This window comes from Antechinus flavipes, chromosome 6 (genome assembly GCF_016432865.1).
Source record: "Antechinus flavipes isolate AdamAnt ecotype Samford, QLD, Australia chromosome 6, AdamAnt_v2, whole genome shotgun sequence".
NCBI lineage: Eukaryota > Metazoa > Chordata > Mammalia > Dasyuromorphia > Dasyuridae > Antechinus > Antechinus flavipes.
In genome coordinates, this window is record NC_067403.1 from 156,865,583 (window position 1) to 157,153,940 (window position 288,358).

The 288,358-nt window shown below is 34.1% G+C and overlaps 1 protein-coding gene across 1 annotated transcript; it reads right to left on the reverse strand.

Moving 5' to 3' along the window:
- Positions 1 to 16,969: 16,969 nt before the first annotated feature.
- Positions 16,970 to 230,702, reverse strand: PTPN13 (protein tyrosine phosphatase non-receptor type 13). Its single transcript, XM_051966187.1, is given in 49 exon segments — positions 16,970 to 18,894; positions 21,559 to 21,621; positions 26,566 to 26,781; positions 28,246 to 28,583; positions 30,310 to 30,400; positions 31,984 to 32,132; positions 34,490 to 34,593; positions 37,328 to 37,383; positions 38,799 to 38,887; positions 39,401 to 39,526; positions 42,595 to 42,751; positions 46,944 to 47,005; positions 50,910 to 50,980; positions 52,536 to 52,746; positions 52,860 to 53,031; positions 54,495 to 54,653; positions 55,387 to 55,567; positions 62,640 to 62,998; positions 68,579 to 68,677; positions 68,778 to 68,992; positions 70,699 to 70,849; positions 71,825 to 71,910; positions 72,886 to 72,979; positions 74,598 to 74,726; positions 75,822 to 76,285; positions 78,727 to 78,858; positions 79,070 to 79,177; positions 79,483 to 79,572; positions 86,552 to 86,599; positions 88,404 to 88,501; positions 88,676 to 89,090; positions 95,180 to 95,342; positions 98,991 to 99,173; positions 101,293 to 101,445; positions 102,259 to 102,397; positions 102,770 to 102,923; positions 106,085 to 106,259; positions 106,374 to 106,448; positions 117,913 to 118,135; positions 127,824 to 127,920; positions 129,000 to 129,095; positions 151,587 to 151,871; positions 151,874 to 152,164; positions 168,956 to 169,049; positions 176,209 to 176,394; positions 178,823 to 178,888; positions 182,987 to 183,165; positions 193,834 to 193,953; positions 230,472 to 230,702. Coding segments are annotated over 48 exon segments (7,503 nt in total). The 5' UTR covers positions 193,949 to 193,953; positions 230,472 to 230,702; the 3' UTR covers positions 16,970 to 18,798.
- Positions 230,703 to 288,358: the final 57,656 nt, after the last annotated feature.

A 288,358-nucleotide genomic window follows, 5' to 3' on the forward strand; every position in this document is an offset into this window, starting at 1 on the left:
CAGGAGCTCTGCACAGTGGTAGTAATGCAGCTCAGGAACAGTAAGGGTATTGAGACAGAGAATGTCAAGGCAGGAAGCATCTGGGCCAAAAGAAATCTCAGGGGGCCTGTGAAGCAGTGTTGGGGACAGGAACAGTTGCCAGCTGGAAGTTTTGTCATATATTACTCAGTTCCTACATCACAGTTCTAAGGTAGAGAAGAAAAGTCATGAATGAAGAGAGGTCCAAGCTATGTACAGAGCAAGGAATGAATTTTAAAAACTCAGTAGTGTGACTGGGAATAAGAGAGCAGAATGGGTACCCAGTTCTAATCCTCAATCACTCTGAACTTGTAGAACTCCCTAGTGAGCTAACCATGATTGAGTCAAGCCCACACAATCCAACAGACCCAACCCTGGGTCAAGAACTTGAGGAGCCCAGATGAAGAGGAAAGTGACCAGACCTTTCCCCAGACCACACTGCTTCAGAAGGAATGAAAACTTGTCATTGTTGTTCAGTCATCTCAGTCATCATCTCAGTCACAGCTGACTTTGAGGTTTTCTTGGCAGAGATACTGAAATAGTTTACCACTTCCTTCTCCAGCTATTTTTTGGACAAGGAACTTATGTTTGCCCAGGGCCACATATATTTAAACTCAGGTCTTCCTGACTCCAGGCCTGATGCTCTACTCACCTATGCAGGGTGAAATATTCAGGACCCCAAACTGAGTTGTGAAAGCAAAGGTCCATCAAAGACAGAAGCTCAAACCAGACATCCTCCTCAGAAGTGAGCAGTATCTAACACTTAACATGAAGTACAAAGTCAAGAAGGAGTTGGGAAGAATGAGGAAATAAACAAAAGAATCAAACCATAAAGAGCTGCTATAGTGATGGGAAGCTTCATGCACAGAAAGGAAGTCAGTGACTTGAAAACATCTAAAAGCCTCAAAGAAAAATGAGTGAACACAAGCTTTATGAGTATTATTAAAAGAATTAATGAATAATTGAAAAAAGAGCAAGAAAAATTTTTGTGGTAAGCCTTTTTGTAGTGGTAAGAAACTGAGTGGACACCCATCAATTGCAGAATAGCTGAATAAGTTATGGTATATGAATGTTATGAAATATTGTTCTGTAAGAAATGATCAGCAGGATGATTTCATAAAGATCTGGAGAGACTTACATGGGCTGATGCTGAGTGAAATGAGCAGAACTAGGAAATCATTATACATGGCAATAGCAAGATTATCAAATCTGATGGACATGGCTCTCCTCAACAGTGAAATGATTCAGGCCAGATCCAATGGTCTTGTGATGAAGAGAACCATCTGTACCCAGAGAGAGGATTGTGGGAACTGAGTGTAGATAACAACATAGCATTTTCACTCTTTTTGTTGTTGTTTGCTTGCATTTTGTTTTCTTTCTCATTTTTTCCTTTTTGATTTGATTTTTCTTGTGCAGCAAGATAATTGTATGTATAGAAATGTACATGTTTAACATATATTACTTGTTTAGGGAAGGTGGTGAGAGGAAGGGAGAGAAAAATTTAGAACACAAGGTCTTGCAAGTATGAATGTATATATTTTGAAAATAAAAAGCTTTAATAAAAAAAATACCTGGGGCATGGAAGAAAAAGGAACAAAAAAGATTGTGAAAACCAAATAAGAGCAATAAAGGAAAAAATTGAAAAAGAAATGATTGTTAAACAAGAAAGCCATGAAAAGAAAACTAACAGTTGGTAAAAGAGATACAAAATATTCCTGAGGAAAATAACTTCTAAAACCTAAAACTGACTAAATGGAAGCTAACAATGACATGAGATATCAAGAAATCGTAAAGCAAAGTCAAAAAACTGAAAAATGAGAAGACAATGTGAAAAATTTCATGGCAAAAAACAACTGACCTGGAAAGCAGATTGAGAAGAGATAATTTAAGAATCATTGGATTATCTGAAGTCATGAATAAAAGAATATTTTTATTTTAATATTTTAAATATTATTTGAATATTTTAATTTTTAAAGAATATTTTCATAATATTTTAAGAAATTGTAAAGAAAAATATTGCTCAGAATACCCTAGAATCAGAGAACAAAGTAAAAACTCTAAAGAATCCACTGGTCACATCCTGAAAAAACTTCCAAATGAAAACTCCCTGGAATATTATAGTCAAATCCAGAACTCTTAGGTCAAGGAGAAAATATTGCGACCAAGAAGAAGGAATTAAAATACCAAATAGGAACAATTAAGATAACAGATTTAGTAGTCATCATAAAAAACATAAAATATCCCAAAAGGCAAAGGATTTGGGATTACAATCAATAAAAACTAATAGCGATATTGTAAAGATAAACAACTTTGAAAAACATAGTGACTCTAATAAATATAATGACTTGTTAGGCTATTTCCTAACTGGTTGGTACCTTTCCTTACCTAGTCACCTCTATGACTCTTCAGATGTCTTGGATACACGAGACGAGATAGTCAGTCACTACATCTGATGAATGTTGCAGCAGGCACACTTTATTTGGTACAGCTCATGATGTCGCCATGATGTCTCTCTCTCTCCCTCGGCCCTTGTCCCTTATATCTTCCCCACAATTGTCCTCCGTTTTCCCCAGGTCACATGCCTTGGCAACAGTGTTTCCAATGGAGAGGAGTGCTTGCCCCGTTCTTGGCACATATTCAATGCATGACTTTTTGTGACTTATTTCTCTTCCTGGAAAACCTATTGCACACCTATCAGCAGAATACATGCCCAGGTGCCTCAACCCAATTATGGTTTGTATTGTTAGCCAAAGCATTGTGTTATAGGGGGTCATATAGATAGGGTAGAAGGTTTCAGGGCCCAACAATGATCCGATTTCTTTTCTTTTTTTTTTATTATAGCTTTTTATATACAAAACATATGCATGGATAATTTTTCAACATTGACCCTTGCAAAAACTTCTATTTCAACTTTTCCCTCCTTCCCTCCGCCTCCTCCCCTAAATGGCAGGTAGTTCCATACATGTTAAATATGTTAAAGTATATGTTAAATACAATATATTAGGGAATATTTATTTATACATTTTTATACAATTATCTTGTTGCACAAGAAAAATTGGATTTTGAAAGTAGATAAAAATAACCTGAGAAGAAAAAAACAAAAATGCAAGCAAACAATAACAGAAAGAATAGAAATGTTATGTTGTGGTCCATACACATTTCCCAGTGTTCTTTCTCTGAGAATAGCTGGTTCTGTTCATTACAGATCAATTAGAACTGATTTGGATCCTCTCATTGCTGAAGATGGCCACGTCCATCAGAATTGATCATCATGTAGTATTGTTGTTGAAATTTATAATGATCTCCTGATTAATGACCCAATTTCAAAGGACTCAATGAAACTTGCAATTCACCTCCATAGAGAGAACTGATGGAGTTTGAAGCATCTCCCCCTCCCTCCTTTTTTGAACATAACTAATGCAGAAATTTGGCGGAAAATCTCTCTGCTTAAAAAAAAGAAAAGAAAAATGTGAAAAAATAAATAAGTTCCAATTCAGCTGAAGGAATAAGTCAGGGATAATCAGAACCACTAGTCCTTCCATGTTTCACTCCAGGCATCTGTTTGTCCTCTGAAGTTTGGCCCTGAGAGCCAGAAGATTTAAAACAGTTCCTTTACTTTGCTGCTTGTCCTTAATTTGGAACCTTTGCTTCTCTCACTGAGGTTCCTTTGTTCTGAGTGGTGTTTTTTTGTAAGTATGGAAGGAAACCAAGTACTATATAGTGCTTCTCTCCTCTCTGTGTGTTCTTTTTCCATTATCTTTGATGGCTCTTATTTACTTCATCATCATCATCATCTTTTTTTATTATTTGATCCTCAGTCCAAGGAGGTGATTAGAAAAAACAAAATAAAACAAAACATGAACAAAAATCAGGAAATTGGGGGTAAGTGACTTGCCCAGGACCATACAGCTAGGAGCAATTAAGTGCCTGAGGCTGGATTTGAACTCAGGTCCTCCTGACTTCAGAGCCTGTGCTCTATCCACTGTACCATCTAGATGCCCCACATTGTAAAAGTCTTTACAGGTCCAGGCTATTCTTACTTCTTCTATGGCAAAAAATAGTTAAAAGGTAAACTCAGAGGTGAGACATTGGGATATGGAGTGGGACTGGTGGTGAAAAGCACCAGGAAAAGCCTTTTGTAGAAGGTAGGATTTCAGCTAAATCTTGAAGGAAGCTAAGAAAAGATGAGGGAGAACATTCTGGGAATGAGGAAAAGCATGGAGTCAGGAGTCAGGAGTCTTTTGTTGGAAGAATAATAAATGTAGTTAGTATCCAATTGGTTGGTTTTGACAAACTGCTTCCCCCCACCCCTTTCTCTTAAAATAAATTTTTATTGATATCATTGTTTTTACATTTTCTAAATTTCCTCCTCTTTCTCTCTCCAAACTCCCAGAAAATCATTCTATATAGCAAAGAATACTTTTTTTTTAAAGGGAAGAAGAAAAGACTAGTAAAACCAAACATTTTTAAAATGTGAAAATAAATTCAGTATATCATATTGTGGACTTCCACCCTAGTAAATGAATGGAGAGAAGTTTTCTCTTATCTTTTCTTTGGAACTATACTTATTCTTTATAACTTTGCAATAATCTCATTCTATTGCTTGGCCAACTTGAACCCTAGCAGAAACAAAGGGAATGGAAACAGTGAAAGGTATATATTGCTTCTCTTTTAGAGTTTTTATAATATAAGTATTTTTAAGTTGCTTATTCTTTGAGCTTAATTTCTGCCAGATTGATTTGCAATTTTCTTGGCAGTTTTTGTCAAAAAAGGAGTTTTTTTCTAAGTGATTTATTTCTTTCATTTTATTACTTCTTTTCTCAACCCTAAGCATTTTCTCTGGCTGTTCTCCAGATCATGGAAGACTCTTCTTCCTTTGCTTTGGTTTGATACTGACCTCCATAGATTTCCTTAGGTTCCAATTAAAATCCCACCTTGTTCAAGAAAACCTCTCTAGGTCTACTAAATTCCAGTGTTTTCTCTTTTATTTCCTAATTATCTTGTATATAATTTACTTCATATATTTGTTCACGTGTTGTCACCTCCACTATATTGAGAGCTTCTTGAGATCAGGGACTGTCTTTTGTCTTTAGTACAGTGATGGCATATAAGAGGAGCTTAATAAACATTTATTATCAAAATTTGGATTATTGGATTCCATTGTCTCTGATTCTCCTTTGTCTAGTTTGTTCCACTGATGTATTTTTAAACCAATACCAAATGGTTTTGATTATGGCTACTTTATTATATAGTTTGAGGTCTGGAAGTATTGGTACAGTGCAGACATGTGCACTGAATAATGCACCAGTTATTGAATTTATACAATTTTGTGTGTGTGCTTTGAAGAGGATGCCCAGATAGTTTATGTATTTTATAACTATTTTGCTTTCTTTTTAGTGCTTCTTGATTTTTGTTATTATCATAAAGATATGATTTTTTAAAAAAACAAATTAAGAAAAAAGCTACTGTTTGGAATGGGGAAAGATTTAGTGAGGAAGTTTAATTCTGTTGAATTTAAGATGTTTATTTGATATTCAGTTCAAGATGTCCAATAGGTAGTTGGTGATGCAAGACCAGAGGTTTTCTGAAAGGTTAGAGCTGGAATAAGTAGATTTGAGAATTATCAGCATAGAGATGATAATAAATTCCATGAAATATGGTTATAATAGAAGTAGACAAGACAGCCAAGTTATATGAAGGGATGCAGTGAATTCTTCTCTAACAGATGAAGTTCTCTTAACAAATAAAGAAAAATATAACAGATATTCCTGATGAAGAAATTCAGGAAGTCACAGTCCTTTGTCCATCTCCAATTATCATAGGGAGACAGACAAGGAAGCCCGTGGACACTGGGAATGGATTGGCCAGGGATGGGCTGCTCAGAACCCTCTAGAACTCAGGAAGTAACTAAAAACTGAGGCAAGCGTGCACATACTAATTCACCGATTCATTGGGTTAGACAATAGAAATGAGATGTCAAAGACTGAGTGGTTTGATATTTCCAGAGACTGGTGGTGTGGATCATGTGTATCCTTGGCGAAATCTTCAACCTGTAAGCATTAACTTTTAAGGATTATAAACTCCCAGGAGACTGATACTTAAAATAGCAAAATATGAGACAATTTGTGAAACTGCTGAATCAGCTTTGGCTCTTTACCGTTTCCCTCAAGGTCCACAGCTTCTGGCAAGTCAGACAAGGGTGGTGTTCCTCTTCTGCCTCATTTTTTACCTCTCCTTAATCACTGATTAGGCGTTGCCTCAGTCCAAACTGAGACCTGTTAAAGACCTTAGCTTGGATCTCCCACTGCATCCAGGGCCATCTCTAGTCGTCCAGATCCATATCTGGCCACTGAACCTAGTTGGCTCCGGGGGAGAAAAAGAAGCAGGTGACTCCCATTTAAATCCAATTCCCACCCATGTCCTGTAATTGTATACACCTCCTGTTGTGCAGCTAGTAATGTTTTAGGAACTCCGGAGTTCTTGACATCTCAAAACCTTAAACTCCCCCCAAACCTTTAGTCACCCAGATTGGATCTAATCTTAGGAGCTGAGTTCTAAAGGCCCATCATATCCCCAACCCTTGAGTTTTCTACAAGGAAATAGTATTGCTTAATTAATTATTCTTTCTAGGTTTGCCCAAATATGGATAAATGAGCCCTTACCTCTCCTACAGATGCTTAAGACAATAAAAAGATATTGCATAATATAGTCATATTACCTTAAATGACTTATAGGAGGCCATATACTCCTCCAGGGAAGTAATTTTAGGTTGGGACTGTTGAACAACCAATAGTCACCGTCTTTAAACTTGCATTGTCTAGATGATTCACTGTAATAGAAGAGTTTAGCAAGATATGTATCTTTTGTATCTCAAAGTCTCAGGTGCTTATGAATCTTTCAGCTTACGAGGCTGTTGAGCCCTGAATAATAAGCTATAGCCACTCCCCACCCTTGCCATTAGGACTGAGAGACTGAGTTTAAAAAAAAGAGCCCAGGAAAAATCTTGAAGCTCCAATTACATATTATTGTCATAAACTACAGGTGCATTATCTTGATCCATGGTAAGATAATTCCTCCTCCTTTTTGAATATTGCCCCTTGCCTCACTGTCTCCTGTCCTCGACCTTCTTAATTGGACCCTTATTCTGTCAGGATTAAGTTATAATCTTTTCCTGGAATTATGGCTTGTCTGTCCTCCAAGTGTCCTCCCCCCCTTATCTACCTTTGTTTCCCCTATAAGACTATATACTATAAGAATACTGTATATTCTGTTTGCAAACTTTAGTTAACTAAGACCCCTATATAAGTTCTCTGCCTTGGTTCATCTGTACTGAATGCTTTGGACAAGAGCCTCATTTGGTCAGCTAGCTTAAACTCTCCACATTAAAGATAAAAAAAAAAAAAAACCCAATCTTGACTTGCCTCAGTTTATCTGGTGTTACAGAACTACATGGTGATCTCCTTTCCTCAAAAAGCATGTTATTCAGCAAATCTCCCTTCTCTAACTACAAAATTAACTTTCAGGATCATGATATAGAAATCTCACTCTTCCACACAGAGGATGAGGTTCAGAGAGGTATACTGACATATGCTTTCATGAACTTTTAGGAGAAAAGACCTGAGTGCCTAACTATTGCTGTCCCTAGGTCTAGGAAATCCAATCTCAGGATTTTACCTCTAAGACTACTTGACTGTAGGAAATGAATATTTTTCTCATGTTTAATAACTAATGATCATATTAAGATATGATTTCTACTTCCTCATTCAGAAACCAGGGGAAATCTCTTTTAGAGGCCAAGATCAAATCAAACAGTTAAAGAAAATTTAAGTTTAGGCTAATGGACGTATTCTGGCTCATTGTATTTGCTCAGATAAGTCTGGGGAATGGTTGTTTTTATTATCAAGACAGGCAATATGGAAACATGTCTTTTTGACCAAAATTTGAGTGACCCTTTAAGTCTCCTACCCAAAAACTTTTATTTTAAAATACTCTACACCTGTTTTTGTGTTAATACTTCCTTTTTGAAGGGCATATAAAATATGACCTCACAGCAAATGACCAACCTTTTATTAATAACTTGCTATCCTTATTAATAAAATTATTAAATTACCTAGAAATTATCTCTGTCAAAACTTTTAAAATACCACACAATTAAATTAATTCAGTTCTTCAATGCTTCAGTCAAGGCATTTATATTATTTCCTGGTAGAGATCAGATCTGAAATGAATAGTTCTCTCCAAACCCATGAAAACAGGTCTGCTTTACTCTTTGGGTCTATTCTGTCCCCTGAAAAGGCAAAAATGGTGAAAAAGATAAAAGGGAACATCTGGGTCACATGACCAACAAGACAGACACATTTTACTCCAGAACCCAATAACTCTCAAAAAAATCTCCCAAAAAGCAACAGAAGAATTATGTAGAGCAATTAGATGTCTCCACAGATAGGAAACAAGAAGTCCAACAAAGTAACAGCTTTCTGGATTAACTATAGAGAATACTCATTCATGGTATTTATTTAGTATTTTGCCTCCATTAGTTACCATACTTTGGCAAGGTGAACAAAGCAAACTACCAGCTTGTGCTTTGGGATCCAGTCAGGAAGAATTTTCCTCTTGAGGCATTCTATGCTAGTACATGCCATCTCTGGCCAAATTCCAGCATTCTGTTGCAAGAAAATGCCCAGCTAGGTATGTAAGGGAGGAGGCTTTTGAGAAGGAGGAGACTTCATGATGCCTAGTGTGGTTCCCTAGTCAGAGAACTCCATGCTAGCAGCAACTACCCCAAATACTTATTCTACCTTTCCTGAAGCCTACAAAGAGCCTCCATCACTGTCTTAAGTAACTTTGGTTAGATACAACACTGACCCTACTTGAATACTATTCCTTTCCTTTTAGCCCAGTATAATCCTCCCCACTGACACTGCCCCAGTTTTCCCTGTTCTGCTGTTCTTTGGCTAGATGAACCAGTGTCCACTGCTCTTTTTTGGCTAGTAGTTTGAATTCCTCTTCAACTGAAAGAGCTTTGAGGTCTAGCTCAAAGGGTTAAATCTACCATAAAAGGGAAAAAATAAAGTGAGCAACAGGGCAATGTAAGAAAAAGACTAAAACTAATAAACACCTTAGAAGAAAGAAAACTGTTTAAATATCGATAGTATGAGCATATTAATAAACAGAGAAGCTATTGAGAGCAAAAGAAAGATGAGTAACACAACATATAAAAAATTGCATATATTTCTGATTAAATAGATGAAGGAAATTAAACCAATACCCAGTGAAGCACAGAATTCTGTGGATTCTCAAGATAGTATCGTATCACAACAGAAAATATCAGAGAAATAAGAACTTTAAAAGAAGAATTTATATGGGAGCAATTGGTTTGTACAATGAAAATAATAAAAAAAAATTAATTAAAAAAATAAACTAGGAAAAATCTATTCATATTGACAAAGTCTTTCCAAAAGAACAAATCACAAATACGGTGAAGAGGACAATTTGAAAGAGAATCAAAGATACATATCAAAAGAACACAGATTCTTCATACAAGAAAAATAAATTATTGATCTCAAACTCAAAATGCATAGAGACATTTTAAAGACTATAGACTTCCTAGAAATACATGACAATTCGAAAAATTGAATGTCAGAATGTAAAAAATAAAACTAAATTGTTCTAAACTCTAAGCACCAATTGAACACATTTCTAGAAAAAGGGCTTTGTTTTAAATTGAAAGACATTTGATGTCTTCAAAATTTCTACAGATAACTAGGAGAAAGACCTTCATGTATGAAGGAAAAGAAACTTGAGCAATATAAGACTTTTTCTGCACTCACGAGAAACTAAAGCTGATAATGAATAATATATTTCAAAAAGAAAGGTGTTATGGATGCAACCTCCAATTTCATAACCTGCAAACCTGAACCTAATCATCTAGGGGAAAAAAAGGATATATCTTCAATAAAAGAGAGGCATTTGAAGTATTGAAGGCTCACCCATCCCCTATAAGTAGATTATTTGATGTGCAAACACCCCAAATATCCAAAAAGAACACAATGATGATCAAAGTGAAGGTAGGGTTTAATCGAATAGAATAAATGATGGTGGAGGAATAAGCTTGAAACACTGTGGACTAACCTCTCTAATATTCCTCATCAATGAATCAATGAATTTTGTGGGACTAAACTAAAGAATGGGGGTTACATAAAAGGAGAAAAGGGAAGTGGATAGAAGGAAATATGCATGTACTAATCAATTCATGGTAAACACTGAAGGGGAATAAATTCCCAGTCTCTTAGCAAGAAGAGGAAAACCATACTCTTCATTTCTGTCAGCACAATAGTATTTTACCACATTTATATACCATAACTTATCTGGCCATTACCAAATTGATGGAAACCCTTTAATTTCCAATTCCTTGACATTTAAAGAACTATAAATACTTTTGATGGGAGAATACTGTCCTGACTTGGGGGAGAACCATGAGGTAAATGCTTGAGAACTCCTTGAAGGGGAAAAACTCCTTGAACTCTCCTGGGAGAGACCTGCCCCAGGGAATCAAGATAAAGTGGTTTCATTCTGTTATCTTGGTGGGACTAGTTGAGTCCAGGACCACTTCTACTTAATACAAGCTGGAGATGTAGATGTCTATCGACCTCTATTGAGTTGAAGATTAGTCTAGGACTACTCATTCAAATGGAAAATTTTTATTCAATTTGAAGATTTCGGTCTGATTTCAACTCAAACTGCTCCCAGCCCCTAGACAAAGTTTCAAATTATAAAAAGGGGGCAACTTGGGACATTTCCTTGCAGAGGACCTAAAAGCAGGAATCATGCCAGGCAAGGGACCTCCCTTGTCATAGCTGCCCATGAGGACCCTCTGTCCACTGAGAAGGCATTCTCTTTTCAATATTAATCCCTTTTTATCTTTCTCACCTATTTCCCTAAACAGGACTACATCCCTCTTTACCTCTTTGTTGGGATTTCTCTGCTAGGAAATTTACCTTTCCACTGAGGAAGTCAGTCTTCCTAGCAAAGGCTGACTTCTCAGTTCCAACAATAAACTTCTTTTTTGCCAGTATAAATTTTTGGGTTCGTAAACTCTTATACAAAGAACCTGCGCTGACCAAAAGGGGTTCCCACAACTTTCTGCCCTGCAGGGAACCAATCATTTTTGTATATTCATAAGAGCTTGTTTTCTCAGGATTAATCCCTCCAACTTCATCCTCCCTCTAATTTTCTCTAGTCACTAAGTGAAATGAATTTTTGTAATTAATTGTGTGTTTATATTTGCATATGCTTCCTTCTTTTAATCATTCATGATGAGTGTGGTTCAAATGTTAGCCTCTGCCCCAACAATATTGACATCAAACATCTTCAGAGGACTAAGGAATTCTGATGAGCATAATGTCAAAGAAAAAAAAAAGTTTCATTTTATACTGATTCTACCCTTCTCCTCCCAATATTATTGTTGTTGTTTATTCATTTTCAGTCGAGTCCAACTCTTCATGCTCTCTTTTAGAGTTTCTTGGCAAAGATACTGGATTGGCTTTCCATTTCCTTCTCTAATTCATTTTACAGATAAGGAAACTAAGGCAAACATGATTAAGTGACTTTCTAGGGTCACACAGCTAGTGTCTGAGGCTAAATTCAAACTCTTCTTGGCTCCAGTCCTTGTGCTCTATCTACTGTACCACCAGGCTACCCTCCATTTAATTCCCCCTCTCCCTTTCTCCTTTTTATCTTCCTATTGAAAGAAATATACTCCTGTACCCAAATGTTGCTTACTGTTTCTTTCTTTTTTTATCAGTTGATATGGTAATGAGTATCTTCAGCTTTTCCCCTCTCATCCTGTTACCAATAATGGCTTTTTAGGGTGTAATTATTTTTTTTCTTGCCTTTTGTTCTTCCAATTAATTTCTTGACCACAGACTTTAGGTTAGGATGAGACTTGCAAACTTCTGGAGAGAAAGTCTGGGCTGGTCCTGTACCTTTGTTGGGTACTAAGTATTCTATTATTCTAGGTTCTCAGTGACAGCTCAGGTTGGAGATCTGAAATTTTTCAATGCTCTCAAAGTCATCTGTTCCAGGATAAATCTGAAGATAGTTGCATGCCCTGGTGTATGTTTTTCAAGATCCTGACCTGGATTTAAAGTTGAGCAACATATGTATGGGTTTGTTTCTTAAGAGTTTCAATAGAATAATTGATTAAGAACTAGCTTTCTAAAAAGGCATGGCATACTTTTCAATTTAATCTGATATATTAAAACTTTTGTTCATCACTTCAACAAAACACCAAATTAAATTCTAAAATTTAATAATTTTTTTTCTCTCATAAGGCAGTATAAGCCTTATTATTGTTTGCCTCCTTTTGTTAACCAGGTGGGAAATTGTGCTGATTCAAAGTGAAAGAAAAATAGTTTCTCTGTGGTCCATAGTTCATGGTAACTGAAACCCTGGATCTGTCTTTTGAGGTCAGAGCCATACAACTTTTTTTCTGTTTCTCTGAACTTGTTCTTTGGTACTAGTGTAGGCTCAGGGACTACACCCTATTCTGGTATTGTCATTCCATAAGGGCAGGTGATCTCTGTATTCTATCCTAGATTTTTGACCTAGAACTGAACAGTGATCAACAAAGCTGCTAGCCGGTACTGGCTTCTGAACCCTGAATGATGTTGAGCCCCATTATCAGTTTGGAATCTCATCATTCCTTAGTGCAGAGCCTTGATCTTTTTGGTTTCTAGGTGATGGAATAGTCCATACAACAAACTCCAGACTCCATCCCCAGTATCTGTTGAGCCCTGAATAAAAAAACCATAGCCACCCGCCCTTCCTTGCCATTAGAACTGGAAATTGAGTTTTTAAAAAAGAGCTCAGGAAAAAACTTGAAGCTCTTTACATCTTTACATAGCATTGTGTCATAAACTCCAAAGGCTTTATCTTGATTCTTGCTAGGATAATTTCCCCTCCCTTTGAGTATTGCCCCTCGGGGTTCACTGTCTCCTGCCCTCGACTTTCTTATCTCGGACCCCCTATCCTGTCAGAATTAAGTTATGATCCTTTCCTGGAATTATGGCTTGTGCATCCTCCCAGTGACTTTGCCCCCCCCCCCCCCCCCATCTGCTTTTGTTTACCTTATCAAACCCTAGTTTGCTAAAATCCTATATAAGTTTCCTGCCTTGGTTCATCTGGGTAGAATGCTTTGGACAAGAGTCCCATGAGGTCAGCTAGCTTAAACTCATTAAAGATTAAAAACCAATCTCTGCTTGCCTCACTTTCTCTGGCCTTACATATCCACAGAACTCTCTGCTGAGATGAGCTGCAAAATTCTTGATTCTTACTGGATTTCCCCATTAGAATTCAGGCTGGTGGGGCAGCTAGATGGCACAATAGATAAGAGCATCAGCACTGAAGTCAGGGAGACCTGAGTTCAAATCTGACCTCAGACATTTAATATGTCCTAGCTGTATGATCCTGGGCAAGTCACTTAACCCAACTGCCTCAGGGGGGGAAAAAGAATTCAGGCTGGTGTATTTTCTAAAACTCATGCAGGCATTTTATAGTATTTTTTCCCTGTTACTTGTTTACTTTGGCTCTGCCTTTCAACAGTAAATATTTAAGACAGAGGGAAGGAGAGAAGGAAGAATTTAATTAACTATTCAACTCAGAAGTAAAAAAAAAAAAAAAAAAAAGAGGGAGATTTAGGCGACATAAAAAGAAGAAAGAAAAAAAGGATTAGTAAAGTAACTAAAACTCCAAAATCAGGAAAAGTGCTGACAAAAGAGAAGAAGCAGAATTGAGGGTGAGAAAAAAAGTATTAGAATATGACTGCCTTAAATTAAAAATTAGAGTAAGATGGTGGAAAATGTAAACTGAAACCTTATAATTTAAATGTTGGTGGATTAAATAATTCTATAACATAAAAAGAGTAACATATTAGATTAAAAACACCTTCACAATCTATTTTTTAAAACAAAAAATACATCTAAAAAGCAAAGCCACATATAAAATAGAAAAAGGGGAAAAGAACAAAATTTACTATGCATCAGAGGAATCCAAAAAAGAGTTGCAATCATGCTATTAGGACATGGCAGAAACACCTCACCCCCAATATGAACATGTCTTTTAAAAAAAACTTCTCTAAAAGGAGCAAATTAAAAACCATTATCAATGTTAAACTTATATGCTATAAATATAACACTTAAATTCACAACAGAAAAATTAGTTGAATTGTAAAAAGACATATACAGTACTATAATAACAGCAGAATATTTTAATGACCCTCTATGAAATAGAAATAGAAATAAAAGATAGAACTAAAATGGAGACTTAATAATGAAATCCTAAATAAAGCATTTCACACAGGACAAAATTACATTCCTATTAACACATATTGACCAAATAGAAGAGGATTAATGAATTGAATATTCATTTAAAAAAATCAAAACACTCAACAAATTAACCCACATTTAATATAAACAATGAGAATGAAAATAAGAGAAACAAAAACAAAATATTATAGAACTGATAAAACTAAAATCTGGCTCAGAGAATACTTGCAAAATCATTTGGAAATATGTCTAAAAGCTATAAAACTGTGCATACTCTTTGAACTAGGAGTACCATTATTAAATCTGTATCCCAAAGAAATCATAAAAAAGGAAAAAAACCACAGGCAAAAATGTCTTTAATAACTCTTTTTGTGATGGAAAGGAATTAGAAATTGAGGAGATACCCATCATTGGGGAATAACTGAATAAGTTGTATATGAACGTCGTGAAATATGACTGTTCTTTAAGAAATGCTGAACAGGCAGATTTCAGGAAAACCTGGAAAGATTTACACGAACTGATCTTAAGTGAAGTGAGACGAATCAGGAGAACATCGTATATACTAACAACATTGTATAGATGATCAACTTTGACAGACATCCCTTCTCAGCAATATAGTGATCCAAGACAATCCCAAAATAGACTTGGATGGAAAATGCTAAACACATCCAGAGAAAGAACTATTAAGATTCAAAACAGAACAAAACATACTATTTTCATTTTTTTTCTTCCTCCTGGTTTTTTCCTTTAGCTCTGATTTTTCTTTCACAACATAACTAATAGAGAGATATGTTTAATTCTGTACTGCAACAGCAAGATTGTGTGATGATCAACTATGATAGACTTAGCTCTTCTCAGCAATTTAGTGATTGAGGCAATAACTATAAACTTTGGATGGAAAATGCCATTCACATTTAGAGAAAACTATGGAGACTGAATGTGGATCAAAACATATTGTTTTCACCTTTTTTTCCTTCCCTTTTTTTCTCATGATTTTTCCTTTCTTTTCTGACTTTTCTATCCCAACATGACACATAGGGAAATATGTAAAAAATACATTAAAAATGTCTAACCTAAAAAAAAAAGATGTTGAAAATTATCTTTATATGTAATTAGAAAAATAAAATACTATTAAGAGGATATTTGGAAAATTGATAAACCTTAAGTCAATTTGATTAAAAAGGCAAAAAATCAAATGAACAAAACAGCATAAGAATGACATGCGATCACAAGCAAACCAGATGAAATAAAGAGAATGATAGCAACCTACAAAGCATAATTAAATCCCAACAAAATTGAGTACAAAAGAAAAAGACGAATAATATCTTAAGAAACAGAAAATACTCAAACTAAAAGGATACCAAATAGAGATATTAAATAATAAAATACAGAAAAGGAAATCAAAGTCATTCTGAAGGAACTACCAAAAGGGAAGAAAAATTTTTGGTCCTGATATATTTACTGATGAATTGTCTCAAATTTTTAAAGAACAAGTAAGACTTATGCTACTCAACTTATTCTCAAAGACAGGCAAATAAAGTACCAACCTCCTTTCAGGAGACAAATCTAGTTCTATTTTTTTTTTTTTAACAAGGAAATGATAATACAAAGAATTAGAGACCAATTCATTAATGAATACCAAAAATTTTCAACAAAATCCCATTACTTGGGTTACAATTACCTAATTCAGATATAGACCTTCTGGCCCAAAACAGATAAAAACATAAATGGGAAATCTTTAAAAAAAATAAATAAAAATACAACATAAGTTATGTTTATTTGTGGTTTCGGGTTTTCTAAGTCAATATATAACCCCCTAGAAATCCCTTTCTATTTGAACTGATGACTACTGATTTAAGACATCATCATAACCTACTTAGATTTATACCAGAGATGAAAGGATGGTTCAACATTCAGAAAATAAATATAATTAATCATTAAAAACAAAAATAACTAAAACCATAATGGTCTGAATTGATATAGGAAAAGCTTTGGACAAGGCACAGCATTCAATTGGGCTAAAAAGCAAAATACACAAATGAACAAAAAAGGATCTTTTAAAGAAATCATTAAAAGCATTTCTCTAGAATCAAGATTAAGCATCATAGATAATAGGGATAAAATAGAAGCTTTCATGAAAAATACAGGGATAAATTAAGAATATCTACTCTTTCAAAAGCTTTTAGAAATGACAGCAACAGTAATAACACCAGAGAAATAAACTGAAAGTGTAACAATAATTATAAAGGCAATAAAACTTTCTCTTTGCTTATGACATGATGCTTACTTACATACTTTAGAGGTTAGCAAAGAAATTCAGACAACAGCTTCAGTAAAGTTGTAGTCCATTAAAAAAAAACCCCAACAACAACTCAACAATTAACAACATTTCTATATAATATTAACAAAATCCCAGAGTCAATAATCTGAGGGGAAATCCCATTTACATGGCTACAAAAATAAATAAAAGAATTTGGAATCTCTCTACTATAGCACATCATATTTGTTTCCACTGCAAAGTGGAACTTAAGCAGCTGAGGGAATATTCAGTGCTTATGGCTGGGCCATTTTGTATTGCTTTATATTTATATTGCTATAATAATAAAAAAATGACAAGATCGACAAAGTTAATTTATGGTTTTAATGCTATCATAATCAAACCACCAAAGTGATATTCTACAAAACTCAAAAGAATAACAACATTTACAAAAGACCTAGGATACCAAGGGAATTAATTTAATTTTTTTTTTAATCAAGAGAATTAATGAAAAAAAAGAGGAAGGAATGCAGGGCAATAGAACTTTCGGACTTCAAACTTCATTATAAAGTAGCAGTCATCAAAACCATTTGGTATTGGTTGAGTAGATAAAAGTAATAGACAGATGAGACTCAGAAATAATGGAAAAGACAAATATGGTCAAGAGAGTTACTTGTTCACCTTTATAGATTAGTAGAAAGGAATGGAAATCTGATACAACAAATGGAAGTGTTTTATGGTTGAGAAATTAGTGCAGCCAATTTTATGATAAACTCTGAACTTAGGTAGGCTGGCTTTTGAACAACAGATTATATAGGATGTTCCAAAAGTCTTAGTGTGACTTAAGCCTTTTGGGACACCCTATAGAGTTGAACATCAAAACCATTTCTGTTTGTTTGGGCTTGCCTGCCAGCATAATCTTTGATAACTCAGCTTTTGTCACCATGATGAAACATCAGAGGAGTTAGTTTAAAAAAAAAAAAACACGTTTGCATAGTTAGTGCTTTAAGGTTAAAAAGTTCTTTTTTTCACAATAGCATCCCTAAAAAGAGGTAGCAGCCATAGTATTATTCCTATTGTTATACAAACAACAAAAATGAAATTCAAAGAAATCCAGTACAACTAGTAAATATTGATGACAGGATTTGGGTCAGGTCATGTCTAATTCCAGATTCAATCTACTTTCTACTCTTTCATCTCATTTATTTCATGCTCCCTTACCCAACCCTCACATTTTCTTGGATATCTTTTGTTTTTCTTCCAGAATAAGACAGACACACAGTGCCACACCAGATCTGGTCAGTGGTTTCCACTTTTTAGAAATCCAGATAATGCAGACTCCATATGAAGAAATGTGGATATTTCCTTCAATATGTGGGAATGATCAGAGACTAAAACACCGGATCCCTGTGACCTCAAGGGCAAAGGTATTTTTGACAGCATTACTATGAAATCATGCATTAGGGGCAAAGGTTCAGCTATATTTGCCATATTTCAAAGAGACAATGATATACTGAAACATCTCATTAATATGCAGGCACATCTTTAGCTTATTGAGTTATCACTTTTTAAAGATGTATCTTTATTTACAAAAGATGACGCCTAACCAATTACAAAGAGACATCAGAAAATTTCATTTTCCACGTAATGTATATAAATATGTACAGGAAATTTTATAAAGTAAACATTAGAAACTGTGACAGTAAACATCCGCTACTTATTCTATGTCAATTGTTATCTCTTAAATCTTAAATACTGGTTTCAAGTATCCCTTATAAAACAGTCCTACTTTATTAAAATAATGAAAAAGAACTCTGCTATAAACAATATTGCTTTAAAAATAGACTAAGAAAATATCCCAGTAACAATGCTCACCTTGATCAAATACTGATATAATTTTTTCTATAGTCTTTAAGCAAAAAAGGCAGTTTAATAACTGCAGTGATAGGTTAGTGTTTTTTAATACACCACTTTATTTCAATAATCATCATAGGTTAAAAAAGCTATACAGTACAGCTTTATTAGATATTTACTGTTACAGAGGAGATCCTCTCATTTCAGAGTGAGGAAGGTCTTTACAAAGGTATTGACTTGTCTTGCCCTTTCCCAAGGCTGCTAAATGGCCAGGACAGATGTCTCGAAGAAAGAGTTTGACAGAGTTAACCCCAGAGATGGATGCACACAGAGAACTTCTAAGAATCACTTTAGATGCTGCTGCTTATTTTTCTGCTCTTCTTCAACTTGAAGACGTATCAGTACACAAAGGACAACTTGATAGCAGAAAATATATTGATCCTGGGGGAGAGGAAAGAGCATATGTAAAAAGGTAATATTTTCATACTTGTTGAACAGTTGTTAAATTTGGGGGACTTATAATTTTAAAATTTCAATATTTAAATCCTATTTTGGCAAGAAAACTAAGAATGAGATATTCTAAGTTGGATTAATCTTACACAGATGGCCAAAGGGAAGCCTACATAATTGGTTAGACTGAAATTCACACAGATTTGTTTTAGTTTGGTTCTACTTTCGTTATCGCTTAGTTTTATATTGCCATCTCTATTTGAAATTCATGTTCATATAGGCATAGGCAACTAACTATGTTATAAAGTGATATAAATCCTGATAATGTGTACAGATTTTTTAAAATCTCAAATTGAAAAAAAATTCAAGCAATATATTTCTTGGAATATTGTGATTAAAAATATTTTAAAAAACAGAACTTAAAAAGTTAAATTTCCTTGTTAGTAATTTTCTTCCCAGAGGCAGTATGGTAGAATGGACTAGAGAAATGGAATAGGAAAGACTTAAATTCAAGAAAGATTGGTTAGAGCACTGGCCCCGGAGTCAGAAGGACCTGAATTCAAATCTAACCTCAGACACTTAACACTTCCTAACAACTATGTTACCCTGGGAAAGTCATTTAACTCCAACTGCCTCACAAACAGAAAAAATAAAGGTGAGAAAGATAAGCCTCTGACATGTTTCAGATATATGGTTATAGGTACCCCAAGTTCTTAGGGACCCCAGGTAACTACTATTAAGTTGCAAGTGAATTACTGTTATTTTTTCAATTCAGTAAAATGACTTTTTTTGCAATTTAACTGGGATGACATTAGTTTATATAAACTAGTTTAGGTAAAATTGTCATTTTTAATTATATTGACCATGCCTACCCATAAACAATTAGTATTTCTCTAATTACTTAAATCTGATTTTATTTGTATAAATTTTTTTTAAAAATAATTTTGTTTATATAATTTCTGGATTTGTTTTTGCAAGTGTATGTATATATACATATATATGTACATATAAAATGATTTTACATATACACATTTGCCTAAAAATTTTACATTGATAACTTTTATTATATATTTAAAAGGAATTTCAAGTTGTACATAACAGATTTATGATTTCTATTATGGACATGCTTATTTTAATCCATAAGTTAAAGGTAAAATAAAAAAAATTGAATTGTAGATGGAAATTGATTATTTTTCACATCAGAAAGTCTCCAAACTGATAAAATGACATATCCTGACCAAAGTAAGGTTTTTTTCCCTTTATATCTTAGTATACCTAAATTTGAGAAGGCATCATTGGAAAGTTGGCCACCAAAGAATAAATTTTTTTCCACTACATAATGAAGACCATTTCTAAATATGGAGGGGGGGGTCTATGCTCCATATTATTGCTCTTTGAAGTAAAAATATTCCATTAACTTAGTCATTCAGGCTTGCAAATGGAATTTTTTTTATTTTTGGCAAAGTGACGATGGATTTGAAAATATACATTGATGTAATATTCTCCTATGCTTAAACTACCCTTTGTTTATAAATGACACTGTAACCAAAATTAGTTTTAAGAATATGGTTGGAAAACTAGTGATCACATTACAATGTCATAGCATTAACAGGCTGCATACCTGGGTTTGAGGTTTAGGCAGCACTAACCAGTGTGGTTTCCTTGCCATGAAAATGTCTGTGTGAAAGTCAGCTGAATGTTCACAAGACTGAGTAAATTTAAGAAAATATGTGAAGTAGTCATAACATGAAAGGCAATTTTTTTTTCTGTTTAAAAGGAGCAAATTTTATTTAATTTTTTTAAAGACCAACAATATCTATACAAACAATATGTGTGTGTGTCTAAGTGGAGATTTCAGGTTCCAAATGGAATTTCACAAAGTATTCTAAGAATTTAGGAGAGGGAAGCAAAATGGTTATACTTTCTAAGTGTTCTACAGTTATGTTATGTTTTCTTTTTTACTATACATTCTAAATAAGAAAAGCCTTCCCCTCAAAAAAAAGGAAAAGAAAAGAAAAATGTGGCTAACAAGCTTTTAACATTCTCTCCTTAAAAATAACCTTCCACTGTTTTTTTTAAATAATATTTTATTTTTCCAAATACAAGTAAAGATAGTTATATTTTTAAAAAATCTTTATATATTCTTTAATTAGTTACTATATTAGTTACTATATTTATTTACTTTTCTTGTATTTCTGTTGACTGGGGGTTGTTTGTAAGTCAAATATTTTATTCAGAACATTTTTTTTTTGCAGGAAAGTCTAAAATTTATTCTCTTGTTAAATGCTAACTTTTTCAATGATGCTCAGGTTAGATTTTGAAAGTTCCTTTGTTTTCTTGGAATATATTTCCCATTCAGTTTCTTTTTAAAAATTCCTCCATTAAAAAAAATACTATTTTATTTTTCCAAATACATGCAAAAATAGTTTTTAAGTTTTTAACATTTTTGTAAGACTTTATGTTCCAAATTTTTCTTCTTCTGCCCTTTACCTCCCCCTCCCCTAAGATAGCAAGCAATCTAATATATGTCAAATATGTATAGTCTTTTAAACATATTTCCATATTTGTCATGTTGTGTGAGAAAAATCAGACCAAAAGGGGAAAAAAACCACATAACTTCCCACTGTTTAAAAAATATTAGTGCCAAAGACATACCTCAGTCTGAATCATACCATGTCTCTGCAGCCTCATTGTACGCACCAGGTCAGAGATGTCAAACTGCCAAAGTGAACAATGTGTGCATATTTTGGTAAATGCAAAGAACCACAAAGGACTCTTCCCTACTCTTTCCCCTGTTCTGCCTAAAGCATTCTTCTAGATTTGTAGTAACTCTGAGATATGCTCGAATAGCAGAGGGATGTATAGCCTATCAACACTGTGTGCTGAAAGGCAGCATCAGTATTGCTCTGTCCTTGAATTTCAAGTTTGAAGACTTGTTTCCAAGTCACCGTTGAAACATTTCTTAGCTAATGACTGCTTTTTACTAGCTATGCAAACACGGGCAAATCACTATTTCTTTGAGCCTCCATTTTTTCATCTGTAAAATAAGATGGTGGGAGTAGTTGATGTCTAAGGTTCTGCTTTCAGCTCTGACTCCTATGACTGGCATGTTGCCCAAAGAAGGATGTCGTTGTGGCTATTGTTATTTTGAGTCATATAGTAATAATAATAACTAATATTTATTCAATATATTGAAGGGTCAATAAATAGGGAGCTAGTTTCAAAGGCAAGAGAAGGTCCTGGGTATAATCCAGGTTGTGCAACCCTTAGCAATGTTCTAAGTATTTCTTTAATACTTTAAATGATTTTCTGCATTGGTAGCAGGAGTTTCCTCCTCTGGGAATTCCCTATGCCAATATAAACACAGCTCTAATCTGTATCCTAATCATTTCGTATTTTAAAGGTTATAGCAAACATAGATTTGTTTTAATTCTCCTCTTCTTTCTGTTCCCCTTTCCCTGGTATTCTCAGAGGGCAGCTGCTATGGTAGAATTGGGGCTTAAAACTTTTGGTTCAAATTCCAGATCTGTCATTTATTCTACAGTCACTTTCTTTGAGGTTTGATTCCCTCAATAGTAAAATGGATATAATAAAATGGGAACAACTTGTCTTCATGGGGTTGTTGTGAGGACAGTATGTTGTAAACTAAAAAGAATGGTGTAAATAATTGACATCTAAGTCTTACCTATCCTACACAGCATTCAGAGGATAATATATCTAGCATTGGAAGGCCTATAATCTAGTCCAATGCTATCATTTTACAGATGAGAAAATGGAGACCTAGAGAAGTTACGTCATTTGCTTTCAGGAACTAGAGAAAGAGATTTTTTAAAAATTTGTTTTGACTTGACTAAATTTCTTTTTTCCTTGAAACCTGACTTAGTGTCAGTAACACATAAAGAATATTTATAAAATGAATGAAAATTTTCTCAACTCTAATTTCAGAATCATAATCTATTCTCCAGAGCATATTAATTCATACCATTTGAAAGCTAAAACATATCTCAATGGCCAACAAGTCTAATCTATCATACCTGACAGCAATCCTAATGACACATATTTGACTAGTGGTTATCCACTTCTACTTGAAAACATTCAAGGATGGGGAAGTTAACACCTACCAATGCATATTTTTGGAGAACTCTTAATATTAGAGTCTTTTTGACACAACCCTATATTTACCCCCTTGCAATTTTTACCAAAGCTCTTAGGTTCTGTTCTGTGAGGGCAGAGAAAAAAACCTGATTAACTTCTTGGTGTGGAGGCCCTAACTGAACACAACTGTCATGTCTCCCAAGTCTTCTCTGGACTAAATGTGGCTACTGATCCCCAGATAGCAAGGATTTGCAGTATCCCTTGGGACACTTTCTCCTTAAACTTCCCATCAAGAACTGAATAATACTCCAGATGAGAGCAGAGGAGTGGAATAAGCTTCCTTATTCTTGGAAATGATGCCTATCCTAAGATCAATTTAACTTCCATGGCTGCCCAAATTCCACTTCTGACTTCTGCTTGGTATATAATCCATATAAATCCACAGTTCATATTTTATAGGAAAAAAAAAAACTAAAAACAGGGCAAAGTTGCATTTTATGCTATTTTCCTTTATCTTCATCTACTGTGAAATATGAAATAGAAAGCTTTTGCAGCTAATAGTTTAATTGGTTTAGTGGATGGGTTTACAAGAATATGCTGGTAAATGTTCAATATCTAGAGTTCTCTGAAAATATAAAAAACTTTAAACTTTAATTTGCATTATTAATATTTTCTCTATTTTAAGTTTAAAGAATCAATGATTCAAGCCCAGATTTGTACTGTTTTTTGGTTTGCAGGGGCTAAATAGTCACACTAAAAATTTAAAAATCAGCTCCTTGGAGTCAGTAAGTGTTGGCTCCTGCACAGCAAAATTCATTGAGTTAATTACAGGGGTGTTATGAAACTCAAATGTGATAAAGGAGGTAAAGCACTTTGCATTCTTTAAAACTTTATATACATTTCAGTTGTAATTATTATTGTTATCATTAGCCTGCAATAATCAAATGAAGCAGATGACTTCATTCTCTTTGCTTTCCACTGTACTCAGGTGGATCTCAGGCATTAATATTGGGTAACATAGAAATGTACTAATAAATATTTAACAAGTTAGGCTCTCTGGAATATTCCCTTAAGTATGTATGCAACCCTAAAGTTTAATCAGCATCACAAACTCTTCCTTGTGTCTGGACAATCAACAAAACAATAAATCAAGTCTGGATTTGTAGGGATAGCTACTCTCTGGCAGCAAATCCTTGGCTACAAGGCATGTCCAGTTTAAGGAATATAAAACATTAGATTTAAGAAGAAGAAGCTGAATAAATCTAGCTCCATAGTTTGCTTATTTTAAAGGTGTTTTGTCTACTTGAACCTTAAGAATTATTATGATTCTGTAACATGAAGTATAATTTTATAACTACTGATTAAAAGGGGGGGGATACATCTGTTTCTAAGTTACATATAATTTTTTTTTGGGAAGAAACCAAAAGATGTAAACGGAAAGGTATCTTAGTTAACTGAGCTAATCTAGCCCTTTCTTTTACACAACAGCAGACTGAGCCTCTGTGGGATTTCATAATGCATATAAAATAGGTAATAAATAGGAAAGCAAGAATTAAAAATCCTGGTCTGGTGAGTAAGAGGTGAGTTCAAATCCTAGATTGAACATGTACTACATGTAATCCTGGGCAAATCACAAAATAAAGCTTTTTTTTTTAATCTATAAAATGAGATGGTCTAAACTATTTTTAAGATTTCTTCCAGATCTAACTTTTATGACTCTAAATACAGAACTTTTCCTCTTAAGTCTGAATTTAATAACCAACTTATAAGTAATGGTAAAAAAAACACCACACTTTTAAATAAAGGATTTAAAACCAGAACTCTTGTCAAATCATTCATTATGACAGAGAATGAGAAGAGATACCTTGCCTGATGCTGAACAGAATACATTACTCACTATGTGATCTCACTCTCTTCACCCGAATTCTCAGTGTTTCAAATTTCCCATTTATAAATGTAGGATTATAATCAATATTGACTTTTTGTCTGATTCATACTTCAAAAGACCTGAGATTACATCATTGTTATGTACTTTCTCTACAGATGCAAATTGTAACCCCATATAAATCCAAAATAGAATATGGGAACTTCTTGATCTTTATTGACTATTGATTTATTTATTAGTATAGATACATCTACATAAAAGTCTCTGAATGTCCAATTCCACTACTGTAATAAGCGACAGCACTAATTTAAGAATTTTCTCATGAAAAAGATAAAAGTAGATAAATTATCTGGTTGATAAGGCAGGTCATAGTTTGTCCATGTAGTTAAATCTAGACGAAAACAATACTGTATTTCTTTAATTTGAAAGGTTATGATATCTTAGTAGGATCTTTGGACCATATTAAGGTCATATATTTATGGACCTTTAATAGACCCTTTCTAGAATTCTTTTTCTAATTTGTTTCCTTCATAAATTCCTCATATCTCCTTTAATGGTGGAATCCAATCCCCTCATTTTATAGATGAAGAAACTTAACACTTTGGCAATAAAAGGCAGAGTTGTGATTTGAATTAGGAGCTGCTTATACTTAAGTATTTATGTAACCCTTAAGTTTAATTAGCAAAGAATTCATCTCCTGGCAGACAAGCTTCTGGTGATGACCTTTCATACCTGGTCTTTGGATGTCACATTATCCATTCCAGACCCATAATCAAAGTTTGTCCCTTTTAGCAGGATCTGCCATAGCATTTGCATTAAGAATACTGATTTCTAAAAAAAATATGCTATGATGTTAAAGTATCAGAATAGAACTTAGAAGATATATATATATATATATACACACACACTTCTTTGTTCTGTAATGGATCTATGACCTCATTAGTGTAAGGCAGAGATGTCAAATGTATTTTGTAGCTCTGCAATCCTGAGTGCAGCCAGAACCAGATTAAAATCTAATTGGAAAATATTCAATGAAACAAATAAAAATACAATGTAACATGGTCAATGTTGATACGTAATATTCTAGGTCAGTATTGATCCATGGGGATCCTTATGTATGATTTCTCTTTGAGTTTCATCATTAGTGTAGGGAACTCAAGGGGAACATGATCTCTGCCAGTACAGACTAGTACCTGCCTGGGGGCACTGAGACATTAGGTGATGTGCCCAGAGTTACATAGCCAGTGTATATCTGAAATAGCATCTGAACCTACAACTTTCAGAATCTTTAACCAACAAATTTCCCATTATGTAATGCTGTCTTGTATATGCATATTGAAAAAACTAAAATTTAATATTAGTAAAGTCCTTCAGACATAGTATTTGTAAAACATTCATATTTACAAATTGAATTTATTATCTCTTTTTAGCTTTCTGATATTCACATTTACTATGTTTAATGCTATAGCCAAAGTGAATGAAACTCACATATATACATAGCCGTATATAAAGATATGAAATAAATGTATATATCATAAAATATAATTATTATATATTACATAAACATACACACAATTATATAGTGATGTCAACTATTAAAGCATCCAAAACTGCTGAAAGATTGCCTAAGTTCAAGCAACAAAATATTTATTCTAATTAAATATTTAGATCCATGTACTTACTTCAAGATCTTGATTGATTAGTCCTAGAACCACATCTATACAAATAAGTGTCCCTGAACGTCCAATCCCAGCACTGCAGTGAATGATGATTGGCCCTGATTTGTGAACATGTCTCATGTATGAAATAAACATGAGTAATTCATCTGGTTGAGAAGGTGTATCATGGTCTGGCCAGGCAGTGAAATTTAGATGAGAAACATATCTTACTTCTCCAGTCTGAAAGTTTATGAGACAATTAGTAAATAAAGGTTAAAAATGTTGTTTTTATGCAAATAATTAAAGTACAGCCCCATGTACAGCCCCACCCCCTACCCAAATAAACTCCAGTGTATTCCATTAATATAAATCTTTGGTATCTAAAACTATCCACAACCTGGTCTCTCCTACTTTCTAGTCTTCTCACACCTTACACCCTTCTATGCAGCTAGGGTCCTTTTAAATGACAGCACACCTATTGTGCCAGATATTCAACCATCTCTTATGCCTGTGATTTTTCTTTGTGTCCTCTATGTCTGAAATACTTTCTTGATTTCCCCTAAGTCTAGAACCATACTCCAAAACCACTTATGAAAGAACTGTTTCTTTTAGACTCTCCCACAGAAACCACAAGTACTATTATTGTATCTTGTTGAAGAAAGAGCAGTTTGAAGTCAACAGCTGTAACTATCCTTCTAAAATGTATTTCTCAGGGAGATTTAGCACGTGTGCATGTTAAATATGATTTTATGAGGAGATAGGAGGAATTTATGGAGGAAACAGATAGGAAAGAGAATTCTAGAAAAGGGTCTGTGAGGAGCTGGTAATTTATAGTGTATTTTTTAAATTATTTATATTTATTATTTATATATTATTATTTATAGTGTATTCGGGAGAATACAGGGTAGAACCCTGAGAAGGCTAAAGAGAAGAGCAAAAAAAAAAAAAAAGACTTATTCATGGGGAGATTAGGTTTTACTTTAATTTTGAGTATATTATGAAGATTCTATCAGTACTTTGAGTAGACTGTATCTTCAGAAAATAAGGTCAACTGTGGTTACAACAAAAGTTTGAGGTGACCTCTAGCTGCGCTCTTTATCAAAGATTAAATATATAAGTAATGACATGTCTTTTTTATTGCCGATTTTGCTTTATATAAGAAAAGTTCTCAATATGTTAGCATATGCATGTATACATGTGGCTACATATATACCTAAGCGTATGATTTTGTTTGTATTTAGCACTCTAAAGTCTACCACCTCCCTATCAGGAAATCAGATGATTTTAATAAGACTCTACTGAATTACATTTGGTACTACAACTTCTTATTTTGTCACAAAGGGTCTTTCTCTAGTTAATATATTTAAGATCCCCAGTGTAGAGAATTCTCTATGGCTAAAAATTCTGTTATAAAAACTGGTAGTTTCTAATACTCAGCTTTGGAACCCATTTATGTTGCTGAGTAAGGGTTGACATAAATTATAATTTATTTGTAATGAAGAGGGTTCCATTCAAAACTTCAAAAGAAACCCCCAAAGGTTGGCATCTATTCTAAGAATAGAAGGTGGACAGGAAAGCTAGGAAGTTATTGAGGCTGATATAAGAGAGAATGGACGTCATCATAGAAAGAGACAAAGCATATGGTGTCCCTGTTTTTATAACAATATGATAACTCATAAGGCACAGATGGTTTCATTCACTTACCTGAATATCCTGGAGCTCCATTGCTCTGACAATAAAGCCTTTTAACTGCTGCACTCTCACTAGGGCAAGCCGAAGCCTGTTATTTACCATTATAGTTTTCCCTAGGATATCTGGCCAATACCGTTGGCACTTGATCTTTTCTCCTTCTACCTCTTGGGTCATCATAGCTATCACTGTAGCATTTTGTTCCCAAATCATTTGCCAAAAGTCTGCCACAGTTGTAGGAAGAGGTCCTTGACAGGCGATGTAAAAAAATTCTTTGTTCCCCACTGGCATCTTAATGAAGCTGGCGTTGATATAGCCTCCTTCAACTCCAAGTGGGACTCTTGTCGCATCATCTGTGATTTCCCCATAACAAAACAGTGATCATCTTGACATGTTTATTTTCAAATAATTATCTTTCAAATAGTTTGGGGTTCATTAAAATATTCATTTCAGCAATAGGGAACATTTCAGTATAGATATTTGGAAGCATTAGAGGTGAGTTTGATGTCTCCCCACACATTAGCACATGTGCTCCCCCCTTAGCACATGAGCATGAGGAATTTCTTTTATACATGTTTTCTATGTTAAGGCATATTGTCTATTTAATCAATTACAATTAATTAAAATGAGTAAAGAAACTTAAATTTGTTGAATAAGTACCTAGGGAAAAGAATAATATTTTCTATTATTAATTGATTAATTAATAATCCTTGTCTATTATTAAGTAATAATAAATGAAAAACCACAAAGCTTGTTACTAAAGAACATAATAACAAGTATTTTAAGTATATCAATACATTAATAATTATTAAGATTATGGATAAAGTAAACATTTCTCTTATTCAGTTATGTTATATAATATGAATCATAAATCTAAAATAAATACTAACTGAGGATGTTCTTAGTTCATTCCCATCTGGATTAATTTCAGGGAAGAAAAAAAAAACAGGCAACTATCTCAAATTGGCTCAGTTTATTTGTTAAGCAGAGTTCTCTTTCTCTTATCTTGGAGCCTCATCTTAACATTTATACTTTCAAAGACTCAAAAGATATTTTCACACTATATAGTTTTAGCTGATAACTCGAAATCTTTTTTAAATAAAAGCAGAAACTTTTTTTAGTATTTTTTATATGTCCAAAAGAATAATTCTGTATATATTTATATATTTCGATTTAGTGTGACAATCTCTAAAACTAACGGGCAATTATCACGTTGAGAATTTCTAACAACAAGTTCTGAATTTTTCTATCTACTGAGCTTAATTAATTAGTTCATTGTCCTTACTTCTTCTAAATTCTGGTTCATGCTATTTGACCTTAACTTTTCCTACTTATGAGCCATCTTCCTGAAACAACTTTTACTTTCTTCCTCTGCCAATTTCTGAGGTCTAAGTACGAATACAGAATATTGAAATCCAGAAAGTTGAAGCTGGCTTAAGGCACCCCCCTGAGTACTTGTGCATAATAATGAAAAGAAACAGGTATGCCTAATTCATTACTTCCAGATATTTAAATAAATAATCTTATCTTGTTATTTGAGTGAGTTATTGTAATAGAAGACAGAGGTGAAAATAATTTTTCTTAATCTGCTGGAAAATTTTAAACAAGTGAGGACTACTATTGTAACTCCAAATCTAAATTATTTGATGCTTTATAGATAAAACATAGTTAATTCTTAAAAAAAATGGGCATAAGGAAGAAATTGTTGATGGTTACAAAGTATGAATTTGGGAAATTTATCTATTCAGAAGTCAAGGCAAAGAAGACATACTATACTAGTAAAAATTCAGGAAATATTGGATGGGGATCAGATAACACAGTTTCTTCAATCAGTTTTAAAAGCTCACAGATATCAGACTAGGGATGGTATCCAAATGCTCAAAAAACCAAAAACCAAAACCAAAATCAAAACCCCAACAGTTCCTTATAAGAGAGAAATGAAGGAGAGAGTATTTGAGAGAGAAAAACAAGAAGGAAGATGAGGATGAAAACTGGCCAGCAACTTAAAAAACTTGAAATTGTCATCATAATTTTTCTTTAAAATAATAGCAAATTTGGAAATAAATAATTAGAACTTACAGGGAAGTATATTCTTATATCTGTTTTTCCTTCTGTTTTCTTTTGTTTGTCCAATTAAGCAATGATCCAAAGGTTTTAATTCTTGAAGATTCTGGAAGTATAAATGAAAACAATGTCAATTTTTCTGAGATAGACAAAAGGCCACAATCATGATGATAAATGCTATAAATGTGAAGAGAATGATAAATGCTATAAATGATCAGAGAAGAATTTATAAAATGCTAATTGTAGAGGATGGGAACTCTGAAATGGTGTACTTAAATCTAGATCAGCAGGGTGCTTTTAGTTAAGTATCTATTCAATGTGAGATAATGGTTCTCTAAGTACATATTTAATGTGAATCAATATAGTTGGCATATACTTAGGATAATGTGGTGAGATAATGTTCTACACTTGCACATGCTCAGTGTAAGGTAGTGATGTAATCGTACTGGAGTATTTAAAGGGAGTCTCAGATTCAGAACACTCCCTCAGTCACAGCTCTCAGCTATGGACACAAAAGAAGATGCCAGATTCTAGACTCCATCTTTGACCAGCCACGTGGCCCTCCTGCCTCCTTCACTCCTCCACTAAGACCAAGGACTTGGGCTGATTCCAAGGTCCTCCTGAGAGCTAGCCCAGACATTATAGCTAATGAACAGATCAATTTTCTAAGTTAATGTTTTGGGCCAATCAAGTTAAACAGTTACCCTGTGTAGGGTTACCCTGATTAGGTAAGCCATTGCTGAGCCACGTTCCTACAAGTGTTTTTTCTTTAACATACTGAAGATAGAAAAGCCTTCTTGGAAATAATTAGCAATCCTACAACAACCAAATTTGAAAAGGGCTTTTAATATACCTCACATAAATTGTTTAACTCTCCTTTAAGATGATTCAATATACTTTTTTGGGAAGGTGGGCACCTATTTAAAAAACTTTGATTCAAAATAATGAAATTCACTAGAATCACAAATAACAAGTTCAGTAGGATCATAAAATCTTCCTTATTCCATTCTTGTTTCTATTAAGCAAGTAGAAAGAATGACAGTATAAAGAGAAACAATATGTCTCTTTACCATCAAAAGCTTCATCTTTTGCTAACCTCCTTTGTCAACTAGTTTTTTTCCCATTGGCTAAATACTGTAGCCTCTGACAATAATAATTAATCCATTAAAAATATGAAAAAATTGATGGTAGCAATGGCATAAATTAGACACTAGTAGAAAAGTCAACTGACAAAAATGAATGATGAAAAAAGGATCATAAGATGGGGGGAGTGTGTGGGTGTGTGGGGGAGGGAGGGATGTATCGACCATTGCCACTTTGAAATAGGATGAATAGCATATTTGAAAGTCTCAGTTACATCAAAACTATAGTAAAATGACTGATGTGGATTCTATCTTGTGCTGGAATTTATTTTTGATATTTTCTGAGTTCTTTCCTCAAAGTAAAAAAACTATGAAATCACATCTCCAAGAAAATTCATCAAGTTTCAAGATAACAGACTAACTTTGAATCAATCTTCCAGGGATTTATTTAGAAGAAAGAGTGGGCAATAAGGATATGTTAGAAAAGACACCATGGGACAAAAATATTTTTTTATTTGGAAATTAAACAAAGGTTGGTGTTAAGGCATCTTTTTCATGAAACAAAATATTATATTTATATTCATAAGAAGCAGCATAAGGAACTCACCTCCAGCTCTTTGGAAGGAATCCCTTGCTCTAGTAGACCACGCAACATTCGGATCACACATTTCAACTTGTTACCAGTATAATTGCCTGAAGGAAGCACTCTGACAACAGGGAGGGCAGAGAGCTCTTTATTTGTTAAGAAGCAGTGATCTACAAAGAAAGATGAAGGGGACCCTTATGTACAAACATCTGATAAGGTGCCCAAAAATTGGGGAATGACTGAACAAGTTATAGCATAGGAATAAGAAGGAATACTATTGTGCTGTAAGAAATAATGAAGGAGATGGTTTCAGAAGAATCTGAAGAAATGTATGAAATGATGCAAAATGAAGTGAGCAGAACCAAAAGAACAATTTATACAATGAAAACAATACTGTAAAGACATAGGAGCTAAACAATGTAATGACTAACCATGACTGCAGAGGACTCATAATGAAACTGGCTACCCATCTCCTAATAAGAAGGTGATATTAAAACACTTTATTGTTGGACATATCAGGTGTGTGAATTTCTTTTGCTTTATTATATATAAAATTCTAACAGCGGTTTTGTTTTTCTTGTTTTCTCAATGGAGGAAATGTAGTAGAAGGGAAAGAAGGCAGATCATTTAAAAAAATTAACTAAATAAAAAAAAGAGGTGATATCTAGCAAAAACAGATGAGATTTATCTGTTTTTACCCCTTTGTCCTTATTGGGACAATTATTTCTGCCATCCTTACAATGTTTTTATTGTATAAAATTGTGCAGCCAGGAGAGATTTGGAGGATTACTAAATTTTTTTTAGGTAGTGCTATAAGACCAACGAAGTGAATGACAATTCCTAATTCAAGGAGCACTTATGAAGCATCTTAAAGAGATCAGAGTTTAATGGAGATGAAATGCAAGCTATATATAAATACAATACAAATATAGAACAAATTGGGAATAAGGTCAGATGGAAAGCATAAAGTTTGAGGAGGATTGTAAAAGGCTTCTTGCAGAAGGTGGACTTTTATCTGGGATTTGAAGGAAACCAGGAAAACTAGAAGGCAGAGAAGAGAAAAGAAAGAGAGAGTTTTAGGTATGGAGGATCTCAGTGAAAATATTTAGAGTTGAGAGAGGGAATATTGTGTGTGAGGAATAGAAAAGTGACTAATGAGGCTGAATTTCTGAGTAGATTGTGGGGGGAGGAGGAAAATATATGATTTCAGAAAACTGGAAAGGTAAGCAAGAGCCAGGTAATGAAAGATTTTACATTATAAACAAAGGATTTCATATTTAATCTTGGTGGGGGCATAACACAGTCAGCTCTGTGCATAAGAAATACCAGTTTTATAGCTGAATAGAACATGGGCTGGAATGGGGAGAAAAATGGAGGCACACAGACCCACCCTGAGATGTTGTAATATTGCAGGCATGAAGTGATAAGGGCCTGTACAAGGATAGGGGCAGCATAAGAAGAAAAAAGGGGGAGTATGCAGAAGATGTTACAAAAATAATTGAATGGGTGGACAAGAGAAGTGAGAGATGGTGAAGAGTTGAGGATAAGCTCTAGGTTGCAGACTGAGTGATTGGAAGAATGGCTGTAGTATCTACAGTAACAAGGAAATTCAGAAAAGGAGAGAGTTTAGGAGGGAAAGTAAATTTAGTTTTGTACATTTTGAGTTTAAAATGTCTATGGGACACACAGTTTGAGATGTTCAATAAGACAGATGGAAGTGTAAGACTGAAAGTCAGGAGAAAAGTTGGGGCTAGACAGATAAATTTGAGAATTATCTGCAGAGATGACAACTGGATTCATGTAAGTTGATGGGATCATCAGGTAGAATGGTATAGAAAGAGAAGAGTCTGAGACAGAGCCCTTAGAGACATACCCACTGTTAGCAGATGTGACTTAGAGGACTAAGAAAGGGTGGTCAGATAAGCAGAAAAAGAACCAAGAAAGCAATGTCACAAAAACCTAGAGAGAAGGGGAGAAGAAGGTGATAAAACAGTATCAAAGTCTGCAAAGAAGTTAAAAATGAGGATTGAGAAAAGGTATTAAATCAGCAAATAAACTGGTAATTTTGGAAAAGGTAGTTCCAAGTAAATGGTAAAGCTAGAAGTCAGATTGCAGAGTGTTAAGACAAAAGCAAGTGGAAAGGAAGTGAAGGCACTGATAATAGATGCCTTTTTCAGAGGGTTTAGCCAAAAAAAAAGAAAAGCTAGCAGGAATATATGCTTTTGAGGATGGGGAGATAGAGGTATGTTTTCAGGCAGGCAGCAGTCTATAGACAGGGAGAGACTAAAGAGAAGTGAAACAGGAGGATAATAGTGGACACAATCTACTGGAGAAGACAGGATAGTATGAAATCACAGAGACAAGGAGAATGGTCATCTCTCAGGGTGAAGGAGACAATGAGCAGGAATTTTCAGCTCATGGCTAACATGCAAACACATACATAAGTTTGCATACACACCCATGAAAAGACTGACTACATTTTTGCAATGTTTAGGTTTAGTGAACCAAGTGTTAAATTACAACTTGCCTTTTGTAGAATCTTCCTGGTTTTTTGTTTCATTTGTCAACTTTTCATTTCCCCACATTTTGTCACCTTCATCGTCTTTCCTCCTTTCAAGCTTTTGAGTTAAGCTATAAAAAAGCAAAGACATTTGTAACATTTCTTTTAGTTTCATTTAAAAAAATTTTTTAATTTAGGCTAATTTTTTTTCATCCTGGTAATTTTGTAGAAAAGTACCTGACAATCATATGAAACTAACGAAAGCCTGTTTTACTGGATCCCTGAGAATGAAACAACAATTGCATCACGAGGTAATTTCCTCTCTGGATTTCCCTTGCCTTCTTTGCACTTCACAAGGAAGGATCCCTCTCTAGAGGGATTTTTATGTTTTCTCTTTCAAACGAGGTCATAAGAAGTACATCTTGAAGTACAAACTCTTGCTATATCCTTCTGGTCCTTGGCTCTTTCTTTGCACAATATAACCAAATATTATTCAAAGCTTAAGAGAAGGAGGAAGGATTAAAGAATCACAAAACTGGAGAATTGGAAAGGGCAGTGACCTTGTAGTCCAATTCATAAATCAAAGAATTCCCACTGACCTCAGTGGTTATCCACTGGAAAGCCTAAAGAGGTGGCAATCACCCCTGTAAATTAGGCAGCCTATTCCATATTTAGACAGATAGCTATCTAAATAAATTGATCTCTTGGCAATTTTCAATCGCTGCTTCTAGTTCTGCTCTCTTGGGCTAACCAAAGTCTCCAAATGATATTATTTCAAATACTTGAATATTATTTCTTATGTCTTTTGGAATGTTCTCTTTTTCCAATCCCTTCAATAGATCCTCCTTACACAGATTTCAGATCCTTCACTGTCCTGAGTACTTGATCTCTGGACATTCTTTAGGCAATCAATTTTTTTTTTTTAACTATGGTGCCCTTAACTGGACACAATACTCCAGAAGAGAAGAATACTCTGATAAATATGATGGGATTATCAGCTTCTTGTTACTGGAAATGATGAATCTCTTAATATGATCTAGGATCATATCAGGTTTTTTTGGCTGCTACACCATGTTTCTTACTGATTTCTACTAACCTGGGAGTGTACTAGAATCTCCCAGATCCTTTTCAGAACAACTGTGATTTAATCATGTCTTTTCCATTTGTACTTGAGAAGTTGATGTTTTATATTTATTCCTTCTGAATTCCATCCTATTAGATTTATTTTGATAGTCTATCATGATATCTTTTAGAATTCTGACAGATATCCAGTGTGTTATCTATCCTCCATGTTTTATGTCACTTGCAAATATGATGATCATACCATTCATGCCTTTATCCAAGTCACTAATAAATGTGAAAATATATAAATAAATACCCCAAAACAAACAAATAATGTTAACTATCCCATACCCAGATTCCTAGGAAATGCTTAACTAGAGACCATATTGACATGGAACCCTAACAGTTCTTGAAGCCTGTCACCCCCCTTTTGCTAGTCTCTCTCCATTAAAAAAAAAACAAAACTAAGAGATACTTTAATTTGTGTTTTTTGGTTAGAAAAAATGCCTGGGAGAAAAGCATCAATCAGAGCTCCAACAAATATGTGTTCTAGAAAGAATACATTAAATGACAGAGAATTCCAAAAAAACACAAGTATGTAAGAAATGCAAAATATGTCTATGGGCCTGTTACTATTTCTTTCATGTATCAGTCAGTATGTGGGACATTATTTTTCTCTCAGTTCTTTATGTGAACTGAGTTCATTGTGGTTGTCATTAATACTCCAGCACTCAAAAGCCTAATTTTGTGTTCTCTACTGTATAATAGTCTGCAATTGGGACAAGCTGACTCTAGATTGTCAGGAATATATTAATTACATAGTTTGTGATCCAAAATATGTATCACAAATTAAGAAATGACCCTCCTCTCTAGACTTTTTAACAAAAACAGTATATCAAAGATAAAAGACACATTTGTAGAGCAATCAGTTAATAAGCATTTCTTAAGGCTTAAGAGGAATAAATACCCATACACTGTTCTGGTGTACAATGTTTTTTCTACTTTTTTTTTAATTTTGTGGTTTCAAAATATTAAATGTCTTCCCTTATCCTCTCATGTATGTGATTCAGTGTTGTGTCTTGAAGTTTTACTGGGAGTTCAAATGCTTCTGTGACAGGCATTAGAGAACTAGATGTGGAAGGAACTAAGAGACAGAAGAGCCCAACTGCCTCATTTTAAATACCAGGCACTGAGGACTGCTCCAAATCACAAAAAGAGCAAAGTTACATATGAGATGTGAACCGAGATCCTCAAACTCCAGAATTGTATCGAACTTTTCTCAAGAGAGGCCGTGATTTCTCTAGGGCCTGACAAGGACTTTGTGGTGTAGTCAGTGCTTCATCTAAATACTCAGTATCTAACTTTCTGGTCATAGCAAGTATGTGGAAGAAACAGGGGGAAAAGGAAGGCTGCTTCAAACTGTTAAATACAGATGAAATATTGAGGTGACAAATTATATTTATCTAGTATATCTACATCCAGGTTGAATGCCTAGGAGGAAATTTTCCTGTTAAAAATCTGTCTTTCTAGAAAGAGCTCAACCCCCAACCTCCCCACTATTTCAGGTTAACTGAAATTAAAAAAAAAATATTCTCAAGACAATCAGAAAATATTTAACATCAAATTCTAATAACTTGGGGTTACAACAATATAAATCTATTAACACATTTTTTAAAAGGAAAAAGAAAAAGTTATTTTAAAACAACATTTAAACAACAACAAAAAAACACCCAACTAATTTTGAATAGGGAACCACAACACTTTTATTGCAGATATATTTTAGAGATGTTTTAAGATTCTCACCTTTTATTTAATATTTTTTCTTCACAGCTGTCTTCACCAACATCCACTTTTGTGGACTAATAAGAAGGAAATATATAAATTGAGTATGTTGTTGTAGTAAAACACCAGTTAAATTCAAACATAAATTGAAATTCAATCTTAGTTATGCTTTTTTTGAATTATTGTAATAATCCAGAGATCAGAAAACTCCATAGGGAAGCCCACCAATTCTTTGTGGCTTCACTAAAGCTTCTTGTGATCCTCAATCCTCCTCAATCATGGTTCTATATTTCTCATATAAGGGAAGACAGAGAAGATTTTTGAGGTATCTTTTAGCTTTAAATTTATGATATATAGGAGACATTGAGAATGGAAAAAGGAATCTGAATAACATTATGATACTTTAAAACAAAATGTAAGTTTGCACATTTCCCCTGAATGGATTATAACTCTCTATATAACTAGGGATTGGAGCTATGATTTTATCAGTATTAGAAAGTTCCAGATGAGAAAATTTTCTCTATCAACGCAGGTAATACTTTACAACTTAAAGTAGAGCTACTTGGATAGATCACAAAAGCTTAAGTGACTTGTCAAGAAATACTGAGGAATTCCTGGGTCCAACTTTAATTCTTCTACCTCTTACCATAGAAATGAGTGAATAAATCATTATACCAATGAATATATTTCATTATATTCTCAACTCCTATAATCAGTATATGTCCCTTAAAAATATTACTTTGCACCTTTTATATTACAGTGAGACTTATACAGAGGACATAAAGGGGAATGTAGGTCAAGCGTCTGACAATTTAGCTGGCTCTGGTGCTGAAAGGCTGGAATCTTGTCATAAAGACAAGATAGTTGGGAAAGAGAAGAATAAGGAAAACTGCATTTCTATGTAATTTTCTGCCAAAACGCTGCAATGCTTTATGACATTCCAGCAATGAATTCTTAATAATGTAATGAAAATGTTATAGTTTGTATGTTCATTTAGTGATGAACCTTTATAAATGAAGGAGAAAAATTGTTGCTTCAAAACATAAAATACCATGGATATTAATTGGAAAAAAGAAATCAACTGATGACTTGGCTATTTTGCAAATAATACCCTCATTCATCTAAGGTAAAGGAAGCTTAATTCTTTTAGTCTTCTGTCAATAAAAAGAGAAATTTCCTAGATCTGATATCTCTTCAGATTGTGTATTTTAAGTCCAGTGTAAACTTCTTCTTCTATCATAATTTTAGGATAATAACAAGATGTGGAAAATTATTTAGATAATCCTCATATAACACACAGTTTAAACAATTTAATTTCTATCACTTATTTTTAGTCATTTTAAATGTTACCTTTTAGGAGCCAAATTAAATGAAAGTGATAGTTTTTACTCATGAAATATGAATTGGGTCTAATTTGGATTTTGGCAGTTAATTCTCTAAGACAGTAAGTATACACTGGCAAATGTCTTTGATATTTTGCAACACTTCTTACTTCTGGAAAATCTTCAGGTAGAGAGGAGCCATCACAATCTGTATCTTCTGCTTTTTCTTCTGTCAAACTCCTAAAGGTCTCTATCATGTCTGTAGGATACACACATTGAAATATCAAAAGTAAATAGGCTGAACTACAGAAAGAGGGAAATATTTTCATTCACATAGTAAAAAGATTCATCCAAACCAAAAATACATAATATAGTGTTAAAGTTCATATCTAAACTAAGAGTAATTAATGACATAATATGAAAAAAATACATGCTGAATCATTATCTCCCTCTACAATCTATCAGCTAGAACAGTATAATGCCAGAAGAGCAGTTGAAATTAAATTGAAATAAAACTGTGGTTTAGATTGGTAGATAACATTTGAGAACATTTATATATATATACACACATATGATAAATTGTACTAGATTTAATGGAGAAGATTGAGAAGATGCTAATTTAAGTGTTTTGCTAGCTTTGCTAACTTAGTGATAGTATGAAAATTGAGGGTACTTCAAATTAACTCAAATTTGTTCTCTTAAAATAAAGCAGCAATGCACCAGCCATGGTGTCCATTGATGTATGATGACTTTGTCTACATGATACAGTCACCTGCTATTGTGTTATTGCAGTTCAATAAGTTCTGAGCTTCTTCATCTACAACATCCAACAAAGACTGGATGACTTCATCTTCTTGGGGGTCGTCATCATAACTAATATCTTCTTGTACTTCAATATCTTGAAAAACAAGTTCATAGGAAGCATTATTATAAGAAACTGAGTGGAGTTGAAGATGAAAACTATTGTAAAAAAGTATTCCACTTTTCTATATATTTGTTAATTAATACTTTGACACTAACTACAGTGTTCAAAAGTTGATAGTGATTTTCAGCCTTTACACAGAAGTATGGGTTCTACTTATGACAATAAATCATTCTATCAACAGTTTAAACTAGGTTTATAAGGAATAAGATCTCATCACAATGAGCTGACAAGCCATTAATAACTTGAAACAATCATAGTATTTTGGGGCACTGGGTGAGAGGCAGATAAAAAAATAGGTGAAATATCAGATATACCTCAAAAAATAGGTGAAATATCAGATACACCTCTGAGATTTAACAGAAAGCCAGATGAAAGTTATTGGTCAATTGATAAGCCTGAGAGAAAGTAAAGCTTCAGAGAAGTAATCATTCTTAGGGGGAAGAGAAATTTTTTTTTTCTTTTTCTCACCCTCCTTCTCTGGACCATGTTATTAGAGAGATTTAAGCCAGCAGGAGAAAACACAATTTCCCAGAAACACAGACAAATTAAAGATACATTGAGATCAAACACAGACACACAAGGATATATTATAATAGCCACTTTATGAACGAAGCAGCATCTGGAAGTGAGACCCTTCATGGTAGTGAGAATACTGGCTGTGAATTTTACAAAATCACTAAGGCTTGTAACTTAGCAGAGAGACATATAGCTAAGTGAAACTTCAGGAAAACTATGAAAATGAGTTCTAGTAAACAGGAGTTATGAGTTTTATACACATATGTTTCACTACCATTGTATTTTAAATTCAAATCGATGCTTCCCCTCACTGTATGTATTTATGGAAGTGTGTGCTCTGGGCTATTTTTTAAGGAGATAGGCAGGTGTTGTAACTACTGTTCTAGCTATACCATCTTAGTAAATTCCTTTTTTAAAAGTTAATGGAGTTCAATTGGTTGACCCATAATGAGAAGCATACTATTGAGTGCTCATTAGCAATAGCACTAGAAACCTATGGGTTTGAGAGTCTTTTGCATTTGAAAGGATTCAATGTATCAATGATGCAAGACCCTGGATTCTGTATTCAAGACTCTTGTTCTAGGATAATGTAGCCTGCAGAAATTTGCATTCCCTCCTGCCCTGTTTTAAATGAAATTATTTCTGGGATATTTCCTTAAAGTCAGTTATCTTTTGTAAGAATTTTTGCTTAAGGATTCAATTACTGATAACCTGCTATATTATTAGACTCATGTTTTTCAAGATTATTTAGTCACATGTGGGTCCTATTTTTTTTTTTTTTTCTTTTAGACTGCTGGATACAAGTCCATATTGCTTGTATGAGGTTCTTGTGGACTGCAAGATCATATGATAACATTTGTCTGCTGCTTTGGAAATGGTAAGTAATTGACCCCCAAGTGCTTAATCTCTTTGGGACATCCCACATCTATATAGGCTTTGAGTTTATTTTCCGCTTAAGTTTTAGTGAGGATCCATCTAGGTTTCTCTATGTGTTGAAAGAGATTCTTGGGAAAAATTTTGGGAATCTCAAATGATGCAGAGGTCACTACTATCTGGATGTCCAGTATCATCATCTTATGTATGAAAGTGATTCCTTGAGATATTTGCTGTGTCTTGAATGAATCACTGAAAAGTGATTTATTAATGTACTTATTCCTTTGTTAGGCGCATAGGCAATGAGATAGCAGTAGGTGATGCATGGGACTGCAGTCAGAAGACCCAAGTTTAAATGTGATTTATTAGCTATGTGATCCTGAGCAAGCCACTTAACTTCTGTCTAGCTTAGTTTTTTTCAACTGTAAAATGCGGTTTTCATGAGTATTAAATGAGATATTTGTGAAGTATTTAGACAGTTCTAGGTTTTTAATAATTGCTTATTACTTTCACTTCTAGTGTGTCAAACACTGTACTGAGCACTGGGGATACAAAGAAAAATGGTGAGATTGTCTCTATTTTCAAGGAAGCATCCTAATTCAGGGAGACAAAACAATAAAGTTTAGCCACAAGGTGGATGGAAAAGTCTAGAATTCTTAACATGCATCTGGAGTATGGATGCAAAAGCCCAGGGGTCCTTAGGCTACGCCACTAGATCATATGACAATGTTGGGAGGTCTACAAAAGTCTACATGAATTTTAAAGGATCACAAGTCTGTGAGCCATGGGATGAAAGAAGATGACAACTCCAAAGGAAACATCTTGTGAGTGACTGAGAAGATCAAATCATATTTCTTGGGCTACAGATGAAATTGTGTGGTCTAAGAGTTGAGAACTTTACCTAAGCCCTGAGAGAGAATCCCTTAGAGATTCTTTCCCTCTCTTTCCCCCCCTCTTTCAGGTCACTACAATTTCAGGAGATAGTGGCAAACACCATCCATAGGAGAGCCACAATGGTTGGGACAAGAGTGTGTAAAGGGGTGCTGTTATGGAACAGGCTGCAAAGAGAAAAGGAAAGACTTTGGATATCAGGAATGATGTCTGATGACATTGTAGTGAGTTCTCTTCAGGATATATATGACTCATTGTGGAAACATTGCTTCAAAGAACAGAAGAAATATGACCTATACCAAAATACTTATTTTTACAATTATTTCCTTTGATATATTAATGTCAGATGTAGGGTCAGATGCTTGGGTCATACTGAACTAAACAAAATCCACAAGAATCCTTGTGCCTTTCTGAATCCAATTCTCCCTGTGCAACAAGAGAACTGTGCGGTTCTGCACACATATATTGTATCTAGGATATACTGTAACCTATTTAACATGTAAAGGACTGCTTGTTATCTAGGGGTGGGGATGGAGGGAGGGAGGGGAAAAATCAGAACAGAAGTGAGTGCAAGGGATAATATTGTAAAAAATTACCCTGACATGGGTTCTGTCAATAAAAAGTTATTTAAAAAAAAAGGAAGTACTGTAATACCCCCCCAAAAAAAATCCTTGTGCTTTACATCCCCCCCAAGTCCCATTCCTATGATATATGTCTATTTAAGCCAAATATTTTGAGGACAAATCATTAATTCTTCTTACCTGAGGAATTACTGTGCGTGGAATAATTAGATGATTGATTGATAAAGGAACCTAGAGGTGTCTCATTGGACATAATCAAGCTCACTGAATTCTTGTCCTGTGAAATACAATTTGTTGCTTCAAGAAATGTATCTTCAGCTACTTTTCCTCTATTTGTCTAAAATATCAAAGCAAAACAATACATTAATTTTCTATTTTACAGAGTTCTAAATAACATTATCCCTTTGATAAGATAAGAGAAACGTAAGCATCTTAATTTACCTGGGAGTCTAGTCTTAAAACCTTTACATGGTAATATAAAGAAGTTTAAAATATTCCCTCTATCATTGATAAAATGGAAATGAATCACTGGAGATACTAAGATTTTCGATTTTTTTTTTAATTGAAAATTACCATTAAAGAAGCCATGTGAGATCAAATTTCTTCCAGGACAAAGTTGCACTATGTCTCTTGAAGACAATGATACAATAATGCAATCCAAAAAGCTACTACGTGTCATCACTGGGCAAGGTGCTAGGGACAGACAAATGCAAACATTTCTGATAAAGACTGAAGATGGGGATGGGAGTTACATCCAATAAGAGGAAGGAATATGGTGGACATCTCAAATTGGTACTTGTAAGAATGAAGAGCAGATTTCAACCAAAACAAATTTGGTATTTCAAGGATTCTATTTAAATTCAATAAACTTTCATCAAGATTCATCTCCTCCCTGCTCTAGAATGGGAGAACTACTGAAAATTCCTATACAATTGCCCCCTAGATGCTCTGTTTCTGAGTTCAGAATCAAAGCAGACATGAAGATATGGAAAATATCTATCTTAATTAATTATAGCAAGATGGGAATTTCCTGAAGACAGAGTACCAAAATTATAGGATGACAGATTTAGATCAGGAAGGGATTTTAGAGATGAACTAATCCACCCTCTTTTTACAGAGTAAGTAAATGAATTCAAGACAGATGAACAGCCTGTCCAGTGTCACATAAGCATACTGCAGCAGAAATTAGAATTTGAATTCAGGCCTTCTGACTCCATAGCATTCTTTCAATAAACTAAATCTGAAATGAATGAAAGTACAATACTATATATTTACAAATGACAGAGAGAGATTAAAATTGTTTCTCAATCTAAAATTCAATTAGATAAACAAAATGGTTATTACTAAAGAATGAGTCCAAAACATTAAAACAACAACAAAAAAAGATTTTCAATCAAAGTAAGGGTAGAAAGCTATCTCTATAATATGCCTCTTGAGAGTCCATTAGGTGTGCAAAATGAATACTTGTGTACTACCTTAATAATAAAAGTATTTCTTAAAGAGAATGCATGGAGAAAATAGATCTTCTTGGTGACTGCTTCACTCTTTGGGCAAATAGGCACTTTTACAGACTCTATGATATTCCCTAGTTCTGCCCCTGTGATTTCACTAGGAAGGAAAACCTAGCACAAATACTCTCTTGACAGATAATTTGTTTGTATCTTACATTTCTATTTGAGGAATGACTTGAAAACTGATCTTGAGGACTCCAAGACTGGTCTAACAGAATATCATAAAATTGCTAGAAAAAATGGGAAAGATTTATCTGGATATCCTTTGTCAATTCCTAATGAAGAAAGGAATTCTTTTAATAGTTTGCATTATTAATGAAAAGTACTGATTAGGAAAGATCTCTCCTGCCATCTAGGGTATTAATTTGTTACTTCATGGCTGCTATCTATATCTTGAACTATTAAAAATTTCATGATAGTCGAAAAAGTCAACAAAGGAAGGGGAAATCAAGGAAAGAACAAACATTTTCTATGAAATATTGAAGAGTGAAGAAAGCACAATTGGGCATACATAAAATAACAAGAAGTATGGAAATAACAGCAGCATGACAAACCTCTATCCGAATGCTATATCATTAGGTTAAAGTGTGTCATGAAAAAAGTACTTCCTTCACTTTGAAGAGAGGGACTCTATGTGTGGAATATTGCACACTGCCAAACTCAGTTTATATGAAGATTAGTTTTGCCGAACTACTTTTATTCTTTGTTACAAGAGAAGGCTTTCTTTGTAGGGAACAATGTAGAGACATATTTGGTAAGACAGGTAAAGTATAAAGATATTAATGAAATTCTAAAGATTATTTTGAAGCTACTGCCGAGACACAATTGTAACTCACTGACACCTTGCATAATTCCAATTCTCAGATTTCCAGGGATTTTTTTTCAAGTTGAATACAAACTTCAATTAAATTTAGGAATCAATCAACAGCAATAGCTTTATAACAATTTTTGAATATTGCTTTATTTTTCACTTTACATACAAATTGCTGCCCTAATTTCAAAGAATAGGATAGTTTGTTGAAAGGAAAATGATTTTGTCAAAAATCCAAAGATAACCACAATGGTTAAGCTGTAAATGTTCTAAAGATGACATTGCTTTCATTAAAATGAAAATAAATCTGGTAGGTGTCTCAAGCCAGTTATGTCAAAAAGTTTTATTCAGTTGTAAGATTCCCCTTCTCATGAGGAAGTCATGGTGTAATCATTGGCATTCAAAGACAAAATAGAGTTGGAGGCTCCTCTGGGAAGATTATGATTACATTAAAATATGTAGGCAGCTTTGGACTGGAAAAAAGTCTCATTCAAATTATGTTAACTGAAGAGAAATTCTCCCTTTCTCCCTCACAGCAGGGTGCTGACATTTACAAAGAAATAGACTCTGCTCAGCAGGAAGAAACCTTGGATGCATGAAAGTTTATTTGCTTGAACTCTGTCAAAGTGGAGAACTGCTGAATAGGCTGAAGAAAGTGAATGTTCTCGCAATTTCTCAAGATTTGAAACAAGAATCAGTCTCTGACTAGAAATTTTAGATGTTTCTGGCTTATTATTTCTATGATTCATTACTGCCCATGTTTAACTTGGCTAAAGGGGTGAGTTACCCACCTGAGATAACATAATACATTTTATCATCAAGTTCATACCTGGAAATAATGCCTTTTTTGAAAGTAGGAAGAGATCTCAGAGGTCAAGGAAAAAGAGAAATGGATGGTTAAGTGAGATGCTAAGGTGGATCACAGGGGTAAGGCAGTAGAGTGTAGTAGAAAGGGAATCCAAAGTTTAAGCCTTGACTTTTTTCTTAGACTCTGAGTTTCAGTTTCTCAATCTGAAAAATGGTTCTTATTATATTTATACTACTTATCTTACAGGGCTGTTGAGAGGAACAAATGAGATGCAGATATATGTAAAAGCTATATTGTTCATAATAGAGGTTTGGGTCTAGAACTCAGATTGCTCTGTTCAGATTGTAAAGATCTACTGATAGCTAGAAGGGAGAGCAAATCCTGCACATTGTAAAAACCCAAAACATTTAATCTGTGAGCTTCAAAATGACATTAATAGAGTACATACAATGTGACTGAAGCTTTCCTCTAAAACATAGGAAAGAGGACAGACACAGCTGTTACCATTTTAGAAATGCTCATCATATGGTCTAAGCATATAAAGCTCTTTTAGGGGCTATTTATACAGATATAAAATAAAAAATGGTCAGAAAAAACGGAAGTAGGATTTAGGTATATGTTTAAAATATCCTTTGCAAATATTTTCCCCTCATTCATCAAAATAACTACCCCTCCACTCTTTGTGCCTATTTTGTTCTTTAAATTAAATTTTGGAAAAAAAAAGTGTTTAAAAACATCTAATTCACTTTTTCTCCTTTCTATTCATCCCCTTGTCATTGGAAAAGAAAAAGAAAAAAAATTCTTTGCAACATGTTAACTTAGTCAAGTAAGACAAATTCCCACATTAGCCAAGTCTAAATTTTATATATATATATGAGAACTTATATACTGATTTGATTATCCCTCTTTCAAAAAGTAGGTAGCATGCAAAACAATTCTTAAGCTTTTTTTTTAAAATCATTCCTTAGTGATGAAATTCCTGAACCTTTAGGGAGTTAGTAGATTTTTGCCACAAGTGGTCTCTTGGAAGCGAGGTTTGACATTTGAAGGTCAGAGCTGGTGAACACAAAGCTGATACAGCAATTCTACTAACCACATCCTCTTCTGGTATTCCATATCCTGAGGCCAACTACACAGACTTCTGCATGTGAGCCAAGTACTCCCAGAAACAAAATGATCCATTTAAGTAATTCAGCTCAGTCAATAATAGTTAAGCATTTGCCTAATGCTTTGAGTCTATGAATGTGGTATTTTCCCTTTAGTGATCCATTAAACAATGTAAAATTATATGCTTAAAAAGGACAAACAAATCCTTAATTTATTGGAATAAAATAAAAAATGTGAATATTTCAATTAACTTGAGTATGACAGGAAAGAATAAACAAGGATTTCTATTTACCTTAGGGTTAGGATTATCTGGAGTTATAGTTGGTTGGCCATAGTGACTACCAAGGTGATGACCTAGAATGGAGAAAAGTGATGATAATGCAGGAGAAAAAAAAATAATCAGATCAATTTCAAATAACCTAATGCTGGTATTTATTCTAGTACCATAATGGCATAATATCAAAAGACTTGTAAAAAAGATTTAGATTCAACTGAATAGTAGACAAAAGTCACAGTCATGGAATGTCAGAATTGGAAGAAGCTTTAGAGATTAACTAATCAACCCTGTCATTTTATAGGCATCCCAAGATGCTGCTCACCTTATACTATTGCTCTTTCTTTTTAGAAACCACTTTTCAGATATTCCCAAGTAAATGGATCACACACATCTATCATCAATGTAAAAACTGATAAAGAATTGCTAGAATGCAATGAAATGTTAATGATATTAGGAAATGGCTAAACTATGATACATAAATGTAAGAAAGACAAATACAAAGAATTCAGAGCAGCATGGGAAAGCTTAAATGAACTGATGCAGTGTGAAGTAATCAGAACTAGGAAAAAAAATATATACCAAAACTATTCATGAAAATGGAAAGAAAAAACCTCTCAAAAAGAAAGCCAAATAATTCTAAAGACTAAAGTTAGCCCCAGAGAAGAGGTGATAAATGCAACTCCCTCCCTTCTTTGCAGGTTTGGTTATATGCATGTGGAACACTGCCTAGATTTAGTGATTATTGGCTAATTTTGCTGAATGACTTTGTTTTCCTTTTATTTATTTGTTAGAAGAGACACCCTACTGGCTAGGGAAGAAGGAAAGATATCTTTAGAAATTAATGTGATCTAAAAATCTAGTACATTCAAGTTCATTTTGTAGCTCATGAAATTTAGGCCCAGGGCTGATCACCTTTTGGTATAGTTATGGAAACATGAGCAGCTGATTATACAGTTATTCCTTCTATATAATGAAAGTTAGGGATACAGTGTCCCTGCTATTTGGATTATCTGTGTAAAATTCTTTTGTCCTTCCCTTTGTACTAGAGAAGAAGTCTAAATTATTATGGCATCAAGAGACAAAATATGCAGTTCTAGGTTTCTAAACTTTGGTCACTGGCTGGACTTCATGATGTGGAAGAGTTAACTGTATGTTGGACAAAAATCTCCTCAATTTCATTCTAGTCTTAATGATTAGAGTTCTTTAATACTTCTTTTTTTTTTTTTTCTAGTTTTAACTATCTTTAAATCTTCTGGTCCTTTAATGTAGAAGCTGCTAAATCATGTTATCCTGTCTGTGCTTCTACTATACTTTGCTTCTTTCTAGATGCTTGAAGTATTTTCTCCTTGACCTGGCTATAATATTCCTGGGAGTTTTCATTTTGGGATCTCTTTGGGATTGGTGGATTTTTTCCATTTCTATTTTACCCTCTGATTCTAGAACAGCAGGACAGCTTTCTTTGATAATTTCTTGAAAGATGATATACAGAATCCTTTTTTTTTTTGATCATGACTTTCAGGCAGACCAATAATTTTTAAATGATCTCTCCCAGATTTATTTTCTAGATCAGCTGTTTTTCCAATGAGATAGTTCACCTTTTTTCTATTTTTTCATTTTCTTTTGGTTTTGCTTTATTGAATCTTGATTTCTCATAACGTTTAGCTCAATTTTAATTTTTAAGGAATTATTTTCCTCAGTGACCTTTTGTACCTCCTTTCCCAATTGGCTAATTTTGCTTTTTAAAGCATTCTTCTTCTCATTTGTGCTTCCTTTTGCACCACTCTCAGTTTTTTCCTAATTTTCTTCCATCTTTCTTACTTAATTTTCAAAATTCCTTTTGAGCTTTTCCATGGCCTGAGATCAATTCTTATTTTTCTTGGAGGCCTTGAATGTAGGAGCTTTGATTTTGCCATCTTCTGAGTATGTGTTTTGATCTTCCTTGTCACTATAGTAACTTTTTATAGTCAGAATCTTCTTCTGTTGTCTGCTCCTTTTCCTAGCCTATTATTTGACTTTTAACTCTTTGTTATAGTAGCACTCTGTTTCCAGGATAGAGGGTGCACTATCCTAAGCTTCAGGGATTTTGTACAGTTGTTTTGATCTTTCTAGGGATCTGACCCCCAAACCCTCTTTTCTGCCCTGGAATTGTTAGAAGTGGTGCTGGCTCCATGTAGCTGCTAAGATCTAGTGTGCTAAAGCCACAGAATCCTGCTTTGCTAGCTCTGGGCTGGGGCTGAGATGATGTGGCCTGCCATGGGAGTGTGTACTTCCACCTTGTTGCTACAGGCCTTTCCTGCTGACCTTCCAAGTCCTCTTTAATGTCTCTATGCTGAGAGGTCTGGAAGCCACTGGCACTGATGCTGATTCAGAAGTGTCTAGATTTATTTTACTGACATAGGGCTGGAGCCGGGGCAATGTTGGTGTGGCCCGCACTAGGACTGTACATGGGACTCCTACTCTGGTATCACAGATCTTTTCTGCCTTCTTTCTAAGTTGGCTCTGGCTGGAAAATGTTCTTTCTACTCCATCTTTTGAGTTTTCTTACAACTTTAAAAATTTTGTTTAGAGTTATTATTTAAAGAAATTTGGAGCGGTTTGGGGGAGAAGTTGGGTAAGTTCCTGCCTTTACTCCGTCATCTTGGCTCTACCTTAACTCTACTTCCACAACATTCATTTTTATAAGATTTTGAGTTCCAAATTTTTTCTCCCTCTTTCCCTTCCCTTCCCAAGACAACAAGCAATTGATATAGGTTATATATGTACAATACTTTTAAACATATTTCTAGTTGTGTCATGTTGTACAAGAAAAATCAGAACAAAAAGGAAAAACCATGAGAAAGAAAAAACAATCAAAATGTGAAGAGTATGCTTCGATTTGCACTCAGGTTCCACAGTTCTTTTTCTGGATGTGGATGCTATATTTTATCACAAATGTTTTAAAATTGTTCTTAGATCACTGTATTACTGAGAATATCTAAGTCTATCCTAGTTAATCACCACATAATCTTGCTGTTACTGTGTAAAACATTCTCCTGGTTCTGCCTCATTTCATTCAGCATCAGTTCATGTAAGTATCTCCAAGGTTTTTCTGAAACATACCTGCTCATTATTTCTTATAGACAATAATATTTCACCACATTCATATTTCATAACTTATTCAGTCATTCCCCAATTGAGAGGCATCCTCTCAGTTTCCAATTCCTTGACACCACAAAAACATTTTTATAGCTGTGGGAACTTTTCCCTTTTTTAGGATCTTTGTGCTGGGGATGACCAAGAGAGTATGCAATTTTATAGCCCTTTTGCTCTTCAAAATGTTTGGATCAGTTCACAACTCTACCAACAGTGCATTAGTGAGAAACTACATTTCTTTTTGTTTATATTTACATCCCCAGGACTTAGCAGCATGCCCAGGACACAGAAAGTGCTTAATGAATACTGACAGACTGGAAAGTCCAGCAGAACCTCCATTACTCCTTGCTGAGAAGCTGATTCTTGAGTGTATACTAAGTTAGAAAATAGCCAGAATTATGTAGCCACAATGCAGTGAACTTGGAGCAGAAGATCTGAGTTTGAATCTTGCCTCAGAGATATTACTTACGTGATTACAGGTAAGTTTTTAATTTCTTAAAGCCTTAACCTCTTCATTTGTAAAATGGGAATTTTTTTTTTTTTTGGTATTTGTGTGTGTGTGTGTGTGTGTGCGCGCATGTGTGTATCATATACTTGTGAGGAAAGTGATTTGCAAAACTTTAAGAGCAGATTATAGATATGCTAGATATTCTGTGACTGTATGATTCCTTATTTTCAAAAGGCACATCAGCTAGTCATTCATCTCAATGTCTATGGTATTCTCTATAGAATCCTGGTCATGTCCATATTTGAATTCATTTTGTTTAGGAATTCAACAAGTATTTTTGAAGATGAAAATATTGGCATGACATGATATAAGCAATCTGTTTCCCAAAATATTATCCTTACCATTAGCATTAGTTGACCTTAAGTTTAAACTGGAATGTCTCTTTGACTTGGGAACGACTGGATGACCATCTCTATACCAAGAAAAAGATATTTGTAAGTTACATGGGAAATCTATTGTTCAGACACTTCAAAATCTTAGCTGTCTACTATGATACTTAACTTTTTAATATAATTTTGCTTTGAGCTCTACTTAAATACAAGATAATATATCCTCCTTCCTTTACTGTTTCCCCCACTCCAATACTGCAATACACTCAGTGCTCAAAAGTCCTCTGTTACTTTGATGCTTGATTAACTTTTGACTTAACAGTAATAGATCTCAGTAAATTTTTAACATGAAGATATTCAACCATGTTTTCTTTCACTGAAGTATAAAGCTTAGAAAGCTGTGCAAAGGTTACATGATAACTTTCACTGGCTTGGGGTGGCAGTAGAATAGAGGGGAAGGTCCCATAAATATATTTGTTCAGAATTTAGCAATAATTTTTGCCTTAGGCATAGTCTTAAGTTCAGTGTTGTTAGATACCATTTCAATGTTAAAAAGATATTGAGAGGAAAAGTACAGAATATAATGGTACCAGTCATTACCACTGTTACCTCTCTCACTTGCCCATACAATCAATATTAGCACTGGTATCTACAGTATACAGATTATTCCCATGATGCTGAAGGGTACAGATATCTAAAATAATGGTAACGAAAGGGCTCTAGTTATTGCTTCATCAACCCAAATTTCCTCATTTTCCATTTTTATAATGGTGGTATAGGATTTCTGAGATATAAAAATAATTCACTGGAAATGGAAAAGATATCATTTTCCCCCAATATATTTTTCAGATTGTCTGACCTCCTTTTCACCAATTATTTGAAAAGCCTCACTGGGCAAATGCTTCTTTGCCAATCTATTTCTTAGAAAGACATGAGAAATCCGGTTCGTTAATTCCCTCCCCACTAGAGAAAAGGGAAAATATACACAGTATTAAAGGAACTAATGCTATTAGCAAAACATCTAACAAATTGACCAAAACAGTAATAAAATCTCACATCTGAAAGATAAGCTGTGAAACTCTTACAGATAGATAATATAATATGATGCAACAGACCATATCAGAGCTTTCTCTCGTATTTATTTATCCTTGATCTAGTATCTAGATCTACCATATCTACAACCTGGATAGACCACATTCATGTTCATTTTCACAGCCTATTTCCAAAGATTATAATAGGAAAAAGTATTATTTACTGTTTTCTTTTAGCTCAAGTAGTCTTCAGGATGTGATCTATTTGCTTCTAAGAATTCCTTGCTTGTTAAGCGATCTAGTCTTACTAACAGGAGCCTAGCACAATCAGTTTTCATTTCTTTCTGGTCTGTGTTTCTCATAAGATGTCTTCATTTTCTCCTCCTGTGTCCCCCTTGACTCCAATCCATTACTTCCCCTGCCTACTTTTTAGCTCCCCTTTAGAATGCAACCTTCCTGAAAACAGAGACTAACTTTCCTCTTATTTACATTTCTATTCCCAGCTCTAAGCATAATGCTAAATAAATGCAAACTGTCTTAACTTTATGACTAAATCTGAAAAAGTTTAAGGAGTCAGTGTAACATATGTTAAGTAAGCAGCAAATACCTTGTTGCCTTCAGTACCACTGAGGGAAATGACATTTCCAGTATTCTTTCAGCCTCTTTCAAAGTCATCCCCTGTGTACTGATTCCATTCATATAATGGATTATGTCTAATGGCTGAAGATCACCCTCAATGGCAGCAGCTGATTTTGGATTGATATCACTAATATAGATCACCTGGTAAATGCTGTCATGTCCTCCAGATAAAGATAACCCTTCAAAGGAAAAGAAAATATGCTCAGTAATTTTTTTTATTTGTTAATAAAAGGAAACTTTTTTATTGTGATCAATAAAATGTTTCAATAAAAAATTTTTAATCTGGCATTACCAAATTCTTTTTTGAGGCACATTAGTGTAATATCAGGTAGCAGATGAGGCAAAACTGGGATCTTAGGTAACTCCAGGATCCGTCCAAGAACTAATCTGACTGTCTTTGGTGCAGCCCGAAGCAAAGTCACTGCATCTGTATGAGTCATGTTAGTGACATCTGTGTCATTAACCTGAAAAGATGTAAAAAGAAGATTATAATTTTATGGCAGTGGTATAAAACTCAAAGAGAAATTGAGTTCATGAATCTCACGAATTCGTTTAAAAATGTAATTATTGATGTTTTATTGTATTTTTATTTAATTTGTTAAATATTTCTCAATTGCATTTTCATGTGGTTTAGGCCATACCTGGGAGTATTGCTAACCATAAATGTGGCCTGTGGACTACTTGTATGGCACTTAATATTTATGGGATATGAGTCAAGGTTGCCAAGGAAGTCATATTAATACATTTAACCTGTTTAAAACATCTTGGTCAACAACAGATGCATGGATGAACAGTGGCCTCTCTGATTAACTGAATATTTTATTTCCATTAACTTGTAAATAAAATGAAGATGGAAAATATATAGATAACATAAATCTAATACAAGATTGTAATGGGCTGAGGCTTGAGTTGATGCACTGAGGTCCCAAGCACATGAGGCTAAATAGTAATTGGACCATACTCTATTAATAGATAAGCTTGGAGAGAGAATGGCCCCCACCCACTCTTTGTGCAAGTCCTGATGTGTTGTATAGGAAATGACGATTTTGGTGGGTGGAGGCAGGGGAGTGGAAAAGGAAGGGGAGGAGAGGCTTTTTGGGATTGCCATTGCCACGGTTGGCTCAGCTCGCATATTCCTTTTCCACTCCCCTGCCTCCACCCACCAAAATCGTCATTTCCTATACAACACATCAGGACTTGCACAAAGAGTGGGTGGGGGCCATTCTCTCTCCAAGCTTATCTATTAATAGAGTATGGTCCAATTACTATTTAGCCTCATGTGCTTGGGACCTCAGTGCATCAACTCAAGCCTCAGCCCATTACACAAGATATCTCACTAAATTCAAGACTAAAAATCTACTCTCAAATTGTACAGTTTACTGAAAAGAGTAAGTTAACCTGCTCATTTAAAAAAAAAAATTAAAGCTTTTTATTTACAAAACATATTCATAGGTAATTTTTCAACACTGACCCTTGCAAAACTTTCTGTTCCAAATTTTTCCCTCCTCTCCCCCCCCAGATGACAGTCCAATACATGTTAAATATGTTAAAATATATGTTAAATCCAATATATATGTACATATTTATACAGTTATCTTGCTGCACAAGAAAAATAGTATCTAGAAAGAAAAAAAAAGCCTGAGAAGGAAAACAAAATGCAAGTAAATATTAACAGAAAGTGTGAAAATCCTATGTTGTGGTCCACAGTCAGTTGCCATAGGCCTCTCTCTCTGGGTGTAAATGGTTTTCTTCATCACTGAACAATTGGAACTTAACCTGCTTATTTCTAAAATGCTTCAAAAAGCTGGTAGTAGCTTTAAAAATGGCTTTTTTTGTCAGAAGAGACACTACTCTGCTTGTAGTGGCTCTGTTCTAGTCTTCTTTTACTAATGTTATGACTTTCCCCTCTATCTCTTATTTGTCTTACCTTTATGAGTCGGTCCCCAGGTCTGAGCCTCCCATCACTTTTAGCTGGATCTTGAATGACATCATGAACATAACAGCCAACGCTCTCAGCACCTTTGGTAACTGTAAATCCTAGGCTACCTTTATCCGATTTTGTCAGAATAATATGGAGTTCCACTTCCTAATGGAAGAAAATGGTGATTCAGGGGGCCATGTTGTACCACATAGTCAGAGAAAGAAAAAAGGGACAGTTTAAAACACAACCTTTTCTTTTTGCCTAGCAATAGCCAAAAAAGCATTTCCTAAGGACATTCTAATTTCAACATATATAAAGATATAATTGGTAGATAGAACTTTATAACTTAGCAATGCTTAACAAAGACATTTCTAAGATAAAATATAATAGCCAAAAAAGTAGGTCTCCAGAGAAAACTTTTCTCTAGAATCTGTATGATGGTTCCACAGAAATTTATATGAGTTTAAGGAAGCTATAGGAACAGCTTTGGAGAGAAGGGCAAAAAATGATAATATTAATATCAAATCCTGCTCATCATCATACTGCTCAAAATCAAATCCAGAAAGGGGGGCATGCCAGCATTTTGAGACCAAGTAAGCATTATTATAAATTTGAAAAGCTGCTTATAAAGTTAAGCAAATGACAATATAAAGAGTATCCTTTATATATGAAAAATGGCATCACAGGGTGAGGGAAACAATACATTAGTTCACTTCAAAAGTCTGCAAAAAAATATTAAATTTAGAAGTTCAGTGTGTTAGTCAGAGACATTCTATACTGGTGTTATTATTCTTAACCTATTCAAAAAACAAACCATAGTCTGTTCCTGTGAAAAATATATTCTCTTTAACAGACTTGAGAAGAAAGAAAATTTTAATTTAGAAGATAGAGAATTCACCGGCTCAAAATCTTCAAGTTGTTTTTCTAGGCTGTTCTCCAGACATGCCATGTCTTCTTGAGAAGGGAGTTCTGAAGTATGATGTACACAATTGTTATCGACTGAATTGGAGGAGACATCCAACTGTATTCTGCCACCCTGAAGAGGTGCTATCTCCAATGGCAAAGGAGAAGGAGGATTGCTATAGGGAGAAAACACAAACAAATATTTTCTAACATTTTACCTTTTTATTTTTTAACTGAGGCAATTGGGGTTAAGTGACTTGCCCAGGGTCACACAGCTAGGAAGTATCATCTTACCTTTTTTTTTTTCCTTTCTCAGTGGTATCTTATTTTATAATTACATGTAAAGATAGTTTTCAACATTTGTTTTTCTAAGATTTTGAGTTCCAATTCCCCCCCCCCCTTTACCACGCTCCTCCTCAAGACAACAAGCAATTTAATATAGGTTATACTTGTACAATCATTTTAAACATATTTCCACATTACTTATGTGTAAAAGAAAAATCAGAATGAAAGGGGAAAAACCATGAGAAAGAAAAAGCAAGCAAACAAACAAAAAGTAAAAATAGCATGTTTCAATTTGCATTTAGTCTCCATAGTTCTCTCTCTGGTTGTAGATGGCATTTTTCATCCCAAGTCTTATTGGAATTGTCTTGGATCATTGTACTGCTGAGAAGAGCTAAGTCTATCATAATTAACACCTTAACTCTTAACTCAAGATGTGAATCCAACGAATTAAGAGAGCATGCCTGAGAACCCATGAGTAAAAAAATTTTAAATAAATTCAAGTACTTGATGTGTAGCATGATGAATATGAAATACTGAAGTACTGAAGTCCTATACCAGTTGTATGAAATAAGCTCTGAAGTATCATCCAACTCTGAAATTCTATGAAACATTTAAGCTTAATTATTTTAATAGTATTTTTTCCAAATACTAAGTTTTCAATATTCATCTTTGTAAAACCCTGTTTGATTTTTCTCCCTCTTTCTCCCTTCCTTAGACAGCAAGCAATCCAATATGTTAAACATGTGAAATTCGCTCAAAAAACTCATGAAACCAAGTCTCTGAACAGTGTCTTGATGGAATGAAACTACTCTCCAGTTTAATACAAACTGGAAAAATTTCAAGAAAGGTCAGTCTCATTGGGATGGAAAGGGTGTTCAGCTCAGTTCAGACTGATTCTGGGAAAGCCGGTGAGAGGGTCTTAATTATAGCAAATCAGCAATTAAGACCCTCAGGCCTGGCTCAGTAGAGGAACAGAACAGTGGGGCAGCTTCTAGTCCCAGTTCAGAAGGCAAACTCTGGGGAACCAGGCTGTTTCCTGAAAAAAAAAAAATCAGACAAAGCTACCTCCTACAAACATAAGGGACCTTTCTGTGCTCAATGGCAAGACACAGAGCTGCACAGGAAGATTGGGATAGCACCCCCTTTACCTCAGGAGCAGAGCTCAACCATAAAGAAAATTAAAAAAAAAAAGAGGATATACCAAAAGAAAAGGAAAGAAAACAGCAAGAAACAGAAAAGAACCTTGACCATAGAAAGCTACTATGGAGACAGGGAAGATCAACTCTGATGAGGAAAAAATGTCCGCAGAGGAAATCTCAAAAGAGTGATACAAATTACTCTCAAGCCCAAAGAAGCTTCTTGGAAGAGCTCATAAAAGATTTTAAAAGGCAAATAAGAGAGATAGAAGAAAAAAATAAGAAAGGAAATGAGTGATATGCATGAGAGAGTGAACAGTTTTGAAAAGGAAGAAAAAAATTGACTGAAGAAAACTTAAAAAATATAATTGGCCAAATGCAAAAAAAAAAAAAAATTCACTGAAGAAAATAACACCTTCAAAAATAGAATTGATCAAATGGAAAAAGAAATACAAAAGCTAACAGAAAAAAGCACACATTAAAAACTAGAATGGGGCAAATGGAGGCTAATGGCTTTTTGAGTTATGTTGTAAAAGAAAAATCAGAACAAAAGGGAAAAGCTATGAAAAAGAAAAAGCAAACAAAAAAGCAAGAATCAAACTAAAAAAAATGAAAAAAATGGAAGAAAATGTGAAATACCTCATTGGAAAAAATAGCCACCCTGGAAAATAGATCCAGAAGAGACAATCAAAAAATTATTAACCTATCTGAAAGCCATGACCAAAAAAAGGGCCTGGATAGCATTCTTCAGGAGATCATTAAGAAAAACTGCCCCAATATTCTAGAAACAGAGGGGGAAATATTCATTGAAAGAATCCATCAATTTTGAATACATCCAGCCATTCTGGAGAGCAATTTGGAACTATGCTGAATAAGTTATCAAACTGTGCATACCCTTTGATCCAGCAGTGTTTATACTGGGCTTATATCCCAAAGAGATACTAAAGAAGGAAAAGAGACCTGTATGTGCAAAAATGTTTGTGGCAGCCCTCTTTGTAGTGGCCAGAAACTGGAAACTGAGTAGATGCTCGCTCATCAATTGGAGAATGGCTGAATAAATTGTGGCATATGAATATTATGGAATATTATTGTTCGGTAAGAAATGACCAGCAGGATGATTTCAGAAAGGCCTGGAGAGACTTACATGAACTGATGCTGAGTGAAATGAGCAGGACCAAGAGATCATTATATACTTCAACAACAATACTATATGATGATCAATTCTGATGGACCTGGCCATCCTCAGCAATGAGATGAACCAAATCAGTTCCAATGGAGCAGTAATGAACTGAACCAGCTACACCAGTGAAAGAATTCTGGGAGATGACTAAGAACCATTACATTGAATTCCCAATCCCTATATTTTTGCCTGCCTGCATTTTGGATTTCCTTCACAGGCTAATTGTACAATATTTCAGAGTCCGATTCTTTTTTTACAGCAAAATAACGGTTTGGTCATGTATACTGATTGTGTATCTAATTTATACTTTAATATATTTAACATCTACTGGTCATCCTGACATCTAGGGGAGGGGGTGGGGGGAAGGAGGAGAAAAATTGGAACAAAAGGTTCGGCAATTGTCAATGCTGTAAAATTACCCATACATATAACCTGTAAATAAAAAGCTATTAAAAAAAAATAAAAAAAAAAGAAAGAATCCATCAATCACCTTCAGAAAGAGATCTCACAAGGAAAATCCCAAGGATTGTTGTGAAACTCTAGAACTACAATCTCAAGGGAAAAATACTGCAAGCTGCTAGACAAATACAATTCAAATATCAAGGAACAACAATTACCCAGGATCTGGCAGCTTCTATAATAAAAGATCAGAAGGCCTAGAATACTATATTCCAGAAGGCAAAGGACCTGGTGTTACAACTGAGAATTAACCACCCAGTATCCTCTTTCAGGGAAGGTGATGGCGCTTCAATGGAGAGACTTTCAATCATTTTTACTGAAAAAAACAAGAACTAAACAGAAAATTTAATCTATAAACATAGGACTCAAGAGAAGCATAGAAAGGTAAATAGGGGGAAAATATATATAATATTTAAAGGTTAAACTGTTTACATCCTTAGATGGGAAAATTTTATCTGTAACTCTTGAAAATGTATCTGTCACAGGGCAGACAGAGGAAGGCATTACATGGATTGAGGGTGTAGTTATGAATGGGCTCTGATGTGATGACTTCAAAGAAAAAGACATTAAGAGGTGGAAAAAGGTCTGTATTGGAAAAAAAGGAAAGGGGAGGTATAATGGGAAAATTTGATTACACAAAGAAGTATAAAAAACCTATTATAAACCAGAGAAATATGGGAGGGAGATGAGCATTGTCTGAAGCTTGAGCTCATCAGTTTTGGCTCAGAGAAGGAATAATTTATTCAACTGGCTATAGAAATTTATCTAATCCTATAAAGAAGTAGGAGGAGAAAGAGGAAAGAAAAAGGAGAGGCAGGACAGATAAGGCAGAAACACTAGAAAAAAGGTAAGAGAAAGGGGTAACGAGTAATAGAAAATAAGGCAATGGGTGGGGCAGGTTAAAAAAAAAAACGTGAAATTCTTCCTAAACAAATTTCCATATTCATAATGCTGAACAAAAAAAAAAAAAACAGATCAAAAGGGGAAAAAAATGAGAAAGGAAAAAAACATCAAGCAAACAGACGACAAAAACGGTGAAAATACTAAGCTTTGATCCACATTCAGTCTCCACAATTAGTTCTCTCTCTGGATGTGGATGGCTCTTTCCATTACAAGTCATTGTTGAAAAGAGCCAAGTCCATCATAGTTGATCATCACATAATGGGACTAGCTTTTGATGGAGAAGATACTTGCTTCCCCTTTGTTTCTACTTAAAATTGCATGTTAAAACACCATCACAGTGGTGCTATTTGTGTAGTCATGCCCTTCTATTCCCAGTACTCCTAAAACACCTCTTCCTTATTTTTCCAAATTCTATGTTCTGCTACTCCACAGCTTGTTCCTTTGATCCTTATTCCCACTCTCCCCCCCGCCTCCCCTCCCAAATCTCCTCTGCCACGTGTTCACTATAATCACAGGAATGCTTGCTCCATAAATAACAAACCTGCTTCCATCTTAAACCCTTTTCTACTTCTGTTTCCTGGCCATCATGTCCAGCACTGTTATACTTTCCCTCCAAGACCCTAACTCCCATGTTAATCTAAGAATAAGAATACTTCTTGTTCCCCACTGCCATTTCCAGGTTTTTGCCTCTATTACCATCACTCAGCAGGATGCTCTCCTTCTTGCAAGTTCACTCAATCCATATTTATCAATCAAGAGTCTGGTGGCTGGTGAATACCAACATTCACTTTTATTCTCAAGGAGTTTTGTACTTCGCTCAGTCTGTCCTCCCTAATTCCTGTCCTAACTTGGGGATTTCAACATACATTTGAGGACGCTAAGTAGCAATGTGGATAGAGAGCTGGTCCTGGAGTTGGGAAGATTTCAGTTTGAATTTCACGTCAGACACTGTGATCTTAAATCACTGAACTTCTGCTTGCCTTGGTCTTTTCAACTGTAAAATGGGAATAACAATAGCATCTATGTTCCAGGGATGTTTTAAGGATAAAATGAGATATTATTTGTAAAATGCTTAGCACTGTACCTGGTGCACACAGTAGGCATTACTATTATGTTATTAATAAAAAATGTATTTATAATATAATTATAAAGTATTTTAAATTAATTTTTAAAACACTAATTAACTATAAATATTATTTTGATATTATTTTAATACTTCTTCATACACCCTAACCTCAATTTTCTCATTTCCCATGAACAAATCCTTCACCCCACCTCAGCTATATATATAGAGATAGCCAAAACCTTAATTTTGCCATCATATATAAGTTCAACACTTTTATGTTCATGAAATTCTGAAATTCCCTTATCTGTTCACAAGATGTTGTCATTCCATTTCTCTACTTGCTCATCCCTCATCCCCAAGTTCTTTTTCAGTCCATTAACCCTGCACTGATTTCCCTCTCTTCCCTTCCCCATCCTGACCCCTTAGTGAAGGAGTTAACCACATTGTCCTCTTCTCTCAAGTTTCTTGCTCTTTTTTCCTATCCTTGTTCCTGCCCTGCTAAGCCTCAGCCTTGGATTACTCCCATCAATTGCTGGCTTCACTCCTATTTCTGAAGGAAGCTGGAGAAAACCTCGAAATTGTGCTGAGTCCACTACAAATTTATGTTACATAACTCCAACCAGGCCCTCATTGTGACAAAATAGTCCCTTTGTTGGTTCAGTCATGTCCAGCTCTCCATGACCCCATTTGGGTTTTTTTTGGCAAAGATACAAGAGTTGTTTGCCATATCTTTTTCAGCTCATTTTACAGATGAGGAAACTGAGGCTAACAGAGTTAAATGACTTGCCCAGGATCACATAGCTAGTAAGTTCTGGAGGCCAGATCTAAAATCACAAAGAGGAATCTTTTAGACTCCAGACCTGGCTACTTTGTCAGGAGTCCCTTTAAACCTCCCCGATTCCCTGTCTCATTCAGCAAAGGCATTTCAAACTTTTTTTTTTTTAATCTTTCTTCAAACCTCCCACTATTCCCCATCCCCACCACTCTTTCTCAGTTGAGAAATCTTCTCACTGAAAGAATTGAGATCATTTGCTGAGGGATCTCTCATCTTTCTTCTCCTTTTTTATTATTCAAATGGCTTTCTTAATAGTTCCTCCTCTCTTGTCCCACACCACCATAACATCACAATCATGAACACTTTTTAAAAAATTATCTCTCTTAATTCTCACAATTCTGAAAAGAAGCTACTATTCTTTCTTTTTTTGGCAAAGCAATGGGGGTTAAGGGATTTGCCATAGATTACACAGTGTCAAGTATCTGAGACTAGATTTGAACTCAGGTTCCCCTGAATCCACCACAACATCCAGTTGCCCCACTAAATCTTATTATTAGCCTTATTTTACAGATGAGAACTGATGCACAATGTTTTAATGTGTCACTTTGAGTTATAGAGCTAAGATCAGATTTAAACTCAGATCTTCCTTATTCTAAATCCAGTATTCTCTGCTCTTTTACCTATAAGATCTTTCTCCTTGCCAAAGGAGATCCTCTTACATATCCTTGTATCCTATTCCTTTCTGTTGCAGATTGACTTCAGGATCTTCCCTATGTTTATACCTAGTTGTTTACTTGTTGTCTCCTGAGTATACTGAGATTTTTTTGGGACAGGGTTTATAACTTCAGTGTTTAGAATAGTGTCTAATATATAATAATAACTTAAATACTTGTTGATTGATTATTTACATTTTAAAAACATTCTATCTTATACAAATTCTCAAGTCAGACTAACTTTGGTCATATACATACACACATATATGTATATATATTTCAAGATATATAATTTTGCTTTGTGATAATAATTAGATTGTAGATATTCCTGAGAAGTCAAAGGTCCAGTTCATACTAAAATGTGAAAAGGAAGAAAAGACAAAAAGGAAGAGAAAAATGAGAATCATTGATTTAGTTCTTCAGTAGTGGTTTTGTGATAGGGCTGGGAAAATTAAAGTTTTGTTATTTCATGCCTATATGAATAAAATCTGGTTCTATGAGTTCAGCTGGAAGGAACATATTAAACAGGAAATTCATCCAAGTTGGGGATAGGACATAAAAAAGATTTATACAAATTATTGCTTTGTTCAATCAGTCCAGAAAGGCAGGTGGTAACTAGCCAGACAGATAGATACATCTTGTTCTTAGAAACATGAAAGAAATATTTCTCTGGTTGTTAATCGTAACGAGAATAAAATGCTCTGATCATGTTGTAAAAATATCGATCATACCTGTCATAGTTTGGCCTAGTGGGTGGTTCCTGAGGGTAATAAAACATGGTAGAGGCGACTTCTTCCTGGCCACTTGTTTCATATCGACTGTTCACAGTTGAAACCACATTACTCAGAGTCTGATGAGAGGGTGAGTTCCAGTTAGTGTTTGTTATCTGGGTGGGAGTGATTGCTAAATCTTCTTCCCCACTTCCACTGCTGTAACCATAACTATCCCTCCTAGAAAGGGAGTGAAATGTTTCTTTGCTTTTATCAGACATTTCATTTTCATCTGAGCTGGTGCCATGATCCCCATGTGATGGTTGATGGGCTTCTTTCTTGCTGTCTGGAAATATCTGCATTGGAGAATGAATTGGAGTCTGCAATAGAGAAAGAAGACTGTCACCTATTACAGTGAACACTTATTTATTAGATAAATCACTGTGTTCTTTATATAACATTTTGCCCAATGGCACTGACTATCAAAGTCACCATATTCCCTTAAAATGCAAATTATGATATTATTTTTTATAGACATATCCCAAATGGCATTCCTAGAATAAACAAAACACTGTCCTATCATACTAATAATTTTGTATATTTAAGAATTAAAGTTTTAGCTATTATATTTAGTTAGATATCCTTGTTTCTTCCTATGGCTTTATTTCAATGCAATAGAAAAATATTGAGCTTAATTGAAAATAGGGTCAAGTGCCAGGTTATGTGCTAGATAGTTACAATCTCTTTGAGCCTTAGTTTTTTACATATAAAATGTATGACAATAATACTTGACTATGTACCTCCTCTCAGTTAATATTTCAAAGATATGAAAAATTTTTTCTAATGATTTTCGATAATTTTTAAGATCTGACAATGAATTCTCATATTCAAAAATCTTTAGTAGCTTCCTATTATCTTTAGATAAATACAAATTCCTGGGCTGGGAATTTAACAAAAATTATTTTCTATTCATAACACCAACAAAAGGAGCATAGCTGAACAGCTATATGCAGTAGTGGATAGAGTGTCACTTAGGGAGTCTTTCTGAACTCAAATCTAGCCTTAGACATTAACTATCTGTATGATTTTAGACAAGTTACTTAAACCTTTGCCTCAGTTTCTCATCTATAAAAGGAGCTGGAGAAAGAAATGGCAAATCAAGAAAATCCCAAATGGGATCATGAAGAATTGGGACGTGACTGAAACAACTGAATAACAACAAAATAATAGAACATAAAAAACAAGATTGTACATGGAATTGTAAATGTACTTCATTATTATTCCTCCCCTTCCCAAATATGTGATCAATTCCATATATTATTTTTAAAACTGCCTGCTTGTGTTTTTCTCTGTTCTCTTCTGTGTATGAGTAGAATGTTTCAATAGCTTTTTTTTTTCTGGTATGAGTATTTCTGTAATTTTTAGGCTTCCTTATTAGATGCTCTTTAAAAACTGAGAAAAGGGGCAGTTAGTTGGCACAATGAATAGAGCACTGGCCCTGAAGACAGGAAGACCTGAGTTCTAATTTGGCCTTAGACATTTAATCCTTAGTAGCCATATTTCCCTGAGCAATTGGGTAACCCCAATTACCTTACCAATTTAAAAAAATAACAACAAAAACTAGGAGGAAGAAAAATAATTATAACAAGTAAAATGAATCTCCAAAGTAGCCATACCTCCAAAAATGTAGAATTTCAGTTGAATCCCCCACTCTCTCTCTGGAGGTGAATAAATACAATACAGGTATACAAGGGAACATGACTGGTCATCACATTCATCAAAGTGCTTAAGACTTTTAAAGTTATTATTATTTTTTTAAACAATGTTGTTGCTTTAATTGTTCTCCAGTTATTCTGACTTTATTCTAAACAGGTCACACTACCTAAGATCCTCCCTAATAGCCTTTTCCCCTATTTCTGATGATATAATAATATTCCATTAGTGTTAGACCACAGTTCATTGAACCATTGCCCAATGATAGGTATTCCCTTAGATTATTTCCCATTCCATTTCTTCAGCCTTTCAGGGTCTGGAAGTTTGTTTTGCTTGTGATATTCCCTTCCTTATATTCCTCTTGCCACAAACATCCTTTGTCACTGCTTGTTTTTTGTTGAGTTGATATATTTCAACAGCAAATTCAGTATTTGTTTATGTGTGTGAATTCAATCCTCCTTTTTCTGTTTCAGATAAGAATGAGGTTCATTTGATACCTGCTCACTTTGTCACTTCTTCCATGTTCATATACTTTTTTCACATAGAAATTCCATCTCCTTATTCCTATTTTCCAAAATTAGCACCTTTCTTTTCTTTAAAATCCTTTGAAAAACATTATAGTTTTGAAGGAATCTTTGTTTCTCCTCCTCTTCCCCTCTCCCCCCATAGATCATTAGTGTTGCATTATCTGTACTAAGTTCTTAACGCAGGGCTGGCTTTTTCATGAGCAGTAATATAAAGTTTGTTCTTCCATTAAATGTCCATTTTCTACCTGAAAAATAATACTCAGCTTTATAGGGAAAATTAATTTTGATTGTAAGACTATTATTCAGTCATTTTCATTCATGTTTGACTCATTATGGCCCCATTTGGGGTTTTCCTAGTAAAGATACTGGAATGGTTTGGCATTTCCTTCTCCAGCTTATTTTATGGATGAAGAAACTGAGACAAATCGGGTTAAATGCCTTACTCACAGTCATATAACTAATAAGTGTGAGAACAGATTGGAGCTCAGAAAGAAGAGTCTTCCTGATTCCCAGCATAGCATCCTATCTAGAGCTCTACCTAAGGCACTTCCTGGGTATATAAGTATACTATTAGAATACTTTTATTTAAAGATCTTCTTTCATTTTAGTAAAAATAAAAACTGTCAGGTCTTGTGGGATTCTTATCCTTGGTCCTTGAAATGTTTTTTTCTAGATGCTCTTGTAATATTTCTTCATTCGAATAGAATTCTTCTTTAAATGTTGGTGACAAGTTCCTAGGACTTTTTTCCTTTCAGTGATTCCTTTAAAAAGGTCATTGGTAGATTTTTTGTAACTTTGTTTTGCCCTGTGGTTCTCAGGTATCTTTAAAGTTTTCATTTGAAATTTCTCAACATAGTATATGTTATAGTTTTCGTGTGTGTGTGTGTGTGTGTGTGTGTGTGTGTGTGTGTATAAATCATGACTTTTAGAGAGTCCAATAATTTTCAAACTATTTCTCTGTGACATGTTTTCTAGATCATTAAAAAAAATCAGATGATTTAATTACTTCTTTTAGTTTTGTTCCATTTTTTTTCTTTTGCTATTTCATGGAATCTATGATTTTTCCAATTTTAAGGGATTCCAAAAACTTGGGTGTAGTTTATCATTTTTCTTTGTAAGAGAACCTCACAAAAATTCTTTCCTCCAGATCTTTTTCTCATTTTCTCATTTCTTCTAACTTTGAAGAATCCATCTTTTCTTTTGAGTCTTTGCTTACAGTTGTTAATACTAGTTGGTATCTCAGATTGGCTAAGATGACAGGAAAAGATCATAATAAATGCTGGAGGGGATATGGGAAAACTGGGACACTAATACATTATTAGTAGAGTTGTGAACTGATCTAACCATACTGAAAAGCAATTTGGAATTATGCCCAAAGGGCTATCAAACTGCATACCATTTTATCCAGCAGTGCCATTACTGTGTCTGTATCCCAAAGAGATCATAAAAAAGGGAAAAGGACCCACATGTGCAAAAATATTTGTAGCAGCCCTTTTTTTGTAATGGCAAGGAACTGGAAACTGAGTAGATGCCCATCAGTTGGGGAATGGCTGAAGAAGTTATCGTATATGAATGTAATGAAATATAATTGTTCTATAAGAAACAATCAGCAGGATGATTTCAGAGAGGCTTGGAGAGACTTACATGAACTGATGCTAAATGAACTAAGTAGAACCAAGAGAACATTATACACAATTTTTTGTTCTTTTCTTACTTTTTTTTTCCTCATCATTTTCCTTTTTTGATCTGATTGTTTTTTTGTGCAGCATGATAAACATATATGTATAGAAGATATATGTATATGTATATAAAGAATGTATAGAAGAATTGCATTTGTTTAGCTGGATTGCTTGCTCTCTGGGGGGAAAGATAAGGACAAGAGAGGGAGAAAAACTTGGAAATCAGGGTTTTGCAAGGGTGAATACTGAAAACTATCTTTTCATGTATTTCGAAAATTAAAAGCTATTATTAAAAATACTAGTTGGTGTGTCTGATTTATTCAATCTCTCTGGCTCTAGTCATTGTAAATGAGACAGCTGCTGCTCTTCTGATCATGGTCTCATTTAGACTTTTCAGCTTCCCTTGGATTTTTGAGGTTCAGAACACTGGATTTCAAGGTATAGTGTCTCAAGATGAGAAGCTAGAGACTTCAGATTGCTGAGTATGCTAGTTCAAGCTGTGCTTACATTGGTCTCTAATGCTCTCTAGGGCTTCCAAAGTTCCAACATTTTTGTGGGTTTATAATCACCTTGGAACTTTCTTGGGGAAGTCCTCCATTTTTGTTGCTTCAAGATAAAAATTAGGTAGTATCTGTTTCTTCTTGCACTTTAAAGGTATGAGCTTGTTTGCTTTGGGCCTCCTTTCTATTGTCTAATAACTTTTTAGTAGAGTCTCTGGGGTTCTCTAAGTATACCATCATATCATCAGCAAAGAGTGATAATTTGGTTTCCTCATTGCCTATTCTTATTCCTTTAATCTCTTTCTCAACTCTTATTGCCAAAGCTAGCACTTCTAATACAATATTAAATAGTAACGGTGATAGTGGGCAACCTTGTTTCACTCCTGATCTTATTGGGAATGGTTGCAGTTTGTCCCCGTTACATATGATGTTTACTGCTGGTTTTAAATAGATGCTACTGATTATTCTATTGTCAGTATACTATTAGTTGAATTCATCTGTCGTTCTGGGGTGGAAGAAGTCACTCACTGTAGGGAGTTGGGTGATTTGTCTCTGCTTAGGTAGCCACTTTGGCTGGAATGTAGCTGGGCATTTCAAGCCTTTTTAATCTGGCTCGCACCCGCTTTTTTAAAGTCATCTCCTATCTTTTTGCTTTATACACTATTTTCCAGATGAATTAGCTTACCAGTTGTTCCCCAAATGTGACACGGTTGTTGGTTCTGCTTTTGTCCAGGCTGTTATGCATGCCTACAGCACACTGCCTCTACCCCTCCTGGTTGTCTTTGAAGCCCTAATTCCATTCTAAGTTCATTGCAGGAGCAGGATTCTATAGGAAGTCTTTCCTATTGCTTAAATAACCATTCCACCACTGTAAAGCTGTTAGATATTTCTCCTTGAAATCCCAAATTGTATTCTGTGCCATCCTCAAACTCATTGTCCTATCTTTCTATTTTTATGAAGTAGGCACTTAAATGTTAGCTAAATCAAATCCATGTTTAAAGGAATGAGCCAAAGTCAGGCTTCTGATAACTCATTTATGGCTACGTGGATGAATAGCAATCAATACCAAATTTACGATTCTTTTTCCAGAGATCTTTAAAAATATAATAACAATAAACATGTATAGTGTCTAGAAGGAAGAAATAGGAAGAGATGATGTCAGTCATTTCTAGTTCTGAGATTCTTATTGATAGGACAGAGCCAAAGAAATGATCTTTGGTAATAAGTAAGAGTGAGAAACAATTTGGCTAATTAAAAACTTAAAGCTCTACTTCATCAATGCAATAGCCAGAGAATTTCCTTTTCTTTGGCTATTGCATTGATGAAGTAGAGCTTTAAGTTTTTGATAACGGAATTTCATGCCTATGTTATATATTCCTGGGACTTCAAAGCACACTTAGTAGAACCCTTAATTTTTTAAAGATGAAGAAATCCAAGGCTACAGACTGGATTATGGATCACTGATAAAACAATTCAACTGAACTATAATAGCTACATTTTTATTTCCTTAAAAATGAAAAATTCCATCTCACAGAGCTTACCAAAACAGATGCATCTATCTCTGGCAGTGTACCAGGTGGAGGTCGGCAAAGAAGTAAAGAGACTTCTGGAGATGTTCCCCTGAGAACAGAGATGACGTCCTAAAGGTAATATTGATGAAAAATTAAAATACAGTTCAACAAACATTGTGTTATCATTCTGAAATGCTGGTGTTGCAAGGGCTGCATGTTTGCTACTTACATGCTGGGAGAGTCCTTTCAGAGAAGCCCCATTCACTTTCATGATGACATCTCCAACATCAATTTTTCCACTTTCTGCTGCTGGCTGTCCAGGAAACAGTTTTTTAACCCTTACAATGCTGGTGTTCCTTTGCTCTGGAATGAGATTGTCTTCACGGGAAAAACTAAAACCTAGACCTGAGCTATTTTTCAGTAATTTTACTTCAAATGTGTTGTCTGCAAAAGAAAAAAATAAAAAGGGTAGTTTTCATGTATCTGAGACATTCAAAAATCTTCAAGTATAGTGCTATTTTACTAGTCTAGCTCCCCTTTACTGAGGTAGCACCCATTCTTTATTGAGGGTAAGCCAGTGCTCACTCAGATCCTAAATCTATCTCTATGCTAAGAGAAACAAGTGAATATTTATATAATTCCAAGATCATTTGGAAATATAGTGGCTATGGAGGTCCAATAAATAATTTAAAAAGCAAAATTCTGAAAAAAAGAGAGAAAATGAAGCATTTTTCAAAACAGTTTATTTTATGCAAAGTCAATAAAGCATGTCTTCACTGCCTCTTACGTTTCAGGCTCTGAGCTAAGTCTTCTGAATAAAAAGGTTTTGAAAGGAAAAAAAGGAGAAGGGAAAACCATTAAAGAGAATAAGGCAGAGAAAGGTGAAAAACAACATGAACTACTTATGGAATAAAAATCAAGAAACTGAGTTTATATTTTAAAGTTGCATTCTGAAAACATTAAGTAACTAATGTTTGACTGGTAGAATTAATGAAAATACAGAACAATTAAAAAAACAACAACCAGGAAAATGAGAGCTAACTCTTCATGAAAACACTTTTGTGGAAGCAAAAGACTAGAAAAAAATTGACTGAAAAAATATAAATACTTCCTATAAGTCTATGATCTCAACTTAGAGGTGATGAGCTATGGTGCAGCATGAGTTTATATGCTGTCACATGCAGTTTGTGATCTTTTGTTTCATGGAACTACTGTCGTTGTTATGAGGAAGATTTGGGGGCACTGAGGGAGGGATTCACTGAGAAACAATAATGGTGTAAAAAAATATCAATAAAACATTGGAAAAAAAGAATGAGGCTGTGAAGTAACTGGCAAAGTTATGTATTCCTAACCAATAATCTGCTGTAATAAGAAAGAGTTATTACTTTCTTCTAGTTTAGATTTCATGAAATTTAAGTAAATAGAAAACTAGAAAACTAAATGTCTAGGTTAGAGAAACAAGTGGAAGGAAAATAGATGAGTACTGAATTGAAAGCAATATTGTTGTTGTTATACTTTGTTCTCGAAAAGTACTAAAATAATATCACTATGCTAAGAGTTAAGAAGCTGTAGATTTAAATCCAAGATCTGCTACTAAACATATGATACTATGAACCCATTTTTACTGCCCACAACTGATTACACATATAACTTTTTCTTCACTAAATCTCAATGAAAATCCCCAAATATATAAGGAATGCTATGAAAACATTAGCTATATAACTTTAATTTATAACTCCATATAATTGCATCATCAGGAAATGGGTTAACCACTCTAATTTGTACAAAAGCTCCTCAGTTGTTTCCCCCCCTCACTAAATTTTGGATTTTATTAATATAGAAAATGCTTCATGAGTAAACTGTCTTTCCCAACAGAGACTGGATTTTAGATTTATACTATCTGAGAGTTAATTGCTTGGGTTCACTATGAAATTGTCCTTTTTCATAGCTAGTATGGGGCAGGGGTGGGTCCCCCAGTCACTCTATACCTTTCTCAAACTATAATAATGTGTGGTGAAGTGAAAATAACAATAGATATATAAACATATAGAACAAGACTATATTGGTATATATTTCCGTTTTTACATAAATAACATGAACCAAAACCATTGAAAAGAAAGAATGAGGTAATAATTTCTTTTAGGACTGACCTTCAGTAACAAAATCATAGTCTTTGGTGTTAGCAGGTTTTTTCATGGATTTTTCTAGGGCAGTCTCTTCTAGAAGAGTTCCTTGGGGAGTCACTGGTGCATGTACTTTGGTTGTTGGAGGTTGTCCTTTTTCTAACAAGAGATGGACTACCTAGAAAAAAAATGCAGTACGTTGGTAAATTAAGATTAAAGAAAAGAATACATTTTTCCCAATGGCTTTCTGGGAATGACAGTTTAAAAGTAATTTGATATTACTCACTTACTTTACTGTATCCTTTATATCCATGAATCAAATAACCTGTATATTCTATTCACTCTTAAATGATTAGGCTGAAATTCTCCTATGTCTTGGAAAATTGTTTCTTTGAAATGCTGTAGTAAAAAATTTGATCACTCTGTAGTCAATTTAGTAACAAGTCTGTCCAAACCAGACTTCAGACAGCAGACATGCAGTGTCACAGGGTCCATGTTAAAATCCTTTCCAACTTAGCAAGACCTGGAATAGGTTGTAGGTCATAGGCACCACAGTGGAAAATCCAGGGTTATTTTCATTATGAGGGATTTTAATCGAGTACCAGAAAGATGGAGGCAGAAAATGAACAATAAAGGAGGTTATAGTGATATTTTAAAGATTGGTATCTCATTCTGGTCTTTATAATGACTTGCTATGAAGTCTCAAACAAACAATTCAATTTCTCTAATATTTTTCATCAAAATATATGTGTAAAAATCTCAGATATCCTATAAGTACCTAAAATGCATCAAAATACTTAATGTTACAATAGCCCAAGCTTCCTAACAGCTGTTTTGAAAAAGAATACCTCTAAACTGCTGTCATGCTAATTAACATAACTGAAAACTGAGAGATAAATGTTTGCATTTTAAATTTCTTCATGAAGCTCTTAGCTTTGGGTTAAGGTGAAAAATTAGAAAGGTAGCACCTTATTCCACAATTCAAAATGCATACTTACCATGTTTGACCATAAGCTAGAAGAAGAAATAAGTGGAGAAAATATGAAAATGATTGTCTGCCAGATTTGCTGACAAATTATACAAATTCACAGAGTTTGATGTTTCTTTATTGTATTCCTCTGGTAATTTAATAAATAGAAAAAGCATACATTACCTGCCCTGTATTTCTTAATGCTTCCACTGCCTGTTTATGTGTAGTTCCTTCCAAACTAACTCCATTAACAGATAGAACACGGTCACCTTAAAATAAGAAAGGAAGAATAATTTGGTAATAATTGAGAAACTTGGTATCTTTTACTCTACATGATAACCTTTTAGGGTGGGGATAGGGACTGAGGACTGAGGCAGTCAGGATTAAATGATTTGTCCATGGTCACATATCTAATACTAAGTGTCTGAGGTTGAATTTGAACTCAGGTCCTCTTGACTTCAAAGCCCAGCTAATTGGGTGCATTACATATAGTAACTGTTTAAAAATACTGCATGGAAATTTTACAAGATCACCTAGTTTATTGCCACCAATATGTTTTTAAACAAGTTTAAGCTCCACTTTTTCTATAATTAGGACAGATACTTGGTACAGTGGATATAGCTTGGGCTTGGAATTAGGAATACTCATCTTCATGAATTCAATTTTGACATGACTCACTAGCTGTGTGACACTGGGCAAGTCACTTAACCCTGTTTGCCTTAGTTTCTTTATTTATAAAGTAAGTTGGGTAAGGAAATGGCAAACCAATTGGAGATCTTTACCAAGACAACTCCAATGGGGTCATAAAGAGATGGACACAACTGAAAAACAAAAAAATCTTGCATAACTAGGTTGGTGGGAAATACGGCCCCAACAACACACTGAAGTGTTGGTCCAAACCATGAGAAGAGACCATATACAACTGAAACACAGATATTAGGAGAGGAGATGAAAAATGTTTCCTGATGAAAACACATTTGAACATGGCCAGTATTGTTAGAAGTTACAATCTTTGTCTTTTTCTGTGAAAGTGAATCAGGGCAATCGCTGTGTGACAAATTTAAAACTTAAAATCAGGACTTTAAGCTGGGATGAAGAAAATTTCCATAATAGCATCAAGATTGTTCCTGACTGTTATGCTTTAGTACATTTTTTCCCTTCTAGATTGTGAATTAAACAGCGTATATTAATTTTATTGTTTCCTTTCTTATATATGAGATAGAGAAAAAAATAGTAGAACTTACCTTTGTGAATTCTACCATCGGACTCAGCTGCTCCTTTGGGAATCACAGCCTTCACATAAATTCCACCATGTCTGACACCGGTATTTACTCCTCCCTAAGTGGAAAGAAGCACAAAAATAAGAAATGCCACAATCCCATTCAAACCTTCATAAGATTCAAAAAACATGATCTCAATCAAAGAAAGCGTCTTAAATTCAGCACATACAGTGACTTCCAGAATGAAAATGACAAGCCCCAAACCTCTAGCATATTGATAATGTGGAGTTTCTGTTAAGTAAAACTCTCTATTCAAACCAGAATACTCTAAGCTTCCTGTCACATAGTGAGTTTATTTCTGCAGGGAGATTGGTTCTTTGGATGTTTATATCATGCATTAAGAATGAGATTACAGAGGAATGCAGTCAGAAATACATTCATGCAAGATTAGTTTCTGCTTGTGACTATTTGAAAGTATTCTCAAGAACAATGGACTTTTTTCCATCATAAAAGATTAGACTGAATATAAGATTTCATTGGCACAGGGAGCTTCCAATGAAGAAACTCCTCTGAGTGAAATTAAACTCTTGCTACAATTTACAGACTCTGCCTGTTTCAGTTTTCTCATCTGTAAAATGGGAATAATAACCACAATAATCAACCCAGAGTTACTGTGAGACTCCAATGAGATAATCTTTGGAAAGCATCTTGCAAATCTTAAAGTACCTTATAAATGCTATTATTGCTTTGAATATTTTTGTTATAATCAGGTCAAATATCCTAGAAAATAAACACTGACTCTTCTATTTTGAATGGCTATGATTGAGAAGTTTCCAAATATTGCATGTGAAATTAACTTAATTGGTTCATTTTACTATAATAAAATATGGCTTTTATTTGCTTCTGCAACACAGGCAGATAATTCAATGTAAATGAAGGGCGAAAGGGAAAGGACAGAGTAAAGTTTAAGTATGATTAAACATGCTATTAAATTGGGTTTCTTCTTCTAATGAAAAATTTTAATATTTATATGCAATATTTAAAAATTGTTTTAAAATTAATTTTGATATAGTTGGAGCTATATTAAATATCTAATCTATAAATGTTAAAATCTATTTTTACCATTCTTATGGAATTTTAAAATAATATTGCATCAGACAGTTTAGACAAAATTATAAACTATTTTAGTTAGAAATAAATATTTATTATAGGAAACCTTTACATTTTAAGGTTGTAAGCTCACATTTATATGTTCATTTTTCTACACAACATTTATTAAACAAATAGTCTTGTTTGCTTCATAAAATCCTGAGCATGCATAGGATCAAGTATATGTGGAAATCAGTCAATAATGGTTTGTGGCATAAGGAAAAGAATGTTTTCTCTAATATTTTGCTTTGGCAAGAAACAGCCCAACTCCAGGAAGTGGCTTATTATATTTAGTGATTTTGAGGGCATCATTTGATTAAGCAAATCTGAATTTAAATCCCCATAAAACTCTTGGGGGGGAAAGGAATATTTTTCCAATTTTTTTTCTTGGGTAGTGGAGAACAAAAATGAGACCACAGAAAATAGTAAGAGGCTCTCTCCCTTCTGCCCCACCCAGGATTTCGAGTATGCCTCAGTTTAATAGAACTGGGAAGACTCAATAAGTGGGTCAGAATAAATGTGTAAGTTACTCTACTGCTAGAAATGGAAAACAAAAGAAAACATGTGAAAACCTTTTCAAACAGTACCGTGACACTTATTCCCAAGCTGTTATCATTTTTAGACAGTTCAACTTCAAAGATATCTCCAGGTTTAGGAGGTGCTGAAGAATTTTTTTTTAAATTCATTTTGGTAGAAGTACTCATTGAAGAAGGCTCCTTAATAAAGAAAAAACAAACAAAAAACAAGGGATTTTCTGTGTCAAAATGTATGATTTAGTGGAGGAATCTCATGGGATTTTTTTTTTTTTTGGAGGGGGGCGGAGAATAAGCCAAAATGTGGTATAAAAGGATACAGTAAATTCATAGAAATCAGCATTGATTGTACAATCCCATCATTTAACAGATGAGGAAATACAGGAGTGTGGTGACTTGCCTTAAGTCATAATTCTAGCAGACATGAATGAGATTGGTACTTGAATATAGGACTTTGATTCTAGGCCATGACCCATTTCACATTTACTCTGTTTTCAGTTTGTAAAATGTTTGAGAGAAGTTTTAAACAACTTTAAAAATTTGTCATCATAGTTTTTTGTCTTTATGTCTAAATTCTTATTGTATTCCTACAGATATCTGGATTTTATCTACTTCATATAAAATATGCAGGCCGAAGATATGTTTGTATATGTTGTTTAAAAACATTCTTTTCATTTGGGCACATGTTTGTTTCATTCTTCGAGTAAAATTTTGCATTGTCTAAGCTCCTTTGTAATTGAATGGCCAAATTGTAAAAGTGAATTTTATTCTTTCAGTCTTCCTTAGCTTCCTCATCCGTTTACATAAGCATGCAGCTCATTGCAAGCGTTCTAAGATAACATAAGCTCTAGGGTTAGTGCTCAAAGCTTCTTATTTCTTTCAGCAAACAACAGTAGCAGTTAGTGGGTGAAGATCTAAGGGTCAGAGAGAGACCTGGAAGAGATCACTGACAACAACCTCTCTTTTGGCAAATGTGGAAGATGAAGCTGGAGGGGATTAAATGACAGTCACCACAAACCAGGATTCAAATCCAAGCCCTCTGATTTCAAGCCTTATTCATTTTACTCCCCTTAACCACACTGTCTCCCTAGCAGAAATACTCATTTTCCAGACCCACAGAAGTAGCTAATGAGAGATAACTCTGCCAGAAGCAGTTAAGTGCTCCTTGATCAAACTATGGGACACTGAATTTTTAGGAACTTAAAGAGATTTTGGAAGTGTATAAAAGAGGGAGGAGAGTTGCTGTTAATAGAAAGTAGTCTGGGAAATAGCTTATACCTTTTTAGTTTGATGATCCTGACTGCTTGAATAAGTAGCTTCATCCATGTCTGAATCCCCACGGTCAGAATAATCCACGGTTTCTGAGATGCCCAACTTTTTAGTTTTGCTTTGGTTGTGCTCATTTGAGGTCTGTTTTTTCTCAACTGCTTTAGACACAGCCAAGGAAGAAGGGCTGGAATGCTGGAATTCCTGCTGGGCAGGGGCACCCAAATGGTTTACTAAGAAGCCATTCAAATGGCTCTGTGACAAGTTGGCACTCTCAGTCCTAGAATCCTGTGAACTCAGGCTTCCTTCCTTTTGGCCCCCTGATAGTGGAGAGGAACAAAGTGAGATACGCCGCTGATAACACTGTGTCTGATGGTGGTCTTCTAAGGAAGATTCCAGATCATTGTCTTTAATGGAAGAAGGCCTGGGAACATAATTTTTTATCCTATTGGAAAGATATGTAGATGTAGAAGGCGCTGAAAATAAAAATTGAGTGAGAATTACATTTATTTAAGGAGCAAAAATTTCATTTGATTAGCAAGCATATAAACAGCTTTTAAATTAAATGTTGAATATATTTATTTGCTTTCTTTTTTATCAACAGAAAAAAAGGAAACAAGCTAATATCAAAATTTTATTTTATTGTTGAGAACTTCAAATAGCCCAAAGCAAACAACCAAAATAAATCTTCCTTGATATGTTTTAGTTTTGTCCAATGAGAACTAGTGATCATAAATAGAGTCCACAATGCAGGGTCATTATTAATAATCAAAATAATAAAGAACAAATTCTGTTCATAATGACATTCATTATGAAAGTAAAAGTCTAGTATATTTTGGAAATAATAGTGCTCTTAAAAACAAAAATGGTTTTCTGAAATGGAAAGATTTGTTGGAAATGATGCAATACAAAGTAAGTAGAACATGAAGAACAATATTCAAAAAATGACAACAATATAAGGGAAAACAAACTCAGAGATCAGAACTCAATAATCAATCTTGACTTTAGATGATAAAATATATCTGCCTTCTCTCATTATTGAGGTGGCCAAATAAAGCATAAGATGAAGTATTTGCTAACAGATGTGGTAAATGCAGAATTTGTTTTGTATAATTTTATTTCTTTGTTATAAGGGAGAATTCACTTAGGGGTGAAATGTTATTAGGAAGTGATTGAAATCAACAAAGCATCAAAACAATTTAAGAAAATAAAAAAAAAAAGACTCCCACTTCTAATTGAAATACCAATACTGCTGTCCTACTAAGAAACTGATATTGGAATTCACAAAAAGAGACGCAGATTGCAGTATAATCCCCTAATTAATGGAATTATATTTAATGGGTATAGGATATCATGGAATTATGTCTAATAGATATAAAATATCTTTCCTGGGAGTCAATCTAGCCCCCAATATTTTCATATAGCATAAAATTTAAAAGTATAAAACAAAATAAATAACAATATAATATTTTTAAATTTTATATTTATATAACAATTTACAGAGATTATTTCATTTCTCATAAAAATGTTGTGATATGGGTAATACAATAAATTTTTAACTCACTTTAATCTATCTTGGATTCAGCTTCGATTTAGGAAGTGATCTTCCTAAAACACAGGGTCTGACTAGGTTTTCCTATTCCTCCCTCCTTACAAATGAAAGCATACCCAAAATATTGCTAGTGCTAAGTAATTCACAGCATGCCATTTTTTTTTGGTACAAAATGGACCTTTTTCTCTTTTGATTTCTGGATCTATGTCTAGCAGAAATATTTCTGGGTCAAAGTGCATGCACAATTTAGGAAAGTTTGGGCAAGAGAAATTCCATTTGGAAAAACTATAGCATGTATAAAGAAATCTGAGAGTACCCAACCAAAAGTTCACAAGAAACTTGCTACAAAATTTCCCTACTTGGTTTCCTTCAAATTTTAATCACTGATTTTATGTGTGTAGAAGTCTCTCAATTTTATGTAATCAAAATGGTCTACTGCATCTCCTGTGATTTCTTTTCTCCTAATTAGTCAAGAGAGTTTTGTATCATTTTGTATTCACTCAGAATTTATTATGGTCTATGAGAAGAAATGTTAGTCTATGCGTAATTTCTGCCAGATTGTTTTTTACCTTTCTGAGTAGTTTTACTCACATAGAGTCTCTGTCTCAGAAGCTGGAATTTAGCAAACTGTCTTTGATGTATCAAAATCTACACTGCTATATTTACCTGTTTTTGTATGTTGTAAATCTAAATTATTCCGCTGATCAAATTTTATATTAATTGGTGTCAAATGATTTTGTTGATTATTGCTTTTTAGTATAATTTCAGATCTAGTATTGCTGAGTCACCTTCTTTCCCAATTAAAAATTTTTTTCTTTTATCTTCTTGACATTTTATTCTTCTGGATGAAAAGCTGTTGTATAAATAACTGTGTTAGTCAAGATGTATTTATTAAATGTTTACTGTATACCAGGCAATGTGCTAAGAATGAAGGATACAAAGAAACAAAAATAACTCTTGTCCCCTTCTTATGGAGACAACATGTAAAAATAGCAATGTACATCATACATTGTGTACATGTGAGAATGTATGTGCATGTGGAGGTATAAAGTAGATGGAAGATATTTTCACTAGGTGTGGAAGAAACCAATGAATGCCACCTGAAGGATAGTAATTTTGGGTAGTACTGTTATTTTTTATTTTTATGATATTGTTGTGGCATATATACAGAAAAGCTGATAATTTATGTGGTTATGATGCTTTGTAATATTAATTGTTTTAATTAAGTTTTTATTGTAATGTTAGGATTCTCAAAGCAGATCATTATGTCTTCAAAAACTCTTAAATTCAGTATATTGATTTAATATACTGAAACTTGTAAATTTAACAAAACAATACATAACTAACAGTAATTCATTAAATTACCTTTGGAAATCTTTTCTTTTGGCTTGGAGATAACAAGTGTCACATCTTCAGGAGCATTCTGCAAAATTTCTAATGCTGCATTGTAGCCAACTCCTTCAAGACTCATGCTATTCACAGATATTAAACGATCTCCTGTATAAAGAAATATACATAGTTATTGGCAATCTGGCACTTTCAGCAACAAGAAATTTCATTTAGAAATTTTATTAATGCCTCTCAGAGAGAGAGTTTTGACTAAATTCCTTTTATCCTATACAGGTACCATAGATAGCTCAAATAAAAATGCATAATGGCACAAGTCGTTTTTTTTTCTCGTTGAGGTAAAATAATCATTAAAAAGTACCTGGCTTTAGGGAGCCATCCAAATCAGCAGGTCCCCCAGGTGTTACTGAACTGATAAAAACACCCAGATCCAGTCTTCCTGTCTTCTCTCCACCAACAATCTGAAATCCTAAGAAAAAAATGCATTTTCAAAGAATCCTTTCAGAATTGTTACTGCTTCTAATGACTCATGTTTGGCTACTTGAAACTCAGAATTCCGGTCTCAGCATTGAATATGAATGGCTCCTAAGTCTATTTTAGAGGCTATCCCTGTCATATGGAAAATTACAAATGGAGATATTCTCTATTTAATTTAGTATTTAGAACATTTTCTGTAGATAATTAGCTTTTGCCAAAGATAACTTGGGGCTTAAAAGCCTTTCAACTGTTCATGGAATTCTCTCCAGCTCTTCATTATCACCTGCAATGACTTACCTAAGTCATATTTGTTATCCTTTTTCAGATTCACCAAGGTGATTTCCCTTTCTGGTGAAGACACAATGCTCCATCTTTTTTGCAGACCATCTATTGGAAAGTCACATTTTAAAAATAAAATATACAGAGTGAAGGTATCAAGGGTGCATTTGTCAGTTTCTTCCAACTTAACTATTAAAATGATTTGATCAATCATTCAGTTACTTATAAAGGACTCTTGTTAAAGTATATTGTCTAATTTGATTAGATTTTCTTGTAGTTTTCTGTACAATCTTGCAGTTTTTAGCAGTATAAATGTGTATGTAATACACATATATTACATACACATACATATCCATATATGTTGGTAGCTTTTATCTGCAATTTAAAAGTCAGAATTGTTATTTCTAAAGACATGGGATCTATAAATAAAATGTTCATCTACAAAAAGGGAGATTGGACTAGATGACCTTTGAGATTTTAAGTAAACCAATGATCCTAAATTAAGTTTTGTTTATTGTTTGTTCTATTCATTTTTATGACTGTTATGGCAGAGATTATTTTCTTGGTTCTGCTTATTTCACTTTGTATCACATAAGTTTTTCCATGTTTAAAAAGAAAACTTAATACTCATTAGTTCTTATTGTGCAGTTATTATTCATACCAAACAGGTTCTACAACTTGTTTATTTATCCTCAAATTAATAGGGGTCTATTTTGTTTCCATTTCTTGTTACTGCCCAAAATGCTGTTATAAGTATTTTGTTGTATATGGTATCTTTCTTTTTATTTGTGACTTCTTTGGTGTATATACTTAGCATTAGAATACATGGGTCACAGGATCTGTACATTTAAGTCATATTCTTAGCATACTATCAAATTAGAAAGTGACAATCTGTATTTGTCAAATGCTTTTTATTTTCTCAATGAACTTATACACATTTCACTTTACTATAGTAAAATTGGACAATTATTACTCTCATTTTTACAGATTCAGTACAGAAAAAGTAAGTGATGTTCAGGGTCACAGAACTATGTAGTAGTATAACAATCAAGATGAGAATCTAAATTCAATTTCTACTTAACATTCTTTCAGTTAGAGAAATATGTTAAAATAAATACTGCACAGAAAACTAAGCCCAGCAATGTACTAATAAAGAATTAATGATTCTTTTTTAATTTTGTTAATACAAAATATCCACTTAGAAACATAAATATATATTTTTAATTCAATTACTTCCACCCCTGCCAACTATTGTCCTACATCTTTTCTTACCTTCCCAGCTAAACTCCAAGTCTTCAATAGCTGCCTTCTACTTTCTCTCCTTTTTCTTTAACTTCTGTAATGTTATCCAACCTCAGTAATCCACTAAAACGGTTCTTTTCAAAGTTACCAATAATTTCTTAATTGCCAAATCTCTTTAAAGGCCTGTTCTTGATCTTTATTCTCTTCAACCTTTCTGTAGCCTTTTTATACTGCTGATTATCTTCTCTCTTCTCACTAATTTTCTGAGACATTTTTTGATTCTTCTATCTATCTGATGACTCCTCAGTGTTCTTTGCTGGACCCTTATCTAGATCACAGCTTATAACCTTAGGTGTCCTTTAAGGTTCTATCCTGGGTCTTTTTTTCTTTTCCCTTTATATAACTGTCCTTGTTGATTCTGTTAGCTCTTATAGAATCAATTGCCTACCATCTTTAGGCTGATTATGCTCAAATCTACTTATTCTGATCTAACCGCAATGTTGATTTTTCAATCTTGCATTTCCAACTGCCTTTCAAATGTTTGATCTTAGTGGTCATCTTGAACTCAACATGTCCATTATTCCCGTCCGTCAATCCCTTTAGTCTCCTTTATTATTGCAGAAAGCAACATCATCCTACCAGTTTCTAAGGCTCACAACCTAGGAGTTATCCTGGATTCTTCAGTATCTCTTAACTTCCCACATCAAACGGGAAAGATATATTGATTTCACCTTCACAACTTTTCTTTGAGAAGCTCCTTTCTCTCTCTGATACTGCTACTACTTTACTGAAGGCCTTTACTACCTTATGCCTGGACTACTGCAATAACCTGCTGGTAAGTCTGCCTGCCTCTGATCTCTACCCACTAGAATTCACCTTCTATTTAGCCACCAAAGTGACCTTTCTAAAATGCTGGTCTAACTATATCACCTCCATACTCAGTAAAATATTCATTGCCTCTAGAATCAAATACAAAAGGTTATATTTGACATTCAAAGCCCTTCTTAAAATAGTCCCCCTTTATCTTTCCAGTATACCATATTGCCCAACATGATTCTGTGACACTGGCCTTTGGTGGTTCTACAAACAACCTCTTGGCTATGGGCATTTTCTCTTGCTTCCCATGCCTCCTCCCTTGACTACTGACCTCTTTTGCTTCCTTTAAGTCTCAACTAAAATCCTGCCTTCTATAGGAAGCCTTTTTCAACCCCTTTTAATTCCAGTGCTTTCCCTTTCTTAAGAATTTCCTATTTATCCTGTACAAAAGCCTTTTTGTATATCTTTGCTTGTCTCCTTCATTAGATTGTAAACTCCCTGAGGTTAATGCCTGTCCTTTACCTGTTCTCATAACCTCAGCACTTAGCATAGTGCTTGTCACATAGCAGATACTTAATAAATATATGTCAACTGATAAAACATAACTTTATGAAAATCTTTAGACTGAAAGGTCCACAAAAGTAGTTAATAGCTCTTCCTTGGTGAAGACCAATGTATCTTTGATAATTTATTTATGATCAGTAACTATAAAGAGTATGATGATTTTGCTATATTAATATCTTAAGATACATCAAATTTCACTCTATGGATTTTGAATATTCAATACCATAAACAATCCTCTGACTTTATTATAAAAGGACTGATAAGTTAATTTTATATGAGCTTCTGGGATAATTCATTTTAAAGGAAAATCATATTTTGCAAAAGATAATAGGTGAAAATATCCCGAGTATGGTGGTAAGGGAGGTAGTGTTTTGTTTTGTTTTTTAAGTACTGGATTTTATAATAAAAGGATCTGGGTTAGAATCCCAACTCTGGAAAGTCTTGCACAATAATTAAATGATATGGATTAAATCAAGAAGAATAAAGAATAATATTCATAAGGAATAATGTAATAATAAACAATACTAAAAGGCAGCCAAATGCAAGTTTATCATAATGAATGATCTTGGGATGATAATGAAACACTTTTCTTTGTTCTTGAGAGAGATGTTTGAGACTTGGGATATACAATGTTTGGTGTTAATAAGACTGCATGTACTAATGTAGCACCTATTCTAGTGCAGGTTCTAAAATAATGCCTAAATTACAGGATTTGGGGGAAAATATTAATAAAATCAAGGATCTATTTGTATAATGCATTATATTTCATGGAATCACACAAAGCCACAGAAGTTAGGAGTTCAAAGGGACCTTGCTGTCATGTAGTCCAATTTGAATGGGATCTCCCTTCTAGCATATCATACAATTCTATAAGTAGTCATCTCCAGCCTTTACTACCTTCATCTTTTTGACTTTTACCTCCATCTCTTGAAATCCCTAGAATCCTTCAGGACTAATTGATTGTCTTTAGTTATTAAGAGTATACATTGTCATCCCTTCTCTCCATGTAAATTTCTTAACAGTAGGGACATTTTTATTAGTATTTCTATATCCCCACTGTCTAGCAGAGTTCCTATTGCTTAATAAATGAACTGGTCTAAAAGACAGATTAAGACCAGACTATGGGTAACTTTTCAATTCATCAGTAATGACTTTTTAAAAACCTATGTCTCAAAAGTATAGAGATATGCAAAGATGAGAAGGGTGACAGACTGTCCTGCATACATCAAATTCTGTACATGTTTTTCCAATATGGGATGGTTTACCATAGATGGGAACAGGAAACTGAAGAAGGGAAATAGTAAAAGCTAGCTGTTAAATAATCATTCTCAAAACATTTTCCATAAGTTCAAGATTCATTTGGATTAAGAACTTTCTCTTTGGGCAAGCACACACTTCCTAGAGGAAATCAGTCCTTTGCATTTGATTTTAAATCATTTAAATCAGAATAACACTTAGTTGACACCCAGTAAGTGAGTTTTGACAGTTGGGATGGAAAAAGGTAAGGAGGAAAAAAAATGGAAGAAGAGAAGACACTTATTACTATGTCACACTCTTTTATCCTCATCTGACCTTTTTTCCCCAAAGCGCTCTTCACATAATTCCTTACTCTTTATCTTGATTATGCAATCTATTCAAATGGATTTATGGGATCTATCTTGCTTCTAAGACTGAAGGAGAATCTTTTTATAGTTTCACAATGCTTTACCAGATGATGGCACAATAGATAGACCACTACTAAATCAAGAGTAAGGAAGACCTGAGTTCAAAATCAATCTCCGACACTTAATGAACAGATGACTTGGACAAGTCACTTCAATTTATTTTTGCCTCAGTTTCCTACCTCAAAGGGTTATTATGAGAATCATTTGAAATATTTGTTTAAAAAAATCATTTAGTACTATGCTTGACATATGGAAAGAACTATATAAATGCTTACTTTCTTCCCTTGTCATTTCCTACTCTGGTCTATGTAATAATGGTGTGTGTGTGTGTGTGTGTGTGTGTGTGTGTGTGTGTGTGTGTATTTACTGCAAGGGTTTACAATGTGATTTATACACTTTATCTCATTTAAGCATCTCAGTTAATATTAATACCCCTATTTTGCTGATGAAAATATCAAGGGTAAGACAGGTTAAGCTTTAGTGTTATATAGTTCTTAGGTGTGCAAAAAAAAAATCCAATTTTTTCCCCATTGCTTCCTAAAGAAGAGGAATATAAAGAGAAAAATTTAATTGGGAAGAGAACCATCAGCTGAAAAGGTGATATCTGAGAATGCAAGTTGGATTTTTAGACCACCACTTAAAATGTGAGAGTGCCAGATTCCTGGTTGAAGATGAACAAAATCTAAAAAGGCTGTGTCTTTGCGATATATCTTGCAAATTTAATAAAAAAGGCTTTATTTTTTAAAGATTATGAGAGGGAGAATATTGCTGAAAGTATTCCCCAAGTTAGATACTTTAGAGGATAGCCACAAATAAGGAAAAAGAACAATTGCTGAATCACCCAAAAATTCATGGGGAAAAAATCTAAGGAAAGAACCGGTGGACTAAAGAATCCATGGACTAAAACACAAAGATATGGAGGTCCAAAAACTTGAGCAACAATCAATTAGAACCAGAAATTTGAATAGAAGAAGGTCTGATCTCATAGTTATCAGAGACTTAGTGAGATAAAGTCCATGGGAGGACTGTGGCTCTGGACCCAAGAGTAAGGGGTGAAACTCTGAAGCAAGCCATTTTAAGCTTGATGTTAGGGAAAATGTCCTAATAAACAGAGCTGTCCCCAAATGAAGCAGCCTGGGTCCTTCCTCTTTGGAGATCTTCAAGCACACACTGTACAATCTTGCTCAGGCTGCCTTTCATGTAAAGGTTGGAAAAGATGGCTTCTGAGGTCACTTCCAACTGCCTTTCTGTAAAAAAAATATTTCTAACTATCAGAACTAACTAAAAGCAGACTGGACTGTCTTAGGAGGAATGAAGATTCTCCCTAATTGAAGACTTCAAAGGACTCAATATCCTTTGGGGATATTGTAGAAGGACTGGATTCACTGAAGCAGTGAGTTCTAGACTACAGGATTTTCAGGTCCCTTTGTACTTTGAGATCCTATAATTCTTTCCGATTTCAAGTCCAGTCAGTTATCTATTATGCTCTCTAGGGAACCAAATTATGTACTGTTTGATTTTGGGTATGAAAAGAATAAAATTGAAAGAAATATGTGATAATAGAAAAATTCAATGAAATTAATTTTGTTACATATCAATAACATTAAAAGTATATTGATAATGGACAATTTAAATAGTCTAAGTTATTTGTTGATATTTTAATGTTACAAGATTAATCTAATTTACAATGTAAAGAGGGAATAGTCAACACTCAAAATGTCCTTTTTTACTTGAAAATACAAGCTATCATTAAAACTTCAATGCTGGACAAATATTCAGTTTTCTAAAAATAAATAAAAAAAAGAAGAACTCTGGTTTGGGAAAAGTAATTGAAATAATATTTTGAAAACATTTTATTTGAGGTTTTTTATTTTCATATCTCCCAATATTATAATACTATATACTACACTATATAACTTTTTATGTCATAGAATTCTTTGGAACTCTGGTGAAGACTATGGCTTTTTCTCATAATCATGTTTTCAAATATGTAAAGGATTATATACAAGATCATAAAGGAAATTAATTATGTTGCAATAATTATCAAAATATATTTTAAAAAATCAAGTTCATGCACCATAAATTAACAAATTTTGTTAGAAAGTGTTCATATCCAATACTATGTACTTTATTTTTGCACAGTGTCCTCTTTAATAAATTGATTTTAAATAAAGTTTATACTGATGATAGAAGCATCTTTTCCTTGGCTTAGAGCTAGAAGAGAATTTCAGAGATCACCTAGTCCAACCTGCCCATTTTACAGATGAGGAAACTAAGGCCCACCAAGGTCACACAGATAATAATTGTCAGAGGAGAATTTGAACTCAGGTCCTCTGACTCTAGAGACAGTGTGCTTTCCATTTTGCCATAAATGGAAGATGTCTCAGGAAAACTAATTTGATAATTATTACTTACATAATCCTTTTAACATGATGTTAAGGTAAACTTTAAAGGACTTAAGTTATAAGAAGTTATTAGACGGGAAACTTTATGACAGCCACTGTTAGCATCTTTTAAAAATATTTGCACTCTAGCACAGGGCTTTGCACACAACTGATACTTTATATATACATTGAACTGAGTTTCATAAATATGGTGATTTTATAGAAGAAACTGGCTATTTTATATTAATGATGGTATTGGAAAATGACTTTGGTCATGGCAATAATATGCATGCTTGGCTGTGTATTTTAAATATATACATTAATAAAATAATATTCAACCACTAGGTGAAGAAAATGGTTGATAGTTATGAAACAAGAAAAGATAGCAATAGGTAGCAATAATTTTGGCAAACCCACCATTTTCTTTCAAGGATGCTTGGGACAATCCATTTCCAGAGCTAATTCCTATGGTATAAATCAATGATTAGACATTAGTCAAAAGATTAAAAATCTACCATTTCCTCAATTTTAATGTATAAAATATTAAGCTTATAAATGAATTAAAAATTTACTAAAAACATCCCCAAAGTGGTTATATTTATATACTGAACTTTCACTTTATTTACTCATTAAAGTCATTTTTGCAGAAAATATTTAATCGGAATTCATGTTTTTGAGATAGATATTAAATCATGAAAATTATATTAAAATTTTGAGAAGTCATACAATGTGAACAAAAATATATTTAGAAATACATGCAAAAAGATCTTTTTCATGTGTTAATTTTCTTTTATCCTTCATAGGTTCCCTAGATTCATACATAATCTTCGGATTTATTTTTGAAAAATAAAATGCACTACATTTTTTTGTTGTTGTTGTTCAGTCATTTCAGACTCTTTGCGACCTGATTTGAGATTTTCTTGGTAGAGATTCTGAAGTGGTTTGCCATTTCCTTTTTTAGCTAACTTTATAGATAAGGAACTAAGGCAAACAAGATTAATGACTTGCCCAGCATCACAGTTAGCAAGTGCCTGAGGCTGGATTTGAACTCAGGGAGAGGAGTCTTCTTTAACTCCAGGCCTAGCACTTGTATCACACAATTGTCCCATATATTGCATATGAAAAATTTTCAAAAATGTTCCCATTTTTTTTTTAAAAGCACAATTCTAGAAGGTTGCAAAACAGAGTCTAAATCTATAAAAATTGGATTATGGTTTCTTTTTTGGGGGGTAGAGGAGGAGGTAAGAAGGGAGGAAGACTTGCGGTAGGAAGGGGAATAATAATTATATTAATGGCAACAGCTCATATTTATATAATGCTCTGAAGTTTGCAAAACCCTTCATATATATTCTCAGTGAAGAGATGGCAGGGACAAAAAGCAAAGATTGGAAGGAAAAGAAATGGAATGAAGAGCTCTTTGCTTTTCTTCTGTCTTACAGAATAATAAACCTTTCAGAGTAATAAACCTTTTAATTACCATTTATTCAATGGCTAAGAGACTTGCCTCTGTATGTTTTTCTTGCGTAAAGCAACAAGAAAAATCAATAATTTTGTTTCAGAAGGTAAGAATATTTGTTTGAAATTACACATAAAGTAATAATTTGACCTTTTTCAAATATGTGAATTGTTTCCTAATGGTAAGCCAAATATATATATACATATATATATATAAAAACTTTATATGCTTAGTCAACTGAAGTCAATAAATACACCATAGCTTAGCTAGAAAGTTTTTTGATGAAAACTAATAATTGAAAATTTGTATCAATAACTATCTAAAACAAGCTATAAATATCATAAAAATTATTTTAGAATTCATTGGAGATAATTTACCTCATATCAGATTGAAGGTATCTGAAATAAACTTTTTTCAAAGCATGCTGCAATCAATATAGTTTATCACAAGCACCAAAGGCAACAGAAGAAAATCCAAAGGATAAAGGTAATACACCAGAAAGAGACCAGAAGAAAAGTGTCTGAATTCTCTGCTAGTGAGCTTGATGATAACTTAAGTCAACAAAAGGGGAAGCAAATATTTGTGTCAAGAAGCAATTAAGCAATTCATTCTCATGTTAGGTTACAGCACAGATTTGATGTATTTTAATCAGCAAGGGCATTTCAATTTATGAAAACATTTTGATTAAAAGCAAAGATCATTGGCAACAGTGACACAAATCAGCACAAATAATAACTAGGTAAGCAACATTAGCTTTTTTACTTTTAACAATTTTTACATAGGGGGAAAAAAGGTAAGCTTGATTATGCTGACCTACAACATATGCGTGACCAGTGTCTTCAACCGATGATGAGTCTGATTCATGTTTTCTCCTTTCAGGGCTTCTATTTAAACTTGCAACAGACTTTGAACTAAAGTGGTGGGGGAAGGAAGGTAGGAGGAGGAAGAATCAATTAAAAAATTGGCAAAAATAAAAAAAAAACAAACAAAAATGTGTATATACATGTACTGTGTGTATATTCACATATCTCTGTATATATGAAATTCAGAAAAATGAGGTTGGGTAACTTAACAATGATTCTTACTTATTGAGTTTTGTGAATCCTGTCACACATTCTGTCTCAGGTCGCGCCATCTGGTGAGATGGTTTTCCCACCAGCTCCGAATTGGTTTGTGATGGGGAGTCAACGTTGTCAATAATACTTTTTTGAGGGTAGAGAGAGACCTGACTGAGATCATGGTAAGATTTACTCATCCCGCTGGGCCTTTCCTCCCATGATGTTTTTTCACTCTTTTCTTTTGAACTGCCTTGCAGTGGCTGGTACAGGGACAACTCCGAGCAGGATAGTCTCTTCAGAATCTCAGCTTGAACGGACAAAGGCCGAACAGCCAGTTTGTTCAGGGTGCTGCTGGCCAGGCTGCCAGTGCTGATTGCACGCCCCATAGTATATCCTCTAACAGAATCTCCTTGGAAGTTCAGGCTCCTAAACGAAGCTCTCTCTACAAGGAAATAGCATGGCTTTACCAGACTGCATTGCTAAAATAACTTTCATTTGAAGAAACTTTAATTGTGATAGAGTAAATGGAAACATGCAGATGAATAGTAACTTTTTGGTTGCCAGCCTAAGGACACACTTAAGGAAGAAAAGATTTTAGCCATGTGGGTTGAACGTCTTGGCTTTAATTACATCTCAACCATTTCATTTAACTCACCTACATCTCCTCATTGAACATCTCTCAGTCCTAGCAGCGACAGGAATTATCATCCCTCAGCTCAGACATCTCCCCAAAATGAGGTACTTTCTTAATTTGAGATGGCTGAGAATAGCTAAAAGCTTCCTAAACTTTATATCATGCTATTTTCCTATTATCCTGACATAGCTAAAAACTTTCTAAATTTTTTATCATGCTATGTTAAAATTTCTATTATGTTATCTTTCAAAGTAAGTTAGGGAGACAATAATTCTGGAAGAAGATACAATGGCACCATATGTACATGGACAAAAAAATGTTTTGAGGTATGTTTCTACACACACAAACACACACACACACACACACACACACACACACACACACACACACACACAACTTCAATGTCTTCTTAAACAACAGAAACCCAAGCCTTTTTTTTAAGCTAATCACTCCTGTTATACTGATGACTTCATGGCTGGATTTAGATGGAGCACTTCCAGCTAAATGAAATGTCAAACAGTATCTCAGTGTTTTTATTTATCCATATGATATGAATGAATACTGGTATGACTAAGCTTCAGCACATTAATCAAATGTTTCTAAAATGTGGAGTTTAGAGAAACTTCTAAGATTCTTTCTAAGTATTCCCTAGCCTGATAAATACTGCTCTTAGAATGAAGATGAACAGATGTCACTGTTGTTAACATTTGGGATCATTAAGGGTAATCAATAATCTCTCATTAAATCAAGAACAAACAACAAAAAGGAACAGCAGATTTTGTCTTCTGAAGCATTAATGACCTTCACTTCTATTTAGAGGCAAGAAAAATGTCACGAGAAAGATTAGTGGCTTTTCTGTCCCTCTCAAACCTCATGTGGGTTTAGCATGAGGTAGGAAATAGTACACCACATCTGCTAAATTAGATAGTATTTTGGAGCCCATTTTGACTTCAAGACATTATATTTCCCTAAAACCTCATCTTGTGGATCAGCAGTAAAGGCTGGAAGTTACATAGGAAGCCTGAAAGTTGGTGATGAAGGCTTTTCAATTTCCACCAGCTAAAAGAAAGCAAGATGTATATTATTTATTATGCATGGATAGACCCTTCCTGCTCTCATCAAAATCATAAAAGTAAAATAACATAGCCACCAAATAATGCCTTTAAAAATTCAAAATTTGTTTTTCAAGGCAGATTTTTTTCCTACTTTCCAAATGAGGGGCTAAGGAGCAGAAGATATAAAAATGAGTTGGCATTCATTTAGTAACATTTTTTGGAAAAAAGAAAACCTTTTGAATTTACAATTTTATTTCTGTGATTAGTAATCGCTGACAGTCTCTTTGAAATAAGTTACTCTTATTATATGTCATCTTTCCTGATAATCCATACACACATAGTTTCAGATAATTATCTCAAGTTTAAGTTCTTATTTAGTTCAACATAATCATAGGATAAAGGTTATTCTTGCCTCCACCTAGTCCTTCCACTATGTCCTCTAGAATGACCTTTTTCACAGACAACAATGTTTCCTACTCTTAAATCTTTTTTCTCTTCCATTCCTTCTACCTAGTAGCTTTTACTGAAATTCAGCTTGCCCCTGATGACACAGCCTCTCTGGGCACATTTTCCAGTAGGACCTTACCTTTACTAATTCCCCTCATTTGAGTGGTCAAGGTAGAGAAGATGGAATACTCATTGCTCCCCCCTGCCACTTCCAGATTTTCCCTCTTGCTCTATCACTCAGTAACCTATTTTCCTTTGAGCCTCATGCTACTTAAATCTCCTTGTAGCTATTGTCTATAGAACCGCAGATTGTGCTGACTAATTGCTGGTGTCTCTTAGAGTTTTGTGATAGCCCCTCTACCCTTCTTCCTCTATACCACTTCACTTGGTTATTTAATCAGCTCCAATGGATTTAATTACCATCTCTCTGCTGATGATTCTCAAATCTACCTATTTTACCTCAAACTCTTTGTTGCCTCCAATCTCACATCTCTAATGGCCTTTCATACTTCTCAGACTTGATATTCAGTAGAAAACTTGATCTCAACATGTCAAAAATGAACTTTTTATCTTTCTTCCTAAACCTAAGTTCCCTCTTATCGTCCCTATTACTGAGGAGAGCTCAATTCTCCTCCCAGTTCCTCAGATTCACAACCTAGATGTCATCCCAGATCTCTTATTACCTCTCATAACCAATCTGTTGCTAAAGTCAGTCAATTATATCTTAGCAATATCTCTTGAAGATAAGATTAATTGACTTGAATAAGATTGGATGTAGCAAAACCAAGATCTGACCCCAAATCCTGTGCTCTTTCTACTACAGTAAATCTCTGGAATTCTAACAATTTTCTGAAAATAAGCATCTCTTTAAAAATAAATCAGAAAACATCAAAGTAATTAAAATTTACTATTGACTACAAAAGCCCAGAAATAGATTTATCCACTCTTCAGAAAAATCTATTTGACCTACTTGCAAGAATCAGCATGTGCTTGGAATTTGACTTCTGGACTTCTACACAATCAAACTTTGCAGAGTAAGAGGGTTACATGATGGTAGATCTAGACCTGAAAAGCACTAGAATTACACCCCTAGTCTAACCTTCTCATTTTACAAATGAGGACACCTGCGAAGGAGATCAGGTGACTTGCCCTTTTATATAAAGAAACTTTTTTTTTCTTTTGGACAAATCTGTTTATTAACATTTAAACTTTATGCTTTTTAAAAAAGCAATTGAAGAAGTCTTCTAAATAACAGCCTGAGGACTACATGGATTTTACTTATTCTTTATTTAAAATTTTAAATATTAGATTTCTTTTTAATAACATTTACATTCCTTACTCTAATCTTCAAATACATTGTCAGAAGAATTAGAACTATTGTGTCTGTACACACTTTGCTAGGAATGTCACTACGAATTACATTAAGTAACTGATAAAGGAAAAGAAAATGACTTAGTGCTTTGAATCTCGATGCTGCCTTCACTGAGCATTTTAAATGGACACATCACATTCTCATTCACTAGGTGATCCTCACAATCCTGAGGAAGGCGAGGAAGATGATATTAACTTTACAGAAGACTTTAGTCAAGTCACTTTGCCTATGATCATAAGATCAATGAGTTGCATAATTAAGATTAGAAACTACTTCTTCTAAAGCCAATATGATATAATGTCTCTGAGTCAGAGCTTTCCATTCAAAGTCAACTTTTCTATTTAACAACTTTCAAACTTTTTATATACACGTAGCCAAAAAACAAAAATAACTTCACTTGATGACTTTGAAATTTTATATTCAATATTTTCCTTTGTCTCAGTAATTCAATTCAAAGGAGACAATTCAAATTCTGGGATAATTTTTATCTTATAATGCTGACCAGAAGAAATTATATGATTTAAAAATTTTTTACCAGTAATGTAGCCTACTAACAGAGGATCTGCTAAACTAAACCTCATACTTATAATATGCACATTACCTCAATAATCCTTACAGCAGGCCTTTGATTTTGGTACTATAGATAGTCATATCACCATTTCTACCACACAGAAGTAGTACTCAACCATGTTTTTATGACTTGCCTTGGATCAGAGAGAACAGGGAATATGAGAACAGAACTGCCACTAAGGTCCAGTGCCCTACTTATCAAGAAGACTTTAAAAACTAATACGTTTCTCAAACCTAAAAAAAAAGTCAGACAGAGTAAACTGAGGCAAAGAGGGTCAAATCTGCTTAGGATACTACATTTTATCAGTCTTTAAAAAAGCCCATCTTTATCATGAGTTGGAAGAAAGAATACCTTCTTTAACATTATCAAACTGATTCAAAGCAACAATTATTTTTCAGAGAAGGTTAAAAAAAACTTCTGTGTGCTTGTGTGTGTGTGCACATGCGCATGGAAGAATGATAAATTTTTTTCATGATTTGCTTTGAAAAGTGTTAGAAAGTAGAGACCAGGCAATGAATAGAGCTTTCTTTTAAAAGGCAGATTACAGGGATAGAACACAGCATACATTGTTAGACAAAAATCTTGGATTGGTTGTTTTTGGTATAAGGTTTTCTTTGCCAAAAAGAAGGGCTCAATTTGGGGAAAAAATGAAGGAGGAAAACAATAAATAGCAAATAAAGCATAAGATAATAGAGTAACAAATGAATAAATATGGTATGATTTTTTTCAGATTTCAAAATTTCATAAAACAAAATGGACAGAATTCCATCTAAGACAGAATTTTTACTACTTATAAACAAGCAGTAAAAATTTACCATCCCATCATCTCATGCAGTTGATACTAATACCTGTTCTGATAGTCATAGTTCTATTTTTAAGGAACTTTTAGAACTTTGTCTACATAAGACAACACTTACTTTGACTCTTTGTGTGTATAACAAGTTTGTAGGAGATGAGAAGACTTCACTGACTACCCACCCCCCTTCAAAGAATTTGTTATAAATTATGTCTTATCCTTAAGGATTTTATTTTGGATTATTTATAATAGGGTATTTAACCTATTAAAGAAAACGGATAAATAGAAAACTGATATTTCAGTATATTTTGACAAATACATAACAGAATAATTATAGTACACATGGAATGTGGGGAAAAAAAGCAGAAATGCACACATTTCTAATTTGGTTACTATTAATTCCTATGATTCTGAAGGCAAAATTTTTACTATGGGAATTGTGAAGGAGAAGAGGTTTATGATTTCCCTTTTAGGGCCTTTGATTTGATTGATTCAAAATAATGCCAACTTCATAATGTTTCATTTGAGAACATAATCTAGTATATAGGAACTTTATATTTTGTTGTTGTTGGCTTAGTTTTGCTTCTGTAGAAGGCAATAAAAAATAGAGACTTAATTGCTATTTCCTTATCTTTAAGACAGAAATCATAATATTTGTAGTATTTGCTTCATAGAGCTGTTGTTTGAAAGGGCTTTATAAACCTTGAAATTTGTGTCATTATTGTTATTTCTGAACAATTACTTTTTTTAAAATACTGAAACAACATTCAGATTTTTGGAGTCATTTCCATTTTCTTTTTTCCTTCCCTTTTTTCCTTTGTTTCTTTTTTCTCTTTCCATTTTCCTGGGTCACTATCTAGTTCTGGGAACTAGAACAGCTGTTTTAATCATCTGTACTGAAGTACATACATCTCATGTCCCTGAAACAGTCACTCATAAAATTAAAGGTCTATCAGTATAGATCACTTAATGTCTACCTACAAAATTGATATGGCATATTAAATTCTGTCCTATCAACATACTACTTCCATTCCTAATATTTGGATCTTGCTTATGGTCCTCTCACCTGGAACATTTCTTTTACCTTGAAACATACCCAAATCCTACGCATTCAACAAAGTTCAGTTCTAATCCTAATTGCTTCACAAAGATTCTCTTGACTTAATTCTAAAACTTAATGATTTCCTTTTCCTTTTTATTTTTACAAGTTTTATAGTATAAGACTATACAGTTTAGGTCTCAATTATACACTCTCTTCATATATATATGTATTAACAATTCTAAGTATTTTAGTCTTTAACTACACTAAGATTCCTTGAAATTAGTGTGCTCTCTCCTCTCTCACGCACACAATGAATGATTATGACACTACACAAGAAACATATCACAGACATTATTCCCCCTCTCCTAAACAAATTCTTTTTGATGGATATGGGATATGATCTATTATTAAAGGCTAGAAAAATACAAGAGGACACAAGACTATAAAAGTTAAATTCTCAGCTTCACTTATGATTCATCTTATAAACTTGACTAGGTTAAGATTCTATGTATATCAGTTTTTCTACTTCTAACATGGTCATTTGAAAAAAACCTTCCTCCTAAAAGAAATACATGCACAGATACTATCATCTTCTAAAATCTTCTAGATCTTACCAATATCTAGGGCATCTTGATTACTTTGTCTTGTTCTCATCTGCAGCTGGAATTTGTGTTGAGAAGAACAGAGATGTAGGAGGTATTGACAAACTTTACTGTTATTAGTCTGGAACGTATGCTTTATTTCATCTGATGTATTCTGCAGGGTGATTTTCTTTTTCTACAACATTAAACAGAATAATCATAAGGATATTTTGATATTTCAAAGGAATGTTAATCTCACAATCTTATAAGATAGTTTTTAAAGATAAAAACATGGTTATTTTAATGGGAAAGAAGGGAAATAGGAGTCTCTGATGTTCATTAATTCCCAGGGTAGAGGCTTCCTTTGGGTACAGGTCAGCAACCCTTTTGTAAAACACGGATAGCCTCAAGCTGTTTTGATCATTAAAGGGAGCAAGTGACTTTCCAAATGAGGCAGAGACGTTTTTGACAAGATGCCTTTCTTATATTTTATTACTTAGAGCTGTTTCTTGATTATTGTGAATAGTTATGGATGATGAAATTTATCAATTTTGGGGGAGGGGGTGAAGTTTGGGTCCTACTATCTATGAATGAATATGAATCGTTCTTATTTCATATTTTGAAGAATGCATGTTTTTAAAAATACTGCTTAAAAGTTAATGCAATAAACTATGATCCAAAATTAGGAATCTTTTAAAGCAATAAATTAAATTGAAATTAACTATAACTTTTTCTTTTTTTTTTTTGACTATAACTTTCAAACACAACCATTTAAATCAGGTATCAAGAGATATCAGTGTCCTGAAATCTATAGGAGTTTCTCCAAGAATAAAATTTGCCAAAAAAGGAATGAAAAAGAAAATAAATTGTTGCCTTGTTTATGAAAGTCCAGGCAAAAAACTTGATTCATTATTGTTGACTGGGATTGGGGTGGGTGGTGGTTCCATCCAGGCAACATTAAAGTGCTCCTGCCAGAGAACAGAGCTGGGGAGAGGCAAACAGGCAGGGCTCTGTTAGTGCAGACCCAAAAGATGCAGTGATAATGAGTGAGGCAACAGGATGTACTCTGGCAAGTTCAGAAAAAGGACAGCCCCAAGTTTATATTCTGCCTTATTTTTCACGACATTTCATTTTTAAAAATTTACAAGAGAAATTTATTACAAAAGAGAGAAACAGTCAAAGTCTTTGCTAGAAAATATCATCACCAAGAGATTTATTGTAACAAAACAATAAAGGGCAGCAATGCTGTTATCTCTTTGGATTAAGTTTTGATACTTTGTTTTGTGTGTTCTATATTTTATCTTAAGTTTTAAAATCTGCCACAATCAACCTGGTGTGTGGTCTCTTGATTTTTTTTTTTCCAGCCTGAGGACTGGGCTGCTTTGAAATATATAATGTGCTGCAGGTGAGTGACTGATAGGGATTCCTGAGTGAGGAACATGGCTTGAGAAGACCACAATGACAGGGCTGGAGCCCTGGGAGATGCAAGGATCCCAGCAAAATGGGATCATTCTGATGGTCTTCCAGGGCTGAATCTTCACTGAATAGAAGCCCTCTGAGCACCTAACTATATCTTTTCTGGCAGCTCCTGGGAGAGCTGATTCTTCCTAAGCTTACACACAACAAGCTGCACTAATAGTCTAGAGTTACTCAGCCTGACAGCCATGTGCCGAAAAGCCTAGGATTACATTCTTAGGGTCATCTTTAGACGTAGTATCAAACTGAAGCTGAATACCACCTTCCTAGACAGGTGTACAAACAAACACCTCTGGTCTTGGCACACAATTGTATCCTGCAGAAACTTACAGGATAAATAGTGCCCTCATTATGGAAGCCAGGTCAGTCAGGGATGGGCTTCCCATCTGTTATTTCTTTTTCCTTTTTCTCCTTGGATTTCATCCCAATTGGCTCTTCAACTAGTGCTGGGCCCAAGTCCAGCTCATTGAATGGACCCAAGAAAGAGGAGCAAAACACAAGTCAAGACAAGTTAAGATGTTCTTTTGTCCAGGTCTCCCCTTTACTTCAAGTTGCAGCTGGGCTAACTTTTTCAGGAGCTATTTTCATTCTTCTTTTGATGTGATAAACTCCCCCAAGCAGGCAATTGCATCACAAATACCTGCTCAGCAAGCATAATTACCTCAAAAGGCCAGAGAAACATCAACTGGTATTTCTTGTTTTGACTCTTATTTGGGGGCTTCTTCAATCTGGGCTTGCTTGCTTACTTGCAGGGAGCACAAGGAAGGACAAGGAAAGCTGTCTGGGGGGCTCATGAGTCAATAAAATTAGAGTCAGGCATTGTGCTAAGTCCTCAAGAGCCAAAAGAAGGCATACAACAGTCTGGATTTTAAAGATTATACTGATGGAAGAAGACTACATATGCAGAGTGGGAAATGAGTTGATTTCATCTTGCAAGATGATGTTTCTGGAATCATCAAGTCCAAGAGTATAGTATGGTGGGAAATGGCCTGGTCAGGCTTCCCCTGCCTGGGCTCCAGGCATTGGCTCTTGTTCCCATTCCCAGTAGGGGAAAATAGCTTAATAGCTTCCAGTCAGGAGCTCCAGGGCAGCTGCCCAGCTGGCTAGTGTAATTGTGGGTCCTCTTTCATGATTTTTTTCCAGTTAATAAATCAAAAAGAAATGGATAGTGGGAAGTTGCAGAGAAATTTGTTTTTTCCAGCACCTAGTATCCAGTATGCCTAGAGTTGAGTTTCTTAGCAGCCCTGATGGGCTTTTTGATGGAATTTCATTCCAAATTGAGCTTCCTTAATTTAATTCCTTCTTTCCCTTGGCTCTTTCCTCTACCCACCTTAGAACCTTACAAGTTACTTCATTTGGTCCTCACAATAACCTGGGAGGGAAGTAGGTAATATACTATATAATGCGCTGCAGGTGAGTAACTGGTAGGATTGCTGAGTGAGAATTAGCATCTATAACTGATTGTTGGAACATTTAGATCAGTAGTCCTCAAACTTTTGTTCTCAATATCTTTATCCTATTAAAAATGATTGAGGATCTGTCCAAAGAGTTTTTGTTTACGTGGTTTATAGTTATAGATATTGATCACATTAAAAATAAAAACTAATTATGAATTTGTAGATTCTGAAAGGATTTCAGAGATTCCCAGGATAATCTGGACCAGACTTTGAGAACCACTGATTTAGATCATTAACACTTGAAGGGTGTGGTTGGTCATTCTGTGATTTTTAGAGGAAATTGTCTTCCTTTCCCCAATCCCCCTTTAAAAAAACTATTCACTGTATATAGAATGAATTGAATCTTTCACAGTGGATCTCAAAATGATTAGTTGCAACAAGTTCTTACACTTTAAGTATGAAAATCTCAGGCCATAAGAAAATGGAAGACTATTTGCTGATAGGACTCGTTACTATCCACAAATTGTATTCAACTATAACTGGGCCGATTTTTGGCAATAAAAAGAATCTCAATTTCTAATCTTTGCCCAGATTTATTTCTATTCTATTGTAAAATCAGGATTTTAGTCTTTAAATTATCCCACTTTCACTAAACTGACACTAGAAAGGTTTTGGGGCTACAAATGTTAGTGTCAATTAACTGAACAGTCTAACTGATAATTAAGAATTTCTATGATTGATCTTTTAAAATATTTTCATAGGATAAAAAATATCCCAACAGCATCAGAAAGTAAGCATGAATACAATCCTGTGAGGTCATACTATCAACCTCAAAAGTAAGTATCTATTTGCACTTAATTTAACAATGACTATGTGTACTCCATGCTATAAATTACATTAATACATCTCACTAAAAGTTTCCAGTAAACATGGCAAAAAACAAAACAAAACTTGAAGTTAACTAGACATACAGAAAAAGAAATCTTCCTGGTTTCTCTCCATGGGAAGCGAAGTACCAAGGTTCTGATTCCATTGTGAACCTCAAACACAAGGACGCCTTTAGAACAGATGCCAAGGAGTATCCCAGTTTGAGACTTCTTTTCTGGGTGTACTCGATGAAAATGAACACCATACTCTGTCAGTCTTTGGCAGACCTATAAAAAAAAAGCAATTAATTCTACAGGCATAAAAAAGAAAATAAGTGGAAAAACAAAACCACAACATGCACAATAGACTCCAACCTAGTAAAGATATTGAGCTAATTAAATAAAATCACAATTTACCTTTCAATCTCCCTATCTCATCCCCCATCGATTTCAACTCTATCCTTTTCATGTTGGACTTAAGATCTGCCTATTCTTTTTATTAAGTCCATCAGGACTTAAATTCCATAATTAATCAACTTTCTTTTAGTTATACTTCCTCCTCATGTGTGACTTAAAAGAGACCTAGTACTCCCAGATGACACTATCACCATGATCACATTTTTCAGCATTCTTTGCTGCTATCTCCTGACTCACAAATCCCAGAAGAGGAGTAAAAATACCTCTTTTTCTCCATTGCTACTTTAGGTTACCTCTGTTTTCATTACCCAACAAATAGCTTTATGGTTGACTCTATACACATTTATCAACCAATTCAGACTTTAATAACTATTATTCTATCTGGCACCAGGTAATTCATTTTCAATTTGTAAAGAATCCAGTGCTGGAGTTCTTCTTTTCCTCTACACCAGAGGTTCAAACATTATTACTTTCCAGTCCTTCAATCTAATCTAATGACTGACCTCTTCAATATTACTTCCCCTATTCACAGGAATCATCACAATCTTTATCTTTTTTTTTTTTTTTTTACAAATGTTTTACTTAATTAGGCTCAATAACTGTTAAATTATGGAATTTTATTCTTGTTAAAATACCACCAGTCTCTAACCCTCTCTCAGCTATGGCATCATAGGTTAGGAAAAAACAAAACAAAACAAAACTAGGACATTAGTCATGAGCTTAGTTTTTCTCCTTTTCTCCAATTATCACAGAACCTTTTCAAAAGCTTCCATTCTCTTTTCCTTTAATCTAAAACTGATGATGGACCTTCTTCTCTGCAAAGCCTCCCATGTAAACCCTTCATACTACCCTCTTTTAATTTCTCCAAAAGATTGCCCCTACAATCATTTCTTTGATTCTAATATTTAAATATCTCTATCAAATAGTTTCTCCTGTACTGCCTACAAAAATGTCCAAGTCGTTCTCATCTTAAAAAAAAAAACTTTCCCTCAAACTTTCATACAATTTCTCTTTGCAAGGGCAACCAAGACCCCAGAAAAAGCTATCTGTATTAAATGCCTCCACATCATCCCCTCCTCTTACTTACTTATAGACCCCTTGATACTGACAATCTAACTTCAGAACAAAACTAAAATTAATCTTTGTCAATTTACCAATACATCTTAATTATTAATGTCAATGATTCTTCTAGTTTGTTTTTAAACCAAATAAAATAGCTTAAAATACCACTAGATTCTTTATTTCAAATGCCCTTGGTATCCAGCTTTTGATCAGTGTTAATGGTAATCATAGTAATAGAGGGCTAGCTAGATGAATAAAGACTGAGATGGGGTGTTAATTGAACCAAGTAGGGTGAGTCTGGAAAGACATCAAGGAAGGTAGCTAGATTGTATTTTGCAAAGGAAAGGAGAATAGTCTAAAGTCCCTTGGTTCTCCTGAGAAGCCCACAAGAAATTACTAGACTTGAAATACTGGGAAATCTTTCTTGATTTAATTGAAATCTGCTTCTCAATTATCAGTTTTAACATATATCATCATGGTCATAAATTATAACAAATAACCACTACTATATCTCTATTATCTTGATAGAGGTAAAATAAAACCTCTTTAACTATTTACTAAGGATGGAGAAACTTGATTCTCTCCAAAGGCACTGAAGAAAAGGATGGAATACTTTTGGGTCCTGAGGATCTAATTCAAATAAAAACATGAAATGCTTTCTCCCCTTCTATTTTTGGGGGGCTGGAAGAGGACAACGATAAAACTCTTACAATGAACAGATCTTTTAGTTTTCTTAATAACTTGCCCATGGTCACACAACTAATAAATATTTCATGTACAAGTCTTCCCTACTACAAGTACAGAAACTTCACTGATACACTGTTTTTGTTGTTTACTTAATGTAAAATCTTTCAATGGTAAGATGAATATGGAGACCCATAGAACTAACTATTTACATGAACCTGGGGCTTAATATAGTTTGACTTACTTTTAAAAACTCCATTTCTGTTTCTTTTTCAGACGCCCCTATGTAGGTACTGTGCAATTTAGGTAATTCTTCCTTCACATAAGATAAATCTAATCGCTCTGTCACTCTAGCAGGCAAGTAATGTTCCAGTCTAAAGTAAGACACACCATGAACCTATGAAACAAAAAGAGACAGAGAGAGAAATACATGTATGTCAACTACCAAAATACACTAGAAGCTGTTTCCTTGAACTGCTTACTTGAACCAATACAACATAAACTTCAAAAAGTCACAGACTTTGAAAAATTCTTTTTTTTTTGAGAAACAGTATTTTGTTTTTTCAACATTCATTTTTTTTCTTTTTTTGCTGAGGCAATTGGGGTTAAGTGACTTGCCCAGGGTCACACAGCTAAGAAGTGTTAAGTGTCTGAGGCCAAATTTGAACTCAGGTCCTCCTGACTTCAGGGCTCTATCTACTGCGCCACCTCGCTACCCCCCACCCCTCCATTCATTTTTTATAAGATTCTGAGTTTCAAATTTTTCTCCCTTCTTCCCAACCTCTCCCTCCAAGACAGTAAGCAAATATAGATTATATATGTATAAGCATATCAAACATATCTCCACATTAATCATATGGTGAAAGAAGAATAAGAACAGAGTAGAAAAAAAACCACTAAAAAAAAAGCAAAAAAAAACAATTTTAAAAAGTGAAAATATTAAGTTTTGAAATGCATTCAGCTTCCATAGTTCTTTGTCCAGATAGAGATAATATTTTCCATCATGGGTCTTTTGGAATTATCTTAGATTACTGTATTGCTAAGAAGAGCTAAGTCTATCATAGTTGATCATTATACAATATTGCTATTTATTGTGTACAATAATTAATGACAAATGCTTGAAAGCAATATAATTATTCAATAAGACAAGGCAGGACTAAGGGTAAAACAGAAATGGCCTCTGCTAATACATAAAGAAAGAAAATCCTACCTCTGGTTGGTAATCTCCATACTCTGCTTGAAGGGCCAAGGAGGCTAATAGTAAGGAAGTTTCATCATCACAGTGCATCCTCTCCTCCAAGATATCTTTACGCAGCTGGAGATAATATTGGTGACAGGTCAAAGCATGTCTGAGAAAAGAGAAATTTATATTAGCTACTTATTCTAGAATCCTTGGGTGATTTTGTCAACCAACAATTTGGTGAAACATTTTATACAAAAAAAGAAATCGTTACAATTGATTCTTATAAAGATAATATTGGAAATTTGATCTAAGTTGAGTTATCTGAGAAAATAAGTATTAGAAAGTTATAGAATTGATATGACAATATGTTTTACATGATTGCACATATATAACCCACAACAAGTTGCTTACCATTTTAGGGAGAGGCAAGGGAAGAAGAGAGAGAAAATTTGGAACTCAAAATTAAAAAAAAAAGAAAGTTACCAAGTTAAAAGAATTAGGAAGCTAAAAAAAGAGCAAAAATCTTCTATGTACTTACTGTATTAGACTGACATCATCTAGGAAAAATTTAATTCGTAGAAATAAAATAAAATCTACAGTTGTTTTGTTCTTTTTCTTTGGTTCTTCTTTCCATCCTTCTGGGGCCACTTTAGTTAGTTTCAGATCAGGATCAACAAAGAAATACTCATTATCTAAAGAGGATGAGAAAAACATCCAGATCAAATATTAACACTTGATAATATCTTATTAGGACATAATACTCCTTAAAAATTTTCCATTTTAACTTTTTCTTTTCTTTTTTTTTCTATGAATTTAAAAAAAATTTTTTTTATAGCTTTTTATATACAAAACATATGCATGGGTAATTTTTCAGCACTGACCTTGCAAAAACTTCTGTTTCAACTTTTCCCCTCCTTCCCTCCACCCTCTCCCTTAGATGGCAGATAGTCCCATACATTTAATTTTTTATTTTCAACAACAAAGTTAATGTGAGGTTTCATTCCCAGCTGAAATTAGTTTAGCAATTTACTTCTTATTCATGTTATCACTAATAATTCAGTATCCCATGGATATAAGTATTATAATTGAAAACATCCAAAATAAAACTGATTTCCCTCCTTCTCAACTTCCCCGCTCACTCATCTTTAAAACTTGACTACTTCTGTGTAGGGAGAAGTAGTCCCTTATTCTTTTAGTCCCTCATGTTTACAATATCAAGAATATATCTAGTTGTCCTCTCTTCCTTTTTCCCTATTTTTAATCAAGTTCCACTTTTTGTTAGTTTACATATCCACAGTCTATCACAATCTCAAGGTCAACACTGTAGTGTAATACCTTCCTATTTGGTCTTCCTAAATCCAATTTTTCCCCCAATTCATCCTCAATAAAATTGCTAAATAAATTAACCTAAGGCACAGGTCTGCCCTCAGTGGCTATTATTTCTTCTTAGATCAAGTGCCAAAGACAGGACTTGGTACTTAAAACTCTGCACAATTTGGATACCTATTCATACTTAATTCATGTAAGTCTTTGTTTATCCTGTGATCTAGGAAAATTATTCTTCTGGGCATTTTACCTCTTCTCTTGAAGTTTTTCTACAGGCATGTCCCCTAAATTTTATTTGAACTCCAATACTCAGCCTCTTAGGCTTCTTATATTTTAACAAGCTTCAAAACAATTCTATTCCTTCATATTCCTCCTGAAGCTCCCATGTCAGCCCAATTATTACAGCTTCCTCCCTTCCCAAATAAACTTATATGTACTCGGTTGCAAATAAGCTGTTGCTCTCCTAATCGGCTCTAGACTCTGAAGGGAAGGGATAAATTAATTTTCATCTTCATACCTCCCATAGTTCCAGCCCCGTATCTGAAAGGATGTTGGTGCTTAATATATCTTGTTATTCAGCAATTATTCAGCAAACACCTATTGATCCAAAATGCTCAGGAGAGTTTTGGACAATTCTAATAATATTCTGTTTAAATTGAGATCACTAATATTTAAAGAATTAGATATCAGTAAAATCATTAAAATTATAATGAACATAATTTGGTACTTCTTTAGCTCCTTACTACACGGCAGTTTGGTTTTTAAAATTATAACCAACTTATTCTGAATAAAGAGCATTTAAGATAAGTACAAAATAAAACACACATATATAATCCTGTAGCATCAGAACTCATTTCTCCCTCCAGTTTACAAAAACGTTTATTATTATTGAAGCTGTTCTGCTTGTATGTATTTCCAACTGACTTTCCTTTATACCTTCAAGGAATTTTGGGAAAAGTAGTTTATGAACCCTAAAATACTAGGTACATGTGAGGGGGTCTAGACCTTTGATTTTGTTGGTATAGAGGACTCCCAATGTAGAAACTCCCTTCCCTAATATAGATCAGGAATTCTTTTGTGATAGAAAATTTAAATGAGAGGCCCTTGGTCATAAAACTAGTATTAGAAACAGGATGTCGACACAGGTCTTCCTGGATATCTACCATTTATCAATGAAGTCAACTTAAAGCATATACGAACATTCTCTGGCCTATATTACCAAGACTAGGTAAACTCGATGATGTGGTCCTGGCAAGGTAACATATGCATAATCTTAATTTCTGCTCTCTTACCTGTAGGCACAAACTTGCTTTTGGTCCTTGGAATTTAATCTCAGTCAATCAATAAGCATTTAAGTGCCTACTATGTGCCAGATTTTCCATTAAACCAAAAAGATGAAAAGAAAGGAAAGGGATAGTCCCTGTGTCTAGGAATTTAGTTTGATGGGAAAAGAATTAAAAATAAGGATTGTAGAAGGTAGAATTTCACCTGGGTCTTAAAGGAAGCCAGGATAGTCAGGAGGTGGAGATATGAGGAAGCAGAGTTTCCTAGGAGAGAGGGAAAGTCAGAAAAAAATAGTCAAAAATCAAGAGAAAGCTCTTGTTTGAAGAAAAGCTGGCCAGTTTCACTGGAACAAAGAGTAAATGAAAGAGTGTAAGCAATATGAAGGCTGGAAAGGTCAGTGAGGAGGAGTTAGTTTATGAAGGACTCTGAATAATAAACAGAGGATTCTGTATTTTATCCTGGAGGTAAGAAGAAGCCACTGGAGTTTATTGGTCACCTAGGTGTTGAAATACAGTGTCAAGCCCAGAGTCAGGATGATTCATTTTTCTGATTTCAAATTTGGACATGATGACTTTAAGATGTCTTTAGGATATCTATTTGGAGATATCTAATAGGGAGGTGGAGACGGAGTTAGCCGATAAGCTATGGTTTAAGTAGATTTGAGAATCACGATCATAGAGATGATAATTACATCCATGGGAACTGATGAGATCACCAATTAAAGTAGTATAGAGGAAAAAGAGAACCTAGGACAGAATCCTGTGAGATAGCCAGGATTAATGGGCACGACCTAGATAAAGATCCATCAAAGGAGATTAATAAAGAGCAGTCAAACAGGCAGAAAAGCCAAGAGAGAGGAGTTTCTCAAAAATCTAGAGAGGAGAGAATATTAAAAAAAAGTGTGATCGAGAATGACACAGCTACAGAAAGATCAAGAAAGATGGGGATTGAGAAAAAGCCATGAGATTCAGTAAGTAAAAGATCATTTGTAACTTAGAATATGGTGTTTTGGGTTGAATAGGATCATCCTTTTTATAGCCCAGAAGTTTTCTCTTAGATAATGCTTATTAAAACCCTTTTAAGTAAAATTGTCCTCATATATTTAACTTATTTCTATTGGAATATGGATAAGGCATGGCAGTAGTTATAAACAACCAACATTGTCAAAATTTCCCAATGTGGACAATGTGAAAATGTAGATATTTTCTGCACTCTCCTGAAAACTTGCAAAACTTTTTTGTACCTTTAAGGCTGGCTAAGGCAAACAAGTGATGTTCCACCAAACCAATATGAGCCACAACCATATCAAATACATCTCTACAGAGGGTTTTGATATCACAGGTCAGCTCCAATCGCTGTCCACTCAGAAGCATGATGTTTATTTTTCTCCGAGTATCCTCATTCTTCCCTTTCTTGGTCTGCAGTTGGAAGAACATAACATTGTTTAAAGAAAACAATATCAGAACTATATAGTCATATGGCTTTTGAAGTTTTTTCTTGGATTAATGCAAATTGTATTTGTTATTACTTACAAGGATAGATCGGGGCAGATCCAAAGATATAAATGGTTCAACTGTCATCTTTACAAATTCAGGTCCAAAGAAATTCTGTAAATCATATAGATCAAGTCATGTCAACAAGTATCTATTCAGCAGTGAGCAATAGAGCAACAAATGATGTTCTTTCAAAGGGCATAGAAATAATATTGATAATTTATGCTCGCATATTGCTTGTCATGTGAAGTTCACTGTCTTCCAATATGTATACTGTTAGCATTTCTCATAATGGTTCCTGACACTAGCAAAGAAATTTACTTAAAAAATCTTTTTAATATAAAATCAAAATTTGATGAAAATTTATTTTTCTTACATTCTACATATAATTTTTAAGTTTTACATGAAACAAATTATAAGGAATTAATCACAGCTAATTCTGAATTTTGCTCACAAAACAACCCCATGAAAATTTATGAAAACTCTTAGGGATACATAGAAGAAATATTCCCAGCCTTTTAATATGTTGAGTGTCCAAAGAATCTAATATTTACAAATGAAATATCATTTTTTTTCATTTTTAATTCCAAATTTTGTCTCTCTTTCCACACCCTTCCAATTTCATTTTTTTAGAAAGGGAAAGATTTCGGTATAATCTAATACTTTATTAAGGGATACACTAAAAAGAAATTTTATGAACTTTTTTAAACAGTTAAGAGATGAAAACTTCAATTAAAGTGAATTTCAACAAGCTAGATTATTCTAGAGTATAAAACAATGTGTAAAGTTGGAGGCAAGATGGCATAGTAAAGACAGGAACCTGCCCAACCTCTCCCTGAAACTGCTCCAAATTCCTTTAAATAATGACTCTAAACATCCAAAGATGAAGTATAACATGTTCCAGCTGAAGATAATTTAGAAGGTCAGCAGAAAATGTATATGACAAAAAAGTGAGAGTCCAGCCTGCAGATCTGGTGCAGGCTGTGTCAATGCAACCCTGCTCTGGCCCTATGCCAACAAAGGAGGAACAGGTCTAGAGATCCCTGAATCAGCAACAATATTGGTGTTTCCAGACCACTTAGCCTAGAGATACCCAAGAGAAGCGACTTGGAAGGTCAAAAGAAAAGGTTTGTGGCAACAGAGTGGAAGTCCACACACATCCCAACATGGGCTAGCTCAGCCTTGGCCCTGGCCTTGACCCCAGTGCCAGCAAAGCAGGACAGTTGTTTTAGCACACTAAATCTTACAGATACAGTAGGATAGGAACATCTCTAACAGTTCCAGGGCAGAAAAGAGTGCTTGTGGTTAGATCTCTGAAAACAGCAGCACAAAATCCCTAAAGCTTGGAACAGTGCACCCTCTACCCTAGAAACAGAGTCCTCCTTTAATAAACAGTTAGAAGTTGAGTAACATGCTAAAAAAATGAGCACACTACAGAAAGTTTCTGATTTTAAAATTACTATGGTGACAAGGAAGATCAAAACACACTCAGAAGATTACAAAGTCAAAGCTCCTTTTACCAAAGCCTTCAAGAAAAAATAAGAACGGGGCTCAGGCCATGGATTTTGAAAGTCAAGTAAGAGAGATAGAGGAAAACTTAAGTGAAAGAAAGAGTGGTACAAAGGAAATAAAAAGGCTAATGAGGAGAAGAATACCTTAAAAAGCAAAATTGGCAAATAGGAAAGAAGGTACAAAATCTCACTGAGGAAAATAATTCCCTAAAAATTAGAATTAAGCAGATGGAAGGTAATGACTTTATGAGAAATCAAGAAACAATAAAAAAAATTAAAAAATAGGAAAAAAATGTGAAATATCTCATTGGAAAAAAAAAACTGACCTGGAAATAGATTTAGAAGGGATAATTTAAAAATTGATGATCTACTTGAAAGTCATGATCAAAAAGAGCTTAGACAAAAATCTTTCAAGAAATTATCAAGGAAAGCTGTGCTGATATTGTAGAATCAGAGGGTAAAATAGAAATGGAAAGAATCCACTGATCCCTTCCTAAAAAAGAGCCTAAGATAAAAACTCCTAGGAATATTTAGTCAAATTCTGGAACTTCCAGGTCAAGGAGAAAATACTGCAAGCATCTAGAAAGAAACAATTCAACTATAGTAAAGCCACAGTCAGAATAACACAAGATTTAGTAGCTTCTACATTAAAAGACCTGATATTCCAGAGATCAATATAACTAGGATTACAACCAAGAATCACCTACCCAGCAAAATTGTGTATAATCCTTCAGAGGAAAAGGTGAATATTCATTGAAACAGAGAATTTTCAAGCAATCATGATGAAAAGACTAGAGCTGAACGGAAAATCTGATTTTCAAATATAGAATTCTGGAGCAGCATAAGGAGGCAATTAGGAAAGTGATATCATAAGGACTTAAAAAACTATCTATTTACATTTCTACACAGGATGATGATATTTGTAACTCATTAGAACTTTCTCATTATTATGGTAGTAAGAAAGAGTATAATAGACAGAGGGCACAGATATGAGTTGAATATGAATGGATAATATCTAAATGAAATTATGCACTGAGAGAAGAATGTACTGGGAGAAAGAGAGAGGGAGAAGACGAATAGTGTAAATTATCTGCCATAAAAAAAGAGGCAAAAAAAAAAAAAGCTTTTATAGTGAAGGGTAAGAGGAAGAAGAAAGGGTGGGTGAGTGAACCTTACCCTCATCAAAATTGGCTCAAAGAGGAAATAACATACACACTTTTAAACTGGCATTCACTTGAAAAGAAAGCACAAAGAATTCCCTAGTTACTTCTTCTCCAGTAAAATATCACATAAAAGATTTCTGCCTTAGACAATGAAATGTTTAGACAACTGCAAACTTTTGATGGAACAATATATTTTATAAAATTATGTAGAAGTGGTCTAATATAAACTTTTTCCTTGAGATATGGTGGTGTTTAATATTGCCAAGATCTTCTGAGATATAACTTGATTCTGACTGTGTCTAAATGTATTGTTCCATGTAGCACTGAGTTTATACTTGAGGCTAAAAGAATGGAAAGGAATGAGAAGGATGTTTTTGGATTCTGATGCTAAGTGGAGATAACAGGAGAGAGGGAATTCAAGAACCCAACCTTTGTGACGAAAAAGACTACAACTATAAACTTTAAGTTGGTTCTATGAACACAATTTGGAAAAAAAAAATTACAAACAAGGAGTAGGAGAATTAAGAAAAATGGCGAACATTTCAGGGGCTGCAGAATATTAAGCATATTATTAGAAAGCTGAGTTGGTTCAATCACTTTTGAAAACAATTTGGAATGATATTCTTAAAACTGCAAAAAATCCACATACTTTGAACCAGAAACCCCACTGATAAATAAGTGACCTAAAGTGGTCAATGGTAGATACAAAGGTCTCACATATAAAAAAAAAATTAAATCAGCATTTTTTGGTAGTAACAATGAATTGGAAACAAAACTGAAGTTTACCAATTATAGAAGAGGTAGAAAAAATTCTGGACTATTACTATGAGATAAAAAATGACTATAATGAATAGAGAAACATGGGAACATTTAAATGATCTTAATTTACAGAGTAAATTAAGCAGAACTAGGAAAAATACATAAAATGATTATAATAATGACAATTGAAAGAACAAAAAATTTTCACAAACTGAACATAAAGTAATTATAATGAACAGAGTTTATCCTGAAAAAGAGTCAAGAAAGTATACCTCTGTCTTACTTTCACTGGTAGGGAAAACATAAAGGAGTGAGCATGGATAAACATCCTGATCCACTTCTTAGGTTATTTTATCTACAAGTACATGTTTTGTTGCATGTCACACTATAATATTGATTAAATAACCAAAACCAAAAATCATACAAAAACTAATGATTTATTAACTTCTTCTGTAAAATAAAGTTTTAACATATATTTTGATACCACTTATACTTCCTTTCTTTTCTCTCTCCCAAGGCAAACTCTTATATCAAAACATAAAAAGAAAAAAATTCAACAAAATTAACATGTACTTGTTGGATAACATAATATATTACATGCAACTAGTCCTCTACCTTTATAAAGCAGCAAGGAGGTAAAATGTATTTTCCCTGAGGGGGCCAGACTGAATATTACATTTTACAACATTCACTTTCCAACATCCTTTCCATCACCATTGCTATAGTCACAAGAAAGTAAAATTTCTTTAAACATATCACAACTTGTTTAGCCATTCCCCATCTAATGGATATCTACTTTGATTCTTCTACAAAAAAGTGATGCTATAAATATTCTGGTAAATATGAGATTTTTCTTTTTTTGCCACTGACTTTTCTGAGTTATATCAGTTCAAAACAACATGGTACCCATTCTGGCACTTTGCCTCTTCCCACCTGAACCTGAACTCATATGGGATCTTGGGCTCTGATAGATAAGCTTTGACCTATCTTGCCCAGAACTACATCACCAAACCACTTTTTAGACAGCTCAGAATCATGCTATGGCATGTGAATACCTGGCTGATTTAATTGTTTGTTTTTGTTGTTGTTGTTGTTTGTTTATATCCCGAGTGCTTGACATATCATAAGCAAGTAATAAATGTTTTCTTTAAAAAGTTCATCTATTCATTTATTCTTGTCTAAAATCATGGACTCTCTGGGTCAAAGAATATGGACACATCAATCATTTTCTTTGTATAATTCTTCTTTTTTTATTGATGTTCTAATTAAAGTTTAATTTCTTTTTTTTATTGTTACCTTAAAAAAAAAAAAAAAGCTTTTTTTCCCCCTCTGAGACAATTGGGGTTAAGTGACTTGCCCAGGGTCACATAGCTAGGAAGTGTTAAAGTGTCTGAGACCAGATTTGAACTCAGGTCCTCCTGACTTCAGATCTGATGTTCTATCCACTGTGCCACCTAGCTTGCCCCTAAGTTACAGCTTTTTACTTTCAAAGATAGTTTCAACATTCACCTTTGCAAAACCTCATGTTCCAAATTTTTCTCCCTCCCTACTTCCATCTTCTCCCCTAGACAGTAATATGTTAAAACATGTACAATTCTTCTTCTTTGTATAATTCTAACTGCTTTACAGAATACTTTGATACATCTGTAATTTCAAGACCAGGGGGAAAGGGAAAAAGGTCACTGAATCAAAAGGATAATAGATACAAATTGAAACCTGAATGAAGACTTAAGAACTGATTGTGCTGATGTACAAAAGAGCAGAGTTGGGAATTGAAGTTATTTCTCAAAATGGCTTGTGAAGAAATTCAAGAACAGCTTGGTGAAATTATCTAAACTTATGAACGAGAGGAACTGACTGGGAAGCTTGCTTAGTGTAAGCAAAAATATCTTCGTTAACATTACCTATCCCCTGAATTTGAATATTCATATATGAAATAATATTCTGCTTTATATTATTTTCCAAAAATGATCTTTTACAAAAACACTATTGTTCTCTAGCTAGGTCAGCTTTTCCAGTGCTGAAGTATATTAAAAATTTAATATTTTAAATTTATTTAAATTTAAAGTATATTAAAAATGTAAAATAATATAGTCTTAATTATTATTAACCTTTGGTAATGGGGCAATGAAGACTACAAACACAGAAGCAGATTCAATTTTCATGTCAGTAAGTATTTCTTCACATTTACATTTTTTAAAAAAGTAATGGGCTACCATGTGTTATGGTTTAATTCAAGAGCTCTTCAAGACAAGGTTGGAAATGCCCACAACTTGAGAATATTAGAGTAGATCATCTTTGGATCAGATTGGACCAGATAGTCTTAGAAATTCCTTAAAATTCTGTGATTAAAAGTTGTTTTTTGAAAACTATAATTTTTTTAGTGAAATGATCAAATTAAATCTTAATAGAGAATGATAAGCACTTTTTTTCTGTAAGTATAACATATTTAAGATTCAAAACTTTGAATCTTATGGTTGTCCCTACAGTCAGCTTGGGGATGAGTTCTTACATATCTTGGTTTGAATAATCTCAAATTAGACCATGGCCTATTGGCATAACTTTTGATAACTCAACATCACTGCCATGATAATTCTTTGGATTAGGACTTTGTATTATTTTTTTTTTTTTTGCCCAGAAAAAAGAAAGCTTTACTTAGATAGCTGAATTGTAGCAAAGATGGTGGAATGGGTGCAAGAGGAAAGAGACTAAAAACAATGAAAAAGGGATTGGTGCTAAAATCGTCTCTTTAAACTGACTTATTCTTTAATATTCAAAACCAATAGGGTGGTATAGGCCAAATAGGGCTTGGTCCAAGGAAATATTGATTATAGTTGGAAGCCAGAATGAGAAAAGAAATAGGTCTAGTTATGAAAGCAAATACAAGAAATAGCACTCAGGTCAACTATAGACTAAAAGCAGGGTTAATATTGCTCACTCCCTGGAGGACTGAGGATTTTTAGAATTTTATTATTTTTCTTTCTTCTATTTGCTATTTAGTCTATTCAACTTATAGTCTGGGAAGTTGTATTCAACTCTACATACTATATACAACTATACGCATACATACTATATATAATTAGGTACAACATACTATAGTATGGAATGGGACAAAGCCATCACTTGAATTGAAACTGACATAAAACTCTTACTATATGTTTAAGCTTATCAGTAAACTAATACCATGCCTCTGGAAAAACAGAAAGAACAAAAGAGGATGGTTTCCCAGTGAATAAATAAAACTGAACAGAGTAGAGTTAAGGAAAAACAAAATGAAATAAAAGGAAAAAGTGAACAGAAAAATAATTTAGTTATTATTTGTGGGAAGATTATTAGGAAAATTTTTATATGCAAAATATCTTCATAGTTCACAATTTTTTTTTCCTCTTAATGTTATTTCTCCCAAAAAGCAGTACAACAAAAGTATTGCATTTCATTCATTTTAATCATCCTTTGGCTTGATATACTAATTAAAAATATAAATGCTTTCTTCCTTTTACATTTAAAATGGTATGTATCCAAAGCTGATTTACTTCTGGGAAAATCATTCATATATTATATTAATCTAAATGTAGACCACATGTCTAAAATTATATGTACTTAGGAGGAAAAAACATATAATATGGACTGAAAAATATGATAAATTCCACACAAGTCATATTTAAAAACAACTGTGGTTTGTGAATAGATCAACATGATAAATTATCTGGTCAAAGAATGCTTTTGTCTAGCTGGAAAACTTATGGGATTTTAATAAGACAGTTAAGATATATCCTTTGAGAGACAGTATAGCATTCCTGAGTCAGACACGGTGGAACTTACAATTTAGAAGACTGGTATTCCAGCCACAGACAGTGGGCTCTTAGCCTCTAAGTATCCTAGGCAACCAGGGGGCCAGGGAATTGACAGGCCAAAGTTTATTATTAATGATTTTGGATATGCTTAGTTGTGGAAAAGAATATGAGAAAGAATAGAAAATAGGCCTATGTCTCCCATAGAATGCTTCTGACATTATGTGAACAGTGCAAAAGTTAAAATATCTTGACCACTGTCCTTAAAGTGATTTAACCTTTTCAAGGAAGATGAATATACCAAATCAATGATTCTTATTAATAATTTTTTTATAGCCACAGTTCTATATTCCATTTAGCTTGACAGTATAATCTTCAACATGGTAGGGAAGCTTAATAAGATTGCTAGCTGTGTTCTGAAAAAGAAGGACCTAAAAAGATGTTATATAGAAAGTTTAGCAGTAAAAAAAAACCACACACACATTGGATTTTGTTGAGCACTGACTACATACCTTTGTAAGGAAAAGGAGTTAAGCATTTATGTAACTCCTACAATGTGCTATACTAAGCATTTACAAATATCATCTCATGTGCTCCTCACAACGATCCTACAAAGGAGGTGCTAGCACTTTATCCATATCATCACCTAACTGTTCCTTTTAAAAATGTTGTCACTAACTTTAAAATGACTATACCTAAGGTCAGTTTTGTCTAAAAGCTCCTTAATATACCTTTGAAAAAAGAAACATTTACAAGATGTGTCAACCCTTGGCAAGTCACTTAACCCCAAATGCCTAGAAATAAAAGAAACATTTTCTCCACACAAAGTCTCCTATGATAGTTCCAATCAATCTCTGACAGCTCCTAAACCAAGCTAAATAAGCTTAATGTATTTATTATTTATGGATTAACCTGGCTCAATCTGGAAAGGTATACCCAAAGGGGACTGGTTGTCATTTTGCTTGACCACGGTGATCCATGAACAAAATGACCCTCCAATCCTGTAGTAATATGATGGAGGAAAGCCAAAGGATAGTAAGAATCATATAGTTCATAGTCTATAAAAAATTTCTTCTATTCTTGGCATACTTTGTTCAAAAAGCAATGAGCTGATGGTAAAGAAGAAGCAATGAACAGTGTCCACCAATTGGGGAATACCTGAACAAATCATAATATGTGAATATAATTTTGTTGTGTCTTAATGATTGAAGGAACAATTTCAGAGAAACCTGGGGAGACATATAAGCTGATGCAGTTGATGAACACAACTCAAACAGTTTATAGAATAACAATAACACAGTAAAGAAAAACAACTTGGAAAAACTTAAGAACTTTAATCAAAGCAGACCCTAAGAAAGTAGCTTTCCCTACAGAGTTCTAATTTTTCATCTATAAGCACATGATCCACCTCTTGACAGAGAGGTGATGGACTCTGGATACAATGAAACATACATGGTATTTAAACACAGTCAATGCAGGAATATATTTTGTTTTATTATGCATATTTGTTACAATGATTTTGCTTTTCTTTATTCTTCAATGAATGGCGGGCTAAAAGGAAAAAAGATTTTTGCTAATTAAAAAAATTAACTTAAAAAAAGAAAATTACTAATAACCTGATATACTCATTACATACTAGTGGACTAACTAAATTATATATGACATAAGAAAAGATTTAATTATAAAATGCTCATAGGCTTTCGGTGGAAAGACAAATAAAAGTTTTAGTGAAATTGGCTTCATGTGATAGTCACATTGTTATTTTGCCTTAGTGTGGTCATAAGAAATGTAAGCAAACAAACCACCATGAAAATAATTGCACAGCTTATGTGCCATCCACCATAGTAAATTAAGTACTAAAGAATTTCTGAGCAATTCAAAAGGTCTTCCAAGTTAAGTAAACATATTTTGAGACAAAGTAGCTTAACTGCAAAAGTAACTTGGGGTGAAAATGATTGGAAAATATGGTTTGGGATCAAGAAATGAAAAATATCAAAGGCTTGTAGACTGCTCAGAAGCTTTTTGCATATATAGTTAAAATATTTTCTTCAAGAAGAATTAAGAATTTGTGGATTTAATTAAACTAAATATCAGTAAATTGACTGACTGAAGCTTAATGGAAAGGAAAAGGAAATAAAACTTGCTAAAATGTAGCCAATTTTAGAAAAAGCTCTTTTTCTTTATTCAGATCAATTGATTAGAAAAGAGTTTGTTTAAAATGCCAACTAACAATATGGTACAGTAAGGAATAAATTGCTGTAGCTCTCCCAAATTTACCTCCAAAAAAACCATAAAACAGCACCCCCAAATAAATCATGGAATAGCACAACCAACAAAAAAGATGGAGTGAAACAATCTTTTAGCCAAGAAATGCAAGAAAGATTTGTCTCACTCAGATAAAAGGGGAACACAACACAGCACAGGAAGCATCCCAACAAGCCAGGAACAAGCCCCACCTCAGCAACCCATCAGATCTTGAGTCCCAGTCCTGTGAAGCAGGCAAATGTCAACACCAGGACCTCTTACATACTTCAGCATAGCCAGGGAACGGGAAGACTCCAGGTCCTAAAATTCCAAGGTGCTTCACCAAAATCCCAGGCAAACAGATGCCAACTCTATGAGTGACTAAGCAAACAGGTACCAGTGCTGGGCACCCTCCACATGTCCCAGAGAGCCCCCAGCAGTCAGACTACCATGTACTTCAGTGAAATGTAGAAACACTCCACTGACTTCAGCACATACTGGACACCAGCACTAGGACCTCAATTCAGCACCAGGTAAACTGCCTAACCCCTATCAGCCACCATCCACCTCAACCCTTCCCTGTTGCACCAAACATGAGGGTCTCCCACAGGTCTCAGGTCAACATCAGTGCAGCATCAGCTAAATAATCAGGAGTTACAGACCCTGACTCTAGAACCCTGAAAGAGTTCCAGCAAAGCTCAAATAAAAAAACTAAAAGGAAACAGGTTAAAAAAGATGAGCAAAAAACAACAAAAAAGACTCTAATTATAAAAAGTTATTATGTAATTATACATGTACAACCTACATCAGATTGCTTGCTGTCTTGGGAGAGAGGAAGAAAAAGAGAAAAGAAGAAAAAATTTGGAACTCAGAATCTTACAAAAATGAATTTTGGAAATTAACTTTACATGTAATTAGAGAAATAATATAATGTCAAGGAAAAAGAAAAGTTTCTATAGTGATAGGAAAGATTAAGACAAAAACCCAAAAGAACAAGAACCCACTGTCAAAATACCAATGGACAAACTCCAAAGAAGAACAGGAAATGATCTCAAGCCCAGAAAAATGTCATGGAAGAATTAAAAAAGGAGCTTAAAAATCATATAAGAGAGGTAGAAAAAGAATTAAGGAAACAAATGAGAATGATGCAAGAAAATTATGAAAAAAATCGACAGTTTGGGAAAAGAAAACAACTCCTTAAAAAGTAGAACTGGCCAACTGGAAAAGGGGATAACAAAATCCACTGAAGAAAAAAACTTCTTAAAAAGCACAAGTAGCCAAATGGAAAAGGAAGTATATCAGTTAACTAAGGAAAACACACCCTAAAAGTTAAAATCAGGCAAATCAGAGCTAATAACTCTATGAGATACCAAGAATTAATCCAACAAATTCAAAAGAATGAAAAAATAGAAGAAAATGTAAAATACTTCATGGGGAAAGCAAGTGAACTGGAAAACAGATCCAGGAGAGACAAGGTTAGAATCACTAAAATATTTGAAAGCTGTTATCAAAAGAAGACCTGGACAACATCTTTCAAGAAAATATCAAGGAAAACCAAACCAAACTGATATTCTGGAACCAGAAGGCAAAACAGGCATTGAAAGAATGTCCTGATCACCTCAAGAAAGAGATAAAATTCCAAAATACCACAAGAAATCATAAACAGCCCTATATTCCATGCATGGAGATTAAGAACACAATAATTATTATCCAAGGGTTAAAATAAACAGTGGAGATAAAATTGCTGCTAATTGAGAAAGATAGTTTGTATTTTAGAAGTAGTAGGGGAAACATCAGTGATCAGTTATGGCAGCAACTAAGTTACTATATCTTTATCTTTAAAAGAATAAGAGAACCTTGAGGTTTCTCATTTTAGAAGTAAAAAGCATTCAGAGACACTTAGAATTAAATATTTTGATGTTTTTTTTTTAAAAAAATCTAATTCAGAACCTACATTTTAGCAGTAATCAGTGAGACTACAATTCTCCTTTTCTGGAACTAAAATGGCAAATAAGAGCTTGTGGGTACTTGTAGAAGCTCCAAAAAGGTCCTATTTGAAACCTGGCTATCAGTTTAAGAGTAAGTAATTCTATCTTAGGAATCAATTTACCCTCAGTTTTCGTTGGGTCATAGCAGTTTCTAATGCCATTTCTCGCAGGGGATCCCTGGTGACATCAAGCATGGATGCTTTGATGGTATCTCCTGGATAGAGGCTCAATCGAGACTGTCGAAGAGCCATCCTAGTTTGTAGCTGCATCAATTCTTCTTCTTGACGTTTCAGCATAATCTCTTGACTAATCAAGTTGCCTTCAAATGATTTTTCATATTGCCTGCTGCATTGAAAAGAAAGGAAAGTGTTTTAACATAAAACCATTAAGACAAATTCAGAAAAGCACTATCCTACAGACTAATAAAATTTAAAAATACCTTCAAATTCACCATCTCCCCTCCCATCAAATGTTGACATTCACACTGCTAGTTATAAACAAATATATAGCTTAAATGAGGGGCAAAAAGAAAATCAATTACATTTGAGCTGAACTAAAAGAAGCAGGCAGCAATCATTTCAGATAAGATTATAGTAAATAATGTAATAAATTAGCAGGAGAATCACATTAAGCATAAGCCTAAAAGCATCATATATAACAAATCAATATCAATAGAAGTAGCAATATATGTAAATTAAAAAAAAAGATAATCAGGTTAGGAGGAGAAAAAGATAATAAAGTTAGAGTAGAGGAAGACCTTAATGTATTCCTTTCAGATCCAGACAAATCTACCCAAAAATAAACAAGAAAGACGTTATAGACTTAAGACAAATTTTATAAGTTACATTGAATAAGAGACCTTTAAGAGATAGAGTAACATGATCCTAAGCAAACTGTAGTTCAAAGAACAAATTATGAAAACAACAAAAAGTTTATTATAAAAACAATGAAAATAATGAGTCAGAATACCAAATACTTTTAAAATCTGGGTAAAGTACTTGTTAGGGGGAAAATTTAAACTCTAAATGCTCTTAAGAAAAAAGAAAATAAATCAACAAACTGAGCCCACAAATTAAAAAATTACCAAAAAAATTTTAATTAAGCAGAAATCCCCAAAATGAAGAGATTAATGAAACTTAAAGCAAGGTGACCATTAAATGGATAAATAAAAGTAAGAGGGTTTTTTGGGGGGAGGGAAGCAGGGGACAAATAAAATATAGAAACAGCTAACAAATTTGATTTTTTAAGAGAAGAAAAACAAATTGTTCATATCTAAAATGAGAAATAACTTGAATTATTAGAAACAATTTTGTTCAATTCCATGGGAGGAAATGATAATTTACAAAAAAAAAATTAAATCATAAGAAATAGACTACTTAAACCAATATCAGAAAAATAAAATTAATAAGCAACATATATACTCCCAAAAGAAAGATAGCAGGGAATTCCAGGAATAAAGGTATTTGCAAATGAATTATATTCAGCACTCAAAGAACAACTTATTTCAATGCATAAACTACTCGCAATAAAAAGAGAGAAGATGGCTTTCCAGTCTCTTTCTATAATGCAGATTTGATCTTTATACTTAAATCAGAGACAACTAAGAGAAAGAAAATTTCTATTATCATTAATAGATAGTGATATAAAATGTTAAATAAAATGTTAGTAAATGGCCCCAAACAGCATATTATTGGCTTGGGTTTATACCAGTAATAGAGGATTGGCTGAATATAAGATTAGAAATGTAATAAATCATGTTAATGATAAATAATTAAAAAACATGAGATTACTTCAATGATGGTGAAAAGGCTTTTGATAACATTCAACATCTGTTTCTACTTAAAAATGTAGAAAATATAGTAGCAATTGAAGTTTTTCTTAATAGAATAAATAATATCTCTCTGAACCCAGACACAAACATAGGCAGTAAAAGTCTCTAATTTTTATCCATTACACATTATCTAATTTTATTCACGTACACTTTTCAGAACATAATCCATTCTAATCTGCAGTTTCTGAAGGGCAAAGAATAGTCTTAAGCGATTCAAATTTCCTTTCCCTTCTATTTTATTTCTATGCTTACAGAATCTGTCCTTTCTTTTTAATAAGAATTGCTTTTTTGTAAGGCAATTGAGGTTAAGTGACTTATCTAGGATCATATAGTTAGTGTTACGTGTCTGAGGAAACATGTCTTAATAGGAGTTTATGTCTATAACTTAGATTTTGTTGCAATTTTTTTGTTTTTTATTCCTTTCTGGACGTATTCTAAGATTATTTTGATTAGGACTTTGTTTACTGAGATCAGGGAAAAGCAAGAATGCTCATTACTATGACATATAACAGTAAGACAAGAAAGAGAAATTATAGAAATAAGCATAGATAAAGAGAAATAAAGTTATCATTTTTAAAAGATGATTTGATGATTTACTTAGGAAACTCAAAGTTAATAACATCTTAAAAGAAACAATAAATTCAAAATCATAAGATATGAAATAAGTCCAAATACATCATCAACATTCTTGTATCTTAGTAACAAAGCAGAAAAATTTACAAAGAAAAATTCCATTTAAAATAACTATAGACACTATAAAATATTTGGGAGAATATCTACCAAGATGTACCAAGAATCTTAAAGTATATTAATCTAAATTTTTAAAAAATCACTTTGCAGATATACAAACTGATTCAAAATACTGAAAAAACTATTTTTAAATCATAAAAATTTCTTCCAGTAGCCTACCCTCTCTCCTCTCAAAAAACATTCCTTATAACAATTAATATTTCTAAGTCACTTTATTTAACAATATTTTTTAAAAGGAAAGAATCAGCAAAACTTAAAAAAAATAATTAATAGACAATAAATATTTATTAAGTGCCTACTATAGTATCAGGTGCTGTTCTAAGCACTAGAAATACAAATATGAAAAAGAAAGATAGTTTTCATCCTTAAGGAGTTTACAATCTAATGTTGGGAGGACACACACAAAAAAAGCCCCAAAGTGGAGGAGGTAAGATAGAAAGCATGCAGCTTGGAAGCAAGATAGAGAAGTGAAAGAAGTCCAAAAAAGTGCAGGGAGGTGGGCAATGAGAAGTTGTCTAAGGACATATGACCAATAATTCAAAAAAAATTCTGAATGATCAGAATTATTATTTCCACGAATCTCCCATATAAGCAAAGGAGTGAAGTAAAGGTGCTTTTCATTTGTATTTTGGGGGGATAAAGTTGTTTTGTGATGGTCTATGTCTTTTATTTGTGCTGCCTCAATCACTTACTATTTTTATTGTATCTGAAAAAATATATTTATTATTTCTATCTTTATTTATTTGTATTATTTCTGGGCATGATCAGGTTTTAAAAATAGTTCAATATAGTACTAAAAATACATATATTATTGAGTAGTACTACTTAGTGGATGCCAGAAGTCTTTTAGTTATAGTTTCTTCAGCAATTTGAAGATTATTTTAATGCTCTTTATTTCATCTTGTAATTTGGTTAATTTAGATACTAAGACTTTTGCAGTATGTAAGTTTAATATGAATGTTATTTTATTGTCTATGGTTTCTTTCAGTATAATGTAGTTTCTTTGTTTATCTTTTTGTGTTGTCCATTTTTGTCTCTGCTTTGTCTGATAACATGATTTCAATTGCTGTTTTTTTTTTTATTGGATTCACTATACAGGCATCAAATTTTGCTCGAGACTCTTATTTTTGATACATCTTTGTTTTTTAGGTATGTTCCTTACAAGCAATATATTATGAGATTTTGTGTTCTTGTCCAATTTTACTGTTTCATTTTATTGAGTTGTTTTACTCATTTATACTTAAATTTCCATTAGGTTTACAATTTTCTCTAATTTTGTTTTTCTGAGTTAAGATTTTATCATTTCTGTTCTTTCTTTGTAAAAACAAACAAATCAATATTTTGTCTTCTCAATTATTTTTTGTTACTCTAAAGCAAACATTCCCAAAGACTGTCACCACTTCACCCTCAAGCCCCCATTTTCACTAATACACTTTTTATAGGTCTGTTTAACTTATTAACTCCTTCCCCCCCTTATCTAGCTGTCCAATTCTTGCTTCTTTTCCATCTCAGTTAAGTATTCAAGTAAAATCTGGCTTCTCCCTTTTCAACTTGTTTTTGTTACTTTTTTCTTTCATTTTAAGTATCCTTTCTTTTTTTTGCTGAGGCAATTGGGGTACAGATAAGATAGAGGTAGTGGTCTCTTTAAGCCAGGGGGCAGCAAACTAGAGCTAACTTACTGATCAGATGTAGCCCTTTGTTTGTTTTTGCATGGCCAATCAGTTAAAATGATTTTTACATTTCTATTTTGTTCCCTGGAGTATAGTCTACCAACTCTTTCTTTAAACAACAAATCCCTGTCGATTACACCCTCATCTTTTTTATATACTTGTCTTCTCCAATGGAAAGGTCTTTCAGTGGGACCCATTTCCACTCCTAAATTGAGATTTCCTTCTTTATTTCTCTCTGTTTCCATTCCTTTATTTATCTCTTTATTGATTCTGTTGGCTGCCTTCTTCCAGAAACTATAAGAATTATTTTTTCTTCATTACTCGATCTATCACACATTCTTCTATCATTTTTGTAGTTTAGTTCCCTTCAAGCTCCCAAACCCTAATTTTCTTATAGACAGAGTTCTGTGAAGTTTAATTCATGATGTTTCATGTTGGTTCTTCTACCATTAGTACTTTTACTTATGTAATACTTTTACCCTCTTCTGTATTTTTAGAAACAAATCTCTTAAGTTCTTATTATAATCTCTGTGTGTTTTAACACAGAGATCTTTTTCTCTTTCAAATTCCTTTTTTTCTGTGATAATTTATTTTGTTGCTTTGTGCCTTCCTAGGTTGCTCTACCACTGTTCTCTCCCTGCTCTGTATTTCTCTTGTCTGGCAAGTTTGCAAAGCAGATAATCTGCTCATGTTTAGTTTTCATTGTTGGAATTCTTCCAATGCCTCTTTTTATTAAATATCCTTTTTTCTTCCCCATTGATGATTAAGGCTTGGTCTTCCAGGGCACATCATCCTTGAGTTTCTTTGCATAATTCATTTTACTCTGCAGGTGGACACAGAATGTCTTGTGATGTTAGAATTTCTTTTCCCCTCTATTTTATGGCATTTCTCTTGGATGCTTATAGAATTTGTTCTTTCTTATAGCAATTCATGTCTATAATTTAGAGTTTGTTGCAAGCCTTTTTTTCTGTATGTATGCTAAGTATTATTTTGATTGACACTGTTTACTGGTTTCAGAAGTACCAGGTAGCTCTCTTGTATTCTTTCTTGCATTATAGCATTCAGGTTTGTTACTTTTTTAATTTGTATCTTTGCAACCTGTCTCTGACATCAATATGGTTTGTTTACTTAGAGATCCTGTTCAAGTTATTGCTTTTCTCTTTCTATATTTGTCCTTCATCCCATGTATTTTGTACTCATAATTCATTGTTCTGTTTTGTTTCTTTGTTGAGATTTGCTATCATGGACTTTTCTTTTTTTGCTAAGTAAACCAAAAATTCTGTTTTCATCATTCTTATTTCTTTCTTGAACCATTTGGGAACATCTTCCTCTGGTTATATACTTTCTTGAAAATCCTCTGCCTTACTAGGTATTGATTGGTTTTTCTTTATCTTGCAGTATTTATTCTGAAATTTTTGGACTTGTTTGTGAAGACACACTCCCTTCTGTTAGTATTATCTTCCCTATTGGTTTATTTGCTCAAAATTTTTAATTGAAACATCTTCCTCCTGAGATCTTTGGTAATTTCAGCCTTTCCTCTCCCTTCCCCCTCTCCCCCCCACTCATACTGTGACCCCTTTCCTTCGGATAATGGATATCCCAAGGGCTATCCCTTAAAGCTGTTTTAGTCTCCTCCCACACTGGGGAATTCACCTTTCACCATCCCCGTCTCTATCATTTCAGGTTTCCTCTTTCAAAACCCATGTTTGATGATCCGTCCCAGTTTTGTCTTTTAGTTTTGTGGATGGCACTGCTGCAGGACAACTGGATGCCAGAGTATTGCTCTAGGTAGAACAAACTTCCTGCTTCTCTTCATAGGACTGCTATAGAAACTGCTTGTGGCCTCAGAATGGTGGAACAGGGATAGTCAGCAGAGCCTGCAGCAGTCACAGAATGGCTGAGTTGATCTCATGGGTCCAACTGTGTCTCTGCTAAAACTTAGTGGGGAAGAGAAGGCTAAGGGAGAAAGCTCATTAGGAATAAAGATTCATCCAGCTGTTAGCTTATTGAGATTCTTGGTGCTTTATATCACAGAAAATGCTGAAATTCTTTCCCCTCTTGTACACAATTCTTACTTTGGAGAAGTCTGAGAGGTTGTGAGGATGAAAGAAAAATGCTAGTCCTTGATCTTGTTGGTCCCATGATCTAAAAGTCTACATTTATATTCTTTTTTTAAAAAAATGCAAAACTATAAAATGAAGGCAGCAATAGTATCGATCTCACAAGGTTGTTATGAGGATAAAATGAGTATGATGTTATCTGTAAAGTGTTTAGCACAATGCCTGACAAACAGTTAAATAAATGCAAATCCCTTCCCTCCCTGCTCCCTCCCTGATCTTCCTTTTGTTGATTATTTCCAATTTAACCTGTATAATTATCCTAAATTAATTCTTTCATTAGATTGTGATCACCTTGAAAGCAGGGATTCTCTTTACTTTTTTTCATATGTCCAGAGTTTAGCATACACTAGGCCCTTAACAAATGCTTACCGATTTACTCAGTGAGGATAATGCAAGTATCCTGATATCTTTTTCAGGTAAAAAAGAAATTGTCTCTGACGACAGGGAAACAGGGAAAAACACACAGGTAAGATCAAGAATTTCATAGCAAAGTCAGGAAACATAGAAGTTAGCAAAACAACCTTATTTGGCTCCCAATAATCTGTTTTAAGTCACCAGCCACCATATGCCTTCTTCACTAGCCATAGAGTATTATCATAAGGGGTATTTGTAAAGCAAATATTCTCTCATTACTAGGAAAAAATACCTTTCACATCCTATTCTAAGACAAGGTTTATTTAATATTAACCACATAGGATGGTTTGGGCAACTCTGAAAGCTTTCACTTGGCCCTGACCATGATGAATGATACAGATATTTCTCTAAGTTCCTATTTAAGGACTGACTCCCAAGAACTCATTTTTCTATTTTCACAAAATTCATAGTCTTCCTTTTCATTAGCCAAACAACTAGGATTCAAAAAGGAATCTTTCAGCACCTCTACCTGAGCAAGAGTCTTTTTCCTTGGTGGTCTTTGTTCCTAAGCCACCTAAAAATTCTGGGATCATGCTATATGGGACACAGGAGCAAGGGTCTCATACAATTTTGTGTATCTCCCTTCCAGCTTCCATATGGTTGTTTAGAAGAGCTTGAAACTCTGGAAACTTGGCCCTTGCTCTCAATGCTTGTCACAGTGACTGGTACATAGGTGCTTAATAAACATTTATAGAGCGATTGATTGATTGACCTAGGAAAACTCATCCCAAAAGTTATTCCAATCTGGATAAAAAATCTTGAGTAATTCCAAAAAAATAGGTGGGATGGGAGTTTCTGAAGTGTCTGAAATCTTGATAGGGTAAATACACCTTTACTGTCCCAGACCCAGGATGTCCTAGCACAGTTTTACAACATTTGTATAGGTTAATCATTAATCTTCTTGTCCACTTCACATTTCAAAAACCATATCCAAAGCTCCTTATAAGAAATAGTTATCAACCGATACTAAACTTAACATGGCAGCAAGCTTTTTGCTTCTTACCATAATTCCTAGAGACTATGTTTATATGGACAGTTTTATTTGTAACTAACTATTGGAGCTGCCTCAATTACCTGCTCAAACTTTAATTATTGATTTCCCTAGGCAAGTATGGCTACCATAAGTAAAAATAAGATTTAACTGCATCTGAAAATGTAGCCACAGATATTCAAGAGATAATGGAGAGCCAATTAAAAAGGGATAAAGAACAATTTCCAGGTGTGTGTGTTGGGATGTATATATGGGGGAATCCTCTAACTAGTAAAGCTATTTTTAAAGAACAAATCTTCAATAAACTCTGAAAATTCATGAAATTATGAAATTGACAAAAACTCTTCAGTTGAATTACTTTAGACCAAGTGTCAAAAATGAGATCTTTGGGACATATATGGCCCGTGATTAATCATTAAATACTAATGAAGTTCATCATATATGCTAGGTACTAGGGATACAAAAAGAGACAAAGATAATTCTTCCCCTCAAAGAGACTTTCAAATGTCGCCTGAACCAGATTGAGATGTAATTGGGAAATAATTCATAAAATAAAAAATTCAGTAAAACAAAGGTAATATCTCATTTTAAACCTAAGTTAATAGGGGTACTTCAAAGATTTTTATGCATGGACTAGCAATCTTCTTTCTATATAAATTTGAGTTTGCATTAGATTGTGCATTAGCTATTATTCTCATGATTCACTAGCCTACTATGAATTCTAATTTATTTTTTCCAACACCTGCTTTCTTGGTGGTAAAAGTCTGCTTGTCCACTTTCTCTATTACAGAAAAAATCATTCCATCTTGGAAAGAATATGCTGACGCTCTCTTTACCATCAGATCTGGTTTTCTATGATCATTATTACTCTTACTCCTATTCTTTGATCATATAATCCTGATTTTGGTAGGATTTAAATCATTCTGCAAAACTGCTGGTTGGAAGTTACATTCCTTATCTGCAGCCTTAACCCCATTAATCTTATTAACCTGTACTACTTCTAGATCAATATCATCCTCCATTGCCTGTAAGGCACAGACCTTAAAGATCAAGTTACTTTACCTCCACATGAAGTGGTCTAATATTCAAGGACAATTTATTTTTATTTTCCCATAAGGCAGAGGTCCAGTTTTTCTTAAGCCACAAATAAGAGTCAAGAAATACTTGATTTTGTGATTTTTTTCCTAATTTTTTCTTTAAACATCTAAAGAGTCAACTCCATATAATAAATTTTCTCAGCAAATTTAGAGCCATGGTCTTCAGCTGAGAGAGCAGGAAGAGGAGATGAAAGCCTGAAGAGAGAAGATCTGGAATAGCTTCTGTGGGGAATGAGAGAGAAAATCAATAAGGGAGGAATAAAAGGACTATTTTGCTGGAGGGAAGGACCAAATGATACTGGACAATAAGCATCAGAGTGTTCCCAATAGTCACAGCTGTCTGATTTTTTCTAATTAACCTTCAGCTGCATTTAAGTTGGACTAAGGATTCATTAGTCAATCAATAAGCATTTATAGAGCAATTATTATGTGCCATGCACTATAAGTAATGGGGATACAAAGAAAGACTCTTCCTTACTTCAAGGGGCTCACATTTTAATAGAGGAGACAACCTACTTCAAAAAAAGCAGAAAACAAAAACCAAAAACTCTGTATAAACAAAATGTGTGCATAATACAAGGAAGGTAATCTCAGTAGGAAGATACTAAAAGCAGGGGGTGAGGATAGAGTTAAAGGTGAGAAAAGGCTTTCTGCAGAGGATGAAATCTGATCTGAGCCTTGAAGGCAGTTAAGAGATATAGTCATTAGGGAAAGCATTCTAAGAATGGGAGATAATCAATCTAAAGCACAGTTCATACAAAGCAAAACAATAATAGCATTTCAAATCAATAATGACATTAGCTTATGTTATATAATCCTTTATGACTAATAAAGCATTTTTATTATATCATCTGTATGGTAGTGTGGACATATAAACGTTCTCATTTTAAAATGAGAAAACTGAGGCACAGATAGAAAAAATAACCAAACACAAATCAATTTGATTAAAAGATTCAAAAACAAAAAAGATAATAATTAGCTAAATTTAACACAATCTTAACATACCTATTAAAGGAGATTAAAAAAGAAAATGAAGGAAAGAAAGCAAAGACAGAAGAGACAAAGAAAAAAATACCTTGCTCAGTGGAACAACTACTAAATGGGAACACAGAAAAAATTATTTATTAAAATTTATTATCTTTAGTTAATATTTTACATACCTTGGTCTCTGTGATTGTCCATGGCTTGATGAGGTTTCATCTACTCCTTGGAGTCCACTACAGGAATCAAATGTTTTTGAAGCTTCACTCCTCTTCACTAATGTATGAAAAAAAATTAATAAGATATAGAAGTAATAAAAACTCTATTTAATAGCAAAAATTTAAAAAGAAAAAAGATTTTAAGGGATTCAGATTTTGATGGCACCATATGAAGCCATTATAGCATTAAGAAATACTCTAAAGGAACTGAAGTTATTTTTAAAAACAAAATACTATTTCTTCCAAAATGAAATGACTGCATGTTCCTTTAAGGAAACATGGTACTAGGATCTTAGAAATTTTTTTTAAAAATGGAAACTTCATGGGAATTTTATTAAATTCTTGTATTTTCTCCAAGATCATAGCACCAACCCAGAATTAACTGCCAACTAATTTAACTCATTCATTTTGCAGATAGGAAAATTGAGATCCTGGAAGTCTAGCCCAAAATCATATAAGTAGTAGCACCACCAGAAGGATATGAAACCAGGTTTTCTGACTCCAAAGCCAGTGATCTTTCCATTATAATATTCTTTATCTCAATATTTGACATGCATACCAATGATGGTTTTGACAAAAAACATCTCAGTCTAATACACTATGTATATATATGATATACACATGTCCTAATGGTGGAGTGGGCATGAAAGCAGCAGAGATCTAGCTTCTAATCCAAAGTCAGACAATTAATCAATGTGTCATCCTAACAATTAATTTAACTTGTCAGGGCCCCAGTTTTCTCACCTGTAAAATGGGAATAAGTTAATATTTACATTATCTTACAGGGTTGTTGTAAAGAATATAGTATGTACTATTTCAAAGTCTGATTCTTTTTGTACAGCAAAATAACTGTATGGACATGTATACATATATTGTATTTAACTTATACTTTAACATATTTAACATGTATTGGTCAATCTGCCATCTGGGGGAGAGATGGGGGAAAGGAGGGGAAAAAGTGGAACAAAAGGTTTTGCAACTGTCGATGCTGAAAAATTACCCATGCATATATCTTGTAAATAAAAAGCTATAATAAAAAAAAGAATGTAGTGTGTAAACCTTTAATGTGTCCCATAAAGTTGAGCTAGTCATCATGCCTTTAGGATCTGTGATACTATTATATTTAATGCTTCATACCTTGTCGGAAATCTGGCTCAGAAGAAATAATAGATGGACTTTCACTGGCAGTACTGTAGATATCACTGTGATAAGGTTTGTATCTCCGAATTGGTTCTAAAAAGATAAAACAAAGCAGGACAGCATTGAAGGTCATTAATTGATTGGCCAAAAAAAATTTAATTTTTGATTTTATCGTGAAACAAAAATATTTTAAGCAATCTTTAAAAACTGAAGACTCCATCATTATATTAGTCAGTCATGTTACCCCCATAAAAGAATAAATAGCCAGAATTAATTTTTAAAATTGCTTATGTATATAGCAAAAGAAAAACTTGAAAATAAAGTAATATATATATATATACATATATAATTTTTAAAAATCTAAACAAAAAATAAAAACAAAAGCAGCCACTATCTTCCAGGAAAACTATATTCTTACTAAAATACTAAGATGAATATTATCCTTTGGCTTATTTTTTAGTATTTTTTAATAATTAAGTTTATCTGAATGGTTGAAAATTTTTCAAAAATTAATTTTCTTTAATATCTCTACAAATATTATTAAAATGAGCTATTTAAAAAAGAATGGATTGTGGGTAAAACAGAGCATGAATTTGTATTTTTAGTAACAAAGCTGAAAAAGTGTTGGCTTCAGAAGGGCATTAGCAAAAGAGAATTCTACCCAGCTAATAGTCCACTTTTTTCCTTCTGTTTGTGTGTTAAATAGAGTTGAGAATTTATTGAGGAAATTGTTAAAAGGCTAATCAGCACACAGTGATCAAATAGCTACTTTCTTGCCTTCAAATAGTTGTCTGGCTTCATATACAGTGGTACCTTAATTACTTTTCATTAATTGCTTCTAGAGGGCATGATGAGTAGCAAAAACGAGTACAAAAAAAATTTTTCCCACAGGAAATCCATCTCCAATCTGCAGTCTAACCATTCTTCCCCACCCGACACCCCAAAGGGGCAAATGGGGATTCCAGCTGAAGAGAATCAAGCCAGCCCAGCTCAGTCCAGTCAGGCTTCTCCCTTCCTGACCCAACTTACTTTCTGAGAGGAACTCAGACCTTTATACTGTCTTACTCCAGGGGCAGAATGGAGGAGAGACTAGATATGGAGGCAAAAGCTATGGTCCTGCATTGCCAAGGCTCTAGCTTTTCCCAGGGCTCAGGGCTGCCAGGAGTGCTGGGTTCCTGAAACAGCAGCCTCTACTTGGGATCCAGCTATCGTTACTATTTGCACTACCATTGCTTGTGCAATGCCATTTCTTCTCCTGTTGAGCATACCTGCTACACTGTGCCCCTTCCAATACTACCATTTTGGGAACTGGGAGTCTACATGCTGCAGCCCCAGTCCTGCAGGAACTGTCCTACCACCTGTGTGCTGATGCACACAACCTCAGCATAGTGTGCTCCAACTTGACAGAGCCACCACCAAAGCTTTTGCTGGGGAGGAGCATCCCATAGCTGACGGCAAAAGCAGTGGCAGTGGGGACTGACTGGGCAATACTCCTGGTCAATCTCACACCCCTACTGCTTATCAAATAACACCCAAACATAAGGATCAAGTACTGAATGCACTTTTGTTTCTCTTTGAAATACATCAAATACTGAATTCCACAAATTCTGAAGCAGAAGTGCCAAGGTACTACTGTAACTGATTAGGCTACTAATTCACAATATAGCAAATAAAGTTCTATATTTGCCACTAGAGAGATCTAGGCTCAAATTTTTTCCTTAGATACTAACAGTGTAATAGTTCTGGACACATCATTTAACCTGCCTGGATCATAGCCTATTTATTAGTATTAATGATTAATAATAATTAATTAGTATTAATAATAATAGTTATAATAATATTATAAAATAATGTTTATATAGTTCTTTAAGGTTAGGCTTTAAGGTTTACAAAGCACTTTATTAATATTATCTTATTTGATCCCCTGGAGAAATTCATAGATAATGAATCTAAGGCAAAGAGAATGGCTCATCCATGTGTTTTAAAAATAAAAAACTTTAAAAAATGAAAACGTAAATGCTGAAAAATATCTTTACATGTAACCATAATAAAATAAAATACTATTAAGAGAGGGGGAAAAAGAAAAGAAATATTGGGTAGATTTGATGAACTGCTCTTTTCATCTCTTTTGAAAATTATCTGATTTAAAGAGAGCTTGCTAAATTGGGGAGCAGTAAAATATCCAGATTAAAAAATGATTTAAAAACACAAGATTGCCAAATAATTCTGAAAATAATGTATAATATAATTTCACTGAACACACTGCCTAATAATTTAAAAATTAGAATGATAATAAGGAATGTAAAAAAAATTCTGTTGATTTCTATTTAGCCCACAAATCTTTTAAACATTGAAAACCATGCCCTTTTTTCACTATTTTTTCCCCCTTAACTTCAGCTTCTCCCTAGTGACCTGCCAAGCACAAAGAAAGTATGATTATTTATTTATTTTTGTTCTTTTTCATTAAGATAACCACACTGAAGTGAGGGTGATGTGAGATATAACATAGGTAAAATAGCAAATACTGCTATAATGATAATTACTTTTCTATAATCACATTTCTACAAAGTTTAATAGTTAAGAAGGCACTTAAACATTGTCTCATTTAATCCCAACCATCACCTTTGTGAGTCAGAAGAAATAGATTCAAACTACAGCCCACGGGCCAGATGCAACAGTTGAGAACGTTTATCCCCCTCACCCAGGGCTATGAAGTTTCTTTATTTAAAGGCTCACAAAACAAAGTTTTTGTTTTTACTATAGTCCGGCCCTCCAACAGTCTGAGGGACAGTGAACTGGCCCCCTGTTTAAAAAGTTTGAGGACCCCTGAAGTAGACACAAACATATCCATCTGAATATTAGGAAAACGAATACTTGGAGATTGTAGTTAATTTGACCAATATCACACCATTAATAAGTGGATAAATAGTAAGGACATCCATGTTTTTCACTTTATCATACTGCTTCTTTTCTTGTCTATTTTTATAACACTGTTCTCAGAAGTGAAATAAAAATGACATAGTCAAAAGGCATTTAAGTGTCTTACTCTGTGCTAAGCAACAAGGTTACAAAGAAAGGCAAGAACACAGTCCCTCTTTGAAAACTACACATTAAGATTTATTTACACGGGTTTTATTTGTGAAATGGAAATTTATTGTTTTATATCGATCAATCAATATGGCAATGTTCTTTTTCATTTTGTATTTAAATTTAAAATAAATAAAAAATAAAACAAGTCCTATCCTCAAGGAACTAAAATTCTTATTTATTTTTTTTTTTTTTTGGCTGAGGCAATTGGGGTTAAGTAAGAATAGCCAGGAAGTATTAAGTGTCTGAGGCCAGATTTGAATTCAAGTCCTCCTGACTTCAGGGCTAGAATTTACATTCTAACAGGCAGACAGTCCACAAAAAGAAATGCACAAAGTATAGATATATACAGTGTATACAGAAGGAAGTCTCAGAGAATTTAGCAGAACTGACTCCAGAACCAGCCTCCTACCAGAGGCCACTCTGCCCTTAATTTGAAGAGAAAACAGGAGTGAGGGTGCAGAAGATGGGATTGGAATAAAGTCTTATGGTAAGCTGAGAATTTAGTGAGAAGAGGGGATGGCCAGTAAAAAGGCCCACAGTCAGAGGGAAGCATTGCTATATCTTAGAAAACGTGGAAGAGAATGAAGAACAAGTCAATTTGAAAGAGAAGAAGGGGCCAGGTGAGGAATGGTTTTAAAAGGAAAACAAAATATTTTATATTTGATCTTGAGGGTAATAGCCATTCTAGTTTCCTTCCTGAGGAAGCAGGTGACATGGTCAGACATGAGCTGCTTTTTTAATCTGAGTGGAGGATGGAGGCAGGGAGACCAAAGAAGAAGGGAGAGTTATAAGGTAGACATGAAGCAATGGGTTCTATACCAAGGGGTTATAAGGTAGACATGAAGCAATGGGTATCAATACCAAGGGGTGGCCATAGGACTGAAGAGTAGAGGACTTAGGACAGATGTGAAGGCAGGAACAAACAGACAAGAGACTTGACATGTAGGATGGGTGCCAGTGAAAAGCTAAGGATGACATGGAAGTTATAAGCTTGGGTAACTACAGAAATGGTACAGTATTCTACAGTAATAGGGAAATTGGCAAGAGAAGAAATTTGGGGGGAAAGATGAGTTCTGTTTTGCATACTCTGTGTCTGTGGGACATCCAATACCACATCATTCAGTATAACCTAAAGGTCTGGGGAGAGACTAGGGTGGGAAATACACAGAAAGCTAGGATGCTCAGTGGATAAAGTCCTGGATCTGAATTCTAAAAGACTTGAGTTCAAACCTAGACTCTGAGAGTATATTAGCAGCATAAATCTGGGCAAGTATTTTAACCTCTGTTTGTCTGAGTTTCCCATCTATAAAACAGGGATGATAGTAATTCTTATAACCTATAGCTATTTTAAGGATCAAGTAAGATAATTTTTGAAAAAAACTTTGCAAAAAATACTAGCTCTTATTATTGTTAGACCTGGGAATCCTCTGGATGACAAGTGATAATTGGATCCATGGAGACTAATGAGATCACCACATGAGAAACAGAAAGAAACTTCTGCCACTGGTAGATGGATTTGCTGTGGAGATGATCGCTGGAGCAATAGAAGAAAACCCAGGGATAAAGACAGGGGCCTAAGAACAAATAATTGGATCCTGGGATGACAAAAAGATTCTTGGGAGAGTCTTCTTAAGGGCAATTTTAAGAGTTGCTTTAATCAGTATTCCTTGAATTTGAACATTACAGGTGCTTAGAGGTACCTGTTGAATGAATGTGTGTGTGTGTGTGTGTGTGTGTGTGTGTGTGTGTGTATAATACATACATACATACATACATATGTAAAGAGAAACAGATAAACATACAGAAGGACCAAAGCATACATATTTCCTATTTATAACTCACAATGGTGTTTGGAGAACCCTTTCCATATAATAGCTAATATAAAGATGAACCCTATCCAAACCTGTCCAAGTCAAAATTATTTCCCCACATAGTTAACACACCATAGCCAAATCCAATCATAAAGTAAAAAAAAATCTTGCTATTATTTTTACATTAACTGATCTTTTAAGATGGTCCTATGGAACTAATAGAATTGTCTCTTAGAACATTAATTCATCTACCACTTTGGATACAGTAGAAAATTCTGAAAATAATGTATAATATAATTTCACTGAACACATTGTCTAATAATTTAAAAATTAGAATGATAATAAGGAATGTAAAAAAAATTCTGTTGATTTCTATTTAGCCCAAAAATCTTTTGGCTGATTATGGCAGCTTGATGCTCTCTTATATTGGCTATCAAGTCCCCATTAGGCATTTTTGTCCTGTTTTTTTTTTAAGTTACAGCCCACAACAATTGAATACAATACAGTTATGTCGACACAGATAGCTGAAATTTAACAACAAAGATATCGATAAAAATGTTAGCCAAGATAGGCATAATAATGGACTGTGGGTACAGTTATGAACTGGTATAACTGATTTGGAAAACAATTTGGAATTGTATGAGAAAAGTTACTACATTGTTTTAATCTCTTAAACCCACAATTTCACATGTATGAAAGAATATTTCAGAGCAGCCTTTTTATGGTAGCATAAGCTAGAAAAAGTTAAGAAATATACTGAACATATTGTGTTAATGTAATGATTCTGCAGTGAAAAATAACAAATATGAGAAATTTAGGGAAATGGGAAAACTCTTTAAATGAATGCAGAGTGAAATAAGCAGTCAGAAAGAAAATATATATCACATATAACAATGAAAATAAAATGCATGAAAGGGAAGATAAATAGTAAATACCTGAAAATACAATAATAGTACAAGAGAGTAAAAGATGAAACACATTATCCTCTGGGTGGCATGAAAATGGAGTACTATTAACCAGACTGCTACATATATTCTCAAGGTTATCACTGTTTTAATTATTTTTGCTTTCATTTTGTTATGATGGTGGATTCAATTCAATTCTAGGGATGAGTATTTTCAAAATAAAATGGAAGCATCAATGAAATTTGTCTCTTTCTTCCACCTTCTTATAATTAAACAAATTCTCTTCTTGTAATGATATAACAACTATAATCAAAATAAAGCTCTCAAAGGAACTTAAAGAATTATATAATCACTGAGTATTCCAAGATTCTTCATTGTGAACTCATGCCTGGGAAATTCTATTATACTTGTCTACTTTGATCTTTCCTAGTATTTGAAAATGTTTTTTTTTTAAAAAGTCTAAATATACCATCAACTGATCAAAGTGAATTTCTAATTCTAGCTATAGAAGCAAATGAAATACCTAGAAAACTTCACTGAAAACAAAACTTGAATATAGCAACATTCTGTTTAGAACTATAGAGCAAAACAAATGCCAGACACAGTTCTCCACTTATGTTTTTGCCCTTCTTACTTTTCTTCTATTACTCCCATATCGAAAATGAATTTTGTTTCTCCACATTCCATTCCTGATGCTGATCTTTGTCTACATGTAAAAGTGGTTCTACCTTCACTTAAAATCTGATTAAGATGACATCTCTTCCATGAAGCCCCTCCTGATCTCTTCCCAAGAAATCCTTCCCCCAGCATCTCATAGTATTTTCCCTGACTGTTCTTTTTCTGCCTTAACACTATTTATTCAGTATATTATAGTTATTTCTCTATTAAAATGTAAATTTCTTGAAAATGAGAGACTATATCATATCTAACTTTTACCCATAGTACTTACACAGTAACTTAAACATGGGTGACACTTAATAAATGATTGTTGATTTAAATTTAAAAGGTTATCCAGGTCAAAGATCAACCTTCATCAAAGTGAAAGACTTGACAAGACAAAAAGAATGTAGTCCATCATCTTTTTCTACCTCTAGGGAGCCATTTTCAGTACTTAATCACCTTGACAATCAAGAAATTCTTCCTTTTTTCTAGCCACCTCTTCTCGTACTGCAATTTAAAAGAATTTTTCTTATTTGATCTTTGTGGAAGTGGAATTATGACAAGTTTGTTTGTTCATGAAATCTCTCCAGTACCTAAATACAATTGATCTTTTAAAATTTCCCAATAGGACCTATTTGGTATTATTTTTTATTTTTAACATGGAGAACAAAATAATCATTAGATACAATATACTTAGAAGGGTTTAATCAAAACAGAGTGGATAATGTGAGGATTATTTCAGTCTCTACAGTGTTTACAAGTATTAATATTTACAAATAACATCTTTGTATTGAAAAGTAATGTAATACCTATTCAACTTCTGAGTATGATTCCCAAGTCATCCTCTTCTGTTTTTTTTTTTTTTTGAGGTGAATAAATTTCAGCTACCTATGTCTACATAATTGTATTGTTTTCAACTGTTGTGGGCTGTAACGTAAGAAAAAAAAAACAGAACAAAAATATCTAATGGGGAATTGATAGCCAATATAAGAGAGCAACAAGCTGTCATAATCAGTTAAGTCACATAACCCAAATGAGATACATCATTTGGCATGAAAAAAATTGGCAGACATAAATGCTGAGCTCTTAATAACATCTGAAAGCCTATGAATGGGAAATGCACTGAAGGACTAGCGAAGGACAAATACTGACATAAGATTGCCAAGTATGGTAAGAGAATATATAAACTATATTAGCGAGACTGATTTTGATGGTTGAGAAAATTCTAAAATGAATCATTAAAGAGATGGCTGATAAAGATCTAGAAAAGGAGGGAGTGTCTACAGTCAGTATAGTTTCATAAACAATTGTTCATGGCACATTAAGATAATTCATTTTTTTTCGACAGGACTTTTGGATTGGTAAATGAGTGAAATTCCATAGATAAAGTTTATCTAGATTTTGAAAAAACCTTTGATAAAGTATCACATATTACTCTTATGGAAAAGATGAAAAAAATGTATACTAAATGTGGAATAAAATCACATAAGTTAGGAAATGGTAGAATGGTAATAATCAAAGGAAAATCATTAATGATTAAATTAATATTGAAGATAAATCTAATGGATTATTCAAGCTATCTATTCTTGGTTCTATGCTGTTTAAGATTTTAAGAATGACTTGGCAGGGAGGAGGAATAGATGTCACACTTAAAATCTGCAAATAACACAAGGCTGAGAGAGGTACTAGATGACATATCAGATCCAAAAAATTCTTGTTTGACCACATGACTGGGTTGAATTGGAAAAGATGAAATTCAGTACACAGAAGTATGAATTCTGAAACTTGGTTTCAAAAAATCAATGGCAAAAAAATGCAAGGTTGGAAAGATTTTGGGTGAAAATGTTCTGGAGACTGAAATTGACTGCTAAATAAGCCAGCAACGTGATATGGTAGCCAAAGAAGCTAATTCAATCTTGGGTTGCATTAGGAGAAGCTTCATTTCCAGGAACATAGTACTCTGCCAGTACTCTATCAGGCTTCAGTTGGAGTATCATGAACAGTTTTGGGCTATACAGTTTAAAAATATCTTGGAAGACACAAAGGGGCAAATTCTGACTTCAAAGCAGGAAAGACGATCTAACAATGGGAGCTGTCCAAAGGTGTAATGGATTTCCTCTCTATGGAAGTTTTTAGAGATTGTTGAGTATATCACAGATTTATATATGGATTAAACTAGATGGTTACTGAGAACCTTCCTAGTTAAGAAAATCTGTACATACAATTTCACTAAAATAAATCAAATAATAAAAAATGTAGAGGCAGTCTGACATAGTGGTAAAAACCTGGGCTTTTTTGTGTTATCCGGGAACTGGAAATTTAAGTGGAAGCCCATCCACTTAATGGCTGAATTAGTTATGCTATATGAATGTAATGTAATGTTATTGTTTTATAAGAAATGCTGAGCAGGCTGATTTCAAAAAAAGCCTGGAAAGACTTACATGAACTAATGCTGAGTGGAGTGAGCAGAACCAAGAGAACATTTTAAATAGTAACAATTTTATGTGATGATCAGCTCTGATGGACTTGGCTCTTTTCAAAAATCAAGTGATTCAAAGCAATGAACTTGGTATTAAAGTGACATCTGCATCCAGAAAGAAAGCTATGGAAATTGAATGTGGATCAAAGGATAATATCTTCACCTTTTTTGTTTGCTTTTTCCTTTTTACTCATGTTTTTTTTCCTCTTTTGATCTGATTTTTCCTATGCAGCATGATGAATATGAAAATATGTTGAAAACTCTCTTTACATGTATTTGGAAAAATAAAATACTATGCCACTTATTGTTTGAACCTAGGTAAGTCTCTTAATCTCTTTACTTTCCTTAAGATTTTTTAAGACTTATTGACTAAATTAGAGATGTAGTCCATCACTTTTGATGACTACAAAAGTAGTGAGAAGTTTCTATACTAGCAGTTCCCCAAGATGGTAAAATAAGGGACCCTTTCCATATTCACATTAACCAAGAACATCTGAATTCTATCAATCAATTATATAGTAGACAAATGATGATTTATTGGCTAGGATCTTAACATTACATGTAGCAACGATTTTCAAAATAACATACATATAATAAATGTTCATCTTACTTAATGTACTTAACGTGCACACAATATTTATCTTATTTTGATAGCTCCAATAGCTGCTTATGACTTTTAAAAAAATTCCTGTAAAAGATCAAACTGGAAACATAAAAAAGTAAAATTATTTTATCAAAATTTTTTGAAATAATTAAAATATTATTCACACTATATTAATCATCAATTTTTGATATTGAGAAAGAAATATGGATTGAAACTAAAATCAATTTTTAATGAACAATGATAAAATTAAGAATTAAAATTCCATTTCATCCACAGGATTTCCCTTTTGGATATTACACATGATAATGTTTTCCCATTATTCATATTGTCAAATACATTCAAGTATAATTTAAAGAATATTTAACTTTTAAGATCAATGTCCTAAAGAGAGTGGTAAATGGTAAGGAACAACTAATTATATAATATAGCTGCATAATAACAGATTTTAAATTTTCTATAGGAAAGACCAAACTAAGGTAATAAGAGGGTATCATAACATTACCAGAAGAGAGCCAGCTACCTAATTTTCACATGAAATGGACTGTCTAAAAATTCTCTTTCTCAACAAATACATGTTAAACTCGCTTTGGGAACTTAGTTTTATCAAGCCTTTGTCTTTTTTCCTTGTGGTATTGTTTTAAGAGCATTTTAAGAGTCTAAAACAATGGAAGTCCCCAAAATCAACCCTCTAAGTCACTCCCTAATCATCAGGAATATACTTTCAGATCTCCCAACCATACAGAGAACGGTGGGATAGGAAGATGTATTGTTATTACATCACAAAAGAAATAGAGAAGGGAGAAACTTGAAGAAGTCATTCTGAAAACAGGCAATTACTTTCTCAATCACTGAGGCAGGAGTGAAAAGAAAAGATATTCTCCTTCCTTTCTCAAGAAGATTAGTACCTCATGATTTAGACATAAAAGGTGACACCGTAAGCAAATTAGGGAAGTATTATATAGTTTACCTGTCAGATGGATAAGGAAAGAATTTATAACTAAACAAAAGAAAGAGAGCATTATGGGATATAAAATAAATAATCTTGATTATATTAAATTAAAAAGGTTTTGCATCAACAAAATCAATACAGCCAAGATTAAAAGAAAAGCAGAGAGCTGGGGAAAAATTTTTTTTATAGTAAATGTCTCAGATAAAGGCCTCATTTCTCATATGAGAACTGGATCAAGTTTGTAAGAATACAAATCATTTCACAATTGATAAATGATTCAAGTCTAGGAACAGACAGATTTCAAAAGAAGAAATCAAAGCTATCTATATTCACACGAAAAATGCTCTAGTTCACTATGGATAAAAGAAATATAAATTAAAATAACTCTAAGGTACTATCCCATATCTGTCAGACTACCAAATAGGAGAGAAAAAATAGATAAATATAGAAGAGGATATGGGGAAACTAATGCACTTTTGGAAAAATTGTGAAGTGTTCTAACTATTCTGTAAATCAAATTGGAATTATTTCTAAAAGACTATAAAACTGTGTATACAGTAATACAGTATTAGATCTGTATCCCAAAAAATTTCTTTAAAAGGACCTATTTATACAAATATTTTTATAGCAGTTCCTTTTGTAGTAATCAAAGAATTAGAAATTAAGAGGATGCCCATCAACTAAGGTATGGTTGAACAAAGTGTGGTATGTAGTTGTAATGGAATACTACTATGCTACAAGAAATGATGAGAAGGATACTTCCGGAAAAGGCTGGAAAGACTTACATCAATTGATGAAAAATGAAGTGAACAGAACTAAGAGAATACTGTATGCAGTAAAAGCAAAGGTATACAATGATCAACTGTTAATGACTTAGCTCAGCAATACAATAATTCAGAATAATTCCAAAGAACTTATGATGAAAAATGCTATCCACTTCTAGGGATGGAGTTTGAATTCAGATCAAAGCATGCTGCTTTTTCACTTTGTTTTTTCCAGGCTTTGTTTTCTTTCACAAAATGATTAACATGGAAATATATTTTGCAAAACTGCATACGTATAACTTATATCATATTGTTTGCTATCTCAAGAAAAGGGGAAGGAGAGAGTTTGGAATTCAAATTAAAAAAAAGTTTAAAATGTTTGTACATGTAATTGGGAAAAATAAAGTGTTTTAAAAAAAGAAGTTTTGTATCTAATCTAGTCTTCCTGCACCACAACACCCACCTTTCTACTACTAAGAAAACTCAACATACACACTGATACTCCCTTAAAATTGATTATCACCCAATTCCTCAGTGTTCCCAATTCTCATCACTTACTTCATTGTTCTACCTGGGCTACTCTCATAGATGACCATTATTAAAGTTTGGAAATTAATTTATTCAACTATAACTTATCTTGTCCTGGGCCTTCACCAGTCATATTGATTCTTGTTTTGTTATAAGATTCCAGTAATTAGACAAAAAATTGAAGGTGATGACTTTGAGTGGCTCTGTCTCATTTAAATCCAATTCACACAAAAGTTAAGACATTACCCTTGTGATGTCATTGGTTCTCTTCAAGAATGAAGAACTACCTATCTTGTAATTCCATCTCTTTATTTTTACTAAGATCTGTAGTCCCTACTCCTTAAGCCTCTCTCAAACCACTGCCCCAACTCTGGCTTCCCTGTTTTAATCAAAAGTGAATTAAGTTTGAGGTTGCATTGTCCTTTAACTTGCAAATCCCTACTCCCCTAGCTCTGTGTTACTCAAGCCTTGACAAAACAGCAATAAATTGTGCTCATGATCTGCTTCTTCCTCTCTTATTCAGTAGGCTGTTGATTAGAATTGAAGGATGTAACTATGCTGAATGAATGAAAGTTGCCTTAGCTTATCTCAAATAAGCCTTCATTTTGCTGAGGTAATCCTTTTGCTTCTCTATTTCATTCTTTTTAGTAATTATTCCAAACTTCTCCAGGGGATTGTGAATTCCTTAAGAACAGGGACTAGTTTTTATCTTTCTTTGTACTACAAGGATGTAGCACAGTACCTGGCATGGAACAGGTGTTTAACAAATGTTGATTTGATTTCTTAATTTTCTCACTCCATCTCCTCCCCATCTCCCACACTTATTCTCTCAGCAGAAAGCAATGCTTTTTATAATTTACAAAGAAAATAAGAGACTATTTTGTGGTATTCTTTTATACTCTATATGTCAAAACCCCCTTCTACCATCCTTCATTCTAGCCATTTTCAATCTGGTCTCCCATAAAGAGTTAGATCAATTGATTCCATTCTCTGCCTTCACTCATACCTTAAACTCACTCTTGATTCTCTCAATAATTCTCAAACTGCTTACATTTTATTGGCTTATTTCCTGGTATATTCCATGGGGGAAAAAAAACCTTTCTGATTTTAATAATGCTCAAGCTATTGTTCTATTCCTCTCCTCTTTCAGAACTAGGGAGGGAGAAAAGAGGGAAGAAAAAAATTGCATCTTTGTTGCATATTTAAAAGGAATAGCAAGTTGTACGCCACAGATTTGCAGTTTGTTGTGCAATCTTTTTTTTTTTTTTAATACTGTTAAGGAAGTACTTATTTTATTCTACAAATTTAAAAAAAACCTACTAAACTCCTAATAAAAGTTGTCCATTCCTGTTGCCTCTAATTGCACTCACTTTTAAACACCTTTGTGATCTACCTTCCAACCTCATTATTCAACTAAAACTACTCTTTCCAAAGTTACCAGAAAACCTTTACTTCCCAAATTAATGTTTTTTTTCAAATCTCATTCTTTTTTATCTCTCTGAAAAATCAAAGATTGATGACAACCTTCTTGTTCTGGAAACTTTCCACTCTGGGTTAGTTTACCTTCTTACCTGCTTGAATGCTTCTTTTCAGTTACCTTTGCTAAATCAGCAGGTCCATCATGCTCCTTAATAGTAAATGTGTCCCAAGTTTCTATCCTAGGCCCTCTTCTCTTTTGTTCCCATGCTTTCTCTTGATAACATCATTAGCTCCCAAGAGTTTAATTATCCAACTCTAGATTCAGACTGATAACTACCTAAGGGACATATCTAAATATATTTTATCTTAATACCTCAAACTCAACATGTATGAAACAAAACTCATGTTCTCCTTTCTCCTCAGAGCTACCCAGTTTCCAAGCTTCCTTAATTCTATTGAGGGCAGCCACACCTTTTCACTCACCCATACACATATTCTCAGTCTTCTTCCACTCCTCACTCAGCACCATTTATTAAACAATTACTATGTACCAGGCATGTGCTGGAAACCTCCCCACTAAATCAAATCAAATTATTTCCCTTAAGGAATATTCTATCACAGAAAACAACACAATTACACAGAGAGATAAACAGAAACATACACACACATGCATGCACACAATGTAATTGTATGGGAGAAACACTAGCAGCTAGGAGAATCATGAAAAGCTCCATAGAAATGGTGTGTGAGATGATTTTTGAAGAAACTAGTGATTCTAAGAGATGAAGATAAGAAGAAATTCTAGCCCAGGTATGAAGGACAGTTAGTATAAAGAAGAACAATAAGAATGTCAGTTTGTCTATAATATTGAGTTTATAAAGGGAAATAATGTATAATAAAACTGCAAAATTAATTAATGAAAGTTAAAAAAGGCTTCAAATACCAGAGGAGTTCATATTTAATAAGACATAAAAGACAGTAAGAAATCACCAATTTGCTATTAGTGAATTCAAGTCACCTGGCCCAGAAGAATTACATCCTTGGGTTTCAAAAGAACTAACAGATATGAATGCTGAGCCATTGTCATGTTGTTTGTCCTTTATTCTTGAGGAGGACTATGCTGGGAGATGATGTCATAACATGCTAACGAATTGGATTTAAGTGAGTGAGGGCTGTAAAAAGTTATCAGCCTCATTTCCCCCTCCGGAGTCATCTGGGTCCAATGACAAGATATAGACCAGGATAATTGGAATGGCCCTGTATAAAGTGGGAGACAGTGGCCTTTTTAAGATAGGGCCTTTAAGAGGTCTCAGTTTTATTGAGGCAACTACCTATTCAGTGATTAAGTCTAGGTAAAAAATGAGTCAGAAGAAGAGGAATACCATCCTTTGCCTGACTTGCCAGAAGCTGTGCACCTTGAAGGAAACAGTGAAGAGCCAAAAAGCTCTTTGCAAAGAAGGTAAAGGTGTTTTATCTGAAGAATGGATATTCAGGGGGAATATCCTAGCTGTCTTCAAAAATTTAACGGACTATACCAGGCAGTGATTTATCTCATTCTGTATGTCCCAGAGGGTTAAATGAGTAGAATTTGCAAAAAGCACGATTTAGGTTTGATGTCAGTTAAAAAAAAAAAAAAAAGAAAGAAAGAAAGAAAGAAAACACCACCTTCTTATGAATCAGTTATTGAAATGTGGTTCAGAATATTCCTCATGCCTGGGCTAGAATTCCTTCTTATCTCTATCTCTTAGAATGACTAGTTTCTTCAAAAGTCATTTTAGTAATTCAGAGATTCACTGAGAGCTTCAAACAATAATGAACTATGTTATGGAGGCAGTTCCTTTTTAGTAGGATATATCCTAACCCTTGAATTCTGTGATCTCCAATGAGCTGTTGAAAGCTACTGAGTAAATGATAATTATCCTTTAAGAAAATCCCTTTGGCAACGGTGTGGAAGATTGGCTGGAAGACAGGAGAGCCCTGAGGCAGGGAGACCAATCAGGAGGCTTTTGCAATATTTCTGGAAGACATGATGTAGCCCTTGTCTCAAGTGCTAGTTTTGTGAGTAGGAGGAAATTAAAGAGATAATGTAGAAACAAAAATGACAAAACTTAGCCATTGGATATATGGGGTAAGAGAGAATGAAGAGGCAAGGATAATAAAATATCAGCAAAATAATCATACACTATGATTAGGACAGATATATACCAGGCATGAAAGTTTGGTTCAACATAAGAAATACTAAGTATAATCATGTTAATTATATAAATAATAAAAACTCTGTGATTATACTAACAGATGCTAAAAGGCTTCTTATAAAACCCAACACACATTTCTATTTTTTTAAGTGCAGAAATAAACAATTCTTTCTTAATTGGGTATGGTAAAACATACCTGTAATCCTTGTTATTGGGGAGGTTGGTGCTGGGGGATTGAGTGAGCTTGAGTGTTTTGAGATGCAATAGGGCTAATGTATTTGAGGTGTATGCCCTAATCAGCAGAAGAGATAGGGGATCAAGCTGCCTATGAGGGGCAAACTGACCTGAGTTAAAATTGAATAACATGTTCATTATGAGCAGCAATAGGATCAGGACTGCAAGTGGCCCCTGCATTGCCAGCCTCGGTGAGAGAGGGACATTAATCTCAAAACAAACATAAACACAAATAGAGAAACAAACCAAGAGTAACGGTAGGAAGTGGAGGACAGTTAAAGACCTTTCTCATCAGATAGGATAGGACAATGGATGCCCACTGTCACCAACACTGTTCAATATAGTGCTAGAATTGCTGGCTATAGCAATAAGACAAAGAGAAATTGAGGGAATAAGTGCATCTAAAGAGGAAACAATAGTTCATGAGTATGCTGAGCAGATGTAATATACATGACAATACTATCTAAATTACTTTTTGAAGATTATATGATGGTATACTTGGAGAACTCTAGAGAGTTAATTAGAAATCAAATAAAGTCATAAATAACTACAGCAAAGTTGCAAGATAGAAGATAAATCATCAGCATTCTGAAATATAACCAACAAAATTCCATTTAAAATAAGAAAATAAATTACACTCATGAGTTTATCTTCCAAGATTTACTCAGGAACTGACTATAATAATAAATAATTTTTTTGCAGAAAATAATAGACCTTAATATTAGGAGAAACAATAGTTCATGAGTATGTTGAGCAGATGTAATATACATGACAATACGATCTAAATTAATTTATTTACCAAGAAATCTCCCTCATCCCAATATTGTAAATTCATATGTAGGAATATAAAGTCAAGATGAAAAAAGATGGGAAGGAAAGGTATTATCTTTACTATATCAATACTAGATCTCAAAAGCAGTTATCATTAAGGTGATTTTGGCATTGGTTAAGAAATAGAAAGGCTATTCAGAATGAAATATATAGAATGAGAGAGATATCACTAGATACCAGTTTATGTGAAGAGAATTTTATTGTTTTCGTGGATTTACTAAGATGATATAAGTCAAATCTATAAAGCAGCAATCAAAAAAAGAAATCTAGTGGGCAGTATTAACATCCAAATTAAGGGAGGTTACACTCTCAGTGAATCCTGCCCTATTATGATCACATATATTCTGGTCAATTCTGGATATCAAACCTTACACATATACTGACAAACTGAAACATATTCAGAAGAGTCACTAGAATGGTGAGAAGTCTACAGACTATGGATAGAATTAGGTCTATTTAGTTGGAGAAAAGATGATTAAGCAGGATACTACAATTGTCTTCAAATATCTGAAGATTTATCACAACACCTTGGCCTCAAAGAACAGAATTCAGAAAGGGGAGGGGGAGATAAACTATAGAAAATAAAACTTTGCAACAAAATAAGAAAAAAGCTTTCCAGTGATTAAAGCTAAGCACACTCCCCTTCCCCCCTCCCCCCAAAAAAAACCCATAATAGACTGGCAGAAGGAAATTGGACAGTTAAGAATCAGGAATTCCTATGGATGTTCTTTTGTCAGAATTGTTATATTATTCAGGAGATTCACATTTAGGCATTAATTGGGCTTAGAAAACTTTTAAGACGCCTTCCAACTTTGAGATTTAGTGTGATATAGAATTTCTTCAACCTCTATCAAGGTGATAAAAAAAAATGAATTAGCTTAAAGTAGGTGGAGAGTGGAATAAGAGAGAGAATCAAAGTGACATATTAAGAACTGGATAATCCAGAATGGACTGGAGAAGAAACTATACAAAGTTTAAAACACATCTCTCCACTGAATGCCAGCAATTCAGATCCACATGACTGAGAAACAGGTCTTTCCAAAGATTAATCCTTTAAAAGATCACATGAGCTATCTGAAGTAAATACTTTACATGTTCTGACACATCACCATAGGTTTATTTTCAAAATTTAGAGGCAGTTCAAATTATGGGAATGAGCAATGGTTGGAAAAAAGCTTTTAAAATATGTCAGTTTTTCTTGCCTTTAGTTTCTTTGTCAGTAAAATGAAGAGGTTGGAATGAATGATTTCTAGAATTCTTTTCAGGCTTGAAAGTTCTATTAACACTTCACAGCAGCTCCTAAGAACCAAAGATGTCTATTTTGAAAATCATCTAGTATATTATTTAATAATTTAAGAAGCTTTTACATAGTAGTATTTAAAATGTAATATGTACCATCAAACATTCATTCATCTGACTAATTTTAATACACATAAAAACATTTATGAAAATTTCTCTTGATAAGAATCAAGTGAACAAATTTTATGTAATCTTTCCCTATTTTGAACTTTAGCTAAAATCTTTACTTTAGCAAATTAAGTCTTTATTTACACAAAGTACAGAAATTATCACAAAAAAGAGCAAGACAGAACAAAACTAATACATTACTCAATTATCTACCCCCAAAGTGTGATTCATATCAAATCCCAACTTTAAAATGCTATGTAAATGTGATTTGAATAAATGTAAAAATTTCCCTATAATAATGATGCAAAGATTAAAGTTGTAGTATTCCAACTAAAAAGCCAATTAAGAATATTTAATTTGGACATAAAAATACATAAAGATCTGATTTTTAAAAAATAGAAATGGTTTTGCATAAATTGTTTCTAGAATCACAAACTTGTCAATTTTTTAACTGACAATAAAAGAAGAAATCCATTGAAGCATTTTAAAAATAAAGATGAGAAGGCAAGAAAGAAATCAACTTGACAAACAAATCAGTTTTTAAGTTACATGCTGGATTTATTAAATGTTTCTAAAGAAAGACAAGCTATATAAAATAGACTTATAGTTTCTTGTATAAATCTCTTTCTATTCTGTACATGGAAATGCTTATTTATATTGTGTTTATTAATTTCAAAATTAGTTATAAATAAAAAATAAAAGTGACTTCTTCCTCCCCCTCTTTTTTTGGCATGGAGACATGGGGAATTTTTAGCTGTCATCAGGTGGGGAACTCCCTTATATGGGAACTCCCTTCATTGCAGATAGTGAACTTGTCTGCAATCTAATCTTAAGAACAGCCTGAGACACTGAGAGGATTGATCACAATTCTAGTACATTTTAGAGGCAGGATTTAAGCCCAGGTTTTCCTGATTCCAAGACCAATTAATTCTCTACCAACCATGCCATACTATGCTATTATTTCTATTATAAGAGACTCCCTTGTTTCCCCATATATCATTTGTAATATCAAAAAACATGCCTCAGATCTCCAAGTTATGCCATTTGGAATGGATAAAACTCATCAAAGAAGATGAATATAGGTTACCTCTCCTGTATGATCTATGGTAGTGGACCACTTTCAGTGCCTGTTAACATAGTGACTTCTAAAGAAGTATGTGAGGCAGAAAAGGCTTAAGAAGGAGGACTAGAGCTGAATAAAAAGGGAGAACAAAAGCATGAAGCTGTTTTGAAAGGATTAAAGTTTATAAAGAAAACCCAAGATCAAATATAGACAGAAGTGTGGAAAAATTTGAGAAAAAAATGGAGAACTACTCAAGCAGAAGGAAGAAAAAAAGCTCAGTATGAATAAGGAAAGGGACTGAGAAAAGCCTGGGGAGAAAGAAGACCAAAGGAGGAGAATAAATTTGGAAGGGCAGGACCAGTAAGAAAAGTGAAGAAATAAAAATTGGTTTTAGGAAGTGACAAAAGAATGTAAAGGTGTAAAAAGGTGATGAAAGGATATAATCATGTTGTTTGTTGTTCTCTGTCCTTATCCCATTCTTATTTTTTTGTCCAACCCTATGGTCATACTGTTCTAAGGGCTAATAAACTGCCTTTAATAGTAAAGCTGTGCCCTCTTTCCATGAATTACTTTGTATATATTTTACATTTAATTTTAATTTTTGATATTTTTTACCTCAAAAGGTAAGCTCCCAGAGGGCATGATTTTTATTTTCTGGTGGATATGAGACCTTGAAAAATTCTTCAACTTAATTGGATTTGCAAGACATGTACTGTTGTCAATCTTCATTAGGTTCACTTTTAGACAGGAGCTTGTCATTCTTACATTTCAAGTTAAGGTCCATAAATCCAAATCACTATAGGTCAAGGTAGAGGTTGGTAGAGTCCTGGGGTCTAAACTCCAAACCTCAATCTAGGTTGATTCTTTCCTATGATCCATTACAATACTGAACATAATTTAAACCATCAAATGATAGAGTAGAATTTTGGGATCCAGATTATGGGTCTGCATAAAGGGAAAATGGTGGCAGAGAGATGGAGTCACAGGTAAGATAAGGAGAAGTAAAGCCTAGATAGTTACAGAGTAAAAGGGAAAAGGAAGTCTGAAGTATTCACTCTCCAATTTTTAGCAAAGTGAGCTCTGCTTCACTCCAGTGTTGAGTAAATTATCTCCTTCTACTTCTACTCTGGGGAGTTCATGAAATTTAAAGTGCAAAATATGGAAAAAGGAACAAACTGCGTTGGTATGGCCACAAACCTAAATACCATAGCAAGTAATTATAAAGTAGAAAGAATAACAGTTGAGGCACTCTGATGTTCACAAAACTCAAGAAAGGAGCAAGCTATAAAACTATGACTTCAAACATTCTAACAAATATGCATAGAGAAAAGGCAATAAGCAAAATGAATCAAAGGTTCAAAGAGGCAAATCTGACCAAATAGTTATTGATGAAACTAGCATGGGAAAACCCATGACTAGAGTATGGCTTTAGATCAGTATAGCTTATATTAAAAAAAAAACCACCACCCAACTGGATGAGTAAAAAATTTCTCAATACTAGCATATTAAGAACATATACCAATAAGAGGAAACCCATGAATCAGAGTGTGGAATGCATTTGGCTGAAGACCAATGGAGAAATAAACCCAAGTCATTTTTGTCATTGGAATGTACCAAAGACCATTTGAACAGAAAAAGAAAATGCAGATGTCCCTTGAAATTGTATATAATATTAGCATATAATTTTTAACAACTTTTTTTTCAGAAAATAAATGTAGCAGTTATTAACAACCAAAGCATCAATTTTTGGAACACCTACACAGTTTTTTGAGGGGACAATCTGTAGATGAAGAATCTGAAAACAGATTACAAACCTAGAAGAAAGGGATTATACATCAGTGATGGGGGACTTGAATTATCCAGATATCTGGTGGATAATTGTATATTCTCTCTCTTCCACTTTTTAAATTAAATTCCCTGAGATTGCCATCTACAATCGGTGTCTCCATTTCTCTAACTCTCCTAAGCCATCTGTAATCTAGCTTCCAATTTCTTCATTTAATTGACACTTCCCTTTTCAACATTAACAATGAAGTTTTAGCCAAATATAAGAATCTTTTCTCAGGCCTAAAATGTTTGATCTCAGAAACAATGGACACTGCTGAACATATAACCTCTCATTTACTTATCTGTTATGTACTTCTTTGTTAAAACGGAGGATTCTGTGGGGGTGTGGACAGTTTGTGGAGAATGACAATGATGGTGAAAGAAAGTTAAGAAAACTTTTCATCATGAAGGGGGAAAATATAAATTTGGTTTATTAATTCAAAACACAATAAATAGTATGATTCTATCTGTGGATATAGACAGCTAAAATTAGTAAGTGTTCATTCTAGTCGCTTCAGTTATGTTACTTAAAAAATTGAGTGGGAAGAAGGCCATCAAACAAACCAACCAACAAAATTTCTGAGCTTCTAACAAAACTGTTTTCATTAGATATGCAATAAAACTGCAGAAAATCTGGTATGGTGAATTGTGATTTGCCTACTTATTCTTAAAAGCTTAGGAATGATAGAACACTATGCAATATAAAATCAGTAAAAAAAAATACGCACAAAAAACACCTTGGACTTGAAAAATATGATTCTTGCTTAGCCACCAGCCCTACCTTATTGCCTTGGCTTCTCCTGAAAACAGAAGAACTACATAAAACTCCTTTCCTTGACTACATGATGTCTGATGGCATAAAACTCAAATACTTTGAAAAGGTAAGAAACACTGTAAAATATATTTCTTCTTTTATCTCCATTCTCCAATTAACTCAATAAAAATGGGATTCATCTATAGCATTTTTAAGTATACAAAGCACTTTCCTCTTAACTTTGTAAGTCATGTAGAACAAGACTTATTATTCTCATTTTACAAATGAGGAAATTCAGTCTAAATGAAAATAAGTGACCAACCCATGGACAACAAAGAAAGTCTCAAAATCCTGATTTTCAAATCCACATTCCTTTTAACATTGATCCAGTGTGCTCTTTGTACTATACAACATCCCTTCCTCCTTATCCCCCAAAGGAGATGCGCCACTAATGGCTGAGTGATTGGACATTCTACTGTCAGAGCAAATCTTTTTAAAGGTTGGACATTCAAAGCACCTTCCCCTGAAATAAGAATCTCTGTTGCACACATAGGTTTTTTCAAAAGCACCACATTAAGAGTAGAGCAATAATTCTGATTCTAGTAAGTTAGTCAATACCTCCTGAATGTGTGATTACAATATGAATGATACAGAAGGAGATGAGAAGAGGAGAGAAAGAAAATTCAAATCATAGCCTCTGACTTCTATAATTTCACAATAAAAACAGAGATGAATAAATATGAAAAAGAAAATAAAAACAACAACTTGTGCAAATGTAAATTAACATAATACAAATTCTAAAATAAATATTGAGAAAATGGTGAGTGACTTGACCTGGAATCTCATATAGAAAAACTGTCTAGAAGTAATGAGATTTGACTGAATAGGGAACATGAATTGGCAGAGAAGAGAAAAGGATCTTGAAGGGAAATTTGAAAAGGCTTCAAAGTGGGCATGTTTCCAGGATATATGCTTTATTTGTCAAATGGTTCAGAGTTTATTATGAAAGTCAAAGATTAAGATTCCATTTCCACTCTTCTCCAAACACACACACAACTACTAACCTTCTATGTTCATGGCCTCCCTCAGCACTTGGAGCTTCTTCTGTCTTCCTCGTATTCTGTCCAAGGCACTTGATATTGCTGGTGAGGTGGGTAACTCTGGCATATGTCGAACTGGAACTAATCGCTGAGGACCAAACACATCCAAGGCTAAACTTCCATCTGAGTATCTTGCCTCCTTCTTTCTGGGAGCAGTAGAAACTTGTGCTTTTATTGCCTCAGGGAAACAGTGACGAAGTCTTCCAGTCTCTCCAGAGAGTATGTCTTCATTAGCTGGGTTGTCAGAGAGCAAACCAAGTCTAGTGATGAAGCCCAAATCTTCTGTTTATGAAGTATATTGGGGCCAAGATGACCTTTTCTTTCTGTGCCATTAGTTTTATAGTGATAAAGGGAACTGGGACCTTCTGAATCTTCATATCCAGGATTGTAATCTGAGGAAAGATCCTTGAAATAATCTTCCTCATCTGGTGTGTCTCTGATGGAGAGAAATCCCATAGACTTACTAAGCCCTTTATTGAGAAAACTCTGCTGAGAGAATGCAGCCTTGGATACACCTAGTACATCAGAAGTAGAGCTTCTCCCTGTAATGATAAGAATCTATCATGTATGTACACATTTTTTTCAGACTCTACATCGACATAAAATTGTGACTAAATATTTTTCTTAATATTGTCGAGAAGCAAAATCCAAATAAATTACCAAAGAAATGTTACCCTAGAACATTTGAAAATTATATGCACTTCCTCATTTTTCTTTTTTTTTTTTCTGAAGCAATTGGGGTTAAGTGACTTGCCCAGAGTCACACACAGCTAGGAAGTGTTAAGTGTCTGAGACCAGATTTGAACTCAGGTCCTCCTGACTTCAGGGCTGGTGCTCTATCCACTGAATCACCTAACTGCCCCCATTTCCTCATTTTTAATCACAGAAAAATGTACCAATTCAATCCATTATATGTCTACTATCCCAGAAACTGCACATTAGATTGTGTAGGTCTTGCTTTACTGCTATCTTTTATATATTTATTACTTCATAAACAATCATAAACAATCTTAGTTTAATCTTAGTTTAGTTAAGAAAGTCAAATAAACTTTGTTTTTAAAATGCCTGCTTTTTATAAATACATACAATATTGATTCAGTGATGCACAAAATTCTATTTTCTGATTTACTGATATTGTGATGAAGTACAAGTTATAGTGATTAGTCAAAGACTTTATAAACTGTAATATACTGGGAGTATAATTTTCAAACCTTATCTAAAATACACAAACACAAACTCCTGGCTCTTATTTTTTTTTGTCTCACTTAATATTATTTTTTCTCCAACTACATGTAAAAATAGTTTTCAACATAGTGTAAGATTCTGAATTTCAAATTTTTCTCTCTCACTCTCTTTCCTCCCTCCTCCCCAAGACAAAAGTAATCTTACATAGGTTATACATGTACATGTTAAACATATTTCCATATTACTCATATTATGAAAGAAGAATCAGAACAAAAGAGAAAAATCACAAAAAAGAAAAAAAAAAACAACTCCCAAAAGTAGAAATAATATGCTTCAATCTACATTCTGTCTCCTTAGGTCTTTCTCTGGATGTGGATGGCATTTTCCATCACAAGTCTTTTGGAATTGTCTTGGATCACTGTATTCCTGAGAAGAGCTAAGTATAGCATAGTTGATCATCAGTGTTGCTCTTACTGTGTGCAATGTTCTTTTGGTTCTGCTTACTTCACTCAACATCAGTTCACATAAGTCTTTCTAGCTCTTTTTGATTTTCACTACTGAAAAGATTTTTCTGACTCTTACTGAAATTGACCCTTATTTTTTCTCCACAGAAATAATGTTCTAAAGAGCTAGCCCATAAAAGCCTAAAAAGCAGTTAGAAGTAGTATATGAACAATGAAATATACTAAAAATGTTTCTACAAAACTAAAAATTACATCAATTGAAAAAATGAGATTAATATAATGTTATGATTTAATGATAAAGGCCTCATTTCTCTTTTTCGTTATTAAAGCTTTTTATTTTTCAAAACATATTCATAGATAGTTCTCCAACATTAACACTTGCAAAACCTTGTGTTCCAATCCTCGCCCCTTCTCTCACCCTTTCCTCTACATGGTAAGTAGTCCAATATATGTTAAACATGGTAGAAATATATGTTAAATCTAACATATGCATACATATTTATACAATTATCTTGCTGCACAAGAAAAATCGAATCAAACCAGAAAAAAAGAGAAACAAAATAAAATGCAAGCAAACAACAACAAAAAGAATGAAAATGCCATGTTGTAAATCATACTCAATTCCCACAGTGTTCTCTCTGGGTGTAGATGGCTCTCTTCATCACAAGACCATTGGAACTGGTTTGAATCATCTTATTTTTTTTTATTAAAGCTTTTTATTTATAAAACATATGCATGGGTAATTTTTCAACATTGACCCTTGCAAAACTTTCTGTTCCAAATTTTCTCCTCCTTCCCCCTAGATGGCAGATAGTCCAATATATGTTAAAATGTATGTTAAATTCAACATATATAATGTGTATATATATATATATATATATATATATATATATATATATACATATACATATTTATACAGTTATCTTGTTGCACAAGAAAAATCGGATGAAGAAGGGGGAAAAATACCTGAGAAGGAAAACAAAATGCAAGCAAACATCAACAGAAAGCATGAAAATGCTACGTTGTAGTTCACACTCAGTTCCTACAGACCTCTCTCTTGGTGTAGATGGTTCTCTCATCACTGAACAATTGGAACTGTTTTATCTCATTGTTGAAGAGAGCCATGTCAATCAGAACTGATCACTGCATAATCTTCTTGTTGCCATGTACAATGATCTCCTGATTCTGCTCATTTCCCTTAGCATCAGTTCATGTAAGTCTCTTCAGGCCTCTCTGAAATCATCCTACTGGTCATTTCTTACAGAACAATAATATTCCATAACATTCATATAGCACAACTTATTCACCCATTCTCCCAATTGATGGGCATCCATTCAATTTTCAGTTTTTGGCCACTACAAAAGGGGCTGTAAATTTAAATGTGAGCAGATGCCCATCAATTGGGGAATTGCTGAATAACTTATGGTATATGAAAATATATTACTATTCTATAAGCAATGAACAAGCTGACTTTAGAAAGGTCTGGAAAGATTTACGTGAACTGATGCTGAGCGAAACAAGCAGAACCAGGAATATATTGTACACAGTAACAGCAACTATGAAACAGTTCTTCTCAGCCTTTCAGTGATCCAAGGCAATCCTAAAAATTTTGGATGGAAAATACTATCTGTATCCAGAGAGAGAACTATGGAGACTGAATGTATCCACACTTACAATGTTTATTTTTTCCTTTTTCTTCTCTTTTTTTCCTCTTGTGGTTTTTCCCTTTTGTTCTCATTTTTCTCTCTGAACGTAATTTATAGGGAAATGTGTTTTTTTTTTTTTAATGAATGTGTATAAGCAGAAAAAAATAAAACAATAAAAAATGTGACCATTTAGCCTTTCTTGAAGAGTGAGTGAAAACCCACTAAGTCCTAGTATGGCCCATTGTACAATTGGTTAGCCCTAGCAAGGGATAAAAGGAAAAAGAAAAGAGGGAAGGACGTAGGCAGAGGGAGAGGAGAAAAAGAGAAACAGAGGGGAGAGAGAATGTGAAAAAAAGAAAAAGGATTGAAATGGAATTAACTAAGCAATTTTTTTAAAGAAAAAAGAAAAGGGGAATACTGTATGCCTATGATCAATCTAAGGAAAAAAAGAAAGAAGACTATATATATATATTCAATTATGAAGAATGTAGCAGAAACAGTATTATCTTAGAACTGAAAGACTAGAGTCCAAGTTCCAATCCTTGTTGGCCAAGTGAATCTAGGAAAAGTCAGTTATTTCCTCTGTGCCTTTCTCTCCTCACTTGCAAAATACAAGCACAATATTTGCATTCCATACTTGACAAAATTATAAAGAAAATATTTTGCAAGCCTTAAAAGCAGCTGTTACTAGTGCTGCTGCTGCTGCTGCTACTACTACTACAAGAAGTCAAAAGACCTAGAAGTGAATCCTAGATCTTAAGCATCAATGTGAACATTAATTGATTCTAATGAGGAAGGTTCTAAGTGGCTTTTAACATTAGATCTCATGACTCTGCTGTAGGATTCCCTATAGTAGCTCACCTTCAAAGGAACAGCATTCGAAAAGGCAACTGCCAAAAGCTCACAAAGGCAATAGATACTCCAAGAAAAGAAAAGGGTAGGTAATTGAGAATCTCAAGCTCCTGTCATGAATCCCACAGAAGTTGGAAGTTGAAGCTCTGTTATTATTGTTCTGGTGTCCTTAGAGAATTTAAGTGATTGTAGATTCAAAGGTGATAACCAGAATATGACTGGAATCAATGTGGGAGTGATGTATCATTCTGACATAAAATTTTAGTTTTTTAGATTTCATTCAGGCTCATTGACTAGCCAAAAAATAATCATGAAAATTTTCCCAAACTATTTTCTATCTATTTTCCTCAAGGCATTTTTCTGTTCCATACAAATCAAACCCTATCCTATCCTCTTATCTTATTTTAAATTTTATTTTATTTGAGCAACAAAAATCAGTTTTTATATCTTTCCTACCTCTTCTGTTGACCTCAGTTGAGAAAGAAAAAAAGAAAATCCCTGATATAAAGATGCACAAAGTAAAACAAATTCTTCCATAGGCCATGAAAAAAAAATCTCCATGTGTATGTTTGGGATTTCAGAATTATTAATTATATTGTTTTCTTACTGTTGAATCATCCTTGCTACCCTGGTAAAAACTTGGACATAATGAATAATTTCTTGGGTAAACTGCTTATTGATTTCTCATCTATGGCTCATTATAGCATAATATAGTTTATTTGTTTTATCCCTTTATATTTTTGAATAGCTTATTTGCTTTATCAAATATCGTGATCACAATCCCTGCTTTTTAAAATTAACTTGATACACAGTAAATTTTTTGCTATCTCTTCAGTTTTTTTTAAACTGTATTTGTGGTAAGCATCACATTGTAAGATTTGTTTTCTTATTTGTCATTTTTTGTTTCTATAGTTTATTTAATATATTCACATTTAAAGTTACATGCAGTAGTTTTTTTTCAGAATTTTTAGTTTATGTTTAATTGGATACATTTATTTGTTGTTTTTTAGTTTCTTTAGTTGCATGCTCAATTCATCAATCTGTTATTCATTGTTGATATAACATGTATATATATTTCCTTTACTGCTTTCCATGTTTTCCAATAATTTTGGTATATTGTCTCAAGGAAGGAAGTGCATTTGGAGATTTAGAAGAATAAGTCAGAAGTGTAGATGATCAAAAGGGCAAATAATGTATGGTCCCAAGTCAGGAAAGAATTCAAATAATTTGGTGCCTAAACAGATTTGAGACAAGAGAATTTATATAGTCTGTTATACTTGGTATGGTGAGTTAATTGGCATTTTTATATATCCTGGTATATGATGTGCTTGCCGTCTTTGCTACATTGAATACACTGGCTATGGACAATTACCACTTACTGCTAAAATTTTTGGCAGAAGACATCACTGTATTTGAACTAAGGAAGATGCACTTTTGCACAGAACTAAATCCTTTCCATGCTTTCTTTCTTTTTTAATATTTTTATATTTAACATTTTCCAGTTACATTTAAAAAAACAAATGTAAAAAATTGTTTTAACTTTTGAATTCCACATTCTTTCCCTTATCCCCACATTAAGAACTCCATTAGGAAACCGCATGTGAAGTAATGCAAAACATTTCCATAAAAGTTATGTTGTGAAAGAAAACAAAAATCTTCCATCCTAATAAAAATAAAGAAAAATAAAGTTTGAGGGAGAGAGAGAAGAGAAAGAATGATTCAATATGTTTTCAGAAGCAATCAGTTTCTTCTCTGGGTATGGAAAGGATTTTTCATCATAAGTTCTTCAGAGTAGTCGTGGACCACTGTACTGCTGAGAATAGCTAAGTCATTTACAGTTGGTCATCCTAGGTCATGGCTATTATTTTGTATAATAATTTATTTGACAAGCAGACTTATATTTTTCCTCTATCTTTCCCTCTTCTGCTGTAAACAAAATACTGTATTTTTTCAGTTACTTTACTTTATTCATTTTGTTAAAGTGGCCCTATTCCTAGGTCACGACTATTATTTTGTATATATTACATTACACTTTGACAAGCAGGTTTATATTTTTCTCTAACTTTCCCTCTTCTATTGTAAACAAAATACTGTATTTTTTCAGTTACTTTACCTTACTCCTTTTGTTAAAGTGCACTTGCATTCTTCCCCTTATTCTTGATAATTTTTTTCTGATTTTTTTTACCTCTTTCCCTTCATGATTTTTCTGATTTGATTTTTTTCTCTTGCTTTTCCCTAGTTTTGTAATTCTCCTCATTTTTTTCTATTCAGTCAATTAGATTCTTCCTTCCCCTCTTCCTGTTCAACTAGTCCTGTTTATTAGTTTTTAAAATTTCACTTTTCTGCATACACCCTTTCCAAAAAGCATTTTTCTCTTCTTCAATATCCTAGTCCCTTCATTAACCATATTCTTTTTCTGTTTACTTTGGATTCCCAGAAATTACTCTTATATTCAGAAAGTGTAGATTTCTGAATAGCATCTTTCTATGGAAAGACTTAAGAGAATCTATGACAAGGTAAAAAGGGACCTGAAACTTGACACACTTTGCTACTGCAATGATTAATTCAGACAATGTAGGTAAAAGACTTTTTCCAAGGACTAGCTAAAGTTAACAAGGTTGATTATAGATATTTGGTGATGATTTTTCTGACCAAGAGAGCCCATAAAACAAAAAAAGAAAAACACAAGTCTTCAATCAAATGCAACCTTCTTCATCTTATGAAATGAAAGTTTCAGAGTACTGGTAGAAAACACTAAGAACAAGAATTCAGATTATCTATAAACATTAACTTACCTGTTAGTACCAAGCTGCTAGGGCTTTAATAAATGACACAAGAATGGAAATAATTTTAAAGAAATAAAATTATAATAATATTGGCATTATTACCATAAATGATACCAAGAGAAAAGGGATATATCAGTTTAATGTGGTTCATGGTTTGTTCTTGAAGAAACATATAAAAGAAATAACTTCATCATGTTTAGAGGCATCAAAGAACATAATTTCGTAAGACATTTGGTCACCTTGTATTCCACTGGTAATGTTAAGTATTTACTAAAAAGCTTCCATGAAAATAATGGCAGCTTTTATGTCACTATTTATTGTAGAAAATGAGAGGGTTTCTTATAGAACAATAATATTCTATAACATTCATATACCATAACTTATTCAGCCATTTGCCAACTGATAGACATCCACTCAGTTTCCAGTTCCTTGCTACTGCAAAAAGGGCTGCTACAAACATTTTTGCGTCTATGAAATGGACCTTATTCTTAATCCCACAAAAAAAGATACCAAAAAAAAAATCAATTAAAAAACCCGTGTATGTCTACTTTCTCATCTCTACAAAATTTTTCTAATGATCATCTATACAAATATTGAGAGAATACCTGAGAGCCTTTGAGAAAGAATTACTAGACTTTTAAAATGATGTTCAACAAGATTATTTCTTTTCAATCACACAACTAATTGAAAAGCATAGTAAATACAAAATCCTACAGTGATTACGAATAGTTAAGTATAAAAAAAATGAATTGATTGTACAAAACTTAAGGATTATCTTCAATACAATGTGATCCATAATCATTCAAATGAGCTCAACAACCTAAGTGTCCAAAGATATAAAACCAGATACAAGAAGAATAACTACCTTCTGACTATGAAAGAAAGTTCTAAGAACTCAGACCTGATTCATTAGTATATACTTTTTCAACAATATAGGAAAAAAATGGAGAATCCAAAATTGAAAAAGAGAAAAGAACCTTTGGGAAAATGCAGTGTTCTTAATGACTTTATCCTCCCTCAAACAAAAATCCATCTTTTTTTTAAAAACATCAATATTTTTCTTGGGTTTTGTCCTGCAGTATCAGAAAGAATTAAAAGTTTGAGGTCATCCAAAAAACAACAGAAATGCCCAGGTGAATGGGAGGAGGGAAGAAGAAGAAGGAAGATGAAGAGGAGGAAGGAAGAAGAAGAGGAATGAGGAAGGAGGAGAAGGAGAGAGAGAGAGAAAAAAGAGGGGTAGGGGGAGGAGAAGGAGGAGGAGAAAGAGGAGGAAGAAAAGGAAAAGGAGGAGGGGGAAGAAGAAGAGAAAAACGAGGAGGAAAAGGAGCAAGAGGAAGAGGAAAAGGAGGAAGAAGAAGAAAAAGAACAGGAAGAAGAAGAAGAGAATGAGATAGTAAAAGGAAAAGATCACCAATAGATAATATTTATATGATGTTAGAGGAACAAAGGGAGGGCACCTTCCTACCTGTAACAGATCTAAAACTATATTATAAAGCAGCAGTCATCAAAATCATTTGGTACTAAGAAATAGACTAGTTGATCAGTGGAATAAGTTAGGTTCACAAGACAAAATAGTCAATAACTACAGAAATCTAGTATTTGACAAAACCAAAGACCCATCTTTGGGGATAAGAATTCATTATCTGACAAAAACTGCTGGGAAAATTAGCATGGCAGAAACTAGGCAGTGATCCACACATAACACCATATACCAGGAGAAGGTCAAAATGGATTCATGATCTAGTCATAAAGAATGATATTATAAACAAATTAGAAGAACATAGGATAGTTTACCTCTCTGGCCTGTGGAGGAAGAAGGAATTTGTGACCAAAGAAGAACTGGAAATCATCAATGATCAAAAAATAGGTAATTTTGATTATATTAAGTTAAAAAGTTTTTGTATAAACAAAATTAATGCAGATAATATTAGAAGAGAAGCAATAAACTGGGAAAACATTTTTATATTCAAAGGTTCTAATAAAGGCCTCATTTCTAAAATATATAGAGAATTGGCCTAAATTTATAAGAAATCAAGCCTCCAAATGGTCAAAGGATATGAAGACAATTTTCAGATGAAGAAATTGAAACTATTAGCAGTCATATGAAAAGGTGCTCCAAATCACTATTGATCAGAGAAATGCAAATTAAGACAACTCTGAGATACCACTACACACCTGTCAGATTGGCTAAGATGACAGGAAGAGATAATGACAAATGTTGGAGAGGATGTGGGAAAACTGGGACACTGATGGACTAGTGGAGTTGTGAACGGATCCAACAATTCTGGAGAGCAATTTGGAACTATGCTCAAGAAGTTATCAAACTGTGCATAACCTTTGACCCAACAGTGTTTCTACTGGGATTATATCTCAAAGAGATCTTAAAAGAGGGAAAGGGACCCATATGTGCAAAAGTGTTTGTGGCAGCCCTTTTTGTAGTGGGAAGAAACTGGAAACTGAGTGGATGACCATCAATTGGAGAATGGCTGAATAAATTATGATATATGAATGTTATGGAATATTATTGCTCTGTAAGAAACGACCAGCAGGATGATTTCAGAGAGGCTTGGAGAGACCTACATGAACTGATGCTGAGTGAAATGAACAAAACCAGGGGGTCATTATACATGGCAACAACAAGACTATATGATGATCAGTTCTGATGGACATGGCTCTCTTCAACAATGGGCTCAATTCAAACTCAGTTCCAATTGATCAGTGATGAAGAGAGCCATCTACACTCAGAGACAGGATTGTGAGAACTGAGTGGAGACCATAACATAGCATTTTTACTTTTTTCTGTTGTTGTTTGCTTGCATTTTGTTTTCTTTCTCTGTTTTTTTTCCTTCTTGACTAGATTTTTCTTGTGCAGCAAGATAACTGTATAAATAAGTAGACATATATTGGATTTAACATATATATTTAACATATTTAACATGTATTGGACTACCTGCCATCTAGGAGAGGGAGTGGAGGGAAGGAGGGGAAAATCTAGAACAGAAGGTTTTGCAAGGGTCAGTGTTAACAAATTACATATGCATACGATTTGTAAATAAAAAGCTTTAATAAATAAATAAAAAGAAAAGGGGAAAAAATTAAGGGAGGGCACTTTGAAAGTTTGGTAGCTTTAAGCTCAAGGATTAAAAGAGAAAAAGAGTAGCACAGAAGAATAGTCATGGAGAGGTGACTGATATGTACTATCCTGAGAAATTTCCCTCTTGGATGAAATCAGAGTTCTATGGAAATACTGAGTATGATAAAAACAAAATGTGACATTTCCAATGTTTTCTAAAAGATGTAAACAAATGATTTTGTAAACATAGATAAATAATAATTATAAATAGAAACCTACAAAATAGGGCTAAAATCACTAAGTAGAGTAAATATGTGATTCATTTCCTATTAACATATGCAAACAAGGATTTATTAAATCTTTTCTATGCTAAGTATTAAGGATACAAAAAAGAAAATGTGACAGACCCTGCCTTCAAAGAAATTACCTTCTACCAGGAGACAGAACATATACATGGATAAGTATATAGAGAACAATTTAAAAAAAAAATTAAAGATAGTTTTGGAAGAGAAGGCCCTAACAATTGGGAGAAAAGGAAAAAATTCATTTAAAAGGTAGTCTTTGAGCTTTATCTTGAAGGAAGTATAAGGGTAGAGGTAGACCAGGAGTTCTGTGACATGGAGGTAAAAAGGGAATGCCTTGCAGGTATGTGGGATGAAGCACAATAAGGCCAATGGTACTGAATCAGGGAGTATAGGAAGAGAAATAATGAAAAATGAGGCCTGAAAAGTCAGAGTGAAGTAAGGTTACGACAAACTTTTAAAATCAAAACACAATAGTTTATATTGTATCCTAGCAGCAACAGGGAGCCAACAGAAGTGACATGATGGTCAGACCTGGACTTAACAAAAGCATTCTGGGAATGTGTGGAGGAAAGACTGAAGAAAAGAGACATAAGCCTGTGACAGAAGCAATTCAAGTGGTAGCTGTAAATGAAAAGGTGACAGATGAAAAACATTGCTTATAGATAGAGAAAATACTTGGCAATTGGGTGGTTATGTGGGGTTAAGGACAGTGAAAAATGTTCGCCCGATGACAGAAGTATCTATATGTGCAGTACTGTAGTATTCTTACAAAATTTCAATAAAAGAAGCTGCTTTTTATCACTTAAACAGTTTGGAGACCTTTCAAAACTATATAAGGTGTTCTTTAACAAACAGAGGATTGGGCCACTAAGCAGAATGCCCCCTTCGCAGTATACCACTAATGTACCAAGTCACTATAGAGAATAAATTTGATAACTAATGTGAAGTTCTTTCTGTTCTTCTGGACAGAAACAATGCATTTTGCTTTTATTCTATTCCCTATTTAATTCCCTATCTATTTAGGAGATATAACAAATGATTTTAAAATTGCAATGATCAAAATGGAATTTAAAAAAATCTCTTAAGAAAAAATGAAATAAAGTAAAATCTCTCAGACTCAATTTCAGTACTGCTCATATAATAAAAAGTAAAACCACTGTGTCTAGAACAATGGAGGTAGCCTTGTGAAAAATATGGGGCTGAACATGACATGAAAGAGTGGGAAGTCATAGTCCTATTTTCAGAAATTCAATAAATTAAAACCTAAAACTGAACTATAAAAGCTTTCCTTGGGGGGAGGGGACACATGAGGTCCTGTGTAAAAAGTCACAAGCTAAAAACACAGCCCTCTGAAATACTCCATATAAAATTACAAAACAAAAATCCTTGATCCTAGGGACACATATACCTCATGCTAACTTCAGGACATGAATCAAAATGTGGTTTCACTAAACTGAAATAACAAGACTCCAAAGAAACAGTCTTTAACCAACAACACTACCACTTTGTCATCCCTCTACTACAATTTTTTTTTCTACATGAGTGCTAAACCTCAGGACATCTTTAAAAAATCCCACTTCAAAATGTTGTTTGTAATTTTTATAAAGCAGCATTTCATAAGCCATTCTCACCAAAGTAGACCCTATCTTGATCTTGTGCAAAGCGTAGTCAGAACAGATCCTCTCCAAGCCACTATATATATGGAATAAGCAGGAAAGGTCTAACATCTCTCTGCTTAGCATAGGTCATTTTATCACTAGTACAGAAGTTACATGAGAAGCTGGAGGTTCCCACCTTAGCCATGGCAACAATCACAAAAACCAAACAAGGAGAATGAACCTTTTTAAGGTCATCCACTTGGAGCTAAAAATTAATTTGAAAATAGCTCACTCCTCCATGACAATGAACCATTATATAGCAAACATTTGTCATGGATTTCTACTTATCTCATTAGGCCTTTCATTTAACTTTTTTTTTTTTAGTCACGACCTAAATCAATCACAATCAAACACTAGATGTTCTCTAGTCCATTTTAAGAAATTATTGCTCCTACTTTAAAGGGATGTACAGCAAAATATCTCCAACATAATCAATTATACAATACTACAGGAGTTAAAAGAATGCTATAGCAAGTATTTAACTCCAGAAATGTAATTTTACTCACTTTAGAGAGAACTTCCTCTACTAATGAAGATCAGCAAATATTTTGCAATTTATATGTTTAAGAATTTACCTAAAACGCTGAGAAAGCAACTAATAGTATATGCTGAAGCAGAATTTGAACTCAGACTTCTCCTTTGAGATTCAGCTGAAGAATCTATATTTAAATCTAGCAGCACAAAAGTAAGAAGCCATTAAAGATTCTCAAGCAGAGATGTGATATGGTACAATCCAGTCTTTAGGAAAAGTACTTGTGACAAAAGTGTGCAATATGGATTGAAGAAAGGAGAGAATTTTTGTAGGGAAATCAATCAGAAAGCTACTTCACATAATGATTCAGGTGAGGGGGACATAAGGGTCTGAATTAAGATAGTAGCTATGTGAATGGAGAAAGATGAATGAATGATGCCATAAAGACAGAATTGACAAGACTTGGCAACTGACTGGATAAATAAGATGAGGGAATGAGGAGTCAAGACTACCATAAAGCTGCAAACTGAAGTGATCAGAAGGAAGATGATACCCTGAATAGAGAAATTCAGAAAGAAGCAAGATAATGAGTTCTGTTTTATATATGTTAAATTTAGAATGCTTCGGGGACATCCAAGTGTATATGTTAAATAGGAAACTGGTGATTCAAAAATGTCACTAAATACAGAGATTAGGACTGAATATAGAGATTTGGGAGTCATCTGTGTAAAAACTGTACTTGAACTAATGAGAGCTGAGTATGTTAAGGAGAAAAGCATTAAGGAACATCCATATTTAGGGAAACTCCTTCTCCTTCTCCCTTTAAGACACAGATGATGATGCGAAGAATAAAATTGAAGAGGGATAAGACGAGTAAGAAGAAAACCAAGACAAAGAAATACCATGAAAACACAAAGAAAAGAATCTTAAAAGGAGAGAATGGTTTAAAGAAGGATGAAGACTGTTAAGTGGTAAAAGCTCAAAGGATATGAACAAACAATTTTCAGACTAAAGAAATTAAAGTCATTTCTGATCATATGAAAAAATGCTCTAAATCACTATTGGTTAGAGAAACACAAATTAAAGCAACTCTGAAGCACTACTTCATACCTCTCAGATTGGCTAAGATAACAGGAAAAGGTAATGATTAATGTTGGAAGAGATGTGGGAAAACTGAGATACTAATACATTGTTGATGGAGTTGTCAACTGATTCAAACATTCTGGACAGCAATTTGGATGCCCAAAGGGCTATCAAGCTGTGCATATCCTTTGTTCCAGCAGTATCTTTACTAGGTCTGTATTCTAAAGAGATAAAAAAAAAATGGGAAGGGACCCACATGTGCAAAAATGTTTGTAGTAGCCCTTTTTGTTGTGGCAAGGAACTGGAAACTAAGTAGATGGATGCCCATCAGTTAGGGAATGGCTGAATAAGTTATAGTCATATAAACATAATGGAATATCATTGTTCTATAACAAATAATCAGCAGAATAATTTCAGAGGCCTGAAGAGACTTATATGAACTTCATATGAAGTGAATAGAACCAGAAGAACATTGTATATAGTAACAACAAGATTATATGATGATCAATTTTGATAGACATGGCTCTTTTCAACAATGAGGGAACAGGCCAGTTCCAATGATCTTGTGATAGAGAGAGCCATCTACATCCAGTAAGATGACTATGGGGACTGAATGTGGATCATAACACAGTATTTTCACCTATGCTGGTATTGTTGTTATGTGCTTGCATTTTGTTTTCTTTCTCATTTTTTTTCCTTTTTGGTCTGATTTTTCTTGTTTAGCTTGATAAAAGCAGTTTATATTGATAAATATGTTTAGAAGAATTGCATATGTTTAACCTATATGGTATTACTGTCTAGGGAAGGGAAGAGGTAGGGAAGAAGGGAAAAAAATATGGAACACAAGGTTTTGCAGAGGTAAATGTTGAAAATTACCTTAGGATATATTTTGAAAATTAAAAGTTATTATAAAAAATAAAATTCTGAATTTATGACAGAAAGTAGTGATATTTATTTGAAGAATTTATTTATATTTATCATCAAGTGAATTATAGAATAAATATTCAAAGCTATTTTGTTTCAGGGTAACATGAACATAAAAATTTTAATCTGTTCTATTTTTTCAAAAAGGAAGAAAGGAGATGAAGACGGGGAAAAGACCATCAGATTTGGCAAATTAAAAGATCATTGGTAATTTGAGAGAGTAGCTTAAGAGTACTGATAATTAAATAAATTTTTGTGAACAGTTTAAGAATGGTAGGATTTCTTAAATTCTCTATACTGATTTTCAATATATTCTACTGTTGTTGGCCATGTAGAAATGAGAGCCATTTTTATTTTATTTTATTTTGAGATTGCCACCTTCCACATTCAAAAAGAATACACTTCCTAGGGACCAATCTGGTGATGATGTCTTTCTTTACTTCTGCTGCACTGGTTCTTAGTAGCAAAGTCTATCATTAAAACCAGACTTCAAAAACTTCAAAGTTTTTCCAATTTGAGAGAAGTGCCGTGATTTGTGCTCTACTAAAGAAATCTTAGGGAAACCGGGGTCACCTTCCATTACAATGAGGTAATAGAACAGTACCTTTATAGATAAATAATGATATTTAATAAAAACAAAACCATTTTTCCTGTTTCTTAATTTTTATACAATTTTATCCTCAATAATACTTAGGTTAAATAAGTTATAGAATCCCATATAATTAAGTAAAAAGGCATAGAGTTTTAGAGATTCTAACAGTTTTATGAATAACACAAATAATAAGCCTGTATTTAACTAGAATCTAGAAGGCTCAAATAAACTTTTTTTTAAAATCTTGCATGTCATCTAAATGTGACAGTGAAATAAATGACAAGCTGCAACCTGGAAATGTTATTCATCTTAAATCAACTTTGAGACTGTCTTATAGGGTCAATAAAGATTCAGGCAACTCTTCAAAATTTAGACCTGCAATATTGTCCAATGAAAACTGGTCTTCATAATTTTAACCATGAGACACTCAAAAAATTGTCATCTGAACCATCAAAAACAATTAAATTATATCTTTAATATACTTTTAGCCCTTTTATTTTTTTAATTCGCTAAAACAATATCAGCATAATTCAATTCAAAAGCATTTATTAAGTGCCTACTATATTCAAGACACAATATGGAGTGTTAGGGCTAAATAAAAAATGATGCCTACTCTCAATGTGCTGATATTCTAGTAGAGGAACACTTAAATGCAGATAATACAATACAATTTGAGGGGAGAGACTAGTATTTGTAGGGATTGAGATAAGCAGGGGTGGGGTGGTTTTTTTTGATAGACTGAAACTGAAAGATTATTGATTCTAAACAACTCTGCACTCCATAATTCATACATATGCAGTGTAAATATAAGGAATTCTTTTTTTTTCCTATTTAGGAATAAGACTATTTCTCAATTACCAAAAATGAGTTCAACAATTCTTTCCCTTTTCCCCAATGTTTTGTAGTGTACTGGATAGGAAAAGGATTGAAGGAAAAGGAATGTATTTAGAAATCAAGATAATAGAGAAGTCTCAGATGGAGCACAGAGAGGCTTGATCTTGTACAGGATTCAAGAACAGTTGCTAATTGTTAGTTTTATCACTCAGTAGCCAATTCCAAGTCACGGAACAAAAGATCACTGAGGAGGGAACCTGTGCCTTGCACCCTCAGGTGTCTGAAGGTGAACAGTAGTCTTGAAGTTTGAGATATGCCCTGAGGGAGCAGAAGTTATGTGGTTCTAACCCACAGGAATAAAGTGAGTTCTCAGTTCCGGTTTTTTTTTTTTTAAACAATTTTAAAAGCTTCCTGGCTTCCTAGTTTCATTCCTCTCTTCCTCTCCCTCCCATCTTTCCTTTCTCCTTTCCTTTTTTTTTTTTTCCTTAGCAAGGCAATTTAGATTAAGTGACTTGCCCAGGATCACATAGCCAGTAAATATTAAGTGTCTAAGGCCACATTTGAACTCAGGTCCTCCTGACTTCAGGACTTACTCTATATACTGGGCTATCTAGCTGCCCCATCCTTTTTCTTCTCACTTCTAAGTAGAAATTTTGGAAGCAGCATGGTGGAGTGGTCAGAGAAATGATTTTCAGTGATTTTAGAAACACTGGGTTTCAGGAATGTCGGGAAGACAGAGGTGGCTGTGTGATCCTGGGAAATCATTCAATTTTTCAGTGTCCCATGCAATTCTTTAAGACTACAGATTATAGAGCTATATCAATTTACATTCTAAAACAGAGTTTTCTCATTGGGCATTCTTTACACTGATGAAATCACAGTTCAGGATTGCCATCAAAGAACAAATTAAGAAGCAAGAATTTATAGTCTCACCTTATGAAAATATATTGACATACAGATGAGAAAACCATTTTCTTATACCAAAAAAAAAAAAAAAAAGAGATGTGAAATAACTGAATTGAAGAAAAAGAGCTACTCAGGTTATTAAAGTCATAAATTAGTACTTGTTTTCTACATTAAATTAGAACAGTATTCAAGGAATCAATGATGTTTTCTATCATTTTTCTTACCTAACTTTTAATATCTTTAGTACAATAAGAAATCCATTATGTACTAAATTAATATTACTAATATAATAATAATGAGGGTTAAAATGGAAATGATGTATTCTGGAAAATTTCAGTGTATAACCATTATAAAAGTCATGTGAATAATGTTAAAGAACTGATTTACTGATCTGTGTAGGAAGACCCAGAATCTTGCTCATAACTGACTTCTTCCATCCTTTGAACTAACTTACTCCATCTATCCCCCTGTAGTCATAATCACAGTTGTAATTGTTTTTGATAATCAGAATTTTTTTGGTAGGAATAAAGTCAGCATTCATAATCATTCTTACCAATGGGTAGTCCTTTTCCTCTCAATCGGTCCCGAAGGGCTTGGCTTCTATCAGGGCGTAGTTTTTGTTCACTGTTATAGGGAGGTTGATCCATCTGTATAAATAATCAGAAGTCAGCACTGGCAAGGACTCTTCTCATCTAAGCCTACATCTTTCCTTTAAATAATCTGCACAGCAACAATATTAAGTCACTTAGGAGTTTTTCTCTAACAACCACAAAGGAACCTCCTTCCTGCCTTCAATTCACTTTGTTTTGGCTATACACGAACATCTCAGATCTAACCCAATCACCTTCAGAAAATGAAAATGAAATGCAGATGTCAAAAAGTAATGTGTACTTAACAAATTGTTGATGGAGTTGTAAACTAATCCAACCATTCTGGAAAGCAATTTGGAACTATGCCCAAAGGACTATCAAACTGCATTTCCTTTATCTAGCAGTGTCTCTATTGGGTTTGTGTTCCAAAGAGATCATAAAAAAGGGAAAAGTACCTACATATGCAAAAATGTTTGTAACAGCCCTCTTTATAGTAACAAGGAACAGGAAACTGAATAGGTGCCCATCAGTTGGAGAATGGCTGAATAAGTTACGGTATATGAATGTGATAGAATATTGTTCTATAAGAAATAATCAGAAGGATGATTTCAGAACGGTCTGGAGAGACTTACATGAACTGATGCTAAGTGAAGTGAGTAGAACCAAAAGATCATTGTACATAGCAACAATAAGATTATATAATGATCAATTCTCATGAATGTGGCTCTTTTCAACAATGAGGTGATTCAGGGCAGTTCCAATAAACTTGTGATGGACAGAGCCATCTGCATCCAAAGAGAGGACTTTGGGGACTGTGTGGATCACAATACAGTTTTTCCACCTTTGTTGTTGTCATTTGCTTGCTTTTGGTTTTCATTCTCATTTTTTTTCCTTTTTGATCTGATTTTTCTTGAGTGGCATGATATATATGGAAGTATATTTTAAAAAGCTGCATATATTTATTAGATTACTTACTGTGGGGGGAGGAGAGGAAGGGAAGAGAAGTAGAAAAATTTGGAACATATGGTTTTGCAGGGGTGAATGTTGAAAACTATATCTTTGCATGTATTTTGGAAATACAAAGCTATTATTAAATTTTTTTAAAGTAATATACACATAAGTTAATGAAATCAAATCAGCAAGCATTTATTAAGGTACCTACTGTGTACCAGACATTGTACTAAGGGCAGAAATGGTTTCTACCTTCTGGGAATTCCCAACCTAATGGGAGAAACGATATCCAAACAACTACAAATAAACAAGATACAGTTTGAATAAGTTAAGGAATAATCCTCAGAGGGAAGGCATTAGTCTAAATGAGGTTCAGGAAAAGCTTCTTATAGAATGTGTTATTTTGGCCAAGTCTTGATGGAATGGGGGAAAGCAAAAGGGAAGTAAAGTCAATTTATTTTTTACTTAATTTGTTTTTATTTTCTGTTTCAAATTCACTCCCTGCCCGATCTATCTCTCATCAACATTACAAATATACATAGTCTTGAAAAACAAATGGCCACATTAGCAATGTCAACAACAAAAAAAGGCAAGAGAAAGACAGTAGAAAATATGCTTCAAACTGCACTCCACATATTACTTTCTATCTGGAGATTGATAACTTTTCATCCTTTGGAATCATGGTGGGTCACTATGTTGATCAGTACTAAGTCTTATCGTTACAGTGTTGCTGTTACTATGTAAATTGTTCTGGTTCTGTTACTTCATTTTACATCAGTTCATACAAGTCTTCCCAGATTTCTCAAAAACTACTGCAGTCATCATTTCTTATAATACAACAATGTTTCATCACAATCATATGCCACAACTTGTTCAGCCATTCCCTAATTGATGGGCATTCTCTTAGGTTCTGATTCTTTGCCATCTCAAAAAGAGATGCTGTTTTCATACAAGAGTATCTGACCTTTTTCCTAGTTCTCTTTGGGGAACACAGCTCATAGTAGTAAGTCTGGGTCAGAGAAAGTAACATTTAATAGTTTGGGAGGTTTAGTTACAAACTGCTTGCCACAATGGGAGGATCTGCTGACAGCTCCATTAACAATGAGTTAGTATACCTGCTTTCCCACAGTCTATGTAGCTTTTGCTGTTTTCTGTCAAATTTGCCAATTTTATGAATGTGATCAAGTAGAATCACATTTATTTTAATTTTCATTTCTTGAATCATTTCTTAGTGATTTAGAGCCTTTTAAAAATATGACTACTGATAACTTAGGTTTCTTCTGAAAATACCCTATTTATATCTTTTGAATATTTTATCAATTAGAGAATGGCTCTTATTCTTACAAGAAGTAAGTTTGAATTGTTCTCTTTATAATTCAAAAATGACATCATCAGGGAAGTTTAATACAAATATTTTCCCTGTTTATTTTATTTTCTGTGATCCTTTTTTCCTCTTGATTTGACCTCATTAATTTTTCTACTAATAACAGACCTGATTGGCAATTTCTTCCTAACTCCTCTAATTGGTTTATTATGTCATCCTTTATGTCTAAGTCATGTATCCACTGGAATCTTATTTTGATATATGATTTGAGATGGTGTTCTATGCCTAGTTTCTGCTTCATTGAGTAAGGATTAATATAAACCCCTTGTTCTAAACTGTCAATTCTTTCCCCAACTTTTTTCTTCCAAATTCATCTTCATTTTTTCCTTTCAAGTTCTTTCATTTTATTTACATTCTCAACTCTTTTTTTTTTCTCTGACACTTTCTCTCCATACTGGATCTTGTATGTACCAATTTATATCCATTTTATTTTCTCCAATAGAACATAAGCTCCTTGAAAAGAGGGAATGTTTTTCCTTTTTTTGTGTGTCTCCAGAATTTAAGAGTTTCAGATATACATTAAGTGCTTAATCAACAATTGATTGACATAACTATAGTGATATCTTATTCCTCTTTTTAAGATAATGAAAAACCAAAATATATTGATCCAATTATAATAATCAATTTTATTTCTTCCTTTAAAATATTCTCTTAAAAATATCCAAATTCATATGAAAATTCTGAAATTTCATGCACTTCTGATGAAGACACTAATAAAAAATAAACCACCAGCAAAAACACTGATACACAAAATTAAGTAACAAAAATCTTTAATACACCTTTGCATAATGCTCATTTTTCATCTCCTTTTACTTCTTAGAATGTACTAGAATCCATGCCAGAAAACTGTAATCAGTTACATTAGATATCTTTCTTTCTTATCATAGTTCTTAAATCACCTAATCTGTCTTTATGACCTGAATTCTGTTACTTCATTTCTTAAAATAAGACTTAATTGGGACTACTCCTAAGAGAATATAAATATTTAAGACATTATAACTGATTTTATTGTCAATCCATAAAGGTAAGGGGAATAAAATGAATCAACAGGACTTCAAAATCTAAGGGACAAGATATCAAAGAGCCCATTATGTACCAATAATAGCAAGCTCCTAATTTTCTTTCTTCCTAGAACCTCAACATACTCATAAGCACTATTTCTAATATTTTCATACCTATTTGGTAAAATGGAATTGTTTTTTCCAAAATGAAGAACAGAGATTGTAAGTAATTTTAGGATGACAATACTTTAAGCTTTTGAATGCTCAAAATCATTTGATAGTTGGACACAACAGTGTCTACTACAAATCTGCCACCATTGATACCCTAAAGCTCTCCGAGAAGAGGGAACAGAGCTTATTTAGCCACAACTGGAAAAGGACACTCTCTTATACTTTTATCTGCTGTTTAAATCTCTTTGAATTACACAGCAACAGAAATGACTATTTTTAGTATCAGACATAAAGTACCACAATTCTCACAATTGTACTATTAGTTATGTCTACAGAAACATAATGCAAAAAGAAAAGGAAGATTCTTTTTTTTTAAGGGATGACCTCATGAAAAGAGAGAAGAGATAGCTATATTTGGAAAGGAATATAATATTAAAAAATACAACTTTTGCCTCTTTTCTTTTTCAAGTAAGTTAAATATAATAGATGAGGAGGCAGGAGTCTAGAACTCAGGTTCTACCTTTGCCTCTCACTAGCTTACAGAATAATAAACAAGCTGAATTAGATGATCTCTAAGGTCTTAGTTCTAAAGTCTTTAATCCTATAATGTTTTCCAAAATTTGTTACCTGCATTGTAAGATTAAGATAATTTACTATATCCTAGTTATCTCTTTTATTGTAGACCAGAGATCAGCATACTATATAGCCAGAGGATCTTTCCCAAGAACTAAGATTAGAGCTTCCATTTTACCATGTTTTAAATACAAATTTTTTAAAAGATTTTTTTACAGAAGAGTTTAATCATTTTTGAAAAAAAAAAAAACTGATATACAGTAGCTCTCTGTGGGCTTTTCCCCTTGGCTTATCACAAAGGCACAGTCCTCTCTCTTTTTGTTTTATATTTTCTTTTTCTTATTTGTATGTCATTTTAAAACCAGCCTATCCTTTTAATTTATATATCATATTATTTTGCTTATGAGATTCCAATTTAGTTGTCAATCAGACCTTTATTTATTTATTTTTTAAACTTATTGTAATATGAGCTTGCAGTGAGGCTCTGAGATCATAATTACAAGTGACATATTTTAGAATTTGTTTTATACATTATATTCAATAAACATACATTTTAAAATATAAAAAGTAGTCAATTTGAAGGTCATACAAACTGGCAACAGACTGATTTTGACTCTCAGGAGTGGTTGGCCAACAAGAACTATTTGTAGAAATAATTTAATGCTATTATAATAGTAAATTAATTCTAATATCTATTCCTCATTTTCAAAAGCTGTGCATATTAATATGGATATTTCTTATGCATATATTGTATGTACGTGTTTGGGTGTGTGTGTGTGTGTGTGTGTGTGTGTGTGTGTGCCTTATCTCTCCATCTTACCCCAGATTCCTACCTCATTGTCAGCTCCTTGAGAGCTTTTATATTCTTTTTTTAATTATTAAAGCTTTTTAATTTTCAAAAGATATGTATAGATAATTTTTCAACATTAATTCTAGCAAAATCTTGTGTTCCAATTTTCCTTCCCTTCCTCCCATCCCCTTCCTTAGATAGCAAGTGATCCAATATATATTAAACATGATAAAAACATATGTTAAATCCAATGTATGATACATATTTATAAAATTATCTTGTTATACAAGAAAAATCAAACCGTAAAGGAAAAATAAGAAAGAAAATAAAATGCAAGCAAACAACAACAAAAAGAGTAAAAATGCTATGTTGTGATTAACACTCAGTTCCCACAATCCTCTCTTTCTGGATGCAGATGGTTTTCTTCATCACAAAATCACTGGAACTGGTCTGAATCATCTCACTGTTGAAAAGAGCCACATCAATCAGAGATGATCATCCATAATCTTATTTTTTGCTGTGTACAATGTTCTCACTTTACATCAGTTTATATAAGTCTCTCCAGGTCTCTCTCTGAAATCATCCTGCTGATCGTTTCTTATAGAACAATAATATTCCATCACATTCATATACCATAATTTATTCAGCCATTCTCCAACTGATGGGCATTTACTCAGTTTCCAGTTTTCTTGCCACTACAGAAAGGGCTGCCACAAACATTTTTGCATATGTGGGTCCATTTCCCTGCTTTAAGATCTCTTTGAGATATAAGCTCAGTAGAGCCACTGCTGGGTCAAAGGCTATGCAGTTTGATAGCTCTTTGGGCACAGTTCCAAATTCCTCTCCAGAATGGTTGGATAACTTCACAACTCCACCAACAATGTATGAATGTGAGGGCTTTCATCTTTATGTCTTCAAAACCTAACACAGTTTACACATAATAGATATTTAATACATATTTCCTGAACTGAACTGGTGAATTCAGCAACAGCGACAACAACAACAACACAATTTAATTGTCAAACATTCAAAATTTTAAAATTAATTTAATGAGCTGGAATTATTGATGAAAAACCACTAGACAGTTCATTCTTTTCATCTGGTGACCAAAAAAAGACAAAGGAGCTTATAGAAATCAAACACAAAAAGAATGGTCCCATGTGTCTTAATATAAAGGAGCAATTTTTGTAATAGTAAGCCACTTAGAGCAATGAACCAGAGTTTAGCTAGATAAATTATAGTATATAAATGTAAATGATTACTTTTGAGCCATAAGAAATGATGAATGTGAGAAATTCAAACAAATATGGAAGACCTGTATGAAACTGATGTGGAATGAAAGTAGAACCACAATTAAAACAGTCACAATTTCTATAAAAGTAAAGCAATAGGGTAGCTGAATTCAGAATCATGACCAATTTTGATATAGATGAGTGAAAAATAATATTTCTCTAATTTCAGTAGTGGGAAGGTATATAATATTGTATCTGTATCAAAAATAGGTTTTGTTCAACTATTTTTCTCTGTTGTGAAGAAGAATTAGGTAAGGCAGAAATAACGGAAAATTACTGTGACTTTTTAAAAAAGCATTAATAAAACTTTTAAATTTAAAAATAGACATGCATAAAGAATGTTTGTGTCAGCCCTCTTTGTAGTGGCCAGAAACTCGGAAACTGAGTAGATGCCCATCAATTGGAGAATGGCTGAATAAATTGTGGTATATGAATAATATAAAATATTGTTCAGTAAGAAACGACTAACAGGATGATTTCAGAAAGGCCTGGAGAGACTTATATGAACTGATGCTGAGTGAAATGAGCAGGACCAGGAGATCATTATATACTTCAACAACAATACTACATGATGACCAATTCTGATGGACCTGGCCATCTTCAGCAATGAGATGAACCAAATCAGTTCTAATGGAGCAGTAATGAACTGAACCAGCTACGCCCAGCGAAAAAACTCTGGGAGATGACTAAGAACCATTACATTGAATTCCCAATCCCTATATTTTTGCCCACCTGAATTTTTGATTTCCTTCACAGGCTAACTGTACAATATTTTGGAGTCCGATTCTTTTTGTACAACAAAATAATGGTTTGGACATATATACTTATTTTGTATTTAATTTATACTCTAATATATTTAAAATGTATTGGTCATCCTGCCATCTAGGGGAGGGGATGGGGGGAAGAAGGGGAAAAATTGGAACAAAAGATTTGGAATTGTCAATGCTGTAAAATTACCCATGCATATAACTTGTAAATAAAAAGCTATTATTAAAAAATAGACATGCATAAATACAATTTAAATTAAAAGCCACAGATTAAAACAGTAGCTTACCCCAGAAAGGCTTCCAAGAACCAGCTTTACCAATTGTTTTACATAGGAGAAAGAAGGTGCACAATTGCTGTTCCTAATGTGGGCACTGCAAGCATCCAGGACAGTATGTATAGAAACACGAGCATAAATAACATCCTCACACATTCCAAGCAATATGCTGTTGAGATGGTCTCCAAGCTTGATAGGCTGAGTACAAAAGAAGGAAAAGTCATGTTAAATTCACCTTTACAGATAATATAATAATAATAACTTTCATCATCATATACACTTTACACATACTTAAATGTAATCAGGGTAATCTTTTAGAGATAGTAATCACCACCCCCCCCTCTAATAAACCAGTGGGAATGGAGAAAGGTAGTGTGCTTGATTAGATTTTTCTTTTGATTTAATAGATTAGTAGCGTGTCTGTTTAATATACCTAAAAATAATTATTCTTGCCCCTGCCCAAAAAATATTTGGTAGCTGAGATATTAATGTAAATCAAAGCAAGTCTAAAGTTTTATTTCACACCTATAACACTGACAAATTTGGTAAAAGAAAAGAAAGAAAGGAAGGAAAGGAAAGAAAGGAAAAAGAAAGGAAAGAAAGGAAGGAAAGGAAGGAAGGAAAAAAGAGACGGGGAGGGAGACAGGGAGGAAAGGAAGAAGGGACAGAGGAAGGGAAAAAATGATAATTTCAGAAGGAGCTGTGGGAAAATAGGCAAATTAATGTTCTGGTTGATAGAGTTGTTAACCTAGTCCAGACATTCTGGAAAGCAATTTTAAACTATGCCCCAAAAGTCCATGTATACCCAGAAATACTATTAATAGGACTATACCTGCAAGGAGATTAAAGAAAAAGAAAAAGATCTTATATGTATATATTTACATTGGTTCTGTGGTATGTGACTTTAATGGAAACCTACTGTGCTATAAGAAATGACAAGCAGGATGATTTCAGAAAAATCTGGACTTACATGAACTAATAGAAAGTGAACAGAACCAGTAGAATGCTGTACATAGCAACAGCAATATTGTTCTGTGAAGAACTATGAATGATTTAGCTTTTCTCAGTAATAGAATGATTTAAGACAATCTCAAAGAATTAATAATGAAGCATATGATCTGCCTCCAGAGAAAAAAGTGACATTGTTTGAATACCGACTGAAGCATGATATTTTTTACTTTCCTTCTTTTTCTTTTATCTTCTTTTCAAAATGGCTAATATAGAAATGTTTTATATAATTGTACATGTATAATCTGTACTGTTTACAACTTAGGGAGGGGGGAGAAGAGAGTAAGGGAAGGACAGAATTTAAAACTCAAACCTTAAAAAAAGTTTAAAAATTATTTTGACATATAATTAAGAGAAAATAAAATATATATTAAAAAAATTAGGTAACAAACAAATTCTTGCTTAATGGTGCTGAATGTCAATCATCGTAATGACTAGCACTGAACTCTACTATAGAAGCAATGAAGGAATGTATAATTGAGAATCTAGATGATACCTCTTGAGAAGAAAATAATTTGATTTAAACTTTTCTAAGGAGTCTAAGGATTGATATTTGTTTCAAAAAATAACTTCACAAATATGGATCACAAATAAGTGATCAGTTTTCTCAAATAATCTACCTGTAACTAATATTCCTATTATAATATATCAGTCTTATTAAAATGGAATCAACACCAGAAGTTATTTTTTCCATCAAATTACACATTCCTACATTTCTTTGAAACATATCCACATTTTATATTTTTGTCATATTTCATATGTAAATAAATTGCAAAATATATTTCTGAGAAATATTTTCTGTGGCAATTTAACTTTCTTTTATCATTGTTAAGAATCAGGTAATATTGAATTATATACATAAATATATATATATATATATATATACATATGTATTGAACTAAAATGAGAAACATCTTTCAATGAAGGTAAGAAGTAAAACTAGAAGTTTACATGAACCTTAACAATTAAAAAAGAACTGTTAATAATTTTGTTATATCTAGATTCTACATTTACTTCTCTCCTAGCCACAAAAATACCATAAGAACCATAACAAGACTGGGATATAGAAAGCATGAAGAGTTAAACTTAACTAAATAAATGATTGTAACCTTGTGGTATTTTCCCCATCTTAACTGAGTTCCAAGAATTGTCTGAATCAAATTGCAATCAACTGATCAAGCATTTTTTAAGAACCTAAGACATGCCAGGAATTGTGGTAGGTTTTGGGGTACAATTGCAATAAATAAAACAATAGGCACTCTCACCACATAGTAACAAAGTCTTTTAGAATTCCTATTATCAGTCATTTCCCTAGAACAATAAGAGGAAAAACCAACCTACCAGTTTTCCAATTTTTACATAGGAATACAAATACATTTCACAGAATAAATCTGCTACTCTCTTACCTTACTTACCTTTTACTCTATTTCAGATACTAAAATGAATTTGTCTGGTGTTTTACTGAGGGTCATTTGTCACAGAACATTTTTAAATAGACATTCAAAGAGATGCTGATTCTATGTCTATGCTGCTTCTGAACATATTTTAAAATGTGGAAGATTTTTTATTTTAAGATGTGAAAACTAAAAATAAAAACAAGTAAAAAAGTCTGACTTACTTGTGTTTGAGGTACTTCATGGTCAGCTCCCCAGTATAATGTCATTCCAAGAGAATAAATATGTATCTAAGAACAAAATTCAAACTGTTAGTTATAGCAACTTAACAATTATGTAAAAAAAAACTGTAGATAAACAATGCCAGGGCAGACTGGAGTATACACTTAACCTATCTCCTCCAATGCCAATCACGGTGTTCTACTCATAATAAATACTAAATAAAGGTTTGTTGAATGGAACCAGCTAACATTTACAAACAAAAAAGATGCTTTTTCCTCACCAAAAACACTTGTAAGAGAGATTTTGGATACTCATTTACCATTCTGAATAAAAATATTTATGGTTTATTAAAAAAAAACTGACACTAGAGAAGACATTTATTCTAATCATTAAAATGAAATATTGTTAGTATCAAAATTTTGCAAAAGAAATTCTCTAGTAAATTACCAAAACATTTCCCAAATAAATGTTAATGTAATTCAAAGCTGCTGTTTTAAATATGGATTGTTATACATCCTAATTTACATGCTAATATTAAAATAGGTTCACTGAGTAAATATTAAGATTTTTACTCTTAGGAAATAGCTGTATGAAACAGATTAACAGATTAAAAAAAAAGCAATGATAATCATTTGACTGCCTTTTCATTCTATTGACTGATATATATTTATACACACACACACACACACACACACACAAATATATATTTGCCCATAAATGCATATACATATATTACTGAAAATGGTCCAATAATATGCAAAACAAAAACTGTTCTAACAAACTGTAATGTTATTAACACTATATCCGCAACAAGTAGTAGTAGTAATTTTATAGCTAACCATTAGAATTCAGCTACAATTCACAAAGCCTATACCATTCTTTCTCTGTAAGAACTGTACATAGAATAAAACCATACTTTTCCTTTAGTATAAGAAAACAGGATCATATTTATTTCACAGAAGGAGTTTTGTAGTATTTCTTTTTTCCCTCTTTTACTCAATCATTAAATGGTTATTAAGCAACGTCTATCATCAGACCCCACACCAAATATAAGGGTTACAAATATGAGAAATCCCACTGATTCTGGGGATTTTTTTAATTTGAGAGATCATCTATAGTTTCTTCAATTTCTTTTTTTGAAGAGTAAGTAATATAAATTCTCTATTGGTTATCCCTAGAATGTGACTATAATAAAAGTGATCACATGCTATGATATAGTCTGGTCCTCTGCTACCTGACCAGACTATATCATAGATTCATACTCAAGGACACTATAAGAGACACTGTAATTATGAAAAACCAACATACATAGAAAGATACTGGAAGAAATAAAGCTCCACTGGAATGGCGATAGCTTGGTGGCATGGAGAATATACAAAGCATGACCCCTTCTGGGTGACTTGATAGTAATCTGCATCATATGTCATAGGATCAATTGTCTCTTTTGATACATGCAGGAATTTTCAAAGCTACCACTACTATTACTCCCCAAAAGAAGCAACAGCTACCTCAGAGAAAAGGGTAGAAATCTCTATCCCCAAAGCTTCCAAGAGCTGAAGATTCTCAAAGGATGACTGATTTGTTTAATTATCCTATCAATGTAACTATGTTGTTATAAGATAAATGCTTTTCAGAATTCTAAGGCAATCGTTATTTCTATTATACTGTAATACCCTGGAGGGGCAAGGACTGTTATATTTCAGCTTAAAGGGACACATTAAATGTTTGCAAAATTTCTGTACTGTCTCTGTATCTAATTTCAACCTCGACTTGTTTGATCCTATTTCCTTCTGTGCTATAGAAGAGAAAAAAAAAGAGCTAGCCAGTTGAGCCAACTTTTAAGTTTTATTTACAAGACAATGAAAAACTATCTTAGTTAGTATTCCTTCTTTAACTAGTTTATCTTATTGGTCAGACTGACAAAAAGAAACTGTGAGAAAAGAAGTACATTAACGAACTGTTGGTGAGGCTGAGAACTAATCCAACTATTCTGGAAAGCATGTGGAATTATGCCAAAAGTTATTAAACTATGTATATCCTTAGACCTAGTAATACCACTACTAGGTCTATCTCCCAAAAAAATCAAAGAAAAAGAAAAAGGACTCATACATACAAAAATATTTATAGAAGCTCTTTTTGTGGTAGAAAAGAAATAAAAATTGAGGAGGTGTTCATCAACTGGGGAATGGCTAAACATCATTGCAAAATGAAGTGAGCAGAACCAAGACAGTAATTATACCACTAACAATATTATAAAACAAACTACTTGAAAGTAAAAGATCACCACAATGACCAACCACAATTCCAGAAAACTCATAATGAATTATATCTTTCACTTCCAGGTAAAGAGTGATGGATTCAATGCAGACTGAAAACTACTCTTTTTTATTTCTGCATATAGTTAATATGGGCATTTATTTTATATGACTATCTATACTTGCAATGCACTATGTTTTTCTTGCCTTCTCAAGAAAGCAGAAAGGCAAGAAAGAGAATTCAAAATTGAAAATAAAAATTAATTTGAATTTTTAAAAACGGTTTTATCTTAGAATCAACTGAAATTTGATATTAAATTCTGCCTCTCTGAATATCCTCCTTGCCAACTTGTTAATAACATCCAATCATAAATTTTTGGCATAGAAACAATATATTTCAAAATAGTTTGAATTCTTTAACGAAATGAAAGTAGATTTTCCAACAAAGCTTCAAGAGATTACTTTGATCTAGAAAAGGCTATTGTGTAAAATTGGTGGGAAAAATCTCCTTTTCTTTCTATTTTATAGCTTTGCCTATTCTCATTAATCAGTTTAGCCTATAATTCAGGTCAAATGATAAGAACTTGCTTCACATTTCATAAAACATTTGTTTAAGGGCATGTATAGTCACAACAGGGCATAGAAAATGAAACTGCTGATGTAGGACACTATTCCTGTTTAACAGGTTGCCAGGTGTATGAACCATGTGAGGACAAAGCTGACAGATGAATTTAAAAAAGAGATATGCAGGAAAACTGAGCTTGTATTACTTGACAACTCTGAAGATTCCTATATTGTAAAGAAAATTGCTGTGTCTTATTAGCACAATTTGGTACTATTTGGTAGGCATTTAAACATTTTTTAGACAAATAGAATAATCTTTCAGAAGGAAATATATCAAAAGCATGATAATTTCAAAAGGAAAAAAATTAAATTGAAATTAGTTGAGTTGTGGCTTTTGTTAATCATAAAAAAAAAATTCCCTTTGGGGGAAAACACATAGCTTAAATGTATACCAGTCATACTCATTTAGAAGTAATCAAAGTAACTAAAAAAACCTAAGTCCAGTGATTTGATAGAATTTGGAAAAAAATTGAGCATAATCACAGCTTTCAATTATACTCATGGAAAAATATACCTATTTAGAATATTTGTGCTATAAGAAACAAGAAATATGAAGATTCAGAGAAGCACCAGAAGATGTAATTAATAAAAATAAAACAGACTAAGGATACAATATTCATAATGACTATAAGAATGTTTTAAAGGGGGGAGACTCAATTCTGTTTTATTAGAACAATTAGTTTTATTAGCTCCAGAAGTGAAAAAAATTATAATTTCCCTTTTTAAAAAGTAGGGGAAGGGAGCATGAATATCATTTAAACTGTCAGACATGATTAATGTTCAGGTTAGTTTTGGTACACAGCTTTAACTGTCTCATTCTTTAAAAATCTGTCACAGACCTTCAAAAATGAAGGTGGCATAAAACCAAGATACATCAATAACTAAAAAAAATTTTTTTAAATGTCTATTGCAAATGGACTCAACTAAGTTACTTGAGAGGTTCAGAAATCAGTTAATTAATGGTCTAGCACAGAAATTTTTCAGTCTTTGGGAACAAAAGCTGGCAAAGAAATCCCTAAATGGCACTCAAACATCTAAATAACAAGTTAATGAAAGAAATTAAGTAACAGAGAATTTTTGTTGTAAAAAAAATTTTCTTCATTAAAGTATCTCAGAGTAGCTTTAGTTTAGATAAAATTTTAACTATGTCTTTTCAAAAAAATGAAAACTTTAATTTGTGTTTCTAGAAGTATATAACAGAATGGATTTGGATGGTGGTGGTAGGGAGGTAAAAGCGAACACTACTTTTTCTTTTCTCCTCTTTAAATAAAAAAAAGTTTCAGTTACCTTTTCAACATCTGAAAGAGAGTTCAGTGATTGGTTCTGAAGAATCTCAGGAGCAGTGAAGGCTCGAAGATCTTGATGGGAAACACTCTCATCTGTAAATGTCACACTGCCAGATGGCAACAGCAACAAAGACCATGGAGAAATGATGAAACCCAGAGCAGTAGGATCTGCTGTGTTCACTAGTTAAAGAAGGAAAGAGGAAAAGAAACACTTAAAATACAAATCTGAATTACAGAACTTTATTTGTCTCAATTGGATTATTCTTGACACAAAATGACAATATTGTTAAAGCTCCTTCAACAAATACAGACAATAGGATATAAGATGAAGCATTTCTTCCTGGCTGTTTCTATATACAGATTTAGGTCAGAATGAAGAATAAATCAACCCTTAAAATACTGACCAAACCACAGGAGAATAGTACTCTACATCACAGCACCAAGTTGTAGAAGCATGGAAATCCTAGAAGCTAGAAAACAGAAACTTCTAACTAACAATCCATCATAAAAAGTCAGATTTAGGGGCAGCTAGTTAGTGCAGTAGATAGAGCACCAGCCCTGAAGTCAAGAGGACCCGAGTTCAAATTTGGCCTCAAGATACTCAGCACTTCTTAACTATATGACCCTGGGCAAGTCACTTAACCCAATTGTCTTAGCAAAAATAAATAAATAAGACAAAATGCCAAATTTGAGGGAGGTTATTCTTATGAGTATGAGAAATGATAAGGAGGTGATGTAGTAGATAAAGTGGCAGATTCAGATGGGTTAAAAATAATGACTTTAGTTTTAATTTGACTTCAAATACTTCCTAGCTGTGGGACTCCAGGCAAGTCACTTCATCTCTGTAGGCTTCCATTTCCTCATCTGAAAAATGGGAATAATAGCAGCACCTATCTCTCTCTCTCTTTTTTTTTTTAAATTTTTATTTAATAATTACTTTATATTGACACTCGTTTCTGTTCCGATTTTTTTTTCCCTCCCTCCCTCCACCCCCTCCCCTAGATGGCAAGCAGTCCTTTATATGTTGGATATGTTGCAGTATATCCTAGATACAATATATGTTTGCAGAACCGAACAGTTCTCTTGTTGCATAGGGAGAATTGGATTCAGAAGGTATAAATAACCCGGGAAGAAAAACAAAAATGCAGATAGTTCACATTTGTTTCCCAGTGTTCTTTCTTTGGGTGTAGCTGCTTTTGTCCGTCATTTATCAATTGAAACTCAGGTCTCTTTGTCAAAGAAATCCACTTCCATCAAAATATGTCCTCATACAATATCGTTGTCGAAGTGTATAATGATCTCCTGGTTCTGCTCATTTCACTTAGCATCAGTTCATGTAAGTCTCGCCAGTCCTCTCTGTATTCATCCTGCTGGTCATTTCTTACAGAACAATAATATTCCATAACATTCATATACCACAATTTACCCAGCCATTCTCCAATTGATGGGCATCCATTCATTTTCCAGTTTCTAGCCACTACAAACAGGGCTGCTACAAACATTTTGGCACATACAGGTCCTTTTCCCTTCTTTAGTATTTCTTTGGGATATAAGCCCAATAGAAACACTGCTGGATCAAAGGGTATGCACAATTTGATAATTTTTTTGGGCATAATTCCAGATTGCTCTCCAGAATGGTTGGATTCGTTCACATCTCCACCAACAATGCAATAGTGTCCCAGTTTTCCCGCATCCCCTCCAACATTCATCATTATTTTTTCCTGTCATCTTAGCCAATCTAGCAGCACCTATCTCAAAGAGTTATTGTGGGAATTGGATAAGAGTTTAATTTCCACAGTTAAGAAACTTTAATCAGAAAAAATGAAATTGAAACCTAAGAAATGGAAGCTAATTTGGAATAAGGAAAGAAAAAGTAGTGGAGGGAAAATGCAATTAGGATGAGGGCTTACTCAAAAGTGGAAGGAAAGATATAATTAAGAATTTATAGTCAGGTTGGAGGGTGGGGAGACAAAGAAGTAATGATGTATTTAGAGGTGGAGACTCATGTGGGGGAATTAGACTCACCAAACAGGCTGTAACCTTTGTAGTACTCAGCCACTAGGGAAATAGAGGAAGGATTGACTAATTTCCAAATAAAGTGACCACCAAGGGAAAATGTAATGATGTAACAGGGATGGAGATTCACACTCAGGTGGGAGCTTAGACACTCAGATAGGCCATTGACCTCTGGTACCTTAACAATGGGGAATCATAGAAAGGATTTGCATTTTGGGTGAGGTATAAAAACATATGTCAATTGATTCCAAATGTGCTTATTCTATAGGACACCCACATGTGCAGTTATTTAATTCAAGACTTTTAGCTTTATCCCTCTCGAGTCCAATGGAGTTATTTCTCACATTATTATGAGGATCAAATGAGGTAAAATTTATAAAATACTTCATAAACACACTGGCTGATACACAGGAGGTGCTTTATAAATGTCAGCTATTACAAAATTTCATTGAAAATATTCATGATACAATGTCAGCAATTGGACTCTAGAGTTAATTGCTGGAAATTTGGAAAATACTATGGCAGAAACTAAGCATTGACCAACATCTAACATGTTATATCAAGATAACATTGAAACAGGTTCATGATTCAGACATAAAGGGTGATACCATAAGCAAATTAGGAGAACAAAGGATAGTCCACCTCTCAGATCTGTGGAGATTATGAAATACAAAATGGATAATTTTGATTATATTAAATTAAAAAGTTTTTTTACAAATGGCCAATTCAGCCAATATTAGAGGGGAAGCAGGAAACTGGGGGAAAGCTTTACATTCAAGGATTCTGATAAAGGTCTCATTTCAAAAATATATAGAAAATTGACTCAAATTTATAAGAATACAAGCCATTTTCCAACTGATAAATGTTCAAAGGATATGAAGACAATTTTCAGTGGAGAAATTAAAGAATGAATTAAAAATAAAAACTGGGGCACTAATGCATTGTTGGTGGAGTTGTGAAATGATCCATTCTGGAGAGCAATTTGGAACTATATCCAAAGGGCTATAAAACTGTATCTCAAAGAGATTATTAAAAAAGAGAAAAGAACCCACAAGTGCAAGAATGTTTGTAGCAGCCCTTTTTGTAGTGGCTGGGACCTGGAAAATGAGTAAATATCCCTCAATTTAGGAATGGCTGAATAATAATAATGTTATGGAATATTATTGTTCTATAAGAAATGATCAGCAGGATGATTTCAGAGAGGTCTGGACAGACTTATATGATCTGATACTAAGTGAAATGAGTAGAACCAAAAGAACATTGTACACAGCAAAAAAAAGATTATGGGTGATCAACTGTGAGGGATTTGGGCTCTTTTCAACAATTCAGGCCAGTTCCAAAGATCTGGTGATGGAGAGAGCCATCACATCCAGAAAGAGGACTATGGGGACTGAATGTAGATCACAAGATAGTATTTTTACCATTTTTTATTATTGTTGTTATTATCTGCTTGCTGGCTTTTTCTTTCTTATTTTTTTTTCCTTTTTGATCTGAATTTTTTTTGTGCAATGTGATAAATAAATGTGGAAATATATTTAAAAGAATTGCACATGTTTAACTTATATTGGATTACTTACTGTCTAGGGGAGGAAGGCAGGTGGGACAGGAGGGAGAAAAACTTGGAACAAAAGGTTTTGAAAAAGTAAAAGTTGAAAACTATCTATGCATATGTTTTGAAAAATGAAAAATCTATTATTTTTATTTTTTAAAAAGCTTTTATGAACTTGGAAAAATCACAATCTTCCTGGGCCTTAGTTTCTTCATCTATAAAATGGGGCTAGGCTAGATGGCCTCTGCAGTCCTTTCATTTTGGAAGGGACCTCAGAAGCCTCACTTGGTTGGTCACTGACTTCAAGTGCAGTGCTGTCTTGGTTTCATCATAACTGCCTTTGTGAGCTGAACTGGAAAATTCCAGCCAAAATTAACTGAGTTGCAATGTAACTAGGGCCTGCCAGGGTCAAGCCAATCTCAATAGATTCTGTTCCATAAGGCTCCCAGAAAACTGCTCGTGTTTAAAGAGAGCAAACTATGAATTCAGATTCCATTGGAATGGAGGGGGGGGAAGGGGAATGATATATTTCAAACATTAAAGGAAATATTTGACTTCATTTTAAAAATTCCCCTACAAGTTATTAAAAGAAATAATTTCAGAAATACAATTCTACTTGATTTTCTTTCCAATTCTCTGATTAGTCCTTCTTTTGAATCCCTCCTCTATTCTCTAGGGCCTAGGGCCCAGTGAAAAGTTACCGATTGTCAAAGCTATACTTTATCATCACTATTTTTTGATCTTTAGAGAAATCTGCTATATGGTGTGCAAAAGATTTACAATGGCATAATTCAAACCTTCAAGTATCCTAAAATTAGAATACAAAAAGTTGTTTGGGAAATCCAGTCTAAAATATTTATTAGGTGTGTAAGTAAGTCACTTAACTCTATTTGCCTCAGTTTCCCCATCTGGAAGTTGGAGCTAGAGAAAGAAATGGCAAATGACTCCAGTATCTTTTCCAAGAATATCTCAAATGGGGTGGTGGATAATTAGTTACAACTGAAACAACTGTACAATCCAATCAATGTTACTGCGTGCTTGCTATGTACTTGGGACTATACATTCTTGTATGTATAACTCCTAAGTACATATAGGTGCTTCATAAAGTGCTTATTGACTGAACAACAAATCTATCTGTACACATACACAATTCACGTATATAAGCATTATCTAAAGATACTGGAGATTAAATATTAAAGTAAAATAGTCCTTGGATTTCTACTTTAAGTATTCATAAGATAATTGCTGTATAATGTACTTTTTTCTGTAAGATTGTTGGTTATGTTAAAAATCTTATTCCTATAATATGAAATATAGTAAAACATAAATAATGAGGTAAAAATGCCACATTTATTTTTTTTCTTAATTTTAACAATTATTTTCCAGTTTTTCACTTGTTCAATTCTAAAGAATTTTTTACAGCAATGAGCAAAATGCTACTTACATCTTCTTTTATTCTGCCCCAAAAAGAGAATGATCTTGATATCCAAACATATCCAAATAATACTTCAAAACCATTGGGATTCTGTAATGGGTTTAGATCAAAGAGGCAACTAGTAGTTTTTATTTACTGTGTTAACTACCAGACTCCTGAAGAAATTCCAGACCATGCAGCTTATAACAAAACCCTTGTTTTTCTTGCAAACCATGCTGACAATGCAAACAAACAATGTGTTTCAATAAAACTGATTCTTAAAAGGAAAGAACAACTAGCAGGAATGTGGAGCTTTGTGGACAGAGGCAATTTGATGACCTTTGAGTATTTCTCTTGTAACTAATCTCTTATAAGCCAATTGACCCTGGCAGCTGGCATCAGGGAGGGAAGAACAACAGCATTATCAATGGAATGAAATTTTAAAAAAATATATTAAAAATGAACTTTAGGGATTCCCCCCTTCCCCAGTCATCTTAGGTTCTTTCTCACAAAACTCTTCAGATGTGTACCCACATTGATTCCTTTGATATTAAACCTCTAGTCTACTCCTTAAAGAGTTTTTACTGGGAGGGGGTGGGGAAAGGTAATGTCTTCTAATCTTTCTTTCCATCCAGTTTTTACAAAGAAAATCAAAAAAAAAAAAAAAGAATGAAATAAAATATTTTTGTGAGTCTACATTTCCTAGAGGACAGGTACAAAATGAAATTCTTTAAGCTAGTTCCAGTATTCACTACATTAGGAAGGCTTTCTACATTTAACTGCACCTCCCTTTCCCATCAGCCTTAGCAGATCTCAATTCCCTTGGATTTGCAGATGACTCTTTATAGGTACATGCCCAGGAGAGTCACCAAGAGCCTGACCAAAGATGGAATGAATTTCTCTCCTTGGCTCTGAGAGCTTAAGTTCCCGCCTCCAGTTGGCTTGTCTTCTCTGACTCTGACGCTGAGTTCCAGCTTATATGCTCTACACTGAGTATAAACCAATCATTATATCACTAGGAAACCATTATTTGTTGTAAGATTATTGAACTAAGAGAACTATTAATCACCATGCTAAACTAGATAACCATTGTATTTATCAATTCCACTGACTTAACACCTTGTAAGAATCCTTGTTTCAAGTTCAGAGTTCTGGCCCATAATAGTACTAGGTCAGCATCTAACAAGTTTAATAAATTGAAAGTCCTTATGTAATTATGCAAATCTGACTTCAGAGGTATCACTAAAACTTGGTAGGATAAGACCCATAAAAGGAATGTGGCTCTGCATGTTTATATTTTCTTCAAAACAAATGAAAATATTAAAAGAAAAATGTAGCATTTAAAAAAATATGTCATGTAAAGAAATCCAGGAATCTGAGCCAAAAAGAATAGCAGAAGTCACATGGATGAAGGTGAGGGAAGGAAGAAACAGAAGTGATTTTGTCATTGAATTAACTGTTGGTGATTACATAAGTGATTAACAAGCTCACCAAAAAGATAGGATATAAGTGTGATGGGGACTATAACAATCCAGTTCTCTATTGTAGCTGTATACATATCAATAGCAGAGGACCTTATGTCTTCTTGACTCATCTTAATTAAAATTTCCTCTTTCAAAAAGCAAAAAAAACCAAGAAATTGTTTTGGATCTGATTCTCACTGAATTGAAAAAAATTGGTGCCAGGATAGAAATAATAGAAACTTTGGGTGTTAAAGACCATTCTCTTTCTGTTTTTTAATGATGATGATAGGGAAAGGACCCCTTTTCCAATGAGTCCTAGTCTTCTCATTAAGTGGCCAAAATATTTAGTTCCAGCCTCAATATGTGTTCTTTCAATAAATTGTCTGAATTAAAGTATTGATGGATTTGATCTCCTTGATCTCCAAGGGACTCTTCTTTTTCTTTTTGCATTCTGAACTTAGAACACCTTAAAATAGAAATTTGCTAGCCATCACTGTTACCAATAATCTAATTACTAAATACAATGGTATTTCCAGTCCTTATTCTACTTGATTTCTTTGAAGCTTCTTATACTGTTAACTCACCTATGTATTGAAATTATTTCTCTTCCTTTGATATCTTCACCCTTTCCCCTCCCATTGCCACCTTTAACCCTTAGTTCTGGCATGGTTTCTCTGACTACTTGACAGTCTCCATTGCAAGATCATCTTCCATCTCATTCATCAAACACAAGTATCCATCATGGCTTTATTCAGGTCTTTCTTCTCTGTCTACTTTCTTTTTCAGGGTTCTCAACAATTCCCTTGGGTTCAAAGTATCATCTTTATGTAGATGATACCCAAATCTAATTATTTCCTAAACTTTAATCTCAATTCATTTTTTTCTTTTTTATATCACCAGTGCATGTAATATGGATATTTTAAAATAAATAAACTAGAAAATGAATTGAGGAATATTTACTGGATCTTCTTTCAAGTTTGGGGAAATGTTATGAGTTCAAATGTTGGAGTTCCTGTTCTTCTCAAGGCAAAGCCGGTTTAGAGGCTTGGAGCCCTTCGGATGTCTCCAAATCCAAAGGTTCTGTCCTCCAGCCTCTGCCTCTGCTTTCTTCTGCCTCCAACCAAGACAGAGATGGAAGGTCTCTCTTATCTCCTTCTGGGGAGCCCAGCCACCAACTTGCCACGGAGAGAGGGCTTCTGGCGTAGCTCCACTGAAATCTGTCAAAGTGTTCTCTGCACCAGAGTCGCTCCTCTTGAGTCCAGGGCGATCAGCCAGCCAAGAGGAAAAAATGTATTCTGCCATAGATCCCTCATCGCTGGCCTTTTATCTGCCTCTTCTGAGAGAATGGGATTATGGGTTTTCTCCCATAGTGCTCTCTGGCCCAATGAGCTTTAAGGAAGGTGTGGACTCCCTGAAAGTAGAAAGTCTACTTTGTGAAGCTAGCATACTTGTGGACTCCAATGAGTAAAGGTGGGAACACAAGCCTTGTCTTGATTAGTTCTACTTAGTACCTTGTTTCAGGTTCTGGCCAAAACATCTTCTTGTAAGATTAGATCAACTCTAATTAGTTAGCAGTTAGTAAGGATTCCAACAGGGAAAGCCTCAATTTCCTCCCAGAACCTATATTCTTCTGTGAGGACCAAAATTTATGATGTGCATGAAAACCTTTGGTAAATAAAAAAGTACTATATAATATTCAATAAAGCATTGTCATCTCTGGGCATAGGCCCTTATGTATATCCACTCTGACCCCAAGACTGACTGTATTTCCATTTTGTTGCCACTTTGGACCCCTGAGTATCCAATACTGGTCGAAGAAGACTACAAGGTTCTGGTTTAGTTTTCTGTAGATCTTGGGACTAGCCTTTATTTTAGCAGAGTAATCACCACCAGAGTAGCCAGGGATAAAGTCCAAAAGTCCTTATTGTCTCCTTTTCAGTCTGTCTCCTTGCCTGGGGCCCGGGCTAGCTTTCTGGAGGCCCTTCACACAGGCCTTGGTTTCAGTGAGGGAAGCAGGAGAGTCACCAAGAGGCTGATGAAGATAGAATGTCTCTTTCTGTCCAACAACTTGAGCTCCAGCTTATATACTCTATTACAGGGGTCCTCAAACTACAGCCCGCCAGATGCGGCAGCGGAGGATGTTTATCCCCCTCACCCAGGGCTATGAAGTTTCTTTATTTAGAGGCCCACAAAACAAAGTTTTTGTTTTTACTAAAGTCAGACCCTCCAACAGTCTGAGGGACAGTAAACTGGCCCCCTATTTAAAAAGTTTGAGGACCCCTGCATTATCATTACATCATTACAGTATACTGAGTATAAACCAATCATATCACTAGGGAACCATTATTTGTTGTAAGATTAAATCAATCATACTGAACTAGATAGAGAATGCACATGCTAGACTAGATAACCATTGTCTTATCAATTCCACTGAGTTAACACTTTGTTTAAATCAATCATACTGAGCCTTAAGTATATTTCTCCAAAGTTCCTGCTCTTTACAGAAGACAGTATTCTATTTGGCCTAAAAGATAAATCTCTTAGAATTCAGGCTGAATTCATTCATTGGGTTCATTGGGGTTCATTGCTTTGAACCCCAGGAAGATCTAGACTAACTGCTTATTGATCTGTTCATTTAATACCATATTCACACATTAAATGTTAATATCATTTAACACCATATTCACAAGTTAAATTCATCTTATCTTGATGAAGCTTGACATTTAAAAAATATTTACTCTTATGCTAACATCCAGGTTTAGTTGCCTTACACACCAAACTCACGTGGCATAATTTAGCATTACATTTGGCATCTTAGAAAGAGCTGTTCTGAATAAGTTATGGAATATCAATGTAATGGAATATTACTGTTCTATAAGAAATGATGAGCAGGCTGATTTCAGAAAAGCCTGGAAAAACTTACATGATGCTACGTGAAGTAGGTAGAATGAAGAGAACATTGTACACAGCAAAAAGATTATGTGATAATCAACTCTGATGGACTTGGCTTTTTTTCACAATGAGGTAATTCAAGGCAATTACAACAGATTTGTGATGGAAATTGCCATCCACATTCAGAGAGAGAGCTATGGAGACTAAATGTGCATCAAAGCATAGTATTTTCATCTTTTTTTGTTTTGCTGTTTGTTTTTTTCTCTTCTGATCTGATTTTTCTTGTGCAGCATGACGAATATGGAAAGTTGTTTAAAAGAACTACATATGTTTAATCTGTATCAGACTGTTTGCTGTCTTAGGGAGGGAAGATAGAAGAGGAGAGAGAGAAAAATTTGGAACACAGGGTTTTGCAAAGATGAATGCTGAAAACTATCTTTGCATGTATTTGGAAAAAATAAAACACTATTTAAAAAAAAAAGAAATAGAAAGCCCTGTCTTCTGCTTCTACAATTATACTTCATTTTGAGTTTTTCCATTACTCATCTAAATACAGGAATATTAAGCATAAAAAGCCTTACAGAGAAACAATTAGATGGCACAGCAGATAGAATGCTGGATCTAGAGTCAGAAAGATCTGATTTCAAATTCAGCCTTTGACACTTACAGGGCTATATGACCCTGAGCAAGTCACTTATCTCAATCAGTCCACTAGAATTTATTAAATACTAAGGGGCAGCTAGATGCTGCAGTAGACAGAGTACGAGCCCTGAAGTCAGGAGGACCTGAGTTTAAATTTGACCTCAGATACTTAACACTTCCTAGCTATGTGACCCTGAGCAAATCACTTGACCCCAATTGCTTCAGGAAAAAAAATTTATTAAACACCTCATATATGCTAAGTATTGTGCTATATACTGAAAATAAAGACAAACCAAACCAGTTTCCTCATGTGTAAAAAAAAAATAATAATATCTATTTCCCAAGATAATTGCAAAGCATTAGAAAAGCCTTAGAAGGCCAAATAGATGCCAGATTTTAACTTGATTCAGGACTTTTCCAATGCAAAGCTATTGAGGCTGGGTTGTATATCCTTAAGAGAAATAAGAACGATTAATCCTTGGCCTCATAATTGTTCTTTAAATTATTTTAAAAATATTCTTGACACAGAAAAAGTTTTATAAACTGATAAAAACCAAGAAAGCAAATTCACAATGAATATAACAATGTTAAAAAAAAAAAAAAAGCAAAGCAAAGCAAAACAAAACTGAATTCTGAATAATAGCTAAGACTCTTCCCAGAAGAGAATTGAGAAAATAATAGTTTCTCCTGCTCTTTGTCTGAGATAAAAGATAACAGAAGTGGAAAATTGCATATACTGTTAACATGAAATGAATTGTTTAGTTTTGCTGAACTGCAGATGGAAAGAAATGACAATGGAGTAAAAAAAAAAAAGTCATCAATAAAACATTTTTCCTAAATTGGCATATGATATTTTGATAAATAAAGAATACCTTTTCTGAATAATTCCTGAAGGCTTTCTGCACTTTGACTTAATACGGCCCATATTTCTTCTTCTTGCAGTGGTCCTCCCCGAACCTCCAAGGCCTCAGCTAATGACACATGCATATTATCTAGAACAAAAAAAAGAGAATTTTCACAATTGCTTTCAATTGTATTGCCTTATCATAACTCAAAGCACTATGAAGTCAGTAAATCACGAAAATTTCAAATGTAATTAAACATTAAAAACATAATGGAAAATATAATTATATGACTTATAAGTCTCCCATAGCCTCTGTAATAGGCTTATGAAACAAATGGTATATAGATGGCAAAGCATCTACTTGAAACCTAGAGCAATACATTTGTTTTGCTTGGCTATGCATAGTTGTTACTAAGATTTCTTTTTCTTTCTAATTTTGAAAAAGGGAATAAGAGGGGAAATGAGTTAGCTTTGAATGGGATAAACTGAGTGAAGACCTCTCATGGGACTGTGATCTTGAACCATAGCCTAATTGTGACTTGAGAGTTTGCAATAACAAATTGAGCTATAACTAAAAAGCTGCAGGTATTTGACATATCTTGGATGAATACTTTCCTTCCTGATTCCATCCACTTCTTAATTAGCATTTAAGTACTTTTTTTTTTTTTAAGGCACTGATGACTTTGGGAATTCAGGGTATTCTCTCATCCAAGAATATCTGCTTATATAGCAATTCTCAAGGGAAATTTGAATTAAGATTTATTTATTCTTTTGTTTCTGGGATAGATTTCTGTATTTAGATTGTAAGCCTGGACTCCTTCAGACAATGGGAGAAAAGGTCAAGGGGAGTGGGGTCTTCTGGTCTATATAATATTGTGTTTTGCAGTTTGTAGTTTGCGCTCGTCTAGTGATAACTGTCTGTTGGAAGTTGGCTTTTCTTGCAAAATCGGAATAAATCCTTAATTTTTTTTTTTGTTTTTTACCTTGAGAGTCTGTGATTTTAATTTGGGTAAAGTTCACTGTCCCACCAAGCTTTAAGTTTACCCCCCTAAACAAAAAACAGGAAAAGGGAAAAAAAGGAAAATATTCAAGCATTCTTTTTTCCTTTTTTTTTTTTTTTTTTTTTGGCAATGAAAGGAATAGAAAGAAGACAACCATCAGGAAGGACAATTTTGAAAGTTACATACTGAACTTATATATTTAAAAGGAAAAGCAAACTACTTAAGTCACATTTTTTCCTAATTAATTTATATATGGAAATATTCTCTTGTGTGATATATATATTCTCAATAAATCGGGGGAAGAGGATTACATACTTTCTTCTTAAAAAATATTTTATTTTTCTCAGTTACATGTAAAACAAATTTTTTTACATTTGTTTTTAAAACTTTTAGAGCTCCAGATTCTCTCCTTTCCTCCCTTCTCACACCACTCCACTGAAAAGGCACATGTGAAAGTATCCAAAACATTTCTATAAAAGTCATGTTGCAGAAAAAAACCAAAACACACATATAGATTCCACTCTCCCCCCCAAAAAAACCTCAGAAAAATAAAGTTTAAAAAGGTATGTTTTAATCTATATTCATTCACAATCAATTCTTTCTCTGGGTATAGAAAGCATTTTTCATCTTACGTCCATCATAGTAGTTTGGACTTTGTATTGCTGAGGATAGCAAAGTCATTCACAGCTTATCATCCCATAACATTGCTTTTACTTTGTACACAATACATTTCACTTTGCATGAACTCATGAAGTACTTTTCAAAAGGTTAGAGAAAGACTATATAAATTATGAGCTATCAAGGTAACAAAATAAGCCCCATTCAAATTATTGATACAAAAATATTTGAATGAATATGAAAAATCTGAAATGTAAAGCAAACAGAATTAAAAGAACATTGACACTTGACAACAAAGCTTTTTAAAACAAAAGAAAAAGTATGTGCATATATATAGAAACAGGTCAAGCAGATCAATAAAATACAGTAAGCTATTACCTTTTAAAGATACTTTTTGTGTAACTATTATGTAAATAGTTGTTAGTGAATGGTTATATTAGTAATTTTTGGTGAAACAAGCTTAATATACAAACATACACACATACACAGACACATACATATTTTAAATATGGTGTGACAATAAGGAAGAAGACTATAGTAGCATAGATGTAGAGACTTCAGAAGCTACCTAATCTTACAGATGAGGAAAGCTAGGCTTAAGAAAGTTAAAAAAAACTAGTCCAATGCAGCAGGAAAATTCTGAGCATTTATACATATGAAGAATTCAGACAAAATCTCTTCAAAGTGTATTTATCTACTTTCAGCCAAGTTAACTCCTTGAACAAGGTGCCAGCTTCCATACATTTATTCCAATAAAACCCCAAAATTCATACTAGAGAGAATAATGATCAAAAAATCCAAAGAAGAAACAATGATTTCTTATACCCAAGAACTACCCCAAAAAGTCATCCAAAATCCTACAGGAAATGCAAAAATAGAAAAAGGTAAATGAGCCCTTATCACCTCCACCTACAGGTAGGACCTGAAAAAATACAATATACACATATCTGTACAAAAGTAGGAAAACTACAGTCAAGAAGCCCCAACTAGTGCAGACTAATCTGCAATTAGCACCATGAACCACAAAGTACTCAATAACATCTTATTCTGAGAAACCTGATGATGCAGGTCTCTGAAACTCAATGATCTAGGAAGACCTAACGCTAAGAGACAGGATTAGACACTGGAAATTCGGGGATCCTGAGAGAGTAAAGCTAACAACTCCACCCAAGAGCACAATAGAGTGCAGAGTCCTGACCTTAACACAAAGCTATAATTCAGGAAATAAAACTGAAAAGATGAATAACTCAAAGACAAGAAGGGGTATTTTGAAAAAAAAAATCCAAATTTAAAAATTTCCACCAAAAGAAGAATAATTCTGTAAGAATTGAAAGCTAAGACTCAAAGGAAAAATATTATTTCTCCCCCAAAATGACATGAATAACATAGAAAAAAAGAAACTGGATTAAAAAATGAAATAAAAGCTCTTGAGGAAAGAACTAAAGAATAAAAAGTGAGAGTCCCTGAAAACTAGGACAAGTTATGATTAATAAGAAATTAGAACACAAAAGACAGAAAAAATATGAGATCTAATATTAAAAAAAAAACCTGATCTGGAGAAATGAGAAAAGAGATACTTTAAAAGATAACAATCACTGGACTATCTGAAAATCATGATTTAAAAAAATAAATAAAACAAGTCACTGTATTAAAACTATGAGAATTGAAGAGCAAAATCTAAGAAAATATCCATCAATCACTCATGAAAGAAACCCTCAAAGATTTCAGAAGTCCAAGAAATATCTCAACCTAAATCCAGAGCATCAAAGTATCATTTTAAAAAATACACTAAGCATTAAGGAAGAAGCAACTCAACTATTAAAGACTCACAGCCAGGCTTATACAAGACCTTATAAACTTTTCTATACAAAAGAGGATTGGAACACAATATTCCAAAAAGCAAAAAAGATGGGCAATTAACACTTGGTAAATTCAAAGCTACAAGGAAAAGTGCAAGAAATAATTTTTAATGGAAAAGAAGAACGTGAAATTTTTCTTATAAGAAGACCACCACTTACTAGTAACTTTGAAATACAACATAAAAATTAAAAAACAAAAAACAACCTAGAAGGGTAAAATTTTTGAGCAACTATAAGAAGCTGTCTGTGTGTGTGTGTGTGTGTGTGTGTATTTTTTAAATATTCTGATTGGATTTGGGGAAAATTATCCTTTCATAATCTTAATGGTATTAAAGAGTATTAGGAGAGTTAAACAACAACAAAAGAGACATGAAGGTAGATAGTTCTGTTTCAAGGATTTTAAGAAGGAAAAAGAGAAAAAAGGGAATATATCATTATAGAAAGGAGGAAAAAAAAGGAGGTGGGGTTAGAATTTGCTGTGTGAATTCTGTGAAAAAACTGAAACATGAAAGAAGGAATGGGGGGATAGGGTATCAAATGAGCCTTGTCTGAAGTGGATGAGAACTGGACATGAAGTAATTATAAACTGGGAATGGCTGAACAAATTGTAGTACATCAACATGATGGAATATTACTATACCACAAGAAATGATGAAAAGATTGCAATGAATTCTGGGTATTATAAACTGATTCTGAGTGAAATGAGCAGAACCAGGAGAAAACTTAAAGCACTGGTGGGAACATAGAAAATCACAGGTGACAATAACACTCTTTCTCCTCCCTCTTCCCCCCCCCACTTTCTTTAAGATGATAATTTTGTATGGCTTTGGAATGATGTCATAAATATCCTAATGGCCCTTGGAAGAAACAAGATTTGTCACCCCTGATTTAAATGCTAACATTATAAAGGAAAACAACTCTGAACAACTAAAGTCTGATCAATATAATGACTATCTCCTATTAATATGACTTATTATGTGGGTGGGGCTAAGGGAAAAAGACAGTTTGGGGATACCAATATGTCAGCATTCCCATCTCCTTAGAGGGAAAGGAGAACCATTTCAGTGGTTCTGAAAATGCAGTCTATGGACCTGAGGGTTCCCAGGTCAAAACTATTTTCATAATAATACTAAGTTGGTAATGGTCAATATATAAAACTCACATAAATACAAAAGCTCTTTGAAGAATCCTCAGTATTTTCCTGAAAGTAAGGGGTCCTGAGATCACAAAGATTGGGAAGCTTAGGGACTGATTAGATCACTCACTCAATTTCTTTAGGTAATTCAACAAGTAAACAAGACCCTGAGTTCACACTTGGCTTTAATTGAAGCATTCCAGAATTCAGTAGATAAGATAATTGATGAAACCCAATCATTAAACTTATATACGTCTATAGATAAATAAGTATGAAATTATAAATTTCTATTTCATAATACTTGATATTTTTAAAACATGTAATAAAGTCTATATATTACTTTTAAATTCTACTTCTCTATGCTTCCTTCAGAACTATCTTCTGTTATTTTGCAAATTTCTGAGGGGTGAAATAAAAGCCAACCTGGACCCAAAATAACTGCCCCTCTCCAAACAAAACAAAATAAAAAACTCAGCCTAAAACTAAATTTATGATTCTTAATTTCTGATTCTAAGGTCTTTCTTTTAACTCAAATTTTTATTTTCTTATTAAACCTAAATGAAATATGTGTATATTTTAAAACAATGCAAGTGCTTATCAATTTATAGAAGAAAACAGCATTAATTAAAAAGTTCATTTCATAAGTTCATTCACTTAAAGCTGTGACCTCAAAAAAATTAAAGTCTATCTTTATTATTCCAGAAAACCTTAAAAATTAGCACATTATGCCAAAATAGCTGAAAGAATAACTTTATAGGAAAACACATGAATGCCCTAAAGCAATGGGGATAAAATTTGTTTATAGGTATTAACATTTCACATAGTTTTCAAAGCACAGAAAGAGAACCCATGCTTTCTCTTCCAAGGGTCAAGAGAGAGAGGACCAAATGGAAATAATAATATGTAATATGCTTCACTGTCATGTCCCAAGGCATTGACGAGGGATTAGTAGATTCCTTCAAAATCATCAAGTCTGTTTTTAGGTTGGAACTGACCTCAAGACAAGTGACTTGCCCATAGACACATGGGAAGTAAATGGCTGAACCAAAGCTCAAATCCAGATCCTGATTCCAAAAACATTTGCTATCTTGTGCATAGCACCACTTACTACGAGTTCCATTATCCTCTTCACTTGCATATAAAAACTGCTTGATTTTCTGTCAGAGCCCCTGAGGAAAGTCTGGGTCTCAATTTTCTCAAAATGAGACTGGCAAAGGCATAAGCATGATTCAGCAGAAGCACAGACCAATTCCACAATATAGCTCTCCACAAAGAGCCAGAATTCAGTCCTGATCACAGAATCCAAGGGGAAAAAACCCAACATAGTGAATCTTATGTCCAGACCAAGTCATCTGAGGAAGGCAAATGATGATCTGTATTTACTAGAGAGTGGTACTGGCCACTTGGAGTATTTCAATCCACAGAAACTTAGAGTTTCTTGTCAAAGACCAAGAGAGAGAGAGAAAGAACGGGGCAAGAAAACCCAGACTCCAAAGGAGGACCTGCCTATGCAGGTTGGGGGGAAAGGTGTCCCTTGGGAGCTCTGTTACTGACTACACAGCTCCAGATCACAGATTCAGGACAGACAAAAGATGGAACTTGCAAAAAGAGTGGTCATGGGCCTCACTTGTACAGGAACATGTTCGGAAGCAATAGGAACTGTGAGACTCCGACCTAAGGAGTGAATTGGGGGCTCAGTCCTAGTTTGAAGCCTGCAGTAGAAAAAGAATCACAGACCAAGAAGAATTCTTCAGCTCTGTCAGTCCAGCTGAGATATGGAGAGTGGATGGGAAGTTAAAGGAATAGGAGGGAAGTAAGGAACAAATATTATTAAGTGCTTACTCTATGCCAGGTAATTGTGTGAACATTTTATAAAGCCTTCTCCTGAATTAGATCACTTTTGGGGCACCTAAAGTTTGCAGGTACCCAGCCTAAATTGTCCTGAAAATCTTGAAATATACAATACTCAGTACTCCCAAGAAAGTAACAGAAGGATGTAAGAGGACAGAAACTGAGCCCAGATATTCTCCTCAGAAGTATGTAGAGCACAGCCTAAAGATAAAAATCTTAAGTCAGGAAGCTGGCTATAAGAATGAGCAAATAAACAAACAAATCCCAACATAAAAATCAACTATGAGGATTTAGAAGCTAAAGTCACAAATCCAGAAAAGAATGAATCCCAAAATGCCTCAAAGAAAAACATAAGAAAAACATTTCATTGGGTGAAAGTCCAATCCGAATTCTCCAAAGGGGTAAAGGGAAGGAGGAGAGAAAAAGATGAAGCAAGTTGTGTGTGTGTGTGCTGAAATGGATTTTTAAAAACAAATGAGAGAACAAGGAGGAAAATGGGAAAGCTATGAAAGAACTGGAAAGAGAAATAAGAATAAGATATATAAAACCTTGCCCAAGAAAAAACTCCCTCAGAATTAGAATGGACCAAATAGAAACTAATGATTCCATGGGACAAGAATAAATGTCAAAACAAAATCAAAAGACAGGGAAAAGGAGAAAATATAAAATTAATCTCATTGCAAAAATAACTACACTGAAAAACAAATCAAAGAGATAATTTACAAAGCACTAAATTGCTTGAAATGCATGTCCAACAAGAACCTGGACATCCAAATCATTTAAAAAACAAAAACAAAACTGCCAAATATCTCTTAGAGCCAAAGGGTAAAGTAGAAATTCAAAGAAATTACCAATTACTTGCTGAAAGAAATCCAAAATGAAAAGCAATAACAACATTGTAGCTAAAATCCAGAACTTCCAGGTCAAAAGAAATATGCTATAAGCAGCCAGAAGGAAAGAATTCTAGCACTATGAGCCACAGTCAGGATCATGTATAATTTATTGGGAATCATTATAAAGGAGTTGAATAATCTGGAATACGATGTTGTAGAAGATGAAAGACACTGCCTTACAGCCCCGAATAACTCAACCAGCAAATTTAGTATAATTCAATAGAGGAAAATAGGAATCTTCAATGAAATGCAGATCCTTTCCAGCATTCTTGGTGAAAACAGAACTAAGTAACTTCAAAACAAACTTCATAGGAAACATGAAAAGATATCCATGAATGATCATAAGGGAGTAAAAAAGGATATTATAAGATGGGGGAAGAAGGGGATGATATATGTATCACCTCAAACTAACATCATCAGAAGTCTAATTAGAGGGCTAGAAAGTGGTTTGCTTAGATCATCTTAAAAGAAAAATGGAAGGGAGAAGAAGAATACAATGGAAGAAGAAAAGAAAAAGGAAAAATGGGGAAATTATCTTATATAATTGTGGGATACAAGTAGAAGTCTATAAAAACAAGGAAGAAAGAGTGGCGGGAGTAAAATGTGTCAAAGAATAAGATGGAGGGAATATACAATACACATAACAATCATAACTGTGAATATGAACCTCAATCTTCAAATTGGAAAGGGATAACAGAAATGGATTAGAAACCAGAATACTTACAAACACATCTGATATACTTTAACATGAATGAGACTGCCTACCATTTAGGGGAGAGGATGGAGGGAGGGAAGGGAGAAGTTGGAACAGAAGTGAGTGCAAGGGACAATGTTAAATAATTACCCATGCATATGTTCTGTCAATAAAAAGCTATTTAAAAAAACACATCTGAAATACATATGCAAAGCTGTTATTTCAGCTAAAGTAGCAACAACTCAAAAGACTTAATTAAAAGAGATAAACAGAGGAACTATATTTTGCTAAGAGGTACCACAGAAAATGAATTAATATCAACATTTAATGCATAAAATAATATAGCATCTAAATAATTAAAGAAACTACTCTAAGTTATAGGGATAAACAGATAATAAAACTATACTAATAAAAGACCTCAATTTAACCTTCTCATATGTAAATATATCTAATTTTTAAAAACAGAAAAGGGAAGGATAAGTAGAATTTCAAAAAATTTGGATATGATAAATTTTTGGAGATTATTGAATAGATATGGAAAGTAGTATACTTTTTTTTAGCTATATATGGCACTGTTATAAAATAAGTCTATTAGGATATGAAATTTCAAATATAAATGCAGAAAACCAGTAATATTATACCCAATACTTGCAAACACAATGTAATAAAAGTTATATTCAACAAAGGGTTGCTTTAGAAAAAAATTTAAAAGTTAACTGGAAACTAAAATTCTAAAGAATGGGTAGATTAAATATCAAATCACAGAAAAAAAATCAACAATTTTATTAAAGATAATAATATTGACACAAATGTTAAAAATTTTTAGAATTCAACCAAAGCCATCTTTATGGGAAAATGTATGTTTCTAAACACTTTATCAGTAAAAGAGAAAGATCAGTTGACTAGAAAAGCAACAAATTAAAAAACCCAATTAAACAAACACCAAAATAGAAATCTCCAAAATAAAAACATTGAAAGCAAAAGAAAATTGAATGACTACGTAAAGTAACGGGTTTTAATAAAAAAAAATATATCTATATAATTTAATTCTGAAGAAAGTCAAACTACCATTATCAAAAACTAAAAGGGTGAACTTATAACCAATGAAAAGAGATAAAGGGAAATATTTTCCCTAATTACAGGCCAATAATATTGATGATCCAAATTGAATAGATGAATATAGAAATATAAATTGACTATATAAACAGAACAGGAGGGAAATGAAATAACTTTACTTTAGAAAAAGCAATTGAACAATCTATAAAAGAACTTCCAAAGAAAAACAATCCCAGGACTAGATGGATTTATAAATCAATTCTATCAGTGGAATTAATTAGGTACATAATATATGGAAGCAAATAAACAAAATAACCTTAAATATGAAAATTTTAAAGATTCTAGCTAATGGAACAAGAACTCAATATTTGACAAAAACTATTGGGAAATTGGAAAATACCATGGAAAAAATTAGGTATAGAGAAATTCTCATACTCTTTAACAAGATAAGCTCGAAATGACTTAGACACAAACATGAATATTAGAAGAAATTATCAAATTTCTATGATCACACAGGAAATAGAGGAGGATTATACAAAATGTATACATTTCAGCACAAACAAAACCAATGCAGTTAAGATCAGATAAAAGACAAGTAATTAGGTAAAACAAAATAAAACTTTTGATAAGTCTCAATTTTAAGATATGCCAGGAATTGATTCAAAATTTTAAGAATAAAAGCCATAATTCCAATAGACTTGTGCCATACATATCCAGAGAGACTGAATGTGGATCAAAGCATAGTATTTTCACCTTTGCTGTTTGTTTGCTTAATTTTCCTTTCTCATATTTTTTTCCCTATATCTGATTTTTCTTGGGCAACATGATGAATATGGAAATATGTTCAGAAGAACTGCCCATGTCCAGATTGCTTGCTATCTTGGGGAGGGAAAAGACAGAAAAATTTGGAAGACAGGAGTTTTGAAAAAGTGAATGTTTAAAACTATCTTTGCAAGTGTCTGAAAAAATTAAATACTGTTAAGAGCAAAAAAGAAGAAAAGTCATTCCTCAATTGATAATATGCAAAAGATAAGAACAGTTGACAGAGGCAGAGATCCAGCTCTCAATAACCTTGGGAAAAATGCTCTATTTTACCATTATAGAAATACTGATTGAAACAATTCTGAAGCTCTATCTTACACCCCTTACATTGTCAAAGCTGATAGGAAAAAAAAAAAGAGAGAAATGTTGGAAGGGCTGTAATTAACACACTTTTGGTAGAGAACCAAGCCATTTTGGAAAATAATTTGGAATTGTGCTCACAAAGTTATTAAACTGTGTGTACAATTTGATCCAGACCTACACAACCAAAAGATCAAAAATAGATGAAAAAGATGCAAATGTGCAAAAATATTTATAGCAGCTCTGTTTTCACAACGGCAAAGAATAGGAAATTGAGAGGTTGCCTATCACTTGGGGGATGACTGAAATAATTAGTAAATGTGAATGTGAAAGAATACCATAATGATATAACAAATGATGAAATGGATGATTTCAGGGAAAAACCTGGAAAGACGTACATGAACTGATACAAAGTGAGCAGAACCAGGAGCAAATTAATACAATAAAATACTGTAAAAACAATAAACTTAGAAGGTCTCAGGAACTCTGATCAATACAATGACCAAGCACAACTCCCAAGGACTCAAGATGAAACCTTTCAGAGACAGAGGTAAGGATAAATGCAGAGTGAGACATTTAATTTTCCTATATATGCATCATTTGTTTTGCTTGATTTTACATATTTTCAAGAAGATTTTGTTTTGCTTGATTTCTCAATGGGGGCATTGGTGGGGAGAGGTGAGAGGAAGAATTTCTTCCTTTCAAAGAAAATTAATTACAGAACTATTTTGCTTGATATCATATGTCTACTTCTTGATGAGATAGGGAAGGATGAAAGAAACAATTTGAAACTGAAAATAAAATTGAATTTTAAAAATTTAAATTAAAAAAAAATTTAAATTAAAAATCCATAAGAATTAGACCAGATAATTTTTAAGCTGTCCAGATTGGTCAGATTGGCCATCTCCAGCAATGAGACGAAGCAAATCAGTTCCAATAGAGCAGTAATGAACTGAACAAGCTACACCCAGGGAAAGAACTCTGGGAGATGACTATGAACCACTACATAGAATTCCCAATCCCTCTATTTTTGTCCACCTGCATTTTTTATTTCCTTCACAGGCTAATTTTACACTATTTCAAAGTCCGATTCTTTTTATACAGCAAAATAACTGTTTGGACATGTATATATATAAAATTGTATTTAACTTATACTTTAACATATTTAACATGTATTGGTCAATCTGCCATCTGGGGGAAGGGGTAAGGGGAAGGAGGGGAAAAGATGGAACAAAAGGATTTGCAATTGTCAATGCTGAAAAATTACCCATGCATATATTTTGTAAATAAAAAGCTATAATTAAAAAAATGCCTATGTCATAGGGTTATTGTGAGGGAGAAATGATATAATGGATATAAAATATTGAAATACTCTATCAATTATTGTTACCTTTTAACTTCTTAACTAGAAGAGGTAATATACAAAAGCAAATATACCAATATATCAACTAGCTACTTCCTTACTGCTTACAGTCTTGTCCAGATTCACCACTGCCTTGGAAAATCTTCATTTGACTATACCATTTTCGTTTATATTTCTTCTGTCTTTCACATCCAAATTCTCTAGAAAAAGCTATGGATATGGCTCTATTTCCTTATTTTCTACCTCTTTCTCAGCCTCTTACTATCTGGCTTCTTCAAGTGAAATAGGTTTCTCCAAGGACAGTATGAGTTATGATTTCATCATGACTAAGTAGATTTGTTTTTTCTTTTTTGAAGGGTATAGGTTTTCTTTTTTTTTCTTTTCTAATAGAAGGTGGAAAGGAGGAAATATAAAAGTTTATATTTAAAATTTAAATTTACAAAACATTTGAAAATATGTTTAATTGTCTGAACTAATGGGGGAAGAAAATAAGTATTTATATAGTGCTTACTGTGTGCCAGAAACTGCTCACCATTATACAAATTATTTTTAATCTTTGCAAGAATTCTGAAAAGCAGTCTATTATTTTTAATTTAATATTTTATTATTTCTCAATTACATATAAAAACAATTTAAACATTCTTTTTTCAAATTTTGAGTTCCAAATTTTCTCTTTTCCTCCTCCTCTTTCCCATTGAAAATGGAAGCAATTAGACACAAGTTATACATATGTAGTCAAGCAAATACATTTCCATGTATGTCAGGCTCTGAGAGAAAACAGGGAAAAAAAAGTAAGAGAAAAGTATCTTAGATTTGCTTCAGGTGCACTAGTTTTTCCTCTGTAAATAGTACCTACCATCATAAGTGCAAATGCAATGATTATTCCCATCTTATAGTTGAGAAATATAAGACAAATGGGTTTAGGAACTTGCCCAGGATCATATAAGTTAGCATCTGAGACTGGATTTGAGTCTTCCTCACTTCAGGCTGGCTATTCTTTGTGTCAACTGTCAACCTTAAATGGAGACTAAAGTTAGCAGCAGCAGCAGAAGAATATAAAGAAAAAATTGAAAAAAACTAAAATTCTGGTCAATGAAGGAGGCTAGCTTTTTTTTTTAAGTAGAGGGTCTAGCATGTAGTGAATAGAACACGTTAATCTCAGGAATACCTATATATGATAAAGAAGAGATTCATTTTACCTTCCACCTTTTCACACAGTTGAATGAATGTTTAATGCATTTTGAAAACCTGGGTCTGGTTTAAGAAGAAAAAAAGTTGTATATTTAAAGAAGTTTGGAAAACGCACGTTAGGTATTCCTTTTTCCCTTCCCTGTCCTCATCCTCTCATATCTCAGCCTAAAAGGAAAAGATACCAGCTAGGACATTCTTCTATCCTTCCTTCCTTATCCTGCAGTGGCTATTCCCTGTCTTGAATGAACAAGGGGTCACCATCCACTACTCTTCAGATGAGATGATGAACTACCAGGTCTCCCATCTGCCCTGACAAGAGTCCCAAGATTCCTTGGGTCTCATCATTTACACTGCTGCTACAGTAATGTCCATACCCTCAGGCACTGCTATCTACCCAGTTAATGAAATCTAAGGAATCCTGTCTTACCATCTGACTACTATAGCACCTAAGATTCTCCAAGGCTATCTATATGCCCCATAACGGGGAGTACCTTGAGAATAGAGGCTGACTCATTGCCTGGCACAAATAAGGACTTAAATAAATGCTTTTAAATTCATACATTCATTGCAGACTAAAGCATATTATTTTCACTTTTTGTAGGGGGAAGGTTTGGGTCCCCACCATGCTCTGTTTTCTTTTTGCTTTGTTTCTCCTTTTACAACATGACTAATACAGAAATATATTTATCATGATTACACATGTATAATCTATATCAGACTGCTTGTCCGTCTTGGGGAGGGGAAAAAGGAAGGGGAAAAAATTGGAACTTAAAATCTTATAAAAAATAAATATTGAAAACTACATATAATTGGAAAAAACAAAATACTATTCACAAATGATTAAATTCATAATAAACCCAGTTTTCCCTCTAGTAAGGCCAGCTTTGATTTTATCACAATTAATTTTTTTCTGATCCTATCTAGAATTTAATTCAACAAACTCTTCCATGACTATGAATAGAGCATTAGGCTTAGGTATGGGAAAAATACAAAGTTAGATAAGATAGTTTATATACCTTCAATAAGATTGCTATTTACTAAATTCTAGGGGAAAGGGAAAAACAAAATAAAATTTTGATAAGTTCTGATTTCCATCTAGTTTGCTTTTATAGCTAAAAGAACACTTACCTAAGACTCATTCACATTGAATATTTAATGGTTTATTAAAATTCCCTCATACTATAACATATTATATAATTATGGCAACAAAATTAGGTTAATGATTATAAAATTGAAATGATGACATGACTCATAAATCAGAGTTTAATGTCAAACTTTGAGTTCAGGGTAACTCCCTTATTCTACAGGCAACTCAACTCCCTTTTTTGGGAAGACTTGTTTTTCAAGCATTACTGATCATTTCTTTTTCATTTTAATTATGCAAGGCTCTTGTGCAACTCTCAAAATTAAGTGACTAATATGCAGCAGTATCATTCTGTGTTAATGGGATTCTGTGTAGTTCAAAAAGCATTTACTAAGTATCTGGCACATCCAGGTACTCTGTAGAAAAGACAAAAAAGATCAAGACCCTGCCCTCTAAGAGTTTGTATTCTAGTTGAAAATGAAGAATTATACCCAGTCCTAGCATTTAAAATATAAATGAAGCTATTTCAGAATAATTAGAGTAAATGTACACCTTGAAACACAAAATTCACTTGTCCACACTTGTCCATTTGAATTTGATTTTGAATTTGAAACCATTATAAACACTAGCCAAAATAACAGCAAAAAAACAAAACAAAACAATCTATCTCCACTAAACTTTTCTTTCTACACAAGATCTCAATATAAGGATTCAATTATTATCTCTTTAATTTATAAGTACAAGAGTAACTCAGTATTCATCACTAGTTGGGTCCAGATGGTACAAAAAGTGGTAAAAATGATGAGTACTAAATGAGTATACCTCCAGTCTACGGCGTAACCATTCCTCCTCACCCAACACACACACACACACACACACACACACACACACACACACACACACACACACACACACACACTACAGTACAAGCTTCCTAGGTGTAGGAGCTTCTAGGTGGAGGCAAAAGCCATAGTTCCACACCCTCTGCTACCTAAGGCTCAGAACAATCAGGAGGTGAGATCTGCTGTTAACCACAGTTGCTTCTGCTCTTGCTGCTTCTACTGAGCACCTTGGTCACTCTATGTCCCTTCCAGTATTACTGTCTTGGAAATGGGGAGACTATATGTTTCAGACACATCATTCTGCAGGAACTGCCCCTCTATCTGCTAGTTCTGTACACTCTAGCCATCACTAGGGGCTGGGGAGTACACCTCCCCAATCTCACATCCCTATTACTCATCCAAGACAACAAGCAAGTGCAACAATATTAAGCGCTGAAGCATTTTTTTTTCACTGAAATGTGTCGAATATCAAATAGGACAAACTTTGAAACAGATCAAGGTGCCACTGTATAAAGTTTCAATATTTAGTTCTATGTACCAGTGATTAGACTAAACTTAATTGGACTAGCCCTCAGACAACAAAATAAAAGTCCTTTGTCAAGTATATATTCAAACCAGGCATAGTTATTTTTGGTTTTAAGTCAATATATTGTGCCTTTTAGAAAATGATATTTCAACTTCTCTGCTCCTTTACAATGAAGGTTGCTAGATCTTTTTTGGTATCTTGACAGAAACTCCTAGGTACTTGCATCCTTTCTTTCTGACTGCTGGAAACATTTTTTTTTCCCCCTTTGGCGTGGAAGTGACAGAGAATGTCCTTAGCAGCACCCAAGGTCTCTCAAATAAGGCCCTGAATTAACCAATCACAATCTAGTTCTTAGCTGATAACACATTGCAAAACCACAAAGAACTTTCCCCACTTAAAACTCAGGTAAAATGTAAGTCTAGCTTACAACTCGTAGAGCAACTTAGCATATGGTTTGCTCCTACCTACTTTGCTGCACAATTCAAGTGGATTCTGGACACTGCATGCCCAGTTCAGAAAATCCTCACCCCTAGCTCAAATGCCTAAGGTTGCCTCATTTTCCTGCCAGTACAGCAGTTTCCCTCTATTAAAAACTCTAACTCCATCCAGTAAAGCTGCTGCCTCCCTTAAGGAAAAAAGCCCACCTGGTGCATTATCCTCAAATAATGTCTTCACTTGATTTGGATACTGTGTAGACTTAAATTCTTTCAAGATAGTGACATATGCCTGTTCATTACTTCAAAAGAATCACGTTCCTGAGATTTTTTTGTCCATCTTAATTCAAGAAATCCTAAACAAAAACTTTCCAGCTCTCTTAGAACCAGAAGGCTGAGGAAAATTGAGACAATCCAATAGGCACCTCCTGAAACAAATGTCCAAAATAGAAATTAACTCTTTATCTCTGCACATATATGTGCATGCATATATATAGATATATGTTCATATAGACACATTTCAATTAAATATCTATATATAGCTATAGTTACAAGGACATAGAAACTAACAATAATCAAAAGATAAGAAAAGGTAGTTTTTAGAGGAATAAATCCTCTATTGAATTCTATCTAGATCTGGATTTGGATACTATTAAAAAAAATACAAAATTTAAATAAGATATAGTTTATGCCCTCACTGAGGTTGCAATTTGCTGAATTCTGGGGTAAAGAAAAGCCCAAACAAAACAAAATAAAATTGGGCTGATCCTGATTTCCATCTATTTTGCTTTTATATCTGGAGAAATATTTGCATAAGATTATTTATAATAAATATTTAATGGTTTATTAAAATTCACATATACCATTTTATACTACATAATTATACTCCTAAAATTTAATGAATGATTATAAATTTAATTTTTGGCATGCCTCAAATCAGATCATAATTTAATGTCAAATACTGACTTCAGGGTAACTCACATATTTAGCTAAATGTAGATCAAAAAGAGAATTATCCTTTCAGAGAGGCCTGGAGAGACTTACATGAACTGATGCTAAGTGAAGTGAGTAAAACCAAGAAAACATTGTACACAGCAACAGCAAGATTATACAATGATCAATTCTAACAAAAGTGACTCTTTTCTTTCTTTTTTTTTTTAAATTTTATTTTATTTAATAATAACTTTGTATTGACAGAATCCATGCCAGGGTAATTTTTTACAACATTATCCCTAGCACTCGCTTATGTTTCGTTTTTTCCCCTCCCTCCCTCCACCCCCCCCAAGATGGCAAGCAGTCCTATATATGTTAAATATGTTGCAGTATATCCTAGATACAATACATATTTGCAGAACCGAACAGTTCTCCTGTTGCACAGGGAGAATTGGATTCAGAAGGTAAAAATAACTCGGGAAGAAAATCAAAAATGCAAATAGTTCACATTCATTTCCCAGTGTTCCTTCTTTGGGTGTAGCTGTTTCTGTCCATCATTTATCCATTGAAACTCAGTTAGGTCTCTTTGTCATAGAAATCCACTTCCATCAGAATACATCCTCATACAATATCGTTGTCGAAGTGTATAATGATCTCCTGGTTCTGCTCATCTCAAAAGTGACTCTTTTCAACAGTGAGATGATTCAAGCCAGTTCCAATGGTCTTGTGATGAAGACAGCAATCTGCACCCAGAGAGAGGACTATGGGGACTGAATGTTGGTCTGATTTTTCTTGTGTAGCATGATAAATGTGGCAATATGTATAGAAGAACTGTACATGTTTAACATATTGTATTACTTGCCAGCTAGAGGAGAGGGTGGGAGGAAGGAAAGGAAAAAAAAAAATTGGAACACAAAATTTTGCAAAGGTGAATGTCGAAAATTATCTATGCATAATTTTTGGTAATAAAAAGCTTTAATCAAAAAACCAAAAAAAGGTATTATGCCAAACTCAAAATTTGACATTAAATATATTTTAAATACTATATATACATATATATACATATATAAAACAAGATATATAATTACACAAAGTTCCAAATCACTAATATTTGGGAAATGCAAATTAAAACAATTCCGATGTTCTATCTCATCAGTTTGCCAAAGCTGATTTTTAAAAAAGAAAATAATAAATCTTTAAAGGAACTGTAGAAGTACAGATAAATTAATTTATTATTGGTGAGGTTGTAAAATGATCCAATCAGTCTAGAAAACAATTTGAAACTAAGTTACCCTTTGAGAAAAAGGAAAAGTACATGTGTGTCTAAAAACATATTTTATAGGAGCTCTTTTTGGTGGTAATGAAGAACTAGATACGAAAGGGGTGTACATCAATTGAGCAACAGCTAAACAAATTATGGAATATTAATGTGATGGAATACTATTGTTTGTAAGAAAGAAAAAGATTTCAGAGAAACCTGGAAAGACATTTTCAATTAGAAAAAGATAAATTATATAGGAAACTACATGAAAAGAAATGTATACAGGTACTATAAAAACAATGCAAATAACAAATTTTTATACAAATTTTAAACAAAAATATTAATAAGGTAAATTTGAAAAAACAGCATAGTACAAACACAGTTTGTAGTTTGGCTGTGTAGTCTGATAATCAAGAGTTGTCAGTGAGAAGGTGAACTTCGAATCCTCCCCAAGATTCTGATGGCAAGATGCCATTACTGAGAGATGAGGAGGCTCTCCAGGGATTGATGGTGCTCACAGTGCTTCAGCTCACCAAATTAAACTTAATGGTTAAATGCAGTCGCAGAAGCCTGAAGGCTGGGGATGAGGGGAGTTAGATGGAGGGGCACAGAATCATGGCTTTAGCCCAGAGTTTTTAACTCAAGATAACTGTATTTCAATGAAATTGTTTTCTCTGTAATCTTATGTATTTTTTTTATCTTATGTATTTAAACACAAAATTTTAAGAAGATGTGCTTGAGCTTTATTCAAAACAATCCAGGACACACAAAAAGAGTGAGGATGTCAAAGTTCCTTCTTAACAGCAAAAGCTACTTTTGATTTTGATTTGGTTTTATTCTTGCTTTTCATCATATCCCCAGCCCTAACACAGTGCCTGATACATAGTAGCCCCTTATAAATGCTACCTGACTGGCTGATACTGATAAGGACCTTTACAGCTATTTGTCATCTGGTCTGATCATCTCATTTTACACAGGATGACTTGCCCAAACTCATCCCAGTGGTAATGGCCTGGATTTGAAACCAGGACATCAAATTAAATGAACTTTTCATTATACGCTGCTTTCTGAATAAAAATAATTGGGTTTATGACTTACTCATGTTCTCTTCCACCTCTCAAAAAAAAAAAAAGTAGGACATGGCTAATTAGAGGAAGCTTAGTCTAGCCATAGAGCTGGCTCTACGTCCAGGAAACCCCAAGTTTGAAATCTATCTCAAGACACACACTCGGAGGGATGAGCCTGAGCCAGCCAACTTAACCTTTCAAGGCTTCAACTAATGCTAAGGCTATAACCTGCGATAAGGTGCCAACACCAACTGCTGGGGAGAGTATCCTTATCCAGGGATTCCCTAAATCAGTGAAATAGAACCTAACTCCAACCCCAGAAACAATTATGACTAATTAATTACAAAAATAAATATTACTATATTTCTTAAAGCAGGTATCTCATATGTTATTTTATTATTACTACCACAAATAATAGAAACTCTCATTTATAAAATTTTTCACAGACCTTAGAAAAAAAAACAGTATGATGGAATGATGAAGGAGATACAAAGCTGTACTCAAAGTAAAAAAAACCTGGGAATAACCAGACTTTTGTTTCCTTAATAAGATCAAAATTGTCTATACGAAACAGGGCTCTTTAAACACTGCCAAAATGCATGGATTATTTCTTAGTATAATATTTTTAAATGCATAAAATACAGGGGATTGCAAAAGAAATCAATTATACTGAAATAATCATTAGAATTTTTTTCTTTAAAACAAGCTCACAAATCCCATATTAAAAACTTCAAAATCAAGAGCTAACATTGCGTGCCATGAAGAAATATTAGAGGCTATTTTAATAAGATTAGAGGTTAATAGCCACAGTGACCATAACTCTAGAAGTGTTCGCTACTGTAGCTATCAGGAAAAAACAAAGAAATATGCATAGACCAAAAAAAAAGCCAAATATTACTATTTGTAGTTGATGTGGTGATTTAAGAGAACCCTGAAAATAAAACTAAAAATGAACTGAAACAATAATTTCAGTATATAACAAAAATAATTACAACTAACTTTGTACACATTATCTCATTTGAGTCGCACAACTATTTGTAAAGTAGATGCTACATTATCCCTAGTTCATAGCTGAAGAACTAAGAAAGCCATTAAGTGAATTTCTTGGTGTCTGAAGTAAGATTTGAATGCTCAGAATATTTAGGTACCTAGAGATCCATCATTCTATTAATTACAGATAGATAGCAAAAATAATTCCTATAAATTAGTTATTGGTCTGACTATAAGCTATACCATTAAAATACAAGCTCTTTGTACTTTCCCTCACTCTAAGTCTTATCTATTTGTAAAAGGACCAGCATTTTCCTGACAGCTTCTGATCTGGGGGCATAAAAGGTCCCAGGTCCATATGTCTGGAGGCCTTTCAGACTTAGTGGGTGCCTGAGACCACTCAAGTTGAATTACCCTGATGACTTAATGACCAGATGCATTTCCAGACAGAAATGGGGAAGAGGAGCCACATCCCAAGGCTAAGTACTACTGTATTTTTGAAGCATATTCTTACTGTGTTAGGGCAAAGTAAACCTCTTTTGTTAAAACATTTGGTGCTTTTCAGTACTACTAGGAAAAGAGCTATGGGAGAGTATGGGGATAAGGAGACAAGAAAAGAAAAGGGGGAAAAAATTTCATGAAAACTATTACATATTTTAAAAGAATAGTAAATATCAGATTGCTTGTTGTTTTGAAGGAGGGAAGTAAAAGAGTGAGGGAGAAAATTTGAGAACATAAAATCTTACAAAAATAATGAAGGAAACTATCTTTTTGTGTAATTTGAAAAATAAAATACTATTAAGGAAAAAAATAATAGTATTGTTTAAGGAAGGGGTAGGAGAAATGGGGAGAAGAAAAAATATGGAACACAAGGCTTTGCAAGGTGAATATATGAAAGCTATGCATATATTTTGAAAATGAAAAGCTAAAAAAAGAATAGTAAGTTTTATATAATGATTTGCAGTTTCCTGTGAAGTCATCTTCCCCCCTTATTCTACTATGTAATGGAAATGCTTAGTTTAAAATGAAATAATTAAAAAAAATAAAGTTACTAAAATGAAAAAAAAAAAGACTAATTGAAGAGATTAAGTACACAAGACCCTGAAGCATCTTGCAGAATGTTTAATAAAAGCAAGGATGCCAAACACAAGGGTAAGGACTTTATTCAGCAAAAAATGTTTGGGAAAACTAGAAATCATTACACTATGCTTACCCTTTGATCCAAAGATATTAATACAAAGTACATACCCAGAGGAAGGCTTCTGTACAAAGACAGCTGTACAAAAATATTTAAAACTGTACTTTTTGCCATAGCAAAGAACTGGAAACTAAGTGCTTATCAGCTGGGAAATGTTTAGTCAAATTGTTCTATACAATAAAATGGAAAATAATGTGCCATTAGAAATTTAAAATATGATGAATTTAGAAAAACCTAGGAAGACTTCATATATATATATGCTTTAATGTCCCCCATATAATGCATATAATGTCAATATATATATATATTATATAAATTTATATAATATATACTATATAAATTGAAATAAGCAGAACCAGGAAAATAATTTACAAGGAGATCAAAATAATATAAAAGAAAGTAACTGTGACAACACTAGAGAACTTTGATCAATTCAAGGACCAGATCCGTTGACGTGACTGACATATAATAATAAATAGTCAATCATCACTTCAAAAGACTAATGAAACATTCCAAGAACCTCTTAACATTAAAGTGATGAATTAAATGTGCAGAATGACTCATACCCTTTTCAGATATTGATAATAATTTGATTTCCTTTATTTGACTATATTTATTTATTACAATTGTAATATTATTACAATTATTATAATAATAATTATAAAATATTATTTATTTGTAATAAAAGAAAATTTATTACAAATTTTTTATTTTTAAATAGAAATTACAAAAATTTCTATTGATTAGGAAGGAAGGGGAAGAAGAGGAAGGGATGTTAGTAGGTAATGACAGAAAAGAAATAGCAATAAAATATTTAAAAATATTTAGAAAGCTAAAAGTTCAGAAGGGAACATGAGGTGATTTTGTCATAATTGTTAAATTTCATATAAATTTACAAAACAAATTTGTATAAATTCATAATCTTCATATATTTTTGTGTTTACCAAGGAAGCATGTAACACTCTGCTGGGACAAAAGTATTTTAATATCTTTGTGCCTTAGATTCCTTACATGAAAAATGAGATGAGAGAGATTATTTATAATGTCATTCCTATATATAAATGCAATGATTTTAGGTAGAGAGAAAGATCTTGAGTTTATCCCTATACAGGTCATTTAGTTTGTCATATTACATGTTCTCAGGCTGTACCTATAACAATGGCCTGCTATCTTCTTTTAAAGGACATTGGGGGACATTAAATAAGCACAAAAATCACCACTTACCTGAAAAATAATTCACTTGGCTTGTCTTATCCCAGAGAATAAGCAATATATTTTTACATGTGGAGGACCATAATGTTATTTTTTTTTAAATTTATATCATTATTCAGTCTTAAAATGTCTGTGGAGCTGGAAGATTGTCAAGGTAATATCTTATGGAACACCACCTCAAGATTACAAACACATCTTGTATCCATGAATTATTACTGATAAATGTGACCATAATAAAATGTGCTTCCTTTCAAAATCACAATGGAAACATACTGTCATTGTGATAATGAAGAATTAGGATAACTCATGGTGAGAGCTGTCATTATGCATGAAGGATAGATGAAGACCTAGGCTGAAAGCTGTAAAAAAAATTTCTGAGGTCAATTGTCTAATTTTATAAAACCAAGGCCAGAGTTATGATGCCAATCCAGGACTCTGCCTACTTGATGAATTGTGATGTTGTATTTTTATTCTACTTATGCTTTAAATATTAATCTATTAATTTTTGTGATTTCTAAAAAAAGTCTGAACTTTATCATTTATGTACATAAAGTACTACCTCTTAGAAACATATGGTATTTATTGTTCAGTTGCATCTGACTCTTTGTGACCTCATTTGGGATGTTCTTAAAGCTTTTCTTCTTCAGCCCATTTTACAGGCAACTAGGCTTAAGTGACTTACCCTGAGTCACAGCTAGTAAGAGTTGGAGACCACATTTCTAAAATACATAGCAAACTGACTTAAATTTATAAGAACACAAGCTATTCTCCAATTGATAAATGGCCAAAGGATAAGAACAGACAATTTTCAGATGAAGAAATTAAAACCAATTCTAGTCATATGAAAAGGTGTTCTAAATCACTATTGATCAGAGAAATGCAAATTAATCCAACTCTGAGGTACGACTACACATCCCTCAGATTGGGTAAGAGAGATTGCAGGAAAAGACAATGATGAATGCTGGAGGGGAACTGGGAAAACTGGGACACTAATACATTGTTGGTGGAGTAGTGAACTGATTAACCATTCTGGAGAGCAATTTGAAACTATGCCCAATAGGGTATAAAACTGTGCACAACCTTTGATCCAGCAGTGTTTCTACTGGGCTTATATCTCAAAAAGATCTTAAAGGAGGGAAGGGACCCACATGTGCAAAAATGTTTGTGGCAGCCCTCTTTGTAGCGGCTAAAAACTGGAAACTGAATAGATGCTCATCAATTGGAGAATGGCTGAATAAATTATGGTATATGAATGTTATGGAATATTATTGTTCTATAAGAAATGATCACACAATGATTTCAGAGTGGCCTGGAGAGACTGAGAAGTAAAATAAGCAGAACCAGGAGATCATTGTACATAGCAACAACAAGATTATTCGATGATCAATTTTGAAGGATGTGGCACTTCTCAACAATGAGACAATTCAGACCAGTTCTCATGATCTTGTGATAAAGAGAACCATCTATACCCAGAGAGAGGGCTGTGGGAACTAAGTGTGGACCACAACATAGCATTATCAGTCTTTTTGTTGTTGTTTGCAGCATTTTATTTTTCCTCATTTTTTTTCCTTTTTGATTTGATTTTTCTTATGCAGCAAAATAATTGTATAAATATGTATGTATATATTGGATTTAGCCTTTTTTTTTTTTACCATGTTTAACATATATTGGATTATTTACTATCTATGGGAAGGGGTAGGGAGAAATGGGGGAGGGGAGGACTGGAACACAAGGTTTTGCAAAGGATAATGTTGAAAAATTATCCATGCAGATCTTTTGAAAATTAAAAAGCTTTAATAAAAAAAAAAGAGTTAGAGGCCAGATTTGAACTTGGGAAGCCTAATTCTATCCACTGTGCCCCCCAAGCTATCCAAAAACCCTCCCCAAAACAGACATACTTCTTAATTTTTTATAATTATAACTTTTTATTGACGGTACATAGGCATGGGTAATTTTTTACAACGTTATTCCTTGCACTCACTTCTATTCCAATTTTTCCCTTCTCTCCCTCTATCCCGTCCCCTCAATGGCAGGCAGTCTTATACATGTTAAATATGTTATAGTATATCCTAGATACAATATATGTGTGCAGAACTGAACAGTTCTCTTGTTGCACAGGGAGAATTGGATTCAGAAGGTAAAAATAACCTGGGAAGAAAAACAAAAATGAAAACAGTTTACACTCATTTCCCAGTGTTCTTTCTTTGGGTGTAGCTGCTTCTGTCCATCCTTGATCAATTGGAACTGAATTAGCTCTCTTTATCGAAGAGATCCACTTCCATTAGAATACATCCTCAAACAGTATCATTGTTGAAGTATATAATGATCTCCTGGTTCTGCTCATTTCACTTAGCATCAGTTCATGTAAGTCTCACCAGTCCTCTCTGTATTCATCCTGCTGGTCATTTCTTACAGAACAATAATATTCCATAACATTCATATACCACAATTTACCCAGCCATTCTCCAATTGATGGGCATCCATTCAGTTTCCAGTTTCTAGCCACTATAAACAGGGCTGCCACAAACATTTTAGCACATACAGGTCCCTTTCCCTTCTTTAGTATTTCTTTGGGATATAAGCCCAAAAGTAACACTGCTGGATCAAAGGGTATGCACAGTTTGATAACTTTTTGGGCCTAATTCAAGATTGCTCTCCAGAATGGCTGGATGTGTTCACAATTCCACCAACAATGCATCAGTATCCCAGTTTTCCCACATCCCCTCCAACATTCATCATTATTTTTTCCTATCATCTTAGCCAATCTGACAGGTATGTAGTGGTATCTCAGAGTTGTCTTAATTTGCATTTCTCTGATCAATAGTGATTTGGAACACTCTTTCATATGAGTGGTAATAGTTTCAATTTCATCATCTGAAAATTGTCTGTTCATATCCTTTGACCATTTGTCAATTGGACAATGGCTTGATTTCTTATAAATTAGAGTCAATTCTCTATATATTTTGGAAATGAGGCCTTTATCAGAACCTTTAACTGTAAAAATGTTTTCCCAGTTTTTTGCTTCCCTTCTAACCTTGTTTGCATTAGTTTTGTTTGTTTAAAGACTTTTTAATTTGATTAATCAAAAATTTCTATTTTGTGATCAATAATGATCTCTAGTGCTTCTTTGGTCACAAATTCCTTCCTCCTCCACAAGGCTGAGAGGTAAACTATCCTATGTTCCTCTATTTATGATCTCGTTCTTTATGCCTAAAATCATGGACCCATTTTGATCTTATCTTGGTATATGGTGTTAGATGTGGGTCCATGCCTAATTTCTGCCATACTAATTTCCAATTTTCCCAGCAGTTTTTGTCAAATAATGAATTCTTATCCCAAAAGTTGGGATCTTTGGGTTTGCCAAACACTAGATTACTACAGTTATTGACTATCTTGTGAACCTAACCTATTCCACTGATCAACTAATCTATTTCTTAGCCAATACCAAATGGTTTTGATGACTGCTGCTTTACAGTATTTGATTTTTTTCATTAATTCCCTTGAAATTCTTGACCTTTTGTTCTTCCATATGAATTCTGTTGTTATATTTTCCAGGTCAGACATACTTCTTATTAAAATTAGTGCTTTAATTTCTTTCAATAAGCTTTCCAAATTGACTATCACTTCTTTCATGTAGCATAGCTATATAGACTATTTTCTTTCTGTCAAAGTGCATGACATTTGGCAAATTTAAGTATGACCTGATTTCAGTTACATAAACAAATCCATAATACATCTATCTTAATCACTGCAAATGGACAATGAACTGGGCACAGAATTAAAAAGTAGGAATTGAGTAAGATGAATTACATTGAGGAACTCGTGTAGTACTTTCAACAAACCCAAGTTTCTTATAGAAAAAAAATCCTATTTTTAACATCGATATTCTCCTTATGATGCTATGTAGCTATAAATCAAAGAACTAAAAATCTTTGAAGAATCAAAATTTTGGACAATGTGGGGAGGGGGAGAGAAGCATGGCCGGTAAAGGCTGCTGCACCACAGAGACTACAGAAGTAAGAGCACAAAGCATCAAAAAAAGATGTCGGAGACATCATCAGAAAAAGATTGTGGGATAATACATTTCATGCTGGAAGGGCCTTATGAGACCAAATAGTCCAACCCTTTCCTTTTGCAGGTAAGGAACCTGAGGTCCATTATTCTACAGGTAGTAAACAGCAAAGGGGATCTGAATCCTTTGATTCCAAATGCAGAACTCTTAGGATACATATTAATGTCAGGAAACCTAAAGAAAGACACACTCCAACCCCTGCACAAGACACAATAAAGCATCACACTTCTATTTCTGGAAACATGTATATAATAAACTTCATAATCAAATTTAGATTACACAAACCTATAAGAATCTATTTTTAATTCATTCAGAAAATATACTCTGATACAAATCAAGAATGTATAAAATCCAGCCAAAGGAGACTAATGTCATTAAATAAGATCAATAAATCTCTCAATTCATCATCTGAGGTTGTTCTTTTCATTTAAATAAATGAATCACACATGACATGTTTCCTTCATTCCACCAGGAGCTACTGCTCTGCCCTTGGAGCTTTAAGAATAAAAATTTGTTATTCTATCCAGAAAAAATACTTTACAGAAGTAAAAATAACAAATTCTAATAAATGTTCATTTGTATAAGGTTTCCATAGAAAAAATTCCATTAAATTATATTTCTTTGTTGGACCATCAAACAGAACCTCTGTCCAAAACTTGAATTAAATGTAGTTGCCAGTAAAGTTATTTATTCTACAAGTTTTCATTTTTATTTAATGAGCATTACAAAGAATTGTTCAAGTTCATTGAAACAGCACTTTAATATGAAATGATTTGTGCACACTAAACATATCATAACCCTTCCTTTCATGGGATAATTTCCAATTTGCTATCCTCTCATTTGCTTGGCTACAAAGGATAAGAACATTTTTTATAAGACCCTAAGGAAAAAACATATCTTAGCTCAAACAACAGAAGAAAACAATTCTACTTGAAAATTTGATATTTTTTTCTCCCTCATTTACTCCCAAAAGCCCTCTAAAGAAAAGAACAACTTCGATTAAAAGATGTCTGTTTTCTATTAATTATGTGGTGGTGAGAAAATTTTACTAAAAAGTTCTTTCACAGCTAAGCTACTGTATGTGGTTAAAAAGTAACAAACACTATTAAGATTTATGACATAGAACTAACCATCCAAAACATCTGAATTCCTACCTTAAAACTTGGCTGTCTAAATCAGTAAGTGAATGAGTACCTAGCTCACTCTAATTCCAGACGAGACTATATTTTACATACCATCCAGTCATCCACATCCAGCCATCTTGCCATCTTCCCTGACCCTAGAGAGCTGTTGCTTCCCCAATATCACATTGTGTGAGGCATATTAAGTTTAATAATTTTTTTTCTATTTATTTATTCACTTGGGGAAAGCAGAAGAACGATGATAAGACTGCTGGGGTTGGTGTCCAGAAGATCTAGGGTAGAATTCTCCTTCTGCCAGTTCCCTAAGTAACTAGCATGTCCTTTGCCCTGTTTGAGCCTTAGATTCTTCATCTATATAATGAAAGAACCTAAACTAAATGGCCATGTTCTAAACCTACAGGATTACCATCAGAAAACATTTTATTGGAAGATATTTCTTTCTGTTGTGAAAAACCTTAATGGCACTTGCTCCAAGTAAGTAGATTCCTTTGCTACAATGATGTTTGTTTATTTTTTAAATAAACTTAGAAATATACCAACTTATAGATAGGGAGATCTATACTCTCTTCTCCCCTGAAAAAAGCTTTCAAAAAAATAATAAAGTAGAAAAAATATCATTTCAGAACAGTAGTGACTATAGAAAGTTCAGTCCCCAGGTATCTGTTAATACCTATACATTGAATTCAACTATTAAAAGGGGCTTAAGATAGATGTCATACTGACACTGGGAATTGTAGACAGACATATACAAAGTCTTAATGGTGTTTTTGAGTGTAATGAAAATTTAGGTATTTGAAAGAGAGGAGAAAGCAAACATGAAATATAAAGATTGTGAAAACAGATACAGCACTTCCACAGCCTGCAGACAATTAATAAGTGATCTATAATTGCTTTCTAGAAAAAAACAGATTTAAAAAATCAAGTGAGAGATTTGAAATCTGCAACAAGCATTTTCTTTGCAAGAGGGAGGGTGTTCTGAAGGAAAAAAGCCCTGTAAAAAACTGTAGGCTACAAAGAACACACAAGTAGTGTTTGGATCATGACAATGATATTGATGTATGAAACTCTGCTATGTCTACCATCATTTAATTTCCTTTAAAAAATGCCTAAAGTGCAGATTTGTCTTGAGGGCCCCCCAGCTCTGCAACTGATACTGACCATCCTTCTTTTCTACTCAAAGTATCCTGCCTTTCTGATGATCCAATCTAATATTAGTTCTTCATTCTTCATCCTCTTTAACCTTTCTAGTTATTTTGGCACTGCTGCCCACCTCTACTCCCCTTTTTTGCATAATTTTCTCCCATTTGACTGACAACCTTTCTTCTGCCTCTTTTGCTTCCCCTTGTCTCCTTCACTGGTGGCCTACTCATTCTCTTCTAGGACTCTTAAGGAGGAAGTAGTAGGATCCTCTTCCTTTCTAAATTAATATTCTTTTCATTTGCAAGCTGATTTATTCCTACAGTTTTGATTAAACAAACTTTGAGCCTGTGCCTATCCTTGTGCTAAGTACTTGGGAAGACAAAGCACAAATAAAATAAAATGATCTTTGCCATCAAAAAGACAACATATACAAATTTAAATACTGTACTGTCCATGTAAAATATTACAAAAGATAACTTGTAGAAAAGGAAACTGTCACCTCAGCAGGAATCGAGAGAAGTTGCAATTTGAAAGTGGCATTTGAGCTGCTAAGTTTTTAAGGAAATTCGAGTTTCTTAAGAGGTGAAGAAAGGATGGAATGAACTTCAGGAACAGAAGGTAGATAGTACAAAGACAGAGAGAGAGGAAATGGAGTTTCTTATATGAATAACAGTAAGAAGATGAGAATAGTTGGACCTTAGGGAGATGAAAAAAATAATCTCTCCAATTGACATTGAAATTTGAAAAGGCAAGGGAGGGAGATTGTGAAAGTTTGATTTTGTTTGTTTTTAAAAAGAGTTTCTACCTGGTGCTAAAAGTAGTAACAGGGACCCACTGATATTCTGTACTTCTGGCTTTAACTTCTTTGGATTATGTGCTTAGTAGTCCTATATTGTTGTGTCAAAGGGTATTGTAATCTATTGACTTTAGGTATAGCTGCAGGCTGTTTTCTGGACTAATTGGATCATTCTGCAGTTCTTCCAAACTGTTGGAAGTTTATTGATTTAGAAGTTTACTCAGGAGAGTGTGAGATCATCAGATCAGTGACTTAACTTTAGCAGCTCTGTGAAGGCGCTATTTGAGGTATTAGAGACCGAAAGATCAGTTTAAAGACTATCTTGGTTCCAAGTAATAGCAATGTGAATGCAGAGAAGAGGATATCTGCAAGAGGCTATAGAAATATTACAAAGATTTGGCAACTGATTGGATATGAGGGATAAGGAAGAATGAAGGTTTTCATATATAAAAATTTTCATAACCCCACAATCTGATACCACCATATTTTCCCAGTCTTCTCTTATACTATTGTCATCCCCAACATTCTCTAAAATTTCCTAAAGGATAGGGCTTTTCACTGGACTATTCACTGTTCCACCAAATGCCCCACAATTTCTTACTTCTAGGCTTTTGATATACCTGGCATGCCCTACCCTTTTTTGGAATTTCTAATTAATAACTCATAATGCTTAACTCAATTGTCATTTCCTCAAAGAAATCTTCCATGACTCTAGTCATGCCTCCTCCACCATTTCATATAGCACTCTGCATTTCTTTAAAGGACATATCACATATTTTTGTTATATTTTCCTAAAGACTATTAGTGTCACAAAGGCAAGAATCATACCATCTAAATATGCATCTTTTTCTAGCTCTTAGTAAATATTGTTTAACTGAATGACAAAACCAAGCACATAGTTTAAAGTGAACTGTTCCGTTTCTACTTAAAATAGAGATAGATATGAGGTCAAGGTTCTGGGGAGCACTGAACAAGAAAAACAGTTCAACTCCCACCTTTAAAATTAGTCATTTTCAATTCCTGAAGAGTTTATGGGAATAATGGGTGCACTAACATACTTAGTGCTATTGCGTTATTGGAAGAATTGCCAAATCATCCAATTAGTCCAAAAAACAAACTGGAACTATACCTAAAGTTAACAAACTACACATTTCCTTTGACACAGCAATATGACTACTAAGCACACAATTCAAAGAAGTTAAAGATATAAGTACATAAGTATTTATAGCAACTTTTTTGTTGAAGCAAAATGAAATAAAAAGAGTTGGTGCCCATTAAATGGGGATTAAAACAGGAATAAATGGAGAAATGACTATGAAGTTGTATGTAATAAGATGAGGATTATTCTATTTTTCTGCAATACAATTAGTTTTCCCTAAAAAGCAACAAAGCTGTCCATGGCACTTGATTGGCCCTGGTTCCCTTAATACAGGTTCCGGGTCACCAAAGGATAAAGTTCCAACAATGTAGAGCTGGTACCCCCTCAAATTCAGGTGTTGTCTGAAGGTCATCAAATGTGTTTCCACATGATGACAAGGCTCCAGAAAAGCTAAGTGCCACAGTATCCTTGTTATGTAAATACCCTTTTGTTTCAAGTACTTGGGTGCCTTATTTTGTATCATCATTTAATCTGAAATAACAAGACAGAGGCTTTAAGCTGCCTGAAACAAATGCCTATTGAGAGAATCTTAATTAAAACTTGTATATTTCAATAGTCTAATGTACACAGTGACCAATGCTAATTTATATGCCCATGATGGTGCTGGCTTTGTTGTTGGCCCCTTTTCTCATTGCCCAAAGAGTCTGAGTTTTGCACTTCTACAGTTGAAGTCATTCAGTCAACAAAGATTCATTAAGTGCTTACTCTGTGCTAGGCACTGTGCTAAGTGCTAGGGATACAAAGAAAGGCAAAAGACAATCCCTGTTCTTATGGAGCTCGTGATCTAATTGGGAAAAAACAATGTAGCTTCTCACTAATAGCAGGCCTCTCAGCAGAGAAGCAAGTAATGAACTAGAAATGCAAAATGACTTGCACACATACATATATTGCACAGATACACATACACACAGAGATACTCAAACATGGCCAGTTATTTATTTGGTTATACTTATTTCTGTTAAGGTACAATAAAACAAAGTCATTTATTAAAATATTTAAAAATACATAGAAGAAAGAAAACAAGAAGCGATTCAGAAAAGGCCATATACAAAACGATTTATTTACTATTTTTGTCAAGTTAATTTAATATACACAAAAATCAAACTGCATGGGACAAATCCATGAGTTCATATGTTCTTTTCTCTTTCTTGTTCTTTATATGTTGCCAACAGATAATAGCAACTTCATAAAAGTTACATAAAAAACTAGGTTTATTACAAGAGAAATGAACATGCATGTGGATGGAACCCTAAGCAAGTACAAAGACAAATTATGTCAGCTTAGGAGGGCTTCATTCTTGACATATTCATGGTCTCTTGCAAACTCTGGATTCAGTGTTTCTGGAAATTATAGTAACTCAAAAAGACAAGTACATTAACATTTACTAATTGCTTAGTTCATAATAAACAAAATTTTAATTTTCAAGGAGGTTTCTCATACCCCAAAAAGAACAGGACAGCATTAGTCAGGGGTTCTTAACCTTTTTTATGTCATGGACTTGGGAATTCTGGTGAAGTCTATAGTAAAATTTCTTAAACTGTAGATCACAACCCCATATAGGGTCTCATAACTGAATATGGGAGTCACAAAATTATGATTTATTATCAGTAAATGTTTGATTTGTATACCTATTTTATATAACTATATACATTGGGTCACATAAAATTTCCTGGGGTGAAAGTTGAAAAAGTTTAAGAAGTGCTGATATACAGAATCCTTAGAATATTTTTTAACATTATATTTATGTAACCATATCTATATAGAAAGTTTGTAAAGAAAGCATTTTTTACAAATATCATTCTATTTTATCCTCACAACAACCCTGACAGTAGATACCATTATTATCCTTATTTTACAAATTAGAAAACTAAGGAAGACTGAGAAAGCAGAAATGAATTAACTCATTGAAGTCAAATGATTTGTGTCTAAGGCTTGATTTAAATTCCAGGGTGAATGTTCTATTCACTGTATCACCAAGAATTACAAAGGAAACCAATTATATTGAAATAATAGTAATTACATATATATATATATATATATATAGGTAAACGAACAAGTTCAAGAAGCCCTGGTTAATAACCTTTGATCTAGTCTACCATCTCATCTTTATAGCTGATGGAGATTAAGTAATGCCCATGATGAAGCAGGTAGTAAAATACAGAGGAATGATTTGGCCTTACTTCCTCTCTTTCTAGAGTTAATGCTTCTTTCATTATTCTAGGAAAGTCCCAATTGATGCATCTTGGACTCTGCAAGTATTTGGTCTCTACCTAACAGATTTATTCACTGACAGAAACAAACAGGGCAGGACAGGATAGAACAGGATATGTAGTTTGCAGACAACTGGCACTACACAGATAGGAATCTTCCAGATGTTTTCATTTTTCCCCTAAGACCTGGAATGTTGGAATCACTCCACCAGCTACTCCCTCTCCTGTTTCCCCCCTCCTTCAATGGCTAACAGACAGTATGGTAGATTTGACAGTAACTTAGTAGGTTGTGAAGTTCAACTTTCATTAGTCAGAGTTTTGTATTATTAATACTTAACAAAAGTATATCTCTTCTATCTGCTCCCTTACTTACTAAAGAGGGAAAATAATATCATATTAGTACAAAGGGTATTTATCCTATATTCCCAGTTGTTTCACTGCTAAGAGAATGGAGAATCTGAAAGTGTTAATCTCATTAGAACACCAAAAGTCTTATTACTAGAAAAGGTCCAGTTACTACTGCTTTAAATGATTTGGTTAAATTTTTGCAAACTTCAAAATGTAATCATTTAAAAATAAAGACTTTTTCCAATTGACAAATGATCAATGGAAATGAATAGGCATTTCTTTCCTCTTAAAAATCCAAGCTACATGCTATATGCTCCAAATCACTAATAATCAGAAAACTGCAAATTAAAGAAACTCTTGAGATTCTCAATCATCAAACTGGCAAAAGTAACCAACAAAAGGAAACTATCTTGGAAGGATTGTGGGAAAACAGGAACATGGTGAAAATACATGATTGTAAATTGGTCCTGATATTCTGGGAGAAAAAATGGAGCTATGCTCTCATAGTTACTGAACTGCACATACCCTGTAATCCTGAGATATAACTCTTAGATCTATATCCTAAACAAGTCAAAGAATGGAAAAGATACTATATGTGTACAAATATTTGTAGTGAGCACTATTTATTGTGGTAAAAGACTGGAAATTAAATGTGTGCCTGTCAACCAAGGAATGGCTGAACAAATTACTGTATATGAATGTTAAGACAGTTTCAAGGAATCCTGGGGAAACATGTATGAAATGATGCAGAGTAAACAGAATCAAGAGAACATTTTATAACAACAATATAAAAATGAAGACTTTTGTAAGACTTAAGAATTCTGATCCATGCTTTAAAGGCATGATTCCAGAGGACTGGTGAAAAACGCAACCCATCTGCAGACAAAATTTAGAAAGTGATGAACCCAATATACAGAATTTTGGACATAATTTTGTACAATGTCAATGTGGGACTTTGTTTTGCTTGACTATGCATATTTTTAACAAGAGTTTGGTTTTTCTTTTCCAGTGAGGGAATATGGTAGGGAGAAAAAATAAATGCTTCATAACTGAAAAAATGCAATCACAAAATTTTAAATGAAAGGCAATCCTAAATGCACAAGTTTTTATTGTAGTTTAAATGTATAATTGGTCATTAAACCCAAACTAATTTCATTTAAATTCTCTTATCTAAATTTTTACCTTGTAGGTCACCTTTAGAACTAAATCAAACCAAAAAATAAACTATCCCCATGAGGAAGGATCTATAATAAAGCTCCTAAACCTGGAGTCTGTAAACTTTTTTTAAAAATGTTTTGATAATGCCATTTCAATATAATTAATTTCATTTACAATCCTATGTGCTTTATTTTATGCATTTTAAAATATTACAGTGAGAAATGGTTTGACAGGATTTGCTAGACTGCAGAAAGGGTCAATGCCATACACACAAAAAAGCTAAAAAACCCCTTACCTAATATTATCTCAGATACAGTACATTTCTGACAAAGGGAGGAGCTGAAAAAAAGTACTCAGGGTCACTAAAGGGCAGAGTTGAGAGATGCAGCTTCTCCCTCCCACTACATACTTGTACCAGGAACCAGGCAAGTTTGCAGCCCTGTCTTAATCTTCCCTTAGGCTACTAAAAATAAGTTATTTTGCTAAAGAGATCATTTACCAAACATACCTGAATTTTTTAGCAATATGTTCAAAATGAAACAATTGATGGAAATGGTCGGAGAACAAAAAGTCGAAAAAATTATCTTAAAGGTCCCTTCCAGGTAGCTGTAAATACTAGGCACTCTTCCCCTTACCCCTCCTAATCTCTTTGAGGTCTGGGACTATTTCATTAGTTGAGCACAGTTCCTGACGTATAGCTCGAACTAATTAAGAAAAAGTCAAAATTGTACTGTTGCTTTATTTACCATTGTTTCATCAAAGCCTTCAATAAAGCAAATGTGCATTTGGAAACAGCAAATTGGGCAACAAGTACAAAATGGGGGAAAGCTAAATTCTAAACTCAGGCAGGGAAAGTAAAAAAACAAAACAAAACAAAAAACCAGCTACCGACAGCTCTGTGAATTTACAGGGGAAAAAAAAAAAAAAAAACATGTATATTGTGAAAATAGAACCAGATGTTCTTCCAATTTTCCATCACATAACCACTGCAATCTAAGAATGTACCCTCAAACTTCTGGAAACCTCACCAGAAATTTGGGGAATAACAAAGCTTACTTAATGCTTATTTTAGAATGCTTTTTTTCTCTACGATAGTTTTTCTCCACCACTTATAACACACCCCAACCTGCCTAGATAAAAATAAAAATTCTGATAATCAGTTCTCAAACCGCCACAGCCCAGTTTTTAAAGTCCTACATTTTGTTTAGGTCTCCGCCTTGAAAACAAACCCAGTTGCCCCATTTTCTCCCGTAAACAGAACAGAGACTCCTCTGAACCTTCGGCAGCTTTGTATGAAGTCACCGCGTTTGTTGTTTCAAACATGCAATTAAAAGAAAATGACACAGACAATCCATGAGATTAGTTGGCGAAGTGTGGAGGTGTAGATCCTATGGATAACACCCATGCAGGCGGTATTCCTGCAAGTCTATCCACCAGCAGGCGATAGGATTTCCAATCCCATCCCCCCGGCTCTCCTTCCCCAGCCCCTTCGGCATCCCGGAGTCAGCAGCGTATCTTAGCAAGAGTTTCAGAACTTGGAGTTCACTTAAAAGTTCTTGCCGTTTTCTCTAGTGCCGCAAATTGCCATAAACCCCGGGGAAAGGGGACGATAGGGGGCATCCCGCTCTTTCAAGGGTCCAAACCAAAGAAAAATAAGAAAGCCACCAGCGCGCGGTGGCCGCGTCGCTCTGCCTTTCTCCTCGGCGACCACCTCCTCTGAGGCCGCTAGCCGGCCACCCCCGCGATTGTTTACGGGAAACAGAGCGGGGGCCCTAGAGTTGTAACACCAGTATCCCAGTCCGGGAGGACGCGGGAAGCGCGGGCCCGGCTCCTTTCCTCTCCCCCTCTCCCCACTCCCCTCCCCCGGTCCCTCGCAGCATCTCTCCCCTACACAGCACAATCCCCAAATCTGAGAGTGATAGGAGAAATTTGCCGGGGGCCCAAACCACTACCTCGCCCCACCCCCAACCACGAAAGCTATTCTCTCCTCCCCCTCGCTTCACCCTCCTCCAAGCCCCACTCTAACCGCCCCCCATCCTCCCCCCCACCCCTTCACCACCACCTCCTCTAGCTTAGAGGGCCAGGAAAAGTTCCTTCCAGCCGGGCAGCCAGAGGGGCGAGTCATCGGCACGGAGAGCGGCCCCAGGAGGAGAGAGGAGAAGGAAAGAGTAGGAGGGGAAGTTGAGGGGGGGCTTTTCCTTCCAAGTATAGTTGAGGACACTAAAGCCCAGGAAGCTGGATAACTTGCCCCAGTTTCGGGGAAGAGAGGTGTTTAGTATCAGTCCTTGGTCCCCCCGCGCCCAGCACTTACCGATCCGTCCGTAGACTTGCTGCAGCGGCCCAAGAGCTGGGGGACTGAAGGCTCCGTAGTCCCGGCGAGGAAGGGGCGATGTGGGCAGCGGATAGCCAGGGGCGCGGGGGGTTGCAGCAGGCGGCGGTCGAGGCGATCAGGAAAGGAGCCCGGGGAGGGGGAGCAGGGGAACAGCATCTCTTTCTCCTCCCCCCCTCAGTCTTGGAAGCCCTCTCCTCAAAGTAGACGCGGAGGGCGCTCCCGGGGTCGGTCACAGCACTGCCCTGAGTTCCGCTGCCCGCTGCTACGGCCCCGCGGTGCAGCTCGGAGCCAGAGCAGGCTGTCCAGGGGCCCCCAGTGCCCGCAACGGGGCCAGCCCCAGGCGCAGCCGCTGCCGCCGCCGCCCTCGACCCCGCCCCGCCCCGCTGTCACTCAGACTAGCACGCCCAGACTCCAGGGAGCCCCGCCCCGCCTCCTGGGCCGGAGCCGGGCTCCGGCCTCCCTTTCTGGGCTTCTGAGGTCGACCCCTGGGATGCGGAGAGTGCTTCTGCAGATCACGTCTCAGTTCCGCGCCTTGGGGCAGCTCGAACTTGCCCGTGCCTTCCTCCTCTCCTCTTCTTGGACTTAGCTATGGCCCTCCATCTAGAGGGATGTTCTCTAAAACTTACTTCTGTTCTGCTCACCTGTAAATGCGGGCTCTGAACTGCGATCTCCAAAGTCCTTACGATTTCGTGACTTCCAGGGCGAGCCTCCGAGTGCTAGGGGCGAGGGGACAAACAACATATACTGGGGGACTACACTGGAACCATGGGAAGAAGATGCAAAGGAGGGAAGAGAAGTTAGAGGCACAGCGACTTGGAGTTTAAATTCCCATCAAGAAAATCGAGAAACTGAAACAATTCACAAAATATTTATTTAGCATCCAAGTGGCCTCAAAGACAAAAATAAGGCAGTCCCTCTTCAGGAAGTTAGCATTCTATTGGGGGATACACCACCTTCTCAGGTAGGTAAATACAGGTGTAAAGGGGCCATGGAGCATGCTCAGATTTGCACTTCCTGGTGGGTTTCACAAAGTATGAGCAGACTATCCGTGCTGGATTCCAGCGAGAGCTCCGGGGGCCTGTTTCCGGCTTTGTTTGACCGGGGGGTGAGGTGGGGGTGTTCCAGTGAGAGAAGACTTAAAACCCCCTAATTGGCAGCTGTACTAGAAGAACCGATGACTCAGTGGAAATAAATAGCTAAAGGACCTCCTCTTACTTTCTGAGGGCAAAGCATGAAGAGTGAAAGAAAAGACAATTGCCCTGTCTTCCAACAGGATCCCCATTGGCAAGAACACAGTTCTTATTTGTGTCTGTGTGTATTCTTTATTGATTTAGGCGGACAGGTAGATGTGTTCAAGATTGACAGTAACTTTGTGTTCTGAAATTTCTGATAGTCCATGGAAGCCTTCAACTACTGCTGCTTCATTGGCCGACTGCTTGGCTGATGACTAGAGTGGCTTATATCATAGAGCGCTGCTATTAGAAAGATCAAGCTTTTTATTTGATTGGATGAAACCTAGCACAGGTGAATGATAAATTGCTTCATTAGTAATGTAAAACATTCTTTTAAAAAGTTTTATCTATATGTTTACATTACAGAAATTTATATATTGTTTCCACTTCGTGAGAGGTCTCTTGTAACAAATTAGCACAAAATCACTGACCATCTGAAAGTGTATATATTTCATATCTTTCCACTCCCCCCCCATACACTACCACTTCTATATTTTTTAACTGAACAGAAATCCATTTTTCCCTTCCCCCTCCCTATCCCCTTTATTGGGGCGGGGGAAAGAGGAGGATAATTTTATTAGAACAAATATGCATAATCAAGCAAAACAGATTCCCAAATCGCTGTATATAAAAGTCTTTTTCATTATGCATCCTAAATCTATAACCTCTTTCATTATTGGCCATCCAGAATCACGAATGGTCATTGTATTGATCATAGTTCTTAAAGTTTTCAAAGCTGTTTATATAGGGGCAGCTAGATGGTGCAATGGATAGAACACTACCTCTGGAATCAGGAAGACTTGAGTTTAAATTTGAAATCACTTAACACTTACTAGCTGTGTGATCCTTGGCAAGTCATTTAACTCCCATTGTCTCTCAGAAAACCCCACAAACAACCCAACCCCCCAAAACAAAATTGTATTTACAATACTGTTATTTAAATTGTTCTCTTGGTTCTGCTTATTTCAATGATTAAATGGTTTACTAAAGTCCTCAAAAAGTGTTCATTTTTATAGTTATATGTATAGCATTGATGCTATCACATGTTATATTGTAACATTATTATTAAACATATAACATTATAAAATGATCTAAAATACTTCTGCTTACTTCACCATGCATCAGACCATATATTTTTTCCTCCCTTTTTGAAATCATTTCCCCTCATTTTTTACAGCATCATTTCTCCATCTTGATATATGACTTTCCCAGCCATTCCTCAATTAACGGACCTCTCCTTAATATCTAGTTTTTCCCTACCACAAAAAAAAGAGCTACTATAAATAGTTTTTTTTTTTAAATAAAAAACATTTTTCTTGTTCCAAAATCTCTTTTGGGTACAAGCCTAGCAATGATATAGCTGTGTCAAAGATACATTTTGTGTATAATTCCAAATTATAATTCAGATTACCTCTCCATGAGAGAGCCACCAATAGTGCAATAATATGCCTATTTTCCCAGAGGCCTCCAAAATTTGATTTTTATTTTTGGGGTAATCTTTGCCACTTTGATGGGTATAAAATAGAATCTCAAAATTGCTTTTATTTGCATTTTTCTAATTAGTGGTGAATTGGAACTTTTTTTTCATATGACTATACATAGCTTAGTATCTATTCTTCTCTTGAGAATGGTCCCTATCATTTAGGGAATGCTTCTTTTTCTTATGAATTTAAATCAATTCCTTATATATTTTGCAAGCAAGAACTTTAGTAAGATTTTCCCCAGCTAATTATTTCTTTTTAATCTTAATTTTGTTAGATTTGTTTGTGCAAAAAACTTTTACATTTTATATAAAAAATTATCCTTTCCCTCTTCTGTGTCCTTCCATTTCTTGTTCTTAGAAATTTTTCCTATCCATGAATCTGACAGGTAATTTCTGTTTTACAGTCTTAAGAGGCATTATGAGGTATTAGTCTTCATGCCAAATGTAATCATAATTATGTTGTTTGTATCCTGTTAATAGTATTAATGCTTGATGTGATTCTTCCATTTTTAGCATTTTCTATTTAATAATAAATTACATGCCTCATACCTGATTCATATTGTATATTGAAAAACTTCTTTTACTTCCCCCTTTTTAAGGGAAACCTTAGAGTAGTGAGCCATATAACTGTTCCTAAAATTAGCATCAACACTTCTTCACCCAGGTAAAGTATTTAATGAGCTGAAGAATTTGAAAACCAAGGCCTTTGTCCCCTACTAAGAGATTCACCAATTACGCTTCCTCTGAACCAAACTTGATTCATAAATGAAAATGGTTAGGGAGTATTGTGGTTGTTTGTTTGTGCTTCATTCTCGAAGAGGACCATGACATCAGAAAGGTGAAGACATAACATGCAAGTGAATTAGATTTAAGTGAGTGGAACCAAAATAATGGAATAGCTACAAGAAGTCCAGTGAACTCCTTAAATCTAGCACTCCAGCACCGGGAGAGGTTATATGCCAGGGCAATAAAGTGTCCCAGATTCAACTCAGAAAAACTTAAATCTATGTAGAGTATGAGGACAACTTTGTCCCTCAGAACCCAATTCCAGGTCACAGATCCAGTAAAGTGTGTAAAAGTGACTTTCAGGGCTAAGGAGCAGTCAAAAGACTATGTACAGAGAGGAAAGCACATAGCTGTAGGTGGCTCAGACTCCAGTGAGATATCAGCTTCAGCCTCCAGTCCAGTCTGAAGCCTTCAGAGGAATCAACAGGACAGAAATCTCAGACCAAAGAGGAAACTGCAATTCTGTCTCTTTGAATTAGCAGAGCTTCTTAGGTGATTGATACAGACTAAAATCAGTAGCATCCATAAAACCAAATCTTGTCAAGAACTTGCAGACTCTGAGTACATAAATAAAAGGATGCATATGAGAAAAGTTATAGAAGTAGAAATGACAAAATTTGGCTATTGATTGGATGTGTTACATGGAATTGAGATAACACTACGATTTCAAACATTAGATTACTTTAAAGATGATGGTGCCCTTGAAAGAAACAGGAAAATATGAAAAAACAGTAGGTTTTTGGAGAAATAAAATTAGTTTTTTATGCCCATGGAGCAATCAAGGAGAAATGTTTATGAGGCTGTTCGGCATTAATAAGACTAGAATTCAGGAGAATGATAATGATAAAGATATTGAATCAAGACATCATCCTGTTTACATTACTTTTTGAATAGATCTTTTCACATGACCCAGAACAAGCTTTGAGAAATCTTATGAAGCTGGAAAAAATTCCAGTGTGGACCCAGCTATGGACAGTTTTCCAAGAAGGAGGCTAATTAGCATCAAACATCACCAGAATGTTGGTCACTAGATACTGAATTGGAAGGTGAATATGCATATAATTGAGAGCAGCTAAGTGACACAATGGATATAGCACTGGACTTTAGTCTATCTAATCAAAACCTGAGTTCAAATCCAGTCCCAGACACTAGCTGTATAACTCTGGGCCAGCCACTTAACCCTTTTTAATCTCAATTTTCTTATCTATAAAATGACCTGGAGAAGGAAATAAACTATTCCAATATCTTGGCTAAAAAAACCAACAACTCCAAATGGGGTAATGGAGAGTTGGAAACAATTGAATAACAAATGCGTATCATTGAGGGCAAAAAATGTTTGAAAAAATACTTAAAATGTGATTAAAAGATTTTACCTCCCTACTCTAAAATGTTCAATGATTCCCTATTGTGGCCTGTAGTACAAAATTAAAAACTACTTATTCTGATATTTAATATCTTCCACTTAAGTAGCACAATGGATAGAAGACTTGGCCTGAAATCTACAAGATCTGAGTTCGAATTTCCCTTAGACATTTAATAGCTAGCTGTATTGATATTGGACAAGATTTCTGGACAAGTCATTGATTTTTAGTTTCCTTGTCTGTGAAATGAAAGGATTAGACTTGATATTTTCTAAAGTCTAATGCTTTTTGCACAGTGAAGTGACTATGTGTGGAATGAATTTCTGATTATTTTTACCTGTAGAATCCTGCCTTGTTTTAAAATAGCTCCTGCACAAGGCCTTTACTGATAGCCCCAGCTGATAGTGTTCTCTGCCTCTTGAAGGGGATAGGAGTGAAGAAAGATTAAGAAGCTCTGGTCTAAATGGAAGGTAAATTCCAGAGGGATTTACTCTCTTACAGAAAGAAGCTTTAAGCTAAGATTTGAAGGAAGCCATAGTGTCCGGAAGTCACAGGTGAAAAAGGAGAGCATTCCAGGCATGGGACAGCTAACCAAAAAGCTAAAGATGAAACATCCTGGGTAAAAGACAAGTAGAACAGTATAGTTTCATTATAGAGTTCATGGAGGGGAGAAAAGTTTTTAAGAAGTGAGGGAAATTAATATTTTGCTAATGTTTTGCTTGATTGCACATGTATAACCTATATTAATTATTTACTTCCTCTGGGAGCAGTTAGGGGTTGAGAGGGAGGAAGGGAATGATAGGATTTGGAACTCAAAATTTTTTTAAATGTTAAAAATTGTTTTAACATGTAATTAGGTAAAAAAATTATTTGAAAATTAATATTATGCTATATAATTTAATAATCACTGTCATCCTGTTCCTCATATTGTCAAACCTGATTTCTCCATCTATCTCAAAAAACAGATTTTCCCAATCCAAACTAAAGATGTGCTTGAAAACTATGCTTGCTCTTATGTCTAACGAGAGACCCTTATTTCCTTTACCCAATAAACAAAGAACCCGTTTGGGCTAGGCCTCTCCCCTGGGGATTGCTTTTTCTGTCCTTATATCTTCATGTTAAAGTTGGAACTGATTTGGTTTTCAAGGGGAAAACTAATTGGAGGGATTTTGATTGGAGTGATACTGATTTTCTTGCCAGGATTATTAGAAGTGGGTGAGGTTTATAAAAGCAATTAGTATTCCTTGATTGTCAGAGGGGTGTGATCAGCTGCACCTAAAGGCTAACCTACTTTCCTCAGCAGCAGATGATCTTAAGCCTTTTCAACTACCTCCCCACCTTTGGAGATCTCAGTGAGGTCTTTTCCATATTTTTCCGGTTGTAGATCCACTTGGGGAAGACAACTGGGCATTTTATAAACCCACTATTAATAAACTGTTACCTTGCCCTGAAGAAAATTGTGCTTCAGTTTGCTTCAGTGTTATTTTGTTTGTCACAGAAGACTAGAAAGGTAGGAAGGAGCTTTTTAAAAACCAGGTTTTATATTTGATCCAGAACCCAATAGGGTTCGGGAGTAAAATGGTCAGACCTTTGATTTAGTCTTTGTCCTGAACTATAGTCCTCATCACCAGTTGCCCTTTGGACATCTCAAATTGCATATTATGTAGACATTTCAAACCCAGCAGGCCTAAAACAATCATTATCTCTCCTCAAACTTTTCTAATACTGTCAAATACACCACCATTCTTCCAGACTTCTCACTCTACTTAAATAATCTCTTGGCCAATCTTGTTGTTATTTCTCCATTCTTGACATCACTGGTATAAAGACCTTTCTCTCCATTTACACTGCTACCATCTTGCTCCAGGCCATCATTACCTCACACTTGGATTATTGCAACAACTTGCTGATAGCTCTGCTTGCCTAAAGTCTCTCCCCACTCCAATCTATCCTTCTCTCAACTATCTAATTAATAAATTCCTCTTTGCAAAACCTTGGTTTCCAAATTTTTCTCCCTTTCTCTGTTCTTCTTTCCCTAAGACATCAAGCAATCTGATATAGGTTAAACATGTGTAGTTCTTCTAAACTCATGCTGCACAACAATAATCAGATCAAAAGGAGAAAAAAGAAGAGAAAGGAAAAAAAGCAAATAAAACAAAAAAAATGAAAATACTATACATTGAAGTCTATAGTTCTTTCTCTGGATGGGGATGGCATTTTCCATCACAAATCTATTGGAATTGTCTTGGATCACCTCAGTCGTTACTGAAAAGAGCCAACTTCAAGTTTTTTTTTAAGCTTAAATTTCTGTAATTTGGCATTTTGCTCTCTTAATCTCAATGACCCGTCTTCAAGTGATTTTTACAATGAAGTGAACTGCTTAGAAAACTGATAGATATAAGAACTACTCTGTATTATGGGATGAGAAACTAGAGCTCAAAATCACCTCAATCTCAAGTCCAAGGGGCTCAGAAAACATCATAGGAGTTTTTTGATCCCTACAGAATAATTTAAGATAAGTATGAGGAGGCAGTGGAGTACAGAGGAAAGCAGTTGTAAACAAAGGACAGAAATTTGAATCCCAATTCTGTCACTACTAGACAAACTTAACTTTCTGGACCTGAGTTTCTTCATCTATAAAATGAGGAGTTTGTACTAGATTGATTTCTAAGGTACTTCCCAGCTCTAAATCTGTAATTTAGATTATGAGATCTACTTAGAATATCTCTATATTTCATATGTGAATATGAGAGAGAGGAAAGGAAAGAGAGGGAAGTGAAAGAAAGAGAGAAAAGAGAAGAAGAAAGAAGACAAAGAGAAAGGAGAGAGAAGAGAGAGAAAGGAGAAAGAGAGAAAAAGAAGAAAAAGGGAAAAAGAAGAGAGAAAAAGAAATAGAAGAGAGAGAGACAGACAGAGGAAGAAGAGAGAGAGAAAGAAAGAAGAGAGAAAGGGAGAGAGAAGAGAGAAAGAAGAGAGAGAGAATGAAGAAAAAAGAAATAGAAGAGAGAGAAACAGAGGAGAAAGAAAGAAAGAAAGAAGAGGGAAAGGGAGAGAGAAAGAAGGAAATAAGAAATAGAGAGAGGAGAAAGAAGTCCACTTTAGGACTGCTCTGTTAAGATTTCCCTTATATTAAGTCTAACTTGACCTCTGCAACTTTCATTCAAATACTGGCCCAATAATGGGCCAAATACTGGAATGTTAAATATTTCAGTCTAGCCAAATAAATCTAGTACATCCTCCACATGTCAATTTTTCAGATACTTAAAGACTGTTTATCATGTCCCCTTGAGTCTTCTAAACATTCTCAGTTTCTTCAGCTGATTTTTCAGCTGTGTGAGAAACACAACTAGGCAATATGTCTTTGTCAAATATAGTTCATGACCAATAAGTTTTATTTTCTAGACTACTAGACTAGTAGATCGGGGTAATAATATAGATATAGGATAGTTATATTTCAGGAACAAAGTTGGATGAAGCTTCAGCAAGTTGGGAACAGCATGAACAGTTTTGTCAATGATTCTATGTTTCCTCTCCACCTCTCCAGTGGATGGTAAGTGGACTCCACCAATATGCACTGAGTATTTGGGAAGCTAGCAAGGAGAGGAACTGAGATAGATAGATAGATAGATAGATATATTACATATTTTGTTTTCATTACATATATATATATATATGTAATGAAAACAAAATATGTAATGAAAGCCCTGGAGATAAGAGTTAATACTGTAGAAGTATAGAAGTTTAATACATACAGGGGCAGAATAGTTCAGATGTAATATCTGACAAATGAAACTAAAACTACCTTTTTATAGTGTGCCCCCAGGTTTTGCTTGGATCTAATTAAATGGTTCCGGAGGCAAAATGTTCAACTTTCATTTCTCTTTTGAGCTCTAGGTCCTTATCTCAACTGCTTGCTTTACATCTCTACTTGAATTTCTTATAAGCATCTTAATTTCAACATGTCCAAAGCAGAATTTATTACCTTCCTCTAAACCCATCTTTATTCCTAATTTTCCTATTTCTATTGAGAATACCACTATCCTTATGGTTGTGACCTAAATAGGAGTAATATTTGACTTCTAATTCTTTCACTCCTATATTCAACTAATTGCCAAGGCTTGATGATTCTACTTCGTCACTCAATATTTCTTAATTTGTCCCCTTCACTTATCCATAATAAAAACACCTTAGTCCAGGATCACATCATCTCATGCTTTGACTTTTGCCATAACCTTGTAACTGATTTCCCTGTGTCCAGTCTCTTCCTTTTCCAATTCAACTTCATTCATTTATTCATTCATTTTTTTCCCTCAATAAAATGTGAGCTCCTTGAAGACTTTGTCCTTTTTTGGACACCTTGCACTTAACCCAGTGCCTGACACAGTAAGAGCTTATATTCTCAACCTTTGCACAGATATTTCCAGAAATCTAGACTCCGGTAAAGATTTAGCTTAAAAATAACTGTCTGGACGTGTATACTTATATTGTATCTAATTTATACTTTAACATATTTAACATGTATTGGTCAACCTGCCATCTGGAGGAGAGGAGGGGAGGAAGGAGGGAAAAATTGGAATAAAAGGTTTGGCAATTGTCAATGCTGTAAAATTACCCATGCATATAACTTGTAAACAAAAAGCTGTAATTAAAAAAATATATATTAAGCTTAGTTGCCACCTGTCTCAAGACGCTTTTCTTGGGGCAGCTACTGTGGCACAGTAAATAGAGCACCAGCTCTGAAGTCAGGAGGAGCTGAATTCAAATCTGGTCTCAGGCACTTAACATTTCCTAGCTGTGTGACCCTAGGCAAGTGACTTAACCCAATTGCAAAATAAATAAATAGAGCCTTTTCTTCATTCTCCCAGTTATTGATGCCTTTCCATTCCCTGAACCAGTATATGTTTCTTTATTGATAATTTGCTTGTAATTATCTGTGAATATGTTGTAACCATCCATCCTGAGAAGAATATTACTCTTTGAAAATAAGGAATTTTTGTATTTTTTATATTTATATTCCTAACATCTTACATGGTACCTGAGCACCAAACTCGGTAGGTTTTTTTATTAAAATGTTGATTGAGGGACAGATAGAATCAATGAGTTGATTAGAACATTTCAATATACAATGAAGGAATTAAATAAGCAATTTGTAGTTTAATTAGTTTGTCAATTTAGATAGCATGTTAATGAAACAACAGACTGCCTTGGGCATGTTCTCTCTTACCTGTCTGAAATTGTCATCATTTGAGTCCCTCAGGAATTAAATCTAAAATCTCACCATTGTATTTGGAAGACCAATGTTCATTTCCCTCTTGAGTCACTTTTTTTTTCTTTTGTCAACACCTATGATTTCACTATGGTAGGTCTCTCTTTTTATTCAATGAATCAGTAATTTACTCAAATTACAATCAAAGAGAATTGCCTGTGGGCACTGGGAGGCCTTGGCATATCCAAGATCACATAGCCAGTGTGTGTCAAAGATTGGACATGTCACAAAATCTTTCTCATTCTGAGACTGTTTTATTTTTTTAATAGATTTTATCACATTAACTTGAGTAATTTGGATCAGGTACAGCAAAGTTAAGAATGAGTAGAGGAACAGTAGGGCAGGAAAAAGGGGGTCTGCTTAGAGTCAAGGATATTGCTATAGTTCCTGGAGAAAGGGGGGGCATTGCTGGTGCCAGAGGGAGTGCCCCAATAAACAAAACTTTGCCTACTCCACAATTTTACTTTAAGGCTAACTTTGACTCGTTTCAACTACTTGTCTGAGCACGTTATCTAATTGCTTCTAACTTGGGCTATAGGGGACAGTGAATGAGCCCAATACTTTTGTCCTTTCGGTTTCAACCATGTTAGAGCATGCATGAAGTGTCTCATGATGAATTTTGCTCTCAGCTAAACTGGAACTGTCAGTAATGTTCATGGACCTGTGAAAATGACAGTCTTAGACAACTGCCTAAGGCTCAGAGATATAAAGACAAAAGTTAACTACTCTTCATAGTCTTATCTACTTGTTCTAATTCTAGACTCAACCCCTTAAGGCAGAGACTCCTCAAGGGTCTGAGGGTTTCTTTTACTTGTCACTTCTCTCTTCCTCCCTTTTCTCTCTCTTATTTTGCAACCTAATTAGCTCCACTTCTGAACAGCATTCCTCCATGTTTCCATCTGGATATCCCACTGACATTTCAAACTTCACATATCCCAAACTGAACATATTATCATTCTCCCCTAAACCTACTTTCCCTTTCACCCTCATTATTTCTGCCAGTGGCACTATCATTTAGCTAGCTTCTCATGTTCGAAATCTTATTGGAATAAGAAAGTTGGAAGGGACCTCATAGGCCATCTATCCCTAACTGGCCAAAAATGCTTTCTGTGACATCATGCAACAATTGATCTTTTCCCTTTCCCTTCTTTGTTACATTTAATTGGCTACCAAATCCTACCGATTCTCTCTCTTCATTCTTCTTCTCTAGTCCCACTACTACAACCTCTAGTTGTGGTTCTTATTACCACCTAATTTGACTATTACAATAATGTCTGTAAGACATTTCTATCTATTCATTTTTATTTATACATGTTACTCCTTTGCCCCCCAAAATGACATAGCAATCTCTTGCCTTCCAAATAAATTTTAGGATCTTTTGTCTACCCTTCAAGAGCCTTCGTTATTTGACATTTTTCTCTCTTTCCAAACTTATTTCATATTGATCTTTTCTGCAAACTTTACCAAAACAATTTCTTCTCTATTCTTCTAACATGCCCTGTGCTTCTTTGCTCCAAAGTCTTTTCTTTTTGAGGGACACAAGCTTGATTATTATAATTATATAATGTTCAGTTTCATTTTTTTTCCTATTCATATTATACATTTGCTTTCTTACTGAAATATATGGTCCTCATTTCCAAAATATATAGAGAATTGACTCTAGTTTATAAGAAATCAAGCCATTCTCCAATTGATAAATGATCAAAGGATATGAAAAATTTTCTGATGAAGAAATAGTAACTATCTCTAGCCATATGAAAAGTTGCTCCAAATCATTATTAATCAGAGAAATGCAAATTACAACAACTCTGAGATACCATTACATACCTGTCAGATTGGCTAGGATGATAGAAAAAGATAATGTTGAATGTTGGAGAGGATGTGGGAAAATTGGGACATTGTTGGTGGAATTGTGAACGAATCCAACCATTCTGGAGAGCAATTTGGAACTATGCTTAAAAAGTTATCAAACTGTACATATCCTTTGATCTAGCAGTGTTACTACTAGGCTTATATCCCAAAGAGATCTTAAAGAAGGGAAAAGGATCTGTATGTGCAAAAATGTTTGTGGCAGCCTTTTTTATAGTGGCCAGAAACTGAAAATTGAATGGATGCCCATCAATTGGAGAATGGCTGAATAAGTTGTGGTATATGAATGTTATGGAATATTATTATTCTGTAAGAAATGACCAGAAGGATGATTTCAGAAAGGCCTGGAGAGACTCATGAATTGATGCTGAGTGAAATGAGCAGGACCAGGAGGTTATTATATACTTCAACAACAATACTATGTGATGATCAATTCTTATGGATATGGCCCTCTTCAGCAATGAGATGAACCAAATGAGTTCCATTTGTTCAATAATGAAGAGAACCAGCTACACCCAGCGAAAGAACTATAGGAAATGAGTATGAACCAAACATAGCATTTCTACTTCCTCTGTTTTTGTCTGCTTGCATTTTTTATTTCCTTCTCAGGTTATTTTACCTTATAACTTAGTCTGATTTTTCTTGTGCAACAAAATAACTGTATAGATATGTAAACATATATTGTGTTTAACATATATGTTAACATATTTAACATGTATGGGACTACCTGCCATCTAGGGGAGGGGGTAGGGGAAGGAGGGGAAAAGTTGGAACAGAAGGTTTTGCAAGGGTCAGTGCTGAAAAATTACCCATGCATATATCTTGTAAATAAAAAGCTATAATAATAATTTTAAAAAAATAAATATATGGCCCAGCTTCACCTGTTGACTACCTACCAGTCATTTAAAACTCAACTACAATTTCCACATTCTCTATAAAGCCTTCCTTGATTTCTCCCTATTGATCATAACCTTTGGTTATTGAAAGCAAGGGATAATCTTTCTGTCAAATCTTTTGGAGAAGAAAGAAAGGAGGAATTTAAGACCAAAGAAGCACTAGAGAACAACATGAAAAGCAAAATGGATAATTTCTATTACATTGAATTAAAATGTTTTTGCACAAACAAAACCAATGCAACCAAGATTAGGATGGAATCAGAAAGCTGGGAGGAAATTTTATAACCACTCTTTTTGATAAAGGCCTCATTTCTTTTTTTAAAAAAATTATTTATTTAGTTTTATTATAGCTTTTTATATATAAAGCATATGCATGGATCAACATTGACCCTTGCAAAAACTTCTGTTTCAACTTTTCCCTTCCTTCCCTCCATTCCCTCCCCTAGATGGCAGGTAGTCCCATTCATGTTAAATATGTTAAAGTATATGTTAAATGTAATATTCTCTAAATTTTAATGTTCTCTGGGAGCAGGTTTCTTGGGGGGGGCTTCAGGAGGCAGCCTTCCTTTCAATTCAGTAATCCCCCCAAATGCAGCCAGGAGTTAAACTCCAAATCCTATATTGTCTCCTTCAAAGTCTTATCTCCTTCACGTGGGGCTCAGCTATTTTTCTGAAGGCCTTCTATAGTCTTGGTTCCGAGAGCTGAAGCTGCCTTCTCTGGCTTGTGAATCTCCTCGACTGAATCCTGGGTGAGGCTCGGAGAGCTTCTAGTGTGCTTGTCCTTTCTGGCCCTGACACCTTCTCCTTATATGCCCCACACTGAGTATACATCAATCATTATATAACTAGGAACCATTATTTGTTGTAGGAATAAATCAATGCTAAACTAGATTTAACCACTGTCTCCTCAATTCCACTTATTTAGCACCTTGTAAGAATCCTAACAGTTAAATACAATATATATATACATATTTATACAGTTATTTTGTTAAGGTCTCATTTCTAAAATAAATAGCAGTCAAATTTGTAGGAATACAAGTCACTCCTCATAAATTAATGGTCAAAGGATATGAATGGACAATTTTCAGATGAAGAAATTAAAACCATTTATAGTCATATGAAAAAATGCTCTAAATCACTATTGATTAGAGAAATGCAAATTAAAATAACTGAACTGCCATTTCACACTTATCAAATTGGTACAGATGACAGGAAAAGATAATGATAAATATTGTAGGGGATGTGAGAGAACCAGGGCAGTAATGTTTTGTTGATGGCATTGTGAATTGATCCAACAATTTTGGAGAGCAATTTAGAATTATGCCCAAAGGGCTATATAACTGTGCATACCTTTTGATCCAGCAGTGTAATTTCTAAATCTATATGCCAAAGAAATCATAAAAGAGGGAAAAGGATGCATATGTGAAAAAATGTTTGTAGCACCTCTTTTTGTAATGGCAAGGAATTGGAAGTTGAGTGAATGCCCATCAATTGGGGAATGGCTGAATAAGTTATGCTTTATTAATATAATAGAATATTATTATTCTGTAAGAAATGATGAGCAGGCTGATTTTAGAAAATTCTGGAAAGACTTACATGAGTGAAATGAGCAGAACCAGGAGAACATGGTATACAGTAACAACAAGATTATATGTTGATCAACTATGATAGACTTAATTCTTCTCACCATGCAGTCATCCAGGATAATTTTAATAGACTTGGGATGGAAAATATCATTTTCATCCAAAGGGAAAATTATGGAGACTGAATGTTTGTCAAAGTATAGGATTTTCACCTTTTCACTTGTTTGCATTTTCTTTCTCATGGTTTTTCCCTTTTGGTCTGATTTTTCTTGTACAACATGACAAGTATAGAAATATGTTTAAAAGTATTATACATATATACTATATATCAGATAACTTTCCCTTTTGAGGAGGGGGGAAATAAGAGAAAAAGGGAAAAAATTGGAACACAATATCTTACAAAAATGATTGTGAAAGCTATCTTTATATGTATTTGGAAAAACAAAATATTGAGGGGAAAAAGGGAAGTACTTGGGAGACTGTGGAACATACATGATCATTGTGTAACTGAGTTTGGTTGGTTGACTACATATTGACAATGAACTTCTTTGGTTGAAGAAGTATTCACAAAGATCAGTTAGTTTAAGTCATAATTTCTTGGCTTTATTGATGACTCCTTTGTTTATGGAATAATAATCACAGCAATCATTTATGCATTACCTACTACTCACCAGGCACTGCTAAGTACTTGATAAATATTTCATTTAATCTTTGCAGCCACACTGAGAGAGTGGTGGTATTATTGTCCTCATTTTACAGGTGAGGAAACTGAGGCAAACATAAGTTAAGTAGCTTGCCCAAGGTCACACAGCTGGTATGTGTTTGAGGCCTAATTTGAATTCAAATTTTCCTGAATCCCTGTCTTCATGACTCTAGGCCCAGATCTCTATTGTGCTTCTTAGTTGCCTCAGAGGAGACAGTGTAGTAAGGCAAGAGACAGTGGGGCCCTTTCCCTCTGAGGCCAGATGGTCCAGAAAAATGGACTTTGATCCTTAGTCTAATGTTTTGTTCTTTTCTTTTTTAGGGAAAAAGATTGGAGTCTCTGACCTTGTGAGTTCAGAAGGTTAAGAGGCCATTCCAACATTTCCACTTTCACAGTCTGCATTCCAGAATTAATGTAGCATCAATGCCCTAAGGATTCAGGAGTGATTTCCTGGACCATGTCCAATGGAAACAGAGAGGAAGACTTATCCAAGTCATGCTATGTCTGGACATGAACTTGGTAGGACAAGTGTGTTTCAACTGACATAAGTTAAGCCTCCTCTCCCAGTGTTTAAGGTGATGTAAGAGATAGTATGCCCCCAAAGTGATGGGTGAGATTCTTTTTGTTCACAAAATAACTGTTTGGACATGTATACTTATATTGTATTTAATTTATACTTTAACATATTTAACATGTATTGGTCATCCTGCCATCTGGGGGAGAGGGTGGGGAGAAGGAGGGGAAAAATTGGAACAAAAGGTTTGGCAATTGTCAATGCTGTAAAATTACCCATGCATATAACTTGTAAATAAAAAGCTATAATAATTAAAAACAAACAAACAAAAAGTGATGGGTGAATTTTGTTTTTGTTATAGATTTGAACTATGTATACACACACACACACACACACACACACACACACACACACACACCTCTAACACCTCTATCTCCTTTTGTAAGAGGTAATTAATATTAAGAAGTCAAATGGAATTGGAATGCTAGTTGCTGGCACATAACAATAGGGTTACATAGTTAGCAGGGCCTTAAATTGAAGACCAAGGAGAAACTATGCTCTAACCCCTTAGTTTCCTGCTGCAGCCCTAAGGGACAGATGGAGCAGTGTGGCTCTAGGAGAGAGCCAGAGCATTTTCTCTATGCGTAGAGCATTTTGTTTTGAATTATTTTAGTGCTTTTATTGCATAATTTTGTATGGTATATCTACCTTTGTATTTATACTCTACTAGACTGTAAGCTCCATAAGGGCAGGAACTATGACTTCTTCAAATTTAATTTCTACTGTTGCTTAGCACATTCTTCATACACAACTACTTAATATGTTTATTAAAATTCATTTTTAAGAGAAAAATTTCACTGAATATAATGAAGACTTATTAGGAGCTAGCTGGATGTCAGCATCCCAGATTTAATGTTGGGATAAAATGAGGCATTCATAAGTCATGGAACAATTAGCCCTAATATAACAAGGATGTGCAACAATTAAGCTTCTTCAGCTATGACCTTCCTTGTCTACATGGAGAAACCTATCTGGTGTTCAGACATCCATCAAATCAAAGGGTCACCAACCCCAAACTCTGTGTAGATGAGAACTTTTTAATGCCCCTAAGCCATACAAGCTAAAGGTCCCTGTGTTAAGAGAGGCACAAATTAAATCTTTCCCTCACATTGTTACCTTGTCCAATGCATGGAAGAGTGGAAAAGAGGAGAGGAGGAAACCCTGGTAGATATTGGTAGATATTTTTCTTTTTTAAAAAAATGTATATTTCAATTATATTTTATTTTTCCACATGTAATGATAGTTTTCAACATTCATTTTTATAAGATTTTGAGTTCCATTTTTTTTTTCTCCTTCCTTCCTTTCCCTCCCTCTTCCCCAAGCAATCTGGTATAGGTTAAACATATCATGGTCTTTTTCACAAAGAATTACTCTGAAGATTTATCATAGTGTGGAGAAATTGAGTTTTTGAAAGCTAAACCAGAGAGTGTAATGTCCAGAAGGGTCTGACATGTTAGAAAGGTTCTCTGCAATGGAACAAATTTGCTTTTTAAGACCAGAGCTAAGTTCAGAGAAACTTATCACCAGTAGGTTGGGCATATGGTGATTTATTCTTTAACTAAGTTAACCCATGAGCAAAGAAAAATGTAAAGCAAACAATCCTTTTATAGCCTTTTATTTCTGCTTTTATAATAGAAAATGGGACAGAAAGTCCAAAAATAAAATCACAGTTTTTAGCTTTTTGTCTCCCTCCACCCTTTATCTTTACCTCTTTCTCTCCTATTTATTGGGTGAAAGGTATTTATTTCTGTTCTCACTTTATCCAGTACAGATGAGAGTGAGGTACAAGTATCATCCATGACCCCAACCCCCTGGATTTTAATTGTATATACTGCTACTTGTACACCCAGATTATGTGAGACAAATTTCCCTATTCTTCCTTTATCTTTCCTCCTTTTTAGTGTATTACTCTTCCCCTGTTTCTATTTTTTTCTTTTAAGATCATGAAAAAAAAAAAAAAGTAAAACAGAACCGCCCCAAGGTCTTCTGATTAATTAGACTCTATGACCTCTGATGATGATAAGAGTTCTTCCTAATGGTATATATAAGTATCATTTCCCAAAATGGATTTTTTCCCCTTATTTATCACTTCTGATTACTCACTCTTGACTTTTTATACTTTTCTTGATGCTAGTGTTTGCTGAAGTTTCCATTTATCTTTTGGTTTTTCATCCAGAATGCTTGGACATTGTTTCATTAAAGGTCCATTTTTCTTCTCTGGGATTATACTCAATTTTCCTGGGTGAATTATTTTTAGTTCTAAGCCTAGATCTTTTGCTTCCTAGAATAGCATATTCAAAGCTCTGTCCTCTTTCATAGACTACAACATCTTGTGTGATCTGACAATGGCTTCTCTGTAATTGAATTCTTTCTTTCTAACTCTTTGGGGTATTTTTTTGTTGCTGTTGTTGGCCAGGGAGCTCAGGATTTTGGCTATAATATTCCTTGGAAGTTTTAATTTTGGAGTTTTTTTTTTCCCCAGGAGGCAATCTATTTCTATTTCTATTTTAAAATATCTGGGTAATGTTCTTTTATGTCTACTTTAAAAATGATGTCTATTTTTTTTTCTTTTAGTGATAACTTTCAGATAATTTGGTGGGTTCATAAATGATCTCTCCTAGATCTGTTTTTGCCAAGAGTTATCTCACATTGTCTTCTATTTTTTTCAGTCTTTTGATTTTGTTTTGATATTTCTTGCTGTGTCATGGAGTCATTAGATCCAATTTGATTAATTCTATTTTCAGAGAGGTTTTTTTTTTTTAGTAAGATGTACCTTTCCCCCAAGATGTTAATTTTTTTTCTGTATCATTCATAGTTCTTTTTACTATCCCACTCTTATATTATTCTTAAAATAATTTTTAGTTCTTTTTAAAAACTCATATCTTCCCAGAATTCTGATTGGTTTTGATTTTCTTTGAGATTTTGCTTATAGGTATTTAAGAGTCGTTTTCCTTCTCTTGGATATATATCTTGAGCTTCCTTGTTATCATAATAATTCTTTTCCCCCCCTCAGGCAATTGGGGGTAAGTGACTTGCCCAGGATCCCACAGCTAGGAAGTGTTAAGTGTCTGAGACCAGAGTTGAACTCAGGTCCTCCTGACTTCAGGTCTGGTGCTCTATCCATTGTGCCACCCAGCTGCCTCTATCATAATAATGCTTTATAGTAGAATTCCTTTTTTATTTGTTTGCTTGCTTACTTGCTTAATTTTTCAGCCTACTTCTTGGTCTTGGATTATGTTAGACTTTATGAACTTATAAGGAGGAATGTTTACACTGAATTTTTGTCCTTTTGGGTTCTTCTACTCCTTTCTCCAGATATTGAGTATAATTCTAGGATTTCAGGGACTATTCAGACTGGAGACTTGCAACTTCTCAGTGTTCCCAAAGTAATCTGAAATTATGTCTGCTCACTGACTACTTGAGCTAAAGTCTTCAAGTTCTTAACCCAGGTTTTTGTTGTGTTTTTTCTTCCTCAAAAAGTTAACTGTTAGCTTCTCCTCAGATTATAAAAACCAATAGACCATTGCTGAACTTAGCCATTATTCACTCAAAGTCACACAGATCCTATTTGCTTCTGAACTTATCCTTTACTTTATATGTAGCTACCGCCTAAAATTGTTCCTCTCCAGGAGAGGGTATGTGTGGGCATATGAAGCCTGCCTGAGATCTATGATCTGGAACTGGGTAGTGAATAACAAAGCTGCCTGATAGCAATCTTTGTTGCACTGTGCACTAGTTCAAGGACTCCCTAAGAGTTCTTTCTGTCCCAAGTTTACATCTTAGTTCTCTTTTAGTCCCTAGATACTGGAATTCTCCATGTGGTACACTTATGTCCAGACCCTATCCAAGTGTACGAAACTCTTTATCTGTCTCCCTAAGCTGACCTGGGCAACAAAAATGACTTACTGTGATTTTGTCTTGGATCCTTGATCAGGATCTGGTCTGATATAGTTCTAGATCTTCATGCAGAAGAAATCATTAGACAACTAGACTGTTTTTGTCTCTGATATTCTACCATCTGGCTTTTGCCTCTCTCTCTAATTTTCTTTTTAGAGACTGCTATCATACTTAGAATATGAATCTTTTCTCAACTTCATTTCTTAGAATCTGTTATTTCCTTCAAGACTAAGTTCAAGTGCTACCCACTGCATAAATCCCTTAATCTAATAGTGCCTTTTTTCTCTCTAAATTACTTTCTATTAATTTTTATATGAAATAAATGTGTGGGTGATATGTGAGATGGATCAGGGATTCATGGAGTTTCATCCAGTCAAATATGAGTGAGAAAGAAGAGTCTTCATATCAATTAACTCCTGGAATTTCACCTTTAAAGCTTCATTATTTTATCCAACTGATTGGATTTTTGTTAAAATGAAAATTCTTCTGTAGTGCTAATATTTCTTTTTCTTTTTACTTGAATAATATTATTTGACATATCTATTTAATTCTGAATTCTTAAGTTAAAAATTCCAATTAAATATTAATGTTATTAAATCAAAATCTTCCAGAAACCATAAATCCTAAAGGAAATGTCCAGCAGGTAATAAGAGCCAGAGATGTCTCATCCATTCCTATATTATTAGTTTTCTCAACATTCTAAACATGAATGGAGAAACCATTTTGCAATTTTTCGTTTATAAAGATAAAAAAAAAGATCATGAAAATAGTGATTGCTCAATAAGGTCAGGAAAGTAGTATCATGAAAAGGGGAATAGGGCACAAATATTGAGCCTAAGGGCAATGAAAAGAAACTGAACTATTCTATAATCTTGTCTAAATTGGTCTCTGAAAATAAATGTATTATTGTCTCTTTCAATATCCCCCCATATAGACTACATTTGTCTTTACTTTTTAAATAGCACTAAATGTTATTTTTAAATATCTATGAAATAAAATTTGAATGGTAATTATTTCAGCTTTCATCTCATCTGGTGAGACATCAATCTCTAGGTCCATTATGTCATATTCTCACATAGTACTCAAGAATTAAGAAGATTTTCAAACCTTTTCCAGATGTTTTTCCTTTCAGATAAATTTTTCAGATAGAACAATTGAGGCACATAGGGTTAATTGGTTACATAGTTGATAGTAGAGTGAAGAATAAGATTTAGGTCTTATTTCTGGTTTAAAGGGCTTTCTACTGGATAATAAAATCTATTAAATATTCTGAAACACATATTCAAAGAGGAATGTAAACTAATATATGATATTGACAAGACAACAGTTAAAGTACATAAAAATAGAGGGATTGGGAATTCTATGTAGTGGTTCATAGTCATCTCCCAGAGTTCTTTCTCTGGGTGTAGCTGGTTCTGTTCATTACAAATCAATTGGAACTGATTTGGATCCTCTCATTTTTGAAGAGGGCCATGTCCATCAGAATTGATCATCATATAGTATTGTTGTTGAAGCATATAATGATCTTCTGGCCTGCTCATTTCACTCAGCATCAGTTCGTGTAAGTCTCTCCAGGTCTTCCTAAAATCATCCTGTTGGTCATTTCTTACAGTACAATAATATTCCACAATATTCATATACCACAATTTAGTCAGCCATTCTCCAATTGATGGCATCCACTCAGTTTCCTGTTTCTGGCCACTACAAAAAGGGCTGCCACAAACATTTTTGCACATACAGGTCCCTTTCCCTTCTTTAGTATCTCTTTAGGATATAAGCCCAGTAGTAACTCTGCGGGGTCAAAGGGTATGCACAGTTTGATAATTTTTTGAGCATAGTTCCAAATTACTCTCCAGAATGGTTGGATCCATTCACAATTCTACCAACAATGCATCAGTTCCCAGTTTTCCCACATTGCCTCCAATTTGTACCACATCAAATTACTTCTTTTCTTACTGTTTGACTGTTGATCCTTGTTTATCTTCAGGTGGGAGAATCTTATTCTCTCCTCCAATATAATCTTTATAAGCTTTTCTGATTAATATTACCCTTAAAAGAGCATGTAGAAAGTATTAGCTCTTAATGTGAATGTCAGTTCCTATTAAAACAGACAATTGCCAAGCTCATCAAACAAGCTATCTTTGCAGATAAATAAGACCAGCCATTAATCCTTCTTGCTCTGTACTGTCTAAACACAGTGAAGCTTATAGCACCATAGCCCCAGTCTCCAGAGAGCAACAAGCCCTTATGGAATGTATCATCTTTCTTCTACTTATGATGTTAAAGAACAATAGTCATTGCAGCTTTTGGCCAATGATGCCAAATGCTATAAATAAGGGTTTTATTGTCTTATTAATTGTCTAGACTTGAGAATGTGTTAGGGAAAATGTTAATAATATGTATTAAACTTGAAAGTATTAAAACTAAAAACTTAAAAATTAAACTTTTTTTTTCTTTTTTTTTTAAATAACTTTTTATTGACAGAATCTATACCAGGGTAATTTTTTACAGCATTATCCCTTGCACTCACTTCTGTTCCGATTTTTCCCCTCCCTCCCTCAACCCCCTCCCCAAAATTGGCAGGCAGTCCTTTACATGTTGAATAGGTTACAGTATATCCTAGATACAATATATGTGTGCAGAACCGAACAGTTTTCTTGTTGCACAGGAAGAATTGGATTCAGAAGGTATAAATAACCCGGGAAGAAAAACAAACATGCAAGCAGTTTATATTCATTTCCCAGTGTTCTTTCTTTGGGTGTAGCTGCTTCTATCCATCCTTGATCAATTGAAACTGAGTTAGATCTCTTTATCAAAGAGATCCACTTCCATCAGAACATATCCTCATACAGTATCATTGTTGAGGTATATAATGATCTCCTGGTTCTGCTCATTTCACACAGCATCAGTTCATGTAAGTCTCGCCAGTCCTCTCTGTATTCATCCCGTTGGTCATTTCTTACAGAACAATAATATTCCATAACATTCATATACCACAATTTACTCAATCATTCTCCAATTGATGGGCATTCATTCATTTTCCAGCTTCTAGCCACTATAAACAGGGCTGCCACAAACATTTTGGCACATACAGGTCCCTTTCCCTTCTTTAGTATCTCTTTGGGGTATAAGCCCAGTAGAAACACTGCTGGATCAAAGGGTATGCACAGTTTGATAACTTTTTGAGCATAGTTCCAAATTGCTTTCCAGAATGGCTGGATGTGTTCACAATTCCACCAACAATGTATCATAAACTTTTTTTTTTCCCTAGCAATCTGGAGTACCAGTTTAAACAAAAATCTCTAGACTTTGTGACTTTCTACTTACCTAAAAGTTGTAACTCCCCTCATTTCTCCTATCAAATTGACATTCATTTTCAGTCACATCTCAGTATCCAAATGTTTTGATGTTTTATTTTTATCGTCTTAGATTTATTCTCTTTAAGCAGCACTATCACAGTGATGTTCTGCCCTAAACCGACCAACTGCAAGCATCTTGAAACAATGATAGTCTTATGTTCAGACACAAAAGTTTACAAAAAATTCAAGGTAAGAGAAGAATAGATGCAGGTAAAGAGAAAAGTTGGGATTGTGCTCCATACTGTCACTATGAAGAATTTATCGAATTAATCAAAGACTCTGTCAGCTACTGCTAAAAAAAGAAAAAGAGGTATGACCATAATGGCAGCACACTAGGCAATGCTTGGTGAAAATTTCTCCCTTTGATGGGAAGGTTAAGACTCCATTAAATGAACAGCCTCTCTGAGTCCCTCTGTTCTTCACTCCATAAATGGGTAAAAGACAAAGAAAACTACCTCTATTAGTGTTCTCAAAGGCATTTTAAAAAATTGGTTGCTGTTATTTCTTCTGTGTTCCCTTTCTCCCCTTTCTATTTCCTTATGAATGTTTATCCATTGTTCTACAAAAGACATTGGCAGGGTCACCAATCTCTATTTGTGTTTATGTTTTTACCATAATTTTCTTTCTTTTTCTTATTTGTATACCCAAATGATTTGCACATACCTCACATAGTAGAAACATTTTTTGTGTTATGTATTTTTCAGTTCATGTTTTCTGCAACATCCCGTTAGGTACCACAACATACAGTAATCTGAATTATTTATGGGAAAGCCTAGTGTCATGTCATTAAAAACTTAACAAAGTTAAAAGCTAAAAGCTGTCTGCATAAAAATGTTAGCCACATCTAGTTCCCCCAATAGGAGCAGTGGGGTTATGGAGGAATAATGATTTCTTCCAAAGGACATCAGAAGCCTGAACAAACCTGTCTTGCTTTTCCTCATCCAGCTCAAAATGATAAACAGAGAAATAATAAGAGAGAATGAGTAACCAAAAGCAAATCATATTCCCCTAGACCAGAGATATCAGTGAACAAGTTCTGGATTGAAAAGAGACAAGACAGACACTTATTTTCACATATACAATAGAGGTTGCTGTTGAAATCTTTTAGTTGTCCATTCCTAGATCCTCTTTTCTTTTCAGTTTATCAGTGCGTGAGGATATTTATAAATGGAGGGACTTCTCTTCTTCATTGACAACCATCAGTGGAATATATTTTACACATATATGAAGGCAAGGACTGGTAATTGACTATGAATACAAAAACTAAATTAAACTAAACAACAAAATACTACAGAATCCTTACAGGTTTATATCAGAAATGCTAACGTTGAGAATTAGTTGAACCTGATAATAGTCAAGAACAAATATTATATTTTTAAGCTATGTGGAAGCCAATAGAAAAACAAAAATTATAGGTCTTCTGCTTGGAATGGAAATGGAGGGATGATAATTTTGAAAAGACTGAAATACTCATTTGTTATTTGACTTCTGTTCTCTCTCTCTCTCTCTCTCTCCTCTCTCTCTCTCTCTCTCTCTCTCTCTCTCTTTTCCCCCATATCTTCTCTTTTAAGAAAAACAATCTTTGGATTGGAAAGGAGAGAGAGAAAAAAAAACAGGAGAAAATGTATATTCAAGATGAGCAAAAGAGAGAGCCTTCAATTAACTTAAGACTTGAATTTAGATGTAAATGAACAATCTTCTAAACTTCTGAAAGAACTGGCAGATATGGTTATAAGTGGCTATGAGAATTGTGATCAGTGTACTAACTAATCACAACTCCAGAAGATGCTTCCCACATCTTGAAGTGAGAGATGCCAGAGACATATATTTTTAGTTATAGTCAATTTGTGAATGTGTTTTGCTCAAACACAGTTTTTGTTTGTTTGTTTGTTAAAAGGGAAAACAACTTCCATTTCTGAGAGAGGGACAGTTTAGGGAAGATAAATGGTGAATTTATTAAAAAAAAAAAAAAAAGAAAAGAAAGGAAATCAATGAGATTTTTAAAATGCACAGAAAAGAGCAGATAGTTCAAGAGGAAATACACAAGATAGGTCTGTTTTGGTATGTTAAATTTAATATGCACTTTAAAAGCTATATTTCATGGAGTTGTTTTTAATATAGTCCTCTTTTTTGTTTTTTATATTAAAATTTTTAATTTTAATTGTATAGTATTTAATTTTTATATAACATAATATAATAATAAAAATACTGATTTTTGTTCAGTTTGTAATAATGTAATGTGTTTCACTAGGCTCTCCTACGGAGATAACAAATCATATCTTTAAAAGCCAAGTGGAATGCTGCAGAAAAGTTGGACTGGTAATTTAGTTACTTTTGTAACAGCCATTTTTGAGTTTATTCTCTTTCTACTTTAAGGAGTTTACATAGGCCTTCTATGCCTTCATTCATTTCTAGGCTGCTACTAACTCTTCTCTAAAATGCCCCAGAAATCCATTAATCTTAAAAGCTCACTTCAGTCCTGTACTATACACAGTGGAAACTTTCCACCCTTTCTCCTCCCTCTAATTGGTTGGTTGGTTCCTCTTAGAATTTTTATTTTAAAGATGTTCAGATGTTTTCATTCCTCTCCAGGCTATACTCCTGACTATGCTGGACTTTCTCTGAAACAAAATGTGCATTCTGGATACCCAATTTCTCTTCACTCCACCCTGCTCCCATTCAGCATCCTTTTCTGTCATTTATTGCATTAAAATGTAAACTCTTCAGGATGATTTCAAGGAGACTTGGAGAGACTTACATGAACTGATACTAAGTGAGGTGAGTAGAACCAAAAGAACAATGTGCACAGTAACAACAAGATTATACAATGATCATTTCTGATGGGACATGGCTCTTTTCAACAATGAGGTGATTCAGGCCAGTTCCAATGGTTTTGTGAAGGAGAGAGCCATCTGCACCTAGAGAAAGGGCTTTGGGGACTAAGCCTGAATCACAACAAAAATATTTTTACCTTTTTTGTTGTTGTTTGCTTGATTTTTGTTTTTTTTTCTCAATTTTTTTTCTTTTTGATCTGGTTTTTATTGTGCATCATAATAATTGTGGAAATGTGTATAGAAGAATTGCACATGTAACATTGGATTACTTGCTATCTAGGGGAGAGGTTGGGGGGAGGGAAGGAAAAAAATTTTGAACACAAGGTTTGCAAAGGTGAATTTTGAAAATTATGCATATGTTTTGAAAATAAACAGATTTAATTTAAAAAAAAAAAAAAAAGGAAAATCTAAGGATCCCTTGATCCTGGAGTCAAGACTTCTCTTTATTCTCAGTACTATAGTACTGCTGCCTCACACTTAGTAAATACTTAATAAATGGTTGATGAAATAACTCTATGGGAATCAAGATAGTATTTGTTTTTATCTTTGACCTGTGAGATAAACTATGGAGAAGACAGAGAAAAGCAAGGGAGGAGAAACTTTTTTTTTTTAGAATTAATTTAACTTGAATTTTGAGGAAACAGTATAAAAAAGAATTCTAAGAGAAATGAGATAGTTGAAGAGACTTTTCCTTCCATATTTCTTCTTTCCTAATGAAATTAGGAATTCCTAATTCCTAATGAAATATAAATTTTTACATTTATCTTATGAAAAAGATTTTTGAAAAAACTTTCCTAGGTATCTTAAGAGAAATTGAGTGGTGTGGAGCTGTTTTTAGTCATGCAGCAAACATTCATCAATCACTTATTATGTGCCAAGCTCTGTGCTTAAACACTGAGGTTACAAACAAGGCAAATCCCTTCAGGGAGCTTGCATACTAACAGGGGAGATAACATGTAAACTAGATGCATATAAAACAGATTAAAAAATAGATAGAAGTAATCTGAGAAAAGGCACTTATTCTAGGAGTGGGAGGTGGGAAAGGGCAGTAGGAATGACCTTCTACAGAACATGATTTGAGCTGAGTCTTGACAATGTCAATGAATGTAAGAGGCAGAAGTGAAGGGGCAGGATATTCCAGATTTGAGTGGGTGAAAAGGAATTAAGGACTTAAAGACAGGAGCAGCACTGGAGCATGGAGAGCAATAAAATGGAAGAAGACTGAAAATATAATGTAACAGGAAGATGAGTCAAGGACCAAATTTTGGGAACATGAGCTTTGGTAAATCTGCTTCTAGAAGAACTTCATGATGACATGTGATGGAGACTGTGCTCATCACAACATATTGGAGGTATCCTGAAACTGTTTCCTATCTGCTTACTCCTTGGCAACTGAAATGGAACTGAGAACATACAAGAGACATTAACTGGCCAAATCAGTTTCTCTTTTTTCTTGAAGGAAGATGTGATATGAGCCGACATGTGACTTGTAAATGTATGACCTGGATGTTTTGGGGTTTATTTTTTTTTCCCTGTAAAAGACATTGAGGTCCAGCAACAGTGGTTGCCATTGTAGTAATGGCTAATGAAAGTGGAAATCCCTACAGATGAATGCAGAAAAAACTATTCATGGATAGCTTCAGAGATCATGAGATATTAGAAAGAAGTGCCATCTCTGAACTCCAGAATGGCATTGTCCTTGGATTTCACAGAGAATTTCTGACACAGAAATTCACAAAGATTCCATGAAAAAAGAAAGGTTTACAGGGCCAAGAAGCAGAAGGTATCCTTCAGGTATATATGTTCTCTACATACGTGTCTCACTATCATTCTGCTTGTGGATAGAGAGCCGGGAGCAGAGTCAGGAAGACTTGAAATCAAATATAGCTTTATTTACTTTCTGGCTATGTGATCTTGGAGGAATGACTCGACTACAATATCTTTGGGTACAAAGAATCAACCGAATAGATTGAACAGCAACAAAAATCATTCTACTTTAACTTTGATCCAATTTTTACAAAAGCATTTACAAAAGTGTTGCCACATGTATAGAGAACCAGCTAGGTAGTTTTAGATTTGGGGCTCATCCTTACACTATATTTTGTTTGTTTAAAATGAAAACATTATAGGTAAAACATTTTATATACATAAAAAGAATAATGATGGTAATATATTAAATATAAATCAAATCAAATCAAACTACCATTATCACTATAATTGCTATTTTTTATATTCTTTCATGTATAATTGTAGTGAAGAGCTGCTTTTCTCCTTCTGAGAATTCTCACTTCTTACAGTGAATTCAGCTTTAGATAGCCACATTTTTGTTCTTTCTTTTTTTTCAGAGAACTTTGAGGAAGTATCCTGGGGATATACAACTAACCCCAAAGGATCAAGCAAGCTATCAAATAAGCATTTCTTAAGCACCTGCCTGATATATGCCAAGTGCTAGGGAAACTAAGATGAAACTGAAACTTTCCCTATATTTAAATGTTTTACAATCTAGTTGTGGGTGGAGGGGTAATACCACAACTTTCTTTTTTTTTTTTTTCTTCCTTATCTTGAGTGGTATATACATGATGGTACTTAGATTAGGATTTGAAGGAGACTAGGGATTCTAAGAGGTAGAAGTACATTACAGGAATGGAAAGCAACCAGTGCAAAGCCCTGAGATGAAAGCTGTAATATCATTTATAGATAGAAAAAAAAAAAAAAAAAGGCCAGTTTGGATAAACCAGAGTATATGTGAAGGAAGGAAAAAAAAAGTTAAAGGAAGTTGGAAATACAAACAAAAAGAAAGAAGAAATATTTTTTTCTGAACTACTAAAGATAGTGGAAGGAGTGACGAAGGCAGGATGCACAGAATCAAAGTGCTTGGTTAAAGGGCAGGGAAATGACTACGAACTTTCCATAAGCTGATACATACATAGTGAGGGGGAAAAAAGATCTATTTAAGCAGAGTAGGAGGGTTTCCCATGGTTACCTAGAGAGAAACCTTTGTGAAAGGCTTGGCTGTGGAACCTGAATTTAAAATAGCAGAAGATTCAAATAAATAGTCTGGTAGCATTTGCCCCAGAGGTAGGGAATTCTAACATTGTCAACTGAGGCTACAGTGTAGTCCCTACATGGATCAGCTATTCAGTAGTTGAGAACTAGGGAAGAGATAACTAGATAATCATCTACTGGAGGAGAGCCTAACAGCATGGAGAAGAGAAATGAAGCTGAAGATCCACAATGGTTTCTAGGAATGGATGATAACTACAGCAGCAAGAAGAACCAATGGCCCATTGTCAGAAGGGAAAGACTGAACAGTGGAGGAGTAAAGCCTCACCAGGAGAATTGCCAACTTTTAAAAAATCAGGTGCAGAACTTCACCTTCAAAGAGTGAACTCTAGCTGTTGCAGGCTGGGCCTGCTTCCAGTCTGGTGCTTCAGGTTTGGAATTGAAATGAAATGAGACACTTGCTGATCATCTAACAATTAACAAAAATAGGTTTACTTAGCCATAGCAGGAAAGGGATACAGCACTGATTTGGGTGAGCTCAGTTTTCTTATCCAATTTAGTCATCTGCTCCAATCTGAGGGAGAGAAATTCCTACCTCCCTGGGGTCTGAATTTTGTCCTTAGGTCAGAAATAAATGGCCTGCACCTTCATCCTCTAAGCTACTTAAACCTCAGAGACATTTTCAATCACTTTTGAAGAAAAATTAGCCAAACCCACAAGATAGACATTGCTCTTATCACGCCCTACCCCTTGATAGCAAGGTTCTAAAGGTCTTTTAGAAGATCTTCCCTAACTTTTGAGACTTTAGGGCTGTTATTAGACAACTCTAATCTTGGGGATTTGAGAAAACTACCTTATTAGAGGAAGAGCTTAATACAGATAAAAGACAAAAACAGACCAACATTTTAAAAAAGATAAGGAAAATCATTGCTCCTTGAATAAATAATCAAAAATGTGTAAGTGAAGTTTTCAAACTTTGTCTTTCAGAAGGACCAAATTGCACCATGGATATAATTCTTATGGAAGGTGATACTTAAGCCTTGCAGTTCGTGTTGGGTATCCTGATATAAAAATCATAATGAGTAGGAGCAACAAGAATGATACTTTTATTACAGTTGTGGAACCCCATCACAGGCAGGACTATTGTTAGAAAAGTAGTTAAGAAGTCATTACCCTCTTGCACAAAGTCTATTCCAGTGCCAGAATCAATGCCAAGAATTGTTCTGTACCATCACCCACTTAGTGTTGTTCTCTGGGCCAACCACCAACCATCACTCCCCTTTCCCTTGAACTCCTATAAAAGGAAAGAATATCAAATCTTTGCTCTTTGGTGTCCTATCCTAAGGCTTGTTCCCATCTCCTATTGAAACTGGGTAGACGGTTTCACTTCCTTCCTCCCCCATTGCCATGACCATGATCTCACCTCTTTGTTCTCTAACCCTCCCTGGGAAGGAGTTATTACACTATGCCAGCCTGAGGTCTGGGGAAGGCACTGACACTGTGATTGACTGTTCCACTCTGATGCCAGAGCCTAGTGATGTTCCTTAATAACAGGCCAGAAAATTCCCCTAATATTGTAGCCTGTATTGTATATAATGTAGCAGAACCCTGCCACCCACTCTCAGGGTCCAAGGACTGACCCTTAGTGTTCACACTGCCATTTCTGGGTCTTGACTGACCCCCTTTGCTGGGGCTAAACATTGCCTCCTCCTTTTGGACTTAGAACTAATCCTACTACAGGGGCCTACTTCTGGGACCTAATGGATCATCCTCAATTATTGGACTTAGTACTAATGCTACTACAGGGGTCTACTTCTGGGACCTAATGGATCATCCTCAATCCTCCCATTGGGGGTCAAGTGATACTGTGCTAACTGCTATAGCAGATGCTGTTGCCGCTCCCTTTTTCCAAGATTGAGTTATGTGACCCTGTCCTAGCATCTAGTATTGCCCCTTAATTCTGGGCTAAGCACGAAACCCATACCCAGTTTTAACTGTCATATGCCAGCTGTTTCCACTACCATATGGGAGCACACTTAGAACCTGTGTCTTGGCTCACTCCAAGTGGCCCTGTTCTCATTAGGTATTTTAGTGAGGGAGTTACAGCTCAGATTCTAGAGTAGAAATTGTCTTTCCATTTAAATAGAGCTTTCTAGGGCAAATTTTTCCTTTACTTGACAAAACTGTTTTAGGTTTTGAGATTTTATGAATCTGAATGTTTTTAAGGAAAATTGGTGGCGACTCTTCAGGAAATGTCAGATACTGAACCCCTCAGGATTCAGATGGAAGCAAATTAGCCATGCAGGTGAGACAATTCTGAAGGTTACTTGCATCCTTCAAGTCAGGGGAAAGGTAAGTATAATAATGGATAGTAGGAGTGAAGAATTTAACAAGTAGTTAATTACTTTTATTTGGAATTGTACCAAAATTTTTGGTTCTTAAGACCAATGGATGACTATTATCCTTTAAAAGTGAGAAAAGATCCTGACTTGAAGGATCAGGAGATAGCCTCTGATATAAGAATTATATAATAATAATAATAACAGATCACATTTATATAGCTTTTCTTAACACAACTCCATGATGTGGCTGTCACGAAGTTTTTCATGACACCATCACACCTACGTGTCTATTCTTTCATTCTTGCCTATTCTTTTATACATTTAAAAATATTTACTATGAGCACTTCCTATGTACAAGACATTATGCTAAGTGCTTTGAATACAGAGTTGAGTAAGACATGATCCGTGCCCACAGAGTTTGTAAACTTGTAGGTGAGAAAGATATGTAAATACCTGAAATTTAAGACAATTTGTGACACTTGTCAGAAGAGTGATGTAAAGAACAAAAGCATTTGGGGGAAAGAGACCTCTTTTTTAGATAGAGGAGGGGGACAGGGAGAAGGAAATAGGATTGTTGAAGATGTGTCCTTGTAGAATGAGTAGGATGTTAATAGGCAAAAGGAATGGCAGGAACAAAGACAAAGACGTGGGGAAGGAAAACCAAAAAATAGTGAATAGCTACTTTGTCTGAAGAATGGAGAATATGTAGGGGTTGATTACAAAAGGGTCTAGAAAGTAAGTTGGGATCAAACTAGACATGAAAGATTAAATGGCAAACTAAAAAGTTTAGACCAGTAGGCAATGGGTAATCAATGACATTTTAAAAATAAAAATATAAATAGATATTTTTTTGAATTTTAGATAATAAACTAATTACAGTAGTCCTGAAGGGAGGTCTATTTCTTTCTTTCTTTCTTTCTTTCTTTCTTTCTTTCTTTCTTTCTTTCTTTCTTTCTTTCTTTCTTTCTTTCTTTCTTTCTTTCTCTCTCTTTCTCTCTTTCTCTTTCTTTCTATCTTTCTTTCTCTCTCTGTCTTTCTGTCTCTCTCTCTTTCTTTCTATTTTTTTTTTTTTTTTTTTTTTTTTGCTGAGGCAATTGGGGTTAAGTGACTTCCATCAGTCCTTTATCCCATAAGTATTAAGATTTATAGCTGAAATTGCCTGTAAATTAGTCACCTAAAAAACCCACATAACCTAAAATAATAACCATCAGGCATTCAGATAGAGTTTCTCATGGGATGGAATTCAACAAGGGAAGAATAAACAAAAAGTAAAACTGTTTGTTAACTGTGGTGAAGAGGGTGGAGATTTGGATGAATTTCTTCTGAGATAAAATGAAAAACCTATAGGCACTGAACTCAAAGCCAAACATTCCACAGGCACTGACTGTGTGCAGTCTAAGTACAATAGAACTTCTTTCATTAGCGCCTGTTTTACTATAGGCATTTTATTAGAAATACACATTGTAAAGGACAGTTCACAGAGTTGTCTAAGAAATTGAATCAGATAAGGATAAACTACTTTGTCTTTTTCCTTCTGACCTGGCCCCTTTGGGGCTTGGAGAATCCATTCTTTTAAAGACACCTTTTATGCCTTATAGTGTCTGATGTTGTCCTGAAAAAAGGTGGAGGTGGGATGTATTTTTGATCCTCAGGTAAACCAACAATTATGCTTTTCCTATGAAATTTAATAATGATATGGAATAGCTTACTGAAGACTTTACCCAAAAGTCAACATATAAGGCAAACTTTTCATCCTTTTCTCCCATATAAAGCTTACATCTCACATGCATAAATTTTAAAGAGATGATAGAAGGAATATAATATGGTGGAAAGAGCTTTAGAATTGGAGAGCAGGGTTTGAATCTTCCTTCAGTCACACTATAATTAGTGTGATATAGGACAAGTCTTTTTCTGTGCTTAAGTTTTCTTATATTTAAAATGAACTGTTCCATCTCAAAATTAGATCCTTTCTTTACTCCCCTACTTTGGAGCAGCTAGGTTTGTGAACAGAACTTGACACAAAATAGATTAAATTGGTTAGTCTTTAAGTTTCCAGGTAAAATACCCAAGTTTATCAACTCCTTCCTCAAAGAACAATTTAGGAAATGGTGACAGTTAGATTGTAGTTAATATAATTCTAAACTTATTCCAATTCCAATGTCAATAGTTAGTTTCATATTTAAAAACAAGTAAGACAATAGAAATATAGGATATAGAAAAATGAGTTCTGAAAGATTTAATTTTAAAAGAGGGGAGTTGTTTGGTCAGACTGTGGTTTTCTTTCTTTGTATTTTGTCTGTGGGTTGTTGTTGTTGTTTTTTTTTTTTTTAATGAGGCATTTGGAATTAAGTGACTTGGCCAAGGTTACACAGCTTATAGGTATTAAGTGTCTAGGGCAGATTTGAACTCAGTTTCTCCTGACTCCAAGGTCAGTGCTCTTTCAACTACATCATCTAGCTTCCCCAACTAGACCATTGGGTTTTAAAATGGAGTAGACCTATATTAGAGAAGTTTGGAACCCAATTAAAATGTTCTAATATCTGAGAATTACTAATAACATTTCATTGCTATATGGCCTGAAATGAATTATTTTTATTATGAAAATTGTGCCATTTTCCTTAAATCAATTTTTTTTTATTCAACAGTTTCACATTTACCATAAATGTATATCAGGACTTTAAAATGCATAAGATAAGTGCCTACTTGTAAGATAAAGTGTTTTCTAAATATTTAGACTGCAATCATGGTTGGCATGGATACTTACATCCCCTCTCTGCTGAGACAAGGAGAAAGGCTATGTTTAAACTACCAATATGTAAGCCAGGGCAAGGGAAAGGCAAGATCCAGGGTACCCAATATGTCCAGTGAGAGGACTATAGGAACTGAATGTGGATCACAGCATAGTATTTTCACTTTGTTATTTGCTTGCGTTTTGTTTTGTTTTGTTCTTTCCTTTTTTCCTTTTTAATATTATTTTTCTTGTGCAACATGATATTTGTGAAAATACATATAGAAGAATTGTACAAGTTTAACATGTATCAGATTATTTACTGCTTAGGAGAGGGAATGAGGAGAAGGGAGGGGGGGAAATTTGGAACATAGGGTTTTGCAAGGATGAATGTTGAAAACTTTCTATGCATTGTTTTGAAAATAAAAAGCTTTAATAATAATAAAAAAATACAGGGCATCAAAAATAATCCCAATAAACTTTGGATAGAAAATATCTGCATCCAAAGAGAGAACTATGGAGAATTAATGTAAATCAACATGTGCTATGTCCAATTTTTTTTTCTTTTTTTTCTCTTGTAGCTTTTCCCTTTTGCTCTGATTTTTCTCTCTCAACATGATTCCTAAAGAAATGTGTTATCAAAAAATTAATGCACATGTAACAACCAGAAAAATAAGAAACAGTAAAAAAAAAAAAAAAACCTGAAAACAAAAAAAGGGCAGTTTGGCATCCTAAAACAAACATTCTGGAGATAGTGGGACATGATCTTGAAGATGGCAATGGAATGATTTTATGAAATATCAGATGTATATAAATGTTATTAGCCATCCAAGCACTTTTATGTCACTTCTATAAAATTGGTAAAGATTTAACACTGACTGCAAGCTACCTTTTGTAGAAATTTACAGTAATAACCTATAGGACCACTAGATATATAATTCTCTACAGCATGCTTGATCACTGAATGTTAAAGAATACATTCCCTCACCCATCCATCCTGTTCATGATTTGTAATTCTGTTGGTCAGATATTGGAGATCCTTAAGGTGGCACCCCATCATGTAGTTTGGTTATAAAAACAAATCTGGGTTTAGAAGAAAATGTACTTCCATTATTTTCTTCTACTTCTATTATGACTCTTAAAGAGGAAGATAATCCTTTAGCTCACAATTTTAGACTATCCCCAACCAAAAATTATACAAAAGACCATCACAAATAGTAAATTTATTTTTCAAAGAAACAACACATAGAAATTAGAGAGGTTTTACAGAATAGAATATGCCAGAAATAGACTAGTAAACTCTTCAGCTGGGAGTGAAATAAGATCTCAGATCAAATCATAAGAGTAAAAAAAATCTCAGGAAGATAATTTCTTAGTGGGCTCTTGAATTTCAGATGCTGTAGATCCAGAAACATGTATGGGACCAGCTTCCATAAATATTTGAGGCCCAGAGGGCTTCAGTTTACCATTTAAAATCTTTCTTTCTCAAAGGCCATTTTTAGAAGAATGTCTAGACCTAGTTCCCTTAAATCTCTACAAGGCAGGTACAAAAAGTAACATTCAGCATTCTCTCCTCCAATCAGGAATCAAATCTCCCTCCCTCACTGCATTACCCAGCAGCTCACAAAAACACCTCAGGCTAGGGTGGAAATCTGCTTACAAATGTTTACTGTTGTAATCATATGAGTGATACCATCTTAAAAGAAAAATTGGCTAGAACTGAGTGGGAGGGGAGCGAAAGGGAGGGTAAAACAAAACATTGGTCCTAGGGTTTTAGAGCATTTTAATATAAAAGAGTAGAAAAGAAAGTTCATTGTGAAAGGAGTGACTTGTAAATACCAAGGTTAAGGTTATTTACTAGAAGAAAGAAGCAAGAAAAATCTTAGGGCAGTCATATGATTCCTTCATATATCTTCTTTTTTGGGAGGAGAGAGGGAAATGAGTAAATGTTTTGTTAAATATCATCAGCAAAATATTCATTAATTACGTGTAACATTTCTAGGCAATAAGAGCTGTGCAATTTCTGGCTTTGGAGAGTTTATAATCTAAGAAACATATGTTTCTATTTTTTTAAATGTTCTTTTAAAAAATATGTTATTTATTTTAGTTTTCAACACTGACTTTTATAAGATTTTGATTCCCACTTTTTCTTCCTCTCTCCTTCTGTTCCCCTTCCCCAAAAGAGCAAGCAATCTGATATAGGTTATACACGTACAATCAAAATGATGCAAATTGTGTCCCCTTTGACTTTTGGGGATGAACTCTGAAACTCTCCTCTGACAGAGACTCACCCTTCAGGGCATTAAGTGTTTTCTTTTTGTTAGAAATTTTGGCCAAACTAGGTGCACTCTCTATTGAGTTGAAGATTAGCCCAGGATCACTCCCAATAGCTCGAACTTAAGTGGTCTCATTCAGTTGGAGATCTTGAGTGGCTTGAAACTTCAAAGTAAGTATTTTCTTTTCAACTGGAAATCTAGGCCTGGGGGCATAGACAACACTGAGGGATTCTCATTCAATTTTGAATGGAAGCTCCAGCCTCAGACTTCTATAAAGGACAATTCTGAACTTCAAATATCTGCAGAAGTCCAAAACAGGATTATGCCTTGCCAAGGAACCTCTTTTCTTGGCGCAGCTACCTGCCAAGACTCCTGCATGCTGTGAAGATACCCTTTTCTCAGTGATAATCTTTGTTATTTCTCTGACAGGATCTCTTGCCATTGAGGAATCTATCTTTCTAGTGCCAATAAAAATCCGTTTTCTTACCACATTCAGATTTCAGGTTTGTGAATTCTTTCACATTGGACCTGTGCCGACCAGAGGGGATTCCACCCCAATTCTCTACCTCTAGAACTGCATCAATAATAAGCATATTTCTTTATTAGTCATGTTGTAAAAGAAGAATCAGATCAAAAGGAGAAAGAAAAGCAAAATATTATGCTTTGCTCTGCATTCGGACTTCATAGTTCTTTCTCTGAAGGTGGATAGTTTTTTCCATCATAAGTCTTTTGGAATTGTCTTAGATCATTGTATTGCTGAGAAGAGCAAAATCTATCAAAGTTAATCATCTGCCCAATGTTGCTATTAATGTGTATAATATTCTGGTTCTGCTCACTTCATTTAGTATCAGTTCATGTAAGTCTTTCCAGACTTTTCTGAAATTAGCCTGTTCATCATTTCTTATAGAACAATAATATTCCATTATACTCACATATCAAAATTTGTACAGCCATTCCCCAATTGATGGGCATTTTCTTGATTTCCAATTCTTTGCCATCACATAAAGAATTGCTCTAGACATTTTTATACATGTGGGTCCTTTCCCCTTTTTATGATCTCTTTGGAATACAGACTATTACTGGTATTGCTGGATCAAAAGGTATGCACAGTTTTATAGCTGTTTGGGCATAGTTCCAAATTGCTGTCCAGAATGATTGGATCAATTCACACCTTCACCAATAATGCATTAGTATTTTAATTGTTCCATACTCTCTCCAACATTTATGATTTTCCTTTTCTATTATATTAACCAATCTAATAGGGGTGAGGTGGTACTTCAGAGTTGTTTTAATTTGTATTTCTCTACTCAAGAGCAATTTTTCCATGTGACTATAGATAGCTTTAATTTCTTCATCTGAAAGTGTCTGTTCATATCCTCTGACCATTTATTATGGGAATGACTTGTATCCTTATAAACTTGACTCAGTTCCCTATATATTTTGGAAATCAGACCTTTATATGAAACACTGGCTGTAAAAATTGTTTTTCAGTGTGTGGTTCAGAAATGGTGAGGGTTCACTATTTAATAAAAAAAAAAAAATCTGGAGAGATCTCTAGAAGCAAAGCAAATTTTATTACATATTCTCGGGAGAAGGGCGTCCCAAGGTCCAGCAGACCATCAAAGGGAGGAAGCACCTTCTGGGGCAGGGTTAACACTTTTAATAATCCCTAATGCAAATACCCCCTCCCACCACTGACTCTCATCTTCATTGGCTGAGGATCTTACATTCTAAACCGGGAATTACCCAAGAAATTGAACTTGGCCAATAAGTACATAGTTGCTCATATTTGACTGAAATAGGGAGAAAGTGATGTCATGGGAAGATAGCAGGAAGGGGACTTAGGTATGCCCTTGGATCAATGCTCAAAATCCTTCAGGCCTACTTAAACTCTGAAGTAGATGAAGCCTTACTCGTTTTTTACAACTGTCTTGAAAGATCTTACTTCATCTTATTCATCAGATTTCTGCTTTCCTTCAAATCTTGATTGCATTGACTTTGTGTAAAGCCTTTTTAATTTAATGTATTCAAAATGATCTGTTTTGCATTTCATAATGTTCCATGTGTTTTCTTATAGTAAAGAAAGCATCTCCTAAGAAGTTATTCTACTTCATGACTAGACAAATATATTAGTTAAAAGCCAGATTTTTTTTTTTTCTCTGTAAAGGTTGAACTTTTCCTCTACAGGGAAAAAGCCTTATATTTTAGGCAAAAGAAATCAAATAATATTTCCTCAGTGCTTTGACTTTTCTTCTTCTGTAAAAATAAAGGGACAAAACTGGAAAAATACACAGAAAAAAACACTGGCAAGAAGATCAGAAGGGGACTCAAATAAGCAAGAAGGTATTAGTGTAAATGGAGGATGCAGATATTCTCTGCCTACTTGTAAGGAACCAGATGGTAACTTCTGTCCTTGAGCAGGCCGCGGCTATGTGATGACTAAAAATCTTATAGCCAACTGAGAAACTGGAAGAATTGATGACTCAGGAGATACTCAGGCTGAACTGAATGTACATTACAAAAGGTCTCTCTCAGTTTCTTTTCTTTCCCTCCAGTAAGTGTGACTTTAAGCTGCCCAATGGGGATGGGATAAGTGAATTTCCTCAACTAGCTGCTTTGTGTCTGAGGATATGTTGCCTCTGTTTCATTTATATTTGTTCTTTCTTTATCTTCTTTATCTATCTTTATCTATGAGTATCCTGAAATGGAAGTGTCTAGGTAACTTTGTAAGTCTGGGAAATGACCAAAGTTTCATCAGAAACATCAGAAGTCTCACTGACAATTGGATTTGAAAGAAGAGTCTGACAAGATATTATCAATAGTCACTGGGATTTGAGGGAAACAAAAAGCAACCTTGAGATTTATATGGTCAGGCAGGATTCTTGTGGGCACTGAAAGGTCTAGAGAAGTTGTTGGGCTTCAATTGAATGACTTGGCCTGCAGCTCCTGAGCTGGGTGAGGAGTTAGCTCAGCAGCTGAGCAACTTGTCTGGTTCAACTCAACATAAAACTATACTTATGGGAAACTTCATAAAAAAGGGATTTCCTGGGCCAGGAGTGGAGAGAGAATCTTTGTAAATCACCTATATGTGTTACCTACATATGTCTCACTATTAGTCACTTTAAGTTTGAGCCCATTCTCTTTAGGGACTTTGTGTGAATACAGGGAAAGTGTGGCTCTTGGTTTGTTGGGGCAGAGGTGAGTATATAGTGTCTAACTGTCCTTAGTATACTTTCTCAATAAATTCCTTTTATAAAAGCTAATGAGGTTGAACTGAATCTGTTTTGATAATTAAGCAATAGGAGCTACAATGTTAAAAGCCATAAACTAAAATGGTTTGTGGTAAGGAGCCTTTTTTCTGCCAAGGGCCATTTGGATATTTATAGCATCATTCCCAGGCCATACAAAATTATCAATTTATAGAACCTTAAGCAGTGTGAGATTGTTGTCCCTAGCTTTCAGATCATTATCACTTGCCATTGCCTTAGCAAATGATTTTGTTGTCCTGATACAATCTGTGAGCCAGACATTCTCTACCCCTGCAGAGGCTTAAGGGGAGTGGTAGTAAGCCAACAATTTGGGGAACCAAGCCTTGAGTGCAAATAGTCATTTGGGGAATGATATAGTACTATCTTGTTAAATGTAATATATTCTTTAAAACAGATATAACAGAAATTCATCTTTTTCATATGAAATGGAAATGTTTATGGTTCTTAGGTTTATAATAAAAAAGAAATTAAATGAAGGGAATGGAACAGATATAAGGTCCTTTCTAGTTCTAAATCTGTATTCCATAGAAAACTAGTTCATTCCAACCAGCATGTGACAATTTGGTTGATTTTGCTTCTTTAGATAACACTTGTTCTTTAAGCTTTTTCAAAGATGTAAAAATCTGTCCATAGAACCAGGGTGTGTGGATTAAGTTCAGCAATCAATACAGAGAGGAAATAGCAGAAAAACCAGTTGAAACTAGGTTTATGTCAGGTCGTCAGTTCACATACAACATACAAGCCTCAACAAGCAGATGTGAATCAGTCTAAAAGGCGGTATCATAGCAATAGTTGAACAAAGTTTCTTTGGAACCTACAATGGGCCTTTAAATGACTTGATCATGTAAATCACATATTTAATGAAAGCTTGAAATCGAGTTATAAGTAGTGTACAGTGTATTGGTCAGGGAGAATACCTGCCTCTTAACCGTCCATTTTTGATAATCAGTCCTGTCAAAAATCCCTGTGAAGCAAGAGGAGGAACATGGCCTCTGGCATCCTTGAGATTGTATTCCAAGGGTTAACATGTTTAGCCTTGCTTAGACCTTTGGGTCCTGAAAAAGCCCTCCATGCTCATGTCCCCAGGTACCAAGTAACTCTAAGGAAGGAGAAGTGAAAAAGAGTCCAATAGCATGTGGACTTGTAAGAGGGAGGAACTACCCAAAATTTAATCCTGACTTTGTCCAGATTTACTGGATGTCCCTGGGCAAGGCACTGATTATTTCAGTTTCCTCAACTGTAAAGAAGGCATTATCATACCAACAGGCTTCACAAGGGTGTGGTTCAAATTAATTAAAGTCTATTAAGAGCTCTGAAAGCCTTGGATGAAAGATGCTTTTCTAAGTACAAAGAATCACCATTTGTTTGCACTGAGGTAAGAAGAATATAAAACTCTATCTCATCAGGGCTAAGTAAGAAAGATATTTTTTCTGGATTAGCCATTCATAATCATATTTTATTTAAAAGGAAAAAAAATTTATAATTTTAGCTCAAATATAGCTTGACTCATTCTTTGGCTTTAAAATTCTGATTTTAAAATGGAAGCTGAAGCAAAAAATTAAAAGTCTGTCATTTACCTTTATCTCATCTGTAAATTATTACTGGCCTATTAATTTCATAGAAATAACAATCAAAAAAGGCTGCTTGGGGGATAAAACATGCTAAACTTAATTTTTACTTGCTGAAATCATTTAGGGCCAGGAAAAAAAATGACTCACTTTATGCAGTAGGAAGTTCCATGTAGATTACTTATAAGTAATGAGGACGGATTAGGATCATCCAAATTCAGTATAATGTATGCATTGTTTTCCTGCTGTTTGATTTTTGCCAGTGTATTCTCAATACCTCATACTGTGCCTAGAATATAATAAGCAATAGATAGATATTTGTAGATTGATTATTTCTCATTGAAATGATTAGTCAGTTGAATAGTTTAACTATTGATTATTGTATAGGTCAAGGTTTCTTCTTCCCTTAATATTCTTTTTAGTAATAGTTTTGTTGTTGTTTTTTTAAATATTGGTCCAGAGTTATATTCTCAGGTACCATTTGTTCTGACATGAATTGGATTATGCTACTAGGCTGTAAAAAACACAATCTTGAACATTCTCATTTTAAAATTTCTATTTTCTTTTTTAATAGTATTTTATTTTTCCAAATACATGCAAAAATATTTTCAACATTCGTCTTTGCAAAACCTTATTTTTCACAATTTTTTTCCCTCTCTCCCTCCCTGTCCCCAACCCAAGATAGCAAACAATCTAATATAGGCTAAATATGGGCAAAAATTTCTACTTTCTATCCTCATTATAAGAAGAATGGAGAAATGAAGGAGAAATGAAATGTGTAATGTTATTGAAACATTTTCAAACAAAAATAGTTTTATTCAATTTTAGTTAATATTCTCAGTAATGAACATGTTTGCATTTTTTGGTGGAAAACAAAACAAAACTAAAAACTTGTTCATCCACCCTGATTTTCAACTCTAAATTGTAACTGTAAGATTGATAGCAGTGCAATAAATCAGCTTAGTTTTGGTTGGATCATCTGTGATTCATCATCTATTCTTCTGGCCTGTCTGCTCTGTCCTGATGAGCAGGCATGGTATTTTAAATAACTCTTTTCCAAAGGGATATTCCACTACTCAATCTACTTAGAGGAACCACAGAGTAAGTAACCATAGAGTAACTAATATAGAAGATGACATGGAATTGGAAATACATTTTTTTTAATCTGATTTTTCTAGAAAACAGGTTTCGATTTTTTTTTTTTTTTGACTCAGGCAATTAGGGTTAAGTGACTTGCCTAGGAAGTGTTAAATATCTGAGGCCAGATTTGAACTCAGTTCCTCCTGACTTCTGGGCTGGTACTCTATCCACTGTACCATCTAGCTGCCCCAGCTTTTGGTTTTCAATTTTCAAAATGTTATACAATTGTTGACAGTTTCTACTTGATGGGGTCTATAAATGAGTTGTTAAAAATATCATTTTATCTTGCTCAGTTGCTGATATATTTAGGGCTAAAAGGAATCTTAGAAATCATGAGTCTAACTCCCTCATTTAACAGAGGAAGAATAGGGTCAGCTAGGATAAACTACTTTTCCTGGGTCATACAATATGAATCAGAAATCAAACCCCATCTTCTGACTCCAAATACAGTGCTCTTTCTAGTCCACCAGAGTAGAGTCCCTTGGGATGGAAACCTGAGTTACCATGCTTCTGAGTCAGTTACTCTAGCAAATTTTTCTAACTTTCCCCTGCAATGGTTCCCTATTACTTCTAGGATAAAACCCAAATTTCTCAACCTACCATTTAAGATTATTTACAAAGTGGCTTCAACCTACCTTTTCCAGCCTTATTTCACACTTGGCCTGCTTCACACACTGTTACAGCCATTTTAGAACATTAGTTATTGATCAAACTAAACTTACTATCACACCTCTGTTCATTCACATGAACTTTTCCTCACTTACCTCCTCCTCATTTGTTTCTCACAATCTTTCAAGGATAAGGAATGTCTTATATGCATCCCCTTATCTCCACCAATTGTTCTCTTCTCTTGTGTTTCATATTATCTTGTATAGATTGATGTGTATACATCGTGTCTTCTAGTAGAATGTATTAAAAGATAGCAATCTGCTTATTCAAATCATAGTTTGTTTATAATGGAAACAATAGTTTAAAAAAAAAAACTTAAGTAGGTTTTTTATTACCTTTAGGAAACATTGTAAGAAATAGTTATTGGTGCTTTTTAAAAAATCCCAATGTTACCATTTCCTAGCTATCACTATTTTCTCCTTGCTCACCCCCTTATGTTTTTATTTGTTATATTGTGGTTTCTTTTTATAGTATTGTAATCACAATATGTTTTGTTCTCTTGGTTTTGCTCACTTTGCTTTGCATCAATTTATATGTAGTTTTCTATGTTTTTTTAGAATTCTTATTGTTTCTTACATTGTATTACTGGTATATTCATTTGTAAATTACAATTTAAGACAATTTTTTTGTTTATTTGTGTTAATTTACTTTTAAAGCTATTAATGCTCCAATTACATAAAAAGATAGTTTTCAACATTCACTTTTGTAAGATTTGGAGTTCCAAATTTTTTCAGTTTCTTTCCTTTCCCTTTCCCCTCCCCAAGACAGCAAGTAATCTAATATAAATTATATATGCAGTCATTTTAAACATATTTCCATATTAGTCATGTTGTAAAAGAAAAATCAAAACAAAAGGGAAAAAGCAGGAAAAAGAAATAAAAGGTGAAGATAGTATGTCCCCATAGTTCTCTCTCTGAATGTGGGTAGCATTTACCATCCTAAGTCTATTTGAATTTTATTGCAGAAAAGAGTTAAGTCTGTCATAGTTGATCATTACACATTCTTGCTGTTACTATGTACAATATTTTCCTGGTTCAACTCACTTCACTCAGCATGTTGATGAGCTTTTAATGGAGACCCATGCTCACTAAAGATGTCTACCGGTACCATGAAGGAAATTCAGGGCAGAGTTCAAATAGAGAAAAGATTCTCTGTATTTCTGAGGTAGGTTTGACTCAGGACCCTGTGATGGTTCAAACTCAAGATTGGAACAAGCTAAGACACTTAAGATCATCTAATATTTAATAAAAGAAAGTTTACTCCAACAATAGCATAGAAAAGGTTTTCAACAAAGATAACAAAATCGTTTCTCTTGCCTCTGCATTTGTCACTGTGACACACATGATCAGGATAATGTGTTGTCTTGAGATCAGTGAGAAGTCTGTCAAGCCTGAGGAACCCCAATTACTGGAAACTGGACTTTTCTGTTTTAGGCAAAAGGAAACTACATCAATGATATGAACCTTTTCATATGTTGCCTTTTCCAATTAAGTATAGAGGATGATGTTCATTGCCTATTTAGTATTAGCCTATATGTCAGGGATGTGCTAGTCTTTTTAAGCTATATGTAGTGAATTTCTAGTTGCACAATCTTGCTTATTGACATTGATTCCGATCAGATTAGCAGTAGATGTTGTTCCTACCAAGAATATAAATTGTGAAGGTCTCTAGATTCCTGTTAAAAATAATGCCGTGCTGAATTAATGAAACTTAGAACACTGCAAAGCTTTCTGAAAGAAATCCATAATTATTCAAAGACTTTGGCCTGAGAATTCACACAGGAAAATCTATGTGGATGAAAGAATGCTATTGTCAAAAGTATAATATGCATTTGGATGAAAAGTCCATAGAGAGAGCCTTCTAATATAGTATGGAGGCAGAGGGGAGGAGAAGAGAGGAGAAACAACAATTATGAACCGTGTACTGGATACAGAAACATACAAGAGCAGGAAAATGGGGTTGGTTACATTTGGTAAATTGAATAGAGCTTTCAGTTATCAAATGCTTCATTTCCCTCCCATTTGTGTTTCTGACATGATAGACTTAGCTACTGTAGATTCAGCTGGCCCCTCACAATGGGACTTCCCTTAGCATCTGGCTATACCCTGCAATAGAATCTCTGCAGTGACAGTCCCTTCTCCTATTGCTGAGTTCCTTTTGAAACCTCCATTTTGGGGATGGACCCAAGACAATCATGCTTCTAATTCTAAGGATTTTGCTCATCATCTCATGCATCCCCAATTCCCAGATCTCTTTTATGTGTTGTCTTCCCCAATTAGATTATAAACTTCTTAAGGACATGACTATTTTTATTTTCATTTCTCTTTGTATTAATAATAAGAATGACAATAATAGCTGGCATTTATATAGTGCCTATGTGCCATACATTGTGCTAAATGCTTTGTAAATATTATTTCGTTTGATCTCTTTACAACAACCTTAGGAGACAGGTGCTCTTATCATTCCTATTTTACAGTTGAGGAAACTGAGGCAAACAGAGATCAATTGAGTTGCCTGAGGTCATACAATTGGTAAGTATCTATGGCTAGATTTGAATTAAGGTCTTCCTCATTCAAAGTCTTGTGATTGATTCACCATAATCATTATTGCTAGTTGTTTTAGCTTTGAAAAGCACTTTATAAAAATTATCTCTTTTTTTTTTTCAGATTTTCTCATTTTACAGATGAGGAAACTGAGGGAGGCTGACATTTTTGTCTATCACAGGATCATATAGCCTAAGTGTCTGAGGGAAATCAAATGTAGAATCATGAGAGATCATGGATCCAAAGAGGAGATTTCATGGTAAATGGAAAAGAAAGTTATCATGGAGAGGGCAAAGGATGGAAATGTGACAGTAAATGACAGTAAAATTTCTATCACTGAATAACATTGTCATCCTCACTAAATCTGAAAAAAACTGGTGCTTCTAAAAGTACACTGGAATAGAAAATATCGGCAAGAAGGCAAATCTACAAGGCAATCACAAAGAAAATTCTTTAGAAGATAGAACTAAAAATAAGTTCTTTAGAAGGTTTAATTCCATGAGAAACATAGCAACTAAAAAAGGAACAAATAAACTTTAGGGTCATTAATCAAAGAATAAATATTTAGAATAGACAGAAAAGGAAGAGAATTAATGTAGAAAATGAGATAAAGAAATCTTTTTTAGAAAAACATGCAGGAAATGAGAAAAAAAAGCTCAATAAAGAAAAGTAGTAAATAGGGAGCTGAGAAAAGAACATTTTAATTAACTATTTAGCCGAGAGGAGAAAAAAGGGAGTGGGAGAATTAGATCATTGGATAAAAGGAAGAAAAAAATTAAGTCAAACTCCAAAACTAAGGAATGAGAGGAGGGGTGGTTGGGGGTGAAAGGAAGAGACACTGTGGGAATAGAATTGGCTTAAAATAGATGAAACAAAAATAGCCTAAAGAGATAGTTTGTTGTCTTTAAAAAGGATGAGTGACAAAAAAAATTTTCTAATTTAAAAAAAGTATTATTAAAGACAAATAGAGGAGAACATAGGCCTATCTCTAACTTTTAAAATATGAATGGATACAAAATAGTAAAATAATAACAAGATTATTTTGGATAAATAGAAGATATAGAATATCAAGGGAAATGATGAAGGGATAAAGGAGGAATAGAATTTCCAGACTTCAAACTATATTATTAAGCAGCAGTCATTAAAACCATCTGATATTGGTCAAAGTTTAAAGAGATAGATCTATGAAACAGAGAGATTTAGTAAGACTCAAAGATACCACAATAATTGAGTGTTTGAAAAAGTAGAAAACATAAATTTCCTTGGGAAAAAACTTGGGGAAAAAAATTTGATAAAAACTGCTTAGAAAACTGGAATGCAAATCTGGCAAAAATTAGACTTAGACCAATATTTTATTTCATATTTCAATATATATTGTAAATGGATATGTGATTTCAATATTAAAGAACATACATAAGAAATGAGAAAAGAAAAAGATTATATACCTCTCACAACTCTGGGTAGATGTATTCTTAGCCAAACACCTAACTTTGATTAACTGAAAAGCTTATGCAGACAAAATTAATAAACCTAGCATACAAAGCAAAGCAGTTAAGTGTGTGTATATGGGAAGTCTTTGTATCAAATTTATTTGTTAAATATTTGCTGTCCCTAATGCATTGTTGTGGAGTTGTGAATAGATCCAACCATTCTCGAAAGTAATTTGAAATTATACCCAAAGGGATATCAAACTGTGCATACTCTTTGATCCAACAGTATCTCTACTGGACCTGTATCCCAAAGAAATCATCAAATAGGGAAAAGGATCCACATGTGCAAAAATGTTTGTAGTAGCCCTTTTTGTAGTGACCAGGAATTGGAAACTGAGTGAATGCCTAAATAAGCAATGGTACATGAATGTAACAAAATATTATTGTTCTATAATAAATGATGAACAAGATGTTTTAAGTAAAACCTGGAAAGACTTACATGAACTGATGCTAAGTGTAGTAAATAGAACTGAGAGAATATTGTACACAGTAATAACAACATTATGCGATGATCAACTTTGATGGACTTGGTTCTTCTCAACAATGCAATAATTCAAGACAGTTCCAGAGAGAGAACTATGGAGATATAATGTGGATCAAAGTTTCCTATTTTTTCCTTTTATTGTTGCTATTTTTATTGTTGTTGATATTGTTTATGGTTGTTTTTTTTTCTTGCGTTGTTTTCCCTTTTGATCTGATTTTTCTTGCACAGCATGATAAATATGGGAATGTATTTAGAAGAATTGAACATTTTTGGATTTTTTTTTGGATTTGCTTGCTATCTAGAGAGAAAAGGAGAGGGGGGAGAAAATTTGGAACACAAGGTTTTGGAAAAGTGAATGTTAAAAACTATCTTTGCATGTATTTGGAAAAATTAAAATCTATTAAAGAAAAAGGTTTACTGTCTTAGATATAGAAGCAATAATACAAAGAAATTAATATACATATGCATATATATGTGTGTGTATATACATATTTACATGTAAATACACACATATATACATGCACAAATCCACAAACTTATAACCATTCCCCAATAGATAAATAATTAAAGGATATGAACAAATAGTTTTTAAAAGAATTGTAGGGGGAGCTAAGTGGTTAAAGCACCAGGCCTGAAGTCAGGAGGACCTGAGTTCAAATCTACTCTCAGATATTTAACACTTGCTAGTGGTGTGACCCTGGGCAAGTAACTTAACCCCAATTACCTCAGCAAAAAACAAAACAAAACAAAACAAAACAACAACAACAAAAAGCAAATAGATGATACTACAAATATAACCTCTCTAGCAATTTGTTCAATACTATAGTTTCACTTTTATTCAAGTTTCTGTAATATTTGTACGTAGTATCCTGAGAGAAAGACACTAAAGCCTCCTGTGATCATTATGTTACTATCTCTGTCTTCTTGCAATTCAGTTAAATTAATTGGGACATATAAATTAATTATTAACAACTATGTTAACATCTTTGGCTTTTTCAGTACTAGTCAGTCTATAAGTATTTAGTAAGCCAAGCAATGTGCTAAAAACTTAGGAAACAAACAAACAAAAAGATAATATTTTCTGTCATCAAGGGAATTATTAAGAGAGGCAAAGCACTAACTTTAAGAGAAGTTAGGAAAGGCTTCCTGTAGAAGATAAGATTTTTGTTGGTTACTCAAAGAAAGTCAGGGAAGTTAGGAGGAGATGACTAGGGAAAGCATTTTAGCTATGGGGTACAACCTAAGAAAATGCCAAAGGGAGTCACTAGAATTTATAGAATCAGGGAGATGCTATGGTTAAACCTGAATAATTTTAAGTGTAATGGAATTTGCAAGTTTAATTCTGTTTATATTTTGGATTTTTGTCTTTGCTTTGCCTCCAGTTAGGAGGACCCAAGTTCAAATCTGGCCTTAGAATTTACTACTTGTGTGATGCTGAGCAAGTCAATTGCTTCAGTTCCCTCATCTATAAAATAAGTTGGAGAAGAAAATGACAAAACCATTCCAGTATTTCTGCCAAAAAAACTCCAAAAGGGATCACAAAGAGCTTGACATGACTAAAACAACACAATCACACAATATTACAATATATATTTTCATTGTCTATTTCTATATCATGTCAATGATGAAAATGACCACATTATAATGAGCAAAATCCATTCTCCAATGCATAACTGATCAAAGTATATTTATAGATAGTCCTCAAGAAAATTGCAAACCATGATAGTGGAATAGAGACAGAGACATGCTTGAGCTCTTTCCCTCACCATTCCAACCTCCTTTAAATAATAACTCTAAACAAATTCTAGGGTGACAGACCCACCAAAAGACAGATGAAACATCTTTCCAACCCCAAACAACTTAGAAGGTTGCAAGAAAGATCTATCACATACAGATGAAAGGGGAACACAGCCCAGTGCAAGCTGTACCAGTACAACCTTGCCCCAGCAAACCAGGAGCAACCAGGAATAGGTCTTGGAAGCCACTGAATCATCATCATCATCAGCAGCAGCAGCTGCTTCTGTTGCTCTCAGCCTACTGGTTGTAAGGGACCAAACAATTGATCAGAAAGAGATTATAAGGTGTCTTTGTTAGTACTGAAATAGGGTTCTGTTCCTTTTCCCATACTCGGATCTGGGCCAGAGCTTGTGGTTTCAGTGGAGCAGAGAACCTCATCACAATTCAAAGAGAGAAAAGAGTGGCTGTGGTCACACCAGAGCACAGACCAGAAAAATAGTAAATAACCTCTCCTAAGATCGTATCACCTTGAAATAATGGAAAACTTTACAAATCCCTAGAAATATCATTGGAAATAGCTGCATAAAACCCCTGAAGCTTGGGGGCAGTCCACTCTTTATCTTGGAAGCAGAGTCTTGCTTTAACAAAGAGTTAAAAATCAAATAATAGATTAGGGAAAATGAACAAAAAACAGAAAAATATTTTGATCATAGAAAGTTACTATGGTAACAAAGAAGCTTTAAAGACTCTCAGAAGAAGATAACAAAACTACATTCAAAGTCTTCAAGAAAATGATGAGTTGATCTCAGGCCATGGAAAATTTCAAAAATGATATTGAAAATTAAGTAAAAAAGATAGAAGAAAAATTGGGAAGAGAAATGAGAGTGATGCAAGAAAATCATGCAAAACAAGTCAATAGCTTGGTAAAGGAGACACACACACAAAAACTGAAGAAAATAACACCTTAAAAACCAGACTAGGCCAAGTGATAAAGAAAATACAAAAAGCCATTGAGGAGAAGAATGCTTTGAAAAGCAAAACTGGTTAATGGAAAGAGAGATACAAAAATTCATTGAAGAAAAAAAATCCTTAAAAAGTAGAATTGGTCAAATGGAAAAGGAGGTACAAAAGCTCACTGAAGAAAATAATTTCCTAAAAATTAAAATTGAGGAAATAGAAGCTAATGATTTTATGAAAAATAAAAAAAAAAACAATTAAAGCAAGATCAAAATAGAAGCCAATGTGAAATTATCTTATTGTAAAATGTAATTGGTCTAAATGCAGAAGTTGGGTTAGAGGTGGGGAGTAAGGAGGGTGTAGAATTCACCAAGAGATCCCAAAAGGAAAACTCTTAGGAATATTCTAGCCAAATTCCAGAGCTTCCAGGACAAGGAGACAATATTGGATGCAGCTAAAAAGAAACAGTTCAAGTATTGTGGAACCACAAGATTTAGCAGTTTCTACATTAAAGACTGGTGGACATGAATATATGAAATTCCAGAGAGCAAAGGAGTTAGAATTACAACCAAGAATCACCTACCCAGCAAAACTGATTATAATCCTTCAGGAGAAAATTGAATATTCAATGAAATAAAGGATTTTTAAGCATTTTTGATGAAAAAAAATGAATAGAAAATTTGACTTACAAATATGACTCTAGAGAAGAACAAAAAAGTGAACAGGAAAAGGAAATCATAAGGGATCTAATAAGATTAAAATATTTATATTCCTACATGGGATAACTCATAAGAACTTTCTCATTGTTAGGATAGTTAGAAGAAGTATATATAAATAGAGGGCACAGGTGTGAGTTGAATGTGAAGGATAATATTTAGAAAAATAAAATTAAGGGGGGAGAGAGGAATGGAGAAAGGGAAAGGGAGAGGTAGACTGGGGTTAATTTTTTTCACATAAAAGAAGCAAGAAAACTTTTACAGTGGAGATGAGGAGGCAGATAAGAAAGAGTGAGTAAAGCTTACATTTATCAGAATTGACTCAAAGAGGGAACAAGATAAACACTCAATTGTTACAGAAATGTTTCTTATCCTATTAGGATAGTAGGAGGTGAAGTGAATAAAAAAGCGGGGGAGGAGTGATACAAGGCAGGGCAGATAGGGAGAGGAAGTAGAAAGAAGCAAAACATTTTTTGAGGAGGGACAAGATGAAAGGAAAGAGAGAATAGAATAAATGGAAGTGGGGTGGGAAATACAATTATGATAGTAATTTTTTAAAAACTTAAGGGGCAGCTAGTTGATGTAGTGGATAGAGCACTTGTCCTAAAGTCATGAGGACCTGAATTCAAATCTGACCTCAGACACTTAACACTTCCTGTCTGTGTGACTCTGGGCAAGTCACTTAACTCCAATTGCCTCAGCAAAAAAAGAAAAAAAAGAAAAAAAGAAAAGAAAAGAAAAGAAAAAAAGCAAGTTTCTCAAATATATAGAGAACTAGGTAAAATTTATAAAAATAAGAGACATTCTTCGGTTGATAAATGATGAAAAGATAAAAAGTTTTGAGATGAAGTAATCAAAATATCATCATGTGAAAGAAAATTACAAAACATTAATACCTATATGAAATAATGCTCCAAACTAATAATCATAAGGGAAATAAATTTCTGCGTTCCAAAAGAACATAAGATCTTATTTCATCTCTTAAAAATTGGCAAGATGACAAAAGATGGGACTAGTCAATATTGGAGGAGTGTAGGACAATAGCCTCACTAATCTATTGTTGATGGAGTTATGAATCAATGCAAACATTTTGGAAGGCAATTTGCATTTGATTATGATAGAAAAGCAACTAAAATATTCATAGTCAAAGGCTATGAAGATTTTTCTCTATCAGAAATCTACCTCAAGGAAGTAACTGATAAGAACAAAATCCTTATATGCACCAAAACATAGCAGCACTTTTTGTGGCAGTAAGGGATAGTATATGCCTGAGAATTAGGGAATAGTTGAACAAATTGTGGTACATGAAATGTAATTTGATGTTACTATGATTTAAGAAATGATGAATATGAAGAATGAAGAGTATGGAAAAACTCACATGAAACGATGCAACCTGAAGTAAGTAGAGTTAAAAAGACAATATACAAATAGTTATAACAATTTAAATGGAAAGAACAAGCAAAAAAATTATTGAATATGAGTGTTGCATAACGATTAAGAATAAGACCCATGATATGTAAATTGAATATATTCTCAGCCATTTTTGGTAGGCATGGTTGCTGCTGAGCTTGCCTGGACAGGTTTCATGGCAGCCAGACATGGCTGCTTCTGAGTTGGATCAGTTGCTAGCTCTCTCTTCAGCAGTCACTGGATCTCTGTTGGATGGGCTTCTCTTCCTGGGCTTGCTCTTCCAGCACCTGGCTCACCTGTTCTTTCCTGTGGGAATATTATGATGCTCTTTCAGAAAGGATAGAGAACCTTAGCCTAACTTGGCAAACTTTTTCCTATTTGGCTCTCTGAGGGACTCATTTCTGAGGTATGTCACTTTCCAGGCAGGTGGTGGGAGTGGTATAGTTACTCTCATCTGACAATTTTTTTTCCTGATTCAGAGCTGGGTACCCTCAGTGACACATCCCTGGTGAACAGCTAGCTGCATTTTCCAGATTCCTTTTGGGTTCTTGTGTAAATAAGAGACTGAGAACAAAGATATTGTGCCAATCCATACTCAAAAGCAAATCTTTTGTCTATTCTGTCCTTTTCATGTGTCTCTCATAATTATGTAATATTTCATTTACACCTAGAAGAGCCTCCCCTCTATGCTTCCTTGTTTTTCTCTTTGTCATTTTCAATTTTTCTGGAGTCTAAACAAGACACACCCTTACAATAGAATTAAACATTCTTGCCACATTGGCAAGTACATAAAAGGGAGTGTAAAAAGAATTAGATTATGTGTAGGAGTCAAGCCTAGCTTTTAAAAAAAAAAAAGATCAGAAATATTTTAGAGAGATATAAAGAGATGAAATGAGTCACTAATTAAGGGAAGGGAAAGAAAGAGAAAAATACAAAAAGGCAGTCACTTAAATGAAAGACTTTACTCCTACTTTAGCTTTGTTAATAAGAGGCTTTGAAAGGTGGAAGCCATATTTGGCTATAGTTGAAGAAATTGAGGAAGTATGATAATTATGACTGATAGTAAGGATGAGATAGTAGGATTACTTTTAAAATCCCAGCATTGCTTTGCAGTGGTGTTCTATCCAAAAATTTATTTCCTTATATTCTTATTGCTAAGTGTTCCATCCAAAGGAATTATTTTTATCAATTAAAATTTTTTAAATGATGTTTCACCTCAGTAGAATATAAATACTTTGAGAGAAATTTCTTCTTTTGTCTTTCTCTTCTCAGAACTTCCATAATTTGATTGGTAGGTGAAATAAGCCTACATATATGCCTTTGTTGCATATTCATGTAACTAATCAATAAAAGCATCATTTATTGATATTTTCTAGTTCTAAATATATTGCTAAAGTTACCTACCAATGTAAGGGAAATTCAATAAGCATGTGCGTGAAAACAAGATTCTAAATAAAAACGTACTAATTTTGATTTTTTTTTTTCAAATTGAGGAACTTTAAAAGATGTTTTACACTTTGCTGTCTTTGGATGTCTCTATGAGGTTTTTGTTTGTGACTGCCTGATAAGCTTCAAAAACAGTAGTTCCATTGAACTGTTAGAAAGGAAGTTGTAATGTCTAGATTGTTTCCTGTGGTAGACAAAGGGCTTTTCCAAATGTAACTAAGTCAGAAGTTACAGACAGAAGTTGGCCACATATTTCATGTCAATACATTTACCTTTATTTCTTTTTTAAATTTAAATTTTTTTTTACATTTATCTTTCAAAACTACACATTTTCCTGAACCATGATTTCAACAGCTAAGGAAAGAGGAAAGAGATTACCAGAAAAATCTCTAAAAACTGTTACCTTAGAAGTTAGAAGACCAAGAAACAATAGTATAACCAAGCTTTCATATAATTCTGATGTTTGATAAGAATTATAAACAATATATTTGTGATAGTTTTAAAATATGTGTTGAGTTGGATATCTTTTGAACAGGAAAGAGATAAATTGCTTTTCATAGTATAGTATAGCCCTTCAAAGCTTTCAAAACACCTCTGCAAAACCACATCCTGAAAACCTCTAGAGTATTCAATCTCAAAAGGCACACCAACTCAGAAGAAATGAAAATGCTGCCCAAAGAGGTCATCTGGGCATGTTAGAACTGTGATCATGATCAGAGGCTAAGGATGACTGGAGACATCTAGAGTTTCAAGGATAAAGGTTTTGAGATCTCTTTCACTAATTCTGACTGGGGGTGGATAATGGAGCTTTCTTCTAATTTATTAGTTATCTCAGCCGTGACTGGGGATTGGAATTGTTTGGTTTAATAGGAAAGCTCACTTTTATATCAGCCCTCTCTCTAATGAGGGAAAAGCCATTCTTTCCCAGAACCTCCCTTCAAGCCTCCATGGACTTGATTTTACCTTAGCTCTGCCCCTCAGGATAGGGGTTTCCATGAACCTGCCTAGTAAATGGGACTATAGGAAAAAGAATATGCTAGAGACCTCTGCAGAGAAAACTTTATATCAAGCCCCTTTCTCCTCTAATGCTTAGCACATTCTTTGGACAGGGATATCTAGGAATGGTTTGGTTCCTTTTGAACTTTATGCTTAGAGAAATCTAAGACTTTTTTTCTTTGAGTGAAAAAAAAAGTATACATACATACATACATATATATATACATATATATAAATGCGTATATATGCCCACATACATATGTATATTCCCATTACAAATAAAATAATTTTTAACATTCTTTTTAAAAAATGTTGAGTTTCAGATTATCTCCCTCTCCTCTGTCTTGAGAAGGCAAACAATTTTATATAGATTAAAAATATACAGGAAGATTATGTTTTTTAATGAATCAGGCCCCAGCTGGTACTCCAGTACTTTAGAATGTGTTTCCCCTCTCTTCCCTTGTGTTTCAGGGCAACAAAGTTTTTGTTCAGTTACTTATAACAAAGCAAGATTATTACTCTCTCCTTCACTCTCCCCACTCTTGGCAAAAAACACATGAATGCTGTGAATAATATTTTGCAGAAACAGATTTCTTTTCTATTCTTCTTCCTTCCTTCCTTCCTTCCTTCCTTCCTTCCTTCCTTCCTTCCTTCCTTCCTTCCTTCCTTCCTTCCTTCCTTCCTTCCTTCCTTCCTTCCTTCCTTCCTTCCTTCTTTCCTTCTCCTCCTCCTCCTCTTCCTTCTTCTTCCTTCAGAACTCTTGATTGATACATAAAGCAAAAACCTTTTTTAAAATAAAGAATGGGAAATAGACTCAATGAGAAAGTTAGCAAACGGAAATGGGAAGGTAAAGATTTGTCATTCTAGCAACTGTAGAACTAACTGCTTCAGTGTTTGCTTTTTGTTTCAGCATTCTCTCTACTGCTAATTCAGTCATGGTTGTGGCTTGTAAAGATGCCAATATACTGTTGTAATAATAAGAGATGGCTTCAAGTAGTAGTGGAATCAATAGTGCTAGGAGTAAATCTGTCCTCTCTCTCCTTCTTATCATGGAGACATCACATTTTACTTTGAAATCATTGCTTATCTTACATGACACCTCATTTTCTCCTTCCTTTTGGATGAAAGGAGAAAGTTACTTTTGTTGTTGTTGTTTGTTTGTTTTAACACATTCACAGTCTTGCCATTCTGCGGGTCAGGTAGGAATGATGTCAGAATTCTCTGTCAACTAGCAGATATTGTTACAAGAGATGTGCTACAATTGTTAAAATGAAAACACTTTAAGGAATAGGTTTTAGAAAATGAGGATAGAGGGCTAAGAATCAGGAATGGATATTAGATACCAGAGTATTAGTACAGACACAGGATTATAACTCTAATTCCAGGCTCATACATTGCTGTCTTGTCCTAAAAACAAATCCTATTTGCTTTTAGTCTCATTTTTGAGAGGCAGGATTATGACTCTAAGTGTCTGCCTTTTCATTAGAGAGTTTGGGAGCTGCCAGCATGTTATGATAAAGCTCACAAAGCCAAATCTCTTCTACCATATTGCAATGATATTTGAAATTATGTCTTTATATAATAAACAATAAATTTATTTATTATTTATATATTATTTTTTGCCTTATAACAAGGTAAAGCTTGATGCAAAAGGGGTATATTTGGAAAGAAATGTGATATAAAAATTAATGACATCACTAAAACCTAGAAAAAAACCTAAACCTAAAAAAACTCTCACTCTTTGAATTAAGACATTTCATCTCCAAAGTATCCTTTTCAAATACAAATTTGTATTATATATATATAGTTAGTCATTATCAAATACCTAGGCAAAATTAATTTATGAAATTGTTTTCAGAAATTGGACACAGGATAGGTATGAGGGATTTTTTTTTTTGGAAGGAAGATAAAGGAAGTTTGGGGCATCTAAGTTGCTTAATAGAGAGCCTGGAGTCAGGAGACCTGAGTTAACACTGTATGCCCCCAAGCCCTTTTTGCCTCAGTTTCCTCATTTGTAAAATTTAGAGACGGAAATGGCAAAATCACTCCAGTTATTTCTACTAAGAAATTCCCAAATGGATCATTTTAAACTTGTGTCTAACTCTCCATGACCCCATTTGGGTTTGTTTGTTTGTTTCTTTTTGGTAAAGATACCGGACTGGTTTGCCATTTCTATCTTAGCTCTAAATTCCAGATGAGGAAACTGAAGCAAATAGGATTAAGTGACTTGCTCAGGGTCACGCAACAAATATGTATCTGAAGCCAGATTTGAACTCATGAAAATGATTCTTCCTGACTCTAGATCTCATACTTTATCTACTGTATCATGTAGTTAGCCTCTCATGAAATTACTCTGGATGAAATGAAATAATTATTGCACATATATGTATATATACATATATACAAGTGTATATGTATGCGTGTATATGTGCATATATACACACATATGAATTTTTATGTCTGCGTATGCATATATGTGGAGGGGAGGGAATTGAATTAGTTGGTCTCCATGGTCCTTGTCACTGGGATTTGTCAAAGTAAGAGCTGTCCACTCAGTAGACTTTAAAAGGACAACTTTTGCCCCTGCTCTGTCTTTCTGTCTTTTAAATATATGACTGGACTCTGACAAATTTTTTTTGAACTGTCTCTTCAAAGAGCTGAGGGGTGCATTGGGGAGGGCATATAGCTTGGGCTCCAGTCTTTCTGACAAAGAATCCTTATAGCAGAGTTAGTCTTCTCTTAGAAGTAGCACAAAAATCACTTCCTGCTGGGAGTCAGCACCTGAAACTCTTAGATGCATGAAGTAGCTGCCAAGTCTAGAAAGATCCATCATAAAATTGCTGTTTGATTGCTTATACTCAGGCAATGAAAAGCAGAAGAGGCAGTCAGACATTTCAATTCCAATATCAGATTCACCCAAGTAAACATATGTTTCTTTTTTTTCTTAAAAAAGTTTTTAATTTTCAAAACATATGCATGGATAATTTTTCAACATTGACCCCTGCAAAACCTTGTGTTTTAAATTTCCCCTCCCTTCCCCCCCATTCCTTTCCCTAGATTGCAAGTAATCTAATATATAGTAAACATGTTAAAAATATATGTTAAATCCAATATATGTACATACTTGTACAATTATCATGTTGCACAAAAAAAAATCAGATCAAAAAGGAAAAAAATTAGAAAGAAAACAAAATAAGCCTATGTTTCTGCTACTATGTAGTTACTATAGCTTCTGCTTGAGTGGAGTAG